Source organism: Carya illinoinensis, chromosome 4 (genome assembly GCF_018687715.1).
Source record: "Carya illinoinensis cultivar Pawnee chromosome 4, C.illinoinensisPawnee_v1, whole genome shotgun sequence".
Classification (NCBI taxonomy): Eukaryota; Viridiplantae; Streptophyta; class Magnoliopsida; order Fagales; family Juglandaceae; genus Carya; species Carya illinoinensis.
This window is the reverse complement of record NC_056755.1, coordinates 43,163,602-43,435,560: the sequence shown is the minus strand read 5'-3', so window position 1 is coordinate 43,435,560 and position 271,959 is coordinate 43,163,602. Positions and strand designations below refer to the sequence as shown.

The 271,959-nt window shown below is 35.3% G+C and overlaps 23 protein-coding genes, 2 long non-coding RNA genes and 1 other non-coding gene across 51 annotated transcripts; 12 read left to right on the top strand and 14 right to left on the bottom strand.

The window, feature by feature from the left end:
• Window positions 1–3,206: 3,206 nt before the first annotated feature.
• Window positions 3,207–4,583, bottom strand: LOC122307804. Its single transcript, XR_006241822.1, has 3 exons — window positions 4,444–4,583; window positions 4,301–4,339; window positions 3,207–4,208 (listed from the first exon to the last, which is right to left on the bottom strand). It is a non-coding gene; the product is annotated as an uncharacterized LOC122307804 (long non-coding RNA).
• A 13,580-nt stretch (window positions 4,584–18,163) lies between these two features.
• LOC122306067 lies at window positions 18,164–29,002 on the bottom strand. 4 transcript variants are annotated; one of them, XR_006241438.1, is made up of 11 exons: window positions 28,835–29,002; window positions 27,862–27,960; window positions 27,328–27,773; window positions 25,307–25,508; window positions 24,217–24,387; window positions 22,482–22,582; window positions 22,109–22,177; window positions 21,956–21,996; window positions 20,661–20,760; window positions 18,898–19,152; window positions 18,164–18,766 (listed from the first exon to the last, which is right to left on the bottom strand). XR_006241438.1 is itself a non-coding variant. In XM_043118427.1 (10 exons), the coding sequence occupies exons 1-9, from the start codon at window positions 29,000–29,002 to the stop codon at window positions 20,678–20,680; spliced, it is 1,380 nt and encodes a 459-aa protein (XP_042974361.1). In that variant the 3' UTR covers window positions 18,164–19,152; window positions 20,661–20,677. The 4 variants fall into 4 exon arrangements, 2 of the variants coding, with proteins under 2 accessions (XP_042974361.1, XP_042974363.1); XM_043118427.1 differs by having other exon boundaries at window positions 18,164–19,152; XM_043118429.1 differs by having other exon boundaries at window positions 18,164–19,077.
• Window positions 29,003–29,283: 281 nt separating this feature from the next.
• Window positions 29,284–31,475, top strand: LOC122306068 (glutathionyl-hydroquinone reductase YqjG). The gene is made up of 4 exons (XM_043118430.1): window positions 29,284–30,068; window positions 30,258–30,507; window positions 30,813–30,992; window positions 31,075–31,475. The coding sequence occupies exons 1-4, from the start codon at window positions 29,284–29,286 to the stop codon at window positions 31,210–31,212; spliced, it is 1,353 nt and encodes a 450-aa protein (XP_042974364.1). The 3' UTR covers window positions 31,213–31,475.
• Window positions 31,476–32,437: 962 nt separating this feature from the next.
• On the bottom strand, window positions 32,438–34,843 carry LOC122307878 (leucine-rich repeat receptor-like serine/threonine-protein kinase At1g17230). Of its 2 annotated transcripts, none has more exons than XM_043120993.1 (2): window positions 33,209–34,843; window positions 32,438–33,044 (listed from the first exon to the last, which is right to left on the bottom strand). In XM_043120993.1, exons 1-2 carry the CDS (start codon window positions 33,243–33,245, stop codon window positions 32,569–32,571), a joined length of 513 nt encoding a protein of 170 aa, XP_042976927.1. In that variant the 5' UTR covers window positions 33,246–34,843; the 3' UTR covers window positions 32,438–32,568. The 2 variants fall into 2 exon arrangements, with proteins under 2 accessions (XP_042976927.1, XP_042976928.1); XM_043120994.1 differs by having other exon boundaries at window positions 33,236–34,839.
• A 2,792-nt stretch (window positions 34,844–37,635) lies between these two features.
• On the top strand, window positions 37,636–41,848 carry LOC122306062 (MDIS1-interacting receptor like kinase 2-like). The gene is made up of 2 exons (XM_043118417.1): window positions 37,636–41,135; window positions 41,311–41,848. The coding sequence occupies exons 1-2, from the start codon at window positions 37,841–37,843 to the stop codon at window positions 41,661–41,663; spliced, it is 3,648 nt and encodes a 1,215-aa protein (XP_042974351.1). The 5' UTR covers window positions 37,636–37,840; the 3' UTR covers window positions 41,664–41,848.
• Window positions 41,849–43,401: 1,553 nt separating this feature from the next.
• On the bottom strand, window positions 43,402–55,583 carry LOC122306064. Of its 2 annotated transcripts, XM_043118420.1 has the most exons (5): window positions 55,287–55,583; window positions 54,762–54,853; window positions 53,825–54,636; window positions 43,966–44,220; window positions 43,402–43,505 (listed from the first exon to the last, which is right to left on the bottom strand). In XM_043118420.1, exons 1-5 carry the CDS (start codon window positions 55,377–55,379, stop codon window positions 43,417–43,419), a joined length of 1,341 nt encoding a protein of 446 aa, XP_042974354.1. In that variant the 5' UTR covers window positions 55,380–55,583; the 3' UTR covers window positions 43,402–43,416. The 2 variants fall into 2 exon arrangements, with proteins under 2 accessions (XP_042974354.1, XP_042974355.1); XM_043118421.1 differs by lacking the exons at window positions 43,402–43,505; window positions 43,966–44,220 and adding an exon at window positions 52,778–53,135 and having other exon boundaries at window positions 53,573–54,636; window positions 55,287–55,572.
• Window positions 47,407–51,502, top strand: LOC122306063 (MDIS1-interacting receptor like kinase 2-like). The gene is made up of 2 exons (XM_043118418.1): window positions 47,407–50,743; window positions 50,919–51,502. The coding sequence occupies exons 1-2, from the start codon at window positions 47,452–47,454 to the stop codon at window positions 51,269–51,271; spliced, it is 3,645 nt and encodes a 1,214-aa protein (XP_042974352.1). The 5' UTR covers window positions 47,407–47,451; the 3' UTR covers window positions 51,272–51,502.
• Window positions 55,584–56,804: 1,221 nt separating the features above from the next.
• On the bottom strand, window positions 56,805–56,889 carry TRNAM-CAU. The gene is given in 2 exon segments: window positions 56,805–56,840; window positions 56,852–56,889. It is a non-coding gene; the product is annotated as a tRNA-Met (tRNA).
• A 102-nt stretch (window positions 56,890–56,991) lies between these two features.
• Window positions 56,992–60,169, top strand: LOC122306061 (heterogeneous nuclear ribonucleoprotein 1-like). The gene is made up of 2 exons (XM_043118416.1): window positions 56,992–57,307; window positions 58,818–60,169. The coding sequence occupies exons 1-2, from the start codon at window positions 57,086–57,088 to the stop codon at window positions 59,907–59,909; spliced, it is 1,314 nt and encodes a 437-aa protein (XP_042974350.1). The 5' UTR covers window positions 56,992–57,085; the 3' UTR covers window positions 59,910–60,169.
• Window positions 60,170–62,382: 2,213 nt separating this feature from the next.
• Window positions 62,383–77,902, bottom strand: LOC122306059 (protein NPGR2-like). 3 transcript variants are annotated; one of them, XM_043118414.1, is made up of 8 exons: window positions 77,768–77,902; window positions 68,456–68,838; window positions 68,210–68,330; window positions 67,622–67,899; window positions 66,667–66,919; window positions 64,657–65,870; window positions 63,800–63,953; window positions 62,383–62,972 (listed from the first exon to the last, which is right to left on the bottom strand). In XM_043118414.1, exons 4-8 carry the CDS (start codon window positions 67,874–67,876, stop codon window positions 62,653–62,655), a joined length of 2,196 nt encoding a protein of 731 aa, XP_042974348.1. In that variant the 5' UTR covers window positions 67,877–67,899; window positions 68,210–68,330; window positions 68,456–68,838; window positions 77,768–77,902; the 3' UTR covers window positions 62,383–62,652. The 3 variants fall into 3 exon arrangements, with proteins under 3 accessions (XP_042974348.1, XP_042974347.1, XP_042974346.1); XM_043118413.1 differs by having other exon boundaries at window positions 67,622–67,881; XM_043118412.1 differs by lacking the exon at window positions 68,210–68,330 and having other exon boundaries at window positions 67,622–67,881.
• On the bottom strand, window positions 77,586–78,301 carry LOC122306060. The gene has a single exon (XM_043118415.1). The coding sequence runs from the start codon at window positions 78,124–78,126 to the stop codon at window positions 77,668–77,670; it is 459 nt and encodes a 152-aa protein (XP_042974349.1). The 5' UTR covers window positions 78,127–78,301; the 3' UTR covers window positions 77,586–77,667.
• A 13,223-nt stretch (window positions 78,302–91,524) lies between these two features.
• Window positions 91,525–94,711, top strand: LOC122306058 (thioredoxin-like fold domain-containing protein MRL7, chloroplastic). 4 transcript variants are annotated; one of them, XM_043118409.1, is made up of 5 exons: window positions 91,525–92,493; window positions 93,060–93,144; window positions 93,514–93,625; window positions 93,748–93,858; window positions 94,359–94,711. In XM_043118409.1, exons 1-4 carry the CDS (start codon window positions 91,757–91,759, stop codon window positions 93,849–93,851), a joined length of 1,038 nt encoding a protein of 345 aa, XP_042974343.1. In that variant the 5' UTR covers window positions 91,525–91,756; the 3' UTR covers window positions 93,852–93,858; window positions 94,359–94,711. The 4 variants fall into 4 exon arrangements, with proteins under 4 accessions (XP_042974343.1, XP_042974344.1, XP_042974342.1 ...); XM_043118410.1 differs by having other exon boundaries at window positions 93,748–93,862; XM_043118408.1 differs by lacking the exon at window positions 94,359–94,711 and adding an exon at window positions 94,005–94,357 and having other exon boundaries at window positions 93,748–93,862.
• A 2,259-nt stretch (window positions 94,712–96,970) lies between these two features.
• Window positions 96,971–107,622, top strand: LOC122306056 (succinate--CoA ligase [ADP-forming] subunit beta, mitochondrial-like). Of its 4 annotated transcripts, none has more exons than XM_043118404.1 (14): window positions 96,971–97,113; window positions 97,156–97,338; window positions 100,821–100,931; window positions 101,377–101,488; window positions 104,231–104,295; window positions 104,667–104,744; window positions 104,885–104,959; window positions 105,075–105,227; window positions 105,341–105,475; window positions 105,951–106,115; window positions 106,636–106,758; window positions 107,009–107,080; window positions 107,205–107,284; window positions 107,364–107,622. In XM_043118404.1, exons 2-13 carry the CDS (start codon window positions 97,237–97,239, stop codon window positions 107,280–107,282), a joined length of 1,269 nt encoding a protein of 422 aa, XP_042974338.1. In that variant the 5' UTR covers window positions 96,971–97,113; window positions 97,156–97,236; the 3' UTR covers window positions 107,283–107,284; window positions 107,364–107,622. The 4 variants fall into 4 exon arrangements, with proteins under 4 accessions (XP_042974338.1, XP_042974339.1, XP_042974340.1 ...); XM_043118405.1 differs by having other exon boundaries at window positions 96,989–97,097; window positions 97,132–97,338; XM_043118406.1 differs by having other exon boundaries at window positions 97,015–97,338; window positions 107,376–107,622.
• A 1,054-nt stretch (window positions 107,623–108,676) lies between these two features.
• Window positions 108,677–111,716, bottom strand: LOC122306055 (CRIB domain-containing protein RIC7-like). Of its 2 annotated transcripts, none has more exons than XM_043118401.1 (5): window positions 110,775–111,716; window positions 110,499–110,659; window positions 110,078–110,187; window positions 109,761–109,836; window positions 108,677–109,376 (listed from the first exon to the last, which is right to left on the bottom strand). In XM_043118401.1, exons 2-5 carry the CDS (start codon window positions 110,557–110,559, stop codon window positions 108,838–108,840), a joined length of 786 nt encoding a protein of 261 aa, XP_042974335.1. In that variant the 5' UTR covers window positions 110,560–110,659; window positions 110,775–111,716; the 3' UTR covers window positions 108,677–108,837. The 2 variants fall into 2 exon arrangements, with proteins under 2 accessions (XP_042974335.1, XP_042974336.1); XM_043118402.1 differs by having other exon boundaries at window positions 110,793–111,716.
• Window positions 111,717–112,056: 340 nt separating this feature from the next.
• LOC122306054 (serine/threonine protein phosphatase 2A regulatory subunit B''alpha-like) lies at window positions 112,057–134,334 on the bottom strand. Of its 3 annotated transcripts, XR_006241437.1 has the most exons (14): window positions 133,456–134,333; window positions 123,938–124,180; window positions 123,665–123,770; window positions 123,476–123,575; window positions 120,440–120,545; window positions 120,197–120,287; window positions 116,197–116,338; window positions 115,604–115,751; window positions 115,362–115,471; window positions 114,381–114,537; window positions 114,166–114,291; window positions 113,902–114,052; window positions 112,471–112,746; window positions 112,057–112,366 (listed from the first exon to the last, which is right to left on the bottom strand). XR_006241437.1 is itself a non-coding variant. In XM_043118399.1 (13 exons), the coding sequence occupies exons 1-12, from the start codon at window positions 133,606–133,608 to the stop codon at window positions 113,912–113,914; spliced, it is 1,623 nt and encodes a 540-aa protein (XP_042974333.1). In that variant the 5' UTR covers window positions 133,609–134,333; the 3' UTR covers window positions 112,057–112,746; window positions 113,902–113,911. The 3 variants fall into 3 exon arrangements, 2 of the variants coding, with proteins under 2 accessions (XP_042974333.1, XP_042974334.1); XM_043118399.1 differs by having other exon boundaries at window positions 112,057–112,746; XM_043118400.1 differs by lacking the exon at window positions 123,938–124,180 and having other exon boundaries at window positions 112,057–112,746; window positions 133,456–134,334.
• A 1,049-nt stretch (window positions 134,335–135,383) lies between these two features.
• LOC122306053 (casein kinase 1-like protein 6) lies at window positions 135,384–157,358 on the bottom strand. 4 transcript variants are annotated; one of them, XM_043118397.1, is made up of 15 exons: window positions 156,528–157,353; window positions 156,388–156,428; window positions 155,346–155,682; window positions 142,645–142,714; window positions 142,253–142,401; window positions 142,077–142,172; window positions 139,390–139,460; window positions 138,779–138,840; window positions 138,601–138,664; window positions 138,412–138,496; window positions 137,758–137,884; window positions 137,526–137,599; window positions 137,348–137,411; window positions 136,596–136,726; window positions 135,384–135,912 (listed from the first exon to the last, which is right to left on the bottom strand). In XM_043118397.1, the coding sequence occupies exons 3-15, from the start codon at window positions 155,349–155,351 to the stop codon at window positions 135,652–135,654; spliced, it is 1,260 nt and encodes a 419-aa protein (XP_042974331.1). In that variant the 5' UTR covers window positions 155,352–155,682; window positions 156,388–156,428; window positions 156,528–157,353; the 3' UTR covers window positions 135,384–135,651. The 4 variants fall into 4 exon arrangements, 2 of the variants coding, with proteins under 2 accessions (XP_042974331.1, XP_042974330.1); XM_043118396.1 differs by lacking the exon at window positions 155,346–155,682 and having other exon boundaries at window positions 156,528–157,352; XR_006241435.1 differs by lacking the exon at window positions 155,346–155,682 and having other exon boundaries at window positions 135,770–135,912; window positions 137,348–137,403; window positions 156,528–157,358.
• A 3,448-nt stretch (window positions 157,359–160,806) lies between these two features.
• On the bottom strand, window positions 160,807–170,174 carry LOC122306052 (serine/threonine-protein kinase 38-like). Of its 4 annotated transcripts, none has more exons than XM_043118392.1 (14): window positions 170,017–170,174; window positions 169,191–169,552; window positions 166,936–167,110; window positions 166,128–166,211; window positions 165,801–166,042; window positions 165,447–165,666; window positions 165,034–165,113; window positions 164,451–164,535; window positions 163,480–163,611; window positions 163,278–163,391; window positions 163,152–163,199; window positions 162,101–162,185; window positions 161,520–161,573; window positions 160,807–161,367 (listed from the first exon to the last, which is right to left on the bottom strand). In XM_043118392.1, exons 2-14 carry the CDS (start codon window positions 169,412–169,414, stop codon window positions 161,234–161,236), a joined length of 1,677 nt encoding a protein of 558 aa, XP_042974326.1. In that variant the 5' UTR covers window positions 169,415–169,552; window positions 170,017–170,174; the 3' UTR covers window positions 160,807–161,233. The 4 variants fall into 4 exon arrangements, with proteins under 4 accessions (XP_042974326.1, XP_042974329.1, XP_042974328.1 ...); XM_043118395.1 differs by having other exon boundaries at window positions 163,323–163,391; XM_043118394.1 differs by lacking the exon at window positions 170,017–170,174 and adding an exon at window positions 169,993–170,012.
• Window positions 170,175–184,228: 14,054 nt separating this feature from the next.
• On the top strand, window positions 184,229–185,590 carry LOC122306541. The gene has a single exon (XM_043118966.1). The coding sequence runs from the start codon at window positions 184,229–184,231 to the stop codon at window positions 185,588–185,590; it is 1,362 nt and encodes a 453-aa protein (XP_042974900.1).
• Window positions 185,591–199,008: 13,418 nt separating this feature from the next.
• LOC122306051 (protein SCARECROW-like) lies at window positions 199,009–202,529 on the top strand. Its single transcript, XM_043118391.1, has 3 exons — window positions 199,009–199,421; window positions 199,634–201,746; window positions 201,944–202,529. The coding sequence occupies exons 2-3, from the start codon at window positions 199,747–199,749 to the stop codon at window positions 202,392–202,394; spliced, it is 2,451 nt and encodes an 816-aa protein (XP_042974325.1). The 5' UTR covers window positions 199,009–199,421; window positions 199,634–199,746; the 3' UTR covers window positions 202,395–202,529.
• Window positions 202,530–209,678: 7,149 nt separating this feature from the next.
• LOC122306049 (uncharacterized protein At1g03900-like) lies at window positions 209,679–213,104 on the bottom strand. Its single transcript, XM_043118388.1, has 3 exons — window positions 212,187–213,104; window positions 210,814–211,104; window positions 209,679–209,999 (listed from the first exon to the last, which is right to left on the bottom strand). Exons 1-3 carry the CDS (start codon window positions 212,694–212,696, stop codon window positions 209,931–209,933), a joined length of 870 nt encoding a protein of 289 aa, XP_042974322.1. The 5' UTR covers window positions 212,697–213,104; the 3' UTR covers window positions 209,679–209,930.
• Window positions 213,105–213,873: 769 nt separating this feature from the next.
• LOC122306050 (H/ACA ribonucleoprotein complex subunit 3-like protein) lies at window positions 213,874–217,531 on the top strand. Its single transcript, XM_043118390.1, has 4 exons — window positions 213,874–214,032; window positions 214,236–214,310; window positions 215,495–215,537; window positions 217,206–217,531. The coding sequence occupies exons 2-4, from the start codon at window positions 214,257–214,259 to the stop codon at window positions 217,301–217,303; spliced, it is 195 nt and encodes a 64-aa protein (XP_042974324.1). The 5' UTR covers window positions 213,874–214,032; window positions 214,236–214,256; the 3' UTR covers window positions 217,304–217,531.
• Window positions 217,532–218,175: 644 nt separating this feature from the next.
• On the bottom strand, window positions 218,176–229,435 carry LOC122306048 (dolichyl-diphosphooligosaccharide--protein glycosyltransferase subunit 2-like). The gene is made up of 20 exons (XM_043118387.1): window positions 229,268–229,435; window positions 228,935–229,079; window positions 228,082–228,274; window positions 227,882–227,971; window positions 227,636–227,698; window positions 227,330–227,399; window positions 227,099–227,163; window positions 226,034–226,088; window positions 223,226–223,353; window positions 223,023–223,138; window positions 222,546–222,615; window positions 221,786–221,890; window positions 221,548–221,637; window positions 221,308–221,456; window positions 220,863–220,974; window positions 220,699–220,782; window positions 219,772–219,852; window positions 219,464–219,688; window positions 218,851–218,973; window positions 218,176–218,545 (listed from the first exon to the last, which is right to left on the bottom strand). The coding sequence occupies exons 2-20, from the start codon at window positions 229,075–229,077 to the stop codon at window positions 218,429–218,431; spliced, it is 2,079 nt and encodes a 692-aa protein (XP_042974321.1). The 5' UTR covers window positions 229,078–229,079; window positions 229,268–229,435; the 3' UTR covers window positions 218,176–218,428.
• Window positions 229,436–245,361: 15,926 nt separating this feature from the next.
• LOC122306902 (NAC domain-containing protein 21/22) lies at window positions 245,362–249,420 on the top strand. The gene is made up of 3 exons (XM_043119466.1): window positions 245,362–245,867; window positions 247,697–247,962; window positions 248,603–249,420. The coding sequence occupies exons 1-3, from the start codon at window positions 245,699–245,701 to the stop codon at window positions 249,047–249,049; spliced, it is 882 nt and encodes a 293-aa protein (XP_042975400.1). The 5' UTR covers window positions 245,362–245,698; the 3' UTR covers window positions 249,050–249,420.
• A 1,703-nt stretch (window positions 249,421–251,123) lies between these two features.
• LOC122306045 (putative lysine-specific demethylase JMJ16) lies at window positions 251,124–260,921 on the top strand. 4 transcript variants are annotated; one of them, XM_043118385.1, is made up of 10 exons: window positions 251,125–251,364; window positions 251,452–251,547; window positions 253,415–253,719; window positions 254,250–254,318; window positions 254,463–254,552; window positions 254,681–255,190; window positions 255,297–255,521; window positions 255,623–255,784; window positions 259,198–259,566; window positions 259,836–260,921. In XM_043118385.1, exons 3-10 carry the CDS (start codon window positions 253,420–253,422, stop codon window positions 260,655–260,657), a joined length of 2,547 nt encoding a protein of 848 aa, XP_042974319.1. In that variant the 5' UTR covers window positions 251,125–251,364; window positions 251,452–251,547; window positions 253,415–253,419; the 3' UTR covers window positions 260,658–260,921. The 4 variants fall into 4 exon arrangements, with proteins under 4 accessions (XP_042974315.1, XP_042974319.1, XP_042974317.1 ...); XM_043118381.1 differs by lacking the exon at window positions 251,452–251,547 and having other exon boundaries at window positions 251,124–251,364; XM_043118383.1 differs by lacking the exon at window positions 251,452–251,547 and having other exon boundaries at window positions 254,475–254,552.
• A 2,031-nt stretch (window positions 260,922–262,952) lies between these two features.
• LOC122306773 lies at window positions 262,953–264,496 on the bottom strand. The gene is made up of 2 exons (XR_006241512.1): window positions 264,365–264,496; window positions 262,953–263,883 (listed from the first exon to the last, which is right to left on the bottom strand). It is a non-coding gene; the product is annotated as an uncharacterized LOC122306773 (long non-coding RNA).
• LOC122306772 (probable arabinose 5-phosphate isomerase) lies at window positions 263,165–264,726 on the top strand. Its single transcript, XM_043119284.1, has 3 exons — window positions 263,165–263,845; window positions 263,933–264,156; window positions 264,398–264,726. The coding sequence occupies exons 1-3, from the start codon at window positions 263,165–263,167 to the stop codon at window positions 264,552–264,554; spliced, it is 1,062 nt and encodes a 353-aa protein (XP_042975218.1). The 3' UTR covers window positions 264,555–264,726.
• The last annotated feature ends 7,233 nt before the right edge of the window (window positions 264,727–271,959 follow it).

Below are 271,959 nucleotides of genomic sequence, written 5' to 3'. Positions count from 1 at the left end.
TACTAGATACTACCCAAGCATTTGCACCTATAGGTACCTTTTTTTTTCCTTAACTGTTAAGAAATTATTTAAATTATTTTTTTATTTCTTTTTCTTAACTATTAAGAAATATTTTTTTTAATATTTAACCAAAAATAATATTTTGTGGATGATTGGTTAGTTCTATCAATAGATCTATCAATCTCTGAAGAACAATCCTTGTAAAAATTGAAACTCTCGTTCAATCATCTAATCTAATAAAAATTATAAGTAAAGTTATTTTTTATATAATTTTTATGCATTTTATTTATATAATTAGTTATGTCATTTTTTAATATAAAATAATTAATTTAATCAATCACATTAATAAAATATATAATACTAAGTAAAAATCAGAACTCTTACTCAAAATATGTATTAATTAAGATTTTCACTTTACCAAAAAAAAAAAAAACCTTTTTCACTAAATATAAACCATGAGAAATGCTTTAATACGAATGTAATATGTTAGATTATAAAAATATTTTTAATATAATTTAAATTTAATAAATATAAAGTCACATCATTTTATAATATTTCTAATAAATTATTAGCAAGATGGTTCACAAAATTTTAATAAAAAATAATATAAAACTAGTTAGTGGATAATCTAGTTGAGATGGATTAACTTGCAATGGAATAATATTTATATTCATAGAATAAGTAAATATTACATAAAAAAATAAATATGAAATTTGTATAAAATATAATCTTTCAATAATAAATTACATTATTTTTCAAAAAGAATAGTACGGAAAGACAACTATTCAAAAAGAGTAGTCCGGAAAGATAACTATCTTTTTCTTTTTCTTTTCTGAAAAAAAAAAAAAAAAAAACTGTCTTTTTCTTATAAACCTTAATTTACTTAAAAGATTAGGATGGTGTGGCCCAATCTTTCTTGAGCTCTCTTTTTATTCTTTTTGTACTCATAAAGGATCAATATATAAGAGTTTGATTCTAAATTCTTAGGAATTTATTATATAAATGAGATGAGATGAGATAAAAATTAATAAAATTATATATTTTAATATTATTTTTATTTTAAAATTAAAAAAATTAAATTATTTATTATATTTTATATTAAAATTTAAATATATTATAATGATTATATGAAATAAAATGAAATGTGATTATTTAAACGGTAACCAAATCATGTTTTAGAGGCCGGAATATAGAACAAAATATATACCCCGCAAAGTGAATATGGGTACGTTGGAGAAAAGAATTGCAACTTGTAGTGTGAATATCAATATTCCATGTATTTAGATTGGACAAGATAATCATTTTGGATGTGAAAATATTTACATATATATATATACTAGTAAAGTAGCACGTGCGATGCACGTGTGTCCAGTCGATATTTTTCTTAAGTGGTGAGGTGCGTGAAGTGATGGCACTCTTGTCTAGTTCAATCTTATCCTTGATATAATTGAAGTGACAGCCAGTTGGCAACCCAACCTTATCGTATTTCTATTTTTTATTGTCCATGGCCATCATCATCAGCCAGCAAATCACATTTTCTCTTTTTATCATCTTGACCTTGCACAAGGCTGCTAGGCAATCCCAAATCCCTGATTTACTTTATCTATGTGTGAGTGAATAACCATTCTTACTACAAATATAGATTTGGTAAAATTAAAAAAGGAAGGTTGAATAAATTGGTTGATTGATGTGGCAAGTAGCAGCGAGATTGGATTTGGACTGTTTTGATTACTCATTCGTCACCATATGAAAACCTCAATCAAAGTCGTTGCTATGAGACGGTGATACATGAATTATCTGTACAAACACATGGGTCCCGTTATTTGGGGCCTCCATAAATTAGTTTGTCATTTTGTAGGGCCAAAAAGGAGACAAGATGGAAATTGTCAACACCTAATAAAGCGTATTGAATATATGTTTAGTTGAAGTCTTTGAACTTGATTATTGAAAATTTGGAATAGAGATATATATCAGTCAGATCAACTTGAACATGTCGTTTAATTAGTTTAGACATTAAAAATAGAGATGAATTTTTTTGTCAACATTTTTGTACAAACTTCACAAATCAATTACGGCTAAGAGAGATCTAGAGCATTGGTGGGATTAGTTAAGAATCGGTGAGAGTGGATTGTAAAAAAATATTTCCCAACTTTGAGATGGAAACATCGATATTACAAAAAGTTTGATTAAATAGGATTCAGTTGGATAGATCTTATTAAGTAATCATTTTATTAATAATAATAATGGAGTAGGATAGCAAAATGCAAAAAAGAGAGAAGATGGAAATTGACAACACTTAATAAACTGTATTGAATTTATGTTTAGTTGAAGTCTTTGAACTTGATTATTGAAAATTTAGAATAGAGATATATATGTATAGAAAATTGAAAAATCAAACAATAACTTCAAAATCATGTGTCTCATACCAACGCAAAACAAATGTTAATGCTTGTAGGGATAAATGCTCTTAGTTTTACAATGGCTGTTAGCTTTATGGTCAATGATTATAGTGAAAAGCAAGTTCATCTACTTTCTTTGAAAGAAATATGGAAAAGGTTAATATGATGTGGACTGGACATGATATTTATGTAAGTGGAGTAGGATAATTAATTAATTAAGATCAATATTCATATTCTTTATTTTATTATATGATCTCTCAACATATGCTGACTTTAGTAACATAAAGTATTCTTTATTTAATAAAATCAGTCTTTCCTGTGCATTGCACATGTTGAAGACTAATGAGTACATCTTATAGTTGAGACCCCATGCCTCTAAATTTAATCCACTGCCCTGTCCCATTCACATCAGTAGCAGTTTTTTCAGCCAAAACAAGTGCAATTCCAATAATCACTCGGAATTCATGTTAAATCATCGTAAGCAAATTGAATTCCATATTTATGTACTATTATTTTCCACAAAAAATAAAAAATTAATCTTGGAAGAGTAACACTTTGCCCTCGTGGTCTAGTTGTGAAATGATCAAGCACATGTTGCAGTCATTGCCATAGATTCAGCCATGGGACTTGTGGTAGTAATTTCATCGGTACTGATAGACTTTCTGTCCATTTTGACAAGAAAATCATTGAAGCACTGGTCCAAGGTTATGAAAGTTTCATCAGGGTAGAGAATGCTCCATGCTTTCATTCTGATCACAGCTCTACTTCTGTCACGTGCTCAACAACCAAAAAGGACAGAGATGTTGGTTCACATGCTCAACTACCAATTCACTGGAAATTCTCCTCCAAAATACCTTTACAGCAACACCCATCCACTCTCTCAACCACAATGTCAACTTGCATGCGTGGGCCTACAAAATAAAATAAAAAAATATGATAGTGACGTAATTGAAATAAATTCTTATCACAAAACGTGTGCTTGTGCTTATCTCATCGGACAGGATGTGTTATAGCACCAAGTACCAAAGCCACCTCCGTGGACAAGGACAAAACAGTTAGTGAAGAGTGGGGTCATCTCCATGACTTTCCTCACTTTTATTTTATTTTATGTTTTTTTTTTTTAGTTCCCAGTCGTCTTCATGAAGCCGCTAGATTTGCTGGTCTTTCACGCTGGAAACAACATGGATGAGATGGAGGGTATCAGCGAGCCGTCGTGACCCACTCGTATGATACGCAGAGAGGGGATGCTTTGCCTGGGCTCAGAAGACAGAAACGGAGATTCCCTTCCAGTCGGCGACGATCTGGGGCATCGTGGTTACGTCGTGCGAGTACATGGTCTCATAGAGGGCGAGAACCACCCTTTGATTACTGAAATCGGTTTCCTCCAGTTCGTCAAGTCCCTGTCAAGCTTCAGAAAAGATTATGCAGGAAATTTAGGAGATAATAAAGAAATTAAAATCACAGAGTAGAGGAATCAATTTTGGTGGAGCTGCTTCTCAGTTCTCTCATTAGAAACCATAGAGAGAAATTAAAATCGGAGTACATGGTCTCATAGAGGGCGAGAACCACCCTTTGATTACTGAAATTGGTTTCCTCCAGTTCGTCGAGTTCCTGCCAAGCATCAGAAAAGATTATGCAGGAAATTTAGGAGATAATAAAGAAATTAAAATCACAGAGAGTGGAGGAATCGATTTTGGTGGAGCTGCTTCTCATTTCTCTCGTTAGAAACCATCGATTTCGGCACTTCATTGCCTGTTGTTTGCAGAGGGAGTGGATCTTGAGGCTTTGGCAGAGAGCTGGGTTCGTGAGCTTCAGAGAAAGAGAGAGAGAGATAGAGAGAGGTTCAGCAAAAAAAAAGTAGAAAGAAAAAAGTAAGCAAAAAGACATGGAGTTGAAATTACCACGATCCTCAAGCCAATCGGAGTGATATTTTCCTTCTCCTGCAAACAAAAATCACAGATCATCAAATTCATAAACAAAATAATAAATAAATTAAAAAACGGAGAGAGAGAATAGAGGATGGGTCTGAGTTTAGAGAGAGAACTTGGGAGGAATACGAAGACGAGAATGAAAGATTTGTGTGGTCTGAAATTCTTTTGAATGACACAATCTCACTAAAGACTAAAACAGAAATAAAAGCAAACTGTCCGTAATTTTAAAATAAAATTAAGGGTAAAATTAAAAATAAAAATATTAGACGAAAATACTGTAGCTTAAGTTATTGGCACTTATTAATATAAGATAAAAGAGATTCCAACAATATTGCAAATCATGTACGTACAAATATTACTCATCAAAAGTCTTAAGTCCGATCGAATATGTTCTATCCAATCGCTATGGTATCTCCAACTCACAATTTGATAAGATTAGAACTCCTACCAGAGTGGATAACCCATCAACTCTAATCCAAATAGCTCCTTTATCTTTATACATTTTTCTTTTCTGGGTTCTAAAGGTAAGTATTTTGTTACAAATAATTATAATAAAAAAAAAAAAAAAAGCTTTTCGTTTACCCAATAAATAAAGAGAAATATTCTAATTATAAAGTAATTATATAAAAGTAATTTTACAAATTAATATGGTTTCATATAGTTTGTCAAATTATAAAATTATTTTTATTGTAAAGTATTAAATATGATGAATCACATAAAATCACGTTAGTTTATAAAATTATTTTTATATAATCTCTTTATGGATGTAGCAGTCCTCTAAATAATAGTCAATCAAAGTCTCTAAAGAGGACCATCTTCTTCTTTGCCAACAATAATCGGTTAATCTCATAAATATAATTGATATGGAGGAAAAAACAATGGTAGCTGATTTTCAACCAATAATAGGGTTCACTTCAATAAGCTTATATTTCAATGTAGACTCATCGACATAACCTACTGATCGAAAAATATCCGCAAGAGTGTACGGGGGTCTTAGGGCTCGCCATATGTATTATGATATTATTATTATTCTCCTTGCCATCCTTTTTCCACTTAAAAACTATTGTCAAGATAAAAAAACTAATAATAATAATATTTATAATTGTGATTGTATAAATATGTATAATTTTTTTAAAAAAAAATTAATATAAAATTTATATAAAAAAATTAATTTTTTAATTATAAACTCTACTCTTTTTTAAAATAATTACGTAATATTTATACCCTCTATGACTGTATATAAAATTACTCAAAAAAATGCTAGATACTACTCAAGCATTTGCACCTATAGGTACTTTTTTTTCCTTAACTGTTAAGAAATTATTTAAATTATTTTTTTATTTCTTTTTCTTTAACTGTTAAGAAATATTTTTTTTTAATATTTAACCAAAAAAATATTTTGTGAATGATTGATTAGTTCTACCGATAAATCTATCGGTAGAACAATCTTTGTAAAAATTGAAACTCTCGTTCAATCATCTAATCAAATAAAAATTATAAGTACAGTTATTTTTTATATAATTTGTTGAACTCAAGATTTCAAGTTTCATGTGATTATAAATCTACACATGGATTTTGATGATAACAAATGAATTCAAAGAATAAAGAAGTCTTAAGCTCAAGTTGTCTACACAATGGAGTCAAGCACATCAAGGAAACAAGCATGAGCAAGAAGGGAACAAGTTTACATTAAAATTATAGAGTAATGTTGTAAATCTCTTCAAAATTCGAAATTAGGATTAATGCTCAAAATTAATATTTTATCATAAAGCATTAAAATACACTTTCCACATGTGCATGAATATTTTTGAAAATTAAATTTGAAAATTTTGAAAGATGATTGATTGTCATCTTTTGCATGTGCATGCCTTGATTAAAGGGTTGAACTTTGAAAATATTAAAGATGATTGATTGTCATCTTTCACATGTGCATGTTTTATTTGAATATTTTCAAAAGTGATTGATGCTTTTTTAGACTTATACAAAAAGTAAAAGATTAGGTTTGAATTTTTTGAAAATGAAAGTGTGCTCATTTTGTCATATGCCAAAAGTAAAAGATTAGGTTTGATTTTTTTGAAAAAGTGAATGATGTTGTCTTTGACAATTGAGAAAGAAGAACCTTTTATTTGAATTCTTTGAAAAAGTGAATGATGTTGTCTTTGACAATTGAAAAAGAAGAACCTTTTATTTGAATTTTTTGAAAAAGTGAATGATGTTGTCTTTGACATGTGAATCTTTTTAAATTTGAATATGAAGTCTCATATGCCTATAAATAGATCATTTGAGAGCTTCACATTTACAACACCAAGAGCATACAACATTCATTCAAAGCTTTCATTCTCTCTTCTCTAAACATTGAGCCTTAATCCTTGTTCATTTTAAGAGATATAGCTTGCGCTGTATTGTTCTTATTTCACTCGTTGAGGAGTGTTTTCTGATAACCTACCCACTATCAGCTTTTGTATCAGAAAAAGGGTGTGTATAACCCTTGTGTGTGTAGAAAGTATTCTACACAGGGAATAGTTGAATCACCACGTGTAAGGTGATTGCAAGTGTAGAGGGTGTTCTACACGGATCCTTTGTAGCGGTGTTGTTCAAAGGTGTAATAGGTTTCTATCTCCACCTGAAGGAGGTTGAATAGTGAATTTGGGAATCCTCAAGGGGTAGCTTGAGGCGAGGACGTAGGCAGTGGGGCCGAACCTCGTTAACATACTGAGTTTGCTTCTCTCTTACCCTTACTCTTTATATTTATTGTTATTTCATATTTTGTTTATATTTTATATTATATATTTGATTTATAATTGTTATTTTTTTTTTAATACAACTCAATTCACCCCCCCTCTTGTGTTAGTCATCTGGGCAACAATTGGTATCAGAGCTAAGAGCTCTATTATAAGATTAACTATCTTTTGAGTTAAGATCTTATGGCTAACATTGCAGCTTCATTTGGTGAAGGTCAATCTAGTAGTCGGCCTCCACTCTTTTGTGGAGATAATTACTCATTCTGGAAAGTTAGAATGAGAATATTTCTTCAAGCTCAAGGTAGAGAAATATGGAAATGTATTGTAAATGGACCTTATATTCCAACAAAAGTGGTTGGTGGAGTAAAGGTCAAAAAGGAAGAAGAAGAGTTTGATCGTGAAGACGATAGACTTTATACTTTAAATTTAACTGCTATGAATTTATTATATAATGCTCTTAATGGAAATGAGTTTAATAGAATAATGAATTGCGCTACGGCAAAGGAAATTTGGGATAACTTGGAAGTAACTTATGAAGGAACTTCGCAAGTCAAGGAATCAAAAATTTATATTCTTACTCATGAATATGAAATGTTTAAGATGAATGATGATGAATCTATTTCTAGTATGCACACTCGTTTTACTAACATCATAAACAGCTTGACAGCTCTTGGCAAAGTTTATTCCAAGGTGGAGATAGTAAGAAAAATTCTCAACTCTTTACCAAAACGTTGGGAATCAAAAGTTACAGCGATTCTTGAAGCTAGAGACCTCAAGAAGCTCGAAGTCAATGAACTCATCGGGTCACTTATCACCCATGAGTACACATTGAAAAGAGGAGAAGAAGAAGGAAAGCCAAAGAAGAGCTTAGCACTTAAAGCTGTTCCTCATGAAAGTGAAAGTGATGAAGATGAGGAAAATGACGATAAAGATGAAGAAGTTGCGATGATAACAAGAAGAATTCAGAGGTTCTTGAAGAAAAATAGAACTCCTCCGAGGAAATCTTTCAAAAAGTTTTCCAAGAAAGATTCAGGTCAAAACGACACTTTAATTTGTTATAAATGCAATAAACCTGGTCATATCAAGCCAGATTGTCCTCTGCTAAAGAAAGATCGAAACAAGGGCAAGAAAGCAATGAAAGCTACATGGGATGATGATTCAAGTAGCTCAGATAGTGAAGCAAGCAATGAAGAATCAGCAAATCTTTGTCTTATGGCTAAAAATGACATTGAGGTATGCATGAAGTCATCCACAAGCAAAAATAAGTGGTTTTTAGATAGTGGATGTTCAAGACACATGACGGGAGACAAGACTAAGTTCTTTGATCTTAGATCTAAAGAAGAAGGACACGTGACATTTGGAGACAACTCGAAAGGGAAGATCGTGGGAATAGGTAAAATTGGTAATGAATCTTCTCTCATAATTGAAGATGTTCTACTTGTTGAAGGTTTAAAACATAATCTTTTGAGCATAAGTCAATTATGTGATAAAGGATTTACAGTTACTTTTAAAATGGTTAAATGCATTATTTTGAATGATCATGATTGTAATATTTGTTTTATTGCTTTTAGAAACAATAATGTTTATACAATTGATTTTGAAGAAATTACCTCACAAGATGCTATTTGCTTGTCAGCTCAAAATGAAACTAGTTGGTTATGGCATAGAAGATTAGGTCATGCCAACATGGAACTTATTTCCAAACTTTCAAAAAATGATCTTGTGAGAGGTTTACCAAAAACATATTTTCTTAAAGACAAAATTTGTGATGCATGTCAATTTGGTAAACAAACAAAAACTTCTTTTAAAACTAAGAAACATATTTCCACTACTAGACCATTGCAACTGATACACATGGATCTTTTTGGACCAAATAGAGTTGCAAGTCTAGGAGGAAAATATTATGCATTTGTTATTGTTGATGATTTCTCTAGATATACTTGGGTCATTTTTCTTGCTCATAAAGATGAGACACATAATGCCTTTACCAAGTTATGCAAGAGAATTCAAAATGAAAAGGGCTATACTATTTCAAGTATCCGAAGTGATAGGGGAAAAGAATTTGTTAATAAAAATATTGAAACATTTTGTGATGAAAACGGTTTTATTCATAATTTTTCTGCTCCTCGAACTCCTCAACAAAATGGGGTAGTAGAGAGGAAAAATAGATCTCTTCAAGAGATGGCAAGAACAATGCTCAATGAGAACAACTTGCCTAGTTATTTTTGGGCCGAAGCGGTAAGTACTGCATGTTATGTTATAAATAGAGTTATGTTAAGGTCTAAATTAGATAAAACCCCCTATGAGCTTTGGAATGAGAAAAAGCCCAACATTGGTTACTTTCATGTATTTGGATGCAAATGTTTTATTTTGAATGACAGAGATAATTTAGGCAAGTTTGATGCAAAATCTGATGAAGGTATTTTTCTCGGGTATTCTACTAATAGTAAAGCTTATAGAGTATTCAACAAAAAGACTTTAACTGTACAAGAATCTATGCATGTAGTATTTGATGAATCTAATTCTCCACTCTCCAAGAAATCTATTGATGAAGAAATAGAAGGTATAAATAACACAGAAAGTCTCAATCTCAACAAAGAGAAAGCAATAGAGGAAGTTCAACATGGAGCCATCAGGAAAGATCATCAAAATTTAATACAAGATGCAACCAAACAGTGGAAATTTGTGAAAGATCATCCAGTGGAACAAATTTTGGGAGAACCTTCACAAGGTGTAAGTACTCGATCATCTCTTAGAAATATTTGTAATCATACTGCTTTTCTATCTCAAATTGAACCCAAAAATATTGATGACGCACTTCTTGATGAATCTTGGATTCTAGCTATGCAAGAAGAGTTGAATCAATTTGAAAGAAATGATGTTTGGACACTTGTTCCTAGACCCAAAAATTATACTATTATTGGAACAAAATGGGTTTTTAGAAACAAGAAAGATGAGTCTGGAGTCATTACTAGAAATAAGGCTCGACTTGTAGCCCAAGGTTTTAATCAAGAAGAAGGAATCGATTATGATGAGACATATGCACCTGTCGCAAGATTAGAAGCTATTCGAATGCTACTTGCATATGCTTGTTATAAAGATTTCAAACTTTTTCAAATGGATGTTAAAAGTGCTTTCTTAAATGGTTTTATAAATGAAGAGGTATATGTTGAGCAACCTCCAGGTTTTGAAAATCATATTTCCCCAAATCATGTTTTCAAACTCACAAAAGCACTATATGGACTTAAACAAGCTCCTAGAGCTTGGTACGAGAGACTCAGTGGTTTCTTGATTGAAAAAGGTTTTTCAAGAGGAAAAATCGACACAACTCTTTTCATTAAATATGAAAATGATGATATTCTTTTGATTCAGATTTATGTTGATGATATAATATTCGGTGCTACTAATGAAAATATGTGTCAAGTTTTTGCTAAGACTATGCAGGAAGAATTTGAGATGAGCATGATGGGTGAACTTACATTCTTTCTCGGATTGCAAATTAAGCAAGCAAAAAGTGGGACATTCATCAATCAATCAAAATATATTAAGGAATTACTGAAGAAGTTTGGGATGGAAAATGCTAAGGAAATTGGAACACCAATGAGCCCATCAACTAAACTTGATAAAGATGAATCCGGTAAGCCAGTTGACTCGAAGATATATCGAGGTATGATTGGTAGCTTATTATATTTAACAGCCAGTAGACCAGATATTATGTTTAGTGTGTGCTTATGTGCACGTTTTCAATCATCTCCAAAAGAATCACATTTAATTGCAGTTAAGCGCATTCTTAGATATCTTAGTGGTACAATTAACCTAGGGTTATGGTACCCTAAGCACACATCTTTCGATCTAATCAGCTACACAGATGCAGATTATGCTGGCTGTAAAATAGATCGAAAAAGCACTAGTGGAGCATGCCATTTCTTAGGTCATGCATTAGTTTCCTGGTTTAGTAAAAAACAAAATTCTGTTGCACTATCTACTGCTGAGGCAGAATATGTTGCTGCGGGTAGTTGTTGTGCTCAAGTTCTCTACATGAAGCAACAACTTGAAGATTTTAAACTCATGTATAATCACATTCCAATCAAATGTGATAATACAAGTGCTATAAATCTTTCAAAGAACCCAATACAACATTCTAGAACTAAGCATATTGAAATAAGGTATCATTTTCTTCGAGATCATGTGCAAAAAGGTGATATAATGTTAGAGTTCACAAACACACACGATCAGTTAGCAGATATTTTCACAAAACCTTTACCAGAAGATAGATTATGTATGATCAGAAGAGAAATAGGTATGATGCATGCTATGAATATCTCTTAAAAGATAGACCAGAGTCAATAAAAATAGAGATAGATTTTTTTTAATACTTTTACATAAATTTGAGATTCTTAGCCTCATGTTTGAGACGCTCATTCTCTTCATACAATATCATGTCATTCTTATTCATGGGAACCGGCAAGCGGAATGAAGAATCTAATAAAGATTTCAACTGTTTATTCTTCTGCCGAATGATTCCTTCCCTTGTGTGAGACTCTTGAACAATTTGTTGAAGTACAACAATTTGTTCTTTGAGCTTTTCAACTTCGTGATTTTTGGCTTGTAGCCGCTGAGAAAAAGCCACAATAGAGGAAGAGTAGCGAGTCCCAAGACTCACCAAGTCATAAATAGCATCAGAATCTGACTTATTAGTCAGATTATTATTTTCTTGCTGCAACATGGCACCAATGGTAGCTGCAGAAAGAACAGGAGGTTGAGATGCAGAATGCCTCATGGATGGATCTAGAGAAATGTTAGAAGAATGAGCCATTGAGAAAAGAATAGAAGGCTTAAAACGAGAATGCTGAAGGAATGCAGATGAGTTATAGAGATGAGATGAAAACTTGATGCGGATTAGATGAACTTCAGGACTGATTTTATAGAGATAGCATAAAGAATAAGACAAACTATTTTCTCTTCAAATCTTATTTAGTCAAAAGAAATACAAGATATGCTGGACACACATTGTCAAAAGTTTTCTTACTAAGCCAGCGAGATTAACAGTAGATTGTCCCTATTTTTCTAGTAAACGATGAACCTCTGCTGTTATCTGCCGATGTTGACCTTGTATCTGAACCCTTTCTCGTTCCAGCTCTTCTATTCGTGGTTGCAGATCATGAGCATACCAATCTGCAAATTTTTTCAACTCTTGGTTTTCTTGCTTTAGCCTTTTATTCTCACTATCCTTATTAGCAAGCTTCTGTCGTAACTCAGATATTTGCATGTTAAGATGATCAATCTCACTCACCCTCGCCATTAACCTTCGAGACATGATCGTAACAGAGGCAGCATATTGATTACTGAGCATTCTTGATTCTGCAATAATCTCAGAATCAGCCTTACTAGAAAAACGATTCACTGCTCCTATCATGGTATTGACGGCCTCAGGAGAGAAGATTGATGATTGATGCGTCAAGGGTTCCTGATTCATGTCTGGAACATTAGTGGAAGAGAATTGCTCAGCCATTCTATCGTTGTGGAAAAACAGAACTCAGGTCAAGAAGTGATTATTTTTTTGGCATCCGATAGATGAAAATGATCATTTTTTTATAGAAACTCGGAGCCTTCAATCCCGTTTGTCAACAACATCAGGCGATTGTTTAAATCTTCAGCCGTATTAAATTCATAGAGTTAGGCCTCGAGGCTTTGCAGCACTTGTCGGGTCACGGACGGCTCCATTTTTCAACTATCTACAGTGACTATTAAACGCATCGTTTTCTTCAGTCCATTTTCTTGTTGCGGATCCTTTTTAATGATGCCAAAAGGGGGAGAAGTGTTAGACTAGAACATTAACATTGTTTAAATTGCTAAACTTGTTATATATGCTTGGAATTATATTTATACTTTTGCTTGAAAAACTAACGCATATTTTCAGGGGGAGCTTAAGTATTAATATAGGTTTCAAGTTCTATCAAATATTTGTCATCATCAAAAAGGGGGAGATTGTTGAATTCAAAATTTCAAGTTTCATGTGATTATAAATCTACACATGGATTTTGATGATAACAAATGAATTCAAAGAATAAAGAAGTCTCAAGCTCAAGTTGTCTACACAATGGAGTCAAGCACATCAAGGAAACAAGCATGAGCAAGAAGGGAACAAGTTCACATTAAAATTATAGAGTAATGTTGTAAATCTCTTCAAAATTCGAAATTAGGATTAATGCTCAAAATTAATATTTTATCATAAAGCATTAAAATACATTTTCCACATGTGCATGAATATTTTTGAAAATTAAATTTGAAAATTTTGAAAGATGATTGATTGTCATCTTTTGCATGTGCATGCCTTGATTAAAGGGTTGAACTTTGAAAATATTAAAGATGATTGATTGTCATCTTTCACATGTGCATGTTTTATTTGAATATTTTCAAAAGTGATTGATGCTTTTTTAGACTTATACAAAAAGTAAAAGATTAGGTTTGAATTTTTTGAAAATGAAAGTGTGCTCATTTTGTCATATGCCAAAAGTAAAAGATTAGGTTTGATTTTTTTGAAAAAGTGAATGATGTTGTCTTTGACAATTGAGAAAGAAGAACCTTTTATTTGAATTCTTTGAAAAAGTGAATGATGTTGTCTTTGACAATTGAAAAAGAAAAACCTTTTATTTGAATTTTTTGAAAAAGTGAATGATGTTGTCTTTGACATGTGAATCTTTTTAAATTTGAATATGAAGTCTCATATGCCTATAAATAGATCATTTGAGAGCTTCACATTTACAACACCAAGAGCATACAACATTCATTCAAAACTTTCATTCTCTCTTCTCTAAACATTGAGCCTTAATCCTTGTTCATTTTGAGAGATATAGCTTGCGCTGTATTGTTCTTATTTCACTCGTTGAGGAGTGTTTTCTGATAACCTACCCACTATCAGCTTTTGTATCAGAAAAAGGGTGTGTATAACCCTTGTGTGTGTAGAAAGTATTCTACACAGGGAATAGTTGAATCACCACGTGTAAGGTGATTGCAAGTGTAGAGGGTGTTCTACACGGATCCTTTGTAGCGGTGTTGTTCAAAGGTGTAATAGGTTTCTATCTCCACCTGAAGGAGGTTGAATAGTGAATTTGGGAATCCTCAAGGGGTAGCTTGAGGCGAGGACGTAGGCAGTGGGGCCGAACCTCGTTAACATACTGAGTTTGCTTCTCTCTTACCCTTACTCTTTATATTTATTGTTATTTCATATTTTGTTTATATTTTATATTATATATTTGATTTATAATTGTTATTTTTTTTAATACAACTCAATTCACCCCCCCTCTTGTGTTAGTCATCTGGGCAACATAATTTTTATACATTTTAATTATATAATTAGTTATGCCATTTTTAATATAAAATAATTAATTCGATCAATCACATTAATAAAATACATTAAACTACGCAAAAATCAGAACTCTTACTCAAAAAATATATTAATTAAGATTTTTACCTTACCAAAACCAAAAAAAAAAAAAAAAAAAACCTTTTTCACTAAACATAAACATATATCTTGTTATATAAATCATGAGAAATACTTTAATACGAATGTAATATGTTAGGTTATAAAAATATTTTTATTATAATTTAAATTTAATAAATATAAAGTCATATCATTTTATAATACTTTTAATAAATTATTAGCAAGATGGTTCACAAAATTTTAATAAAAAATAATATAAAACTAGTTAGTGGATAATCTGGTTGAGATGGATTAACTTGCAGATGGAATAATATTTATAATCATAAATATTACATAAAAAAATAAATATGAAATTTGTATAAAACATAATCTTTATCTTTCAATAATAAATTACATTATTTTTTAAAAAGAATAGTACGGAAAGATAACTATTCAAAAAGAGTAGTACGGAAAGATAAATATCTTTTTCTTTTTCTTTTTCTTTAAAAAAAAAACTATCTTTTTCTTATAAACCTTAATTTACTTAAAAGATTAGGAAGGTGTGGCCCAATGTGTTTTCTTTCTTAACCTGTCTTTTGATTCTTTATGTTGGGAGGGACAAACGAGGTCAGTAGGAACAAACAGTGAAATAGTTTTCAGCATTAATAATTAAGAAATATATGAGAGTTTGATTCTAAATTCTTAAGAATCTATTGTATTGGATAGACGAGACGAGATAAGATAAAAATTAAAAATTAATAAAATTATATATTTTAATATTATTTTTATTTTAAAATTTTAAAAAATTAAATTATTTATTATATTTTATATTAAAATTTAAATATATTATAATAATTATATAAAATAAAATAAAATAAAATAGTTTGAACGGTAACCAAACCATGCCTTTTAGAGGCCGGAATATAGAACAAAATATATACCCACACAAAGTGAATATTGGTATGTTGGAGAAAAGAATTACAACTTGTAGTGTGAATATCAATATTCCATGTATTTAGATTGGACAAGATAATCATTTTGGATGTGAAAATATTTACATACATATATATATATAAAAGAGATTCCAACAATATTGCAAGATCATGTACGTACAAATATTACTCATCAAAAGTCTTAAGTCCGATCGAATATGTTCTATCCAATCGCTATGGTATCTCCAACTCACAATTTGATAAGATTAGACAACTCCTACCAAGTGGACAACCCATCAACTCTAATCCAAATAGCTCCTTTATCTTTATACATTTTTCTTTTCTGGGTTCTAAAGGTAAGTATTTTGTTACAAATAATTATAATAATAATAAAAAAAAGCTTTTCGTTTACCCAATAAATAAAGAGAAATATTCTAATTATAAAGTAATTATATAAAAGTAATTTTACAAATTAATATGGTTTCATATAGTTTGTCAAATTATAAAATTATTTTTATTGTAAAGTATTAAATATGATGAATCACATAAAATCACGTTAATTAGTTTGTAAAATTATTTTTATATAATTTCTTTATGAATGTAACAGTCCTCTAAATAATAGTCAATCAAAGTCTCTAAAGAGGACCATCTTCTTCTTTGTCAACAATACTCCGTTAATCTCATAAATATAATTGACATGGAGGAAAAAACAATGGTAGCTGATTTTCAACCAATAATAGGGTTCACTTCAATAAGCTTATATTTCAATGCAGACTCATCAACATAACCTACTGATCGAAAGATATTGAGAAATGATATTTACAATCATAAAATATGTAAATTTTGTACAATTATTTTGAAAAAAGTAATTAAATCTGATATTTACACGAAAAAAATAATCAATCTCACTTTTTTTTTTTTAAGAAAATACGTAAAATTTATACACTCTAAAACTGTATATAACCTTACTTAGATTAGATATGCACTCATGAGATTCACGTACAAAGTGTTGTGATATATATTGGTAGTGATTGTTGGCTGCATACAAATTAATTGACAAAAGTTGGGCATTGCTCACGGGTTTGGAGCCTTGAACAGATCCGTTTTTGCGTCTACTTTTTTGGTTATTTGCAGCCACAGGATGATGAATATCCACAACAATATTGCATGCATATTAATGCAGCAAAAGTCTCATATTCATAGTCTTGAAAAGGGCTGAAAGTCCAAGAGAGCAGGTACTGGACATGATATATAATTAACTCAATTTGATCTCAAGTTCAGTACTGTAAGTACGTACAACCTGACAAGTACAGAAGTACTACCTATATCTAATGAATCAGTTTCTGGCTGTCTCATAAAATCATCCTTTCATCATTCAATAATGTATATCAAATGATTGGTTTTATATCTATTTGAAACCGCTTATTATCTGAGAACATATACGGCTTACTTGGAGGCTCCTGAAAAGCACAATGGTTTGAATAATTTTGATGATGATCTATCAAAGTGCATGCAGTATTCCACGAACATCGTATTGCCTTGCATTAACTATAATTACCCAAAACCATGTTTCTAATTGTAGTAAGGTACGTACCGTGGGTAAAAATCCATGCATCTTTAATTTACCATGAACAAACTGCGCGTAAAGAGAGTAGCTAGTGACCTCTTCAATCTCCGTCCTCTCAGAATCTGCTTTGTATTGTGAAGATGAGATGTAATTCTTTCTTGATAACACTCGGCGCATGCACGCGCGGTGTCATCTGTCATGGCCTATTTGTCCTTGAAGATAACATGGATGGGGTACGTGCGTAGACAAAATAATTAAAGGCAAACTCACTTTCACAACTCATCATAATATATTGTACTCATGTTCCCTAAGTGCATATTGTTGTCTCCAAATTCTGGTTTGTTTTATGTAGCAAAACATTAATGAAGGCAAACTTCACCTTGGTACGGTGTGGCCCTTGGGGCTTGGATGTACCTTTTCTATGTTTGTTTTTTCTTCTTTTGGAGTATTGTACGTTGTGGGTACGTATGAGTATTGCAGCGTGATTGATGCGTTTTAAGATAGATACACTTTTAAAGGTGGTAAATTTTGTGCATTTGTTATAAAATGATATGGTCTATTATTAAAAAATATATATATATATACATATACTTTTTTACATGAATTCTATAGTTAACTACTTTTTTAAAAGAAGTATAAGAAATTTACACATTTTAAAACTGGAAATCTATGAAGTTATCTGCATGGCTTCCTATAAAAGGCTAAAATGTTTCCAATCGGTTATGGCTGTGACGTTTTTGGTCAACAAGAATGATATGCCAGTGGACAGTGGACGACCCCCAAAGAGATAATGAGATGCCAAACAGTCATGATTTTCTGTAAAATTCCTAAAATCTCAAGGAAAATTGGACTTATAGAACCATGCATATATAAAAATCTCCCATCTTGGTAATTGTAAATATGTGAAATGCTTCGTAGAAGCAAATCCAAACACTTACACCAGAAGCCAACTAATTTGTGGTAAAAGTCTCATTAAGGGAATATCATAAACTTGACATCAAGTTCTTCTTTCATAGGGGTAAGAAAACTCTCTGTCTCTCTGTCTCTCTCTCTCTCTCTGCAAATAATTTGTGATGGAAAAAAGAAAATGAGAAACTGGAAAATACATGTGCAACTGGGACAATATCTGAATCCACTCTCTCGGATCAGTTCGGTTTCATGCAGATGTAGTTGATAGAAAGAGAAAGTTCATAGCTTCTACATTCCAAAGCAGATAACTGCAATGAACATTCAGATATTGAATTTCACAAACATTCCTATAAATTAGAAGACTACGAAATTTGTGAAACTTGCGCAGCTATAATAACAACCCACAACGTCTTCAATAAAACCTTGTGTATATTTTTCACAAATCACCTCTCCTCTGAAGAAGAAACCATAACAAATCTAACAAAAACAGATAGATTATTTTAAAAAGGAAAACAAAAATCAATGGGAACCATGATATGAGAAAGAGTCATTGAAGAAACCATCATCAAAGTTCAGAGTATAGCTTCGAAGATCATAGCTGTACTTTGCCTTGCTCCTTTGCCAACCGAAATTTTGCTTCCACAATGACTTACACTTCCAAACCGACTGCCACAAGAGAGATGATCCACGGTTACAATCCAACAGTGCTCTTCTTTTGAAATTTAAAAGTGTGACTGCAGACCCCGCACTCGAATTTTGCTTCATTAACTTCAAGAATTCGAGTCTCCTCAAGCTAGAGATGATTTTTTCGTTGTAGCTCCTTTCTCACCAACAGCTGTGTATTGTTGAAAGCAAAGCTTGTGTCTGGAAGCAATGAGGCACCAAGATTATCAAAAGAAAACATGAATATTGCTGCTTTTTCTAGTGTCAATTTTCAGTGGTAGGTATCACATGTTACTTGTACTCTCCCATTTGGGAGAGATTAGAATCATTACCATCAACCATCCATCTGACTCGGCTTTCCTAAAATGGTCAGAATGGTCCCAACTTGTAGAGTGTTGAAAACTAGCATCTAGTGATGTAAAGTCATTAGTATTGATTGAGCACTTTTCAGAATGGATGACCTTCCACAAAGTTGCTACCACTTGTTCTCTGTGACTTTCCTTCCAGCGTCACTGAAACAAAAGTAGGATGAGGTCTTCTCTTACGTAAATATTCATACTGACCATACCAACATGCCTGAGAACTGCCTGCAACATATTCATCAAAACTTAAACTGACAAGGCTTTCTCATTGCAAGTTAAATCACAGTTTTTATTTTTATTTTTTATATATACATATATATAAAAGGCCTCAAGAACCATGGCAATCGCAAGTTTGGGGGGAGGCGGGAAAAAAGAGAGTAAGAAAGCAGTCAGACGATACTTTGATAAGGATAATAATATTAAATACGAATTAAAAGCATATATTATGCCAAAGAAGATATTAGTTTTAACTAGGAGTGTCAAATCGTGTTAATGGGTCGTATTCATGTCGTGTCAAAGCATGTATATTATACTATATAGGTAAACCCTAACCTGACCCGTTAAGCTTATCGTGTCAAAATTTTAAACCCTAACCCAACCCGTTAACATAACGTGTCGTGTCGTGTCAACCCGTTTTGAACCATTAGTGAATATTACTAAATAAGTTGACACGAAACAATATGACCCGTTTCAACCTGTTTATGTAAATGGGTTGAATATGCCTGAAATTAACTAGTTTGACTTGATTAAATTTAACATAATTTTCTATAAATGTTAAAATCACAATATCTATAAAAATTATAAAACTAACTACAAGTCCAAAATTACAATTTAAATAATAAAAATATCGAACTTAAAATTTTAACAATTTTACTTTTGGGTAGAAGGGTATAATTGTAACTTTAACTTTTTTAACGTGTCATAACGGGTCAAAACGGGTTAACCCGTTAAGCAATCGTGTTTTAACGGGTCAACCCGTTTTGACCCAAACCCGTTAAGACTAAACCCTAACCCGCTATTATCGTGTCGTGTTCGTGTTGGGTTAACGGGTCGTGTAACATATTGCCACCCCTAGTTTTAACAAATACAAATAGACCACAATCTTCCACCAAATTGTAATTCCCACTAACACAAAATCCTATGATGGTCCATAAAACAGGCATCTGTTATACCTACCAAACATGGAGCAATGGTGGCAAATCACTACTGTGCATGAACAGGATCTGAGGCCTTAGGGGAGTAATACATTAGAATCAGTAAATAGGCTTCCAGTTTGATATGCAGAAATCTTGGTTCAGAATTCCAACCACTTGGGAAAAAATATTAAAATGATTTTAACAAGGGATCAAAGCAAAACATATAAAATGTATCAAATTGCTCATATTCCTAATATTTTTAAGAAATTCGAGTTAGACATACCAGAAGTTCTCTGGCATTTCTAGAGACTCATTTCCTTCTGCACTATCCCACCCAGAAACACCCTACTGCACTCACATTTGATTACAAGTGCAAAAAACTATTTTCGGTTTTGAAGTTGTTTTCTTTTACGTTTAGCATCTACAAAAGGAAAGTCAGCTCCAACTGGAAATTTGAGCTCTGTAAAGAATTTGCTTGAAAAAAGGTAAGCACAAAGACTCCCGATTGAGTAGAACTCAGAAAAACAATTCTACATTCCATGCTCCAAGTATGAAACGACAGTCATACTAAAGTGTGTGTAGAATACAGGTTCTTACAATAAACTAGCCAACAATCAAGCACTACCAGCACCGTGCAGTAGATGAGAGCCACAAACATGAAAGACGTAGAGGCACCAAATTCTCTCAGCAAGTTCACCTGAGAATATTAGCAGAAGGGTGGAATCCAGCTTAGGCCATCTCATCTAACTTCTTGTAAATAGTTTTAGCAATAAATGCTTCTTTTTTTTAATTGATAAAACTTGAACATGGTTTAGGCATGTAGCATAGTGAACCCCATAAAAAGCTTATAAGAATGAGAGTAAGAGAAAATATCATATGGATAATTCATGATGTATGTCTGACCAACATAACATCCAGTGTCTGTCACGTCTACTGGTGTGATTAAATAATTCCTACACATGCTGAAAAAGCTAATGCCAATTTCTATTGTTTGTCATTATCTTACATGAATGAAACATATAATGCACAAATAAGCAATTAATGCCATTCTTCCTATAGATTAGCAATATAAAGTACTTGAGGATTCTATATACATTAGACCCATTGACCAAAACTACAAGTGGGCAATCCTATCCAATGCAGTTTGCAGAACATGTCCACTATTTTATTGCACAGGGCTCTAGTATGGTGGAGTATGATAAAAACGATAGGTAAGATACAACCAAGATTATCGAGAGTCAATGTCAAGTCTAAGTTCTCATAGATGCGAGTAAAAGATGGGTGGGTAAAGCAATTATTGGGAGACAAAAGGTGGAAGTGTCCACGAGCACTAAGAATCATCAGTTCTGCTTGTTATAACTTCTAAAGGAGTGCTATAGCCACAAAGAGATTTCACAAAAGTAAACTCACAAACTGATGTGGCTTCATGTGGTACATTATATCTTTCTTTCTTTTTTTTGATAAATATGTGGTACGTTATATCTACTTTACAATAAAAATAGCTTTACAATCTAATGTACTATATCAAGCCACGTCAATTTGTGAATTTACTTTTGTGAAATCTCTATGGCTAAAGCATTTCTCTAATGTCAATGACCAAATATTAATCAAATGTTAAGGTATTATAGATATTCATTATGAGATCCCAATAACTCTCAAGTCTTCTACCTATCATTATGACATCCTCCTACATAATCATACATCTGCTGGCTATCACTATCACAACGTCAAATACCCAACCATTAAATCACATGTTGAGATGTTCAATCTATAGTTATTCATTACAATGTTCCTAAACTACTACAAATGTATAGAGGACATCCACATGTCTCTGTATGCACAGCAGTAGAAGAAAAAATAAATGGTGGATATTGTCAATTGAATAGACTTACAGTTTTTGTGTTCCTTCATGTCTTGAGTACAATTGCAGTATCTACATAACAGAACAAATGCAAATGGCTAATGGAAATGGAACTATTATTACACAAGGAGTAAATTCATGGAACCAAATTACACTGGAGAAAAAAGATTGAAAGACACAAAACCTTATTGCAGAAAAATCTCCTTTGAATTGAATCTCCATTTCAGTCATATACAACCTTAATAAGGGTGACCTGGAACGGTAGTTATTAACATCTTCAAATGCAAAGCAAGTAAATTGAACTAGAATGTTTGAACAACATCTTTACGAGCTGATTTAGGGATATCTGAATTCCATGGAACTGATGTTAACTCTCCACTATGGAGATATCACTAACGCAAAAACTCCTTTAAGGCACCTCTAGACATGGACCACATGGTGGAAGTCTCTCTCTTTCCAATTCAATTAATGACCCCACCCAAAAAGAAAAGAAAAGAATAAACTGATAGAAATTTCATCTTGTATGCACACGTAACATAGAAGAATCATTGGATTACCAGGTTGGAATTGCAGCTGCTGCAAGGGCAGGGGATAGTTTCCATAATTGATGCTGTTGACTACCCAACTGTCCAGTCAGGTACTCGAGAATGCCACTTTCCTAGTTTAAACCATAGGAATTAACCATAAATAATAATGTAAAAAGTGGCCATAATGGACAATAACAATAACAATTAGAATAACAATAACATTAACAATAATAATAATAATAATAATGACAATAATAATAGTAACAATAAACGAGTCTTTATATGCAAAGAATGTTGAGTTAGAAGCTGGATCAGAACAGCATTTACTTGCAAGAAGAGAAGATCAGCAAACCAATCCATCTAAGATGTAGATCATGGAAAATCTGGATTCAGAAGTGCCTATATTTCGCTCTGGCAAAAGTACCTTATTCATTGTACAATGCACCAGTTTCATGTCAAAAATGGCAAACTATTTAGGAGTTTGATCCAGCAGAAAAAGAACCCCGTGTGCACTTTATACAACAAACAGTTTTCACATCAAACTAGATAACCAAAATATAACAAAAAGATTATTGTGTATATACAAATGACAAGGGAAGAAATAAATCTGATATCCCTTAAATGACATATACAAAAGGAAAGAAACTTTCTCAATAGTTTTAATATGTGGTACAGTGGGGTACATATCCGTTCAGCACAGAACAGTGGCCTTCTCTTTTCCTTGATCAGTAGATGCCTAGCTGGCATCTTTGCATATGTGGAGCCGATTGAGCTCCAGGTGGATGTAGATTCTACAACTCCTGCTGCAGTTAAAAAGGGCATATGTAAATACAGCCCAATACCAACATGAGGTGACTGACACCCATGGTATGCAAAAAGAGCAGCCATGCAGGCCTACTGAAGCAGCAGAGGCAACTCTCGACCAGCACATTGTGTAGATTCGTGCAAAAAACTCCCAAATTCAGCCCCCAAAACCTCAGGCCATTTGTACTGCGACAAGCAGGGCAGGGTGACCTTAGGGCTTGCCCTAATCCAGGCAAGAATAAAGCAATAATAGGGCACTGTCCTTTCATGCTTCCCCCATTCAGGCCTTCACCTATAGTAAGCATAATCAATGGTGACATCATTTTTCCTATGCAGGCACTGTTGCCAAGACATTAGACCCTGCTTACATGGGCTATTTGCCAATCAAACACCTTAGGATTCGTTTTCAATTGAGAATCTGTCCTTCAATATGAATATATCTATGAAGCAACTGTATCTAAGAAGTCCTTAAAGATGTCAACAAAATTGCTACCCAAATTCATTGCCTCTCGAAGTAACGAGTAAGCTAATGTGCCTATAACAATGAATCCCCAGAAATAACTTACTTTTTAACCTCAATATTTTAATAGAATATGATTTCCAAAATTGGAAACTTAGAAGAAAGAGAATTGAAATTATGCATTAGTTTTGTTCGGCATATGTTCTCAGATTACCGTCAAAGGAGAGACAATTAGATGAAATATGGCATCTACCTCAAAGGAATTTATTCCTAAAAGTAAATGCCACCCTTTATACAGAAGACACAGGATAAAGATAATTAAACACAGAAGATGCTGGTAAAATGCAACAAGAAGATCGAAATTTATTATGAAGTTCATGTACATTGCTAGGAACGTTTATAGATAAGAATCAGTAGCCTAAAGGGGAAGGTATTTTATTAAAACATGCATATGTATATCTCATTGTGAATTTTAATAGAAAATCTAAGTATAACAGATACCTTTGAGTTCGTTGTTTGCTCTCTAGCATTAAGAGTTTGGGATCTTCCCATAACTAAGCAGCACACCTGACGATATTGCTCCGAGATAGTAAGCGAAAAATAAGAAATGGACATGAAATGTTCAATTACACAGTTCCACCTGCTTGCAATGCATCCAAGTAACAAGAGCTCCTGTCTCAAGAAAAAGAAAATGCCCTAGATAATTTAGGTAATCACTACCAGGAAAATAAACGCTTAAAGGTTAGATCCGTGTCTAAGTCTTGAAGATAATTATCTATATAAAAATGACCCTAATCAAGCTGGAATAAGCAGAGCGCATCAGTCCCATGAGAAACACAAAACCAGTACTAATTGATCAATCTGGTACACAGTGAAAACGAGCTGTGATACCTCAAAAGAAGGAAGAAAAACTATTTTGCTGTCTGATGCACTGAAAAGAACTTCAGCTACAAGACAAGACTTGACCACTCAAACCATGGCCGGTGTGAACATTGTTAAAATAAACCCATACCTTTTCTTAATGGTAAAGTAAATTTTCAAATCCCTTTTAACTTCTATACCAATTCCTAGATCACAAAATCCATAACAAGCAATATCATCAAACGTAAAGGGGAGTTCTCTGTCCTAATAAATAAAATGAAGATAGTTTGTACTATAACTTCCTATTTTGATCACCTAACACACATGGGGTGGGAACCAGTATAACGGTGAAAGTTTCCAATCTCTTAACAAAAAAACCTAATTGTGTTGCCTCAAAAACTAATATAGGGTGCACTTTTACCCAAATGAACTTGAGTAATTTTACACAACTGCTAGGTTAAGTGTCTCAAATTTTCAAGCAATGTGAGAAGCACATCAGCGTCCCGTATTTCAATTATGTCTGTAGGTGGCATCTAAGCCTCATTTCTAGATTGCACCATGCAATAAATTACATAATTGTGAATCCCTTTAGCTTTTCTGATACCGCTACATAGAAGCAATACATATATGTGATTAAATTGATGGGGAAAAAATCAGAACTTCAGAAAATATTCATTGAACTGTATAAAACATGTTACTGTAACCCAATGAAGGAATTTAATCGACTTACAATTGTTTCACTAAAATCTTTATCACTTCTTTTGGCTGAAATATTCAGCCCTTGAAAAACTTTCATCCACTGGTCCTTGGGACCACAGAATATCAAGCTAGCACCGGAGACTAATCTAAGAGTTCTTTTATCAATGAAATATGAGATATTTCTTGATTTCCAGTGGTTCCATGTGATGAAATCCAGCAATAACTCTATAGTCCTGAATAAAAAGTCAAATTTATACCACTCAGGCCTTTCCAGTAAAGAGGTTAAATATAAAACTTATCAGGTCAATCTGATGCCATATTCATGAAAAAAAAAAAAGTAAAAAGAAAAACAAAGCACATCATAAGCATATTCATGAGAGTAAAAAGAAAAAAAAATCATTTTATAAGGCAAGTCTATTAGCACACAAAAATAAATCATTCTAGGACTCTTGAACGTCTCAAGAAATAGAATTAGCCCTTTGTACTAATATAGGAACTGGAAAGGCCAATTCTTTTGAAGCATTGAGTGAGTCTCTCAACAATTCTAGAATAAATGCAACTTAAGGTTGCTCCATAGTGTTACGTGGTCATCAATATCAACCAAATACCGAGTTAAGGTTGCTCTATAGTCGGCAGTTAGTTTCCGGACACCCAGTGTCAATAAATATACTGAGTTAAAACTGATAACAACGGAGGTCCATGAGCTCCCAAGTGAATCAAGGGGATTAACATGCTTAGAAAATGAAACATGCAACAGAAACAAACATCACATTCTGAATTCTGCACTAACTATGCTACCAGTGTCTTTTCTCGAGTCCAACTAGGTATTCTGATGCAACAACCATGAAACAGGTATAGTAGCCATGTCTGCATATATAGTTGTTAACAACTCAATCCAGAAAACTCCTGACTGTGCAATATATGAGAAAACATTTTTTTTTTATTGGAAAACAAGAAATATCTAAGGAAACATTTACCAATTAATAACCTCCCAAGTAATTCTGACTCCTGATTACATCTTAATATTTTTCTTTTCTCACGTTGGGAGGATGGGAGGGAGTGGGAGCGGAATAATCAAGAACGAACAGAAGTATAAACAAAATAGATTTAACTTCAGGCATTGTCTTAAACACCAACTTTATTTCTTCAAAATAGAAGCTCTAAATAGGGGTGTCAAATCGTGTTAACGGGTCGTGTTCATGTCGTGTCAAAGCATGTATATTATACTATATAGTTCAACCCTAACCCGACCTGTTAACCTTATCGTATCAAAATCTCAAACTCTAACACGACCCATTAACATAATGGGTCGTGTCGTGTCGTGTCAACCCGTTTTGACCCATTAGTGAATATTATGAAATAGGTTAACACGATAATATACGACCCGTTTCAAACTATTTATGTAAATGGGTTAAATATGCCCGAATTAACTAGTTTGACCTGATTAAATTTAGCATAATTTTATATAAATTTTAAAATCACAATATTTATAAAAATTATAAAGCTAACTGCAAGTCTAAAATTACAATCCAAACAATAAAAATATCGAAATTGAAATTCTAATAATTTTACTTTTAGGTATAAGGGTATAATTGTAATTTTAACTTTCTTAACGTGTCATAACGGGTTGACCCGTTATTAACCCGTTAAGTAATCGTGTCTTAACGGGTCAACCTGTTTTGACCCGAATCCGTTAAGACTAAATCCTAACCCGCTACTATCGTGTCGTGTTCGTATTGGGTTAACGGGTCGTGTAACATATTGTCACCCCTAGCTCTAAACAACCAAGAGTTAAGGTGGTCATTTTAAGAATTTCTTTGATGAGTAACAGAAAAATGACTTTTTGGATGATAAATTTATTCTTGCTATAAATACATCAATTTGTGAAGTCTACGAACCTGAGCACCTCATATAAGCTTTGAAAGTTTCATGATAGATACCCAAAAAAGGAATCAGTGAAGGACTAAACGGAATTTTCAGAATTGGAAAAAGAAGGAACTTTTTTCCTCATCTTCAGTTTCTTAGTTGTAAACAGTAAAATAAACAACTTACATTGGAGCTTTTTCTTCATGTAGTCTTTCATTGATTAAGTTATTGTCCGATAGGCTACTGCGTCTGATGGCATTTGAGAGAATATCTAAGCCTGTCTCAACTGTTGATATGCAAGACACAGCACATCGCCTCTTCAAGATCTCATGAACAGCATACTTCGTAAAATCCTTAATTGGAGCAATATCTGGAGACAAAAGAACTAAATCCTTCATGAAACCCTTTTTATCTGGAGCTGGAATTAGTGATGTCTTATGCAGAGTCAACTTGTTCAGATATGCATCTAGGCAATTATGCTCTGTTCCAGATAGCTGATCAAACTCCATCTCAATTGTTGCAGTCAGAAAGGCTCTGAGATGTGCATCACTCAAAGGTAGAACATGGATAAGATGTTCTAACACAAATCGTTGTGCATTTGCAAGAGTAGCAGATGATAGATGTGCAAGACCCTGTTCTTATGTACCGAAGAAATCACATTGTCACATGGAATCAATTAATTTTAAAATCAAGTTATATAAACCGAATATTATCCACAACCTGGGGGAAAGAGGCGCTGGAAGTCAGTTCAGAAAGAGTTTTGTCAAGTTCCTTCACCGACTCCTGATAAACATCCGAGCTGCTTAAATGGCTGAATACCTAGAAATTATATCATTTTGATTAAGAACATATAATCCATTTTTACAAATTTTTTTTTTTTTTCCAATTATACTACCCAGCTAAAAAGTAAAGGACTTCGGCGCATATTCTTATATGAAAAACAAAACCAAATATGAAGTTCAATTAGGAAAGAGAGAAAACGTCTGAACACTACATGAAAAACTCATTTAGTGGCAGCAATCAAATAAAAATTGAGTACATCCACATGATCAACGCAACAAACAAAGTACACGACAAAAAATTAGAAATCCACAGCAAGTATCCCATCGGCGTGAAGCTATAAATGTTTTATAGGATCAAGAGAGCATTATATGCAGAGGAAAACTCTCACTGGTATATCCTCGACAATTGAATTACTCTTGAAGAAAGTCAAAAGGAAAGGAATATCTTTTATCTCCCTCAGACTCGTGGAAACTCATAGAACGGCATAAATACAAACGTGGATAAAAAACAAAAACCAAGTAAATCGGGTGCGATTGGAAGTCTTGCCACCAACATCGAAACCGTCCTGATAGTATGTTCCTACAATTCCTAGAAGCGAAGTTACATTTTGAGATTCTCTCTTTTTCTTAATTCCAGAATTTAGTAGAACTACCATCAGAAAAATTGGGAAAGCAAATATTAGATAGAAGTTAATCAAATAAAAATGAAACAATAACGTGAATAACTTTTTTCCCATCAAATCGGAAGAGCAAGAAAACCCAGAAGCTCCCCATATATATCTAATAATCAAATCTCAATGCTTATAGAATCCTTCCATAAAAAAGAAAATGTCTTGCAGAATCCTAACAATATCCCACGGAACCAGTAATCTAATAACATAAACCCAGACACGCACACAGAGGTTACTTACATTTTCAAAGAAGTGGCCCCACTGGAAGGCTTTCTTGATGTTTTGAGGATCCCAGTGGGCAATAAGACCAGAGGACTGGTACCCAGATGCCAGAATAAGTATATCCACAAACCCTTTTGTAAGTTTCACAAGTTCGTCCAAGGATATGTCCGGGTAGTTCCACCCCATCTTCTTCTAAGTTAGCTGAATAGCTCAAGTCGCACAATCCGAGTGTAGTCGATTTTTGGCTGCCTGGTTTTCCGCCCTCGGGAAATCGTCCCAAGTTCCGAACTTTACCCTTTCGTACTACGAGAGCACCTTAATAAGTATAAAACTAAAATCTAATTTATAACAGCCCAGGCACTCCTCCCAAGCAAGTCGTAAAGTTTCCGATATAGATTTTTTTTTTTTTTTTCATTATAACTCACACGGTCACACTGCTGAACAAGCAGGCTGCAGAACCCAGAAAAATGGCTCACGCTTTGCTCTCCATCCCCAATCTCCCCATCTCGTCACCAACGAAGAAAATATCCACACTCTCCAGTCCCAGAGCCAGAACCAGAGCCGCCCCCAGAGCTTGTCTCAACCAATCACCTCAACCCCCAAACCCTTCCCTTCTCACCTCAATAACCAACCTCCTCTGGGGCCCCTCTCTCCCACCGGGCCTCCTCATCTCCACCGTCCGTACTGCATGGCACTCCACGTGGCAACTCATGATGTCCCAACTCGCTCCCTCCGATACCTCAGGCCGTTACTCCCGGCCCCCGTCCAGGTTCCGTTGGGCCAACTTTTCCGGCCAGATACCGACAGCCCTCCACCTCTATGTGGGCCTACCTTGTCCGTGGGCCCACAGGACTCTCATCGTCCGTGCCCTCAAGGGCCTCGAGGACGCCGTGCCCGTATCCATAGCCTCCCCGGGCCCCGACGGTTCGTGGGTATTTAACGATATCCGCGGCGGGGATAGTGATGTCCTCCTCCCCGGTCCGGACAATGCGAATGGGTGCCGAAATTTGAGGGAAATTTATAAGCTGAGGAGAGGAGGGTATGATGGGCGTTGCACGGTGCCAATGCTGTGGGATACGAAGACAAAGGAGGTGTTTTGCAATGAGAGTTATGATATAATCCAACTATTCAATTCTGGAATCAACGAGCTTGCACGCAACCCGGGACTAGATCTCTCCCCACCGGCATTGAAGGGAAAGATTGAGGAATGGAATCAAATAATTTATCCCCATGTTAATAATGGGGTTTACAGGTAATCAATTTATGCTTCGAGTTTCATGGTAGTGGCTCTACTGCCTTTGTCAACGGGACTGTCTCGACTTGCTACTGGCATTAGGCCCTGTTGTTACTGAACTTTGGCCTAGGCCTGTTTGACCTTTGAACGATAAATCAGGTGTCCTTGGTTTTTATACCTATAAATCTGTTTGGGTCATTTTGACAGATGTGGGTTTGCTCAAAGCCAAGAGGCATACGATTTGGCGGTAAATGACTTGTTCAGTACATTGGACATGTTAGACGAACACTTGGCTAGTTCTCGCTACTTATGCGGAGGTGCACTGACACTTGCAGATGTATGCCTGTTCACTACTTTGATTCGGTTCGATCTTGTGTACAATGTCCTGTTCAAGTGTACCAAGAAGAAGCTACTCGAGTATCCCAATCTCCATGGCTATATGCGTGACATTTACCAGGTACCCACTTTTGCTTAGCGTTTATGTCCTTTATTGAGTTCGCTAACTGAGAGCTGTTTTATTAACTTCTACGTCAATGGTATCGATTTCTTGGGATAATTGGGTATCGTGTTGGCTAACAAAGATGAAATCTTTCTCCAATACTTGGATGTGTACGCGCCGATAAGTTGTTGAAATGTGGATTTTCTCCATCTTTCATGCATTATATTGCTGCCCAAAACTCTGTATAAGCATTACTCGCTTAGATTAATGACTTCATTTTGTTGTGTGCTGAGTGAAGCATGCCCATTGCCTGTTATGAACAGATTCCCAAGGTCGCAGCAACTTGCAATTACAGCGCCATTATGGATGGTTACTACAAAACACTATTTCCGCTAAATCCAGGCAGCATTCAACCTGCCATGCCTTCAGGCTGCGAGCATGGAGTCCTCTCTAGGCCTCATGGCAGAGAGTCGCTGCCATTGGCAGAGAGTAAATATGTACAGGTTCAAGTTTCATAGAAGCTGGTCCCGATTCCACAACTGCAGCCTGGTCATCATATTTTAAAATTTGAACCCCATTTTGTAGATGTTGAAGAAATTGAAGCCAAAACTTTATGAGAACTTGAGGCAAAACTTTATGATAAAAGTATACCCTCATCTCAGTACATATGGTACCGTTGTTATTATTTCTCTACTCTCAGCTGGAAGGATAGTGCTTGTCTAAACAGAGTATCAGAAGCCGTGGAAGACATACCAATGTAAAGTTTCTCCTGAGATTCAACTTTCAAGAAGATCCCGCTCGCACCCAAGTTACTTTGCCATACTCTATTACTTCTCAAGAATATGTAGGAAGCTGGTAAGTTTATCCAGAAGACAAACATTTCCACTTACATAGTTCCACTTTTTCTTTTTTCTGAAGATGACAATACTTTTATTTCTACACCCCTTTATATAGAATTTGAGAGTTACAGAAATTTCAAAACTAAACTGAGTAAACTCCTATAAAAAGAGAGAAAAAAGAAGGGGACTGAATCTGGCAGGATATTTTAAAAAGCAAACACTACTCTGCCGCCTGCTTGATACCGCCGCTCAAATGCACCGCTCAACATTTTTAATTTTTTTTAATCATTTTTTACTTAATGATTAAAGAAGTAATTTTTAATATATTGATATATTTTTATATTTTTTAAATATATTTAAAAAATATGAAAAAGAAAAAATTAAATTTAGTCTGGGGCGGCACGCCCAGTGGTTATCGTTGGATGGCATAGTAGCCCAGCTACAAAATCAGCACAAGAGAATAAGAGTGATACAGCTACAAGAGAATTATATAAAAATAATTTTATAAATTGATGTAATTTAATCATTTATGTAATCTATCATATTTACTTTACAATAAAAGTAACAATCTGACAAATCACATGAGATCACATTAGTTTATAAGATTACTTTTATGTAATCTCTTTATGACTATAGTATTTCTTAATATATAAAGCTAAGTAAAGGGAAAAATAAAAAAATAAAAAAAAAATAAAGTCTAATAAACACACATTAGAGAGGAAATATGGTCGGGGTCGTTAACTTTCCAACAGGAGAATGAATTGTCTTTGGGTACATTTTGAAACTCGGAAACTTTCAAACTTTCGTGGGTAATGACAGGTGGTGTGTATAGTCTGATTAGGTTCTGTGCATGGAACACTATAAAAGATGTTCAACCTAAGTAAGGATTTCAGATTGCAAAGGTCGTATCGTTGTTAGGTAATGACTACAATAACTTATTAAAAAAAAAAGGTAATGACTATAATATATAATTAAGTACTTTTCTGTACTATAATATATTTACATCATAATCAATGGACTTAACCTTTCAGACAATGTAGTAACGATAGATGATCTTCGGTTAAGTTCAAACCATAGATGATCCTTTAATGAGTGGGACCAAAAACAAGAAGAAAAAAAAGAGATCTTATTATGCTTATTGGTACCTAGAATGGAAAGAAAAATATGGTCCAATCCATCCCAGGCTTAGCTATAGCTCTGTCAAACCAAAACTACAACTCACCTCTATTGCCACTTTGCTTTAGTTCTTCTGGGCTGGAAAGCTTGCTAATGGTGATAGCGTCAAAGGGTTCAGAAGTGCAAGACCGGGTTTCGACCTGACAGTTCTTGTGCCACAAAGCGCATGGGAGTCCATAACTCTGGATAGTGGATTGTCACGCACACACAGTAAGGCTATGCTCACAACAAATACTACCGCCTCTGCCATTTTGCCTGCCTGTGTTGGGAGTCTTTGGTCTAGCACATCTTTTAAAAGAAATTCTGCACTGCCCGAAACTGATATTGCTGCTGTTGATTGAGATGATGACAAGGAAACTAGGAGCTCCCTTGGGTACCTTCCCATCATAACTTCTAACGCCACCACTCCAAAACTAAAAACATTGCATTTCTCCATCACTTGCACTGTGAGCTCTGTGCATCCATAAGACGAAATCCAAAACTTCTTGACAAATGAAAATCTATTTGCAATCCTGGTTACCGATGCTCCAAACACACAGCCTGCCACATCAACTAGTATAAAAAAGTATGTGTTTTGCCTTTTTTTTTTTTTTATAATCATAATGGATCCTACAACAAGTGGTGTATTTAGTCATTTGTCCTCTCATAGTTTTGTGGGAAAGGAGGCTACCCTAAGAAGAATGCGTGAAATAAAAATAACAAACCTGTAGCAGTTGGATAGTTTAGCTTACCCGGAGCCATGCATCCATAAGCCCCAGCAATTCTTGTCCAGTTAGTTGTATCTGGGCTCAACAGTCTGGCAATGCCAAAATCTGATATCCGTGGCTTGAAACCTGACTCCAGCAGTATGTTTTTCAAAATTATGTTTCGGTGCACAATCAGTGGAGAGCAATCATGGTGCAAGTAAGATATTGCATGAGCCACACCTTGTACAATATTCACCTGTGTACCCCAGTCCAGTTCAGCTTTCCCTTCCAACCCATAGAACACATTTCCTAAACTGCCTCTCTCTATATATTCATATACCAAGAACACCTCCTAATGGAACAGAACCCATAAAGCTTAATGATATTCCAATGCCAAACTTCTGATGACTTGCGAAAATCGTTCTAGAAACTCTTGCAATTGGCTGCTGGGATATCACTGGATTCTGACATGTTAAATCTTTTAACTGCAACAATTTGACCCGTTGGCATTGCTAGCTGCTCTGTATACGCTTCCAAATCCCCCTTTTCCAATGCAGTACTTCTCACTGAAGTCCTCTGTGGCCTTCACAATATCGCTGAATATGAATTTGCCCTCTCTTTCTTGTATCATAGACTCAGCCTTCTCTTCAGACTCTCCAGTTCTTCTGCTTTTTGCATGGAGGAGTTTGGTTTTCCGGTAACATACTATGTATCTGGCAAGAGTGGCTGCAAGCAATAACAGGCCACAGACTGGGATGAGGACAGCTAAAAGAACTGTTTTAGAATGCTTTTGCTTTATGGAATCTCTCCAATGATGATAGTTTTGCAAGGCTTTGAGGGATAGTTCCTGAGAGTGAATTATTGCTAAGGTCCAAAAAAATATCACAATTCAATCAAGTTTTCAAGCTCCAGCTGTATTTCACCTAATAGGTTGCTGTTGCTCAGGTCCAAGCTCAATAATCTATCACAACAAACTGACAAGACTCCGAGGAATCTCTCCTGTCAAATCATTCCTGCTCAGGTTGAGCTTGGACAGCAGGCTTAGATTTCCCAGTTCACTGGGAATTTCCCTGGACAAGTCGTTGGAGTTCAGACTTGAATTGGTTATCGGTCAATTGAAATGAATTGAAAAAAATGAGATCCTTTTAAATCATTTAAGGAAAAAAATCTCCAAATAAGGAGCATTACTTTTTAATATTTTGTTGTACCAAAATCTAGCCAACTACCGTGTTCATCTAGCAGTATAAACTGAAGAACCATGCACATATATGATTGCTAAACTTAGCACATCAGAAACAGGCACTTCCATGTAAAGCTGTTGACATAAAAGCACTTGAATTATATTTGATACTGAAGATAACATCTTATTGATTCTTCCTCATAAACTGAGACCTAAAATTTATTTTTGAAAGTCTTGCCAGGCCAAAAACCACTACATTTGGATCTCTCCAACTGACCTGTAGGTGGTTCAGGTCTTTGAGCCTAATTTGTGTTTGGTTTTTGTTTGTGTTGTCTTAGAGCCACCTTTTCAATTTTTAAGCCGTTATATTAATGCTTTTGAGTAATTTGATTTATTTTATATGTTAGTTTAACTTGCTTTCTCAAATGAAGCATGAATTTGATGATTAGTTATGATTTGTGTTTACCTTTGTTTTGAGTATGAGCTTAAGATTTTCGCTTATCAGTACGTATAGGGAATTTAGTCATTTACAAACCTGCTGCAGATGATCATATTCCAATAGAAAAAAAATCTGCCAACAACCAGAAGAGAGTGAGGTTTTGATTATTTAAATTCAAAGGGGTGATAGAATATATGTGCGCAACAATCTGAAGGAGTGCACTCTTGGTGCAGTTCTAAGTACGAATGCCAGATAGGAAACTTCTAAGATTAAGTACGATAACTTAGGAAGATTTAAATCATACTTCTGGACAGGAGAACATTATGATCATACTTAAGCCCATTAACATAGAGCCACATGGTGAGATTATTAGACAAGGAATTAGATTTGAAGTCCTGAACAAGTCCAAACCCCTTAGATTCCACCTTCATGCATGGCTTGTAGGCAAAACTAGATTTGGATATAAATTAAATCGGTGAAAAAATAGCCCAAATTGACACCAATCAGATTCGATGCCTCATGGCTGGTACCATTGCTAAACACACTGTGAAAGTGAAACCAAGTCGAACTATTCACTTTGTGTTTGTGTTTGTTTGGATATCTAATCCAGTTCAATACCCTAGTGATTGTTGGGAAATAACAGGATCATGTAAAATCAGTTTGTGTTTCCAGTGCTGAAACTTGGAAAGCAGTTCTCTTTGCTTTTGAAAGCAAAATTCCAATTTCCACACTGAGTTTGTTAGCCTGAAGAATAATTGCTTTTAATATACGAACCAAAAAGTCTTAAGAACAGTGTCAAAAATCTATAGAATCCAAGTAAAATAAAAGGGCATTTGGTTGCAAACCAACACTGGTTTCCTTGCCGTGTGGGGGGTGCAAGGGACTTAGAACATTTTTGAACCACTTGGAAAGTCATTCAATTTTTTATTTTATTTTATTTTATTTTATTTTATGTTGGGGGAACCTCTCTAAGGCAGGCCTCTTTGGACCATCCTTGCAGAGTAAACCCTAGTCCCGTGTACCGCTTCCTCGAAAATTTCCTTATACAAAACTAATTAAATCGCTGTCTTTTCAGCATGTGACCCCAATTTCCACACTGAGTTTATTAGCCTGAAGAATAATTGCCTAATATACTAACCAAAAAGTCTTAAGAACAGTGTCAAATGTCTCTAGAATCCAGGTAAAATAAAAGGGCATTTGGTTGCAAACCACTTGATGATGACAAAGACAACATTGGTTTCCTTGCCGTGTGGGGGGTGCAAGAGACTTAGAACATTTCTGAATCACTTGGAAAGTCTTTCAAATTTTTTTTTTTTAAATTTCAGGGAAACTCTTCAAGGCAGGCCCCTTTGGACCCATCTCTGTGGAGTAAATCTTGGTCCCGTGTACCATACCCTTAAAAATTTTCCTATACAAAACTAGTTAAAGTGCTGTCTTTTTTACCATGTGACCCCAATTTCCACACTGAGTTTGTTAGCCTGAAGAATAATTGCTTTTAACATACTAACCAAAAAGTCTTAAGAACAGTGTCAAACGTCTATAGAATCCACAGTAAAATAAAAGAGCATTTGGTTGCAAAACACTTGATGACAAAGGCAACACTGGTTTCCTTGCCGTGTGGGGGGTGCAAGGGACTTATAACATTGCTAAACTACTTGGAAAGTCATTCAAAATATTCCAGCTTGACCTAGAAATTTAACATATTCACAGTCCACCCCTCAGCCACTAAGTAATCATGAATGCTTTCACAACATCATTATAACTGTAAATAGAAATGATATGAACAGGATGAGTGCCTGTTCGGTAAAGCACCACCCTACTTTGACTGGTGCAATGGAAAAATGCCAAAGTTGACAACCAAAGAACCCACCCGCATAATCAACTTCTGAACATTCAAAGTTCAATCTTCCTGTATGATCCTAGACTTCCATGTCCTCATAAATTTGATGAGATGTGTTGACTCGGATTTTTATGCTATCAAATTCATTAGTTTTCTGCCTATGCTAACTCAGTATTGAAAAGTGCAGAATGAAAAATTTTCCATCAACCGTTATGGGTGACAAGGTCCTGAATATGAAAATAAACATTTTGAAAGACTTTACCGAGAGATTAGGGGTGAAAATGTGAATTCATGGTCAGTTTAATCTGATTTTATTGGATTAGAGTCATTAGACACGTCAAACTCAACTATTTATACTATAGATTAAGATTATAAGCTTGTTATGTTAATTAGGTTGTCATGTCGTGTCACCAGTGTACAATTAACATCAAGACAGTTGATATAAATTTGTTATATTGGTCCAAATACGTCATCATTTATAATAATGTGATTTTAGGTTTTATTTTGTAATATAAAATGTAATTTATGGAAAATGATCCCTTTGTCGCATGCAGTGTAGTTGAATGGAGAGAAATGGGTGGTGATTTGAAAATCAGGAGCGTTCTTTAGACAAGTTCAAAAGATTATTCTACAACACTTTGTATTTCTGGGCTAAATCGGAGATATACATTCTCTTTGTATACCACCAGTGTACTTGAGCTATGCCCAGTCTCTTTTATTAACAAAATCTAAGTTTACCTATCAAATGAAAATTATATAGCATTGTCTTCTTTTTCCCACCCGTATAAGCAACTTTTTTTCTTTAAAAAAGGGGACAGCACCTCATTATTTTATTAATGATGGTGTATCAATATTCCATAAAAAGTCATATCCAACTATCTCCAGTGTCTATCTCATAATCTTAGTGCGAAATTTAAACGATGCAAAGTCATGGTCAATAATGTCGTGAGTTTTAAAACTAGATACGTCTTTTCATAAGTCCCACTATGGAAGTTCATCATTTTTCTTGCAGAAACATTGGTTTCCAATCTAAAAGAAATATGCAGACGTAAAATAGAAGCAAAACAGTCAAAGAAAGACTTGTTGACTGACTTATGATTCAAAAGGGTTCATCAAGTGCATTTTCTATATTAGTCTTTTCCCTGAACGTTTTTTTTTCACATAATCAAAACAATCAGAGCACTTGACTGAATGGAGGCAATGGCAAGCATGGAGAAAACATTGCAAACAGCTCTTCACTTTCTCATTCTCTCCTGCCTTCTTGTAGAAATCCATGCACAGAAGGAAGCAGAAGCTCTGCTAAACTGGAAAAGAAGTTTAATCTCTCCCTCTCTGCCCTCGTGGACTCTCACCAACAGCAGCACTAGCCCATGCAACTGGACTGGAATTTGGTGCAACGAAGTTGGTAGCATTATTGAGATAACTCTTGAAAACAAAGGCCTGGATGGAACACTTGACAGGTTTGACTTCTCTGCCTTCCCAAACCTCAACTCCTTAAATCTTAATTTAAATAATCTTGTTGGCGATATTCCAACTGGAGTTGGGAATGCAACGAAGCTCACTTTTCTTGATCTGGCTAGCAACAATTTCACTAGTCCAATACCCCCAGGAATAGGAAACCTCTTAGAACTCCAAGTTCTTCGTCTCCAGAACAATTCACTCACAGGCCAAATTCCATATCAGCTTAGTTTTCTACAAAAGGTTTGGCTTCTCAATCTAAGTGCAAATTATTTAGAGAATCCAGAGCCAGTTCAGTTTAATGGTATGGCATCTTTAACAAACCTTTGGCTCTACCTTAACAACTTGGAGGTGGTTCCCACTTTTATCACCAAATGCCCAAAGTTGATATTTCTTGATCTGTCTGGTAATCAAATCAAGGGTCAGATTCCAGTGCAACTACTGATTGGTCTCAAAAACCTTGAATACCTTAACCTAACCGATAATTCATTTGACGGTCAAGTTCCAGCAGAAATTGGAAACTTGACGAAACTCCGTCACCTCAGGCTTGGAATGAACAAGCTGAATGGTACCATACCAGGAGAAATTAGGCTCTTGTCAAACCTTGAAACGCTTGAATTGAATGGCAATCTGTTTCAAGGGCCTATACCATCCTCAGTAGGAAACCTGAAAATGCTTCTAAAATTAAATCTTGCAAATGCAGGGCTGAATTCCAGCATCCCAGAAGAACTTAGCTTCTGCATCAACCTTACGTTTCTTGATCTGTCAAACAACAACCTTACAGGTTCTTTGCCTCTAGCAATGGCCTCCTTGATAAAGATCAGAGAGTTGGGAATTTCTAATAATCATTTATCTGGAGAGCTCCATCCAGATTTCCTATCCAACTGGTCAGAACTCATTTCTTTGCAACTCCAGTTTAATAACCTTTCAGGAAGAATTCCCCCTGAAATTGGGTCAATCAAAAAGCTCAACTATCTATATCTATATCAAAACCAGTTTTCAGGTTCCATCCCTCCAGAGATTGGAAATTTGTCAAATTTGCTAGACCTTCAACTATCCAAAAACTTCTTAGCTGGTCCAATACCTTCAACCATGGGGAAATTATGTAAGCTCATCAAATTATCTCTTTCTGAAAACCAACTTGAGGGAACCCTTCCTACTGAAATAGGTAACATGGAAAGCTTGGAAGAGCTTGACTTAAGCATGAACCACCTGCAAGGAACTTTGCCTTCATCGGTAACCAGCTTGAAAAGAATTACTCTCCTGTATGTTTCCTTCAACAATTTCTCAGGAATCATACCTGAAGATTTTGGTCCCAGTTCCTTAACAAATGTGAGCTTCTCCTACAACAACTTTTCAGGAAAGCTTCCTCCAGAAATTTGTAAAGGAGGGAGACTCATGTTCTTCACAGTCAATGACAACAAATTAGTGGGACCAATACCAAAAAGTCTCAAGAACTGCACGGAACTGAGAAGGGTTCGGCTTGAAAAGAACAGGCTAAATGGAGACATCACAAATGCATTTGGCGTATACCCATTTCTGGACTACATTAACTTGGGAGATAACCGACTTTCTGGTGTGCTGTCGCCAAACTGGGGGGAATGCCCAAATCTCTCCAATTTTGGGATATCTGCCAATTTAATAACAGGTAACATACCTACAGAGTTGGGAAAGTTGCCAAAACTGCAAAATCTCGACCTTTCTGATAATCAACTTGTGGGGAAGATTCCAACTGAGCTATTCAATCCTTCTTCAGTTCTCTTTAAACTAAATTTGAGTGACAATCACCTCTCAGATCAGATTCCGGCAAAGATTGGAACATTGTCATGGCTACTATATTTGGATTTATCATCAAACAATCTGAGTGGGTCGATACCAGGAGAAATTGGGAGTTGCCAGTCACTCATATACTTGAAGCTTAGTATGAACAAGTTGAATGGCACCATCCCATTCCAACTTGGAAATCTTGTTGCTTTACAGTTACTCTTTGACGTCAGTCACAATTCATTCAGAGGAAAGATACCCCAGCAGCTTGGAAATTTGAGAAACTTAGAAGTACTAAATCTTTCTCACAATCAGCTCTCTGGTCCGATACCTTCCGCCCTTCAATACCTTGTAAGTCTGCAACAAGTCGATGTGTCCTATAATAATCTTGAAGGTCCCCTCCCAGACAACAGGGCCTTCCAACAAGCTTCTACAAAAGCTCTGGCAGGTAATCCCAATCTGTGCGGTGAAAAGGCTCGAGATTTGAGCCCTTGCATTGGAGACACTTCATCTGAAAAGAGCAAAAGTAACAGATGGAAACTAGTAATAGCGATAGCGATTCCAACCATTGCTTCAACAGTTCTATTGGCATTGATTGTAATTTTTATTGTCCAACGTTGTTACAGATCTAAACAAAAGGAAAAGAAAAAATATTTAAAAGGAAAAGGCTTATTCTCTGTATGGAATTACAAGGAAGAAATAGACTTCAATGACATAGTTGCTGTGACAAAGAATTTTGACGAGGACTATTGCATTGGAAGGGGTGGACAAGGAAGTGTGTACAAAGCAGTGGTTCCAGAAGCTGAAATCTTTGCTGTAAAGCGTCTACACCCATCTGAGAAAAATGACCTTCTTGAGGAAACCCAAACAAAGAACTTCAAGGCAGAAATGTATGCGCTTACTGAAATCCGACATCGAAATATAGTAAAACTATATGGATTCAGTGCCTTCAATGGATCCATGTTTTTTGTATATGAGTATGTAGAAAGGGGCAGCCTGAGAAGTTTGCTGCAGGGGAAGAAGGGGGCCAATATTTTGAACTGGGATATGAGGCTAAATATTATCAGAGGAGTAGCACACGCTATGTCATATCTGCACCATGATTGTGTACCTCCTATTGTGCACCGTGACTTATCAGGGAGTAATATTTTATTAGACTCAGAGTTTGAGCCGAAGATCTCTGATTTCGGAACGGCAAGGATGCTGAGAAATTGTGAGTCTATCTGGACAACTCCAGTTGGTTCATACGGCTATATTGCACCAGGTATTTCTTCAAACCATACCATTAACTATTTGAGCATCAACTTCTCCATTCTAAACAACTTACTAATAAATTTACGTGTTTTAAACCTCTAAAAAGATCTGTTCAAACACTGCAAGTCTAAACACAAAGATTCCAAGCATCGATTTCAATATAGATTTCTTTTGTCTCCATGCAGAGCTTGCTTTTACAATGAAGGTAACAGAGAAATGCGATGTATACAGCTTTGGAGTTGTTACATTAGAACTATTTGTTGGCAAGCACCCTCAAGAACTCCTCTTATGTCTGCAATCTGGAGGATTTGATGTATGCCTCGCAGATGTCTGGGACAAAAGGCTTGCACCACCAACTGGTCCTCTCATGCAAGATTTGCTCTTAGCCATGTCCCTCGCCCTGCTATGCATACACGAAAACCCCATGGCTCGACCCACCATGCATCAAGTGTCTACCAAATTGTCAACAGGATCATGTCTACCTCTCTCCTCCCCATTCCATACCATCACATTGCGGAACTTGATGGATTTATTTTGACAAAAAGACGCTCAAGTGATATCGATAATGTATTGTCACCATGAAGAATTTTATAATTCAGCAGATCAACAGTCTATGTGTCTACATTAGTATATATTCCGTTGTCCCTAATAATGAGAGCAATTGTTGCTTTTGTTCAAAATCAAAAGAATAAAACTACTTCATAAAAGGATTACATGGTATAATTGTAATAGTAAGTTATTAGATATTGAGAGGAATGATTCCATGGTTGATGGAGGGTTGGCCAAGATACAAAATTAAGAAATTAATATAGATTGTGTCTGTTAATGCATAAATTTGCACAAGAGGCCGGAATATAAGAAAGAGTCATTCCCAGCCCAGGGGAATAATTCGAGCCTCAAGGATGCGGTTTGAAATCCACGATGGCAGTTTGGGGAGTCAGTATAGTGTCTATATGTACATCCATTGTAGTAAATAGTAAAAGAATACAATAAATACAATTAGAGAAAGATACACACGAATTTATTTGGTTTGGCATAAAGTCTATGTTCACGGGTTGTTTGGAGGACAAATCCATTATAAATGAGATAATTTACAGTCTCTCATGGCTTCTTGTACCTTACTGTACACTAGGGTTTATGAACCCTTACGGCCTAGAGAAGATGGTTTGTTTTTAGTGTTTTTTGAAGATAATCCCCCTTTTGCTCTAGTAGGAGTCTCCTTTTGTTCGGCCCATTGGGAGTGGTGAGGAAGAACAGATTTATGTCACCCTATCATTTGCGTGTTTAACTTCCCTTCTGAGTTTTATGTCACTCTATCCTTTGCGTGTTTGACTTCCCTTCCTGAGGTATGTTGCTCTAACTTATCTTGTCCCCTCCTTTTTTCTCTCCTGCTTCCTGATGATGGCTTTAACATAGACTGGGCTTGATCCATCTCAGGCCTGGTATAGCCTGGTATATTTACCAACAGTTTCCATGATTTTGCTCCAATCATTTATATCTATAGCCTAACTACTCATAAATATCTAAATTCCTATTTACAAAAAGATTAGAGAAAATTATTAACAAAGAATCTATTAATCATAGCAGAAAACGCATGACGACAATTCTTCTCTTACGTGGGAATCTGTTGGTTGACAATCCCATAACCAAACTTCCCTAGCTATTTCTGAATCTGGTCAATTTTTTTCCAGAATAGTGGATTCAATGGTTATATTCAGAAGGAACCTTCATTGTAGAAGTGAAGTCGTTGAAGTTTGATATCTTTTAAAATATCTCAGGTTTTTGAAACTGCCTTCATTTGAACATTCTAACATCATGAGCTAAAATTAAATCATCTTTCATTTATATTTAATTCTTTTTATCACAATTTTTGTGTCAAATATATTTAATGAACGAGCTTTTTATTATTACATGCAAAAGAGTTGCCTGGAAGGAATCCGTGAGGCTATATTCTTCTTTCAGAATCTAAACTCACTTTCTCTTCTGTTTTTCTTTTAACCTGAGTATCAAACAATCAGATTAATTCCTTGCAGATGATAGCTAATCTCCAGAAATAAAGAAGGCATGGAAAACACACCATCTACACTGTTGATGTGACAAATTTTGATTTGCAAAATTCAAAATTTTACTTAGGGTCCACGAACAAGCTAGCTACAAGACTGAGGGTCTATAAGATTATACATATAACTCAATTTCACTTGGTAAATAAATAATGTAGTACTCAACACCATCACGACTCCCATATCATCATAATTTAAAGCTATCACGAGAAGATCAATTATCATTATTTATTAATGATGTTTGACTTGATTAGAAGATCCTTTAAATTGGCTAGAATTCCTTACTTGAACAAAACTTGACAGTAAAGCACCGTCTTCCCCTGTTGCCAAAGTGGAAAGAGATCAGATCAAAAAAATGACTATTTGTGACAAAAAACAACAAAATGTGCCACAACCAAATGAAGAAGTAACATGTCATAAAAGAATAAATTGAATCATATAAGCAAATGCCAAGAAATTACAGCATCATGCAACACTGCCAAATTGACCTTCACAAAAGAATTAATTGAATTGCATTAACTAACGCCAAGAAATTACAACGGCAAACAAATGCCACACGGCCAATTGACCTTAAAAAACTTTTTTGCTAGAGAACAATACTCGAAGACCATCACGAGCTCGTCTCACACACGCCTGGATTACGAGAAGAGTAAGATTCAGCAATGCCCCTATTCAAAGCTCTTTCCAACCATATTTTAAATACCCATAAATTTAATCATAACACACTGACAACTAATACAAAACTCCCAAAAGCCTTACTTCACATGTAGCTATCCATACTTGCTTGTCGTGCTTGGCATTTCTTTGAAGGAAGAGAAGAGGCAGAGCCAAAATCCTTAGCAGGAACAGAGCCAAAATCCTTAGCAGGAACAGCGCGACTCCAGTAGGTCCCAACAGTGCCTATTATGGGAATCTCATCTGGGCTTCGACTCGGAGACTTCCCTGGTTTTGAAGAAGCTGAAAACTGTTTAAGCTCTTCGACAGTTAATGCTCCTAAAATAGGTCTATCGTCTTGGCACCTCGATGAGCTTGATCCTTGTGACATGCTTTTCTCAGGCGAAATAATACTAAGATTGTTTCTGCTAGTCTTATTGACAGGCACTTCCATGTAAAGCTATTGACATAAAAGCACTTGAAATATATTTGATACTAAAGATAACGTCTTATTGATTCTTCCTCATAGAATGAGACCTAAAATTTATTTTTGGAAGTCGTGCCAGGCCAAAAACCACTGCATTTGGATCTCTCCAACTGACCTGTAGGAGGTTCTGGTCTTTGAGTTTAATTTGTGTTTGGTTTTTGTTTGTGTTGTCTTAGAGCCACCTTTTCAATTTTATGCCGTTATATAATGCTTTTGAGTAATTTGATTTGTTTTATATGTTAGTTTAACTTGCTTTCTCAAATGAAGTACGAATTTGATGATTAGTTATGATTTGTGTTTACTTTTGTTTTGAGTATGAGCTTAAGATTTTCGCTTATCAGTATGTATTGGGAATTTAGTCATTTACAAACCTGCTGCAGATGATCATATTCCAATAGAAAAAAATCTACCAACAACCAGAAGAGAGTGAGGTTTTGATTATTTAAATTCAAATGGGTGATAGAATATATATGCGCAACAATCTGAAGGAGTGCACTCTTGGTGCAGTTCTAAGTAGGAATGCCAGATAGGAAACTTCGAAGATTAAGTACGATAATTTTAAGAAGATTTCATCCATACTTCTGGACAGGAGAACATTATGATCATACTTAAACCCATTAACATAGAGCCACATGGTGAGATTATTAGACATGGAATTAGATTTGAAGTCCTGAACAAGTCCAAACCCCTTGGATTCCACCTTCATGCATGGCTTGTAGGCAAAACTAGATTTGGATATAAATTAAGTCGGTGAAAGTGCCTCATGGCTGGTACCATTGCTAAACACACTGTGAAAGTGAAACCAAGTCGAACTATTCACTTTTGGGTACCCAATTCCAATACTAATCCAGTTCAATATCCTGGTGATTGTTGGGAAATAACAGGATCATGTAAAATCAGCAGTTTGTGTTTCCTGTGCCGAAACTTGGAAAGCAGTTCTCTTTGCTTTTGAAAGCAAAATTCCAATTTCCACACTGAGCTTGTTAGCCTGAAGAATAATTGGTTTTAATATACTAAGCAAAGCGTCTTAAGAACAGTTTCAAACGTCTATAGAATCCAGGTAAAATAAAAGGGCATATGGTTGCAAACCACTTGATGATGACAAAGACAAAACTAGTTTCCTTGCCGTGCGGGGGGTGCAAGCAAGGGACTTGGAACATTTCTGAACGACTTGGAAAGTCATTCTTTTCTTTTTTTTTTTTTTTTTTTTTTTTTTTTTTTTTTATGTGGGGAAACTTCTCCAAGCCGGCTCCTTCATAGTAAACTCGGATTCCGTGCATCGTATCTTAAAATTTACTTTATACGAAACTAGTTAAATCGTTGATTTTTTACCTGTGAATATGATCTCAAAAGATTGTTTAAATCTATAAAGTATTAAATCTTGGATCTTGAAAGAAGTGATACCTAAAACTAAAATCTTTCATCACTTGGGCCTTGGAGTTCGTTCAAAATATTCCAGCTTACCTAGAAGTTTAACATATTCACAGTACACCCCTCATCCCCTAGGCCTGAGTAATCGTGAATGCTTTCACAACATCATTATAATTGCAAGTAGAAATGATGTGAACAGGATGGGTACCTCTCCAGTAAAGCACCACCCTACTTTGACAGGTGCAATGAAAAAATGCCAAACTTGACAAGTGAAATGACTAAAATATCTAATATTTTATACTCATATTACCCTATCACTATCCATCTACTACTCATATATATATATTAAGATTTTTTATTTTTTTATTTTATTTTATTTTAAGTATTTTTTAACATCTTTAATCATTAAAAAAAAATTAAAAAAATATATAACTTTACTAATACCCACTTTCTTAATCATTAAGTAAAATAAAAAATTATAAAAAAAATCAAATAAAAAAAAATAGTAGATAGATAGTAATATAGTAGTAATGTTATCATTTTCCTTATCTATTTTACTTGGAAGTGGAGAAGAATGCGTCACAACCAAAGAACCCACCCGCATAATCAACTTCTGAACATTCAAAGTTCAATCTTCCTTTATGATCCTAGAATTCCATGTCCCTCATAAATTTGATGAGATGTGTTGACTCGGATTTTTATGCTATCAAATTCATTAGTTTTCTGCCTATGCTGACTCAGTATTGAAAAGTGCAGAATGAAAAATTTTCCATCAACCGTTATGGGTGATAAGGTCCTGAATATGAAATAAACATTTTGAAAGACTTTACCGAGAGATTAGGGGTGAAAATGTGAATTCATGGTCAGTTTAATCTGATTTTATTGGATTAGAGTCATTAGACACGTCAAACTCAACTATTTATACTATAGATTAAGATTATAAGCTTGTTACGTTAAATAAGGTTGTTATGTCGTGTCACCCGAGGTGACTCGTTTAGTAAATCGATTAAATTGAATTAATTTGAATACAATCAAAATCAAGCCATTTCCACTTATTTGATATAAATTAGTTATAATTAATATGATTTTAGGTTTTATTTTGTAATATAAAATGTAATTTATGGAAAATGATCCCTTTGTCACATGCAGTGTATTTGGATGGAGAGAAATGGGCGGTGCTTTGAAAATCGAGAGCGTTCTTTAGACAAGCTCAAAATATTATTCTACAACACCTTGTATTTCTAGGCTAAATCAGAGATAGACGTTCTGTTTGTATATCATCAGTGTACTTGAGCTATGCCCAGTCTCTTTTATTAATAAAATCTAAGTTTACCTATCAAATGAAAATAAGTAACTTTTTTTCTTTAAAAAAGGGGACAGCACCTCATTATTTTTTTAATGATGGTGTATCAATATTCCATAAAAAGTCATATCCAACTATCTCCAGTGTCCATCTCATAATCTTAGTGCGAAATTTAAACGATGCAAAGTCATGGTCAATAATGTCGTGAGTTTTAAAACTAGATACGTCTTTTCATAAGTCCCACTATGGAAGTTCATCATTTTTCTTGCAGAAACATTGGTTTCCAATCTAAAAGAAATATGCAGACGTAAAATAGAAGCAAAACAATCAAAGAAAGACTTGTTGACTGACTTATGATTCAAAAGGGTTCATCAAGTGCATTTTCTATATTAGTCTTTTCCCTGAACGTTTTTTTTTTCACATAATCAAAACAATCAGAGCACTTGACTGAATGGAGGCAATGGCAAGCATGGAGAAAACATTGCAAACTCTTCACTTTCTCATTCTCTCCTGCCTTCTTGTAGAAATCCATGCACAGAAGGAAGCAGAAGCTCTGCTAAACTGGAAAAGAAGTTTAATCTCTCCCTCTCTGCCCTCGTGGACTCTCACCAACAGCAGCACTAGCCCATGCAACTGGACTGGAATTTGGTGCAACGAAGTTGGTAGCATTACTGAGATAACTCTTGAAAACAAAGGCCTGGATGGAACACTTGACAGGTTTGACTTCTCTGCCTTCCCAAACCTCAACTCCTTAAATCTTAATTTAAATAATCTTGTTGGCGATATTCCAACTGGAGTTGGGAATGCAACGAAGCTCACTTTTCTTGATCTGGCTAGCAACAATTTCACTAGTCCAATACCCCCAGGAATAGGAAACCTCTTAGAACTCCAAGTTCTTCGTCTCCAGAACAATTCACTCACAGGCCAAATTCCATATCAGCTTAGTTTTCTACAAAAGGTTTGGCTTCTCAATCTAAGTGCAAATTATTTAGAGAATCCAGAGCCAGTTCAGTTTAATGGTATGGCATCTTTAACAAACCTTTGGCTCTACCTTAACAACTTGGAGGTGGTTCCCACTTTTATCACCAAATGCCCAAAGTTGATATTTCTTGATCTGTCTGGTAATCAAATCAAGGGTCAGATTCCAGTGCAACTACTGATTGGTCTCAAAAACCTTGAATACCTTAACCTAACTGATAATTCATTTGACGGTCAAGTTCCAGCAGAAATTGGAAACTTGACGAAACTCCGTCACCTCAGGCTTGGAATGAACAAGCTGAATGGTACCATACCAGGAGAAATTAGGCTCTTGTCAAACCTTGAAACGCTTGAATTGAATGGCAATCTGTTTCAAGGGCCTATACCATCCTCAGTAGGAAACCTGACAATGCTTCTGAAATTAAATCTTGCAAAAGCAGGGCTGAATTCCAGCATCCCAGAAGAACTTAGCTTCTGCATCAACCTTACGTTTCTTGATCTGTCAAACAACAACCTTACAGGTTCTTTGCCTCTCGCAATGGCCTCCTTGACAAAGATCAAAGAGTTGGGAATTTCTAATAATCATTTATCTGGAGAGCTCCATCCAGATTTCCTATCCAACTGGTCAGAACTCATTTCTTTGCAACTCCAGCTTAATAACCTTTCAGGAAGAATTCCCCCTGAAATTGGGTCAATCAAAAAGCTCAACTATCTATATCTATATCAAAACCAGTTTTCAGGTTCCATCCCTCCAGAGATTGGAAATTTGTCAAATTTGCTAGACCTTCAACTATCCAAAAACTTCTTAGTTGGTCCAATACCTTCAACCATGGGGAAATTATCTAAGCTCGTCAAATTATCTCTTTCTGAAAACCAACTTGAGGGAACCCTTCCTACTGAAATAGGCAACATGGAAAGCTTGGAAGAGCTTGACTTAAGCATGAACCACCTGCAAGGAACTTTGCCTTCATCGGTAACCAGCTTGAAAAGAATTACTCTCCTGTATGTTTCCTTCAACAATTTCTCAGGAATCATACCCGAAGATTTTGGTCCCAGTTTCTTAACAAATGTGAGCTTCTCCTACAACAACTTTTCAGGAAAGCTTCCTTCAGAAATTTGTAAAGGAGGGAGACTCATGTTCTTCACAGCCAATGACAACAAATTAGTGGGACCAATACCAAAAAGTCTCAAGAACTGCACAAAACTGAGAAGGGTTCGGCTTGAAAGGAACGGGCTAGATGGAGACATCACAAATGCATTTGGCGTATACCCATTTCTGGACTACATTAACTTGGGAGATAACCGACTTTCTGGTGTGTTGTCGCCAAACTGGGGGAAATGCTCAGATCTCTCCAATTTTGAGATATCTGCCAATTTGATTACAGGTAAAATACCTACAGAGTTGGGAAAGTTGCCAAAACTGCAAAATCTTGACCTTTCTGATAATCAACTCGTGGGGAAGATTCCAATTGAGCTATTCAATCCTTCTTCAATTCTCTATAAACTAAATTTGAGTGACAATCACCTCTCAGATCAGATTCCGGCAAACATTGGAACCTTGTCATGGCTACTATATTTGGATTTATCGTCAAACAATCTGAGTGGGTTGATACCAGGAGAAATTGGGAGTTGCCAGTCGCTCATATCCTTGAAGCTTAGTATGAACAAGTTGAATGGCACCATCCCATTCCAGCTTGGAAATCTTGCTGCTTTACAACTACTCTTTGACGTCAGTCACAACTCAATCAGAGGAAAGATACCCCAGCAGCTTGGAAAATTGAGAAACTTAGAAGTACTAAATCTTTCTCACAATCAGCTCTCTGGTCCGATACCTTCCGCCCTTCAATACCTTGTAAGTTTGCAACAAGTCGATGTGTCCTATAATAATCTTGAAGGTCCCCTCCCAGACAACAGGGCCTTCCAACAAGCTCCCGCAGAGGCTCTGGCAGGTAATCCCAATCTCTGCGGTGAAAAGGCTCGACGTTTGAGCCCTTGCATTGGAGACACTTCATCTGAAAAGAGCAAAAGTAATAGATGGAAACTAGTAATAGCGATAGCGATTCCAACCGTTGCTTCAACAGTTCTATTGGCATTGATTGTAATTTTTATTGTCCAACGTTGTTACAGATCTAAACAAAAGGAAAAGAAAAAATATTTAAAAGGAAAAGGCTTATTCTCTGTATGGAATTACAAGGAAGAAATAGACTTCAATGACATAGTTGATGTGACAAAGAATTTTGACGAGGACTATTGCATTGGAAGGGGTGGACAAGGAAGTGTGTACAAAGCAGTGGTTCCAGAAGCTGAAATCTTTGCTGTAAAGCGTCTACACCCATCTGAGAAAAATGACCTTCTTGAGGAAACCCAAACAAAGAACTTCAAGGCAGAAATGTATGCGCTTACTGAAATCCGGCATCGAAATATAGTAAAACTATATGGATTCAATGCCTTCAATGGATCCATGTTTTTTGTATACGAGTATGTAGAAAGGGGCAGCCTGAGAAGTTTGCTGCAGGGGAAGAAAGGGGCCAATATTTTGAACTGGGATATGAGGCTAAATATTATCAGAGGAGTAGCACACGCTATGTCATACCTGCACCATGATTGTGTACCTCCTATTGTGCACCGTGACTTATCAGGGAGTAATATTTTATTGGACTCAGAGTTTGAGCCTAAGATCTCTGATTTTGGAACGGCAAGGATGCTGAGAAATTGTGAGTCTATCTGGACATCTCCAGTTGGTTCATATGGCTATATGGCACCAGGTATTTCTTCAAACCATACCATTAACTATTTTGAGATCAACTTCTCCATTCTAAACAACTTACTAATAAATTTACATGTTTTAAACCTCTGAAAAGATCTGTTCAAACACTGCAAGTCTAAACACAAAGATTCCAAGCATCGATTTCAATATAGATTTCTTTTGTCTCCACGCAGAGCTTGCTTTTACAATGAAGGTAACAGAGAAATGCGATGTATATAGCTTTGGAGTTGTTACACTAGAACTATTTGTTGGCAAGCACCCTCAAGAACTCCTCTTATGTCTGCAATCTGGAGGATTTGATGTAGGCCTCGCAGATGTCTGGGACAAAAGGCTTGCACCACCAACTGGTCCTCTCATGCAAGATTTGCTCTTAGCCATGTCCCTCGCCCTGCTATGCATACACGAAAACCCCATGGCTCGACCCACCATGCATCAAGTGTCTACCAAATTGTCAACAGGATCATGTCTACCTCTCTCCTCCCCATTCCATACCATCACATTGCGGAACTTGATGGATTTATTTTGACAAAAAGACGCTCAAGTGATATCGATAATGTATTGTCACCATGAAGAATTTTATAATTCAGCAGATCAACAGTCTATGTGTCTACATTAGTATATATTCCTTTGTCCCTAATAATGAGAGCAGTTGTTGCTTTTGTTCAAAATCAAAAGAATAAAACTACTTCATAAAAGGATTACATTGTATAATTGTAATAGTAAGTTATTGGATATTGAGAGGAATGATTCCATGGTTGATGGAGGGTTGGCCAAGATACAAAATTAAGAAATTAATATAGATTGTGTCTGTTAATGCATAAATTCGTACAAGAGGCCGGAATAGAAGAAAGAGTCATTCCCGGCCCAGGGGAATAATTCGAGCCTCAAGGATGCAGTTTTGAGAAATCCATGATGGCAGTTTGGGGAGTCAGTACAGTGTCTATATGTACATCCATTGTAGTAAATAGTAAAAGAATACAATAAATACAACTAGATAAAGATACACACGAATTTATTTGGTTTGACATAGAGTCTACGTTCACGGGTTGTTTGAAGGGCAAATCAACTATGAAGGAGATAATTTACAGTCTCTCATGGCTTCTTGTACCTTACTGTACACTACGGGTCTGTGAACCCTTAAGGCCTAGAGAAGATGGTTTGTTTTTAGTGTTTTTTGCAGATAATCCCCTTTTTGCTCTAGTAGGAGTCCCCTTTTGTCCGGCCCATTGGGAGTGGTGAGGAAGAACAGGTTTATGTCACCCTATCCTTTGCGTGTTTAACTTCCCTTCCTGAGTTTTATGTCACTCTATCCTTTGCGTGTTTGACTTCCCTTCCTGAGCTATGTTGCTCTAACTTATCTGCTTGTCCCCTCCTTTTTCTATCTTGCTTCCTGATGATGGCTTTAAAATAGACTGGGCTTGATCCGTCTTAGGCCTGGTATAGCCTAGTATATTTGCCCTGACAGTTTCCATGATTTTGCTCCTATCATTTATATCTAGAGCCTAACTACTCATTAATATCTAAATTCCTATTTACAAAAAGATTAGAGAAAATTATTAACAAAGAATCTATTAATCATAGCAGAAAACGCATAATGACAATTCTTCTCTTATGTGGGAGTCAGTTGGTTGACAATCCCATAACCACAATCCCATAACCAAACCTCCCTAGCTATTTCTGAATCTGGTCAATTTTTTTCCAGAATAGCGGATTCAATGGTTATATTCAGAAGGAACCCTTCATTGTAGAAGGGAAGTCGATGAAGTTTGATATCTTTTAAAATATCTCAGGTTTTTGAAACTGCCCTCATTTCAACATTCTAACATCATGAGCTAATATCAAATCATCTTTCATTTATATTTAATTCTTTTTATCACAATTTTTGTGTCAAATATATTTAATGAATGACTTTTTTTTTTATTACATGCAAAAGAGTTTCCTGGATGGAATCCGTGAGGCTATATTCTTCTTTCAGAATCTAAACTCACTTTCTCTTCTGTTTTTCTTTTCACCTGAGTATCAAACAATCAGATTAATTCCTTGCAGATGATAGCTAATCTCTAGAAATAAAGGTGTGGAAAACACACCATCTACACTGTTGATGTGACAAATTTTGATTTGCAAAATTCAAAATTTTACTTAGGGTCCATGAACAAGCTAGCTAAAAAACTGAGGGTCTATAAGATTATACATATAACTCAATTTCACTTAGTAAATAAATAATGTAGGACTCAACACCATCACGATTCCCATATCATCATAATTTAAAGCTATCACGAGAAGATCAATTATCATTATTTACTAATGATGTTTGACTTGATTAGAAGATCCTTTAAATTGGCTAGAATTCACTACTTGAACAAAACTTGATAGTAAAGCACCGTCTTCCCCTGTTGCCAAAGTGGAAAGAGATCAGATAAAAAAAATGACTATTTGTGACAAAAAACAACAAAATGTGCCACAACCAAATGAAGAAGTAACATGTCATAAAAGAATAAATTGAATCATATAAGCAAATGCCAAGAAATTACAGCATCATGCAACACAGCCAAATTGACCTTCACAAAATAATTAATTGAATTGCATTAACAAACGCCAAGAAATTACAACGGCAAACAAATCACACGGTCAATTGACCTTAAAAAACATTTTTGCTAGAGAACAATACTCGAAGACCATCACAAGCTCGTCTCACACACGACTGGATTACGAGAAGAGTAAGATTCAGCAATGCCTCTATTCAAAGCTCTTTCCAACCATATTTTAAATACCCATAAATTTAATCATAACACACTGACAACTAATGCAAAACTTCCAAAATCCTTACTTCACATGTAGCTATCCATACTTGCTGGTCGTGTTTGGTATTTCTTTGAAGGAAGAGAAGAGGCAGAGCCAAAATCCTTAGCAGGATCAGCGCGACTCCAGTAGGTCCCAACGGTGCCTATTATGGGAATCTCATCTGGGCTTCGAATTGGAGACTTCCTTGGTGTAGAAGAAGCTGAAAACTGTTTAAGCTCTTCGACAGTTAATGCTCCCAAAATAGGTCTATCGTCTTGGCACCTCGATGAGCTTGATCCTTGAGACATGCTTTTCTCAGGCGAAATAATACCAAGATTGTTTCTGCTAGTCTTATTGACAGGACTCTCAGATGGAACCAACCAGTTGGAAAGGCTAGCATCAACTGCTATTTCCTGGTTTGACTTCTTAGATTGATCAGTTTTTGACTTAAAACTGAATGATAATCCATTAAAACTTGGCTCTGAAGCCGACAAAACCTGGGTTTCTCTATCTGAGACAAAATTCTCTTTCTGAGGCTTCAGTGGTGGCTCCCCTTTAGCTTTAACAGCTTTCCACTGAGTAAGATTTTCTACTGGGTTCAAAACAGGATGAACATAAGCACTCCTATGCCGAGCATACTGGTTAGACCCAACTGGCTTCATTTCCCCATCAGGCAAAGCACATATTGGCTTAGGGCTATCAGCCTCCTCAGTAAACACATTAGCCACAGAAATTGTTCTCCTAGATCTTACAATTCCTTCATCATCATCTGCATATAAACCATCATCCTCTAGTCCACCATCATCGTCTTCATCGTCAAGATTAGTATCCTCACAGTCTAGTTCTTCATACTCGTCATCGCTGTCCCTGCAATTCTGGTATCGATAATTTGGAGGATAAGATCCCGAGCTTGATGTGATCAAACTATCTTCTGAAGAGGACTTAGATTGGCTTGGTTTTTCTATATTTTCCTCCCCCTTCCCACCGATTTCACGTTGCAATAAAAGGTCCGGAGCTTCTCCGCAGGTAACATGTTCATGGGTCCTGACATTGGAGTCAAATGTGACTTTCTTTCCGGCCCTAAAGCTGAGCTCCTTTTCAGACTCATCCCTACAAACAAACCCCCATCACAATTAATATAAAAAAAAAAATTATTTGCAAAAAAATTATTTTGCTATCAAATAGAAACAATTGGGAAACAATAAAACCCAAACAGTTGGAATTTGATAACTAACCGAACTTGTGAAATCTGTTTGGTGTTGGGACTTTCGGAGTTGCCCTGTATCAAAGCGATAGCAGATTGCGCAGGTTTGTAATCTACAGTTCTCTGCCAAAAAAGCCAGAATTCAATTTCAGTTCTTTTTTCATTCAACAAGAATAATTATCAACTCTAGTTCCGTTTGGCTGCTGAGAAAACATAGGAAATTAGAAGGAAACCAATCTTTTGAATCTTTAAGAAAATGGGCGTAAAGACTCAACTGCGTTACTTTTTTAACTTGACTCCCTGATCCTTTTCAATAACAAAAAGAAAGACCATTAAAAAAAGGTAATAGCGAGAAAAAAGCTTCAATAAATTGATTCCTTTTGATTATGGCCTTGTCTATATCTACTTGACCCAACAAACAAACGGAAACGAAGGAAGCTTCAAAATGCCGAGACCCTTTTCTCGTTCCTTTCTGGAGTATCCTCAGCAACCAAACAAAGGGTTTAAGGATAAACACGAAACGGAAACCGGAACCTAACTGGAAAAAAATACTTACTACGTTATCACGGGGATGAAACTTGTTCTGGCTCTGTTTTCGTTGTTTCCTCGCATTTTTCGTAGAACCAAAGCAAACAAGAAAGCAACCCATTTGAGAAACCTACTCCCTCTCGCACGAATTCTCGCAGGGAAGGAAGTTTTGAGTAGCCTTCATTGTCCCGAAACGCAGAGAGAGGGAGACAGGGGAAGGAGCCAGCGGTAGGGAGGAAAACGGCCAGACATGAGGAATGGCCGTTGAGGCTTTTCTAGGGTTTGCCTTTTTTTCTTTTTTTAAGGAAAAAAGAGGAAGTGACCGTTGGAGCTTAGGATTCCTTTAGAGCAACTGACTGTGATCACAGCCTGTTAAAAGAAATCTGGCCAAAACACCTGTGCGAAAGCTTATCCGAACTGTTCATTGTATGGGCCCTACTCTGTCATGATGTGTGATTTATTACAGAGGATTAACGTTTTTTCTTTTTCTTTTTTTGGATCAAACAACGCCTATTTGTGTACACAAAATACTAGGTAACGCTATATATATAATTTTAAAATATGTAAATTATATATATTTTTTTTTTTAAAAAATAGAGTCAATAGTTAAAAAAATAAAAATTCTATATATAATTATTTTTGTGTATTTTTTTTATAAAAAATAAAAATAAAAAATAGATAAATATAGAATCTATATAAAAAAATAATTTTTTAATAAGGGTCTTTATTTTTTATAATTTTTTTTATTTTGATAAATATGTGATATAAGGCTATTGAATATAATTTTTCTTTTATATTTTATTAGTTTTTGTTATCAAGATCATTCTTATTTTATTATCACTCATATTTATTAAGGTGTTATGTTTTAAGTGACTGTTCATTTAAATGATTGACATTAAAAAATATTTTATGATATGCTACATAATCAATTTGATTGGAGGTAACAAAACCAATGACAAAGAATATGGTTTGATTCGTTTCCCTCTTTTATTTTAAACTGAGTTAACATTATATGTGACACTTACAACATCATTCCAGTTGCAAGTAAGTATAATTGACATACCATCTCATAGATGTATTGAGTAAAGTTATATACCATACGATCATCTCACTTACATTTCATTATATATAATGTGATATATTTATCATTATTTGATAATAAAGAATTATACAATAAATAATTATTTAATAGTAATAAATGTGTTATATCTTACTTAATAAGATGCAAGTAAGATAATAGTATAGTATATAGAATTTAAAAAAAAAATACAAAATCAACCGACTGTAACTTTTAGACCACACAATAGCATGACCCTTTTTTTTTCTTATACTAATAGAAAATATGTTATATATTATACTTTCATCCTATTCTTCTGTTACTGTATTAGTATTTGGTTTTCTTGAATGCATGTTAAGATGTATATGAGCAATGTCATGAAAAGAAAATGTAAATATTGGTATTCACAACATGCACTAAGATAATGAGTTTTTAGGTTCCCATTTGCAATCTTAAGACCTGAAATTAAGGAAATAAATTTTAAAAATATGGGGTGAGAGAGGCTCGAACTCTCGACCTCAGGATCACTCAGAAGCTATGAGACCTACGCGCTAGCCAACTGCGCCACCACCCCTTGATGTACGCAACATATCTATAGTATAATTTATCACAATAGTACTTTAGTACAACACGGCGTCGTTTACAAACAAAACCCTAACCAGAATCCCTTCCCTCCTCGTGAGACGACCAAAGACGACCAACGCTCTGCTCTCTCACCTTCTCGCTATCTGTCTCTCTGTGTCTCGCGTTAGAAACAGAGTCTTAGAGAGATGGATTCGGACGAAGGAAAGGTTTTCATAGGAGGAATAGCGTGGGACACCACTGAGGACACTTTGACCGACTATTTCGGCCAGTACGGTCAGGTTTCCCAGGCCGTCATCATGCGCGACAAGCCCACCGGCCGCCCTCGTGGCTTCGGCTTCGTCATCTTCTCCGACCCCTCTGTGCTCGACCGTGTCCTCCAGGATAAGCATACCATCGATGGCCGCACGGTCTGATTCACCTTCCTTCTCGTTGTTTTCTTTGCTTAATTGCCATTTGATTTTCTTTTAATTCTGGTGGGCCTTTTTGTGCTTTCGGCTGTTAATTTTTATGTTCGAGCGTTTTTGACATGTCCTTTTGGGTTGGCATTTGTGGTAATCTGGTCTAGTTTCATTTTCCTGGGTTATGTCGATTTTATATGGTATTTGGCTGTTCACGGGATTTAGGTTTTTGGGGCCTGATTGAATTTGAGTTGCTGTTGACTAGAATTAATAAATTCTTATTTTATATTTTCTTATTTCGTGAGAAATAAAATCGTAGAATCTCGTTATCAATTTACTCCAGTTTGAGGTATCCTCTGCTTCTTCCTAGATAGGTGCTATCTCTTGTATACAATTTTGTGTACTTGGGCTATGCCTATTATTATTAATACAATCGTTTACTTAGAAAAAAAATCGTAACTCCAGTTTGAGTTGGGGAGCTTTCTGCGTTTCCTTGAGATCTTAAACTGAAAAAAGACTTTGTTATACATATATAGAATGCCCAAGCCGCTTACAATGGCCATGATTCATATGGCCTTTCGTGTGTTTATCATGGAGAGATGGCATCGATTAAAGAGTTTTTGATTAACAAATGTACACGCAAAGAAGTGAAAATCATTGATTTGGTTTTCTAAAGAACCACCATTCAAATTTGTACATAAACTTGTTGCAACATTTTATTTTTTCTTTGGATCCGTGAGTGCACAGAAATAAGATGCTTGTATGCAAAGGATCACACCGGTCTATTTGCTGTAGTGTATTGGAGGGAAAGATACTGTAACTCTTCAATGGAAAGCCCAAACCACATGGCCTATGCTCTAAAATGACTAGTCAATGATACAATTGGAGTCCCATTGGAATCTTATAAAGAGCAAGAATTTCTCATTTCCAAGCAATGTGAGATCCCATACACCACTTACCCTTATTCTTATCATATAGGGTATCACAATTTCTCCCCCTTAAATTCGATGTCGGGCCAGTCCATCATAGTTGGCACGGCTTAAGTACCATATTCCTAGTTGGAATAGACTCTGATACCATTTGTAACACTCCATTGGAAGGCCCAAACCACATGGTTTATTGGAAGACCCAAACCACATGGTTCATTATCCAAAAGGACTAATCAAGAGTCCCATTGGAACTTTATAAAGAGCAAAAACTTCTCATTCTCAAGTAATGTGGGATCCCATACACCATTTACCCTCACTTATCATATGGGGTATTACAGGTACGTGTGTAATTTCAAATACTAGAAGTCATCCTTTCTTGATACTCTATATAATTGTATAGTAGTCCACAATATAGTAGGGTCTTCTATTTCTACCTTTCATGAATTTCTAGCATTTTGTCCTTTTGCTAGTTAGGTGGATGATTGATCAGTTGTATACTTCCTGTGTACTGGTGTTACTCCCTTTTTCCTATTAATTAATTTTATCTTACTTATGAAAAAAGTTGTTTATATTCTATTTTGGCTATACAGGTGGAGGCAAAAAGGGCTTTATCAAGAGAGGAGCAGCAGACCTCCTCTAGAACTGGAAATTTTAATGCTGGCAGAACCTCTGGAGGGGGAGGAAATTTTAAGACCAAAAAGATATTTGTTGGAGGGCTGCCTTCCAATCTTACAGAAGATGGGTTTCGTGAGTATTTTGAAAATTATGGACAAGTAACTGATGTGGTAATAATGTATGACCAGAATACGCAACGGCCTCGTGGTTTTGGTTTCATAACATTCGACACTGAGGATGCAGTTGATAGAGTTCTTCACAAGACCTTCCATGACTTGAATGGTAAATCAGTTGAGGTCAAACGAGCTCTTCCTAAAGATGCAAATCCTGGTGGTGGTGGGGTCCGAGGTGGGGGCTATCAAGGTTACAATGCCTCTAGTGCAAATTCAAATATGTTTGATGGTCGGACAGATGGCAGTAGATTTATGCAGCCTCAAACTACTGCAGGTGGTTTCCCACCATACTCTGGCTATGGTGGACCAGGTTATGGTTATGGAAGTTATGGTGGTTATGGTGTTAGTGGTTATGGTAGTGCAAATACTGGATTTGGCAATCCTGCAGGAGCATATGGAAACCCCAATGCCCCTAATGCTAGTTATGGAAGTGGGGCGCCAGGTGCACTCAAAAATACTTGGAGCAGCCAAACTTCTCCTGGGTATGGTGCGTCAAGCTATGGTGGAAATGCAGGGTTTGGAGCCGCAGCAGCTTCTTGGAATTCTCCAGGTAGTGGCGGTCCTATTTCTGCTCCAAGGGGTCAATCACCAAGTGGAGCTTCTGGGTATGGGAATCAAGTTTATGGATATGGTAACTATGGTGGAAGTGATGCTTCTTATTCTGGTGGGTATGGGGCTACAGGGGGGCGTGGTGGAAATGTCCCAAGCAGCAATGCTGGTGGTGGTGCTAGTGGAACAGAGCAACCGGGGATTGGTGGTGGTTACATGGGAAGTGGCTATGGTGACACAAATGGAAACTCAGGGTACTCCAATACAGGATGGAGATCTGACCCTTCACCAGCCACTGGGGGTTATGGAGCTGGATATGGTGGTGCTCAGTCTAGGCAGGCTTAACACTAGTAATCCGGTAGTTGCATTTCTGTTGGTTACGAACTAGGTTGTACTTGCCCTATTGTGAAACTCTAGGCAATGATGGCGACAGAACAAGGATTGCTTGGAAGCCTTGGATTGCTTTATTCTCAGGTTTGATTGCTTTATTTTTGCTGGTAGTAGGCAGTAGCATTGCTGTTGTTATATTGTGAGAAGAAGTTTTCAGTAGCAGCATATTGGTTCTTTTATCTTTATATAAAGAGGAAGATTTGAAGTTTACTTTATATTTGGTATGAGCAGGTCCCATTTTGTGTGCTTTTTTATCCTTATTATGAGCCAAAATATATTTGTATTATTGTCATTATTTTAATCTCTCCTCCATGCTCACCGCTGTCTAATTTCTTTATTTTTTCAAAGTCTCTCTAATTTATTTACATTCCCGGTTTGCTAAATGTATGTTTCAACTCTTTTCAGCAACTTTAGTTATGGTCTCTATACGACTACAACTATTACTAGTTTTTCTTTTGAGTATATTCGACCTGCTTGGCTTTCAGTATACTAGATCACACTTATTTTGGCCACTGAATTGAGATTAGAATATCCCTGTGAAATGGAAACAAAAATATTTGGAAAACACATCCATCAATATTCTGGAGAAGGATATCAAGATTCTTAAACATCATGGGAAAGTGCAATGTCCTTACGAGAATTCATGCGTTCTATAGTTAGTGGGATTGATTACTGACCCTTCCAATTTAGCCATTAATATGGCTGATGTGAGTGATGCATGCTCGAGAATTTACTGAATTGGAGTAAATCCATTTTTCCAGTTTAGGTTGAAATGAAATTTGAAGTTGTGTACAAGTCTTTCCATTCTTCTATTATGTGTTTTTTACAGATCATTTGAAATAAGCATAAGCCATTGAGAGCTCCAAATGTAAAACAATTTATTTATCTCATTCGTATAAATATATAAAAAAATGTTTTGGAGTGCTTTATAGACAAGCTTGTTTCAATACAATTGACCGCAAGTATAGAACAAATGTGTAAGCTTATCATTACGTTAAAGAAATGAGCGTTTAAATTTATTTATTTTTTTTTTTTTTAAGATTAAACGAGAAATATAGTATATCAAAAGTTTTATTTATTTATTTATTTATTTTAAAATCACTTTACTTTCTTGTTTAATGGCTCTATTTGGAAGCATTGCGGTAGCCTAACCAACCCTATTTTTAGAATTATTCGTTATCCATAAATGAAGATTGCGCAAGTCTTGGATGGGTTTTATGGGGAGGATGAAAATCCAAGGAATATCGGCCAGAGAATCAGAATAACGGCTGGTTTGGTTGTAAGATAAGATAAGATAAGATAAGATAAGATAAGATAAGATAAGATAAGATGAGATGAGATGAGATAAAAATTGAAAATTAAATAAAATATTGTTAAAATATTATTTTTTAATATTATTTTTGTTTTGAGATTTAAAAATTATGAGATTTTGAAAATATTATAATAATTAAATGAGATGAAGACCAAAACAGGGTGCAAAAAACCGAAAGCCCTTCTTTTAAGTTCCTCCCAGATACATGGCTTACATACCCTGCTCAACATTCTTGAAAAACAATCGAATCGAGGGTACGGAGGAGAATTGGCAATTCAATCTTGTAAACTAATCGAGACCAAAATTGGAAAAAGAGATATGAACGGAGAGGAATAACCAACCGATGAAGGAACATGAAACCATTCTGTTTCAATAGAGGTACGATTAGAATACACAACTCATTTCTCCATCGTATGTACAAGTATTGATGCAGCATCCCTCTTAAAAATTTGCCTTCTTCCCCTTGAATAGCTTTAATGGACGTTATTCTCATCCGGGAACAGGGGAATGCACCATTGTTAGTTTCAATTTTCATTCTTACAATAAAAACAATATTTAACGACCTGCTCTAGTATACAAACTTTGAATAAAAAGGAAAAATGGCTGTTAGTCTCTAGAATTCAATCATTTCTCAAACTAGTAAAAAAAAGATTCACAATGATCCTAAGTCAATATATGCGGAGAAATACTTTATCTACAAAATAGATCTTATAAAAATAAACTTACAAACTTACGTAACTTGATATAATACGTTAAATTCTAAAATTACTTTTATTATAACATAGATCTAAGGTATTATATAAAGTCGTGTCAATTTATAGATTTACTTTTATAAAATCTGTTTTTGTTATCAAATGATCCCTCCATTCAAATGAAACTTGCTGATGTCACTCTCGTTTAGCACGTCATAACCAATCACAGAGAAACACATGGAACATATACACAATCGGCTTTTTTAAGAAAAATAGGATATAATCTGCCAAAAGTGAAAACTTAAGAGAATTTTTATAAAACGATAATTACTCAAACTAAATTCACAATTAATGCTAAAAATATAAGAGTTTTAAATAAAAGTATGCAACTCATGATTCTAAATTAACTCTGGTGGTCTAATAATTCTTAAAAATGATATATTCCGACAGAGCTCTAATACAATTTACTTTACAATCTATCGTACTACGTTACGTTTACATTAGTCATATTCTGAAGGTATGTTATGTCAGCAACAATCTGTTTGTGTACCACCAGATGGTGCATCTTTCTAGCATGAAACTGAACTTTCTTTTTATTGTTTTTTGACTTTAAACCACAGCACTGAAGATTCATATAATCAGAGATGAGAGAATTTTGAGGGATTACAAGATTAATTGTTTTGTGTGAAACTGGTCATCTGAAGGGTTCAACTGGTGCAGACTCTTCAAGAAAAGCTGCAGCCTCGAAACATTCAGCAGCTTCTTGTAATGACAATGCAGTGCCCTCAGCTTTATAAAATAAGCCAAGATTATACCATGCAGAATGATTCATTCTGTCCAGCCGTAATGCATTCATCAGAAAGCTTCGCACAACTACATGTGATTGGTTACCAAGCGTCCTCAGAACCACAGCTGTTGAGATCAAGCTTGGAACAAAGGTGGGATCAATATCCAAAGCATCTCTAAAAGCTTTTAGAGCTTCTTTGTAAAGGCCCTTTGCTTCATATAGTACACCTGTAATTCAAGTTCCAATCTTTTCAATACGAGGGCTCAGCCAAAACAAAGCCCGAAAATACCAGTTTTTAAAGAAATGTTCAAATCAGCCTCGTCTGTCTCAGTTAGAGACACTAGGGAGACTAAAGCAATGCTCAAATTAATTTCTTTTTCTGGAATTGCAACTGAATACTTAAAAACTAGAGGGCAGGATGAAAAGGAGTGTAAATTGGCAAGCCCTACAAGTCAGCGGTTTAGCTCAGATGGAAATCTCGGGTAACAAGGCAAATCGAAACATCCAATATAGGAATTTTATATTAACATAATTTTTTTGGTCCTTTCCTCGCAAAAATGCTACCCCACCAAAAAAAATAAAAATAAAAATAAATAGAAAAAAACAAACATAGGGTCTGCCTAAAAATGAAAACAATTAACTGCTGTATGTCTATACAAAACTCAAACCAAGAGCAATTCTAGCCAAAAAAATTATACATAGCCCCAAACTTCTTGCTTTAAGAAATGATGGCATCAGTCTACTAGAGCCTATAACTTCAAGTTTGGTACCATAGACAAGGGCTATCACTGAACAAGATTCATTATATACAGACGCATCAAATTTAAGTCCTTTTCCATAAACATTTTTCTCTCTTGTTTCTAATAGAAACAACTTAAGTAAATCATATTTTCAGTACTTTGCGAAAACCTGAAGTCAGTTTTATGTATTGAATATCAGGCGAACACAACAAATTGGACTGCTAGGAAATTTTCCCAAAAGAAGGGCATTTAAAATGTCATGAAAATAATTGGAAGCAAGAAAAATGATAGAATGGCGAACAATTTAGATATACCTGTGGCATGACATCTAGAAGCAGAGTAAGAACAGATGGCCTTGGATTTAGAAAGACAAATCTCAGCATCACGCCATTGTGACAGGCTTATGTAGACATATGCAAGATCATGCCATACTTCCAATTCCAGACTCTTAGCAGGAGTTTTGCTGCTCTGTCAAAAATCGGAAAGTTGAAGTTAAAAAATAAAAAGAGAAAAGGGGCTGTTTTTGGTAATGGAAACTGTATTAAGAATATAGATTTGCAATTATCCCCCAATCTCAGTTAGACAGGAAAGAAGACACCAGCTCCTTTTCTTTTTCATTATTTGACTTTGAATTGATAGGGGCACGGCTAAATCTGTAATTGCATCACTAGTACTTTTTTTCCCTTTGTCTCTCCCTGAAGTATGAGCCTAGTTCTTCAAAGATTTTATATATATACATATAAGAAGAGGACGGTAAGTTCTTCAAAGATATAGCTTAACAACTTTAGTGTGGTATTAAATGGCATAACAAACAGCAGGAACCCACTGTTTCCAATATTCAATCCCAATTTCTCAAATAAATACAATCATTTGTAGAAATCCTTCATTCTATCTCTCTCTGCCGGTCACTTGCAGAATACCAGATAATTAGACCTCCCATTTTCCTCATACCAAGCACAAGTACACAGATATAATAACACGACCATATGATTATGTGAGTTTTCAAAAGCGCTCTCTGGATCTAATTTTAAAGAAACCCAAATGCATCCAATGCTATAATGAACAGATTTAACTCCAAAACACAACGGAAAATGAACAGATTTTAAGCAAAAGGTAACAAGAATTCTATGTCAAAATATTGGAGCTCAAATGGGAAAGCTAATTAGCAAACCTTAATAAGCTTCTTCCCTGAATCAAAGCTTTTGCGCTGAACTTGAAGAACAGCAAGAAGCTGAGTATAGGTGTTTATGGAAATTTTTAACTGACCCTGTGCAAGTTGAAGTTTAGCTTTAGTCCGCAACAGTTCTCCCTGGTCCCATTTTCCTGACTGATCCAGTGCAGCATTAACTACAGTTATGGCATCCATGAACCGTTTCTGAGCTGATAATATACGGGCCAATAATAACCAACTATTGACATTAGAGCCACCTTCCAGTTTCAGCAAGCGCTTTGCATGAAAGAGTGCAGCGTCTAACTTCCTCTGGTCAGCATTTTCTAGGCTGAGATGGTATAGAATAAAGGGGTCACTCACTCCTCTCACTGCCCCAGCCTTTTCCAGGGCCTGAACTGCCTCAAACTGCCTTGAGACCCTGTCTGAATCAGGGGAAACTGATTTTGAATATGCCAAAAGCGAGATGCCCAATAAAAAATTGGCAATACTTTCTAATTGATTGCATTCGCCGTCCAAACTTTCAGAGGCTCGGCGAGCAAAACTTATCCCTTCTTCTGCAAGATTCGGATATTCCCCACAAATCTTTGATGCCATTAATAAAGCTGGGAGATATTTTGGATCCTCAGTTCCACTCAACAACTTTCTAAGTAGATTCACAGCAACTGAGTCCTCCCCTGCTGCATAATAACAGAGAGCCAGAGTATGGTACCTATCTTTCCAATTGATGAATCCAGGAAGCAGTTCTTCAACTTGATTAGCTAAAGCCTTCAAATCCCCTGCCACGGATAGAGCAAATGAAAGGTGATCCAGGATTGATGGATCCCACTCAATTCTCTTGAGAGAAAATTTTCTTAATAGTATCACTAACAGAAGTATAGCCTCTTCTATATTGTTTGTGGGAATGAATGAACAGTCCATTTGGGTTCGGAGATCTGGGGGGCTTGCTTCACCTCCACTGTACAGAAGAAAGATGGCAAACTCTTTTTGGATTTTAGCTGTGGTTACTGCATCAAGATTCCAATGGAGGAGTGCCCGCCTGTATGACAAAATGGCTTCACGTGGAGAATCAGCAAGCGTCCATAATTCTGGAAGCAACTCCACAGCCTTGTTTAGAGTCTCCTGCAATTTACAGTCAGCACCAAAGTTTTCAGGCAAGCCTTCTGGCAATGAAGATTCAACTATGTCGAGAATAACTTTGCAAGATTGAGCAGCATCTGCAAGGATGATTCCAAAAGTGAATTAGCTACGCAATGATGATCTGATTGTGAAGCTCAAGAATTCCATTTTCCCTTATTTGTTTAATATTTTTACAATCAAAAGATCATCGTTTTGACAGATTCTCAGCCAACCTTGACATGCTAAGTGGCAAGACTCTAGAATGAGGTGTAACAAATAAAATGATGGGAACCAAGTATTTTTTTAATGAATACCAGAGTGGGATGACATGTAAACGTTCAAGGAACATTAAGATTCCAATTGGTTTATCGGCATCATTAACATCACCTGTGCAAATAGTAGGGCACTTGGGTGTTTCCTAAACATGCTAAAAATAGTAAAGGTTGGTCAAGTCTGATTCTACACTCTGAGAATTACTAAATAAATAGCTTTCACTCTAAGATCATACTCGTCACAGTTCCTGTTTCCTTGGGTGAGCAAAAACATGTTAAGAAGTCACCGTTGATACTAGAAAAATCAAAAGAATCCATGACTAAAGTAATAAAAGTAATTTAAATGCAAAATAACATGAGACTGTTGAACAAGTCGGACGTTTCCCCATAACAAATGCAGCCAGCACTTTCCCTTTATAAAAATAACAAATGGAAGTAAGAAGCAATAAAAGGAAACTTCATGACAACGGTACCCAAACATAAACCATGCCCACAAATTTATCACCAGGAAGAACTAAAAGGAAAAGCAATCTACAGATTACGAAAATGTGAAAATATAACTAGCAGCTTTGACAAATTCAGAAAGAAAATAGAAAATATATGTATAACATAAAGGAAATACCTGTAAACCTCCCAAGACCCTGCAATGATTTTGCTTTGAGAAAGATTGCTTCCAAGAGTAAGCTGACAGCATGTATAGACAGAGATGGGTCAGGAGAACTCTGAGAACATCTCTTACGACGTTGTCCTTTCCTAGCAAGGGTGACTTTTATGTTAGGAGTCACTGCAGCAATATCTATTCCTTCAAATACGTGTAAAGCAGCTTCTATGTTTCCTTTTTGATATTCATATCTTCCTAATAAAGCTCTTGCTTCCTGCATATACAGACATCACGATCTTACAAACACAGAACAAATTATCAAAAAAGTTATTCACAAAAGTCAATTTTAATCATTTCCATCATGCATTTTTTGAGGTTCAAATAATTAAACACGTCCCAATACCACATTATTGGAACTAAGGTGTAAAAATGGACAGGTAGAAAGTGGAGAAAAGAAGAAAAAGAAATAAATGCGTGTATCATGGAAATTAGAAGCACTGGTTGTTGATAGGACGAGTGCAAACCTTGAAAGACGGTGCTCATCATGTGATGTGGACAACATCTTTATGTTTAGATAGTGTGGAGGAGGGATTAGCCTCAAATTGAAAACACTATTAGCACTAAAAGAAGGTTCAAATGAATGTACATCAGAAAGCATGATGGAATACAATCTAGATTCTAAAAGCAGCAATGGCCTCCATAAATGTAGATGCTTTCATAACTTAATTGTTGCCAAATAATAGTGCTTCGTTTGAGAACACTACAGCCTAGATCAATCTGATTCTCAACTACCTACCTGCACATTTACAATCACTGACTACTAAAGTACCTGAAACTGAGTTTCCAAAAACTAATTCAAATCCAAGACAAATTACACTATATAAGCTAGATAGCGTCAACCCAGGAGTAAATTAGAAAAAGTAAAGTGACTATTTAAAAGATAAGCAAGCTTTAAAGCCAAAAAAGGGAAACCGACCTCATTGTTCAAACAACCACTCTCACGCAGAGATGACTCGGCTTCTTCTATATTCCCAGTATCCAGCTTCTTTTCAATCTCACCAGCTTTAGAAGAATAAATTTCCGAATAATCCTTAATTGCAAGGGATTCTAATGAAGGGACCATGTCATCTCCTGCACCTAACTGCTCCCCGGGGCAGAAGCACTTTATCACCTTCCCAAATTTCTGCCTAATTTCTCTGCTCCTCTGGTTTCTGGTCCTATTCTGATTCATATTGCCTGAACACAATCCAAAACCTCCAATCACCAACACCACCACCAACAGTAAATCAATAAATCGGTTACGCAAATAAAGTATATACCCACTACACAAACTCACTAATCTGTGCCAAGGGAATGATCAGTCAGACCAATTCTCATACAATAAAGCTCACGCTTTGCACGAGAAACATGATATGTCAACCAAAATATCCAACTAACATTTCCCAATTATTGTCCAAACAAACTGTAAATGAAACCTCAACCCAAGAAATTGGAAAGGCATCAAATTTCACATCAAACGAAAGCAAAACTACAAAAACCAATATGTAAGTTTAGCATAATTTACCTCAACTCCACAGTTTTTAGCGACAAATTTCTTATCAGAAAAGAAAGTCCACTAATATTCTCGAATCTCACTTGAAATAATCATCTGGAATTCTCCAAATTCGAGCCTACCCAAATAAAACCTTCAAAAGATAATTTGAAAAGATCACAAATTTATAATTTCTTGCCAACTGCAACCACCCGAATGACATATTCAAGGCCACCCACCAAAGCAAATAAATAAAAGAATTAAGCCAACAACATTCACCTTTTAAATGTCCAAGAATAAAAGCAGAGGCATAGAGCCCACAAGCCATGAAAAGGAACACCCATTTAATCCAATTTTGTTCCAATCCATCAAAGCGGTTGCTTTGAAGTCTCAGAATCAATCAGAGAATCCCTAAGCTTTAAAGATATTTTCTTTTAAACTTTCTTTTTCTTTGAATGAAATACTTTGGTAGCAGGGGATGGAAACGGTAATTGAATAGAATCTTTAAGAGAGAAGAGTTCCAGTCTGGGGCTTAAAAGAATTTGTGAATTTGCAGTAATAACGGTGGAGCCATGGGGCATAAAATATTCTGTAATGGTCCCGACTTGTGTGATTTACCACCTGGCTGGAGGTCAGTTTTTTGCCACGTGGAATGCGTATTCCTGTAAGAAAAAAATAATAATAAAAATAAAATAAAATAAAATTACACCAAAAAAATATAAAAAAAAAAAGTAGATATTCTGTTGGTCTGCCACTATAAAATACGATGTGATGAACCATTTATAGACATTTTATAAAAAGCCCGAGTATCTTACTTGGATTTGAACATCTTTACTTTTTTATTCCATAGTTTTCTCATGTTATATATATATATATATTAAATGCTCAATAATACCATGGGATATATTTTATATATTAAAATAATATATTTTAAATAAAATTATTCATATATCTATCGCTCTCTCACTCTAAATTTATTGGCCAAATGGTATTTAGTGAATATAATAATTGGAATAAGTATTAATTAGATGAGACTTTAATGCCTTTTTACTTCAAAATTACTCTCTTTTTATAGATATATATATATATATATTTATGAGAAATGTTAATTGTATTTTTTTATAAAAAAAATTACTTCTCTATATATTAATTATTAATACGATAAAGATTATAAAATTTAAAGGGTAAAATAAGCCTTTTATATTTTTTTAACTAAAATTATAAATATACGTAATAGTAGTATTCCTTATTTATATGTATGCTTGTTTTACTTCAAAAGGCCATTAATGGCGTTGGAGATCTAAAAAGATCGATGTAATTGATGGTAATTAAATACGTACGTACGAGTTAGTTGTATGAGAAAAATTGTGACATAAATATAGAAATTCAATATATATCAGAAATATTAAACTCACCGACAGAAGGTGCCATAGTGTCTCCCAAATCTTTTTAATATTATTATTATTTAGTAATTAAAAAAGTATTTTTCAGTAATGTTATAAATTTAAAAAATATATATTTAATAATATAAAAAAATAAATGATAAAAAAAATTACTCCTCTATTTACCGAGCTCGTGCTACCTCCTCTAGTCAATGTATATATATATATATATATGCATGCATGCATGCATGCATAATGCATTGATTCCTTTATTATGATGTTAGAGAGCCGCACACGTGGGCGATGCATGCATGTGTATGTATGCGCTGTTACCGTAACCATTGGGTGGTCCTATATAGCTGTCGTACGTAATGTTAATATATATATATATATATATATATTATATGCTAAATTTTGGAAATAGAAAACTCAGTGTTACTGAGATCTTGGAGAAAATGGATGGATGCTTCACTTTCAATATTCTAGCTGACATTATATATATGTGTATGTGTGGGAGCAAGTAGAATATGTGGCAGGCATGCAGCATGAAGTTCCAAGCTCATGCCTGCATGCAAATTAAGGACGTGATATATATAATTCTAATGGGTCCAATTCCGAAGCACGTTCACATCATGCACTGGCAAAGGGTTGTCTTTTAATCTCGAGATCAAACAAAATATGAATGGCAAATTGATTGAGCCTCCGAGCTAGCTACCTGGTCATGCATGCCTCTTTATGAACAGCATGCAGTACTATATATGGATCACATACAGCCTCACTATCATGAATTAAGATCGCGATCCAATATCGGATCTAAGTTATTAAACTAGTACCTGAAGATGATCATGAAGATGATCAAGATCGAAGCTGTGAAGACTAGATCAAGATTATTATATCTCTGTGTGTGTGTGTTTGTATGTTCACGCGCTAGTGAGATCATGACAAGGGATTTTTAGAAAAAAGATATTTACAATTTTGAATTGTATCACTGTCGTGTAATTGTTTTGAAAAAAATAAATAAAATATTAAATTTACATAAAAAAAAATTAATTTTTTAATAATAAATTCTATTTTTTTTCAAATCGATTATACGGTATTTATATAATTTACAGTTATATATAGAATTACTCAAATTTTTAAGACGGATCAATATATATGATCTTAATTTTCAAATTTTTGCTCTCTTATTACTTGAGGCTTGCTTTCAAATTTAGGAGATTGATTTTCAGATGCCGCTGCTTCGACTGAACTAGGCGATATATCCTCCTAATCATGTCCATTTATTCAGTTCTATCATTTTCGAGAAGATAACCAGATAATTCTTAGAATTTCTTTTTTTTTTTAAAAATCCGAAAATTTTGTTATACCCAAAAAGAATACGTACAGTACTCCACTCATGTACCAGCGCCCAACCTAGTGCATTAATGTAGGACCATCTACATCATATATAGCCACTACAACATATTGGAGCTTTTGTCACGAGTTTTTTTTCCACAATATAATATCATGGGAAAAAGTGACCTTTTATCACCAAAATTGTTGGAGAGAATAAATATAAGCATTTTTCCATGAGATTATCATAGTGGATAATATTTGATGGCAATAGATTTTTTCCTATAACGTCCATAATTTTTGTAACCAACTTGTTTCCTGGATAATAAATATAGACAGCATATAAATTTTTAATGGAAAAATTATTATTGTGACGAATTAAATTATCTTTTATCGTGAAATAAAGTGGTCGCAAAAAACTATTTAATTTATATCTTTATCAGTGCGGCTTATCTGTTTTCGCAACAAAAATATTAGCCGCAAATACGTATTAGCACTGTAAAAAGTTGCGATTTCAAAATTAAACTTTTATTTCTTCTTACCCATCCCGATTTTGTCTTTCATTTTTGTACTCTCTCTCTCTCCCGCACGCTGTGCCCACTGTCGCCCCTTCCCACGGCCGCGCCGTCGCCGCCTCCCCTGGCCGGTGAGTCTCTCTCTCTCTTCCCGTTCGTCTCTCTCTTTCTCTCTCTCTCGCTAGCTCTTCTCTTCGTTCTCTCTCTCTCTCTCTCTTTCTCCCTTTGCAAGAGAAGTAGCTACTTTAGTTTCAATCCGTGTCTTTAGGGTTTCCTCTATGATCTGCAGGGAAAAAAAGAATCCTCATTCCAATCGGGATTTTTGAACCTTTGTTGGGTATTATTCTCCATCCTATTGCAACCACATACCTATTTTGAATAGTCTTCGTTCCAACAATCGGGACCAAACACTGATGATTGAAAAATTTTCCAAGCTTAGTCCTAAAGAATCAGAAGGTGAAACCTAAAATTTTTACTTTTATTTTATTTCCTTTATAGATAGTTCATGCAATCTCTTCTCTGATCGATTTAAAATAAATTGAGTTTTATTTTGATTTGGGTTTGCTTTAATTGTTGCTGGAAGTGGTTATTTTTTACATAATTCAGTGAAGGAATTTGTGAGAGGTTGAATGTACCAAAAGAGAGGAACAAAGAACTTCTGGAAAATTTGGGTAAGTTTCCGAAACCTATGGACTCTTGCCAACGAGTTTTTCTCTATGGACTCACGCCATGGGTCTCCTAATTCTAAGTTGTGGGTCATTTTTCATTTGTAACTTCATTATTGTACAAACTGTAATGGGTTACCCTGTTTAAATTTTCTTGATTTATGTTGATAACCTCTTCTATTTACAGTGCATTTTGGTCTCTTACTGTTTTGGCTTTGAATTTTTAAATTTTCTAGGTGAACTCTGTTTATGACCTTTGCCTATTGTCTACCGCTGAAGAATTGTCCATGAACTGGTCATTACTTGGGATTTGCTTATACTTTTCTTGCTTTATTTTACCCATCGGGCTCAAATCATGTATTGATCTTCTGGTCATCAGTTCCTCTAGCAGATTGTCTTGCTCAATTAGATTTCTTTTTGGTGCCTTGATTATCATTTTATAATGCAGTCTGTTGGTTTAACTGCGGCGCCATTCTTTATCATTGTTGGCGTTTGGTTTGTGCTTTTTGGTCTAACCTTCTCCATTATCTGTCTCTGCTATTGTTGTTGTCCAAGAGAGCCTTATGGCTATTCTCAAACAGCCTATCAAATGTCAATTCTTTTTCTCATCCTCGTCACCCTTTCAGCAATGTATATCTCTTGCCTTCTCTATGTAAAGCACAATTACCGAAATTTTTAGTTCCATTATATAATTTCTGACTCTATTTTTTTTCTCCAATTACAGTGTTGGATGCATAGTTTTGTACACTGGTCAGGGCAAGTTTCACAGCAGTACAACCAACACACTAGATTATGTTGTGAATCAGGTAGATACCATTGTTGAAAACCTCATAAATGTGTCAGTTACAAAATTCCTTGCTTCACAAAAGGAAGCAATTTACCCTGTTTAACTGCAAATTTTGTGTTTAAAAAAGGGTTGCTGTAATATGTGATGTGGCATGCCATACTCTAAATGGTATTCCACTTAAAACTGTAAAACTTGTTTGTTTTTTAAAAAGGGTTGTTGTAATTTGTTTGTTTTTTAAAAAGGATGATTTCTGTAAAACTTGTGTATGAAAAAGGGTTACTGTAATTTGTAAAATACAAAAAACTGAGTAAGGACTAGCTTCATTACATGTTAGTTTGCATCAATGATCCATGCATGTCCTTAAGGTAGAACTTAATCCTTATATCAAGTTGAACTGTATATCATTTTGTGGGGTTTACTTATATAAAAAAACACAAAAAAATATCATTTGTGGGGTTCATTTCACATGGTTTTTGCATTCTCCTTGGATGAAGAGCATATCTCCTTCCATTCTACTTCTTTCATGTTTGATGGCATTGAAGATTACTTGCATCAAAGGAATGATTGGGCTGCGAAATGATTGTAGAAATTGTAGAAATTGTAGAAATGATTGGGCTGCGAAATGAATCTAAAGAGTAAAACAAAATGGGGACATCCGTTCATGATTTTGATTGGAGCTTTGCTGGGAGTTGTTGTCACAACAAGAAGAAACTATTGTATGGAAAAAGACCGGTAAAAGGAATTGTTATAGTTCAAGGTAAGACTACTAGCATTACCTCTATTAAAAAAAAAAAAAAAAGACTTCTAGCGTAGGATACAAGTGAACACCCACCCAAGACCCACCCACCCACTCACACACATATCTGTGTGCATGTAGATCTGTATGTAGGTGGACATGGATATTGTATAATATGGGTGGTCCAGTTTGTAAGTATCTATCTTACATGTTAGTATTGAACTCTCAACCAAATATTAATAACCTAAGTAAGCAACCAAGGATTTTATTCAAACTAGTAGGCTCTAACTGTCATGTAGGTACTAGGCTAGCAACTTAGCATTTTTTTTTAAAGAATACTGGCAGCTTATTTAGTAAGAACAATGTCTGCTAAGTGGGTTGTATATAAATATGAAGTTAAGCACAAGAATTTTTCTTATTACAGGTTCATGATGTACCAAAACATTTACATGATATATTCCTTGAATATCATGATGGTCACCCTTCCATATTCTCCAGGTATGATCCAGACAGCAATATGTTGATAGTGCTAACTTTTATCTGGCCTTATTCTACATTTCCAAAAGAGATTATTCACTAGCCATGAGATAGTGCTAAGTTTTGCTAGTATAGAAAGTTGTGGTACTAGTTTCTAACTTCATCTCTTTTTTTATTGTAATATTTTGAGTCTTGATATTGTCATAAACATGTCCCATAGAAGTTAAAGAGTGTTACTTTTTTCAGTTATAAAAGTAGATATTTTCCAAAAGTAGATATTATAAAAGAGTGTTCTAAAACATTTGTTACCTATCAAAAAAAAAAAAAAAAATATATATATATATATATATATATTCTAAAGCATTTGTTGAACTCACTACAAGAAATAAGGTCCATTGTGGTGATTTTCTATCTGTTGGAAATAAAATCGCCACCAAAAACCCGTAATTGCGTCCAATTCTGATTCGTTGCAGAGTTCTAACATTTACATGATCCTTCAGGATGCACAAATGCATCTAACTTGGAATCTTTTTCTTATCTTTTTCCTTTTTACTCATTTAAATTAACCCAAATCAATTAAAGGAGTCCTAGGGCAGTTTTCCCTTTAGATAGAATTGTCACGTTTCTTGTAAGTTATGGTTCTTTTACTTCATGTAGATGATTTCTTCTTCATGTTATTTTATCTTTCTGACATTTTCCAGCAAGCATTTCTCAGTTATAGTCACCCATTATTTTATAGGTAATTTGGCTTCATTTGTGTTGATGTTTGAGCATGGAATGGAGTTGGATAAAGATGAATTATTTTGAAGTGTTGGGAGAAAGATGAGTTTGTAAAGCATGATTTGGTATTGGTTTCTAAAACTTGAATGTATTGGGAATGGATAAGTTCGTAAAAACAACTGTAAATTTTTGTAATATTTTATTTTTAAATTATTATAAGTGTCAATTTTGATCTCTAATGTTGGAATATATTTATTTAAGCCTATATTAGACTATTTGTTATGAATATTTTGGGCTAAATCTCTCTTTTATTTTTTTGCATTTTTTTTTCTAAAATATCTTAACTTTTGCCATGAATGTAACTTGTGACAAATACATTTTACCACTATATACTCAGTAGCTATTACGTATTTGCCACTAATCTGTAGACTTTCATGAAAAATAATCATTAGCAATCATACAAGATGGTGGGAAAAAGATGAAATTTGACAACTATAATTCATTTTGGTACCACGAAATCTATTACAAACATGTTTTTGGCACAACAAGATACATCATAAAAAACTTTATGCCACCATATTTTTCATGAATATTATTGTGAGAATTGTATTATTTCCAACTAAAGAGATTAATGGGTAAATAAATTTAAAGGACCACAAGGGCTTAAATCCAAACAGTTTTTGCCATGGGCCAAATTAGTTTTTACCATAAATTAGATTCGTGGAAAAAATGTATCTTTTTCCATGAAAAAAAAAATTTGTGGAAAAAATAGTATTCTCCACTTATTATATGTCACGAACGACCCACGAATAATTTTGGTGGAAAAAATTTTTTTGTCACTTAATCTTAACTTTTTTCGACCACTCTCCTCCATGGAATAAGCCCCAAAATGTTGTAGTGAGCCATTATATATTAATATAGATAAGAAACCTATAGCTGGCTTAATTACATGAAACATATATGGTGGGCCGGGAACGATCGATGTCCTTTTTACGGATAAGAATGCGTTCATTTTCCTAATCTCTCGGATCCGTGAGCGCCCAAAACCATTAATTACAAATAAATAATTCTCTCTCTCTCTCTCTCTCTCTCTCTCTCTCGCTGAGTCGTGGAACTATGGATTAATCCATGACCTGAGATTAAGGCCACGATTTCCTCGATGAATAAACCCCAAAAAATAAAACAATGGTGGGGAGGGACGTAATTGGAGACTAATATGGTTCCAATATCATTGTTAGGTGAAAGCTGCTTGATTGGTTTGGTAGCGATGTGGCATGCATCATGTGGTACCCTTCAAAATCACCGAACAACTTCATACACAACCATTCAATCACTCTGGCCGGCACGCTAAATAATGCATGGTCCTCTTTCGATCTTGTTCTTTTTTCCCCTTGGCCGAAGTCGCATGTATTACATGCAAATCACATGTCCAAATCTCATGAGTCGATGCTCGGAACCAGTCGTACTACTACTTGATCAGCAGAAGCTGCTGCCCGCATCTATATTATATTAATATATTTCATCGATCTGGACCACTAACTTCTTTTAATTTATCGGAGACCCAAAAAAGAAGAAAAAAAACGATGCTTCACTGCCTTCTAGGTGTTTGATTTTTTTCATGAAGTAGGTAATAAGAATCTTTAGCGACGTTGAAGTTAGGATTGAATATTTTGATCACTAATTTTAAGGCATTATACAGACTATACAGTACTTGGGTATTATATATACACCGCGTACGTACTACGTACACTAACCACGTGAAAATTATATAAGGAGCTAGCTGTTGAGTGTCGATCATGCATGTCTTAGAATCATCAAGAATGGTACGTACTACTCGATCAGTGACCACATCATGATGTCTACCAGTACTACGTATATATAGATATGCTTTCTAAAGTCGTGTTCAACACGTTTTATGTACGTTGATCATAAACTTCATTAATATTATATATACAACGTCGTACGTACACCATGTCGCGACACCCGGCCTTTCTATTCATACAGCTTACAGGAGACGCAAGGGGCAAATAGTCATTTATCTTAACATGAATGCTACAATACTTTTTGTGAAAATTAAAGAAGAATATATATCATAAGTACGTACACGCAAAACTGATTGCCTATGGTTCTGAAATATACAGAAACAAAACGTACGTACATACAGTGAGATATATATATATATATTAATTAAGGCTTATTACGCAAGCAGATCGTCGAGGTGATACATCTTTAAGCGAAACAAAATAAATTTAAGGAAAAATATAATTCTAAGCAATTATGCACACTCATTCAATATGATTAGTTAGAAGTAAGATTTTAATAAAAATAATATTAATTTAAATTTTAAATATAAAAATAATAATATTAATATAAAAATAATATTAATTTAAATTTTAAATATAAAAATAATAATATTAATACATAAATTATTACGTAAATTCGCTTATACTTAATAAAATTTATATTTATTAATTACCCGCGTACTCGTTATAAAACCATGCATGAGATCGCGAGGGAGGAACCGCTCAAAAAATCTCGTAATATATTATGGGAGCAAGATTCATGAATGCATGTTAATTAATTTACTGATCTTCTTGTATATAGCAGCAACTCATGATCAACGCATGCATGCATGATAGTTAGAGTTATAAAATATATATATTTGGTAGAACATGCGCGCATGCATGCATGCTAGCTTCTTAAAAATTGGAAATTCACATATGTAGTGCATGATGATGATATGCATCAGATTCGTATGAACGCGTGCAATATTAATAAAGGCTACAAAAACAAAGTGAGGAGGACAGAGATTCAATTTGCCTAATTACAAATTTACAATAATAAAAGAAGAAAATAAACGAAGCAAATGGGCATGAACTACAACTGTAACTGTAAGAAGCAAGCGAGCTGGGTGGGGTTCACAATGCCCGGCATGTGGGCCCCACTCGTTTTGAGTAAATTCGCTAATTCCACGTACCTTTGGTGATCTTCCACTTGTCGTCGTCCTCGTCGTCGCTCCGCTCCACCGCTCGGCTCCGCTTCACCGTCATCCCTCTGCTTCCCTCTCCCCGACACCGGAACCGCCTCTTTTTTGGCCGGATCCCACGGTAGACCGAGTAGCGTACCCCTCGTGAGAAACTCGTGGGCAAGATACCCGGCCAGAAGTCGGTTAGAAGGGATCGGATCATCGACACATCCGGCTGGTTTCGACCTCGACGGCTTCGATGAGGGTTCGAGGGCGCCCAACCCGAGTCCCTCCCTCTCTTTGCGTTTCTTATCAATGACTTTCGGCGTCAAAACGCGACGCGGAGGAAGTCGCATCGTTTTGGTACTCATGGCGTCGTTTTGGGTGCATGCCCCGTCAGCACCGAGGTTCAAAACAAGGCTAAAAGGGTAAACTCACCTCCAAATTATCAGGTGAATTAAAAATAGAAAAATAAATAAATAAAGAGACAGCGTGTGAGAGAGAGAGAGAGAGAGAGAGAGAGAGAGGCGCCGGGGGCGCGGGGGGGGGGGGGGGGGGGAGATGGAATCACAAGAGACGATAGTTTAAACGAAGTTGTGGAGTTGCAGGGGGCACCCTATTTATAGGAGATGTGTTAACCAATTACCCTTATGCTATCAACGAATTTACAGGGGTACCAATAAGGCATCGAATTGACAACAAAGCCCTCCTTTCTGTTTAACTCGGAATCTTTTTTTTTTTTTTTTAATTTTTTTTAAAGTTTCCTTTTAAAATGGAATGCTAGCCAAACAAGCTACTGAATTCTTTTTCTCGGCATCCAAACAAATTATAAGGATGTTAGGTGGTTACCAATAAGTTACCACCAGATACCCGGCCAGACAAGTGACAACCACCAGCCAAACTTTTATTTATTTAGCTCCCATAGATTTAGGTGAGTCTAATTTTCAAATGATATTGTATACCATATTCTTATTTCACTTTTATTTTATTTTTATAAATATAAGACTTTTATCACTCATGAATCATTTTTTATTTTTTCAAAATGAAATTAAAAAACCAATACAATAACACCTCATCATAGAAAAAATAAGAATAAGTACTCTTGTCTTCAAAAGCATGGTTTTCCCTCTTTCAAAAACAGTTTGGTCTTGTTGTTTATTCTTAAGAAATGTTAGATAAAAAAACAACATTTGAGTAAAATCATGGGATCTAATTACGTTAAAAGAAGAAAAAAATCATGGGTGGTGATGGCCAAAGGCAAGTACCCCTCTTGGTTTGGAGAATGTGGCTTTAAATTTGTTTGATTTAAGAGTAATAATATATATATACTTATAAAATGTAAAAATATCGTGCAGTCGTTTAAAAAGGATAAAATTTATTAGTAAAAAATTAATTTTTTTATATAAATTTTATATTTTTTTTATTTTTTTAAAATAATTAGGTGACACTTAACTCACTATGTTAGTATTATTCCTCTTAATTTAATAATATTGTGTGCTAATGAGCGAGCTAGCTAGCTAACATTGTACGAGTACCCTTCTTATTAGTTAGAAATTAAGAGGTGGTTAGGTTGTACTTTTTCTTTAATTAATTTTGATCAAGCATTGGGATCCCTCAGTCAGTTTAGGACAGGACGGCACCACCACGGAGGTGAGAGATGTGGGCCCTGCGCACATGTCCTAAAATTCTATACAAATTAATTTTAATATCCCTGTCTGATACTTTTATCATTTTTAATTACCTATTGATATATTTAATTAAATTTATAAGTTTAATTTTTAGATAAATAATTACTGAAAATATATTTATAATTAACAAGTTCTCATCTGTTTGATCAAAAAAATGGGTAAGCTTTTTTGAGAGAATCCTCGTTGGTATAGACAAAGGAAAAGTTCAAATTTTGTCTAATTTCATATGTTTTATCTTTTGCCTGTTGCATCCAAAACATGTTCTTTCGTTGGATTAGGCATATACTCTCTACACAATAATAAATTATGATTAATTTTGTTAACGTCATATTTTGCAAGTCTTTGGGTGAGACTTTAAGCAACTCGGGTCTTTTGTCTTTAAGTCTATAGATACAAAGAAAACACCACTAGACGAAGCCAATGATGGTGGTCGAAATGTCTCCAATGCCAAAGTTAGTAAGTATCGTTTTAGAGAAGAGTGTAAGTAAATAGAGAATCTAAAGAGATTTCTTTATACTTGAAAGTTATCTTTTATACCTAATCCTGGAGATTAGACGCCCATGTTCTATGTTAGGGGGAGGCTCCCCTCTGCAGATCATTTTGTCATGTCCTTCTGTCATGCTCTTTTAATGCACTGTGGCTATCTAAGAGGTGCATTTAATGCAGTGTGACTCTTTAGGGAGTGTATTTATGCGACGTGGCTCTCTATCTTATTCTACTAGAGGATGCGTGTTGTTAGGCTCTTCCTTATCCTCTCGTCAGAGGATTAAGGGTTCCTTGTGATCTATATCTACCTATCCACTCAAAGTTACCTGGGATTCAGTTTCGGTAGGGTGCCACGCTTCTCTCTCCTTTGCCCCAATGTGGACTTCCTGCGCTTCCAAAGCTATAGAACCAACTTTTACTAGGGGTCAAGAACCCTTTAATTGAGCCGGTGGATTGTTCGATCGGCCTGAACCCTTATATTATCAAGCTCAGATTCTAGGCCTTGGGCTAGGAGGAAAAACTCCCTAACAAATTTAATATATATATATATATATATATATATATTTTCTAATTTCCATTTGATCCAAATCATCTTATTCAACATGTTTCAAACACATTTCAAACAAAGTTACATAGTTACCTCCGTACACCTTTCAAACACATTCAGGATAGCCCAAAACAGTCATATAGTTGCCTCCATGCACATTCCAAACACACTTAAATAGTCATATAGTAACATAGTACAAATTCAGCACATAGTTACAGCCACACAATTGATTCTATACACATTCAGCACATATTTTGATGCTCTATTAGGCAATTTGTGGGTTTTGAGATAAGATGTATAATCCAATGACAGTGCTCTAAAGAATCCAAGCTTTTCTCTCTATCCAAACAGTGCCATGGCTTTAGTAAATTTTGTATTGCCTCCTTAAAATTTTTCATTAAACTAAGTATAGCCTTTTAATAAACTTCGTGGCATATTTTTTTTTTTTAAACAGTCAAATTTAAATATATGCAGTGTAGGTCATAAAGTCATCATATGCATTTCCCTAACAAACGGAAAAATAAATAAATAAATAAAACTAACCAAACGGGACCTAAATTGCTTATATGTTTTATGCAAAAGTTGTTAATTTACAGTTTTTTTTTTAATTAAATTTAAGTTAAAAGAGAAAAAATCAACATTTCTTTCAAATTTTGAATTGATAAATGAGGAAAATATTTGAAATTGTTGACTTTTAAGCAAGATGATAAAATGTTAAAAAGAAGAAGAAAAAAACTCAAGATATAATACAACACAAAATATAAAGCAGAGTATTTTTTTTGTTTTTTTATAAAATAACTCAATCTTAATGGAAATGAGAATAATTATTTTTTTAGATAATCCACTATTTGTTCCCAATTCTCGAAAATCAACATAGGTTCTGCAGTTGACATACCGAGCAATGCTATACAACTTCCAAACCTCCATACACTATTTTTTTTCAAATTTTTTAAAATTTTAATATTTTTTTAAAAAAACAAATAGAAAAAGTGTGGTGTGTGGAAATTATGTGAATAGTAAGAGGTTGTGTAGATTTTTTATTTGTATGAGCATACTTCTCAACTTGTTTGGTTCTTAAAAAAAAATCTCAACCCATATCAAATTAATTATTAATTATCTTACTTAATTACATAAATAAAATAAGATAAAATTTAATAAAATTTAATTAGAATAAAATATTTTCATATTATTTTTATTTTAAAATTAAAAAAATTAAATTTCTTATTATATTTTATTTAAAAATTTATAATAATTATATTAAATCAGATCACATCTTATCACTCCAAACCTTAATCATTCAGGTAGAAATATTGTTTGTCATGTCTAATCACTCCACTTCATGCAACAATATAATAATAGTTTATATATATAAAAACAATTATGCAAATATATATTAACTTATACATGGGCTTGATTAAAGGGATTAGGTTTGGATTTGACATATAGAAAGCGCCATATATATATATATATATATATATATGGGAAATGCTCCCATATATATATATAGAAAAATGCTATTTATTGAAATTGTTTATTAATTTTTTTTTAATTTTTTACTTAGTAATTAATTAAGTAAAGGTTTTAAAATGAATATGTGATTTTTTTGTTAATTTTTAAAAATGTTTAAATAACTTAAAAAATGATGAAAGGAAAAGTGAAAAAAAAAAAAAACAGAATTGCCCTTATCGGTGGAGGATTTCCTCTCTATACGTAGTAGGCTCCATATATATATGGGCAGTATCGCTCAGTTTAAAAAAAAATTATTTTTTATTTAATAATTAAGAAAATAATTTTAAGTATATTGATATTTTTTTTTACTTAATAATTAAGAAAGTAATTAAAAAAATATGAAAATAAAATTTAAAAAAAACCTAAACGATACACCCAACGGTACGGTTGAGGCGGCATAATAGTCGCATCCTATATATATGTTGAAAGATACCATTTAGAGTAAGGCTCTTGGTTGCATCAAGGCATTTTTTCTGTATTATCAATTTAAGTAAAGTTTTCTATCTTACATCTCTTATATCATCTAATCTTATTTAATTATTATAATTTTTTAAAATTTTAAATAAAATACAAAAAATAATTAACATTTTCAAATCTTGAAAAAAATAATGTTAAAAAATAATATTTTATTTAACTTTTAACTTTTACCTCATCTCATTTTATTTCATCTAGGAGTTATTTAGTTTTAGAGATGAGATAAAACTATTTCATCTCATCTCATCTCGTATAAAGAGACACTCTTTTATTTAAATAGATATTTTAAAATTACTTTTTAATCAAAATAATCTCATTTTCTAATCTAAACACATAATTTTTAAAATAAAAATGATATATATATAGTTATTTTTATAAATTATTTTATGTATTTTAATAATATGATTGATTGTATATTAAAAAAATTAATTTAATTAATTATATTAATAAAATATATAAAAATATATATAAAAATAACTGTAGATAACATAGATCCGTGCTTCACCCTGGTAACAAGTAAGATTAAATGGCAATGTCTGTCCCAACAGAAAAGACAAGTTGACTCGCGTGAGAGTGGGGAGCGGTCTCGTTGTGACCTACCAAAGAAAGAAATTTCAGTGCGACTTCCTTAAAATTCCGTCTCACGGACCCACACCTGCGAAAATTTAACCATGACTTTTATCTTTTCTCCCACGCAAAACTTTCAAAGATTGGGAAACAACTCGTTCTAAGAAAATAAAAACAAAAATTGTACTACATGCATCGGTCACGCATGATTCTCCGTGCAGATAAATCCCCCTTTTCATGGAATTGTTCTGTTGTCCATTTGCTTGGTGTTTCTTGCGTGTTGATGTATTGATTTTAAGCCATTATTGAAGTATTTCATCAAAAGAAGTCATGGATTTACAAAAAGGCATTCTAACAATAAAATTATCAAATGACTTTACGGCTTACTTTTCCTCAACATCCTTTACGCATACTTTGAATAGTAAAATTTGAGAACATTCCAATTTGATTTTGTTTATGCATAATATAATTAAATAAATAGATTTATTCTGAACTCTATTGTATCTTAAAAGCAAACTCGTTGATAATTTGTGTACATATTGTTACTGTAAAGACGAATATTGTCTGAAAGATGTTAAAGAAAACAACATTGTAATACGTCTAGAAGCAAACTTTTTCATCTCTATTTTCTTCTTTTGCAGCCTCTTTTGCTCCAAGAGCATTCTCATAACAATTTCGGCCTCATCCTAAGCCTTTAAATATATATCTTTGCATTATGCATTGAATAATTTATTTTGAAGAAAGCAAAGAAAAACCTCTCTATTGAGAGTTATAGTAAATGGCAGAGCCACGTTGGGGCAGGGGCCATGGCAATATATGTATGTTAATTTTTTTGATTTAATAAAATAATATTAATTTATTATTTATTGGTCCCTCCTCTAAAAATTATTTTGGCCCATCTATAAAATTTAATATAATATTAACACGAAATGAATAAAACACATTTCATATAAAATAAAATACATAATTTTTATTATAAATAAAAAAAATCTAATTATAACTAGTAGTATTTCTAATATCTTTCCATTGTCAATATTGAAATAAAAATAATTAAGAATTTTAATTTAGATTTAGATTCAATACTTGATTATTTTGTTTGTTTAAAAAAATGCAAGTTACCATTTTAGACACTCTATATTTTTTTTGTTTAATATATTTGTATGAATGTCTTTATATTATTTCAACGATATATTATTCTTGATATATCAAATATTTTTTTAATACATAAGTTGTATTAAACGTATTTTATTTTTATTATAAATCTTCTTATTAGATTATTATATATCCTAAAAAAATTATATAAAAATAAAATAAATAATATTTTATATATATTATTCTAATTTTATTTGATTCCCTAGAATAAATTCCTGGCTAAGCTACTGGTTATAGTAATATGTTTTTTGAGACTCCCAAAGATCAGCTTTGAAGATATTTTCCTAACAAGAGATGAATTAAAAAAAATAAAAATAAAATAAACATACAAAAGAAAGGACGTGGAGCTCCGCGATCATCCTAGAACACTCAAAACAATGCATGGAAAAAAAGAAACTTAAAGACAAGGAAGATATGTGGTGGGTTGCGAAGTTGGTAATATCATGCAAGTTTTAAAGTTGCTGGAAGCTAGGGCACGCACGCAACCAACAACAAAGCAAAGGAGGTGCGTCACGCGTGCAAGTTGAAGAGCTAGCGGTTGGAGACAATTGATGTTAACAATGAGACAAGACAGAAGCCTGAAAAACTAAAAGCGGGTGAATTAGTGAGAAAAATGATAGGAGAAGAGTAGCGATAAGCTCTAGTAGTTTGAAGAAGTGGGGGAGGGGGAATGGAGTGCGGTCTTTGAAATAAGAGCAATGCTATATACAATCGTGAAATTGTAAATGCCGCGTAATCGTTTTGAAAAAAATTGAGGTCCACGATTAAAAAGTTAGTTTTTTTTTTCATGTGGGTCCCATATTAATTCATTTTTTTCAAAGCGACTTCATGCCGCTTGCATAACCACGACTGCAAATATCATTTCTCTTAAAATAAACATATCTATTTGTAGCAATACATATGTGATACACAACATCATCTCAAGGTTATTGAAGAGGATCATTTATCTTCACCATACCAACCCAATGATATCGAATAAGGCACATTCGGAAAGCCCAATGGATTGAAAGACCATGCATCATGCCTCCACAAAACCGCACCACTTAAAAAGTAGATCAATAAGGTAACCATCGTCAATTAAAGATATTTCCTCTTAAGGAAATAACGAGACATTTGGCCGCAGTATGGTAATCTTTAAGAGTGTAATCAGCTTGATCTAGTCTAGTTCCTGGGGAGGGGCCGTTGTGTATGAAAATTTTCAGTCTATCATTTTTGTCGAATCAAAATGTTAGCTATCGGTCCGATCAGTCTATTCAGTTCATGAATGAGTTTTTCTTTTTTTTTGACAAAAAATTAATGGAAAAAAGTAATTAAATTAGGAAAATTAAAATTAAGTAATCACTTTAATATTTTATATATGATTAATGAATATTAAATAATTTCATTATATATATGGTCAATGGTGATCTCTTATATGAAAATCACATAATTAACTTATTCAACTACTATATAAAATAATATATTGTATATAAACAAGAATTACCCATTTCATATTTGGTTTTTTTTACCGCTCTTCATCTTTTGACGAAATATTTTTTGATCATTACAAAAATTACCCATTGTTTTGAACGCGTTCCCCTCCCTCTCCCATTGCACTTATTTTCTCTCTTTATTTAGTTGATCTCGCACTATCACCCCCAACCTCAGATCTCTCTCTCCCCCTCCCCTGCCCCCTCCCTCCCCACATGGTGGACAACATGGGGTCAATCCACCCCAATCTAGACGGAGGTGGAGCCTCGGGCGAGCAGCCCTGACAAAATTTATAGGCTTACTCTTCTTGTTGTATTTCTAGGGTTTCAGCAAGAACACCAAATATCTCAACAAGATACCAAGATTGATTCAAGAAATATAAAACAAGAAAACACAATCAGATTGTAAATAAGAAAATAGAACGAATATACCAAGAACACGAGGATTTAACGTGGTTTGATCCTTTCAGATCTACATCCACAGGGGAACTGGCCAGAGATCATCTTATTAGAACTTCCAATCGCAACATAGGAATAGTTTACAAGATTCAGATCATTGAATGACCTTAACTCTCTCTCAATCTTCACTGATTTCAGTTTCTCTTTGTAAACCCTAATTTCTCTCTGTTTGCCCCTTTCTCTCATACGGCTCTGTCTCTCTATCTATCTGCTACAACGGCCATCACTTGGCCTTTTATACTACTAACTCATAACACAGCAGAACCCTAATGTATATGATCTAAACACGTGGCCATGTAATAACCACCGGATATAAGAACAGAATAATATGATACAAAATTACAAATATGTCCTTCTATGTACAAATTATTGACACAGAATACTACACTTCTTATAAAACCAATTCTAAAATAGAGGTTTGCTCTAACCTTATAAACATATTCAAGACCTTGTTTACAAGTAATGTGAGATTTATTCCTCAACACTATTCCTCACATATAGGTCAATATTTTTTCTTGTCTCGTCACAGGGTAAGTAATGTAGGCTCTCATTCATCCTCTGATAAGTTCTGATACCTTAAAAAAATTTATAAGCCTAACTTGTAACAGCCCGCTAGAAATTCAATTAAGGAATTTCTATTGACTTTAGGAACCTCGTGAAAACTCTGTAAGTTTACACGAATCGACTAATCGCATAAATTTTAGCCTGTCAACATAGTTAGTGTTATCACTCACTATGGTGCTAGAAATGCGATTTTAATTATTTGAGATAGTTAAAAGTGTCAGAATACATTATAGTCTACAACACTAGGCTTAATTAAATATTTAGAATTTTTCAGTACTAAGTTTATTACGTTTATTTTTGGAGTGAATAGTAACCTCGGTAAATGTACTGAGCGCAGTGTTTTCAAAATCATAGTGTGAAATGTCCAAATTAGGATAGCGATATTTTATTTGGACACTTGGCAAGATCTTAACCACACATAATGAATAGTATTAGATACTTGGCACAAAGAGAAACCATTAGATGGAATTGTGAAGGAAATCAAGGTGTGAGATCATGACACCTAAGCAAAATACACATTTGAAAAATATCTTAAGAATAGAGATTTAAAATACACATAGAAAGATTTTAGCCACCTTACTCTTCCAAATCTACTCCACATTTAGAAAATATATTGAGCTGATTTTTATAGATATTATTGGATAGAATATTTTGAGATAATATTTTATAGATATTTTGGGTAGGAGAAAACCACACTCAACTCTCAACTCCAGCCTTATCATCTCCCTTATCTCTTCCATAAGCATCTCCAGCCATCACCCACGAACTTATCTTCATTTACACGTTTCTTTAAAAGAATATCAAACATTCTCTCTCGGACAGCTTTTAGGAGTTCTTTTGCATGCCCATTTCGAAGCTGTTGTAAGTGTTTTATCATAAAGTCTCCTTCATATAAGTTGTTCCTTTTTGAGTCTAGTTTACATGGATATCTTATTTGCCCCATTTGAAGATCATTTGGTCAGTCAAATATTGTGTAAACTATAGAAAGGTCATTCTAGGAGATAAACTGGAGAATATGTTATAGTTTGGAGTTTTTGACCAAGCTAATGGATAGATATTGGTCCGAAATTTTTATGGAGTATTGTTAACATGTATATATGACTATTGGTTGAGGATTTTTGCATGATTGAAGGTTTTGATGAAATATTTGCTTAGATTTAGAAACTTAGAAACTGGAAGAAGAAAAACAGTTTCTATTTTGAGAAAGTTTAACTCTTTGGTGGTCTAAACCTATTCTAATGACTTTGATAATTTTATTGGAGGATCCTAAGCATCTTATATACATGTTATATTATTATTTTGAAGATATTTGATGTTAGTTTCAAAGATATGAAATTTTATACAAAGAGATATTCAGATAAGCCAAAGTGTGGATGTTCTTGGCTAAATTTATGTTTTGGTTAATTTTTAACCATGTGATCTTGAATTAGAAGCTTATATATGTTTTAAGACATTTTTTTAAACCATGTGATGATTTGGTTTGAAGATCACATATTTATAAGTCATAGATCAAAAGGTTGATCAAAACAAGTTAGAAACAAAAATCAATAGAAATAGCATATGAGAATTTCGGCCTTATGGAGTTTTAATAGTTGTGATTAGTTTTAAATTTTTTCTAAATTGATATTTGAGTTGAGGATAAAATTTACATGAGGCATGTAAATTTTTGTGACTTTTGGAGTTAGTATGCAAAATCCTTAAGTTATGGGTAAAATGGTCATTTTCCTACATGTAGGAAGTAAAATGAAAATTTTACTCTTTAAGTTAGTATTTTTCCATATTTCAAATTATTAGTGATTTAGTACTAACTTTTAGAATCACTAATTACAGTTCCTCGTGATCGCGCTTGAGGTTTTATAAGAAACGCGGAGATCGAGGTAAGTTAGCTTTTAACTTACTAGCAGTCTACTGTGTATGTGTGCTAAGTAAAAGAACTATAGTGTATGTATGTGTGTTATCATATATGTCATGCCACGCCAAGTTATCACGTAATTGTTTATTATACAGAATTTATTCTGTCATCAATTTTTATCTGTTACATAATATATTCTGTTATGTATTACTGTACATTACAAGTACGTCATGCTAAGTATGCCATCTATTACATGTATGTCAAGTCATGTAATATTCACTGTTGCAAGTATGTCATGTTAAATATGTTGTCTATTATATGTTATGCCATGTTACGAAATGTTTCTATCTCAAGTTGGTCATATATTTCAAGTTATGTTCAAGTCACGTTTCATCTTGAGTACATTATGTTTGTGTAGAATACATGGGGCCATAACAACTGTGGAATATGTATTTTACTACAATTGTGATGCGTAGAATACATGGGGCCACAACAACTGTGGAGTATGTATTTACACGTAGAATACATGGGGCCACAACAACTGTGGAATATGTATTTACACGTAGAATACATGGGGCCACAACAACTATGGAGTATGTATTTTTCATGTTAAGTCAAGTTTGTGTAGAATACATGGGGCCACAACAACTGTGGAGTATGTATTTACACGTAGAATACATGGGGCCACAACAACTGTGGAGTATGTATTTTTCATGTTAAGTCAAGTTTATGTAGAATACATGGGGTCACAACAACTGTGGAGTATGTATTTTTAATGTTAAGTCAAGTTTGTGTAGAATACATGGGGCCACAACAACTGTGGAGTATGTATTTTTCATGCTAAGTCAAGTTTCAGATCAAGTTCATGTCAAGTCAAGTTCAGTTCATGATTCAATTTAAGCTATGTCAATTATGCTATGTTGTACGCTAAGTTATGCTTTAATTACTTATGAATTTGATTATGCATTTATGCTTTTACTGTCATACATGTATCATTAGTCTGTATGGAAGTTTTTTGTTAACTTGCTGAGATTTGTAATCAAATCTCACTTTGGTAGTCCCAACTACCATTCCCCCCGAATGGTAGATCTTGTTACAGGACCTGAAGGAGAATCAGGAGCTGATCAACTAGACACAGTTGACTAAGTGACGGTGCGACATAAATGTTGATATAGTAATTAACGTAAATTACTACTTGTACGATTGAGTTGCATCTCTACTACTTTTTGGATCATAACCATTTTGGACTAGTGTTGTGATCTTAGTTGTTCAATGGATTTTTATGTATGAAGTATGTTTTAAGCATTTGGGATATTTTCAATTTGGTGCATAGTATTGCTAAAGAAAAAATTTATCCGCTGCGAATATTGCATATTGTTAGATGCATGTTAGGAATATTGCATCTTATATGTCATGAACGGGGGCAGGTAACCTTGTGTTGCATGTCTCGACGCTTCAAATGTCCGTCCGATCTCAAACGGAATTTGGGGGCGTCACATAACTCATCTTATAAAAATCGATTCCAAGATAGATTTGTTAATTATAAACATGCCAAGACCTTATCTACTGGTAATGTGAGATTTATTCCTTAACACTCTCCCTCATGTGTATATTAATATTTTTTCTAGTCCTTGTCATGGGATAAGTAGTGGGCTTCTATTTGTCTTATAATATGCTCCGATATTATAAAAAAATTCATAGGTCTAACCCATCTCATAAAATCAGTTTAAAAGAAAAGTTTGCTCCAATATTAGAAACATGTCTAAAACTTTATTCATAAATAATATGAGATTTATTACTCAACAAGCCCTTAACCGGTGGCAGATTAACCAACTTTCCACTATCCTCGTCATTTTACCAACGTCCAACTAATTATGCACATGCATTTCAACTTTTATATCTAAACTAAACGATTTTAGATGATAAAATAAATCCACAATCAAATTAATAAAAATACAATTAATAAAACAAATTGTCGTTGGGTCTCTTGGCCCACGGTTGTGGGCTTCTACATATCGACAGACACAAGGTCATGGTTTTTTTTTAAGAGAATTAACTCTTCATCATTTTTGTACTATAATCGTTCTTGTTTTTTATTTTTATTATTAAACTAAAGTAATTCTTCTACTCATAATTCACACATTACATATTTAATAAAAAAATAAAAAATTTATATATAATATTTGGTATAAGGATGGCAAGTAAAGTCTTTTAAGTAAAAATATTGAACCATTAGGAAGAGGATGAAGACGATGGAGAAAAGAGAACTAAAGAAGTGTGGTTGTGTAAATGCTACATAATCATTTTGAAAAATAGCTATATTTATTATTAAAAAATTAATTTTTTTATATGGATCTCATATTTTATTTATTTATTCTAAAACGATTATGCGGCGATTACATAATTCATAATTGTAAATATCTTTTTTCTATTTGAATAATGCTAGATGATGAGTCTCCATACGGTTTTGATAATTTTTTTATTAATTAAGAAATTATTTTTTAATAATATTCTGATTTTTTTTAATTTTTTAAATATTTAAAAAATATAAAAAATAGATTAAAAAGAAAGATCTATACCCTCCTCGTATGATTTGTCAGACTACACCTTCTATGAATATATAGCACGACCCGATAAATAAATGAAAAATGCTATACATCATCCCATACTACACACTTTATATATTAAAATATTATTTTTTATTTTTTTATTTTTTATTTTATTTTATTCTTATTAAACTAATTAAATTATTCTATTTATCATTCACACACTACATATTTATTATAGAAAAAATAAAAAAAAATTAAAATAAGTATAATATGTGAAGTGTGAGAATGATAAAAAGATTTTTCCTAAATAAATTAGAGTTAATTTTTTTAAATTAATTTATATTTATGAGTTTTAGGCTAGCGAGCGGACGAGTAGCCTGCTGAATCGCACCTAGCGGACCGGGCGGTTGGGCCGGTCTGGTGACCTGCCGCCCAATTCTATTACCCCCGAAATCCCCCATTTTGGGATTGGTCTGAACACTGAACTACGCATTGTCATTTCGTCCGAATTCCGTGCTTTTCCCGTCCTTAATTAAACCCTAATCAATTCCATCTACGGTTAAATTTCTGGGGTTCTAATATTTTCTCCTTGTAGTCTACAATTTTTCTTTGCTACTCCATTCTGTTGGGTTTCAAGTGTCATTTCTGAACTCTTGACTGATTTCTCTGTTCTGGATTTGAGAAAATGTCGTTCCTTCACGCTTCTACAATCCCCCCCAAATCGTTCCCACCTTTTAAATCGTTTTCTTTTCAGAATTCTACTGCTAGGCCTACTTCGTCTCTTTCTTGTGTTGCAAGGAAGTCGGACACGGTACCTGACCCTGAACCCGAATTAAATTCCAATCCTAAAGCTAAACCTAAGAAAACAACTCGCCGACGCCTGAAATCCGAAGTTGAAGCTACGAAGAATGACAATGATGAGAATCCTGGTGGGTCTATGACGTATCCAGCGACTATCCCAAGGAAGCCGAGGCGTGGCCGCAGGAGTGAAGCTACTGCAGTTGAAGATTTCGTGCGTGACTCGCTTCAACGGACATTTACGTCAATCCGAGATCAGAACCCAGAGGTGTTTGAGAATAAGGAAAAGGTAATCAAGGACAGAGTTGAGGATGACAAGGTTGATGGTGATAGTGGTGAAGATGATAACGAAGACGGGGATGGTGTCAGTGGTGGGAAGAAGATGGTGGTTGAGGAGGAAAGTGCAAGTTGGCCACTTGATGCGGATGTGGGGTGGGGGATTAGAGCGTCGGAGTATTTTGAGCAGCACTCAATTAAGAATGTTGTGGGGGAAGATGGTGTTGAGATTGACTGGGAAGGAGAGGTTGATGAAAACTGGGTAAAGGAGATCAATTGTCTGGAGTGGGAGAGCTTCGCTTTTCATCCTAGCCCGCTCATTGTTCTTGTTTTTGAAAGATACAACAGGTGATTAAGCAGGACTAGGATTGTCTTGCAAGCCTTTGCTATAAAACTTTCTTATTGCATCCTTGTGTTGGCTAGGTGATCTTTTTTGCCTTTATTAACTGCAGCCTTAGTTGTTGTGTACCGAGTATCGGATTTGGATAAGGGAATCTGTGCTAGTGCAATTTACATAGATGAATGCATGCATGCATACCCATATTTATTTGTTAATAAGCATATTCATAGGTTGACGCATCTCTTCATCTATGTTGCCAATTTTTCTGTGGTTTAATGGAAAGATAGCGGGTGTAACATGTTGCTTTTATTTTATATGTGGAGCAAAATGTTGATCAAGGAAGTAACACTTGAATAATGTAGAACTAGGGAGGTGTAAATGACTGGATATGCGTATATGGGCACTATGAACAAAATTAGGGATATGGGAGAAGTTGATGCAATTCATGTCTTTTCTTTCTTTTTCTATTTTTTTTTTTTGGTTAAAAAAAACTTAAATTTTGTTTCTGTTTTTCTTGTTTCCCCTGTTTCAGTTGATTATTGTCATGGTTCACATTTTATCGTTCTGTTCATAGGGCAGCTGATAACTGGAAGGCTTTGAAAGAGCTAGAAAAGGCACTGCAGGTATATTGGAGTGCTCAAGATCGATTGCCTCCCCGGGTATATCAAACTTCTCATTTGTCCTTTACAATTTTCTCGAAGTTCTATCTGGTTCATTGATAATCTATGGATAAGCACTGCCATACATGTTTAGTGACCTTCATACTGTTTGCTGAGAAATAAAGAAATTCAGAAGACAAGTGACTTTATGAGCGGTAAACTTTCAAAGGCTTCCCTTAAAGAAAAAGATCAACTAAACTAGTCCACATATTGCTTCTATTAGGCCTTGAATGGCAAAAATTTAAATTTTGGCATCGTAATATTAGTATTCTTTCCTACATTGCTGTTAACCATTCTGATTGATTTTCCTTGAAATGTTTTTCCACGTGTATGTAATGATGTTAATGCTCTGGAATTTCCTGGTAACAGTCAGTTAAGATAGACATCAATATCGAGAGAGATTTGGCATATGCTCTTAAGGCTAGAGAATGCCCCCAGATTTTATTCTTACGAGGGAACAAGATCTTGTACCGGGAGAAAGGTGAAATTTTTGAGTTCTGCTCTCTGTACTCTTATAATAAGCACGATTTTGCTCAGATGCTACCAAATAATGGATCTGTAAAGTTCTTTTCCGGCCATAAAACTGTATATGTACCTTGGCAGAGTTCAGGACAGCAGATGAGTTGGTCCAAATGATTGCACATTTCTACTATAATGCTAAGAGGCCTTCATGGATTGATGTGACGGCTTTAGCTCCTCCTTATTAATGCCCTTGTAGGTACCTTATCCAAAACTACTGCAAATCTATTTCTCTCTTGCATTTTCATTGTTGTTTTTATAATGTACAGGACTTCATTGTTCCTCCTGATACTGCATTCTTTTCTTTTGGACAAGTGCTTGTGTAATTCCTTGAAATGCAGGTTAATTGGCAGGTCAAAGCTGTTTGTCTGGGCAATGGCTCATTTGTCCCTTGCGCCGATCCCTGATTTTGAATTTTCATTTAGTGAAATTTGCCGTGCAATCTTCATGTCCAGAGAGTTTTTAAGTTAGCCTATCTCCTTTGTTCTTGTGACCCTGCTGTTTGATGAGAATGAGTGTGAAACACAGGCTGATACCAATGGAAAAAGTCATTGGAAACCAAAATTTAACATGGGTTGTTGAATATCCACTCTGTGATTGAGAGTTTTCTTCAATTATTTATAGGATCCCGTTGATGTAACTATATGATTTTGGTTGAACTCTCTCTCATACAGCCTTCCTATTTTCCATTGCAGATTCTTAAGGTCTTCTTGTTGGCAATTCCTTGTCTTGTATACTCGTTCCCATCCTGTTTTTATTATTCCTTGACAAGTTAAGACCTTGATGGATTGGCTGGGATTTTGGATCTTGAAACTTGCCAAAGTAGTGCCTTAAGCTGGAGTCCAGGCTTGATGGATTTGTTAGAAAATTGTTCTAGGACCAAGACTCTAGTCAAGTAATGTCATTTTGACTTTACATGTTCGTGATGAACAAAATTGGCACGCTTCAAAAATTTGCTGAACTCAAGGATTATATAGAATTGAGGAATATAAAAGGCCCCGTCCTTATACTATCCATTGTAAAGGCAAGGATGGTTGGTTTTATTGTTTCTCGGTTGTTAGTGGCTTTATTTAGATATGATAAATTAGTTTTTTATATGGAAAATATTCAAGTCAGTGTGTAGTAGAGCACATATAGTTAAGTGTTTTTATGATATAATTTAATTTAGAAGATAAATTTTAAAATTTAAATATTACAAATCAAATTTTATTAATTAAGTGATGTGGATGATGTGCTCTACATACTGGCTTGATAATAGAATAACTCTATTCTGATTTCATCTAATGTTACTCAATATAAAGTGGCCAAAAGGTAAATATAAGTATTATTTATACCCCCGCCCCCCCCCCCCCCGGGCGGGGCGCTCCGTAAAACTAAAACGATCAGATATGATTTTTGCCTGAGGGGGAGGAGGCTCACTCATTCTCTCATTTCTCTATTTATCCACCTTGCCTATCAAGGTTATTTTTTTTTTTTTTTTTTGGCCCTCTTCAATGTCAAAAAAAAAAATAGATTTACAGCTTTTCAACAACTTTTAAGAGATGTGTGTCGCATAAATAGATTCACAGATTGAAAATCGTTTAAAGAAAAGTGGTGGTCTTACAAAAATCACCACGCGTAGTTGTCATGCGCCACCCACATTTGTGTGTAGTCTTCATGTGCTATTCTTTTTGACAGTTTTTTTCAACACATGCATCATATCATCGGACTCTTCACTACCAGATTTTTAGATCTGACATTTGTGGTTGAAAAGAAACAAGTGTGTTACCTTCAAGGGATGTCACAGATTCTTAATCTATCGAAGTTGATCCAAATTGTAATCCATTCCTTTTTGCATAAATCGTATTGCTTTTCTTTTTATTTTTATTATTGTTAATTAAAAAAAAAAGAGTTTGTCTCTCGGATATTTGTTTGTAAAAGTTGAATTGTTTCTTTCTATGAGAAATAAGGTTGAGTCTCTGTTTAGGCAAATAATATTGTCTATTGAATGTTTGTCTGTTGAGAATATCGACAATAGTGAATGTTAGACCAGTCACAAAAGAAAATAGTGTAGTTGTAGAGTTTCAAATGTATTATTTTGGTTTATGATGTCATGTTTGATATAGAGACATTTCAAAATATATCCGATCTTAGATGTAAGTTTTTTTGATGAATAAATTATGACAATTTTTATTCAAAAAAGTATTATTAAACATATATTACTCCTGAATTTTCAAAACCATTTAAAATAGATGAGTATGTAAAAGTAAATTTAAAAATATTATAGCTTGGGATAGATTAGAATTACCAACTTAATATATTGAGCAATGATACAAACACGTGGAAACATGGGTTGCTGCAAATGTTTGTTTCGCCGCACGCGTTTCCCCGTTTATTATCCTATTAATCCCGATCATTTTTGTAATTTATTATCTAATATAGTGCTATTTCTTTTAGATTGCGTGTGGATACCTGCTTGGCCAAACTCAAATTTTGGTCAAATTATAATTAAATTAATTAAAAATTCCCTCAACGAATATACAGTAAATTTAATCTCTTCCTTTTCATTAGTCAAATTAAAAAAAAAAAAAAACAAAATTAAAAATTAAAAAATTATTGGAGAGCTTTCAAGTGAATCATTCTATATCAAATATTTCTTTTATATTGCATTCCTGATCAATTCATCCAATAATTAATAATTTGGAAAAAAACCGTTGCAAAAAATAAGGTTGGAAGAAAATACCTATTTGAAAGATATGACCATTGAAAAAATCTATCAGTTAAAAGAATATGATCGTTGTAAAAAAAAAAATCATTAAAAAATTATATCCGTTAGACTAATATGATCGTTAAAAAATTAATATATATTTTTTTAATAACGAATGAATACTTAAATTATAATTATAATTAAAATAAATTAAAAGTCTAAATTAATATTTTAATAAAATAATAATAGATTTGAAGAGTTTGTTATTTGATATTATTGAAAAGTGTTTAGTTAAATTTATAAAAATGAATTTTTTAATTAAATTTTGACCAAACTTTAGTTAAGCTACCACTATTTTGTGAATATTAATAAAAAATAAAGAAATGATATTTTTAGTCGTAGATTGTGTAATATTGTGCAGTCAATTTAAAAAAAGTGAATTAATACGAAACTTATATAAAAAAAATTAATGTTTTAATCATAAATCTTACTTTTTTTTAAAAATAATTATACGATATTTATATATTTTATAATTATACGTAGAATTATTTTAAAAAAATAAAATAATAATAATAATAAATGGCAATGAAGTATTACCAAACAGTGCCTAACCTTGAAGCATTACCGAAGAAAATTCGTAAAATGAAAATAGAAAAGACGATTGAAAAATCAGAATAGAAAAGAAATAGCATCTAGGTTCCGTCCGTTTTCCTCCTACTTTAACAGGATCCGCCTCCGTCTCCGGCGAGCTCTCTCTCTCTCTCTCTCTCTCTCTCTCTCTCTCTCTCTCTCTCTCTCTCTCCCTGTGTCCGCGGTCGGGTCTGGGAGCTCTCTGTCCAGGGTTTGGCACTGACCTCTCAGGCCGATCTTCAAGGATTACTGGAAGAATGGTGAGAGGATTGCTCAACAAGCTCGTCTCGCGCTCTCTCTCTGTCGCCGGAAAATGGCAGCAACAACAGCTTCGCCGTCTCAACATACACGAGTATCAGGTCCCTCCCGATACCTCTCACTCCCTCCCTTCTCTCTCACAAACGCACAGTATACACAGAGCGAGGCCGATTTCTTTCTCTGTTTGGTTCTGGAGAAAAACTCGGTACACACAGTATACACATTTTGTTATGGTTTCATTTTTTTGATAAGTAGAAAAAAACATGAAACCATAACAAAATCGAGACTTCAATTAACTGATCTTTGTTGTCAATTAGGATTAACCAAGCGTGTTACGACTCGAAGGGTTAAGATCTTCCTTACTGATAAAAAAAGGGCCAAGGATTTCCCTTAGGATCTTAACATAGTGAAGAAAATTTCTCCTTTAAATTTATTTTGGAGTGTTACTTTTTCTTTCGTGCATATTCTCAGCAAACAAACTTGTAACACCCCGTTCCTGTAGGATAGAGACATTATTAACAAACATGACAAAATGCCCGGTAAAGATACTTATTACTCTGAAATACCTCATTTATTGAAAAAAAAAAACTTAATTGAAAGGATATAAACAGTCTTGAAACTTGAAACTGAATAAAGCAAAACATGAGCTAGTCTTAAAGATTAGTTATTGAAATGACAAAAGAAAACTTAATCCTTGTGTAAATGACACTTATTCATCTCTAAGTCTTTATACTAAAACTACTCCTGGCCATCCAGCTCTGCATCATCATAATCACCATCTGTGGCAATCAACATAGAATAAAACAAAAAGACAAACAACAAAAAGAGTCGAATACTCAGTAAATAATGCATCATACCGTAAGATACTATCTAGCTTAGCATAAATTTGATTTTTAAAGCCTTATCATAACTTTCATATAACATTCATAGATTAACATGAGCGGAAACATTCATAATCATGGCAAACATGAAGTGTGAATGCATGAGTAACTTGTTTATCTTGAGTTATACTTATTTAATGGTAAACCACGCTTGAGTCCATGGCACCACATAACTTGTCATGTAGTGAAACACGGACTTGTTTCACTTAACTTGCATAACGTGGAGTGAAACACGCTTGAATCCATGTTTCACTTATCTTGCTTGACATGGAGTGAAACACACTTGGGTCCGTGTTTCACTTATCTTGCTTGACATGGAGTGAAACATGCTTGGGTCCATGTTCACTTAACTTGCATGGCATGGAGTGAAACACGCTTGAGTCCGTGTTTCACTTATCTTGTGGTAACCACACTTGAGTTCGTGGTACCGTCTTAGCATAACTGTGGTAAACACGCTTGGGTCCGTGTTACCTTAAAATGTTTATCTTTCTTAATGCATGATAATTTTCTCGGACTTCATAGACTTTTCTAGCATGGCATATTCTTGTACATGGCATGGCATAACATGATATATTCTTGTACATGGTATAGCATAGCATGACATGGCCTAACATGATTTAATCATTTTATGACATTTCATGGCATGCATGATCTCAGAACTACATGAACATGACATACATGATCTGGCTATTTATTACATGGCATGTTTGACTTAAGCTATTGCATGAACAATACATGGCATACATGGTCTAAGTACTACATGAATGAAGCATGCATGATCTGGCTATTTTAATTCATAGAATACCCATCTTAAATTTTTATATGATCATATCATGGCTTCCATGTGATTTTAGTAGCATTCAATCCATCAATCAACAATCCATAATAGCATAACATATATATAGGCTTACTTTCATGTAAATCATCGTAATTCATAGAAGTTCGTGAAAGCGATCTAACCTTGACTTGGCTCTTAGCGCGACGTATATAACCATCAAAACCATATCATATTATCATACCCAATTAGAAAATTTACATTACGCATACATTTATATGATCATACTATTTACCTCTTAGCGCTGCTTCCGAAATCTCACGTCGTAGCTCATGACCTATACGAGACACTAGACGTTACTAAACTTTCTAGAAATGTGTCGTAGCAATCTAAGTACATAAAATATTAATATAGAGATAATTTAATAAATATTCAAATAAAAGATTACATAAGCTAATACTATTCCAAAACTAATATCATGATACTTAATATTTTGTGCAAAAAAATAACTTAATAATTTTATAAAAACTAGTTAAAGGTTAATTGGAATATGAACTATGATAATAAGCTGAAACAATATAATAGAATACTTTAAAGGTATGCTTAAAAGCCCTTAAATGTTTTCCATAAAAACAAGTCTGATTAATATATTTATTTAAGCAAAACAGTATGCTAATTTATAAAAAAAAACAACCTGCTTTACATAATAAATATTTTCTGGAAATAGAACAGTAAAACAAGCCTACCCAAATTAAACAAGCCCAATTAAAAACTAAGTCTAATAGGTTTATTATAAAAAAAAACTAGGCCCGACACCCTTATAAAGGAAACTCTTGGTTAAAAGCCTTAAAGCCCAAAGGCCATAGTAATAAAAGAATCTGGTTACGATTGGGAGGTTATAAACTAAGGGTCAAAGGGCTTACAAGTAATTATGGAAGCAATGAAGGGGTTTTTTGGGAAGTCTGGAACAAAAAAATTAAAATGAAGCACTACACTTACGGAAGTGGCTCCCAAACGCAACACTGGAAGTCTGAAACCCAAAATAAAGACAGAAACAAATGGCTGTGAGATGCTTACCGAGAGGAAGATGAGGCAACGACGGCTCTGGGTGGCTGGGAGTGATCAGCGATGCCACTGGCCTTCTTGGAAAGGTGGTGCGACCCAAGAGAAGGAGTGAGAGAGCTGGAGGGAGAATCTGTCAAGCCGACAGAATAAGGGGAGAGGGGAGGATGGTGAACGGCAGTGGGCTTGCCGGAAAGGAGTGGGTTTGAAGGGGTAGGGCTGGTCGGCAATTTCTGTTGCCGTGGGGAGGTGGTCCGGCGTCCTTTGTGGTCGACGAAAGTGGTTGGGAAAAAATGAAGCCAATGTGTGAGTTTTTCTGCATATCTTTTGTGTGTGAAGAGTCTGAGTATATTGTGGGGTTTTATGGAGAAAGGGTTTCCTATTTACGTGGTCTTCAGGAGGAGTTTAGATAGGATCTGATTTAGGTGTTGTTCTGATCTCAGAATCTTTTTGAAAAAGAATTTGAAACCCATCCGATAAAACAAGGAAAACAAGATAAAGGAAACCATTTTAAAACTCTTAACTAATCTGGTTTATTATCTTATTTAACAAATAAATAATTATAAGCATATGAAGATAAATAAGTAATAATAAAATGAATAAATAAAAAAAAAACATAAATAAATAATTTCTAACTGAATTAATCTAAGGTTCTTATTCTAGGTTCGTATGTTACAAAACTGAACGTAATTCTGGTGTACGGACAGCAAGTTGCAGTCTTTGTCTACATTTTCGTGATAGATTAATATTGATGAGAAATATGTGGAACTTTGTGCTGGTTCAGCCATGTAAGTTTCATTGAATTATTAATTTTTTGAAAATGTTGATTGGATATGGCGACTAACTAATTTTTTTGGCGTCGTAGGGGGCTGAATTGATGAGCAAATATGGGATCAATGTTCCAAAAGGCGTCGCAGTTTTTTCTGGTGATGATGTGAAAAAGGCAATTCAGGATGTATTTCCCAATCAAAGTGAGGTAATTGGGAGTAATTCGATGAGTATAAATCCTGTGTGCTTGGGCCACGTCTTTTTCCTGTACTCTCTTGTATACAACATTTTTTAGAAGGCAGTTACTTATAACTATGAGACCATTGAGGACATTGAGAACATTGAGGCAATTACTCTCTCTTGTACCTAAATGTGGCTGCTGAGAACATTGAGGAAATGATGAAATTATAACTATGTCTCCTATAATATATTATTCGTTTTTACCTATAAAAAAGTATATGATTCTTTTTAGAAGAAAATGGAAGTTATACAATGTAGTTGTATTAGTCCCAAATAAGGTCTTTGTTCATTCTGTTTTGAATGATAAACAGACTGAAATTTAAAATACTTTTCCTTCTCTTTTTATACATCTTCTCAGCTCCATCAGCAATGAAAGGAAAGAGAGGAATGCTAACTTTTATTTTTTGGGACAGTTGGTGGTCAAAAGCCAAATTTTGGCTGGTGGGAGAGGCTTGGGAACATTCAAAAGTGGTCTCAAGGGTGGAGTTCATATTGTTAAGGCTGATCAGGTTGAAGAGATAGCCGGTACTGAGATTATTTCTATCTTTCCTAGTGAAGATTGTGATTAATTTTGTTGCTTTTTTTCTTGGTTTAATTTGTGTGTAATTTCATGTATTGGCAATTTGCTCCTCTGGTAGGCATGTAGTATCCTATTTGCAATCTTGTAGTTATGGTGCATGTCTCTTATTAGGATTTGTTTGGACATAATGAAATCATATTATTGAAAAATCAAATCTGAAGTTATTTGGATTGGTTTGGTTTGGGTTCATGTTTCAAATATTCACACTTTTAGTTATTATAGACACATGTTTTTCCATGACTCTTGAGCAAATCTGAGTAACTAAATTGCTCAGAGTGAAGAAACCTGGCTTAAAGGGTCAACATGGCGATCCTATTTGATCTATTGAAGCCAACTTTCCAGTTCATTTTATTTGCCATGTTAAAAGAGAAGGATGTTCTTGTCTTGGAGATATGCTTCCCCAGCTAAGGCAAAATATGGGGTGGGGTGGGGGGTCATGCTGGGACTTCCCCAGTTTATGGTGATCTGTATTATTGCTTTGTTTCGTGTGTTGGTAGGCAAATTTTTTTCTTACTGAAATTGTTCAGTTGATATTTATTTTGATGTAGCTAAGTTCTTGATCAGTCCTAGACCTTGAGTATACTAAACCAAACCAACCTAGGATGCTTAAATCGGTTTAAATGCCAGTTTTACCCATCTCAATCTATGGTGGGGTACTCTCCTACTCTTGTTCATAGGTTTGCAATTGTTTCTTGTTGGTAAGATTTCTTTCTAATATGGTCTTATTTTCGGTTACTTATAAAAAAAAAAATGGTCATATTTTCAGATGTGCATATTTCAGAAATTTAATACATGTTATGTTTGTTCTGTATTAATGCCATTGGTCTCTGGCCAAATGACAACTCTTTCCAAAAGGACTGGAAGAGTGGTCTAAAGAAATGCCTTGAGAAAGGTCAGATGGATAGATCCTTTCAATGATATAGTGCCTTTTCAACTCTCTCAAAATGGAATCTATTCCAAACATATATTCCAATGTTCCATAGATACTAATATCTAGATTGGATATTTTTAGATACTGTTTTATACCTAAGTAGCAGCCAAAAGTTTGAATCCATTTTTCATGATGTTATACATGGATAAGATATGTCAGCGAATTCTTCAGTAAAAATTGTGTTTACATAATCTTCTTCTGTCCAAAGAAAGGTTTCATTGAAATAACAAGCCACCATTGATATCAACACATCTAAGATCGCCAATTTTTTGGGAGTTTCTCTATTCAATCCTTTTCCTTGCGCTTGTTGCTGGATATCACGTCTGTGCATAGCTTCTTTTTGTTTCTTGAGCTTATAGTGAGCTACATACAAAGTTCAAAAAGGTCAAATTCTTTCTTGATTCCATACATGATTGAGTTGCGAAAACTTCTAGATAGGTATCCTACATCCGAACTGAATTCTTTTTGGTTAAACTTTAAAGAATCTTTTTATAGTTGCTCTGGAACAACTAGGAGATTCTATAGAAGAAATGAGGGGTTATGCTTCTGGTGACAACATGCTATGGGTCATAGTCCCGCTCATGGGGTCAAATAATACGTTCTAAGAAGAAATATATGAACATCTATCTCATCGATCTCATAAGGCCAAGGGTTCAATGTTGGTTGGTTGTGCTGGTTGTATTTACCTATATTAGGCCTGTGCAAATTTCCGAGATTTCCGACTCCGCTCCGAATTCGACTCCGACGGAGTCGGAGTTCTCGGAATTCGGAGTCGGAGTCGGAGTCCGGAGGCCTTGTTGACTCCGAATTCCGACTCCGAACTCCGACTATTTATACCTTATATATTATATATTGTATTATCAATATTACGTAGTCAAGTAGCTCAATGGTTGAGGCTCGGTTTTGTTTCTCCGGATCCTGTGTTCGAATCCCCTCATGCACCATTACACATTTTGCAACTATTTTTTTAGGAAAACCTTAAACGAAGCCGTTTTTAATAGGATATATAAACATCTCTAACCGGCTAACCCTACAGTTCTGCTCCTCTCTTCCCAGTTCCCCCTCCAGCGCCTCCCCCTCCAGCTCCTCGACCCATTTCCGAACAGGTGGAAGGATCTTGGCCTCGCTATTGCTCGCCAAGACGATCCCCAAGACAACGGGAACGAGGGCGAGGTAGACCTCGCCGGACTCCTTCTTGCACGGGATGAGAAAGGCGATCGCCGGACTCCTTATGCCGATCGCCTGGTTAAACGACACGGGGAGGTAGCGGAGGGAGGTGCTGGAGTGGATGTGCTGGAGTGGATGTGCCGATCGCCTTGCTTTTCGATTTGTACGCTTTTTGGCTTCTGAAGGAAGGGATTGGGAACGCGTTTCTTTGGTATTGGACCCAGCTCGTGATCGTGAAACCCACCGGTTAAATGACTCGAGATCCACGGCCACCGGCGAACCGTGAAATCGGATGTGGGCATTCCGACTCCGTCGAACTCCGACATCTCAACTCCGATTCCGAGAACTCCGATCGGAGTCGAACTCCGATTCCAATCGGAGTCGGAATCGGAGGTGGTTTTGACATCCGACTCAAGTCGGAGTCGGAGGTCGGATGTGGGCATTCCGACTCCGTCGGAGTCGGAGCCCACCCCTGACCTATATATGGAAATAATATTTTTCTGTATGATTCAAAAAATGAATCGTGCAATATTTAGACCTTTTCTATGGCATACTCACGTTCTTTATTTTGTGATTATGTTGTATTCAGGGAAGATGCTTGGGCAGGTACTTGTAACCAAACAAACCGGTCCCCAAGGCAAAGTTGTCAGCAAGGTGGGGCATTTTTATCTTAGTCCACTTTTTTAATAAACAATTTTACTGTTGCTACTCCATTTTGTTGCCAATGTGTTGATGTTTAAATTGTACTAGGCCTCAATATATGACCCTGATCTGTGGTAATGATTTGTAGTTCAAAGTGCACTTTTCCCAATATAAGTAGTTGGTGGAGTGGTGGAGGTTGAGGAAGTGGATTCAAGATCCATAGATTGCCTACACAGTTTATCAACCAAGCATTCACACGTCCGCGCACACAAACACACATTTCTTCATATACTTCTTTTCTCTTGTTCTCAATGTAGCAAATCTCCTTATGCATTGAGATATACTGTCTATCTTAATCAAATTATTACTTTTTCCTATTACAGGTCTACTTGTGTGAAAAATTGTCACTTGTCAATGAGATGTACTTTGCTATCACTCTGGATCGTAAAACTGCTGGTCCAGTATGTTCTTGAACTTGTTTCTAACTTTTATATTCGATGCAGATGATTAGTTTAATTTTCTCTATCAATATGTTCACAGTCTTTTGTACTTACTCCTCATCAGGCATATACTGATTTACTATCCTTCTCTATTTTTCCAGCTTATAATTGCCTGTAGAAAGGGGGGAACTAGCATTGAAGACCTTGCAGAGAAGTTCCCGGATATGATTATAAAGGTTATCATCCTCTTGCTTTCTTGATGGTTTATTATAATTATTGAGACATCCCTTCTTCCTTGCTTTATTGACATGTAGTAGATGCATTTTTTTTTTTTCGGTTTTGTTTTGATAGGTTCCAATTGATGTTTTCAATGGAATTACTGATGAAGATGCTGGCAAGGTTGTTGATGGCTTGGCTCCCACTGTGGCTGATCGGAAAGATTCAATTGAACAAGTGAAGAAATTATATGAACTTTTTTGCAAGAGTGACTGCACATTGTTAGAAGTGAGCATAAGCTTTTACATTATGGAAGTGCTATTACTATTTGTGTGTGGCATATTTATACATTTTGTTTTTTCCCCGGATATTTTAGTCTTAACTTTGGTTCCTCTGGACAGATCAATCCCATTGCTGAGACTTCTGATAAGCAGTTGGTAGCGGCTGATGCAAAGTTGAACTTCGATGACAATGCTGCCTTCCGGCAGAAAGAGATATTTACACTCCGTGATCCATCGCAGGAGGATCCTCGAGAGGTGTTTTTCTTTTCATTTTTATTATGCTTATTTATCTGAAATGAAAATCTCTCTTTGTTAAGAGAACCCCAGGCAGGGAACTGGGAAAAGCCTACTCAAATTATGTAAATGAGTTTATCCGAAAGCTGCAGCTCCTTAAGGAAATTTTTTATTGTCTCGAAAGGAACTGCGGCATTATTTTTTGGTGACATAAAAACCATCCATTTGGGTTAGTTTGGAGAAGATAACTATTGCTGGAATTATGAAATTTTGATTATAGAAGGGTAAATTTTGCATCTTATGGCACTCTATCAAAAAAGAATTTTGTATCTTATGGTATGTACAAATAGACACCCCACTTAAAACACAGGCCCACAAATGCCATGTGCATTTAGTTGGACTAAGCAGCAACAATATTTTTTTTTTGATAAGTACTAAGCAGCAACAATATATTTGAGCACTTATGGATATTTTGTTGTGCTTTTACTGCTTACAGGTCACTGCTGCTAAAGCAGATTTAAATTATATTGGCTTAGATGGAGAGATTGGTTGCATGGTGAATGGTGCAGGATTAGCAATGGCCACAATGGATATAATTAAATTGCATGGGGGAACTCCTGCCAATTTTCTTGACGTGGGCGGGAATGCTTCTGAAGGCCAGGTAATAACTGAATTTTTAGGATTCATCTTATAGGAAAAAAAAAAAAAAAACCTTCAGGATTTTCATTCTCATTTATTGTCTTATAATGCTGCTTATATGCTCCTAACCCTTATGAGATCGTTGATGACTCAAATATATTGTTTATTTATCAATTCATACTTCGGATTTCCATTAAATCATAAATAATTATATGGCTGAATATGCTCTCTGTCTGTCTGTCTGTCTGTCTGTCTGTCTCTGCGTGTGTGCAATGTGCATGTGTGAGATAGGTTAGAATTGCCTCTCAAGCCAAGGCTGTATCCGGAATTGGTAGAAAAGTGTATGTATATTTGTCTATCTTCTGTCCGTGCATGTGTATTGATGATGTTTTGTTTATTTGCATCTTGTTATGACAAAATTGATTTTCAATTAATGCATTGTCACTGCATGAATTTCACTTGTGGACAATGCATCATATTTCACTTGTTGAGAAAACAACTCTAAATTATTGGTTCTTTAATCATAAAGTTATATGGATCAGGTGATTGAAGCATTCAAGATATTGACTTCTGACGAGAAGGTGAAAGCGATATTAGTGAACATATTTGGGGGAATAATGAAATGTGATATAATTGCAAGTGGAATTGTCAATGCTGCCAAAGAGGTTAGATCTATGTGACTATGTCCAATTAAGATATTTGGTATTTGGTGAGAATTATGAAAAAGAAGTATTTGTCATTCTATTTGGAAATGAGAAAAGGAAAGGTGGCAGAATTTTATTTGATCAATAATTTAATGCTGAACTATCATAAGATTCTAATTTGTTGCTTTTTTCTCCTTGGCCGACTTTGCATGAATTATTGCCTCTGAGCCATTTTCTGAAGTTTTAACTTCTTCTGGGCCTTGCATTGAAGGTTTCACTGAAAGTACCAGTCATTGTTCGTCTGGAAGGCACCAATGTCGACCAAGGAAAGAGGATTCTAAAGGTAAACTTGAAACTTGATATGATGTCAAATCTTTGGAAGAAAAATCCATAATATCGTGAGAATCACCTCTGTAATTTGGAAAGAAATGTCTAGACATTTAGGTTGTTTGCTGATTGGTTTGCAGGAAAGTGGTATGGCATTGATAACAGCAGATGACCTTGATGATGCTGCCGAGAAAGCAGTTAAAGCAGCGTACAAATGAGGGTATCCCTCGACTCCCTGTGTAGTTTTATCTACTTCAGCATGATTCTTTTTTGTCGTGAATCTGATTTGCTCTTTCCAGCTTTCTTGGCAGAAATACGTAAAGACGAAAAATTTGAATTGATGGAAGATTCTGATTGAATCTTAAGAACAGTTGTTAAAGCTTTCCCGCCTCAAGTTTTAAAGAGGATTTAATAAAGATGATATGATAGAGCGGCTCAATTTGTTTTTGCTCTTTCATGGACAGGATGTACCGTCTCTTAGTTATGACTGAAAAATAGGGAATTTGTATCTTTGAACTGAGAGATGGTGTCAAATGAATTAAGTTATTTACATCTCAAGCCTTTTATTTGACGATTGCAAGAAACGGATTCTGTGTTATTTAATAAATAGACCACAATGAAAAAATTATTGAGAGAAGTAGAGAAAGAAACTCAATTGGATGGATTGATATGGAAATAAGAATATCATTTAGTGAAAAATGCTTTTCTCATTACTCGATCAATTATTATTATTATTAATTTCATTAGTCTTATTAATTAGCTAATCTCCTAGGATTTTTAATTCTTCAAGGATTTTGCAACCCGTTTTTGAGATTGCAATAAGCAGTGGATTGACCCCAATTGATATAGGTAGTTAGAAATCAAGAACACTTGCATCACATTTAAACAAGCCTTCTTGCTTCCCAAATTTTCACCTTTCTTGAGGCAACCCATACAACAAGTATCCCAATGCCTTTCTTTAGAGATTGTTCCTGATCAGTGAGGAGTTCTGTAGCAGTTCTGCTTGGCTACTGAAATTTCTCAAATGAGAATTTTGAGTTTTAAAATTAAATATTAAAATATTATATTTTATTATTATTATTGTTTTGGAATTTGAAAAAGTAAGAAAAAAGTTAAATTGTTTATTATATTTTGTATGGAGATTTGAGAAAGTTGTAATGATAAGGTGAAAATTGTATTTAAAATAAAAATTTTTTGTAACCAAACAATACCAGGATCTTTTAACCCCGAGGGGTAGCTCAATTGGTCAGGCCTTGAGTTTGCTCCCCAATAGTCACTAGTTCGAGTCCCCTCAGGGCCACTGGAAGATTTATCTGGTCGTTAACTTCAAGTCCCCTTGGGATTAGTCGAGGTGCACATAAGCTGGCCCAGACACCCAAGGTTATCCAAAAAAAAAATACCAGGATCTTTTAACTTCAATGCATGCCTTTCTCATGAGGTGTAAGATGCCAATTCTTTTATACTTTGAATTCAGTTACAATATTATTCTTCTTAGTTTTCCGGTAATTACAATATGCTGATGGCAGGAGATATATATATATATATATAAAATATATATAAGAGATTGTTTCTGCACATATATTATCTCATAAGAAAGAAGGCAACGACCATATATATAAGCATGCAATAACATTCAACGTCAAAGGTTCCATGAGACAAAAGGAAAATTAGAATATCTTCAACAATTTAATGTGCATCGTTCGTACGAAATTTGGTTTCAACGTCTAAGAATTGATTCTAGCTACAAATTATGTAACATACATTGAATCTTCATTAATATATTCCTGGAAATCCCTTTTGCTTCCCCTCTTCAAAAGATTGTGGATAAAGCTCGTTATTCTTTGATGTAGATAAAGATCCAGATCCAGGCCCGGGATCTGAGAATGGAGATTGATACGTCTCAACAGAGAACGGAGATTGATATCCAGTCCCAGGAGAAGTTGCAGCTTGGGGTTTCAATCTTGATGATCTTGCTGACATAGTACTACTGCCATTAGAGTATTCCTTCACTTTCTTCCTCCTACCCTTCTTGGGAATGTCTGGAAGGCTGTATGCCGGTGACACACTCCCTAGGTTGGGATCCAAGGGTTGTCGGATGGCTGATCGGGTCGGTTTAGTACCATCAAGTGAATCTTTATTAATGGAACTTTTAGATGATCTCCTTGATTGTTTTGACTTCTCTGATTTTTCCCTGGTAGGGGACTCGGTTACAACAACTCCAATTGCCAATGATTGACGCCTTGCAGATCTCGGTAATTCCGGCAAGTCCCTAGCCAGAGAATTTGTAGCCGGCCTTGTATCGACTCTCCTCACTTCAACAGATCATTAGTTGAATCAACACATTATGATCAATAACGTGCATATATATATATATAACTAATATCAACATACACGCATGAACTTACGTAACTTCCATTTCCTCATGCATGCAACGTCTAACATGCATGCAGGTGGCGGTAACTATCTGCCAACTAATTAATGGCGTTTAGGCATTCTATTTACAAATCAAAATAACCTAAGAAAAATGATAGGAAGCTTAAGATTCATCAATGTATTTATCCATCCTCCATTTAGAAATAAGTCATTCAAAAGTATCAAACCAAAATGCATCAATATCATACATATATATATATATATATACTAATTTTCATAAAGAAGCATGCATTGTACGCTCGGGAACCTGGTTTAATTCATACCATTGTTTTCTCCGATATCTTCAGGGAGACTTAATGGCGCTGACGAAAATCCAGGAGGCGATTTATACTCGTTTATCTGCATGCACAAGGTCAAAACATGGCCTGCATGAGACTTGTGATTATATTTTTTGGGGGGTCAGGTTGTAAGCTAGCAAAGATTCAAACAGGGAAAAAAGGAGGAAAAGATCAAAGTCGGAGAAAATAATTAATTTTAATTTAACGTGTGTAATTCGTTAGAAAAAAGAAAGAGAGGATCATGTCCCTGTAAAATATATGATCAAATTCATAACCCAAAAGACAGGATCAAGAAAATTTACCCAGCTGGGAGAATTTGCAGAATTTACAGATGGACCATCCCATCCTATATGGGCAACATGTTTCACATCCGTGGGATGACCAATCTTCATTTCAGGTTCTTTTTCATTATCTGCAAATATATATATGGACTTTTTAATTTCAGTATAAAAAAACAAAGAAAACCACTTATTTGTTGCTAATTATTTCATACGAAAAATGATTTATTCCTGCTAAAATCAGTCTATTCTAATCACAAATAATCATTTTCGTCGCAAATAACTTGTTATAAATGTTCACTTTTCTTGTAGTGAAAAATCAAGGGGCTAACAGCATTAATAATGAAAATAGAGTGGTTTAGTTATACCGTCTAAATATTTTTACTCTGAATGAATTGAAAACAACTTGAAGAGATTTACGAGGAGGAGGGAAGAGGGTACTCACCAAATATTTGAGAAATGTATCGTAGGCCTTTTAAGAGGCCTTTCATCTTGTTGTTGGACATTTTAGCCAGAAAATGTCGATGGCAGATCTTTGAAATGTAATTTGAGCTTGTTCTTTAGGTATGATTGGAAGATGTGGAACTGAGAGCTTGAGCCTTAAACCTGAATTGCAAAACATGAAAAAAGAAAAATGGTAGGAGAGTTCGAAACATTAACTTATAGTAACAAAGTAGCATGAAAGAAATGAAACATTCTCTGTTAATTCCATGTTTCACACCTATAAAAGAAAAATTACCGCAACTCCAAAATTGGCCAACCCATGCAACGTTGGATATTTACAAGTTATAAATGATCTCTATAGTTTGCATAAACTCGATTCATGCACGCACGTTTCAACATCTCCTTTGAACTCGCAAACATGAACAAACTCGAAGAGAGAGAAGAATGGTTCAAAAACTTAATTGAGACAGTTTTGGACAGATGTGCGATGAGATTGGTGATGATGGTCAGAAAATCAAACGAATGCGGCATGCAAAAACGAAGTGAAATTCTGTTTTAAGCGTAGTATCGCTCATTTCGTGAGTTTGATTGGCGATGCATTGTTAGTTGCTCTTACCCATTAATCAAAACCATAAGCTGGTCGAAAATTTAGGTGTGAAAATGTGGAAAAGAAGTGTGAGGAGAAATGCTAATTTTAGATGGTTTTAATGGGTCTTCTTTAGGATGGATGATGAAAGGCCGTTTACTTAGTTATTGACTCTCAATGCATGCTACTTACACGGATTGAGATTATGAAACCTTAAAAATATTATTAAGACTCTAGACCACTATGGCTTCTTCTGTATTTTAAGATATAATAGATAGGGACTAAATCTTGTTGGGCAGCTAAAGAAACACAAATTGAATGAGGGCAAGGTAATGATAATCATCAACTCTTTTTTTTCCCCCCCTTCTTTTTCTCCCTTTTTGTTACAATTTTTTTTGACTAATTGCTGTTTATTTCAAATTTTAACTAATAGAACATACTAGATTCAATCACTTAAGTCCCATTTATAACATTTTGAGTCATAAAAATAGAAAGATGTGCTTTCAGAACAAATTTAGGTCCAATCATGATGAGAAACAAACATATGATTGTTGGTCAGTATAGAATTTTCCTCTTGTTATCTAGTGTAAAAAACTTATTAGATTAAGGGCAAAATCGTATATTCTCAGAAAAGAAAACACGTTCCAACCACATACAGTTGATGTCGGATCCTTCCTTGAGGATAACGCAAACAAGCCAAAGGCAGAGATATTTCTCGACAGGGAAAAGAAAAAAATTAAAAAAAAACCAATTTGAATGTGTATTGCCAATACGATTTGAGAAATTCTAACAGTGGTATCAAAGGACAACCATCCCACCATATAATCGAAATATATTAATCAGTAATGGCTGCACATAAATTCTGGTAAATAATCATACCAATAAAAGAGCCACATTTCTCTAGTTTCATTTCTTGGGGTTTCCTAGGAGAGCAAGGGCGAAAAGAAAAACTCGTCTTTAAGGGCAGTGAGAGTGAGGAATAACATAAATGATTGATTCTTCACATGTTTCAATCAATAACACTACTTTTGAATGTGGTAAACTTATTTGTTGGGAAACATTTACAACCTTTCAACAGTTCCAACCAAAAAACTGTTGTATAATGATCTGCACTTTCTAAAGTTCCTTCTGCTATAATTCCCTTTTTCAACATTAATCCAATAGAGAACATATAAACAAGCTGTGGAAACTAGGCATCGGAGAGAGGAAGAGACCAGAGTGACCGACATAGAGCATCTGAGAAATCATATGAACCACTAGAAGCTTCAAGCAGCCATCTTTGCCTTGAAGAAGAAAGGCAAGATATAATAAAGCAACATGCACTGGACCTATTTTCTTGAAAACAAAAATAAGTTTCTTCTATAACAATAGCATAAACTATTGTTACCTGGGGACGACTAATAAGCGGGCAGCAACCGACCCTCTCATTCTAAAGAAGTAAATCGATTTAATACTCCTCAGTGCAGCTTAAATTTCATGAAGGCAAGTATTATTTGCCGACTTGACAAGATGCATGTCAAAACTCCATGACCACGCTTCAGTTTATTGCTGATAAGGTTTGCAGTCCCTTGCAAATTTCATTCAAGGAGGATCTCCAAGTTGCCAAAGTTTCTTCATTCAGTGGCCAGACTCAAGGAAGCATCAACGGCATTTATATAGGCAGCTGTAGAAACACAAAAGGCTTACTCAAGAATGATGAAGTATATAACAAGAGAAGTGATGAAGTATAGAACAAGAGAAGCATAATTCTGTTTCTGGAACTCTCGTATACAAGTACAAGCAAATTCTTCAAGCACATTTTCTGTCACCCAAAACAAGATAAGCAACCTCTATAAGCATCATTATATCTTGCAGTAGGAAGTTCAGGTACTAACATTTAGGTTCTATCTGTAGCTCCAGAACATTGGGGAAATCAGTCTGCTTCAAAAATCAAGTTCCTTGCCTAATTTTTAAGTTATCACCCAACACTTTATGATATCCCTTTTAAGCTTCAAACAGTTGGTTAATGACTAAACCTAAGACAATATATACGCTGTAGAAGTTGCATTTTCTTCTATCTTCCTTCAAAATTTTTTGGTTTGGCACTTTTTTCTGCTTTGTGGGGTAAGGAAATTGCCAGGGAAAATCCTAAAAATAAACAGTCCTAGATCATCTAACCGTGATTTTAATTGATTTTTAACCAAGCATTTTCATTTGTATCCATACAAACAAAACCTCGACTAGTCTACCAGTGCCATGAGTTCAATTATGGTGGAACCCCTTTTTTATCAGTAATTATGGTGGAACCTTTAGTCAAGTGTAAAGCTCAGATTTTTTTTTTTTAATGGTACCGGGTGTCTAGGAACAGCATCCCAACTAATCTTGAGGGTGCACAGGCCCTCGGTAAGAAGTTTTCCGTAAGTGCAAGTTGGATAATTTAAGGGAAAAACCCCCAGTCTGATGACCCTTAGGAATTGTTTGCACCGCACCCAAGAGAATTCGAACTTTAGACATGGAGGACGCATACCACCAAAAAACCAATGCCTTTGCCACTTGAGCCAACCCCTCAGATGTAAAACAGTTCCAGTTATGTTGTTACGCAATCATCCTGTATACTTGGGCTATTGCCTACTCTTTTGGTTAATAAAAATCTGTTTACCGATCAAAAAACAGTTATTTTGTTACACAATCAGCATTGCATAGAAGCTGGTCAATTCAAAATTTGTTGGCATTTCAGAAATGTATTCAAATACACCAAATTGAAATCAACCATATAGCTAACTGGAAGCATGGCACTAAAGTTGCAAATTTTATGTTGAGATAGGTAGCCAAAACTTACCTCATTGAACTCAAAAGGGAGCTTCAAGTGACTCGTCCCAAACTTCTACACTTCCATTAGAGACATCTTCACCATCTTCTTCCATTGAAAGCCTAATGTACTCTCTATGTGCAAAGCGGTCCCACTCTGTCAAAGTCGGATCTTCACGTTCCTGCTTAAACCACAAATGCCCGTGAGGCTGTAGTCATTGCAGAGTGATAAACTAGTACCATCCAATTCCCAACATGTAATTGGGTAATGGCTAAGAAAGCCAGTAAAGATTACCTGACGGATGAGAAATGGATCACGGCTTTCAAAAGCCATGAACTTATTAAGATTGAAAAGGATATTGAAAACATTTCCTGAAAGCTTGCAACCTTTCAAGTCATGTAGTGTAATATAATTTTCCCTCTGCAAGCAAAATGTATCAGTAACAGTGAAGCCATCTCTCAAAAGTAAAAATGAGAAGATCCTAGATGTGGTAAGATGCAAGGTTTGACCTCTGGTGCAATCATGTCAACAATTTGGCACAGAATATCCCCAAATAGCACTGGTTCTAGGCCCATGCATTCCATACGGTGGAGCTGCTCCTCATAAAAGAATTGCATTTCATTGGGAGTGAGAATTCCATTGCCATCCAAATCTATGCATTTGAACCTGTGAATTCCATTGCAATCCACATCTACGTCAAATTTACAGTAAATCAAGTCTTTTCATTTTTTCTTTCAAAGAGTAGTGCATCGGAAAGCATGAAAGATGCACAGGGGCTTGTTCCAAGGCAAAATGGAACACTCAAGAAGGAACTTGTATTGCAGAAAGAATCAAAAGTAAGTTGCATACTGCTCTACTGACTAATGAGCATGCTGAACGCATTGACAAATATATTCTGATTTTTATTATGAATAAATGAAAATGATGATACTCATTTTCACACTTCGAACGAACCAGGGCTATACGTATTATCAATCAACCCGTCAAGGGTTAAAAAATCCTTAGTTTAAGATATACTTATTTTTTTTTATAAGTAGTTTAAGATATACTTATTTACAGGACAGTTCAAAAGTAAATGTGAAGTCGATACAAAATCCTTTTTTTGATAGGTAAGCAAGAGCAGTATTGATGAAAGCATTAGGCATAGTCCATGTACACTTGCTACAAAATCCTTAAGCTAACAAACAGGCTGCCTCTTTATTTTTTAATTCTGTTTACCTCTTTGCTTCTTTCTCTCTCCTATCTTCCCACATCTCAATCATTTCCCCTTTGTTGTCCTTCCACACGAATATGGGGTCCGCATCTCCCTACCCGAAATTTAAATATTTTTTAATAAATAAGATATCTTATTATGACTGTCCTTGTTTTCCTTGTCCTAAAAGTGTTTTCTTTCCTAAGGACTTCACTAGAGAACCAACTTCAACTATATAGTATGAATACCAGTTATTAAAAAGAGGGGAAGAAAAACATATATATGAAGCAAAACATACCAATATTCTAGACTAGGCTCAGATGACTTATCTTCCTCTGACAGCATGAAGTAAACAAAATCTTCATAACCCATCTTCCCTTCAACCTTACTGGTAAACTTCCTTGGGACCTACGATGAATTTGAAGCATAAACACAACCACAAGGAAACCTCTTTGGGGAAAATGATCCTCATACTAAAGGGTATAACTTAATTTGATTTAAAACTCTGCAAAGGCCAAGGAAAGCATTATAATACAATACCTGTGAAAATATTCTATCAACGATCCTGTAGGTAAGGGCATGATTACCATATTTAATGAGGTTCTCTTTATCTATCAAGAAGTCATGGTCTGTATCAAGCTCCCAAAACTTGCAGTATATGACGTAAAAGTGTTCATACGAGAAGAACCTGAAAGCAGGTTGAAAAACACAGAAAACATGTCACATTCGTTGCAATTAATTAGAGATGAAAGATGAAAGCATTTTTCCCATTTCCGACTGTTGCATCTAAGAAAAAGCATTTTTCCAATTTCTGACTGTTACATCTAAGAAAAAAGCCAAATTTAACTCTTCTTAATTTGCTAGAAATATTTTTAGCCAGCCAACGTTATCAACATACTCTATTGTGAACTGAGGTTTCATATCAACTATCTAGTAAGCCAGTCAAACTATTAACACATTCTTCTAGGTCAATCTCGTATAATTTTTGTTCCATGAAAATAAAGGTTTAGGCTCTGAAATGACAGAAAACATAGTGAATCAACTTTCACAGGATATAAATGGTGAAGGCTCGAGGTAAGAATTATTCGGCTGGTAATAATAATTAATGTAAATAAATCCCCCGATACAAAAACCTCATGACTTTATTAATGTCCTCTTCCTCATCTGCGTGCTGCATTGCTGCAATTAGATTTCCTCGCTTCAGCTCTCTAAGAGTAAGAAGGCCATTTCCTGATCTGTTGATGTAGTAGAACATTCGGTATATGACAGTTTCAGCTGGGCCATTAAGACAGAAGTTTATATAGCAGTATATCAGTGGACTATTGCAAGCTTAATTTCTTTGTTAATAAAAATAACTACCAATTTCATCTAAAAGAAATAAAAGCAATATTAAAAAAAATACCATAATCTGCAATAACCCTTAAAAAGATCCATACTGTTAATAGCTTAATTAATGTTTATTTAGCCCCAAATAATGACAAAGTAAAACAAAATGAAAAAAAAAAGGCAGAATATCCACAGATCAGTAAACTTTCATCTAATAGTTGTCTTTGAGAGAGAGAGAGAGAGAGAGAGAGAGACTTGTGTCTATAAACAGATTGCAATTTATGACGACCGAATTTCTAGCAAATCAGGTAAATATCAAAGTGATAAAAGACATGATTAGTGACAAGCCTGGTGGTTTTACTGTGGCTTTGTTTCAAGCTTGCTGGAATGTTATTAAAGAAGACATTATGTAAAAGAAGAATTTACTTTGTTTCAAGATGGAAAAGAATTTACTTCTCTACAGGGGCTAGAATCATCAAACACACTCTTTCTAACCTCCCAACATACTTTCTATCTCTCTATTTCCTTTACCTGCAGGTGTGGCTTCTTCCATTGAGAAGGTATTCTCTGCTTTCCTTTCGGATGGTATTAGGAAGGAAACTAAGTTCCATCTTGTTAGTTGGGACAAAGTTTGTTCTCCAGTAGCTTGTGGTAGTTTGGGGGTGCAGAATTTGAGGATCTTTAATAAGGGCCCTCTTGGGGAAGTGGTTGCGGAGGTATCGTTTTTTTTTTTTTTTTTTATTCTCACCGGGTGTCTAGGAACAATGTCCCAACTAATCCTGGGGTGCACAGGCTCTCTGCAAGGAGTTTCCCACAAGTGCACCTTGGGTAATTCAAGGAAAAAATCCCTCAGTCCGATGGTCCCTAGAGATTGTTTGCACACAAGGGAATTTGAACCTTAGACCTAGGGGGACTATACCTCCAAGCCCAAGGCCTTTACTACTTGAGCCAACCCCTAGGCCTTTACCTCCACAACCAGCCAACCTTAGACTTTAGACCTGGTTGTGGAGGTATCATTAGCCCAAGGCCTTTACTACTTGAGCCAACCCCTAGGCCTTTACCTCCACAACCAGCCAACCTTAGACTTTAGACCTGGTTGTGGAGGTATCATTGGGAGGGAGATGCTTTGTGGAGAATTGTTATTGATTCTAAGAATGGGAGTGTTAGGGGGGATAGTGTTCTAACAAAGTTAGGGGGCATGTGAAGTGGGGCTGTGGAAAAATTTCTAAAAAAATATTGGTTGGGGCTCTAGTGTTTATTTCTAGCATGATGTTTGGTGTGTGAGAGGGCCTTAAGTGTGCTTTCCCCACTCTCTTTTGGATTGCAAGTGATAAAGAGGCTATGGGCGCTGATTTGTTGGAACGCTCCAATGGCTCTACCTAGTTGAATGTTTGCTTCATGAGAGCGGCTTGGGATTGGGAACTTGAAACCTTTGCTGATTTTTTCAGTTTGCTGTATGCTACGTAGGAGTGAACAGTAACCGATAAAACCGGCTAGTGGATGCTGGAAACTGTCAAAACCGGTGGAGAAACGGTCAATTAGCAGTCCAATGAGGCAGAAACCGACATCGGTCGGTTAGGTCCTAGTTTGAACCCTGTACGAAACGACGGATAATATATATATTTGTCTATTTTATTCTTATATAAAACAATGCCATTTAACTTACGGCGTCGTTTTATTGATATGATTCAGAAAAAAAAAACACAAGTGAAACAATGCCATTTGGCTTAATAAACCAAACAGCATCATTTTGGTTAGGGCTTAAGCCCTCCCTCCCTCAAACTGCCATTCCATTGGTGGCCCAGAACTGCAGACCAGTAGTCCCACGAGTTGCTCCTCACGTCCTGCCATCCCGGTAAGTTTGAATATTAAATTTTAATATTTTTTGGCTCACAAGCCATCCCTTGTTGCTATCGCTGATGGCCAAAACTGATGAACTGACTGCAGCCGGACTGACGTGGGACTGGTCGGTTCTCTACCAAACTACCCTCCCTTCGGTCGATATTGGTTGCTTTGGGCTACTCTGCTCAAAATGGGTGGTCAGTCAGTGTCGGTTTGGGTCGGAATTGCACTAATTGATTGGTTTTTCAGCTCTAATGCTATGAATATTGGTAATGTCAGGGAGGACAAGATTATATGGACTCCAGTTGGAAGTAGAAGATTCACAGTGCAATTTTTTTACAAGGTTCTTTCGTGTCATCATAGTAACCACATTCCTAGGAAAAGTAATTGGAGATACAAGGTACCTCCTAAGATTGCTTTTTTCAGTTGGACTGCTTCCCTTGGGAAAATTCTCACTATTGACAATTTGGGAAAACAAGGTCTTATCATCATGGATTGGTGCTACTTGTGTAAGAAAAATGGGGATATTGTGGATCTTTGTCAGATTGGGAGGTGGGCAGGTTTATGTGGGTTGATATCTTCATCCAGACCAATGTGACATGGGTTATGCCTAGAAGGGATGTAAATATTTTTAAGTGTTGAAAAAGGCCTTAGGTGTAGGTAACGTTCACATTGCTCTTGCGTGGAAAATGATTCCTCATTGCATTATGTGGTGTCTATGGATGGAGAGAAATAGTAGATGCTTCAAAGACCGGGCATTCCTTGGACAAGTTGAAGAGATTCTCTTTTTTTAACACTCTAGTTTCTTGGGCTTCTGTCATTGTTTGTAATGGGGATAGTCTTCATAATTTGCTTGCATCCATATTTAGTGCTTAGTGGTTGCTAGGTGTATTTTATGTATTCTTCCTGTGTACTTGGGCTATACTTTTTTCTATCAATAAAGTTTTACTCTTATAAAAACAATTAAGGGTATTTCAGAAGTTTCACACTAATTGTAAGTTTATGGAAAGCCTTAATGCCACCTTCATAGCCCTCATTCCTAAAACAGCTGAGGATAGTGTACTTCACTTATTTTTGTCCCACCAGTCTTGTGAAAGAAAGGCTTGTACAAAATAATTGCTTTAAGTCCTTCCAAAACAAGTACTTCACTTCTTTTATATATGAAATGAGACAACGCCCCAGATTATGAGCCTTAATAAAATCAAATGAGAAAAGGTTTGCAATGAATTGCATAAGATGGTGATTGAAGTTGCCATCAGATCATGTATTCCGGCTGCATGGAACTGAGCACACCTGTACAATCACGCAAACAGATCAAGGAGGCAAAATTAATTTTGTACTAGAAACCTATTGGAAAGATGGAGGAGGCAATGGTGTTTGAATAACTTTAAGCGGAAGGAACCATCAATCTTGAACTCTATTTTCTTATTTAAAACCCCTAGGGGTTGGCTCAAGTGGTAAAGACCTTGGTCTTGGTGATATGCTTCCTCCAAGGCCTAAGGTTTGAATCCTCTTAGGTGCAAATAATCTCTAGGGGCCATCCAAATGGGGGATGTTTCCCTTGAATTACCCGAGATGCACTTGCAGGAAACTCCTTATTGAGGGCCTGTGCACCCTCGGGACTAGCCGGGACGTTGTTTTCGAACACCCGGTGCCAATAAAAAAAAAATCTTATTTAATCTGTAAAATATCAACTCTAGTTGTAAAGCCTTTTCTCTTTTGCTTGGACAAATACAATATCAAACCCCTCAGTCTAAATGTCTATCTAGAGCAACGCATGCTACCCAATGTGGACCCACTTCTGAAATTTCCAATTGACATGATCAATTACCTCTTGAAGTTGAACCAGTTTTGAATCAACCACTGGTACAGTCTCAAATGCAAAACCAAAAGCTAGATATCGGTAAATGGAAATATAAAACAAATCAATCATATGGAAAAATTAAAAAAAAATTCCAAGCATACCATATCTTTCTTGAAATTCAGGAGTACTTCGTAAGAATTCCAACCCAGGATGGGTTGCCAAAAGCTCTAGAAGAACAGGTTTGAAGTCTACCTGTGTCCAAGTCCCACAAATAAAAACATAATTTGAAGAAAAGAATAAGAAGATAAATTTTGGGCATAGACACAAAAAAATGGTCCTTAAAATAAATCAAAAGGCAATTTGGTGTCAACCATTTACACAGAGGAATAGTACGAAAAACAAACCTGAGTAAGGTATTTACATTCCGGCTGCCTAAGAATTTTGAATATTTTAGCTGCTGTATCCATTGTCAGCATATTGCCAAAAACCCAATATTTAATAAATCCATCCCTACAAAGAAGAAAACTACTTAACCATACATGATGCAAGCACGTATTCAAAGATGCAGGGACACTCAACAAAATCGATCAAGATGCTTCAATAGGTTATTATTATGCAACCAGATAATGTAATTTCTTCCCAAAATAAGCACAAATGTTCAGTCAATATAACGCAACCACCTGACTCCACAACTGAGCAGTAGTTTTTTTTTTTTTTTCACTTTTGGGCCAGAAATTGCAGCAGAATAAAGAATGAAAAACACAATCATAACAGGAAATTATGGTTTAGTTTCCTTTTTCTTTGGGATAAGTGCTAGGCTCACAGAGATCTCACAAACTAATGTGGCTAGATGTGATACTTTAGATATACTTTTTTAATGTTTGATGAATAAGAAAATTTAGCGAGATAAGTAGCAAGGCAAAGCCAAGTACACAGGAATATACAGAAACTGAACCTAGCTACAAGTCAAGAACTAGAAAAAGAAACAAGAAAATCATGGGAACTAATTCCATTAAAAGCAATAGCCGAAGCCCACTAAAATAAGGTATTAAGAAAAAACATATGAGTTCATCCACCAAGTGTTCCTTATCTTCAAAGCATCGACCATAAGGCATGTTAGTATCCGGCTTTACTTTTGTGAGATATCTTTGTGAACCAAGTATTTCTCTTCTTTGATGGATATTGCAGCCTTGTTAGTGTAGATTGTTTCTTTTTTTAATTTCAAAAAATAAAAGATTCCCTACCCCAGAAATCCACATGCACAATGGGTGAAACCCAGACGTTGACCTAGGGTGATATACATTTTGCAAATGAACCCTAGTGTAACATCGTCCCAACTAACACGGGACATTTGAAAACCTACCTCAATATATTTGGTGAGGAGGCTTTTGAGAAACCTGCCATGATAGAACTCAGGATTGTAGGAGGAAAGATTTGAGTTTAGTATCTGGATACAAATAGAACACATGGCTTGGAGGAAAGAAATCTCAAGAAATCACAAATGAAAGTCACTGAATCTTGCTGGATGGTAGCAAAAAGTAGGGGTTTAAGGCTGCGGTCAATGTGTTATGGGTGACTGGGGCCGGGGCCGGGGGGGGGGGGGGGGGGGGGGGGGGAGGGGGTGGATTAAGCTTTGTGTTTAAAACAAATGAAGAGAGCAACCAACCAGTACCGTTCAGATTCTGTGAATAGGACCCATAAATGGGAGGTTCGCACAAAAGAAAAAAGAAAGAAAGAAAAGAAGAGAGGAGAAAGGAAGTCTTCAAGTTTGTCCCCTGGTGGCTGCGGTTTGGAGAATGATTCATTTGTGTCTTATGTGCTGTATTTGGCTTGAAAGGAATATTTGATGTTTTGAAGATAGGGAATGCACTTTGGAGGAACTTCAAAATCTTTTTATGCACACTTTATTGCTTTGGTTTTCTGCTATTCTACTCGATGGAGCTAGTGCTCATGATTTTCTTGCTTCTTTTTCTGGTGCCTAGAACGTAATTAGGTGTTTTCGTTTGTATAATCCCTATGCACTTGGGTAACCCCTATTTCATTCTCATCAATAAAGTTGTGTTTACCCATAAAAAAAAGTCATGTTTTCAATAAACTAAATTACTCTTAAGTATTCTATTAAACAAAAGACGGCTAATGCAAATTGAGTTAGATCTATGATATTTAGACTAAGGATTTTTTTATTCGTATATTATATAAGTAATAATCATTTCATTAAAAATTTTAAGATGCACATTTCACTTTCGAGATGTGTACAACAAAGTCGCTCAGGGAAAAGTTTAACATGGATAGTATTTATAATTTGGAAACTATTTTAGAAATCAAGCCAAAAGGCCCGACAAATCAATTCGATTCGCCCATTAACAAAATAAGACCACAAGTAACCTCGGCCAACCTCCAACAGTGACAGGGATTACCAAAATTTACTTGACTCTCACTCTTTTTTTTATATATATAGGAATTCCCTGAACTCTTGCTAGCTGAAAAAAATTCCAACAGCAAGTAGTGAACTGATATTTCTCTTCCAACCAATTAAGCCTCACTGGTGATCAATAACAAACAATTCACATTGCAGAGCATTGGTCTTATAAGCAAAAAAAGTTTACCCATATTCGTAATTCTTATTATTGGAATCCCTTGGGTTGTATTGTTATTTGTTACTGAAAAAAGGTTAAGTACAATGCATATTCTTTACATTTCATCCAAGGATAATGAAATCTAAAAATTATTCCTTAATGCATAGAATTGTTACACATGACACCAAAAAAAAAAAAAAAAAAAAAAATTAAGAAGAATTGTTCCGCATTTTTTATTTTATTTTTTTTACAAGAATTGTTCCACATGATATCCAAAAGACATTACGAATGCTTCATGCCACTCGCATCACCATTGCATAAATTCAAATAACTTGCAAACTTAGCTATCGCGTTATCTATAGATGGTCCATGCTTCTCTTTTCAGTGGCTAGTCTGAAGACTATTATTATTGTTATTATTATCATCACACAGCTGTAATTCTGACAACAGGGTCAAAAAACAAATGGCTCGATAAAAATGCTTTTTTTTAAAAAAAATCAGACAGGTATATTTTACAGTTATCATATATTTATGGGAGTGGATGTCATTTGTAAGTTACATTTAACCATAGAATTAACTGAGACTCACTAGAAGCAGATAAACAAAGAGGGGAAAAAAAAAAAAAAAAACAAATACTACTAGTATATCAGTGGAAATGAGTAAAAATAAATTAACCTCATTGCATCTAAGAGAGATTTACCTATCAAAAAAATCTAAAGAGAGATTGAGAGAGAGAGTAATGAACTTAATTGGCAAACAAGAAGACATGAGAAAAAGTTCTGGAGGAGCATCTTCTCGATCTATAAGTCAAGATCTCATGTCTTTTAGATATAATTATTTCTCTGAAAACACGTAAGTGCAAACCTGGTCACTATCCCAGTGCAGTCTGTGTCTATCTTTCTGAAAAGCGAAGAGGAGAAAAATGACGGTAGCTTGCATATTTCCTTTGTAACCAATTTAAACTCTGAATAACCAGCCAAGGGGGAATAAAATGAGGTGAATGAGAAAAGAATCTTAGCAGATGAACAAAAAATTAACAAATTAACAACTTACCATGTATTTGCAACCCATCTATATGATTGTTAAAAAGATCCTCAATTCTAGACAGGCATTGTTCTTTTAGATCCTTTGGCGGTGGACGGCCATTTTTGAAGTAGAACTGCAAGCACAGCAATACAAACATCATTTTTACAATTGAACCTCATCTATGAAACATCTTGAATATGCCATTTGAGTACATTACACAACCAGAATGTCCATGACTCCATATTTATAAGTAAATCTTATCTATGACCAAATCTTAACTAAGTCAGAAGTGAGATGAACCTGAGGTATGATTTCTCGCATTGGTTCACTAATCAATTTAAGAGGAGAACCTAGAGAAGAAGGACTGGTTCTCTGTTTTGATATGCGTGGAGAGCCAGATGAACTTCTAGGAGAAAGTGGAGGTGCATTGCCAGCTGGAAACATGGAAGGCAATGAAGCACCCCCGACAGTATTCACATTAAAAGAGTTCCCAAGGACATTACAGGAAGCACCTGCCTTTGCATCATCCATAAGAGATCTCACCTGCACTCACATTTTTTTTTTTTGATAAGTAAACGGTAGTATTAATTAGGATAGGCAAAGCCCAAGTACACAAGTTGGTATACAAGAGAAAAAACCCTATCTAGTTCGTAATATTGGAAACAAGAAAATCATGCAAATTTAGGCCATTAAAGTCTATAGCTATAGCCCAAAGGAATAAAGTATGGAAAAATAAAGATCAAAGCTCCTCTAAAGACTGCTCCTTATCTTCAAATATCCTCTCATTACATTCTCACCATATGCACCACATAATACAAATGGGACCATCTTCCACACCACTTTGATTTGTGGAGCATCACCTGGAATTGTCCAGCTGACCAATAACTCAACCACTGTAACAAGCATCACCCAGTTTAATTCTAATTGGCTGAACACTTTGCTCCACACGACTTTAGTTGTCTCACAATGTAGCAAGAGATGATCCACTATTTCACCAGCTTTCTTGCAAATACAACACCAATATGGAATATTTACCCGACGCTTCAGCAGATTATCGATTTTCAAGATCTTACCCAAGGCCATTGTCCAAGTGAAGAAAAGTGCTTTGGGGGGCGCCTTATTCCTCCACAATCTTCTCCATGGGAAGTGAGAATTTGGCTTAAGTGTAAGGGACTTATAGAAAGAGCAAACAGAGAAAGTACCCTTACCTGTAGGTTTCCACCACAACTTATCGGCTCAAAAACCACTAAGTCTCACGGAATAGACAAGGCTGAAAAGAGCCTCAAAATTGTTTATTTCCCAATCTTGGGCTGCTTTACTAAATGTGACATTTCATTGAACTTGGTCCCCTAAATGAACCATGAGATCCGCCACTAAAGCTTCTTGGTTACATGTCACTTGAAAAACGGATTGAAAAGAGTCCTTCAGAGCCTCCTCCCCACACCAAATGTCCCTCCAAAATTTTATAATAGTACCCTCCCCCACCACAAGTTTAGTATGGCAAGTGAACATTCCCCACCCTCGTCTTAGTGCTTCCAAACCCCCACACCATAAGTCCCATTCCCCTCTCTAGAACACCAACTCCCCCCCCCCCCCCCCCAAAAAAAAAAAAAAAAAAGCTACCATGTTTACAATCAACCACCAGTTTCCAAAGGGCTTCTAGTTCCATATTATATCTCCAAAGCCACTTCCCTAGTAGGGCCCAATTAAACGTTCTCAAGTTCTTTATCCCCAACCCACCTAAAGGAATTGGCCTACAAACCTTGTCCCAGCTAACTAGCTGAAACTTGAATTCGTCCCCCACCCCACTCCATAAGAATTCATGATAGAGTTTTTCAATCCGGGCCACCATACAAGTTGGAATTGGAAATAAAGACAAAAAATAAGTTGGTAAGTTAGAGAGAGTACTCTTCATTAGAGTCACCCGGCCTCCTTTAGACAGGTACATTCTTTTCCCCCCTGTCAATCTTCGTTCTATCTTTTCAATAACTGTGTCCCAAATAGATAAAGCCTGTGAGGCAACCCCCAACAGCAATCTCAAAAATTTCATAGGAAGAGAAGCAACCTTACACCCAAGTGTGCTGGCCAAAAGCCGAGTGATACTGACACTCCCAACTGGCACTAACTCTGATTTGTCAAAGTTTACTCTCAGCCCTGATACTTCTTCAAAACATAGCAAAAGCAGCTTTGGAGCCCTAATCTAGTCTTGCTCTGCCTCACAGAAAATTAGAGTGTCATTTGCATAAAGTAAATGGGAGATCAAGATAAGGTCCCTATTCGGGTTACCTACTGAAAAACCAGCCATAAAACTATCTCTAACCACCGTCGATGTCATCCTATTCAAGGCCTCCAAGTCCTAATAACAACAAAGAGAAGTGGGAATAGGGGATCTCCCTGTCTTAAGCCACGAGAGCTGTTGAAAAAACCATCTAGCTGCCATTAATCAAAACAGAAAATCTTGCCGTTGAAATGCACCACTTGATCCACGTACACCATTTTTTCCCAAAGCCACATCTCTTTAACAAGTAAAGAAAGAAGTCCCAGTTTACATGATCATATGACTTCTCCATATCTAGCTTACAGATAATCCCTGCAAGACCAGACTTTAATCTACTATCCACGCACTCATTGGCTATTAGAACAGAATCTTGGATTTGGCAACCCCTTACAAAGGCATTTTGTGGCTTCGAGATTATCTTACCCATGACCCTCCCCTAACTTGTTAGCAAGCACCTTGAAAATGATTTTGTACATCCCATTAATTAGGCTAATGGGTCTAAAATCCTTCACTTCCGATGCTCTAACCTTCTCTCTGGGATCAAAGCAATAAAAGTAGCATTCAGGCTTTTCTTGAACTTCCCAACCAAGAATAATTCTTGGAACACATTCATAATGTCCTCTTTCACTCCCTCCCAACATGTTTGAAAGAACCCCTTAGAAAAGCCATATGGACCTTGTGCTTTTTCTTTCACCATTCTTCTTACCACCTTATAAACCTCCTCTTCCTCAAAAGCTCTTTCCAACCAAGATGTTGTCTGTGGCTCAATAGAATCGAAACCCAGTCCATCTATTTTTTACCTCCACCCCTCTTGTTCTGTAAAAAGGGGTTCAAAGAAGTTCACCACATGTTACCAAATCACTAGGGCCTCCGTGCATTATATACCATTGATTTTCAGCATCTCAACGGTAGTAGTTCTCCTATGAGAATTAGGCACTCTATGGAAGAACTTTTTACTTCGATCCCCTTCTTTCAACAAAAGTGCTCTTGACTTCTACCGCCAAGAGATCTCCTCTAAAGAAATTACTCTCTCCAACTCTGATGCCAATTTAGTTTTATGGAAAGTATCATCTATGGTGACAAGTCTATCCTCAGTAATCCTCTCAAGATTCTGTAACTCCTCCATCATGGTTTTCTTTTGCTCCCCTATATTTCCAAAGGTTTGACAGTCCCAAAGTTTTAAATCATTCTTTAAAGCTTTTAGCTTGCATGCAAGTATGTGGGATGGGGTACCATAGAATTGATAGGATGACAACCAATGCCTTACCTTGTCCATGAAGCCTTCACTTTTAAGCCACATATTTTCAAACTTAAAATACCGACGCCCTCCATGAATACCGCCACCATCCAACAATAGGGGAGAATGATCCAAGCAAAGGCTCTTCTAACACACCTCCAGATAATGAATTTCTCAATCCGGCGATATTAGGAATCTGTCCAGTTGAGACCACGTTTGACTATTAGACCTAATAAAAGGCCTACCTATAAGCAGAAGATCCACCATATTCAAATCAAAGATACAATCCGAAAATTCTATCATGGCTGGGCATAGACAACTATCTCCAGATCTTTCGCTGGGGAACCTTATGATCTTAAAGTCGCCACCAATGCACCACTAGAGGTCCCACCAGCTATGAATACCAGTGAGTTTATCCCACAAAAGTCTTCTGGTGCTGTCAACATTTGGTCCATAAATGCCTGCAAAAGCCCACAAGAAATTATCCTCCACCATTTTAAAGGAACAGGCCACTGTGAATTCCCCTACAAAGTCTTCCATTTTCTCCACCACTATTTTATCCCACATCACAAGATTACCACCCGATGCCCCATTCGAAGCCAGATAAACCCAATCTGCATACGGGCAACCCCACACACTTCTCACTAATTTTCTGGTTATCAATTTGAGCTTGGTTTCTTGTAAACAAACAATGTCTGCCCTCCAATCCCAAAGCGGTTTTCTTATGCGAAGACGCTTGTTAACCTCATTCAGCCCACAAACATTCCAAGACAGGATTTTTGGCTTCATAAAGGAAACACAATCCCCTTCCCTTTGGACCTTTCACGGCTTGAGCTACCCCTCATTCAGTGAACATTTGAGTCTCTTGAATTCCTTTTGTTTCTTGGCACCAATTTTCTTAGACTGAGAATGACCTGCCTCAATGGTCGTGAGAAGAGCCAGAAATTGCTCCTCATAACCCACACACTCCATACCACAACATGTTGAATGTCCTTTACCTTTTGAAATACCCAGTCAGAGACCTCAAAGTCATTTGGAAACAGACAGTTTAGTGCGAATGGATCCCCAACATCAGGAGCCCCCTCCCCCCCCCCCCCCCCCCCCCCCCCAAAACCAATCAAATTCTTGCCATTCTACCACCGTGCCCACTAAACTATCAGGAACCATCCCTTCGTCATCATTGCCCTTTGTAAGCCTCGAAGATAACCCCACGAAGTTGTCCTCCACTAGCTCCACCCTCCTCTCATCCCCATCTTCCGAAAGCATCTCAAGATACTTGATAGAGACATGGGAAGCCTCTGCTTGAGAAGGTGGTACTTCTACAGTGTCTATCGGCAATTTTTGTGCACAAGAGTCATGGAAAAAGGTATTCGAAAGCAGAAACTCAGCTTTCTCCGATAGTAAGACTTGCTCTACCACCATCGTCGGCATCTGAACCACCGGCGCTGGGTGCAGTGCCTCCGATAACGTCTCCGGTAGAGCTGCGATGTTACTATTGGAGGTGGGTTGAACTCCCTCCTTACAGATTCTCCATACCCTATTATGCCTGGTGGGTTGAGGCCCTGAGGTAGCCTGAGGCCTTGTGATAACAGGCTGGGTCAAAGGAAAAGATATAAGCCCATCAAGTTTGCTGCCAGTTGAAAAATGCAAATGCCGCATAAGCCGTAACTCATTCCCCACAGGTTCAAGGCCCACCTCTTGGCCTGAGCCCATCTCCTTGCTTATTAACTAGTCTATTTTCTGTTGCAAGATGTTCAGTTGAGCCTTGGCATCCCGCAACACACTCAAAGTCTCCCCCTCTACCATGCCACCTACATGTTTGCTACAACCCCTACCACTGAGTTGGACATGACTCCCTGACAGAGCCATGTCTGACAACACCTCTCTACCCTTCCAAGCCATCAGTCCCAAAATGACACCCACGAGACTAATCCACCAACAATGCCTCCCTGTAGGAGTGGTGATATGGCTGAGCCTTCATCTCCTTCCTCTTCGAGATACCGTCGTTGTGAGCTATTCTCTTGCCAAAGGAGAAATCACGCAGCACCTCCCCCATCCTACTCCAGCCGCTACCCTCCTCCTCGAGAATGAAAATAAAATGCAAGACAGCCCAAAAACACAGTCGTGAAAACCGCCACGTACCACCCTAAAGGGTGTTTACCATCATCGAATGGAAATGTACAAATACAAGATGTACAGAGAGAACTAAAGATGTACAGAAAGAATTGAAAAATGGGATTCCTTCACCTGCACTCACATTAAAGTAGCAAAAAACAAAATTAGCTGAGATAACTTTTATTAACAGATGAAAGGTGAAATAGAATGAGGAGGAAAACAATGACACTAATTGGGAAAATACTAGTCATGAGACAAAATTGAACTTCAAAGAAGCTTCTCAACTAAAGGAATATTTTCAATGTAAAAAACAGTACAGGTTTGTTATGTGTTTCTTTATACGTAAATTCTAGGGCGAAGGACATTAAAATAGCATAAATGTAAGTGCTCTACGCTACCAAAATAAAAAAACAATAGAATTTAAAATTGTTCCGAACCCCTACAGGTTGGCTCAAGAGATAAAGGCATTGGGCTTGGAGCTATGCTACCCCTAGGTCGAAGGTTCAAATCCCTTTGTATGCAAACAATCTCAATGGGCTATCGGAGTGGATAATTTTCCTCTTGAATTACCCGATGTGCACTGGAGGGAAACTCCTTACTAATGGCCTAAGCACCCCTAGGATTAGTTGGGATGTTGTTCCTAGACACTTGGTGCCGATTAAAAAAAATAAAAAAATTGTTCCCTCAAAAGTTTGTACATTTTCATCTAATTGATGCCCATCTTTTTGGGGCAATGACTATATAAATATGGAAAATATAATTAAAATTAGGATGTTTCATGCTGTAAGTACTTTTGGTAAACGGGGTGCAAGACAACTCAAAACAGAAAAGGTATGGACAATGACATTTACGCACGACGGGCCAAAACAATCAAAAGGTATGAACAAAGATAAAGCCCCAGGACCAGATAGCTTTCCAATGGCTTTTTTTCACACCTATTGGGACATTGTTAAAGAGGATCTAATGAAGGATTTTATTGAATTTCATGCTTTTATGAAATTCTAGAAGAGTCTTAATGTCTCATTCATAGCTCTTATTCCAAAAAGGGTAAGGTTGGTGGAAGTGACTGATTTCCGACCCATAAGCTTGATAAGTTGGGTTTACAAGATCATATCCAAAGTTTTAACGAAGTGGTTGAGCGAAGTCATGGGGAAGATCATCTTAAAGTCCCAAAATGCTTTTGTGAAAAGAAGGCAAATTTTAGACTCGGTTCTTATCACCAATAAATGCCTAGAGAGCAGAGTTAGATCTAGCATTCCAGGCATCCTGTGTAAATTGGATATGGAAAAGGCATTTGATCATGTGAACTGGGATTTCTTGTTGCATATCCTTGGTCAGTACGACTTTGGGGAAAGATAGTGCCAGTGGATAAAGCACTGTATTACAACAGTCAGATTCTCAGTTTTGGTCAATGGTACTCTTGAAGGCTTCTTCAACAATTCTCGAGGATTGAGACAAAGGGATCCTCTCTCCCCACTCCTATTTTTTCTAGTCATGGATGTGCTGAGCAAAATGCTGGAAGGAGCAGTGGGTGGGGGTTTCATCTCAGATTTCTCGGTGAACGGTTCTTCGTAGGAAAGCTTGACAGTCTCCCATCTGCTTTTCGCCGACGATACTTTGATCTTTTGTGACCCGGATTTGGATCAGTTTCGCTCCTTAAGAGCACTCCTACTCTGCTTCAAAGTTATATCCGGCCTTAAGGTTAACTTATCCAAGTCGGAAGTAGTTCCCGTTGGATCGGTCAATAACTTAAAGTGAGGTGGTTACCACATTGGGCTGCAAGATCTCATCCTTGCCTATGAAGTATCTTGGACTCCCCTTGGAGGCCCCTCATAAATCCAAGATAATGTGGGAAGGGATTGTTGAGAAAATTAAAGGCAAACTAGCAAGGTGAAAGAGAATTTACTTGTCTAAGAGGGGGAGAATCACACTTATTAAGAGTACGTTATCTAATCTCCCAACATACTTCATTTCTTTATTCCCTATTCCTACAAGGCTAGCGTATAGACTGGAGAAGATTTTTCGTGATTTCTTATAGGGAGGGTTAGAAGATGCAAAGAAATTCCATTTGATCAAATGGGATGAAGCATGCTCCGCCTTGTCTTGTGGAGGATTGGGCTTTAGAAAATTGAGAACTTTGAACAAGGCTCTCCTTGGAAAATGGTTATGGCGTTATCATCTTGAAGGAGACGCTCTCTAGAGGAAGATCTTAGAGGTCAAAATATGGGACTGTCTGGGGAGGTTGGTGCACTAAGTAAGAGGGGCTTATGGAGTGGGAGTTTGGAAACTTATCCGGAATGTTTGGGCTGATTTTCTAGGTAACTGCAGATTTTCGGTGGGAAGGGGCACGTGAATCAGGTTTTGGCATGACAATTGGTGTGGGGATGTCGCCCTGAAAAAAGCCTTACCCTCTCTTTATAGGATTGCATCTGATCAGGGCTCCTTGGTGGCTGATAATATGTGCAGTACTACGGATGTCATTCATTGGTCTGTGAGGTTCATTAGAGCTGTTCAGGATTGGGAGGTGGGAGACATTACTGAATTCTATAGTGTTATATGCGCTAAAATGAAGAGCAGGAGGGGAGGACAGATTATGCTGGATAGGCACTGGTAACAAGAAATTTTCAATTCGTTCATACTACAAGGCCTTGTCAACTCACTCCCCTAATGCTTTTCCTTGGAAGAGCATTTGGAAGAGCAATGCCCCTCTCAAGGTTGCTTTCTTTGGCTGGCTGACTTCTCATGATAAAATACTGACCATAGACAAATTAAGAAAACGTGGACTATACATAATGGATTGGTGTTACATGTGCAAACACAATAGTGAATCTGTGGACCACCTTCTTCTTCACTGCGAAGTAATTAAGGTATTGTGGGATGAAATTCTCTCGAGACTTGGTATCGCATGGGCTATGCCTAGGAGAGTGATCGATCTATTGTTTTGTTAGAGAGGAATAAGGGGCAATCGATAGATTGCAGCTATATAGAAGATGGTACCTCTATGTTTAATGTGGTGCACATGGACCGAAAGAAATGGACAATGTTTTGAGAACAGGAAACACTCTCCAGAGGGTTTCAGGGCTTTTTTCTTTCATACTTTACTACTTTGGGCATCTTCTATTGTACTAAATGGAACAAGTCTTAATGACTTTTATGCTACTATGAGTAGCATTAGTTTTGTAACTAGGCTCTTTCTTGTATACTCTCTGTGTACTCGAGTTTTGCCTATTTAAGTGGATCAATAAAATCTCTTTTACCTATAAAAAAAAAAAAAAATGTGCCTACATACCAAAAAAACACAAACATGCATATAAGAAACTTCCATATTTGGCCCCAAGAATATGGAGAATTTACACCAAGTTACCACAATGACATAATGAATACAACAAATATCCAACTAGGGTGTCTTGCACCAATATACCTTGTTTGAGACACACCAATGATGCATAGTGTATTACACTTTTAGGAAAAAGGAAATGGTCAATTCCCTAGAGTTGAGAAATATTTACTTAAATCTATTTCCCTTAAATCTCTTAATATAACCACAAAACTTTAACGGCGTTCATTAATCAGAGTGTGCGCATGCCCTTTATAGCACTGAACCGATATTACCCATTGATCATTCCACACACCCCTGTTCGCTTTCTGGTTTTAAACATATCCAGGTTATGATCAGCTGCAAGTGAAGTGACACCAAACAACATAAAACGAAGTAATACTATATATAAACTATGGGGCAGTGCCCTTTTTTCCGAGACTTGTTCAGATTTATATTTTTATATCTTTCACACATTAACAAGAACCAAAGTATATTACTCCAATACTAACTGAAAATCCCCCATGATATCAACAGCTTTCTATTCTGTTAATCAAACCTCTTTCCCTAATATTCTTTCTTTATAATGTCAAATTCTAATCTTTTTGATAACTAACTATCAAATTTTTAATCTATCTATTTTTACCAATCCTTTTGGTGCTCATTCGTTTCTCTTATAGACATCCTTATGTTCGCATTACGAATTCACCTAATAAAATAATCTAAAATGACATATCATCAATTCGCAACTCCAAATCCAAACACGGACACTAAAAAGCACGAACTGGCCAGCCACAAGCCAATTAAGGCTCAAACAAAGCCGTAAACGAACAAAGTCAATAATCAAAGTAAGTACGCAAATCAAGGAATACCAGTCTGGCGGTTTCCGGAAGTGAGAGCCATTGGGTAAACAAGTCCTCGGCAATCTGTGGGCTGGCTTTGAACGCGACGGGCGACAGCTCAGGAAGCTGCAACAGTTCAGGGTCCAGAGAAGCAACATCCTCCACTACCACATCAATATCCATCGTAACTATCAAGAAAAGCCTCGAAAACCCTAATATCTACAATTGCACCGATATCATCCTCGAATGATCAATCATCACAGTACAACAACCAAATCACTACCGTTTTGGCCCGCTCGAGCAATTCAAAGCTCAATTTCAAACCGAAATGGATGAAAACCACGCTTCAAAAAATAAAAACCCTGGGTTTGGAGTTGTGTAAAAACACAAGGGACTTCTAGTTCAGTAAATGAATTAAATCAGAATGAACCGTAAAGCACTTGAAATTTTCTCTTAAAAGCAGCAAGACGCCACCGCTCAAGCCTCGAATTCGAGACCGGTAAGTCGGGTGCTTCCTCTCGAAAGCTCCTTACGATCTAATGTTTGCTACGGATGGTTCACAAGAAAACACTTTTCGAAATCTCACCACCACCGCTCAAGCTCGACTTCGAGCCGAGAACCTTTCAAAACCCTAGCCCTCCCAGTTAGCTGGGAAAAAGAATTGTACCTTCCCAGCAAAAGAATAGTTAAGAAAACGAAATTTCCTGGTTTGCGAAATGGTTTACGCTGGAGCAGGTAAAATTAAGCAGCTTCGAAACTGCAGGATTTGAAATGCTGGATAGTATGGGTCTGTGAACCGCAGAGGGGGAGGGACGGACTGTAGGAATTGCAGGCAGGAATTGCAACGACCCAGAAAACGGCTATGGCCCTATTATTGTAGCAGTAGATACTAGACAGTAGATGGACCGCATATTGACTGAAGCCCGGTTGAACCACGAGGCACGATGGTCAATAATATTCAATAGCAAGTCTTAAGGCCTCGTTTGGGTGGTACTCTCATAATTCTTCTCTATTATTTTTTATTTTTTATTATTATTTATTACTTTTTATTATTATTTAATATTTTATTATTACTTTTCATCTACTTTTTCACTACTATTCACAACATACCTCAATACCAAAACCTAACCTAAAATAAATAAAAATTTAATATACAGTAAGTTTTGCATATTTTTTATACACTCCACTAATGTGGTTAACTGTGCCATTTTTTCATATAAAATAATTACTTTAGTCAATTACATTAATATAATGTATAAAAAATATGTAAAAATAATTATATGTAACAGAACTTTTTTACAAAAGATTTGTGTAAAACATGTCTATTTAAACTTTATAATAGCATCACTCCAATAATATATAATCAAAAAAAAAAAGTACAGTAATACGACAATTTTTATAACACTTGATCAAGAAAAGAGAGAAATTATGACTCATATGAAGCATTTATCTTCATAATTGGACTAAAATTTGTTCTGAAATCCAATTTCTGTTTTGATGACTCAAATATTATTAATAATTAATTGCCTGAATGTAGTATGTTCTATTTTGTTTTTTTAAAGGAACAGTATGTTCTATTGGTTTAAATGAAAGAAATGTGTTGGAAGATGGGCATAATCATGAAAACCTAAGCTTAAACTTGGATTAAATTGTTAGACCAAAAGATTTGGAATTTTCAACCGTTTGATTAATGACAAGAAGCAAGAGGGTACCTCATGAAATTAATGCAAAAAGGTATTGACATGATTTTACATAATACATCAAATTGTATGATATAGTTATTTTTATTATAAAATAAATTTAAAATATTCTATTAAACCACATCAGTCTGTATATTTATTTTGTATAATCTCTTTACATATATAACAATCCTCTTTCTATTTTCTATTTTTGAGTCCAATAGTGTTTTCATATCAGCAAATAATGTTTGATCTCGAAGTGAAGTACAAGTACTTGTATAAACAAAGAGAGCTTAGCTACCCACGTCTCGATTTTTTCTAGCACATAAACTTTCAAGTCATGGGATGTCTCTAATATACGTTACATATGCCGGAAAATCTGTGGTGGATGAAAAGGGGAAGTATAAGTTGAGGAATTTTGACATGAGAGAAGTGATATGAACGTGTGATGAGGTTATTTCCCATGTATTTTCATAATTTTCCCAAATCTGAGATGTATACATTCATTTGAAGCAGAACAAATATCCATACTAACAAAATACTCAGATTATTTCCTGATTGAGAGGAGCTCAAAGCTCCGAAGAGGATCATTGCGGTTGCCTCTAGCAGCAACAGTGCGAGTATAAGATGGTTTTGACTCATAACCATGTTGAATTCTCTGAGTGGTAGATGGCCGGCCACCGCGAGGGACACTGCGCCCTGCACGACCTTCACTGTGTTCACCAGAAGAACTTGGCTTGTCGCTTGAGAGGACAGCTTTTCTTGAAGAACTGCCATATCGAGACAGTCCTTTGTCCGAATCAAGGTGCTGAAAAAAAAGTAACATCAACTTTTATCAAATTAAGAAAAAATGCAGAGCAAAATAATAATAATATTAAACTTGAAAATTCTTTTTGACCATGCAAATGCAACATGTATTTTACCCGATTAAACCCCAGACTCGTGCAATGTGTCCCCATCACACAGATCAGAATCATCAGATAAATTATTGGCTTTTCACCAATAGACGTGACGCATAGAAATTATTTGCACCCAAAGGTTCAAACCTTAGACCTAGACAGAGCATATCACCGTGACCAAGGCCCTTTTTTTTTTTTTTTTTTATATAAGAAGAGACGGGTGTCACCTGTCCATAAGTGATCCAGAACAAGGCCTTCACCACTTAAGTCATCTCCTAGGGTTAATAACTCAACTCTAGTTAGGATCAGATAAAATGAAAGTAAATACAAAGAACAAACTATCAATGGCATTGACACAACTGAATGAATGAATCAAAGATTAATTTTGAAAGAGCAACGACATTAAGATTATGTGCCAAGGTACATGCGTTGAGATCACATTAAGAGGGGATTTTCGACCAAGAAAATAAGTGAATGTCCAAAAGAAAGCAAATTAAACTAAAAAAAAGATAAAAAAAAAAAAAAAAAAAAAAAAAAAAAAAAAAAAAAAGGAATATAAATCCAAAAATTGAGGTTAAAACAAAGAATTTACCACATCCTTGGGTGAAGCATAATTATCATAAGTCCTGTGTCTGGAACGATCACGTGGACTAGTGCCTGAGACATTTCTTCTGGAAAATGCTTCAACTGTGCCAGAGAATCTCTCTCGGGTCTCTTTCCCAACTGAACAAAATACACACACATATGGATTACACATTGATGGATATGTGAGAAATTAAGCAAAAAGTGCCCTATCAACCACCATAACCATTAATAATAGTTGCAAACTTGGCACAAGAGAGAGAAATATAGGGTTAAAGAAGGTCCCCGAAGAAGCTGTCCCCAGAGAAAGAAAGAGCAGATTTTCAAACTAAGTTTGCAATAGAAAAAATTACTAAATCAAGCTTAATAATTAAAAGTAACTGGCCATCCCTGAAACCATAACTTCAGACCCAGCCCTTATAATGGAAAACCCATGTAGAGAATTGTTTTTATAAGAGTTAAGTATTTATAAAATCAGTAGTTTTTTTTTTTTTGATGGGGGAATCACCTCACGGCAAAGCCCTTAGGACTCACCCACAAAACCAAAAACCAGGGAAGACCAGCACAGCAACCCACCGCCTTGGCCTCCCACTTAAATTGCAGTTTAATCCCAAGAGGAATCAAACTTGTGACAGGCTCAAGCCCACAAGTTCCCCCTTACCACTTGGGCTAGCCACGGGTGGGTTAAAATCAGTAGTTAGAACGTCCATAGTTCAGACTGGGCACCTAGTTTTCAAATCTAATTTTGTTAAGAGAGCAGACCTGAGATCCTCTCCGGTCTTTCTGCAGATGTTCCTGCATTCAAACCTGCTTTCCCACTATGTTGCTAAAACAGAGACAAGCACAGGAGTAAGCATGTTGCTAAAACAGAGACAAGCACAGGAGTAAGTAATGCTATTGTGGGGAGAGAGACGCCAATCTAGAATTTACAACTACAGACCCGTCCTTTAGAGCTGGCACCAATCTGAGGGTACTTTAATATAGTCCAGTCAAATACATAGTCAAATTGACAACCTGCACCAGCAACAATGTCAAGATTCATAAACAATTATAACATCTACTCAAATAAAATGCAAAGACATCTAACTGAACTACAGACAGCACAAAGTAGTCTGAAACTTGATCATGATATATATGAACAAATTTGCTGACTGCCAGTCATAAACATGTACCTTCTCGAATAAATAAGTCTCGGAAGAGCCTCTTTAAATATGAATAATCCGGCTTGTCCTCAAACCGCAAAGACCGGCAGTAGTGAAAGTAGGATACAAACTCAGATGGATATGATCTGCAAAGCACCTGTAAAACAATGTGCAACCAAGTTATCAGCATAGCAATAGGATCATAGCAATAAAAAACAAAGAAAAAAAGCAATGCCAACCACTAAATTTTGGACAGTCAAAATTTTGGCCAAACACAATGTTAGGCCAAAAGAATGGTAGACTGGGATCTCACAAAAGACTTTCCTAGACCCTCTACAGGACCATATGCAGGCAGTTTGCCAAAAGCTATATGTAAATGTGTACAAAACACTATTCACACAACCATTCACATATGATACCTATGTATTTATGTATGTGAACCCATCTGAATATACAAGTGTACGGAGGGCTCATCTGTCAAGCCTGGTTCCGCCCCATTGGTCTCTATGGAACACCACATCTGGCCCAATGATGGGGCCAGCCAATAGCCACCACCAGGTCAAGCATCACACTTCGTACCTACCTGGCATGCTAAATGAAATTTATTCTTTAAAGGGCCTCGGGCTAGATATAAATAAAGATGAAGTGCTTCGTTCTAAGGCTAAAGATGGCAAGTTCTGGTACCTCTATAGGGGTTGACATCTTCTTTTCACTGATCTTATCGTATTTTTGCTTTTTTGTGCCAGCTCTTAATCCCTGCCATGGAAGGCTGATGCAAAACAGTTGTATTAATGAGTTTTTAAAGAAATAATTTAATGACAGGTAGGAAAGGGAACACTCAAAATGAAGAAGTGCAGCTAGCATATATTCAACCTTCCTCTTAGAAAATACATAAGCACATAGCCAAGAGACTCCAGATCATCCCTTCTGCTTTGTTCTACCAGTAAGACAGAGAGCAATTAGAATGAAAGTAATGGTGATTAGTCCAAACCTAGATATCAATTCTCCCGTGATTAATCCGACACGAAAAAAGGCAAATATCATCACTCACCAATTCCAAGGTGAGTATGAACGCTTGCATAGCGAGCTGTGCCTGTGAGGTTCTTGTTTTCCCTAAAACAAATATAGAAAGAAAAGGCAGGTGCTTGGAAACTTAAAAGTCAAAAAATAGGTAACAAATAGGTAACAAATAGGAAGGCCAACAAAGAAAGAAAGAATGAATGGTAGAAATGCGAATCTGAAGAGGACCATCCAGCATACACAATGATGATTCAAAGATAAGAGTCAAATCAACCAAATATAAAATGTGCCATCAAGGCATTTACTTGCATACATCCCATGCGCCATGTCTTGCGCTTATGTCACTTCTTCCAATACTTTTTTTGATAATTACTTCTCTTTCAAAACTAATTTATGCTTTAAATTTTAAAAGAAAGCTCTCATTATTGGTAAGAGTATTTAGGTTCTTAAAATGCCGAATAGAATTCCACCACTTTTTTCATCGAAGCAGACAAATCATTAGGTCTGGCCTCCCTTGTTGAGGCAAGAAGTGTAACTTTTAACTAGTTTGATGACATGTGAGTACTTCCTTATCTAGTCTGATCACGATGAGTACTTACATATCTTTAATCATACATTTCATGTAAATGCAGCAATATTTACCTGTATGGTATGTGCTTATGAGTCTGAAGATCTCTATACTTCTTTGCAAGGCCGTAATCAATAGCATAAACCTGTGATGAGAATATCCAGCAAGAGATAACAACAATTAGAAAGTAGAACCAGGACCAGGATGTTTCTGAATGTAGTACTGACACCTCAATTGCAAATGGCATGTAACACCAGACGAGATTCTTATAAGTTTAAGCGCTCCAACAATCTAATATGAAAGGTCTGTTCTAAGTATGGAGATCGGCAAGCGTGATGAGTAAACGCTGGATAACTAATAAAGAATTGGATGTTGCAACAGCCCCAAATAAGTGAGGAGGAACCAGACATAGTAACCATTAAATCTTCTATATTCCTTTAAAAGATCTACTTTTCTTCAAATGAACGATTATTTCTTTTGAATAAACACTTACAATTCAAATCTTCACCAGAAATCAGTCACTATCTGTCTTATTATACTACATAACCCAGCCAATGGTCATGGTTACCATGACGCGAATAGTTGGCACTATGTAAAGCATCATTAGCAGACAGAATCTTACAAGAATACTAATGCATACATCATCAAAGTTTCATTGTGATACCCCATATGATAAAGATAAGGGCAGGTGGTGTATGGGATCTTACATTGCTTGAGAATGAAAAGTTCTTGCTCTTTATAACATTCCAATGAGGCTGCAATTGTATCATTGATTAGTCATTTTGATTAGTGATTTTGGAATATAAGTCATGTAGTTTGGACCTTTCATTAGGACGTTACAAATGGTATCAAAGTCTATCTCAACCAGAAATGTGGGACTTGAGCTGTGTCGTCTACAATGGACTGGCCCAACAATGACATCGAAAATTTATGGGAGGTAGATTGTGATACCTCATATAATAAAGATAAGAGTAGGTGATGTATGAAATCTCACATTACTTGGAAAGGAGAAGTTCTTGCACTTTATAATGTTCCAATGGGGCTCCAATTATATTATTGACTAGTCCTTTTGGAGTATAGGTCATGTGATTTGGGTCTTTCATTGGGACATTTCATTTATCTTACACGTTTACCATTTGCACATGTGAATATTTACATGTGTAACTCTATTTAAAATGAATTCTAGGTGTTGCTCTTGTATATGACCCATGTACTTGGGCTTTTGCCTATTCCTACGATTAATAAAATCTTATTTACAGAGAAAAAAATTATATTTAAATGAACTAGAAGGTTACAATTTACAGAAGTTCTGCACTGCCTTCTCTAAACCATGTGGTAATGGCTCTAGAGACTGAAAGAATCAGAAAGCCCTAAAATACATTAATCATTCTTTTTTCTTCAAACTCCATTTTTAAGGACAGGAAACTTTTGGTCCAGAAAATAGTTGGTCCAATCGTATCCTGCATTGAAATAATAATAATAATAATAATAATAATAATAATTTTTCAAAAAAAAAAAAAAAGAAAGAACACAGATGGGGCTGTCACTCCATGCAAAAAGTATAAGTACATGCCATGGCTTGTAGCCATATGGGAAACAGTGGCTAGTTGTTCGTACTCGAGCAACATCAAGACCTACTTCTTGGTAAATACAGTCTGATATTCATCACACTTCAGCTCAACTGATCTTTAACCCTGATTCTTTATTTATTTTTAATAAGTAGCCTTAAATATGTTGCTTGATAAACAATGCTGAAGATTTATCATTAGATTTCCTTAAAATGCATGAAATAATTAAACAACAATTAGAGGCCATTCAAGTTGGATTTCCTGGCAATATATCTCCCCAAGCACTTTGGGTAAGATCCTCACAACTGATAATTTGAGGAAAAGGAGGGTTATCGTAGCAGATTGGTGTTGTATGTGTAAGGGAAGGGACGAGTCAGTAGATCATCTTTTGCTGCATTGTGAGATTGCACGGGCTTTGTGGGATGAGGTGCTTAGTAGAGTAGAGTTGGGATGGGCCATGCCGGGGACCATGGTGGCAGTCTTGGCTTGCTGGCCCAACATAGGAGGTCTGTCCCAGATATCAGTGGTCTGGAGGATGATCCCACTATGCATCATGTGGTGTTTATGGCAAGAGCGGAACACGAGGACATTTGAAGACAATGAGTGATTGCTAGAGGAGTTGTTGGCTTTATTTTTTAGTATTTGTAATTGGGCCATAGCTATTGATTTCAATGGAATGGTCCTTCATGATTTCCTTGTCTCTCTTGCGCCCACTTAAAGGGCTGTTTCTTGTATATACTAGGCTAGGCCTATTCTTTGAGTAATAAAGTTTTGTTTACCTATCAAAAAAAATATATATATCTCCCCAAGCATTCAACTATTAGATTAGGGCACGTACCCTGATTGGTTTGAATCCAATTTTTGAGATGGCAGAGATCTTTAGCCGATCATGGCCATAGGATAAAGAGCAATCAAGCTTTGTTTATGAATATATAAATGATAAATTACATTAGAGAGGATAAATTATCAGGCAACGTACATACAAGGTAAATACAGAAGCAAAAGACAAAAAAAACTATCAAGAGCATCTAAAAGTAATGGAATAAGACCCAGCCCTTAAACCATCCATTAACTCTTACAGCACAAACTTTCTCAACAAAAAGATTCCAACCATACATAGAATGACTAAAATGCTAACATTCTGATCTGATGAACATTAAATTGTACCATAACTTGCACAAATGAGAACATACCTGATTTGCTTTACGCCCTAGGCCCATCAAGAAGTTGTCCGGTTTTATATCACGGTGAAGAAAACCTCTTGAATGCATGTATTCAACTCTGCTAATCTGAAATTTGCTTAGTTTATAAGTATTATATTCGCCATTCAGGACACATTCGTTGATAAAGAATAGTCAAATGCACTTACTAATTGATCTGCAAGCATCAAAACTGTTTTCAACGTAAATTTCCTATTGCAATAGTTAAACAAATCTTCCAAACTTGGTCCAAGAAGGTCGATAACCATGATATTATAGTCATCCTTGACTCCAAACCACTTGAGGTGGGGGATTCCAGCTGCATCACGATAATAATTATAAAAAAAAAAGACTTGTCATTAAGAAAACATCATCCATTTCAAAAATTGTCCTGCAAATAATTTATGACAGGATATTCAAGGCAAAAGCACTGCCTGAACCTTAATTAGGGTTACAGACTACCATAGCCATAGGAATTTTTTCCTATAACTACTGTCGCTATACGATATCAGCAAGTAAAATAATTCTGTGGGGCACACCCAGTGACAACCAGGGGACTTACTTCCTCCTTGAAGAAGCATATACAATTTTGATTCATAGTAAAGCTGAGGATGTCTGGTCTTCACAGGCTCCTGAAATTTGGAGTAGTCAATCAGAACAGAGAGGACAACTATGATAGAGAAGGCTATCCTGTAAATTTATGCCAAACAAACCAAAATAAAATGCACCCTTAAGGGGGGGGTTCTTTTGTAAATATATGAAATAAAAGGGAAAAAAGGGCCACAGCTTTGAGTCCTGCATTTTATACAGATATAGGATTCCGCTTAATCTTTTGATTGCTAACTCACACAAGCTCATTCATGGGTTCATGTTCTATCATGCCCCTCCCCCTTACCTCACCATAACTCAAAAATGATTTTTTTTTTTTTTTTTTTTCCCCTTCTGCTGTGTTGTGTATTTGCCATATGAACGAAAGAATGACTTTTCTAGTGGTAACTAAACATATTTAGTTTCCTTTTGATAACTAATGAAGTTTTATTCAAAACACAAAGGAGCGCAGCACAAATACAAAAGTAGAATATAACAGAAACACCCAAACTGAAAAGCTCTATTGTATGCTATCATCTAAACATATAGATAATTGAACATAATGGCACTTAACTTTTGAACCATCCGCTTACAACCTTTAAGGGTCCAAACATTTCGTTCCCTCCAATACACCACATCAAATACAAAGAGACCATCATCCAAACCTGTAAATTGCTATGGCTATAATGGGTACTTCACTAATAAGCCATCAATTCCACCACCCACTGAAACATGACCCACTCAAAATCCCAAATGTACAAAATATTGGCGCGCATTGATCCCTAACCACCTTGCAGTGGATAAATAAAACCACTTACACCCAACTAATTGATGTTCCATCTTCTCAATAAGGTCAACCAAATGGATTTTTGCCTTGAAATGAGACCCAGGTACTTCATAGGCAGAGAAGACGTTCTACCTCAAAGGATACATGTCAATCCTCCAATATCATCCACTACTCCAATGAGACTCAATCTGATTTGGAAAAATTAAGTTTCAGCCCTAAAATGGCTTCAAAGCATAAGAACAAGTAACACAAAGTGGTAGACAAAAACAAAGTGATCTCAATACGCCCGCCTAAATGTGCCTGGGAACTCTTTGCGAAGTATAAACAGCACAGAGCATTCCTTCCGCCAGTCTCTATAGGAGTGGGGGAGCATGGTGAGCCATCGCCACCGCCCACTAGGTAGGCCTTTTGGCCTGGAAAGCTTTAGTGGGAACTGATAGCATTGGCGAGTGACTTTAGCCGGTAAAGGAGATGATCTAAATGGGCCTCGCTAAAGATAAGGGTGTAAAAAGGAGATAAGACAGTACTAAATTTTCATATTCATGGATCCCATTGATAAACCCAACAAAAGTCGTGTTCATAGCGCTATAGCAGCTGGCAACATTTTACTCAGAGTTTCCATGACCACTACAAAGAGTGGAGAGGTTAAAGGATATCCCTGTCTCAACCACTGAAACTGTTATAAAAGCCTTGGGGGGGGGGGGGGGGGGGGGGGGGTGACATTTATCAAAGAAGCACATTGTTGGCATACAATGTGACACCCATAGGACAAAATATTCCTTGCCGAGGGCCTATACAATCCCAGGATTAGTTGGGACACTGTTCTCAGGCACCTGGTGCCAATAAAAAAAAAAAAAAAATTAATGGGACAAAATCCTTAATCTCCATATCCCCCTTTTTAAGGAACGATTGCAATAAATTTCAGATTAAGGCTTCTTTCAAAATTTCCCCAAAAATAGAACTCATGGAAAACATTCATTAAGTCTACCATGATTATCCCTCAACAAGATTCTAAAAAGAAGAAGCAATCTGGACTAGGTGCCTCTCACCATTTGGAACTTTTAGAGCCTTGCTTTCTGCAAACTCTCTTCCCATCACCTGGCCTCTCTCACTCCAATAGCATCAAATGTACGTGCAACCAATTTAGGGTGCCATCTAAACATTCAAACTACAAATGGTTGTTAAATTGAACAATATGCTATCATACTTTTGGTAAAGTCTGAGGACATAGAACTATAGTTAGGTACCTCTCATGTATGCATCATGTGTACTTAGGCTATGCCTTATTTTCTTACGAATAAAACTCCTTGATTACATATCAAAAAAGTCTGAGGGCACATAATCATAGATAGCTAGGGATTCAATGGAGTCATCCCTCTAGTTTGAATTAGCTAACTAGTGGAATTCACATCTCTCTCCCTCAACTAGAGTACCCTCTATTTCTTATTGTTGGCTTGCCTCTTCTATAAGGGTTTGTCCGCTTCAAATACTCTCAGTCTCCCTTAAGCCACACCAGCACAAAGGTAAAAGATATGATAAGAACCTAAGGAGCTTCTGTAACAGCCCGCTAGAAATTCAATTAAGGAATTTCTATTGACTTTAGGAACCTCGTGAAAACTCTGTAAGTTTACACGAATCGACTAATCGCATAAATTTTAGCCTGTCAATATAGTTAGTGTTATCATTCACTATGGTGCTAGAAATGCGATTTTAATTATTTGAGATAGTTAAAAGTGTCAGAATACATTATAGTCTACACCACTAGGCTTAATTAAATATTTAGAATTTTTCAGTACTAAGTTTATTACGTTTATTTTTGGAGTGAATAATAACCTCGGTAAATGTACTGAGCGCAGTGTTTTCAAAATCATAGTGTGAAATGTCCAAATTAGGATAGCGATATTTTATTTGGACACTTGGCAAGATCTTAACCACACATAATGAATAGTATTAGATACTTGGCACAAAGAGAAACCATTAGATGGAATTGTGAAAGAAATCAAGTTGTGAGATCATGACACCTAAGCAAAATACACATTTGGAAAATATCTTAAGAATAGAGATTTAAAATACACATAGAAAGATTTTAGCCACCTTACTCTTCCAAGTCTACTCCACATTTGGAAAATATATTGAGCTGATTTTTATAGATATTTTTTTTTTTTGATAAATAAAAATTATATTAATCAAAAGAATGGCAAAAACGCCTGTGTTACAACTCTAATGCCCCACCTAAGTAGGTGCATTAGAGGCTAGAAAGTCCCGAAGGGCCATACCATTAAAATCAACAGCTATGGCCCAGCTACAAAGAGTTCTAAAAAATAAAAGTTTAAGCTCCTCTATAGATCTTTCTTGGTCTTCAAACGTCCTTTCATTGCGCTCCCGCCACAAACTCCACACAATGCAAATCGGAATCATTCTCCACATAGCTTTAATCGGCCGCCTTCCTCTTATGCTTGGCCAGCTAGCCAATGCTGCCTCAACCGTTCTTGGCATCACCCATGTCAATGCCGAGCGAGCAAACACCTCGTTCCATAAAGTCCTTGCTACCCCACAATGTAACAAAAGGTGATCGACTGACTCTCCTCCACTTTTGCACATACAACACCAGTCTGCAATGATAATCCTTCTTTTCCTTAGATTATCAGTGGTAAGAATCTTACCCAACACTGCTGTCCAGACGAAGAAAGAGGCTTTTGGAGGTGCATTGTGACGCCATATCTTCCTCCACGGGAAAAGAGAAGTAGGCTCTGGGGTAAGAACCTTATAGAAAGATTTAACCGAGAAAATACCTTTTCTTGTTGGCTTCCACCACATGACATCCTCTTGCTGGCTGTCTAGATTTATAGAGTATATATAGCTGTAAAAATCTGCAATGCTACTCATCTCCCAATCCTGTAGCGCCCTACCGAAGTGAATATTCCAAACAATCCGTCCCTCCATCACCTCCATAGCATCCGCCACTGAAATATTCTTTGCACTCGCCAGTTGGAAGAGAGATGGGTACGCATCTTTTAAGGCCCGACAATCACACCACACATCGCTCCAGAATTTAATCCTGGATCCTGTACCCACCTGAAACTTAACAAAACGGTTAAAAACCTCCCATCCTCTTCTAATGTTCTTCCACAAACCAACTCCATAAGCCCCCCTTACTTCTCTCGTGCTCCACTCTCCCCATAAGCCGCCATACTTTTTTTCTATAACCATTTTCCATAGCGCATCTGGTTCTCTGGGATATCTCCATAACCATTTGCCTAATAGTGCCCGGTTAAACACCCTTAGGTTTCTAACACCCAAACCTCCCCCCTGGATAGACTTACATACCTGTTTCCACTTGACCAAGTGAAACTTGAACTCATCTCCCAATCCTCCCCACAGGAAATCTCGTTGAAGCTTCTCAATACGGACTGCTACACTTGCTGGAATTGGAAAAAGAGATAAGAAATATGTGGGTAGATTAGAAAGTGTGCTTTTTATCAAGGTGATCCTACCGCCTTTAGACAAGTACATTCTTTTCCACCCTGCCAGTCGCCGCTCAATTTTCTCAAACACCATATCCCATATAGAAGTAGCCCTTGAACCACTCCCCAAAGGCAGTCCCAGATAGGTCATAGGAAGAGAAGCAACCTTACAACCCAGCGTTCGTGCCAATAGGCGGGTGTTTGGAACCGACCCAATTGGCACCAATTCTGATTTATCCAGATTCACCTTCAGCCCAGAGACAGCCTCAAAACAGAACAGTACAGCCTTTAGCGCTTGAACCTGCCTATGCTCAGCTTCACACATGATCAATGTATCATCTGCAAATAATAAGTGGGAAATATCAATGATGCCCCTGCTTGGGGTACCAATCGGGAAACCTGCAATAACACCATTCACAACCAGTGCCGATATCATCCTGCTTAGCGCCTCCATGACCATGACAAACAGCAAAGGAGACAATGGATCCCCTTGTCTCAAACCACGTGAACTCTGGAAAAATCCCACTGAGGTTCCGTTCAATAGTACCGAAAATTTTGCCGAAGAAATACACCAACGAATCCAGGCCCTCCATCTCTCCCCAAAACCACACCTCCTTAATAAGTGTAAAAGGAACTCCCAGTTAACATGATCATACGCCTTTTCCATGTCAAGTTTACACATGATTCCTGCTTTCCTGGCGTTTAGTCGACTGTCGAGGCATTCATTGGCAATTAACACTGCATCTAAGATCTGTCTTCCTTTAACAAAAGCATTTTGGGGTTGAGTAACAATCTTACCCATCACCTCACTTAGTCTATTCGCAAGTACCTTGGATATTATCTTATACACCCCACTCACTAGACTGATAGGCCTAAAATCCTTAATCTCCGTCGCTCCCACCTTCTTAGGTATCAAAGCTAAGAAAGTGGCGTTAAGGCTTTTTTCAAATCTTCCCACCCTAAAGAACTCCTGGAAGACTTTCATTAGATCTTCCTTAATAACACCCCAACAGTCTTGGAAGAAACCCATAGAGAAACCATCCGGTCCTGGTGCCTTGTCCTTAGCCATTTTCCTCACAACTTCATAGATCTCTCTCTCTTCAAAATCCCTTTCTAAATGTGATGCGTCACTCAAACCAATGGTATTAAAATCCAGCCCATTCAGAGGAGGCCGCCATCCCGCCTGTTCCTTTAGCAAGTTCTCATAATAACCCGCAATATGATTGTGAATTTCCTGTTCATCTCTGCACTCCATTCCATCCACCTTCAACATTTCAATGTTGTTATTTCTCCTGTGTGAGTTTGCTATTCTGTGGAAAAAGCCCGTGCACCGATCCCCTTCCCTCAACCATACAGCTCTTGATTTTTGACGCCACGACACCTCCTCTAATAGGATTAACCTTTCAATTTCTACACCCAGCTCAACCTTTCTGTCTTTTTCTGCCTGTGTGAGGTGTTGTACCTCTTGGAGTCTCTCAAGCGCCTGAAGTTCCGCCAGCTTTGCTTTTTTGGATTCCCCTACATTGCCAAACGATTCCAAGTTCCAAGTTTGGAGATCCTTTTTAAGAGCTTTCAATTTCGCCGCAAAAATGTAACTCGGGGTTCCTTGAAACTGATAGGAGGACCACCATTGTTTAACCCTATCCACAAAACCTTCTGATTTTAGCCACATATTCTCAAATTTAAACGGCCGACGACCCTTCCGAATACCTCCACAGTCTAACATAATTGGCCAATGGTCCGAGCCAATACGGGCTAGCCTCTTCTGCCAAACCTCCGGAAAGTGACTTTCCCATTCCGGTGAAATGAGAAAACGATCCAGTCGGGACCAGGACTGATTATTCGACCAAGTAGCGATACCCCCAGCTATAGGCAGATCTACCAAATTCAAATCAAAAATGCACTCTGAGAAAGCCTCCATTGCTGGTCGTAATCTTCTGCTTCCCGATGCTTCACTTGGGAATCTCACGACATTGAAATCCCCCCCTATGCACCAGGGGAGATCCCACACACTGTGAATCCCGGCAAGTTCATCCCATAGCAAGTTTCTTTCAGAATCTGAGTTGGCACCATAAACACCTGCAAAAGCCCAACGATAGTTATCGGCTATACTCAGAAACGAGCATGCCACCGTATAATTACCAACAAATTCCTCCACCCTTTCTACCACACGTCTGTCCCACAAAACCACAATTCCCCCTGAAGCTCCATTAGAGGCCAAATAAGCCCAATCTACATGTACACCACTCCATAAACTTCGCACTATTTCTCTATCCATACCTTTCAATTTAGTTTCTTGCAAACACACAATATCCGCTTTCCATTCCTTAATCATATTTCTAATCCGCAGGCGCTTATCCCCCTCATTAAGCCCACGAACGTTCCATGACACAATTTTTGGTTTCATGGAGAAACATTCTGCCCCTTCCCTTTTAACCTACCCCTACTAGCACTACCCTCCATGTTCATCGACCAAGTCAATCTTTGGAGTTCCCTATGCTTTTTTGATTTTCCTTTATCCTTTTGTTTGTGCCCTGCTTCGATGGCTGTAAACAACGCCATAAACTGCTCCTCATACCCATCACACTCAAGCCCCACTATTTTTTGAATTTCTTTCACTTTATGATAAACCCAATCTGTTACAATCGGTTGGGAAGGGAGGCAGAAATTTAAAGGGGTAGGTTCCTCCAATCTACTCAGCAGAATTTCGTGACTGACTCCATCCAGATCAATATCATCCAAACCCACTTGTTTTTCTTCATTAGGAAGCACAAAATCACCCTCCACCGAATACCTACACTCATCGGGCCCATCTCCTTCCTCTGCCTCAAATTCCGAATCACTGCCTGGTTGGATTATGGGCTCCAAACCATCTTCCCCATTGATTCTAGAGGATATCGGCGTTTTCTGGCCATTACATAGAGAGAAAAAGTTCCCTTCACTCATCGGCGTTGAATGGGGTTGGACCGGGGTTGGGCTGGGTACATCTGTAGTCGCCGTGACCTTGCCGGAGTGTCCCCCTGTTCCCGTCGGCAGCTTCTGTGGACTCGCCGGCGACATCTGACTCGACTGCGTGCACAGAACACGCGATGGTGTCTCGGTGAAGATCGACGGGTCAGCGGGTCGGGGTAACCGATTCGAAAAGCTCGGGTCAGGGCCAGCAGGACTTAAAATTGGGATGGGCTGGGATGGCCCAGGCCCAGGCCCACATCCATTTAAAAACTTCGACGGCCCTGATTCCTCTAAAACAGCCACATGGGCCGTGCCAGGCCCAGGCCCAGGTCCATGTCCATCTCCATTTAAATCAGAACCCCACGTCCCCGCTCCCTGACTCTCTTCTCCTAACATCAATTCCTTCCCTTTTATTTCCTTTTTCATCCCGACATAGGCACGTAAATCTTCCAGCTCCCTCTGCATTTTCCTCACCTGTCCCTGCAACTCTAACAGTCTCCTACTACTCACCCACGTCTCCTGTCCCACCTTAGGCCTGCCGAAAACTGACCTCTGTACTGTTTTAGAGGCTCGAGACACACCCCCTTGCTGGACCGCCTCTGTTTTCTGCACGCCGTTTACTTGCTTTGCCGCCGTGAGAGCCTCTGCGTAAGTGACAGTATGGGGTTTCCATGCTCTTCTGTACAACTGATTCCCATCTCCTTTTACCGCCGGCACCTTTTTGTGTGTCATCTCCTCAACCATCTCCTTGAGGCTTTTCCATCCCCATCCACCATACCCTTCTGGAAAACAGAGTAGAGATGTTCTTCCCTCACGCCCATACTCTGCCATCGACAGATATCTCCCACGGTGGTTTGCACAGCGTTGAGCAATAAAACTCCTATAACCTTCTCGGACCACCGAATACATCTCCTTTCTTCCTCCCCTCAAACATTCCTCCAGCACACGTACCAGCCATAGTATTGTATTACGGCAGACCACCACCTCGTATTTTTCTTTCCAACCCCTTTCCGTTACCCGAAAGTTTACTCCCTCGCTTGCGATAGTGATTCTCTTAGATTCTACCACTAACTCCCTAATCTGAGACATATCTCCGACACAAGGGCTTCCTAATCATCAAGTAGCACTCAGAATAGGAGCCATGAAACTCATAACATGGCCCAAACTCCTTGCTGCTATTGTTTCTCAATTCTTTTCTTGTTAGTATTGTCTGGCTTGCAAAAAAAAAATATTATTGGATAGAATATTTTGAGATAATATTTTATAGATATTTTGGGTAGGAGAAAACCACACTCAACTCTCAACTCCAGCCTTATCATCTCCCTTATCTCTTCCATAAGCATCTCCAGCCATCACCCACGAACTTATCTTCATTTACACGTTTCTTTAAAAGAATATCAAACATTCTCTCTCGGACAGCTTTTAGGAGTTCTTTTGCATGCCCATTTCGAAGCTGTTGTAAGTGTTTTATCATAAAGTCTCCTTCATATAAGTTGTTCCTTTTTTAGTCTAGTTTACATGGATATCTTATTTGCCCCATTTGAAGATCATTTGGTCAGTCAAATATTGTGTAAACTATAGAAAGGTCATTCTGGGAGATAAACTGGAGAATATGTTATAGTTTGGAGTTTTTGACCAAGCTAATGGATAGATATTGGTCCGAAATTTTTATGGAGTATTGTTAACATGTATATATGACTATTGGTTGAGGATTTTTGCATGATTGAAGGTTTTGATGAAATATTTGCTTAGATTTAGAAACTTAGAAACTGGAAGAAGAAAAACAGTTTCTATTTTGAGAAAGTTTAACTCTTTGGTGGTCTAAACCTATTCTAATGACTTTGATAATTTTATTGGAGGATCCTAAGCATCTTATATACATGTTATATTATTATTTTGAAGATATTTGATGTTAGCTTCAAAGATATGAAATTTTATACAAAGAGATATTCAGATAAGCCAAAGTGTGGATGTTCTTGGCTAAATTTATATTTTGGTTAATTTTTAACCATGTGATCTTGAATTAGAAGCTTATATATGTTTTAGGACATCTTTTTAAACCATGTGATGGTTTGGTTTGAAGATCACATATTTATAAGTCATAGATCAAAAGGTTGATCAAAACAAGTTAGAAACAAAAATCAATAGAAATAGCATATGAGAATTTCGGCCCTATGGAGTTTTAATAGTTGTGATTAGTTTTAAATTTTTCTAAATTGATATTTGAGTTGAGGATAAAATTTACATGAGGCATGTAAATTTTGGTAACTTTTGGAGTAAGTATGCAAAATCCTTAAGTTATGGGTAAAACAGTCATTTTCCTACATGTAGAAAGTAAAATGGAAATTTTACTCTTTAAGTTAGTATTTTTCCATATTTCAAATTATTAGTGATTTAGTACTAACTTTTAGAATCACTAATTACAGTTCCTCGTGATCGCGCTTGAGGTTTTATAAGAAACGCGGAGATCGAGGTAAGTTAGCTTTTAACTTACTAGCAGTCTACTGTGTATGTGTGTTAAGTAAAAGAACTATAGTGTATGTATGTGTGTTATCATATATGTCATGTCACGCCAAGTTATCACGTAATTGTTTATTATACAGAATTTATTCTGTCATCAATTTTTATCTGTTACATAATATATTCTGTTATGTATTACTGTACATTACAAGTACGTCATGCTAAGTATGCCATCTATTACATGTATGTCAAGTCATGTAATATTCACTGTTGCAAGTATGTCATGTTAAATATGTTGTCTATTATATGTTATGCCATGTTACGAAATGTTTCTATCTCAAGTTGGTCATGTATTTCAAGTTATGTTCAAGTCACGTTTCATCTTGAGTACATTATGTTTGTGTAGAATACATGGGGCCACAACAACTGTGGAGTATGTATTTTACTACAATTGTGATGCGTAGAATACATGGGGCCGCAACAACTGTGGAGTATGTATTTACACGTAGAATACATGGGGCCACAACAACTGTGGAGTATGTATTTTTCATGTTAAGTCAAGTTTGTGTAGAATACATGGGGCCACAACAACTGTGGAGTATGTATTTACACGTAGAATACATGGGGCCACAACAACTGTGGAGTATGTATTTTTCATGTTAAGTCAAGTTTGTGTAGAATACATGGGGCCACAACAACTGTGGAGTATGTATTTTTAATGTTAAGTCAAGTTTGTGTAGAATACATGGGGCCACAACAACTGTGGAGTATGTATTTTTCATGTTAATTCAAGTTTCAGAGCAAGTTCATGCTAAGTCAAGTTTCAGATCAAGTTCATGTCAAGTCAAGTTCAGTTCATGATTCAATTTAAGCTATGTCAATTATGTTATGTTGTACGCTAAGTTATGCTTTAATTACTTATGAATTTGATTATACATTTATGCTTTTACTGTCATACATGTATCATTAGTCTGTATGGAAGTTTTTTGTTAACTTACTGAGATTTGTAATCAAATCTCACTTTGGTAGTCCCAACTACCATTCCCCCCGAATGGTAGATCTTGTTACAGGACCTGAAGGAGAATCAGGAGCTGATCAACTAGACACAGTTGACTAAGTGACGGTGCGACATAAATGTTGATATAGTAATTAACGTAAATTACTACTTGTACGATTGAGTTGCATCTCTACTACTTTTTGGATCATAACCATTTTGGACTAGTGTTGTGATCTTAGTTGTTCAATGGATTTTTATGTATGAAGTATGTTTTAAGCATTTGGGATATTTTCAATTTGGTGCATAGTATTGCTAAAGAAAAAAATTTATCCGCTGCGAATATTACATATTGTTAGATGCATGTTAGGAATATTGCATCTTATATGTCATGAATGGGGGCAGGTAACCTTGTGTTGCATGTCTCGACGCTTCAAATGTCCGTCCGATCCCAAACGGAATTTGGGGGCGTCACAGCTTCCACTAAAAATCATTAGGAAATCAGGCCTCCCAATCAAGTGAAACAAGAAATCTATCACTTTAGACAATGTCAGCAATTCTTGATTGTTAGAGAACATGTAATTGCCACCTACTAGGCGGATATCCATAAGTAGGGTTGAAAACCAATGTCTTTGGCGTGGTTTCTGGGCAAAACCGACGCCGTGCAAGGAGGAGCCACCAACCGTAATCAGTTGATGGGGAGGAGGAAAACCGGCCATCTTGACTATAGCGGTTCTCGGCCGGTTTTCGGTTCTCCTAGAGGCAATCTAAGCCACAGAGAGAGAGAGAGAGAGAGAGAGAGAGAGAGAGAGAGAGAGAGAGAGAGAGAGATGCTGCAACTGAAGCAGGGAAGAAGAAACTGAAGGTAGAAGACGATCCCATATCGCAACGACGCTATTTGGTTTAAAATCAAACGACGTCACTTATTCATTTTTTTTTTCATACGTCTTTCATGAAACGACGTCGTTTCAGCTATGTATTGTATAATATATAAAGAAAACGATGCCGTTCCACTTAAACTTAAGTGAAACAGCATCATTTTGGAGTAAGCATATTAAAAAAAGGGGTTTATAACATCGGCTGGTTCAGCTGTCCAGTCCAACTTCAAATCGAGACCGAACAGCTGAACTTCAGTTTTCTCCATTTTCCACTGCATGCCAACCGGTTCTCCACTAGTTCCAGCCAGTTCCTGACGCGGATGGTCGGTTCACGTTGGTGGCGACCAGTTTCATTGGTTCCTGTACAGCCCTATCCATAAGACCTTGAAGAAGAATGAACCTAGAGAATTCTGTCATAAACTGCACACTACAGCCCTTCTCAAAAACTTCAATTTAGATTCTCGGAAGCACAATATAAGCCTTCTGCTCCTTAAGTAGACTCCTAGTCCTTGTTCTTTCATCCATCTCATTCAACCCTCTTACATTCCAAGAAAAAAAATCTTGAGTTCATTTAAAGCAACTGAGGCCATTTCTTTTTTCTTACTCCTAATCTGAGTTACCTCCCTTGAGGTCGTAATTTATAGAACTGGTTAATTGATTTAGTTCTCGATTACTTTTATCAAATGATTTAGAGGAATAGATGAGAATCCAATCCAGAGCCTGCTGTTTTCAGAATGCTTCAATGGCAGTAAGAAGAGCCATCAGCTCATCCTCAAACCCATCACAAATAACCCCACAAATTTATGGAAATTCTTAAGAGTAGGTTTGGATAGTGAGATGAGAATTTTTTGGTTTTAAATGAAAATTTAAAATATTATCTTTTAATATTATTATTGTTTCGAGATCTGAAAAAGTTGAATTGTTTATCATATTTTATATGAGAATTTAAAAAAGTCGTAATGATGAGATAAGAATTTTGTATCTCATCCCACTTCCCAAACCTGCCCTTAACCTTCTACAACACCCAATTAGAAGAAACTAGATTGGGAGAAGCAGCAGGTCTGATTTATAGCAACTGAAAAATACATGTCTCATTCCCAACAAAAAGAATCAACTCTGAAAAAAAAAGACTAAAATTACCTCCATAATTGATTTGCCCCACTTCCTGCCAAAACAGACTCCGGGTTGTTATATGGTCTCTCCTTCAATCACTGCAGTCTTGTCCCAACTCCTCCTCCCCAAGAAAGGCCCCTTACAACCCCTTCATACTACCCATACAGTCTAAGTTCCAAGTTGAAGGCGCCGAGAACTCCATTCCTAAAATATCCCCCTTGCATGCAATGGAGATGTTGAAATTCCAGCTTCAACAGTTCTGTTCACATTTTCTGAGCACAGCTCAAGGCTGCCAACAGGCATAAAGCCTGGGTGTCTTTAGCTAATACTTGGTTCCTAACACAATTTTCTGCGACCTCAGATCCTAAAATGACAAGTGGTACAGAGATCAGACCCAGAACAAAGTCTTCCCAGAGCTGTTCAGAATCTTTTGCTGAAGGGAGGTGTTTGTTGCAAATCTTCTTCAGAGATAAAATGACATTCTATAGTGGAGTATCAGACTAGTGCAGGATTTGGCAAGGGAATCCGTCTCTTTGCTACTTAACCTCCTTTATTCTATCAGGTTGAGAGGAAGTTGTAAGGATATAATGGAGTGGATCCATTACATAAGAAGACGTTTGACAAATTGGGGAGGTAAACTGAGAAGTAAATAAAATGTAGAGGGACGGAGGATGGCTCCTTTGTGCTTAATGTGGAGTATTTGGAATGAACTTAATGCTCGCAAATATAAGATTGCGAGAGACCGCAGATAGAGCTAAAAAATTGAATGCTTAAATCTTTATATGATTGGAAAACTGCCCACAACAATAATCGCATTTCTTCTTTTGTAGGATTTTGGAACTCTAGTTCGCCTCCTTTTTCCTTAATTAGGTGCTCTAATTTGTATAGGTTGCGTCCTAGGGATGTTTGATAAATTTTGGACTAGTTACCCACTAAAAATCATGCCCAAGGAGAGAGAGGAATAAATACCTTATATGATTATATCTGTTATTGCTAAAACTAAATAAACAAATAAGCACAACTAAGTATCATGAACAAATACTCCTATATAAGAACACGTATCACATACCAGCTTAACAGCCACCTCCTCCCCAGTTTGTACATTAACACCTATCACCACAACAAACCAGGAAGTCACAATGTTAAAAGGAGAATGAAAAAAGGAAAAGGAAAAGAAGGAATGATAGCAAAGAATCGAATGGGCAATACCTAAATATAGCTCCCCAAATGATCCACTCCCAATCTTTCTCCCCAGCTTAAACTTCCCAGCAATCACGTGATCCATTATCAAATTCCCTCCAATACACGCCCGCCCAGAAGTTCAAGATTGCTAACTCCAATCAGATTTGTGCCCAACTGAGCATTTATTTGCGAAATAATCCTATACCCACAAAACAATGACCCCTAAATCTCAACAGATTTACCCAATTCACAATCTCCCAGATTAAAAATAAATATAAAATAATCCTTCCTTCGCAAAAAGAAATACCCAAAAATTATCACAATCTAAGCATTAAATCAGCCCCAAAGTGAAACATAATAAAACCCCCAGAAGACAGAATTTGAAAAATAGACAAAAAAAAAAAAAAAAGAATGCTAAATTATTGATAATCCCAAACAATGAGGATGAGATTTTTATTTCGAAACCATAAGTCCACCTTCTCCAACTACATAAGATACCGAACCCCGTAATATCAATAAATAAATAAATAACCCTAATATAAAGAAAAATCGACTAACTACATTGACCAGAAAACCATTGAAAATGGGGAATGAATTCGGGAATTCAACGAAAACAGGAAGCTTTCGGGACTGAAAATAGTAATTCAATAGGCGAATCCGGGAGGAGGACAAAAAGTCCCCCGCTCGTCTCCGTAACTTTGGTGGAGATCGAGGAAAGTGATGCGGTAAAGAGAGAGCGATGGAGACAAAGCAGGCAGAGAGACTTTATAGTATTTTGTTGTTTTTATCTTCGTTTTCGGTGCTTTTCAAAACACTTGTTAAGTTGTTTTCAGTTTCTGTTTTATGTTTCTCGTTAACGAATACGAGGGGCATAGCGTCACCTTCTCGCTTCGTTTGAGCTGTCTATGGAAAATAGTATCATAAATATTAAAAGTTATTAATTAAAAATTAATATTAGGTCAAAATTATTAAGTATTATTATATTGAATCATTATCTTTTGATATATAATTAATTTATAAAAAATATTATCTTTTGATATAGAATTAACTTGGAATAAAATTAATAAATATTTTTTACTTATCCACTAATCGTTTAATTTCATGTAGATATATAAAAGATTAATATATATTTAAACTATTCTATTATCAAGTCGATGAGTAGAATATTCCATTTAAATTAATTAAATTTTAATATTTGATCAGTAAAATTTAAATTTTAAGATTTATTTTTTTAAATTAATTAAATCATTTTCCGATTATTTTTCTATACTTAAAAGAGTACTTTTATAAGTTATTTTCATCCTTACCTTACATATATGTTAAAGAAAAAAATAAAAATATAACATAAGAATAATGAGTAAAATTTTATACTTTTATTTCATCATTCACTAAAATATCATAATCTTCCAACCTATTAATGTCAATTCCTCCTTGCTTGTTAGCTATCTTTCTTCTATTAATTGCACTTAGTACCACGTACGAGTGTTCCTTCGTTTGCTTCCCATTGAACAAAAATGTACTCGTGATTGAGTATAAGAGAATCCCAACCTCTCAATGGGATTAGTTAATCCCTATCCGATTAGGTATATGATCTAGAGAGGTTAGCCGTTTGAATACTAAAAATATTTCACTTTATCTTATTTTATCATTATAATTATTTTATATTTCTATATAAAATATAATAAATAATTCAACTTTTTAAAATATCAAAATAATAATAATATTAAAAAATAATATTTTATTTAATTTTTATTTCGACTCACTTTCCAAACAATACCTTAGAAATAAAAAGAATGAATCAAACAAAAGATAAAATTTTCATTTTGAGTAATTAATATTGTTTTTATGTATTATTAATAAAAGATAAGTTTAGAACCTAGGAAGTAAAAATTTATGTAATGATTTGGATTGAAATGTCCTTATTAGATGCTGATTGGATGAATGTGTCCTTGAAAGAGACCCAAGTTAGTCTAAAATGCCTATGTCACATATCCGAATTGAGTAAAATACCCTCATAACGAATCAATTTAGACAAAAACAACCATGATACATATCAAACTAGGCAATGGCAACTAGGAAACTCTAGAACCAACTTCATCTTTATTTTTGTATCCTAACTTTATTTTCTAGTAAAACTTCATTTTCATTCCTACCTTCATTTTTCTAGCCAATTAAACTTAATTTTTCCGTCTTATCTTCATTTTCATGCCAAGCTTCATTTTTCGTACTACATTTATTTTTTTTGTCATATTTTCATGTTTCGTCCTACTTTCATTTTTACGTCCTATTTTCATTCATCCATTATACTCTCATTGAGCTCACCTCAAGCACTCGGACACTCTTTGCTCACTCAAGGACGAGGACTGCTTGCTCACCCCTCAGTTAGACACTTTTGCTTGCTTTGTGTGGGAGATGATGTTCATCCCTAAGTTCGAGCACTCCTTGCTTATTCCTGGTCTAAGCACTCTTCACTCGCCTTGGGTACGAACACATCCATGTGAGCACTCATTGCTCGCCCTAGGTTCAATTAGGTGGTGCAAGCATTCTCTACTCACTCCAAGGTGCGAGTACTTGCCATTACCTATAATGTTTTGAAAACATCATCTCTTGTTTTAGTTTTCTTCAAATTTCAAATAATCTTTATAGGGGGAGCTAGGCACGTGACCTCCTAATAGTTAAAAAATAAGGACGAGTTTAAGACTATAGAATATTAGGGTATGTTTAGTAACACAATTGTTCTCAAATATTTTTAGATATTTCATTCTTATATATCACTCAAACATAAAATACTTTTTGATTTTAAATTTTAAATTTTAAAATTTTTTTATCAGTAAATAAAATTTATTAATCATAAGAATAGGTAAAAGTCCAAGTACACTGGTCATATACAAGAGCAGCGCATAAGAGTTATCTAATTTTTTCATCTAATCATTACAAATTTTTCAAACTCCCAAACAAACTACAAAAAATAATACCACTTTTTTAAATTTCAAAATAAAGATTATATTCAAACAAAAATTTAAATTTATAATATATTTTTTCAACCTTTTTATCTCACATTTTCCAAAACTCAATAAAGCAACTTTATTCAATTATTTCATTATTATTCACAAATATATCAAGATATTTTAAATATCCAAACGGGCCACATTATTGCAAGGAAACTTGTCAGCTAAAATCCAAAGGATTGATTGAATCAAATGTTTGCTCACTTTTAAGTTAAAATCAGGTTAAATGCCACTCTATTTGGTGAGTTGCTTTCATGGCATATATTTCTTTTCATGTCCCAATGTATATGTTTAGTTAATTAAGCACCAGCCTTATCATGCACTAAAATTCCCATAGATTTAGGGTCTATTTGGCAACACAATTGTTTTAAAGTATTTTTAGATATTTCATTTCCAAACATCATTCAAATATAAAACAATTTTAATTTCAAATCTTCAATTTTTTCATATAATCATTACATAATCCTTACAATTTTTTCAAAATTCCAAACAAAAATTATATTAAAATAATTTTATAATTTTATAATAATTTTATTTAACTTTTGTTCTCTAATTTTCCAAAAATCCAATAAAGGTCCCAAGGGTTTCAAATTCAGTGGGCTTTTTTTTTAAGCAAGAGTCGGATATGGGGAAGTCTTGAAGTTTATTTCCTTTTTATGAAAAATTATGCAAATAAAAAAAGTTGCAGAAAAAAAAAAAAAAAGGAGTTACTACTAACAATGTAATCATTTTGCATGTTAATGATGCAGATGCTCAATGGGCATGATGTATTGAGAAATGACACACATATGTATTACAGCCACACCATGGTGATTAGTCAAGCCATGGCCTAAGGAGAACTTCTTTGGAATCATGCTATGTTTTATTTGGCTGTTTATATACATAGGTGTTATTGTAGTATTTTGTTTAGCCATTTCATGCAGGGTGAATTGGATTAGAAATAGGTTTCTAGATTTCAAATATTATCAACAACATAAATAAAATCACCTTGTGAATGACTAGAGCATGTATCCTCTGCACTTTCCGACATATAATAGCGATTCAAGTATTTCAGAAAATGCAGGAAGAAATTGGAAATGAAGAAACTTCATGACAAGAGAGATTCAAGCAAGTTAACACACTCTTTGGTAGTCTTTCTTCCTACTCCCATTGAGTGAAGTGCAGTGTTTGCATAAAGAAAAACTTACAAAAAACTTACTTCTCTATATCTCAGTTATTGATATGTTGAAAATCATGAAATTTAAAATTTAAAAGAAAACTAATCAAACGAGTCTTAAACTTGTAAGTAAAAGTGTAAGTACATGTAACACTACTCATCTTTTATCATTTAATTGAATAAAAAAACATAATATACATTGTAAGGAGTTGCAGTGTCTTTGTACAACATTTTGTAGATTGAAGAAAGGAAAATGCAAAATACATGTCAGTAGCTGATGAGTTAGTATTTACTTCCCAATTTTGCTATATCTTTGGTAACAGAAAAGCTTACAGGAATCTTATCCGGGCGGTTCAAAGCTGATCTGCTGGTTTAAAACCAGAACCTTCCTTCACCCTTTAAAGCTTGAGTTTTCAAACCAACCTCAAAACAATTTCATTTTGATACATCCGCGCTTGACTTCAAACGCACAATCTGGAAATTACACCTGATTATTTTGGAAGTCAAAATGCGTTGACTTATGCTTTGGAGTCCCCTGTCCGTCTCACCGCAATTAGAAACCAATTGGGTTAGGGGGATTCTTTCTGGCTTTGAGATACCACCAGTTGGGGAGGCAAGAGGTTCAGAAAGCTCCCCGATACAGGTTGACTATTTGCAGATGTATCAGAATTTTCAGATGCTTCTGATGTTTCAGACTCGCCCTCTGTTTTTAATACGAAGATGTGAGAAAACCCAAAATAATACTCTTGCCAAAAGATAAATGCAAGTCAGGTATACATACAAAATGGACACCTATAAAGATGATTACTAAAAAAGAGTTATAAATTCATGGAGTATAAAGGGGTTTTAGCCTACCAAAAAGTGACTTAATAGATGGTCTCCCTTTGCTGATTTTCTTCTTCAACTCAGCTAAAGGAAGGAAAAAAAAAATATCAGCTACAGAAAAAGGTAATTTCCTAACAAAATAACAAGTAAAGAGAAGCAGCACTACCAAATGACCATATTTCTTGTTTTATTTTTTTATGGGCAAGATGAGTGCAGCTCAGAAAAGACAAGCTACAAGTTCAAGGGGATTTGAATTTTTTTTTATTGGTAAACAAATTTTTATTGATCACAAGAGTAGGCAATAGCGCCCAAGTTCAAGGGGATTTGAAATTAAAGGAACAAGACCATATTTATTAATCCCAGCTTGTCAATTTGAAGAAAAAAACAGTCTATTCACACAAAAAACCACATAGCGTACTGTAATAACAGTAACAACCAAAACATACCCATCCAAGATAGCATTTTCAATAGAGAAAGAGACATTTACAACTTCACATTGACAACCCCTACCCTATGTTATTGCTCAGACAAACAAAACATTACACAGCTAGTCAGAACTGACACCTGTACCAAGCCTACTTAACATGGATAAAATAGAGAGAAGGATATACCTATCCCAGGAACTTGATAGTCATTGACAATTTCAAAGTTCTTATACGTGTAACCCACAAAGTTGAGGTCCTTAGATGAGAGCATCTGCAAAGAAAGGATAACAATGAGAATAAAAAGGGAACTAGAAATAAAAATCATAACAAATATGATTATTCTAACTTAAAATCTTATTATGATCATATACCAAATAAAAATAATCAAGATGGCCCACTTTGTATATCATCAGCCTACGAAGCAATTGCCCAAAGCCATACAGGCTGCAATCAGGAAAGGGGAACAGGGCGGACCCAAAAAAGTGAAGTTGTGGGGGAAAAATTAAGAAAATCTTTTTCTTTCTTTTTTTGTGTGTTTTAAGAGGGGTGGGGGGGCAAAATTAATTTTTATAAATTTTTTCTCATATAAACACCATTATTATTATTATTTTTTTTGGTGTGTTTTTAAAAAATTTTGGAGGGGCTTCAGGCTAATGTAGTTCCATCCCTGCAAGGAAAGAACTTCCTTGCCTTTACAATAGACTGGTCATTTACAGGGCAAAATTTGCCAAAAATACACTTCCATACACATCAAAGCTATAGGAGAAAGCAGAATAAAATTAGGACTAGAATTATTTTTTTCTTTTTTGTTTAAGTAGCAGCGGACAAAGAAAGTTCATACTTATTAACAACAACAATAAAAGTTTGACAATAATTTTCTAATTATGTGCCTCTTATCATTTCCTAATTTCCCGATCTTGCCAAACTTAACTTAAATTCATGCACATAACATTCATAAAAACAAACGACAAACATCCTTAGTAAACCTAGCCAGAATAGCCTGAGAACTCAAACTGTTCCTTGATAGAGCAACTGCAAAGGTACTAGTGGACAGCATGTTATAGTACCAAGAACACAAAACTATTCACTTGATTGATCCTGCAACATGATTGTATGCATTTTTGCCAAATCACCAAGGCAACAAGACCAAACCAATAGGCAGTGCTTCTGCTTGCACCAAGCAATGAATCAGTGAATGACAAACCCCTGAAGCAGCATTTAATACTCAAAGAATTACCTTTCTCCACGGACCAGCTTTGGATGAAGTCTGATTCTGGTTATCTGACTGAAAAAGAATAAGCAACAAGAAGCCCATACGTAAGTAGCTCCTTCAAATTAAGAATAAATCGAAAAACACCGATACCTCCTCAAACTTTTCAAAATTTTGAGTGTCCAACTCATCATTGACCTCAGGAATGAATGCAGCTTCCAAGTGATATATCTTCTCCCAATCAGTACCTTCAAACCACAGATGAGCCTGAAGAGAGGAAACAGCAAGGAGATAATTCCTATTCTAGCTTATGGAACAAATCCAAGAATTCAAAAAAGGGCACACTATACAATACCTTTATTTCACTGGCGCCTTTTGATCCTAACCTCTGGCTTACATTACACAGGAGTTTACTGATAAGATCTTTTGCCTCTGGAGATAGCTTTGCTTCGTCAGGAAACTTCAAATGAGTTCTCCAATTTACTATCTACAAAAAACAGGGAAGAATGGAGACATCAAGGCAATTTCTGCTTCCAATACAATATTTATTTTTACTTTTTTTGGTGGGAGGGAGAGAAGTTGTTTCCACATGACATTAAACAAAAATTTATGACACGTCAATACTTCTCTGCATGTATGTGGGTTATATGAGATGAAACATTACTAATTGCATGCAGAATCAATAACCATTAAGAAGGAAAAGGATCTATAGTATGAGGAGTCATTCTCATGGAGAAGGAATCAAATTAATTTCTTTGCATCATAAATCTATTGCAAAATATACAAATGCACCCCATTGAATACAAATTCACTTCTTCAGAATAAAGGGTTGATTTTAGGAGAAATTTCGCTGACTCAACTATGGCTCATTGGCACTGCAAAAAATTCAGGATTATTAAATCTTTTGCATAGTATGCTTGAATTAATCAAGCAATTAATTAAGCCTCTTTAATCAAGCAATTAACATTTTTTTTTTGGATAAATAAACAAGTTTTATTGAACAAAGAATGGCAAGGCCAATTACAAAATCTAATGCCCTAACTAGGTAGGCATATTAGAGGATTAACCACACTACATTAAAGAGTGAAAGCAATCTACAGACCAGTTTACTTGATAGAAACCCAAAGGGTTCAAAGAGTGTGAAATTTTGGATTGTGTGCTAACTTGAATGTATTAAAATGCAGCGAGGCAAGATTGTTGCAAGAATCTCAGTGAAGAAAGAAAATTATATAAAATTGACCAAATGTCACGTAAAGTTTCTATACAAACTCCATTCTTTTTATCTTTCAAACTAGGAGGATTGAAACATCTATGAAAGAGAAGTACCTTTCTACACGTTGACATGGGATCATCAGAATAAAAAGGCGGGTACCCCACGAGCATTTCATACATAATAGCCCCAAGGGACCACCTGCATAGCAATAACACTAATTTTTGGCATTGATATAAAATTTTTGGCATCTCTAGACATTGAGTAATACATGACCAATCTCCATTAACTTGGTGATCATAGCCTAAAAGATATAAAGAATTGTGAATACCAGCCAAGTCACAAAATTTTGAAAAATTTACCAGCAACATGCAAACAGACTCTACTGGCATTTTTGGGGTCCACATAATCCCAAAAAATAGTGAAAAAGTAATGAATAGTAGTAAAAGAGTATGTAAAAAGTAATAATAGAATATTGCATAGTAGTAAAAAGTAATGAATAGTAGTAAAAAGTAGGTGAAAAGTAATAATAAAGTAATGAATAGTAGTGAAGTATGTTGAGAAGTGTTGAGAGTATCTCAACACCCAAACACACCACAAGTTCCAGGGTAAACAAGACCCATTTTGACCTGTAATATTGAATTCATTAATCTTCATAAGACATCCGAACACCCATTACAGAACATGCACGATACTTACCAATCACATTCCAACCCATATCCCTTCTTCAACAAAACTTCTGGAGCAATATAGTCGGGTGTACCAACAGTAGAATAAGCCTGCAGTGGCAAATTCCAACAGTTACTAAGAAATAATAAAACCTCTGACAGTGAGACAGTCAACACAAAATTGTGCCCCAAAAACATGTGAAAATAGATGCACACAAACACACACAAAAAATGGATTTTGAGCCCACAACCTCACCCCCATCCCAGGTCAGCTCATTATCCCAATCTTATAGGGGAAGTCCAGTATGATCTAGAGCTAATTGGCACCAAACAATTGGCAAGTAGTGAAATCGTGCCCATTTATGGTAACATGCCATTATTTGGAAACAAAACAGGAAAAAGAAAAGAAAAGGAGGGGGTTAAAGAGGAAAAAAGAAAACTTACAAGCGTTCTTCTGTTCTTTTGCCAATGCTGTACTTGCTCTTGTTGTGTGCGTTTTGGAGCTAGAGAGCGTTCTTCATTCTGTGCAGCCTCATTATGGCTGTTCCCGATTGAGAAGTCCTGCTCTTGGAGTGTACTGCAGTCTAATGGTTTACATAGTCCAAAATCTGACAGTCTCAAGTGCCCATATTTATCAAGAAGCAAGTTGTCGGGCTTGATATCCCTGTAAAGGTATTTCACTAACAGGCTTAATCTATGTGACATGAAAAAGCTTAATTTATGTTTGCTGTCCAACAAAACAAAATCTGCTGATCCATTTCAAATTGCATGCAAACACAAGGCATTAAGTGCACAAACCTATGGATGTAATTGTGTTTATGGATTGATTCAATTGCCAGAACTGTTTCCGCCACATAAAATCTGGCTTCGTCTTCAGTCAAGGTGTCCTTTCTCATGAGTAAAGTCATCATATCTCCCCCAGGTAGATACTCCATAATCAGATATAGAAACTCATCATCTTGAAAAGAACAGTAGAGTTTGACAATGCAGTTGCTATCAACCTCTGCAAGCAGATTCCTTTCAGCCCTGACATGCTCAACCTAAAAGGACGAGAAGCCAATTGGTAGTCGATTTAGCATGCATGTACCATAGTGATAGCATCTGGCAGGACAGATAAATGCATACCTGGCCTCTTCGAAGCATTTCTGATTTCTTAAGTTTTTTCATAGCATATACATGACCAGTTGCCTTCTCCCGGCAAACTCTAACCTGCAGCAGGAAAGCAAATTTTACACTACCTGATTTACAAACTCGCAGCTTATTAGCAAATACCAATATAAAGTTCTAGAGGAAAATGAAAGAGGAGCGAAAGAAAAAAGAGATAGTCAACATCATCCACATCTCTTCCAGTCCAGACAATGACACCTAAGTTCTGCAATTTCACAAGAGATGCATTTTCGTAAATTTCAGATCTAGGTTGTTTCGAGTCGAGATCGTTGGGGGTTTGGTTATAAGTCTAGCTTATTTTTATTCCTGTTAGGTTTCCTTTTATTAGTTGGACATTAGTCTTGTTTAGTAATTAGAAATCCTTGTCCTTTCCAAATAGTAGTTAGTCTTTATAGGGATTATGCTTCTATATAAGTGAACCTTGTTATAAGAATTAGAACACCTTGACCAGTGAAAGTTACCACAAGATGAACTATGCCAATAACTTCCCAGTGGCAACACTCCCACAAGCAAGAGGAAGAAGGGAACAAAAAGAACCAAAGGCCCTGCTAATACCACAACATATGCATGGAGAAAGAGAGAGATGCACAATCACAAAGTCCATGAAGATGGAAAGAGCTCCAATACTTGAAAGAAAACAACAAGGCATGCTATATCTTTTGTACATGATGCAGTTATCAATAAAAAAAATAGATAGTTTTTTTCTTTAATAACAATGAAAAGCTGGTGAGCCAGATCATGTATAGTACATTAAGAAACTAAATACCTCTCCAAATGCACCCTTTCCTATCATTGTTAGCAGCTCAAAATCATCAGCACCCATTTTATGCCTTTGAAGGCGCATGTACTCAGTTTCCTTCTTCTCCAAAAATTTAAGAAGATTGTTTTGATCTTCCTCGGAGACATCGGCATCAGCCAACTTCTTTTCCAGTATAATTCGCCTGTTCAATGAAAGTAAAATTAGAAATCTTTTTTCTCCCAAGTATCAGAGTTTCAATTCTCTAGTTCCATTCAGGAAAAGATTCTTCTTGGTAAGTCCCCTTTTAAGTTTATTAACCAGAGATTAAGTGAAAATTTCACTCTGTAATACTTCATTAAAAATACACACTGTGCAAATGAAAATAATACAGCAATAAAAGAATAGAGAACAAAACCACTTGTATAACACCCCCTAAGTCTCACGCAGGATCATGGATGGATGATTTAACATAAAGGTGTAAGAGTATCAAGTCCCATGTTGGTTCTTTACTAGGTGGGATTGGACTTCATAATGATTCTAAAAATTCTAATGGTAATATTGACTAAACTTTTGGAGTATAAGCATGGGTATAGCTAGTGCAGTTCTTTGGGTCAACACGGTGGGTATTAGAGCCATCCTCAACCAAAAATGTGAGACTTGAGTCATGTTAAAATGAAATGGCCTAACAAAAAGATCAAGGACCTAAATAGGGGGAGATTTTAACATCCTACATCTATGGGAGGGTAGTGAATGAAGCCCACGTAACGCGAAAAGAAATTCTTTTATAATAGTTCCAATGAGCTCCAATTATAACTTTGACTATAACTTTTGGTGTATAAACATAAATGTGGCTAGAACATTCATTGGGTTCTTACAAAAGGTATCACCAATGTAGTAACATTATGTGGTGCAGGGATGTTCAGTCATTGGCCTTGAGCGGAGGAGGTTGTAATGCCGTGCTAAATCCCATATTGATTCTATAATGGGTGATACTAGACTTTACAATGATTCTTAGGAGCTCTAACTGTAATCCTGACTAGCCTTTTTAGAATATAAACATCTAGTGGCTAGCACTGTCTTTGAAGAGTTACAAATCACTATACTTAACACTAAACTGCATCCAACGCTTCACACCTGCATCTGCTAGAATATGACTTAAGGAGGAAGAAGAAAAAGGGTGCTGCCACCAAGAATATAAGAACTACTAATAGTTGACTTATCTCTACCGGGCTTTGCTAGATGCAGTCGGCAAATGCAGTCGGCTGTACGGAATAAATACAAAAAAATTATAAAAATATTTTTTTTTCATGGTTGTACAGAATGAATAAAAAAAAAAAAAATTTTTTTTTCATATAGGTCCCATATTAATTCATTTTTTTCAAAGCAACTGCACGCTGACTGCATTTGCCGACTGCACAAATCATTTCTCATATATAACCTTGGCTTACCTTTACTTCTGGGAAGGAAATTATACATCTTCTTGTAGCATCACTATGCTTCAAAAGATAGTATATAACCCCAATAGCGGCTGGGGAATCAATAGAATTACCATCTGATAATAGTGAGACTAATCCTCAAGTAATAATGTTTTCTAGGACATAGAACATTGGAGTAAAACTAGAAACTGATTAACCCTTGTCCCAATTAATGAAAGAAACAGAAACACTTTTTTTCCTAAGAAAAACAGAAAAAACTAATAAAAGAAAAAAAAAATGGCCGTGGAAACATGCAATTCGCTGTAATCTATTACCTATATAATTTTTTAAGCATTCACTTTTATTCTATTGAGCCATCTCACTACTTTATTTTATTTTTCATTTTATTTTATTAACTTATTCTAAAATGACACTTCATTATTGATTATACTGTCTTTATTACTGCAATATATTTACTCGGTTTTTTGAAATTAAGATTAAAAAAAGGATAGAGAAGAAAAAAAGACTTTTCAACTTATAGTGATTATTGATTTTCCATTATTTGTCTCTTTGACTTTCCAACTATTCTTATAACGTTCTATTATTTACTTTTCCAGTAAGGAGAAAAAAAAAAAAGACATTTCATTTTATTGTAGCTATGGACTAATCATTATTTACTCATTTGGCTTCCTTGCCTCTTAATTATATACTTTAATTATTCTCGCAGATTGCATGGGTCGCCGACAAGTTATGTAGATAATTTTGAAGTTTTGTTTTTTTGAAGTTTAATAGGCACCAAAGTGATACAATATCCAAAAGCAAAAAAAACGTCTGGACTATGTATTTAAAAGGGAAAATGAACCATACCTCTCCTTCCTCTCCTGCAGGTTCTTCATTTGCTCCTTGTAATGGTTTTCAATATACTGCTTTGCAGCCGCAACCTTCTGCTTTGTGACATTGGAAAGTGCTTGTTCATCACCCTGTGCATCCGAATCCCCCTTCCCTTCACCATTAGACTCCTTCTTCCTGATTGAACTCCGTGACTTGTCCCGTGGTTGAAACTTTTGAAACCAACTCCTTGCCGAATCCATTTCCTTGGCTGCAGGTCCAGTGGCTATCTCAAACTACCAGATTCCATCCTTCTACATAACAGCATGCATATAATCGAATCTCATCCCAGACCTACAACCATTTTTCCCCAAATGCTGCAATACTCAATAGCAAGCAAGCTGCATTGTTCAAACACAATTAACCAAAAACCAGGCATTAACATTTAGTACAAAATAAATTTTCCATAATGAAATTCTACAAAAGCATAGAATGACACGCATTAAAAGAAGCAATATTTTAACCCCAAGAAAAACCATAGAAAAAGAACCTCCTAATTTCATCACAAAGAAAACAAAACTCAATGTAATATTCTTCCTATTACTTCTTCAGTTTCCATTAATTAGCAAAGATACTAAGCCTCCATTTCCATGGAATGCCTAGAGTTCTTTTTTTTTTTTTTTTTTTTCCCGAGATAAGATTACCTTGAGTTCATCACAATAACAATACATGTAACTCCTTAGAATGCCTTGATTTCATATTTTCCACCAAGAAGCAAATTTTAAAAGCTCCAAAGCAAAAATATCCAAAACATAAAAGGCAATAAAAGAAAAGAACAGACAGAGGTGCTGAGAATTCGGATTACCGCGGAATTAAATTGTGAAACGAATCAAAAGATACCCAAATAAGAAATATTAGTGTGATCCCGCGAAACCCTAGAGAGAAAATTGACAGCCATTCCGGCATTCTCGGATTGGCTCGGCTCGGCTCGAGCCGATTTTTTTCATATACTTTTTGAGATTTTTTTTTTTTTTTTTTTTAATTTGTTTTATAGTTTTATATTCTGGATTCGTTGGATCTCACGAGAAATCGATCCCAAGGATTCGCTTCTCACTTTATTCAATTCTTTTAAAATATAAAGAAAATTATGGAAAATCTTAAAATTATATGTATATATTTGATGTGATCAGTCAAATAATTTTTATAATTAATTTCTATTTTATCGATTTTTTTTGGGTTGAAACTTAGGTTTTTACTGTTTTAAATATAAAAATATATATTAAATTGTCTTAATTCTGTTCGATAACTCAAAAACTAAATTACTTAAAATATGTCCAACATTACAATTTGTTTATTTTATTGATGGTAAGTTATTTTTTTCTAATTATTTATCTCAATAAATATTGTCCAAATAATTTGGTACATTATATATGCTGGTGATTATCATTTTTTCATATTTAGGACACTGGTATTAGCTTAGCCAAATGAGTTATATTATTTTCAATAATAAAATGAGGGATCCCGTTGAGAGTTGTCGCTCTTAATTTTTTTTCTTTTTCTTTCTTAGTAATTAAGAAAAAGTTGTTTAATATTATTATAATTTTTTTATTTTTTAAATATTTAAAAACATTAAAAAATAATATAAAAAAGATTTTTTTTTTTTAAAATCTAGGGAGAGCCCAGCAGTAGCTTTAGAATGACCATATTTTCAAAACCTTCTTCAAATTTTGAAATGCATTGTTCATTTTCAAAAGTAATATTTTATTTCAAAATATCATTACCCAACTATTCGATAACTTTTTTCATGTTTTTCATATTCAAAAGTGATATATTCAAAATTAATATTTATTTCAAAATATCATATCCGCATTTTTCACAATAATTTAAGTAAAAATTAAATTATTAATTAAAATATAGTTAGTGTAGTTAAAAATATAAAAATATTATTATTAAAAATTTAATATTATATTATTATTTTGATTAATCCAACGTGACATTATAGTTATAACTTAAATGGTTTTGAATTTATAAAAAATATATACTTTTAGCTAATTTTTTAACATACTTCGACATAATCAATACTAATATTTTTAAGTATTAAAAATCGATAAGAACTTTGAAAGATATTGATCCATCGGTACATGGCGTAACAACGATAATCAAATGAATTTTGAGTATTTTTGTTCATTTTTTCTAGTGAAATGGAAAAAGAACTACGAGAAGTTACTATTATTAATTGGCTATGTTTTTTGAGTCTTTGAACATTATATTATCAGGCTGTATGTGCTTTTTTAGGGTTAATTCAATTTATAATTTTCTATTAAATGATTAATTACTTTTTTTTTTCCTGATGTTTTGCTTTTCTTTTATTTTTTTAAGGGTCCAAACACTCATAACCAATCAAGTATATATATATTATTGCAAGCAAATTATAACCCACCAAATATTTTAGGTCCAGTTTGAAAAGTCAGATGAAATGAGATGATCTGTAAATAATAAAATAAAATGAGATGATTTATAAATAATAATGAAATAGTTAGTGAATAGTAGTGAAATGATTTAGGTTAAGATATTTTATGGAGTTTTGGAAAATAAGAGATAAAAGTTAAATAAGAATATTATAAGGTTAAAATATTGTTAGAATATAATTTTTATTTTGAGATTTGAAAAAACTAAATTAATTTTTATGTTTTATTTTAAAGTTTGGAAAAGTTGTAATAATTTTTTTAAAAATAAAAAATACCTCCTTTATTAATGTATTAAAGAGAATCCGTCATTACAAAATCTTTCCTTTTGTATATCACTAAGTATTTCTATATGGCATTCCTCTATCCATACCCTCTCTTTAGAAAACTTAAAATCAAGTTTGACAGTTTATGAGTAATGTTATTTGCTTCCCTATACACAAATCTAATTTGGCAATCCCTATAACCTCTAATCAGTAACCTATCTTCAACAATGGTACCATAGTTTGCCTAGACTTCTGCCTCTCCACTTGTATCTTTTACTATTACTTGGGAATCTCCTTCTAATATTACACTAGACAATCCTAATTCAGCATAAAGAATAACAGCTCTCCTTAAAGCTAGAGCTTCAACAATACTCGGCTGCTGCACACAATTCACTAAAGAGGAATCTCACCACTGGAATCATGGATGACAACACCAAGACCCACCCTTTTCTAATCCACATCCATTGCCACATCCCAATTTACCTTTATAGAAGCACTAGCTGGCTTTATCTATCTAGACACACCTCTGCCTTAACCTCTCTCCCACATTAGTATCTGTTGTAGATCTTGTGCTATGCTGAATTCATGTAAGTCATCATTTGCATCTCTAAGAACAAACATTGGTGCAACAAACTTTTTGTCAAACACAACTACATTCCTCCTTACCCAGATCTTTCTCAATACAGTAGCTACTACCTCCACTTCAATAGTTCCCAACTGCTCATTAATCATTTTCCAAAAATCCATGAAACAAGTCTCATTGCTATTCCACTTTTAAACTAGGCTATCAGCCTCTACCCATACACATGAGGCAGCTGGATAGCTCTAGAGGGCATGCGTAATAGTTTCAATTTCTATCTCACAAATGGGGCACACATTAGACTTCAGTATCTGTATCTTGACCAAGTTTTCCCTTGTAGGCAGCAAATTATGACAGGTTTTCCACAGAAAGTGCTTCACATTCCATGAACACTGAGCCTTCATATCATTTTTCTATTCTTTCTCATCATCTCCTCCATTAGAAGCTTCCCATAGTCTCTCATATGCTCCAAATGGTAGGTATATTTTACTGAAAACTTCCCATCATTAGACCACCCAAAACCAGTTTATCACTTGCCCCCAACCTGCTTATTTGAACATTACTAATCAACTATACTTCCTCTTCTGAAAACATTTCAATCAACAAGTCTCTCCTCCAAGTGCCACCAGCTCTGTTAATAAGTTGGTCCACCTTTGCATCAATAGGCAAAACACTAACAGGTGATTGTATTCGAGTGCATGTTTTTTGAGAGAGCCATTATTTATCTCTCCATATCTGTATCATCTTCCCATCACTCACCCTCCATAGCCTTCATTCTTTCACCAAATCTAAAGCTGACCACAGGCTTTTCCACAAATAAGAAGGGCCTTGACCCAATTTTGCTTCTATCATCCCCTATTTCTAAAATACTTTTCTTTTAAGATACAAGCTACCAAAGAGGATGGGTTGTTTATCATCCTCAGGATTGCTTAGCTAGCATAGTTACATTAAAGCATTCAAGATCCTGAAAACCCAACCCTCCTCTACCTTTGCCTTCACTTATTTGATACCGGCTCCTCCATTGTATTTTGTTTTCATTATACTTATGGCCTTACAAGAACCTAGCCATGAGAGAAGTAATCTTATCACAAAGCCTTCTCGGTAGCCTAAACATATTCATTGCAAAGGTGGGAACTGCCTGCACTACAGCCTTGAGAATGACCTCTTTGTCAGCTTGTGTTAAAAAGAAGTATTTTTCCATCTACATATCTTGGACCACATCCTATCTTTCAGATTTCGAAAGGTGTTGCACCTAGATCTACCCACCATAGCAGGCAGACCAAGATACTTTTCATAATTACTGCATATTAAAACATCTGCCCTACTTCTTAATTTCCTTCTTGTACCCATGTCTGTGTTGGTGTTGAAGAACATGGTTGATTTCTGAAAATTCAAACTTTGACCTGATGCAGCTTCATATGTTCTAATCATCTCTTGAACATGCTACCATTCAACCAACTTAGCTCTACCAAAAATAAGATAGTCATATGCAAAGAGAAGATGACTAATCCTTGTGCCCTCTCTAGCAGCAGGAACTCTCCTTATAACCTCTCTTCTCTTAGTGGAATTAATAAGTGATGACAAACCTTATGCATAGAGAATGAACAAGTAAGGGGAGATAGGGTTTCCTTGTCTTAATTCTCTTTCAGGTTTTATAGTGCCACCAGGTTCCCCATTTACAAGCACTGAGTAGGTGACATTACACATATTTCACGATCAAGGAAACCCACTTTTTTTCCAAAACTCATCCTTCACATCACTACCTCTTGATACTTCCATTTAATTCTGTCACAGGCCATTGACATGTCCAATTTAAGAGCCATACTCCCTACTCTCCCTCTTTGTCTTCTTTTCATCGTATGGAGAGTCTCATATGTTACCATGACATTATCTGTTATGAGTATTCCAGAATAAAAGCACTATGATTCTAGGAAATAATAGCTTGAAGTATTTTCTTCAGTCTATTAGCCAACACCTTAGAAATCAACTTATAAAACACGTTACATAAACTTATAGGCCCGAATTCATTAGCAACAACAAGATTAGAGACTTTAGGAATAAGTGCAATGTAGGTGCTATTCACATTGGTCTCAATCTCACCATCACCATTTAAAAACTACAGAATTGCACCAGACACTTCCTCCAACAATAATCCAATATGCTTTGTAAAAGCATGCACCATACCCATCAGATCCAAGGGATTTTAATGGGGCCATCTCCTTCAAGGATGGATGTTTTCCCCCATGTCGAGCCGAGTTAATTCCCCTCCTTAAAGGCCTATCTAACTTATGGACAATCCATCTCTTCGTATCAAAAGGAAGAAGAAGAAGACCTGAGCCCAGCTCGTGGGGTACACGTTAGGAAGAGAGAGGCTGTCATGTCATTTATGCATGAGACAGCTCATGCACTTCCCCCATCTGCCACATGGAGTAAGGCGCGCAGAGAAGTGTGTCTATATTCAATGTGGTGGCATGAGCAACAAGTAACCACCCTGCCACATCCACAACACCCAGTATGGTGCATGAACACCTCACTGATAGGGAGTGGCTGGGACCGGGTTAATTCCCCTCCTCAAAGGCCCATCTAATTTATGGACGACCCTCTCCATATCAAAAGAAAGAAGATTGGAGCCCAGCCCGTAGGGTACACGTCAAGAAGTAAGAGGTTGTCACACCATTGACGCATGCAAAAACTCACACAAATGACAAGAGATCCTGCTACATTAAATGCACAGAGATGGAAACAAGTAACAATCTTGGTGAAGACTCACATTTTCCATAAACTCAGATAGTGGGCACACTTCCCTCACTTGCCATAGGGAGTAGGACGTGTAGAAAAGGATGTCCACATTCAATTAGGCCACATGACATCTTGAGCAACAGCTAAGTGCCCTGCCACAAACACAACGCCCAGTACAGTGCATGAACACCTTGCTAATGGGTAGTAATACCATGCTTATTTTTCTTCTCAAAGGCTCATCTAACTTATGGACGGCCATTCATTAATAGGTAGAAGACCCAAGCCCAGCCGGTGGGGTACACGTTAGGAAGGGAGAGACTGTTATGTCATTGACGCATGTGACAACTCGTATGGATGATAGTAGATCATGCCGCATTAAATGCATAGAGATGATAAGAAGCGGCAATCTTGGCGGAGACTCACCTTCTCTAGAAACTTAGATAGCGGGTGCACTTCCCCCACCTGCCATAGGGAGCAGGACGTGCAGAGAAGCATGTTCACATTCAATGCAACTACATGGTGTCCTGAGCAGTAGGTAATCGTGTAACAGTCGGCTAGAAATTCAATTGTGAAATTTATATTAACTTTAGGAGCCTCGTGAAGACCCCATAAGTTTTCACGAATCCATTAATTATATAGGTTTTTGTCTAACTACATACTTAGTGTTATTATTTACTATGGTATCAGAAGTGTGTTTTTGATTATTAGAGATAGTTAGAAGTGTCAAAATGTATTATGATTTGTGCCATTAGACTCGGAGGGTTATTTAAGGTCTTATGTGCGTAATAACATTTTTTCATATTTTCGGATAAAACGTCTGTTTAAAACTGTAGATATTATTGGATAAAAATATCTTAAGCTAATTTTATAGATATTATTGGATAAAAATATTTTAAACTAATTTCGTGAATATTCTTGGGTAAAAATATCTTGAATTGATTTTTGTAGATATTATTAGGTAAGAGAGTCCTACACTCCACTCTGACTCCGGGTAAGAGAGTCCTACACTTAACTCTCACTTCAGATAAGAGAGTCCTACACTTAACTCTCACTCCAGCCTCATCTCTTCCATATCTCATCCATAAGTATCTCCAGCCACCCCTCCCCACGAAATTATCTTCATTTATACTTTCCATTAAAAAAATATCAAACACTCTCTCTCGGACAGCTTTTAGGAGTTCTTTTGCACACGCCCATTTTGAAGTTTTTGTAAGTGTTTTATCATAAAGTCTCATTCATATAAGTTATTCCTTTTTGAGTTTAGTTTACGTGGATATCTTATTTGTCCCATTTGAAGATCATTGGTCAGTCAAATATTATGTAAACTATAGAAATGTCATTCTGAAAGATAAACTGGAGAATATGTTATAGTTTGGAGTTTTTGACCAGGCTAATGGATAGATATTGGTCTGAAATTTTTATGGAGTATTGTTAACATGTATATATGACTATTGGTTGAGGATTTTTGCATGATTAAAGGTTTTGATGAAAGATTTTCTTAAATTTAGAAACTTAGAAACTGGAAGAGGAAAAACAGTTTCTGTTTTGAGAAAGTTTAACTCTTTAGTGGTCTAAACCTATTCCAATGACTTTGATAATTTTATTGGAGGATCCTAAGCATCTTATATACATGTTATATTATTATTTTGAAGATATTTGATGTTAGTTTCAAAGATATGAAATTTTATGCAAAAAGATATTCAGATAAGCCAAAGTGTGGATGTTCTTGGCTAAATTTATGTTTTGGTTAATTTTTAACCATGTGATCTTCAATTAAAAGCTTATATATGTTTTAGGATATCTTTTTAAACCATGTGATGGTTTGGTTTGAAGATCACATATTTATAAGTCATAGATCAAAAGGTTGATCAAAACAAGTTGAAAACAAAAATCAATAGAAATAGCATATGAGAATTTCGGCCCTATGGAGTTTTAATAGTTGTGATTAGTTTTAAATTTTTCTAAATTGATATTTGAATTGATGATAAAATTTACATGATGCATGTAAATTTTGGTGACTTTTGGAGTTAGTATGCAAAATCCTTAAGTTATGGGTAAAACGGTCATTTTCTTACATGCAGAGAGTAAAATGAAAATTTTACTTTTTAAATTAGTATTTTTCATATTTCAATTTATTAGTGATTTAGTGCTAACTTTTAGAATCACTAATTACAGTTCCTCGTGATCGCGCTTAAGGTTTTATAAGAAACGCGGAGATCGAGATAAGTTAGCTTTTAACTTACTAGCAGTCTACTGTGTATGTGTGCTAAGTAAATGAATTACAGTGTATGTATGTGTATTATCATATATGTCATGCCATGCCAAGTTATCACGTAATTGTCTATTATACAGAATTTATTCCGTCATCAATTTTTATTTGTTACATAATATATTCTTTCATGTATTACTGTACCTTACAAGTACGTTATGCTAAGTATGCCATCTATTACATGTATGTCAAGTCATGTAATATTCACTGTTGCAAGTATGTCATGTTAAATATGTTGTCTATTATATGTTATGCCATGTTACGAAATGTTTCTATCTCAAGTTGGTCATATATTTCAAGTTATGTTCAAGTCACGTTATATTACGTCAGGGCTTCAATCCTTTCGTATTCCAGTCACATTTCATCTTGAGTACATTCAGTTTCGTGGGGTCCACAACATCTGTGGCACACGAAGTATGAGGTCACAGCAATTGTGACGCATACACTACGTGAGACACAACAATTGTGACGTGTAGAATACATGGGGCCACAACAACTGTGGAGTATGTATTTACACGTAGAATACATGGGACCACAACAACTGTGGAGTATGTATTTAACTTCATTGTGATGTGTATAATACATGGGGCCACAACAACTGTGGAGTATGTATTTTTCATGTTAAGTCAAGTTTGTGTAGAATACATGGGGCCACAACAACTGTGGAGTATGTATTTTTCATGTTAAGTCAAGTTTGTGTAGAATACATGGGCCACAACAACTGTGGAGTATGTATTTTTCATGTTAAGTCAAGTTTCAGAACAAGTTCATGCTAAGTCAACTTTCAGATCAAGTTCATGTCAAGTCAAATTCAGTTCATGTTTCAATTTAAGTTATGTCAATTATGTTATGTTGTACGCCAAGTTATGTTTTAATTACTTATAAATTTGATTATGCATTTATGTTTTTACTGTCATCCATGCATCATTAGCTTGTGTGTGAGTTTTTTGTTAACTTACTGAGATTTGTAATCAAATCTCACTTTGGTAGTCCCAACTACCATTCCCCCCGAATGGTAGATCTTGTTACAAGACCTGAAAGAGAATCAGGAACTGATCAACTAGACACAGTTGACTAAGCGACGGTGCGACGTCAATGTTAATATAGTAGTTAACGTAAATTACTACCTGTACGATAGAATTGCATCTCTAGTACTTTTTGGATCATAACCATTTTGGACTAGTGTTGTGATCTGTTCAATGGGTCTTTATCTATGAAGTGTGTTTTAAGCATTTGGGATATTTTCAATTTGGTGCATAGTATTGCTAAAGAAAAAAATTATCCGCTGCGAATATTGCATAATGTTAGATGCATGTTAGGAACATTGCATCTTATATGTCGTGAACGGGGGCAGATAACCTTGTGTTGCATGTCTGGACGCTTCAAATGTCCGTCCAATCCCAAATGGAATTTGGGGGCGTCACAAATCGCCCTGCCATAGACACGATGCCTAGTACGCCGCATGAATACCTCACTGATGGGAAGTGGGACCCACCTCAACCAAGGTATAAAAGTCCACACCTAGGTTTGAGAGGGGATCTTGGGATCTTCTCTAAACTCTTATTTCATTCTCTGTAATACCAGATCCCTTCTCTTATTGATTTGGGCATAAGAGGTATCACTCACCACCCCAAACCTTCACTCTTGTGTCTCGCAAGTATGAAAATGTGGGTGGATGAAGTTTCCAAGGGTACGAAACACTTTATCAATAGATTATGTAATGATTAGATAAAAAAAAATTGAAATTAAAAAGTATTTGTATTTATGATATTTGGATGTTGAGATGAGATGATATGAGATTAGAGCATGTTGTAATCCAAACAAGGCCTAAACTTTTTAAGAAACTCCTTCAATCCCCTACAATCAATTACTTGCATTGGATCATGCTTGAGTTAGAAGGGCATAAAGTTCATCATCTAAAATATATAGAAGGAAATTTTTACTTATTGTCAATAGGTTTGAGTTGTTCGTATTAGGAGAAATCGGCCCACACCTACTAGAGAGTCATTATCTCTCTCTCACACACTCATGGTCAATGTGCTTCATCGAGAAGTAGTTATCCTTTTGTTTGGGGGCCAAAAAGGCCAATTTCCAAATGAAAATATTTGGATGACTTTCAAATGTGTTTACTAAATAACTCGTATTTTATTTATTTATTTATTTATTTTTCTTAATAATTAAAGAAGTAACTACTAGTGAATGTGTGTGTGTGTTTTTTTTTTAAATGTTTAAAAAGCGTATGAAAGAAAAAAAAATGCAAGTGCACTAGGGGCATATTTGGTAAGCATATTTGAGAGTCATCAAATTAGAGCACTCCCAATGGCTTTTTCATCTTATCCCTTAAAATACGTTACTAAAACTCACTTTTTCTATTTTACATACTAATTTTTAAAATATTTCATACATCAATTTATTTATTTTTTCTTTATATCATTTATATATTATATTTTATAATATAATTTATTTATTTCTAATATTTTCTCTAACTATCAATAATATCCTTTTATCTTTTAATATTTACAATATCATCCCATATTTATTTATCTACCTCTTGACTTCTCTCTCCCAAAACCAGAAATCACAGAGATCGGTGAGTAGTTTCTTTTTAATTCTTGTTGATATACCATCCGCAGGTTTGAAATGCAGACACCGTCCTAGTCAATGAAAGGGAAACAAACACAAGATGCTACAAAATGCAAATATCTATCGTGAATCTTCCCAAATTGCATCTGTGGGGGGCATTTTCTTGCTAAAAAAAAATCTGAAACTCAAAACAAGTTACTTCTGATTTGAACCCAACCCCGCCACTTTACCTTCCTCCAATCCACCAAAATCACCTTCAAATCCGTATCCAATCCAACTCACTCAACCAAAATCACCTTCAAATCCGTACCCAATCCACCAAAATCACCATCACTCACTTTGTTTCCAACCAAAGCAAATCCCACCCTCATCTCTGACTCCAAAAACCACCAACACAACCCCACCAAAATCAGTTTCATCGCAATTTCCAGCAATTCCTTATCTTCACAAATTCTTCAATTTGCACCTCATAAAATGAACTTTGGATGCAGAGGAAAGATTACCCAGAGGGCCAAAACCAACTCAGGTGAGGAAGATCAACGAGGACTTGCAAACTTGAATTGGACAACAAGATTCTTGAATTGAAATTTAAAGCAAGCTGAATGCAAATTGTGATTGCTAGAATTGATGAGAACTGAGGAAGGGAAGATGACGCCAAACACACGAAGGGGCTTTTGTGAAATAAGATGAACTTTGGATGCATAGGCCAAAAGACATAAATTAATTAAAAAATGTTTACATTCATAAATAGTGTCACACTACATATAGCGGTAACACTATAGAAAACTGAAAACTAGAGATGAAGTAGAGAATCGGTTGGAGGTGCATTTTAAGTTAAATTCTTCAAATTTTACATATAGATGGATTTTACATAATCCATTGAGAGTGCTCTTAACACTGTCCATTTTCAAATTCTCTCTCTACCCTATCGAATGATACAAGATCTAACTGGGATTGAGTACTACTTATAGGAATAGAGTGTGATTCTAGTTTATATATGCCAAAAAACGAAATGAAAACACTTTTTAAAACAATAAAAAATATCGCAATCTCAAAAAATGCACAAATATGAATCCAAGCCCGAGTAAAACTTCAAATGAGGTTTCTTCAATTTAATCAATATAACTCATCATTATAGGTTTAGGAACTAGGAACTAACAAATGCTACTTATTGTGAGCAGTGGTGGAACCAACAAATTTTTTTGGGGCCAACTTTTCTATCGCACGAAATGTTTCTATAAAATAAAAAAAATTACAAAATTATAAATCATATCTAGAATTAAATCTCAATAATTTGCCAAATAACATATAAATAAAACTTTAAAAACACAACTTAATGTTTATTTTAGATTTTTGACGACAATATTTCATAAAATAATATTCATTCATTATTATTTTTTAAATATGAAATATTTAAAAATTGTTTTCTTCGTACAAACTATAAAGTAATCTTTTAGAATGCTATCTTTCATTTTAATACCTAAACTAGTTTATCAAGTTTCGTATAAAATCTATCTATTTTGGTGTCACATTAAGTATAAACTATTACAATTGAGATCTTAAATAAATTTTTCATTTCTCAATGAAGTTTAGAGAATAAATTATCTCCACTACTTTTCATATAAATTATCAATCTTAAATGATTTTTCTAGTATTTTCACTTTAGATTCTATATTAAGAAATTTAATATTGTATAATAAAAAACTTTAGGGTCAATGCTAATAAGAAAAAGCTGTTTTTGCGGCTAGATTTATATCCGGCGACCGAAAAGTAGCCGCAAAAACACCAATTTACTGTTTGGAGAAAAAACATCTGTCGAGTTTTTGAAAGAGCCGGAAAAACCACTTGTTGCGGCGAGAAAATGCCGCCGTAAATAAACGAGCCACAAAAAGCATTTAAAAGTACATGTTACGGCTACATTTTATCGCCGTAAAAAAAAGAGCCGCAAAAAACGGATTTTACGTATATGGAAATTGTTACGGCGATTTTAAACCGCGACAATATTAATCGGTGCATGTTATTGTAACCGGTAAGTAATTAGATTTAGTGTTTTGACCTGTTATGGCAATATCTAGGCGCTGTAAAAGGTAAAAACCTGTGTAATATTATGAAGGGAAAAGAACCCCTGAACACAAGACCCTCAATGCCTCCCCTCTACTCTGTCCCTCGTCCCGTGAGTATTTCTTGCGATTTTTTGCTCCCACAACGTTCCACCACCTGCTGCAGCCTTCTCTCCTCCTCACAACGCTGGTGAGTCTCTCTCTACCATGATCTTAGTCTCTCTCTCTCTCTCTCTCTCTCTCTCTCTCTCTCTCTCTCTCTCTCGAGCAAAACGTATGAGAGGCTTTTGTCTTCTGGTATCTATTTCTGCTTTTCATATGCCATATTTCTTGCTAAATTATTGTGAATATATAAAAGATTGTTAGGATACGTAGTGTATTTGGATCTGTACTAAGTAAGTCACTGGGTATTTCGATTACAACAAACCCTTAATGAAAAGTGTTTATGTCCAGAAGGTGTTTGTGAATTTTCTCAAAAGAGCCGCACCTGGTGTGACATGTGATTGGGTGATTACTTCAAACGTTTTTCTTAAAGAAGAAAATTCTTGCAAAAAATATTAATATATATGTCTTTAATCTAGCAAGTTAATCACGACAAGGGTCAGTTTGTTTAAAATAGAAAGAGCCGCACCTGGGCAATTTAATCATGGCAAGCCTTGAATTTTGCAATTGCTTTTGGGTTTTCATTTTTTCTTTTTCATTTTTTTTGTTTTTTTTTTTTGGTATTTGTCCTTATAATATTTTGATGCTAGATTGTTTGGGAAGATGAATGGATCGATTATAGTCATATAGTATATGCAAAGCAATGGAAGAGTACTATTTAAAAAAGCGATAATGACAAATGCTTAATTTGTCTATAAAATAATCTCACAAAAATAAATTTTGTGCTACTTATAATGACTTAATGTGATTTATTATATCAACTTTGTTGTAAAAAAATTATATACAGCATAAGGTACCATTTGTTATCACACCACACTTTATGATTTAACTTGGTTGCATATTTGCCCTGGACTGTGAAGTGAAGTGTGGTTATAAATGACATCTCTTTAACATACATAAATAAAAGGCAAATAAGTGGACTTGTTGGGTTGTATTATTCATTTGATAAGCGACTTAGGAGTATGAGGACTCAATCCCCTGTATAAATCATGAGGTGTTAATCACATATCATAAGGCTACTGAGCAGGAAGAGTTTATTTAATGGATTAACACTTGCCTCCTTGCATAAGATTAGCTGAGAGTTATAAAAAAAATATAACCTGACATCTCTTTAACATACATAAATAAAAGGCAAATAAGTGGACTTGTTGGGTTGTATTATTCATTTGATAAGCGACTTAGGAGTATGAGGATTCAATCCCCTGTATAAATCATGAGATGTTAATCACATATCATAAGGCTACTGAGCAGGAAGAGTTTATTTAATGGATTAACACTTGCCTCCTTGCATAAGATTAGCTGAGAGTTATAAAAAAATATAACCTGAAATCTATACTAAAATTCAAATCTAAAATTATAGTAAACAATATAATATATGGCACATGTAGCACAATTTTGTGTCAAGCTATATGGTACTAAGTATTGTTCAGATTAAGATAATGTGAGTAAATCAAGGTTGTAGATTTATTGGCCAAATCACCACTTAAATATGTTGATGCACTCGCTATTATCATATATGTTTTGACTTTGTCTTGTGATTTGGTTTAGGGATGCAAGGTAAATGTTGCTTGTTCTTGATTAGGTGGGTTCTTCTTCCAACCATATTAGCTAAAGTTGCTCTTTTTGGTTCTTTAGCAGCTTAGTTGGTGAAAAACCAATCTTGTCAAACATGCATAGCATTGATTTATACAACTGTAAAGTTCTAGCCATGTCCAAGAGGTCTTTAGATGGGTTATATTTTTGCAAGTGTCCATGCTCTTTGCACAATAGAAACATTAAATTAAACTAAATTATATTAAATGAATAAACAAATAAAATTTTGAAATTGCGGCATGATGGTATAAATAAATTTAAAATGCTAAGATTTTGGTAAAATATATATTCTAAGTACTTGGCATTGAGTTGCATTTTTTGCCTATTCTTTTCTTTGACATATATGTACGGCTTTTGTAGATGGACAAAAGTTGGATGCTAATCACTGATAGACTTAGGTCTAGCGAATATGCCAATGGCGTTAAAGAATTCATTACTTTGGCCCGATCTCATGCTAACGGTAGTGATGAAATTCGTTGTCCATGTACCCTATGCTCGAATAATTATTTCTTACCTTTTAGTGAGGTCGAAAGACATTTGTTCATTAGGGGTATTGATAAAAATTACACAGTGTGGATATTTCACGGCGATGAGGAATATTTATCTTTAAGTGATGATGATAATCTTCACGATTCCCCACATGATGATCAATACATTGATGACGTTGATATTATGTTAGAAGACATTCAGGCTGGCAGATTTAGTGGTGTGCCTTCAAACGAGTCATTCAATGGTGGGGGTACAACCTCAGTCGAACCTGAGTCAACCAAATCTTTCGATCAGTTGTTGGTTGACGCACGTCGTCCTCTTTATGAAGGTTGTACAAAGTATTCAAAACTTTCATTTCTTGTCAAGTTGTTGCACATTAAGACATTGGGTGGTTGGAGTGTGAAGTCGTTCGACATGCTTCTACAATTATTGAAATCAGCTTTTCCCAATGCCCTTTTGCCTAACTCATATCAAGAGTCACGTAGCTTGTTACGAGGGTTGGGCTTTACTTACACCAAAATCCATGCTTGTCCGAATGATTGCATTCTTTATTGGAAAGAAAATGTAGATAAAGAAGAGTGCCCAAAATGTAAGGTGTCAAGGTGGATATTTAGCAAAAGTAAGCAAAAAAGTATTCCTCAGAAGGTCCTGCGACATTTCCCACTGAAGCCAAGATTACAAAGACTGTTTATGTCCCAAAAAATAGTAGCTGAAATGAGATGGCATAGAGACCAGCGCATGAATGAGCATGGTGTTCTAAGACATCCTGCTGACTCTGAGGTCTGGAAGGCATTTGATCAACAATATTCTTGGTTTGCTCAAGATAGCCGCAATGTTAGGCTTGGTCTAGCTAGTGACGGTTTCAACCCATTTAATAATTTGAGTAAACCATATAGTATATGGCTAGTTATACTTGTCCCTTACAACTTGCCCCCGTGGTTATGCACGAAAGATCAATTTTTCATGACTTCACTCCTGATTCCCGGACCGAGGTCACCAGGCAATGAGATCGATGTTTACTTGCAACCTCTAATAGATGAACTAATTGATTTATGGAAAAATGGTGTTGATACTTACGATGCTATGACAGCTCAGACGTTCCGATTACATGCAACTTTATTTTGGACAATTAACGATTTTCCTGCATACGGTAACCTTTCTGGTTGGAGCACTAAGGGAAAAATGGCATGTCCATCGTGTAGGCAAGAAACAGATTCGATGTGGTTGACATAGAGCCGAAAGCATTGTTATATGGGTCATCGTCGATTCCTGCCATCGGGTCACAATTGGAGAAAAAAGAAGAGTATTTTTAATGGCAGTGTAGAACATCGTGAACCACCTGCACACTTGGCAGCTGAAGATATCATCAATGAGATACAAAATATTCCCTTCAATGCTGATTTTGGAAAAGCAAATAAAAAAAAGAAAACGTACCACTGAGGGGTTGAATTGGACGAAAAAAAGTATATTTTTTCAATTGCCATATTGGTCTCGGCTAAAGATTAGACATAATCTAGATGTTATGCACATTGAAAAGAACATATGTGACAACATTTTGGGAACATTGATGAACATAACCGGAAAAACTAAAGATCATGTCAACGCACGCCGTGACCTTTCCAATCTTAATATAAGGAAGGAATTACAACTAAATCAAGATGGACAGCGCATCACTATGCCACATGCATGTTTTACCTTGTATGGAGTTGAGCGGACAGGTTTCTGTAATTGGTTGCATGATGTTAAATTTCCTGATGGCTTTGCTTCTAATATTGCGAGATGTGTTAGTGTTGTTGATTGTAAAATCTCTGGTATGAAAAGTCATGATTGCCATATCTTCATGCAAAGATTACTTCCTGTTGCAATTTCTGGATACCTACGACAAGATATACGATTGGCACTGACTGAATTCAGCACTTTTTTCAAAGAGTTGTGTGCTAGAACGTGTAAAGTTGATGTCTTAGAAAGGCTTCAGGCTGATATCGCTATCATTTTGTGCAAGCTTGAGATGATATTTCCACCTAGCTTCTTTGATGTAATGGTCCACTTAGCCTACCATTTGCCACGTGAGGCCTTGCTTGCGGGACCAGTTCAATATAGGTGGATGTACCCATTCGAGAGGTATTTGGGCAAATTTAAGAAGTATGTTAAGAATAAGGCTCGCCCAGAAGGGTCAATAGCAGAGGCGTATATCCATGTAGAATGCTTAAATTTTTGCTCCATGTATCTCCACGATGTTGAAACTAGGCTAAATCCACAAGAACGGAACTTTGATGGCGGAGAACATGGTGTACAAGATGGCTTACGGATTTTTAGACAGAAGGTACGACCCATGGGTGGCGCATCACGTCACCAACTTGACAAGCAGCTTTTCGTAAAAGCCAATTGGTATGTGCTTAACAATTGCGAAGAGATTGGGCAATACCTCAAGTAAGTTACTTCAACTACTAACCCATGTATATTATTTCAATTGTACCATTATTTTTGTCTATCTTATTAACTGTACCTCAACTTTTCTACAGTGAGCATTATATGCAAATTAGTGAAGATTATTCAGATAATGTTGACTGTATGCATGCTGCGCAATTTCCAAGTTGGTTCAAGACACGTGTATGTCATGCAAGTTTATAATACCAATCCAAACATTTTTCATGCATGTATTTTGTTTTATCAATAGTCAAAAGTTGTTGTTTGATGATGTTCCTTGTTGCAACATGTGGTAGATTCAAAATCTGTGTGTTTCCAATCCTGGTGAAGTCTCGGAGGATTTATATGCTCTAGCGTGTGGTCCTGATCCTTGGGTTGCATCCTATTCTGGTTGCATCATAAATGGCATACGGTTTCACACGAGGCAACGTGAAGAACATCGACGAACCCAAAATTTAGGTGTCCTAGTTATGGGTGAACTAGGCACCCAAAGTGTCGAGTTCTATGGTGTACTAATAGACATTCTGGAATTTCGTTACATGGGATGGCGTCGTGTGTATGTATTTAGATGTGAATGGTTTGACATCTCTGATCCCAGACGAGGGATTCATGTGGGCGATCATCTAACGAGTGTGAATATGTCCCGAACGTTTTATAAGGATGAGCCATTTGTTTTGGCGTGTCAAGCTTTACAAGTGTTTTACCTAAAAAATAGTAGCCTCACTGGTAATTGGTATGTCGTGCAAAAGGTTACAAATAGAAATGTATATGACATTCCACAAGCACCTGATTCTAATGATGATGCATCCGAGGCTAGTGATGTTGATGCATACCAAGAGGATAATTCATCTGCTGCATATGTCTCGGTCCAATTCGATGACGGTGGTATTGTTACTCCAATGCACAGGCTCGATGTTGAGGCTACTCAGATTGATGCGTCAATCATGGGGGATGCTAATCGCAACAATGATGATCATACTTTTATCAATGATGATAACAACGATACCAGTTCGGCTTACAGTGCCGACCACGAGGGAAGCACGGAAGGAGATAATCCCTCAACAGATGATGATAATCTCTCAATAGATGAAGATACAAACTAGCCCAGTGGTAGATATGGTTTAGTGCTATGCCAAAGAAAGCATTGTTCAGCTCTTGAAACAAGTTTAAAATAGCAGCAAATATCTACTGTTTCTAATGATGGAAATTGACAAGGTAAATATATTCTACCCTGGTTTGTTTATTCTTGTACCTACCTAAATAGCAGGATTATTAAAATTCCATTCTATGGTAAAGATAGGGTGTTACTTTGAGTAAATTTTCAAATGAACTATACAGGGGACATGCTGCTGATCCTGTATACTTGAATGTTGGAGCTGAATACATCCTGGGCGATTTTCATGTGGACATAGTGTTTGTTGTAATTATTGAGGTAAGCAACAAACACTGTTTTAGCTACTGCTATAGGGTGTTCTTCCTTCTCTTGACTTATTTTATTGAGTATTAAATATAGTTAGTGATTTCTAATTTTTTTTTTTCAGGTTATGACTAGATAGAGTCTGTTCAAGACTCAAATCCACATAGCTTGATGGAGTCACCAGCGGCTCATCAATCATGATGGATAAATTCTTCCATACAAGTTTTAGGTGTGTTAAGCAAATGAGAGAAGCTATAGCTACTGCTTAGCTATCATAAATTCTAAAAAAAAATCATTCAGATGATATTTGTCAAATGGCATAAAAAGGCAGGGTTGCTATCTGTATTTAACTTATTAGCTAAATGAAGAGGAGATATTGATGGAATAAAAAAATAATTTGAACATGACATGCACAGGTCAAATTCTTGAAATGGTCTGAAATAGTCATAATCATGGCCAATTTTATAACCCAGCATTTTTTAAAAAGATAACCCTTTGCTGCCTACATAATAATAATTTTTATATTTCATGATGGATACAAAATCTGGTGCAAAATGAATGATTAAAGGTTATATATATAAATGGATATTATTATTATTTTTTGATAAGAATATATAAACGGATATTATTGCAGTGATCATATGCCAATTTTGGATTTTGGAAGTTATCTGTATAGCACATGCATGGTTCGAATACCCATGGATTGAACTTGGACATAAATTTATAACAAGTAGAAAAGTAAATAAAATGGCATAAAAGAAAAGAAGATATTCCTTTTAAGTGTTGAGGACAAAAATCTGGCGGGATGGGCTTTATTTAGTTGGGCGGGAAGTAACAAGATTGGGGGACAAGTGGGTAATTTTTCCACTTTTCAGATTTAAAGTCCCAATGCATGTAGGAGATCGAGACAGCAGGAGAGGGATATTTTGCTTCCTTTCAGCAGGCCGTGTACTTAGTTCACAGCTCCATATCTCTCCAAACTTTTAGTTCCCAAACATGAGATGACCTAAATCTTTGGAGCGATAATTTTTGGTCACTTTGCTATGCAGGAGCTGATCAATTAGAGCCTGGTAGGTTCAATACAAAAGCCCAGGCTTAAGCTGCAAATTTGAAGCTGAAGTCCTGATCCTTGTTGTCGAGTGAGGGTTTTTCCCAGACGAGGAGGTTAATTTATATTGCTTTATGATAGGGTAATTTTCTGGGTCTCTTTCACGTCAGGTTAGTCTATAGGGGGTTATTGTCTCTTCATTTTTTGTTTGAAATAGTTATTGTATTTTCTCTTTCAACTTATTTGTTAGTTTATAGTGATTTGTTGGGCAAATTTGAGGTAGTGATTTTCTGAGATATTTAAAACTATTTCTAACAAAGTGCTAGGTTGGGATCTGAGTACTTCACCATCATTCTCACATTAGGATTGAGCAGTTTGTGTGCCATACAACTTTTTAGATGTTGTTTTATAAATATTTGTAGTTAATTTGTCATAAAAAGTGCTATGATGTGGCGTGTGGTTCTTATATATATTAGAAATATTAGTATATGGTAACTCCATATTCAGATTTTCATGAATTTGATGTTGTATTCTATATCATTCTGTGCAGCACTAAAGATCCTGTTTTATAAATACTTGTAGATAATTTGTGTTTACATAATGATCATCACCGATAGACTTATATAGTTGCTCCTCACTAAGGCCATATACGTACATATATACCAAAAATATATAACATTTTTAAATGCTTCTACTTGTCATTAAATTTTAATTTTGCTATAAAGGTTAAATCTTGACTCCATGTTGTTTCAGGCTTTGAGTATAGCGACTTTAATTCTTACCTCCTATTGTTGTGCCTTGCACCTTAGATGGTGCCCTAAATGCTCTAAATTTGCAGTATTTCTACAAATTGATAGCTTAGTAGTTAATAACAAATATTTATATCAACTTGTAGAACATGCCACTAATTGGTAGAGGCAGAACACGACGTAGATTAGAAGGCACAACTGAAGCAAGAAATACAACACCTATTGCTGCCCTCAATCTTAGAGATGATGGAAATTTAAGCTCGGACAACTCAACCCAACAAGCGGATGACGTCCCGAGTATAGAACCCTATTCCCCACCAGATGTTGATTCACCTGGAAACACGAATGGTGATGGTTTATTTAATTTTTTGCCTATACACATTTGTTAATTTGGTTCAAATAAGTTGGTGAGATATTTGATTGGGCAAAGGTGTCAATTAATATAGTGGCTTATTATATATATGTTAGGACCGCCTACTCGAAAACGTGGGCGTGGACCAGCTAAGAGTACGGAGTTTGAGAAGCTTCGCAAGCATGGGAAGATAACATTGAAGATAAATGATGGTGAGACTTCACCTTGCTGTGAAAACTATGTTGTGTTTACAACGAGGGTTACTTGGATATTGAAGCACCATGGCGACTTGAGTCATCCTAGTTGGCATGATGTACCAGAAAATGAACAGCAAGAGTTGATTAGTCATGTTCGGGTAATACAACACCAACTACATGCATGTTCCAATTTAATTTCTGGATTTGAGGTTGTTAATTTAAATGTTAATTTCTAGTAATGAACATTAATAGATAAAAGTTGTTTGTCTCTAGGCTGACTTTATCCTAGATTGGACAAAGAAAAATCATTGCGACACAGTAATGAAGGCTTTGAGGAAGAGGTTCAATCACATTCGGTATGATCTGCATAAAAGATACAAGCAGTATGCGACTAATGAAGAAGCGCTAGCCAATGGCCCCCATTTGGTGAGCCCAGAAAATTGGGTGAAGTTATGCAGTAGATGGTCAAGTGAGGGGTTTAAGGTAAGTCCCCTAAAGAATAAAGTTAATATTGGTCATAATGTGATGATTAATGGATTAGTTATAGTTTTATATCCTGCTTCTGGATGTGTGTCTTCCTCATTATTCAAAATTATTTTATGAGTTGCAGATGATATCTGAGCGAAATAAATGTAATAGGGAAAAGCAACAAACTAACCACACAACTGGAAGAACCTCATTTGTGCGGCTACTGGAAATGAGGGTAAGAATTAGATAGTGGTTTGTAAAATTAAAAGTTGGTATAAACGTTGCATTTGTTATTGATTAGTTTAATTAATGCAAGCTGGTTCTGGTTGTAGTCAGAGAATGATGGTGATAATTTGGTTGATTTTTTCAAAGAGGTGAGGTGGTCAAAGAAGAAGGGGACATTTGTGACTCCCATGATGGAAGAAATGCATGTGAGTGTGTTTCCTATTTTGCTATGAAATGTATCAAATTGTATTGTACAAAGTTCTTTAACCCAAAGTGTGATTTAATGGTGTTGATTAGAACAAGATGGCAGCCAAGATGTCTGAACTTGAGCCTGAGAAGCGGACTAAGGAGGCAGCTGCAGAAGTATTTAGGGAGGTCCTAGGCCATAGGTCAGGATATGCAAGGGGACTGAGCGAGATGGTCATTCCCGAGTCTTCTAGACAACGCACAAATGAACGAGTTGCTGAATTATCAGCAACTGCCGCGAGGCATGAGAAAGATGCTGAGTACTATAAGAGGCAGCTTGATGAATTAAGGGGGAATGTTGAAGTAATTTTGGAGCGGCAACAAGAATACGACAAGTTTATGAATGCATATATGTCAGAGAGGCAGAACCAAGGCGAGTCTCATAGAGAGACTTAGGAACCTGCATGGCTAGCTTTTTTATTAAAGATAAGTTTTTTGTGATTTTGGGTAAGAAGATTACATTCAGTGTAATATAATATAAAACAATCATAGGAATATATGCTAACATTTTGTTGATGCTTGTCAGATTGTGGGACATGGAATGATCTTTTGTAATGGTTTTTTGGAGCTGTGGGCAGCAAGAAGAAATGAGGTTGGAATGATTTTTTGTAAGAGTTTTTTGGAGATGTTGGCAGCAGGAAGAAATGAGGCCCTGGAAATGAGATCAGACCCTGCATATGAGTTGCATCAATCATGTGAACAATCCTTAGCCTCTTTTATATAGATATATATAAATATATATATATATATATATATATTGGAATATTCATATTCCCTTGTCATGATGACACTCGTTGGTACAAAGGACTTTGATGACAATAGATTAGACAACATGATCGATCAGCTAGATTTGTATATACAGATGTCCTGAATGAGGAGCACTGAATTGGTAGGCCAGGATGCATGTTTAAAGGTAAGTTATTTGAATGCAAATTTTGGCATTGGACCTAGGACTTAAAATGTGTTTTTTGTTAATGCATATATATATATGTATGTATATCTGGTTATGCATGAATGAGTATATAGTATTAGTTAGGTTGGCCCATCTATATGTACCCACTATCCATTTACCAAATAATAAAAGCAGTCATTGATTGTCTATATTAGTATTTAGTTTGAAAATATCTACATTTCTATTAGTTGTCTGGTTATGGTGATTGGTATGTACGTAAGATGCTGATTAATTACAACTGTTTACATCTTGTAATTGCAATAGATATCACCTTCTATAGCTTCCTTTTTAATTACAGATTGTTAGTTATATATACTGATTGTTAATATCACTCATCAACTGTTTATATATCATCTGTACGTAGGAATTTGTGATGCCATAATTTCTGATAAAGTGGACCTGTAAAGAGCTTGATTGTTTGCCAAGCTGTAAAGAGGAAAACTGGTTTGTAAAGAGCTGTGAATTTCAAAAGTGGATGGACATAGCTTCCCAGATTGACACTACATCAGCATGCCAATGTTTGAAGGCTTGCTCTTAGGAACACTGGTTAGAAAGATGAGTTATGACATTAATTTATATATATATGATCAGCAGACCTATAATGTTGGCATGTGTATAAGTTAATTAGAAGAACCTGGATGTATTTTGGATATATAGATAGTTGATCATCAAGAGTGTTATTGTGTTGATGGGGAGTGAATATTGTATTGGATATTGATTATAGAATTATCAATGCACGATGAAATTATCAATTTGAATGAATGTGATGATATTATGCTTTATTTCCTGATTGTATCGGTCCCTAATTATAAGTAATCAGCAGGCGTTTATTTTATGATATTATATAGGGTACTGCAAGAAGATAATTTTTTCCGGCTACCCATTTCTAATAAAAAAGCAAAATTCACTTTTACACTGCATGCCTGCCACCATAAATTAATTCTGGCGTTAAAAGTAGCCATGATTATTGCTGCCTAAAAGCTAATTCTAATGGTGAAATATTTTATTACGGCGGTGCGTATTGTAGCCGTGAAAGATTTCTGATTCCTTTTGAGAGTGACATTTACCGGCGACACAAAACAGCCACAACAATTCAATTTCAGATATTAATCATGTAACCAATAAAGTTTTCCTGCGGCAACATATTATCGCCGTAAAATATCAATTATACTGGCGATAAAATTGAATATCTGTGCATATTATTTCCGGCTACTTTGTGTACCTATTGCGGCGAGATTTGGCCGCCGGTAAAAGGCATTGTCGATAACAGTAAAAACAAGCCGGAATTTTCTTTCTGGCGCTAGTCAATAGCGGCTACCGTTCGGCGATAAAAATTAAGCCAGAATTATTTATTTCCGGCTACTTATTATCTTTTTCCGGCTATATTATTTCGCCGGAAAAGCCTATAATTCTTGTAGTCGATTGAGTACTACTTATAGGAATAGAGTGTGATTCTAGTTTATATATGCCAAAAAACGAAATGAAAACACTTTTTAAAACAATAAAAAATATCGCAATCTCAAAAAATGCACAAATATGAATCCAAGCCCGAGTAAAACTTCAAATGAGGTTTCTTCAATTTAATCAATATAACTCATCATTATAGTTTTAGGAACTAGGAACTAACAAATGCTACTTATTGTGAGCAGTGGTGGAACCAACAAATTTTTTTTGGGGCCAACTTTTCTATCGCACGAAATGTTTCTATAAAATAAAAAAAATTACAACATTATAAATCATATCTAGAATTAAATCTCAATAATTTTCCAAATAACATATAAATAAAACTTTAAAAACACAACTTAATGTTTATTTTAGATTTTTGACGACAATATTTCATAAAATAATATTCATTCATTATTATTTTTTAAATATGAAATATTTAAAAATTATTTTCTTCGTACAAACTATAAAGTAATCTTTTATAATGCTATCTTTCATTTTAATACCTAAACTAGTTTATCAAGTTTCGTATAAAATCTATCTATTTTGGTGTCACATTAAGTATAAACTATTACAATTGAGATCTTAAATAAATTTTTCCTTTCTCAATGAAGTTTAGAGAATAAATTATCTCCACTACTTTTCATATAAATTATCAATCTTAAATGATTTTTCTAGTATTTTCACTTTAGATTCTATATTAAGAAATTTAATATTGTATAATAAAAAACTTTAGGGTCAATGCTAATAATTTATTATTTCTCCTAATATTAATTTTAATTTAATTTTAGTGTGGCCACATATTAGAAAATAGATATTATATAGAAATTATACAAAATCTATGAGTTATAGGAAAAAGATTAGAGAAAGACATTTCTATGTATATGAAAATTTTACAAAATTTTAAAAAGTACATGAGAATAAGGAAATTATAAATTTATTTTGGGGGACCAATTTCTATATACATGAAATTATGAATAAAATTTATGGGTTATTTTAAATTAATTTTGAAAAAATTTTGGGGGTTTTTTTTGTGGGGGCGGGAGGATCCACCACTGATTGTGAGTACGCAAATAAATTTTCCTTTTGATAGTTTTTTGAATTACAAAAGAATAAGGATCCATTTGAATGTTAAGCTAAATTGAAATGAATTGAGTTCTTTATGAATATTAATAAGGTGAGATAATGGAGTGAATTTTATGGGACTCACCTAAAATAAATTTAGATGTATTTGGATGTTAAGATGAGTTTAGATGTATTTATATGAAGTTGAAAAAGATTGTAGGTCCTGCATGTAAAAATTTATTAGTTAAAAAAGTTGTGAATCTTACATATAAAAAAGTTTTGAATAAAGATAAATTTGATGATTTAAGAGTTGAGTATTTAGATATTAAACTCAACTTAAAATTAGATTAAACTGATGAAGACATAATAGGCTTACAATCCAAAAATCAAAAGGCCTATATTTTGATATTTTAGTAGTTACCAAGAATACAAATAAAATAATATTATTTTATTATTTTCCCAAATAAAAACACAAACTCCGAGCTTCTAGTCTTCATCCAATTGGGCTACGAGAGCCGTTCTTTCCACTTGAGTAATATTATTACTCTATTTTCTTTTTCTTTTTACTGTTCTGATCTATCTATAGAAAATATAATTAAGGACAAACAAAGATAACGAATTATCTATATATAATTAATGGATAATTTATTTTTTACATATATTTTTTAAAAAAATTCACGACATTATTAAAAACTATTTTTTTAATTATAAAATAAAAAAATAAAAAAGTTAGCACTAGGGCGATGACTAAATCATTTTGTAATAATTAATAACCGGACAATAATTGCATAAATGATTGGAAGCATACACATAAATAAAAATAGAATGTCCAACTAATCCGATGGAAAATGGATCGTTTTTGTCAAATCAATCAATCAAATACGTGTTTTAATATTATTGTATTGGGATACTACAGCATACTGAATTATTTTTTTTTTATTTTTACTTTTGGGTTACCGAGGTTGCGGCGATAATCAATTCGAGTAAGTTATGTATTGAATATTCAAAATTTTGTTTGTTTAAATTTTAATTATTTATTAATAAAATCTTCTTTTTTTTTTTTAATTTGAAAATAGTTCATTTTTACATCGAAAAACTTTCAACCTATTTATGATTTATTTGATTAGTATATTATTTTTAAATTAAAAAAATTTATTTAATTAATTATAAGTTTATAATATTAATAGTTAATTACTCAATTTTATTTTATTAGATAAGTTAGGTACTTATGGATTAAAATCTAAGTTCAATAATTTATATATATATATATATATATATATTTATAAAGTATGGAGATCTCAGTCCATGTAAAGTTAAATGGACAAACTTTTTAATTTGAAAATAAGGAAAAATCTAATTGTAAGTATAACTGCACACCAATATATGCATTGGTCTAATGTGATTAGTTAAAAAGTAAATTTTATTGAAAAAAATACTAATTTAAATTTGAATATGAAAGAATCTGTATTAATAAGTATATTAGTACATGACTTTACTTATATGTAACAAAATTCTTTACGGCAATTTTACTTGCCACAAACAACAATATTCATTTATCTTGTTGTGAGATCATAAACCAGAGTAAAGAAAAACCTAAGGTGCTAAGATTACAATCCAACATATTTATAATAAAAATGAGTAATTACTTAAAATGTAACTATTAAAGCCAAGCTTTATCTACATTTAAAATTATATCTCACTTCTTTGAAAAATTTCTGTTAGGAAAATATTTTAGTTACAAAAAATCTCATAAAAGTAAATTCATAAACTGGCGTGACTTGAATGGATACTTTTAATTTTTATTATAAAATAGATCTAACATATTATATAAAATTATATCAGTTTATAAATTTATTTTTATAAAATCTCTTCATAGTTGCATTACTAATTCCAGTTACGCCAAATATATACGCTCGTGGAACCCTATGTATATGTAATTTGTAATTCCTTGTTTGGCAATTGGCAAAGACATGATCCGTTGCTTGATTAACTTCTCGATCGATCGGTATATGATCATGTGTTGCTTATCTGGAAAACTCTAATCTGCATGTTCTCCTCCCAAATTATCTCCCTCACTTTCCAGGCAGTTACATATATTATATATATATTTATATATATATATATATATATATATGTATGCATCCTGTCTCCTTCCGCTATGGATTGATTATAAGTTCGGAATCAAAGATCTCCACCTCCGGCGACCTCCCGATATTACAATTTAGCACAGATAGATTTTTAAACCATCTTCAATGTACACACCTTAGCCCAAGACTTCGTGCCATGCATCGCCATAAAAGCAAAAGCTGCTATAAATATTTATATATATATATATATATATATATATTTATATAAATTAAAGAGAGTCATGTTCATCTCGAGAGCGAACTTGCTGTCACTTGAGAATAGCACATGATTAAGAGATTCAATATCAAGAGCTAAACAACAATCGCATTTCGAGACAAAGGCCAGAACTATATATACACACACATTTAGTTATGGAATATCTGAGTCAAAAAGACAGGCCGCATGCACTCATGGAAACATGATTTTACACGTAAAGATGAACATGTATGTTCAAAGCTAGGCATATATATGTGCACCGAAACCACTCCTTTGTACCGATACAGTTGTTTTATTGCATACAAGCTCGAGCTTTTGGTACGACATCTTCCGTCTTTTTCCTATCAAATACAAAGAATCGCTTCTGCATGAATATTCTCTTTTCTTTTCCTTTTATCATAATTAATGTGTGCGTTGACAGACTTGTGTGACTTGTTAGAGAAAATGGAGCTAGGGATAGAGGAAAGAGATACTGAAAGGACGAATCCAACTTTCTACACGCCAAAAACCCTCTACGTACTCTCATGTGTATCTTTTATTTTTTATATTCTCCCACCCTTTTTGACAAAAACTTCAACTCGATCTCTTTTCTTTCCTCGTAAACTGTGATCTTTCTTTCTTTATCGTTTCCTCTGTCCATCCAATTTGGTAGTCTGGAACTTTGTATGTATATTGCAGTATGACAGTATTGAATTCACCAATATAGCTAGCTATTATCAGTAAAAACCTCCCAACAACTATTATTTTATCTGTACTACTGAAAAGAACTGCAAAACTTTCTTGTTCTTTCCTTTTCGTTTTCGTTTAGATTGGGAAAAAAGAGGAAAAAGAAACAAAGAAGGCATGGGGCATGAAAGTGGGGATGGGGGGATTTGCAGGTTTTCACCCAGAAAAAGAGATGAGCTCATCATGAAGCAGTGAGTGAGAAGGGGACATGAAAGGGAGAATTAGCTGAAACGTGTATAGCCCATGCAGATCTCCCAACCTTTTTCCCGATCAAGCGTGTAAAAAAATGGAGAGAAAAGGTGAAAATAATCAATCAGGAAGCAGAGAACTGAAAGGGACTTGTATGGTCGATGAGATCTCCCCGTGTTCATCGGTCGGACGTATCTTGGGAGGAGCACTCGATGAGTCTCTCTCTCACGTGTTGCAACGTACACAAACCTCTGCAAGTGTTTGGCAGAGGACCAGAATAAAATAAAGACACAGTAGGTGAAAAATCTGACTATATATTAATGGGATCTATGCTATATGTATTTGTATTTCTTTTCGAATTGTGAAAAATGGTACGAATTAATCTGTAAATAAAAATGTTAAGTGTAATTATTTTTATATATTTTTTTATACATTTTAATGATATAATTAATTGTATATTAAAAAAATTAATTTAATTAATTATATTAATAAAATATATAAAAATAATTATATGTAATATTTTTCATATGTAAAAGTGAGTAGAGGAGAGAGGGAGGGATGTATTTTTTGAAGTTGCAGAAAGATAGATCCTGAGAGAACGAAAAGACTTCCAGCTTTTCTAAAAAACCAAAACTTTTGCACAGTATTTAATTTTTTCTAGTCTTCCAAAAATATCAACCCACTTTTCCCTCGTAAATGTGCTCTTTTTGAGCCAATCGTTATTTATTTTTCCTGTGTGCTGCCAGTTTCAGTCCTAGATCTGTCCATCCGATCTTTGTAGCTTGTATATGGCAATATCTTAGCAAAAGGAGTGCCCCCCTGCTCAAAGTCCAAAACTTCAAACAAACAAAGTCCAAACTCCAGGCTCGCTTCCCCACATGCCCCTTACCTTTTTCTTCTCGATTATGAAAAACACAGAAGCATCCAAAAGCAAGGCTTCGGCGACACCAGGCTTGCTTCCCCACCCACCCCCAACACCTTTTTTTCTTCCTCGGTTATGAGAAAACAGACGCATCCAACAGAAAGGCCTAAGCGTACTTATATTATCATTAATGGAAAAGTGCAAGAAAATAAAAAAGATTGAAAGAACATGGGAGCTCGTGCTAGGTTGAAAGTTGAGAGAGAGAGAGAGAGGAATCCCAGAGGTAGCGGCTGTCCCTATATCCTGCATAGATATCTGCATGGGGATGCTCTTCTCATCTCAGGCAACTCAAATGTGAAAGAATAAATCTTCCCATCACTCCCAACACCCCACTCTTTTTTTATTTTTTAATATTTTTTTAATATTTTTTTTTGAATTTATTTTTTTTGAATTAATTTAATTATTTTATTTATTATTTATATATTAAATATTTGATAAAAAATAAAATAATAAAAATTAAAAAATAGCTGGGATGTTGGGGTGTTGGGATGTTGTGTAGCATAACCCTGAAATGCCCCCTTTCGTGTTATTATTACAACATAAAAATCTAGCCTCTCCCTCTAGCCGAGAAAACACCAGAGCCTCTATTTTTTTCCTCCATCCTTCCGTTATTTGTCTCCATGGCTAGTTGTGCTTTGCTTGATGTTGGTGTCAATGGCAGTAGCAGCGACGAAAATAGAGATCGTAGTAATATCTTCAAAGGTCGAATACCCTTGACCAGTGCCTCCAACACCATTAATGACGACGCCGGCACCTGCGAGGACCTGCCTCAGATCAATCGTGGTCTTCCGCATCGCCAGCCCAACGGAAAGATACTGAGGAAGAGGATGGCCTCTGAGATGGAGATGGAGGTTCAGGCCACCTTTGCCACAACCACCGGCAAGAATGATTATACGAGGTTATCCTGTTCAAGTATTAATGCCACAAGCACCACCGCTGTGTCTTCCATGGGTGGTGGCTCTTTCCCAGCGTTGGCAGCTAGCAACAATATTTGTGTTGCTTCGGGAGATGCTTTCCTCAAACCAAGTCCAAAACAGACCAAGTACTACTCCACTTTGCTAGATTCTTCCACGAATTTGACCACTTCGATTTCAGGCGGGGGCTCTTGTGGGGTTCTATCTTGTGTTACACCTGCGAGCTTAAGTCATGATCATGGCGACGAGAGGCTCTCGCTGCAGCATCAGCATTATCAGCTCCTGAGCCAGGATCCTGCTGTTTGTGGGTTCTCGGGCCTACCCTCGTTTCCTTCCGAGAGCTATCAAAACAATAATAATAATAATAATAGTCACAGCAATATCAGCAGAAGCGTTCCTAACCGGAGTGGTGCCGTTGCTGTCACTCCTTCGACGGAAGATAGCTCCGCCAAAGCGTGGATCGACGGCATCATAAAAGATCTAATCCATAGCTCCAACAACGTTTCAATTCCACAGCTCATCCAAAACGTGAGAGAGATCATCTATCCTTGTAACCCCAACCTCGCCGCCCTCCTTGAGTACAAGCTCCTCTCCCTGACGCCACCCGACCCTTCGCCAATCTACTCGGAGGGAAGAAGTGCGGCGGTTCAGCAGCAGCAGCAGCAGCAAGGCGGCCTGGTGCAAGGTTCTTCAGAGAGGATTAAGTTCAATCAATTAGATTCTGGTAATTTTTCTTCTCCCAAGCAAATAAATCAATTGTACTTGCACCGGGGAATTGCACCGCTGCCTAGCGCTTCTCCTGAGCCTGCCGTCGACAATCATCACCGTCAACAGCAGCAGCAACAACCATGCGCTTCATCACGTCTTTCGTTGAATCAAGTGCAGAAGCAGGGACAACAAGAACAGGAAAATTCTTCATCAGCGGAGACTGAAAGGCAAACAACGCCGACAGCTACTAACACTACAAGTATTAGTAATGGCGTCGCAATCTATTCGAGGGAGAAGAAGGAAGAGATGCGTCAGCAGAAGAGAGACGAAGAGGGCTTACACCTTCTGACCTTGCTCCTGCAATGCGCCGAAGCTGTATCGGCAGATAATTTCGAGGAAGCGAACATGACGCTGCTGGAGATTTCCGAATTGTCGACGCCCTTTGGCACGGCTGCGCAACGGGTGGCAGCATACTTCTCAGAGGCAATGTCCGCAAGACTGCTGAGCTCGTGCCTTGGAATATATGCGGCGCTACCCCATAGCCAGAGCTACAGCCAAAAGATGGCTTCGGCCTTCCAGGTGTTCAACGGCATCAGCCCCCTGGTGAAGTTCTCCCATTTCACGGCCAATCAAGCTATACAAGAAGCATTTGAAAGGGAAGAGAGGGTTCACATTATAGATTTGGACATCATGCAAGGGCTCCAGTGGCCTGGCCTCTTTCACATCCTTGCTTCTAGACCTGGAGGACCTCCTTATGTGCGCCTCACTGGCCTTGGCACCTCCATGGATGCTCTCGAGGCTACCGGCAAGCGCTTGTCGGATTTCGCCGACAAATTGGGACTTCCATTTGAGTTCGTTCCTCTGGCGGAAAAGGTCGGGAACATAGATCCGGAGAGGCTGAATGTCAGCAAGAGGGAAGCACTCGCCGTCCACTGGTTGCAACATTCCCTTTATGATGTAACTGGTTCAGACACCAATACGTTGTGGCTTCTGCAGAGGTATCGCACATATAATTACCTGACTCACGATTCCCACTTACATTAGATTACTATATTAATCGACATAGCTATTTGTAGTTCTTGTTGTCATGTATTTCCCCGGCCCTCCTCTCTCTTCTTTCCATTTATGTCAAAGAAAATTTTGTTTGAATATTGCAGATACCCAAGGGTAATTAACGTTGTTGGCTGATGATCAGGTTGGCTCCAAAAGTGGTGACAGTGGTAGAACAAGACCTGAGTCATGCAGGCTCCTTCTTGGGAAGGTTTGTGGAGGCAATACACTACTACTCGGCGCTTTTCGACTCGTTAGGGGCAAGTAGCTACGGGGAGGAGAGCGAGGAGAGGCATGTGGTAGAGCAGCAGCTGCTATCCAGGGAGATTCGGAACGTGCTGGCGGTCAGGGGGCCGTCGAGAAGCGGAGAGGTGAAGTTCCACAGCTGGAGGGAAAAGCTCCAGCAGTGTGGGTTCAAGGGCCTTTCTTTGGCTGGGAATGCCGCCACCCAGGCAACCTTGCTCCTGGCCATGTTTCCTTCTGAAGGTTATACATTGGTGGAGGACAATGGCACGCTCAAGCTTGGCTGGAAGGACCTTTCCTTGCTCACTGCTTCCGCCTGGAGGCCAAATTTCCTTGCCGCTACTGATTTTTGATTTCCAGTACTATTTGTTCCTTCCAATGCAAGAAAATCCATGCACTTAGCTGTCTAACTTCCCTCAATGATAAATAATTATGCCTCTAAAATTGTTGCCCCTTTCAAGTCAATTATAAGGGCTCAATTCATCTCACTACAGTACTGCTCTATCTGTTCATTGGCAATTACCTCACACAAGCTCAGTACCCCCATTATAACCATACTACAAAATACTGCAAAACTTACAACTATTGACAATTAAGTCATCTGAAGATAAATGAGAATGCAATTTTGTCAATTGGGGATCCCAATTTGGTGATGGTTTTGGGATATTTGTAATTTGCTCTTCTTCTTCTTCTTTGACACAAAAGGTACCATTGATGGAGACCCAAGTCCAGCATCATCGTGTAATGGACAACTTTTTAGAGTATAGTTCAAGTCGAAAGTGTTGTGTAGAAGGGTTGGAGAAATATAGCCATCAAAATGTGACTCAAATAAAAAAGCAAGAAAAGGGCTACTTTCGATTTATCTCCCAAACCTTTTTTTATGTTGTGCTTGCAGTTATGGTCTTTGTTCTGAGCCTTAAATCTTAAAATTACCATAGGAATTGCTGCTTTTCAACTCATAATTTCTTGTACTCCACAACCTTTGACATGAGGATTAGGGGTGTGCAAAATTCTGAAAGCTCCAATTCCAACCGACACCCGCTCAGAGTAAAATTCTGACTTTGTAAGTGGAGTTTGGAGTCGGAATCGGAGTCTGGTAGGACTCAAAACTCCGACTATTAAAAAAAAAACCAGATGCAAAACGTGGTTTTTTTAACTCCTACTTTAAACAATGCCGTTTCCATTTAAATGGGAATAACGTCATTTGATATCACCTATAAGTAACGTTTTTGACATTCTCTATTTCTTCTTCATTTCTTCCTTTTTTCTACTTGCTCTCAGTGTCTCACAATTAGGAGTCACGATTCTCCTCTCTTTGTCTCTCACAGACTCAAACGCCGCACGCCGCCGCTAATTGGTAATTTTAATTTTTAGGATTTTAAATTTAGGAATTTTAGTTACTCCGAATTATTTTTATTATTTCTTATTTACGTTGGTTATTGATTTTAGAATTTGGATTGCATAGATTATATAATTATGTGCGATTTTGTATTGAGGAAATGGTTGTGATGAACTTTGTTGAAGTTTTTGATTTTGGACAGTGAACAGCCTGTGTTTGTTAAAATGTCACTGAGAACAAATCACAAGAAAACTTCATAAAAGACCTCTTTTTTTTACTAAATCACAATATTTTTTTTATATAACCATGTGTATAAAATTGTGTAAATAATTCTACGGCATCATTTTCCTTAATTATTATATATATATAGATATATAGATGTGCGTGAGATAATTAGTGAATACACGTAGTGTTATTTAAGTATAAGTGGTTGCCATCCTGAACATAAAAATATGAACAACTTGGTGGTCGTAGCTATATCTGACGTATATGCTTGTTTATGGCTCTTTAAGAAGTTACTTGGATACTTCTTTAATGGAGTTTGGTGTATTGCTGCAAATTAAAGGAGTACATAATATAGCCATACAAACCACTTTTCTATTTCATTTTTCTCAAGCTTTTATATATAGATTTAATATTTCATAGAAGCCAATCATGTCTTGGACGCCCAATATCCCTAAAATATGTAAAAGCTCAATATATTATATTGGAGGCCTTAAAGTACTAGTCACACTAGCACGCATGATTGACCAACAGGGACAAACATCTAGAAGTCAACATGGGTACTACCTTCAATTGATTTTGGGACAATATTTCCCACCCAGAATGACCTCTTTAATCATAAGTTGGGCTGATTTTGTCATAGTAATTCTCCTTCTGTAATCTTTATGAACAATAATTTTCTTTAGATAATGAAGGAATTATGATTAATTTGGGGACCCAAGTTGTAATTGTGTTCATAGGACAAATAAAAACAGGTCGAAATCATTTGGAAATTGGTTATCTCCTTCAAGTTTGGAGCATGCAACATTGTATTCTTTCATTTTCATGGAGAGGGGAATCCCAAGTAAAGTTTCTTTGACAATCTTTATACTTTCTTTTTCTTATGCCTTTCTCCAAACATAATCCAGCTTTGGGTGAATCAATTCTCTCTTCACACGGTACCACACTTTATGCTTTTTCTTGACTTATACTTGTCTTTGCAAGTGGGCTTCTATCCATGGCACCATGCATTTTATTAGCAGTTTATTAATGCACTACCACTACTACTACTACTGTACTAGTGTGTTATTAGCCTGTTCCCAACTCATTGAACAATATATTAATTCTTGTCTTTAGGAAGTAGAAAAATCTAGGAAAGAATACACCACTTTGCATGTTTGAAAATGGTAGCAGCTCCTCATTATTTTATGGCAATAGACATCCCAAGAATACAATGAAGCTGATTTCCCATATATATATATAATCTTTATTAATTATAAAAAATAGAACAATTATTAACTTGGAACATCAAATTTGTTATTTGTATTGTATCCTATGTAGATGGTTTTGCTCTAATTTTATTTACAGTATTTACATTATATTTTTTCAGCTTCTTTGATTGTAATAATAATATGAATGCGGGATCTAGTGGAAGTAGAGTCTGTGGAGACGATGCCAGTGCTCCTACACTGGTGGGTACTTCCACCCCTAGAACCCCATCTAGACTAACATCTAGAGCAGCTAATTCCTGTGCAAGTAGTCGACTCCTAGTAGATATAGAAGGAGAAAAGGATATGTTCAATAAAGAAGAGGAGATGCCCATTGAGCATGAGCATGATCGACCACCACAAGCTTCTAAAAAACAGTCATGGACATGAGAACATTTCACTAAAATTCCTAGTAATCGTGAGAATCCGCAAGCAAGATGCTACCACTATGGGCAACTTTGTGGTTGCCATTCGAAGAAGTAAGACACCAATGTATTAACAGTACATCTTAATGGTTGCCAGCGGTATAAGATCGCGAAGAGATTGACGGCCACTAATCAAACCAAGCTCAGTTATGAAACTCAAATGGCAACTAATGGTACCGGTACGCATGTTAAGAAGCTTACGATCCCTCAATATAGCGAAAAAATGTTGTGGGAACTACTTGTAGAGATGATCATTACTAATGAGATGCCTTTTACCACAGTTGACAAAAAAGGTTTCAACAAATTTGTACACACTCTTGAGCCACGTTTTCCCATGTCTTCATAGTATATGATTATGCGAGATTGTTTGAAGAGGCATGTGAAAGAGAAAGCGGAAATGAATGAGATCTTTAGTCAGATTGGTCAGAGAGTGTCATTTCCCACTAATAAATAGCCGTCCATATAGAATGTGGACTATATGTGTATAACAGCCCACTTTATAAATAGTGAGTGGATGTTGCATAATTGGATTTAAAGAAATTGTTGATCACAATAGTGCATCCATTGGTGCAATGATGAATGATTTAATTCTGGATTAGGGAATTAAAAAAGTCTTATGTGTCACAGTTGACAATGCTAGTGCTAATGACTAGGGGTGGGTAGCGGGGCCCTGCACCCGGATACCCCGCCCTTGTTTGCCCCGCCCCGCATCTAGTCCCCCTAGTGGGGGCGGGGGGTGTCCCCGCCCCGCCCCCTATATATAAATATTATATATATAAACATAAATATTTATATATATACAAAAACATAAATATATGTTTATATATATAAATATAAATATATCTTTATATTTTACAAATTATGTATATATAAATATATATATATATATATTACAATTGGTTAGACTTGTTTACAAAGTATGCATTATCAAATTTAAAAACTATATAGTTTAAAACTATTACACTACAACTTACATAAAATATACACTAGAAAATTTAAAAATTACATCATTTTTAAATTATAGTTATATTACAAAATTTAAATTTACAATTTGGATCTAAAAATATATTTTTGATCACTTTGGGATCTAAAAATAATTTTTAAATATAATAAAATGTAATTTATATTTAAAGTGAAAATGAGGCGGGGTGGGTATCCGCTCCACACCCTGCCTAGTGGGGTGGATGGGAAAACCTCACCCCCGCACCATGCGGGACGGGGTGCGAGGAGGGGGCTACCCAGCACCGTATGGTGCGGGTAGCACCCCTACCAATGATACTGCAATTGAGTGGTTCAAGAGGAATACGACGGTGAAAGATGATATCATTCGTGGAAAAGACTTTATACATGTTCGATGCTGTGCTTATATCATCAACCTCATAGTTTCTGAGGGTTGAAGAAGATTGATGATTTCATTACCAAAGTCCGCAACATTGTGAGATATGTGAGAGCTTCCCCTTAAAGGCTTGGCAAGTTTAAGGATATAGTCAAATAGCTTCAGATTCCATATTCTGTCATGTTGTACTTGACTTGGATATTTCAACTCGATAGAACTCAATATATATGATGTTGGAAGTGGTGCAGAAGTACGAAAGAGCATTCCAGCAGATGGAGGCCGAGGATGGGGGCCTGAGGTATGCTTTGATGGAGTCTACTGGGGGGAGAAATGGGCTCGGTGTGCCGAATGCAGTTAATTGGGCCAATGTGAAGTGTTTTGTTGATTTTTTGAAATTGTTTTATGATACAACTATGTAGATATCTGGATCCAAATATTGTACTACGAACTTGTACTTCAACGAGCTTTCGAGGATTCATGACGACTTGAAGCATAGTCATGCTAAAACTGAGGGATTATTATTTGCTGTGGCTATGAGAATGAAATCAAAATATGATAAATATTTGGAGAATATTGTGAAAATAAATAGATTATTATTTGTGGCTGCAATTCTTGACCCACGATATAAGTTGAAAATTATAGAATTTTGAGTTATGGACATCATCGGAAAAGAGAAGGCTGAAGAGTTTATTAGAGAGCTGAGAAAGGATATTGATGACTTATATAGCCATTACAACAATAGTGGTAAGCCTGCTCCAGCAAGTGGTAGCCATATATCCTCACACCCGATCAACTTGACATCTTCCTATGATTACAGAGGTGTAGATCTTTCATCATCATTGGTGTAGCGGTATCATCAAAGGCGTGCATCGAGGAATATTATATAGTGTAGATTTGAGATTGAGCACTATTTGATGGAAGATGTCGAGACACCTAGTGATGTATTTTAGTTATTAACATTTCTACCAAGTTTCATATTTTTTCTGGAATAGCTCAAGATTTGCTAGCTATTCCTATCACTATGGTTACCTTTAAGTCTACGTTTAGCACTGGAGGTCGTGTGTTGCATGCTTCTCGAAATTCATTGTCACCGAAAACTGTGAAGGCCCTCGTTTACACACAGAACTGGCTATGTGAAATGCCCACTGTACTAGATATCATTGATCATGTGAGCTATAGGCTTAAATTATGTAACTTTATAGTTTATATGCTTTTAAATGATAATTTAAATATTTGTAATGTTTTAATTATTTAACTTCTAATTTTTATGATTTTGTATACCTACTTGTGAACCCTAGCATAATTGCAGATGAGTGATGATTGAGACTTGAAAGTCTTACAAGTTACATGGATGAGGAATTGTGTTCATGTGTTGTAGACTGTAGTGATGCTATTCGGGTACTATATTAGTATATTTAAATCATTTAAAATATTGTTGACCATTTCATAATTCTTACTATATTTTTTTAAAGTATTTCGGATGTATTATTTTGCAGATAAAAGCTTATGAGGATGACTAGTAGTGGCTTCAACTTCAAAAATCAAGACTTTGTTCCTTACTAGATTTTAATTGATATTGTCATATTATATTATTGTGTTTGTCAATGTTCAATTACTATTTTTTGGTGTTGTAATATATGTAATTTAATAATTGCCATTTGTATTTAAGTTTTTTTTTTTAAAAAAAAAATTTTACAGCATTTTTTTGAAATTAAAAGTCAATTAGGTGGTTTGGGCATGGGGCTTTAGAATTGGGCCTTCTGAATTGGAGGTAGGCCTTGGTCCAATCATACTTCGATTGGAGTCAAACTTCGACTCTAGAATCGAAGTAAAGTCGGAGCCAGAACCAGCCTTAACGAAGATATTAGTCTAAAATTTCAACTGAAGCATTAAGAGCTCAACCAAACTCACCAATATTGTTGTCCCGACCAAGAAAGTCAAGACGGTTTTTTTTTTTTTAATCAAATCAAAGACAATTTCATCGTGGGTGATTATATTGCCGGAGATATACGAAAGTACTATTACTCAAGTACTACGGATCAAATGCCAATGGCATAGAGCTAATTATAGTGGCATAGAGCTAATTATAGCGTCACAACTTTCCCCAAGTATCGATCAAGTCATGTAATCTAATGTCGTCGTGAAGATTGGGAGCACCAGACTCCCCCATGTTCTCTCAAAATTTGACCATTCATTTTCAAATGACTTAGAGCTAGTTATAATTTTTTTTCCCGGAAATTAGGAGATCATGTTCCGCCATGCATGAATCAGTGGTACAAAGTTACAAACACTGCATATTCCACCAAGTTTCAATAACGCGATGGTGCGTGTTTGCGTGCAAACTTGAAAGAGGGAGGGAATATATATACAATCCTGCAAGAAGAAGTGCCAAGAGTTGCAACAAACCCAAGAGAGGTGGAGTTCAAGGTCACATCAATGGGGTTTTGTTTAGCGAATGATAATTAATTATACGTAGAGGCTAAATAAATATCAATGTATGCAGCCACGGAGTGCAGAGAAGATAGCAGGTGCTATGGACATCCAACAAATCACAATTTGGGCACTTTTCCACCTAAAGATATAGAAAGCAAGTTTCTTTCCGCAGCACAAAATGAAACAGAGACTGGATATAAATTTCGTGGTTAATGATCTCAATTTTCCAATTTCTATCCGGAAGAATGAACTTGTCGCACACTGTTAGCATCGCTAAATTCAGATACTGGCTTGGGTATTCATATATTATTAGAGCTGTAAGGCCACCACCATTGGCATGCTCACTGCTCCTTTCGAAGTCTAGCATGGGCATGAGTACGACCAATCCCGAAATCTTTAACCCCAGTAAAAAAAGGTGCTCGTTTCAATTGCATTAAATGTCTATGGTTTAGTCCAAATTCCTGATTATTGGTTAAAACAGCTGGCCTCTGTTTTCATTACTGGACCAAGTACTGCTGTTCAAATCAGTGTGTGCCAATATGGCGGATGAGAACCATCCTGGCTCACCCAATAGATGGTCGCATAAGCCACATTTTAGTTAACTAGACTATACACCGGCAAACCAAGCATCAAAATAAAAAATAAATGTGTCTTATACAGTTAAGACCTTCAAGATTCAAGGACTTTTAAAAAAAAGGTTCAATTAAGACAAAGGAAATAGGTAGGTAGGTAGATATATATTCCAGGGAACATTATTATCCAGATATTGAAGTATTAGGTACCTTTTGCTTTCTATTTTCTCATTCTCATTTTTGTTACTTTTTCATTTTTTTCAAAAGAAGCCACAAAACAAAGATCTCAACCGCAATCAATAAATGCTCACACAATCAAAAAGCTGCCCATCCTGAAGCAGCGGTCTTTGTCGATCCTGATCCAGTTGCCGAAGGAAGATTTCTCTGCAAATCCCAACAAGCAGCTATGAACATATTGTTCACACGAAAAACACAGATTGAAAATATTCACTTGGTATACTAATGTTCACTACATGTCAGTAAAAAGAAAAAAGAAAAAAGGCAGGGGCAAAGTTTACCATACTTCGAAATGATTAGGGCTAATTCTGATAGATTATTGCTGCAAATTGACTAAGACACAGGAAAACCATAGATTCAATTACAACATGCTTCCTGGATTGACATGGCAAATGAATTTGTAATATGCCCTTCATATGTCAATGCCAGTGTTGAAATACTACGTCACAAAAAGTAAATGCATAAAAACAGAAAAAGTATGCTATTCTATTGCTAGCATTCCATACAGAAAAAGGTTAAGATGAATCTCCAATCCATCCAACCATAATATCATTCTTTGTTATTAGAGAGGAACACTTCTCTTCTTAAAAGTTCTTGTATACTTTCAGGAAATCTTCTGAACAAGTAAATCTTCTAATCATTTGACACTTAACCTAGGGGTCTCATGCTTTTAACTTCTATTAAGGTAAAAACTGATACATGTGATCCCTGGCAGAGAATAAATCTAGTCAGCTATAAGAAGGCCACCATTCCTTCTTTCTGCAAACTGAGATTTCTTACCTACGAATCAAGGAAAAGAAAGCATGTGATTCTTTTTAATTAAACATATTGGCGTAAAATGAAATTTTCAGATGTTGCATTTCAGGATGCTTTTAACAAACACATTAAGGTTCAACTTTTCATACCATGTAAAACATATAAAATGTAAGGAAATGATGGGGATGAAGCATCAGAGGCAAACCTCAAGCAGTGAAAGGTCTGATAAAGGATCATTGGAATGCATCACATTTTCCTTAGACCCCTTGAGACCAACACTGTGGTGACTGGCAGAGGTCATCCGAGCAGCAACAGGATCATTGGGAGGTGGAGGGAGTGGAGACCTGATTTTTCCTGCTCCACTGGGTGGTGGGGCAAGGCTCAATGCTTTAGGCTTTCCAGTTCCAGAAAGCCCCCCAGTCAGACCAGCAGCTGAAAGCATACCACTTCCACTAGTTGGCTTGTGCTTTACATTTATCCTGATTGTTTCACCTTCCTACAACATAAAACATATAAATCTACATGCATCAATCCCATCCAAAAAGAGAATCACAGACAATATTTAAGCTCATATAAGGTGGCACGAAGGCAGATCGAAAAAATATTACCACCCTCAACGCATCACAAAAAAAAAAAAAGAAAAAAAAAAGGGATTTTAGGACAATAGAGTGGTAGTCCTAAGTTTGAACCTCAACTTTACCTCCCAAATAAATTGTCAAATTCCTTTCCTAATAGGCGGGTCCACGTGCCATTTAGTCTCACATGGAGGGGAGTATTGGGAAATATAATTTTTAATTGATTAAATTCACACTTCTCTATCAACTTAAAACTTTGGAACAGTTGATTATTTATCATATCCTCAAAATAGTTATCCTTCACAAATAAAAGACATACAAAAATAAACTCAAAACCCAGGATCTCTATGCAACCTCCAATACTTAATCGAGTGATCTTCAAGGCCAGCGGAAACAATCTTACACAACAGCAATTATGCCAAACAAAACTAACAAACATACCTCCATCCATATTATAAAAGTTTACAAAAATGCACAACATCCATTATACTAAAACAATAGAAACAATCCAATTCATCAAGAACATTCCTTGGAAGAGTTTCGGAGTTTTTTTTTTTTTTCCTAGAAGACTTTGTTTTTGGGGGCCATTGCTTTAGATTTCAATGGTTCATCTTCCCTGATTTCCTTGTAAATGTTTCTAGTTTCTAAATAGGTGTACGCACATGTATAATTCCAGTGTACCCGGGCTAGACCTATCCTATCTTTTTATCAATGAAATAACTTATTACTTATCAAAAAAAATTATTCCAGTCAGACACATTTACCTTTATAGAGATATACAAAATCATTAATCTAAATTATTTATTCTATTCCTAAAAAATTAAATTGCACATCCTCCTACTCCCAAGTGAAAAGTTTTGCAAGAATAAACAACACATCCTCCTACTCGAGCGCATTCAATTTTGCACCTAAACAATACAAAACCTGAAAAAACCCAGAAGTTGTATCATTAAGAAAATATTTATCGGTTTCGTGGTTTTTATTAAAAAAAATTAAATTTTACCTTCAATCTATGATTAACAGCGGGATGAATATCGATTTGGCCGTCGTTGTCAGTGGCGTCCCCACTCTCGTTCTTATCGTGCTCTCTCCGGACGTATTTGTCGTGATCGGAGAGTGCAACGTTGAAATCGAAGGCCTCGTTGCGTTCCGAGAAGCCAAGTCCCACGAAGGCGTGCTTGCCCCCTCCGTCCTCGATCTTGAGGACAAAGTAGCGGGACGAATCGAGGACGGTCTCGACGGAGCTTTCGCGGGGCTGACCCGGATGGACGAAGCAAGCGGCGAAGAGGTCCCCTGATGCCGGGTCCTCGAGGCGGATCTCGCAGCGGGCCTTGCAGGAAACGACCCGGAGGCGACCGGACCAGATCTTGTCGGATTGGAGCCACTCGCCACACTTGTAGCCGCCGGAGGTGGGGCGGGGAGGAATTTTGTAGACGGAGACCTCTCGGACGACCAGGAGGGTCTGCTCCAAGGCCTCCTCATCGTCGTCATCCGGCATCTGGTTAAACGACATGGGGTATGGAAATGCTGAAAGAAATGAACGAAAGAAAGCAGAAGAATCGGGGAAGAAGGTATATCGAAATTAATACGGACGAGGAGAGAGAGACGTGGGTTGGAAGAAAGTGTTTGTTTCAATTTAAAGGTCAACTGTAATGTGGATTAGTGTGGAGAATGGAGATCAGGAGGCAAAGCAAAGTGATCACTTAATTACTATTTTGCCCACTCTCTTCTTCGCTCTTTTGGGGGGCTGGGGAGAGAGGATTTGCAGAACTATAAAGACTGGGAAGACGAACAGACAAACAATACCCAACAAATGAATTCGCATTGTGACAAAACCTCTGCCTCATGAGAACGGCTAAACGGGGAGCATGCCACGTGTGGACAAAAACATCTTACTCCTAAAACAAACAAATTCGTGCGCATAAAGAGACACCAAAAGAGCCAAAGAAACAAAAATCCCCCTCATTTTCCATGCGCGCGCGCGCGCGCGAGAGAGAGAGAGCGAGATTGGAGCTCGTTAATCACTTTTCCATCATCTTTCAATTTTAAAAAAATTAAAAATTAAAAATTAAAAATTTAATAGACATTACTCATGTCGACGGTGAAATGATAGTATGATAAAGAATACGCTACCTAGGATTTTCATCTTCAAAATCATTTGTTGTTTGATACAATAATCTTTGCTTCCTCTTCTCTGTTCTTCTCGCCGGTTGCTTCTTCTTCTCTGTTCCTCTTCTCACTGGCTGCTTCCTCAAAACGCAGCAAGTAGCAACACACTTCTAGACCTTCCATCGAGTCAAGCCACACCAACCCAAGTTTCCTTTACGTGACCTAACCTTCATGGTTGCCTTTTGGGAGCCATAGTCAGATAATATCGGTACAAAGCTCCCTTAAATTTTCTTAATCAAGGTAGTTTCTATTTGAATTTTATTTTTGTACTTGTTTTATTTTGAAAGACCAACACTTGTGAAGCTGCCGACGATTATGGGAAAAGCTCAGAGATGATGCAACATTGCAAATTGAATTTAGGTCTTCGTTGTCTACACAAGACGGTGGGCTCTGCTCTCCATCAGAACTCTTGTTAATAAGTCCATGGACTCTGGGGTGATGGGTTGGGCCTCGTGTTTCCACTTGCCAGGAACCGGATCTCGGCCCAATCATAAATGTCGTCGAGTGAGAATAGTACATATACATAAATACAGGGGGTGTATTCGGGAATAAAAAAAGAAGGGAGAAGACTGAATTATAAAACCCTAGCCAGTATTTATCTTCGAGAATTCCCCGCATCTGTTAAACCTTTGGCACGGAGACTGTTCGTAGTTGGCCCTCGTCTCTGTCAGGCTAAACAGGTGATGTCGCCGAGTCCTTTTTTTTTTGGGTTTAATGTTCTGTGTTGGTTTTTATTTGTTTTTAGGTGTTTGATTGTTGCATTTTTATGTACGAATTCGGAGTCTAGATCTTCTTTTTGGTCTTTAGTTTGAAGCTTGCTTTTTTTGGTGTGTGGTGTAAATCTGTTGTTAGATGGATTCTTTATATTGGTCTTTTATTTCAGTGGATTGAACGATAAGCGAAAATGTATCTCCAGTTCTACATAAACGAGAATGGTGACAAAGTTTATACCACTAAGGTACGTCATTCTGATTGATCCCGCAGCTCGCTGGTAATAGGACATCCATGCTTTTCATCGTCTGGAGTTTTGTTTAAGCTTTGAATGTATAGAACTTGGCCCGTCTAGGCTTGTGGGTGCTTAAGTTTGCACCTAAATTAGTTAACATTGCCCACTTCAGGAGATTTTAATTTGTGCCTTTTTTTGTACGTGAAATGAGGAAAATAGGAAAACAATTTCAGAAGAAAATATTTTTAAAGAATAATCAATTATTTTCCACTTTCTGGTGGAGATCTAAAATTTGTCCATAAATACTTTCAGGCGTTTTGTTGGCATGTAAATTATTTACAGACTATTCCAACTCAAAATTTCCGTTTCAGTAGTTTTTCTATTTCTGAGTTTGATGTATAGCTCGTGAGGAATGAATTGAGATTAAGTGAGGTGGTACTTTTTTTTTTTTTTTTTTTGAGAAAAGTAAGAATAAGTGAGGTGGTACTTGATGGAACATTGGAGCTGGAGAAGTGCAAGAAGGGGCTTGAGTTGGAGTCAAAGTCAAATTTCATGGCAAGGGTTGGTTGCAATAGGACAAAATGATAACAAAAACAATGGTTTGTGCAAGGGGAGCAGTGGGAGATGGTCGGGGGTTGCATAGGCGAAGCAGCAGCATTGACAGGAGAGTGGATGTTACAGGGCTGCTCTACAATAGTCAATAAGTCTAGTCATAAGATTTGGGTGTGGTGAGAGGAGAGAGAGCACTCTAAAAATATGGCTCGCACCTCTTTAGAGGGTAAGCGACCATTTTATACCTGTGAGGGTTAATCTTCTTGTTGATGAAACAAAAGCTTTCCATTTACTTTGATTTTCCGCCTTATGCTTGTAAGAACTAAATGTATTTTTGGTGATCAATATTCTGGTTAACCTTTGGGAATGGTTGGAAAAATTATTGAGCACATGTGGATGCTGCTCTGTAAATTATTTACAGAATGTATTCAGTGGCTGATCTTGTGGCATAGCTATCTGAAACACATCCTGAACACCATTTGCAAAATTGTAACTCTGTATTCCTCCAGGGCTTGATATTTTGTTCTGGATTTATGTGACTTTCCCAATATATTAACATCATTGTTTAGCAAATTTTAATATTCAATGCCTTTTGTCCTACTCTGCTCTTTTGTGTTGACTTTCATGTTCTTTGCTTCATGTAGAAAGAATCGCCACTGGGACTGGCCACACAATCAGCTCATCCAGGTAACGTAGTATGGACATTACAGTAACTGTGCTCTCTTGTTCTTTCTTTCTGACTAGTATGGGCATTTGTGTGCAAATGTTATTCGAAAGTAAATTGGGCTACTCTTGTTTTACCTGTTCACTAACATTGTGATAGGAGACTGCAGATAGATGTATAGAGGCCAATATGTAAATAAATAATTGATTAGTAAAGCTCTGGAAAGTCATGGTGTAGACTGCTAGTGGCTCTTTTCAGACATGTTTGTAAAACAACAGATGCAACTATTGTTCAAGTCAATTGCTTGGAATTATCTTGCTGTGTTATCTTGATCAGCCTACTTGTTGTAGTTAATGTCCTCAAATGAATCAAACAGATGCAATGAATCATTTTTTTGGGGTTTTGTTGCATAGATTCTGGTACTATTTGTGCATTTCATTTAACTATCATCCTTTCTATCTACCAAAATCACATTGCCAGTTGAGTCCACGTGTGTGTCATGCCATCTCTTTACTTTCTACTTGCATTGCATTGTTGCATAATTTTATATGAGGTTTCTGGAGGGCATGAAGGCTGGTGCTCTGAGGAGTCGACCTTTGTGTGCTGTTTATTTGCTTCAATGTCATACTTCATTTTGTATTGAAAACCTCATTATATTGAGCCATGGAATGTAGCGTTTTTAGTGTAGTGATAGTTCTATTTCTTTGACCTAGTTGTCACATAGGATTTTTCGGGATAAATGAGATACACCATATTGAGTGGTATAGGAGGTGAATGAGATCCCATAATGATTGGGAGGGAGAGTTCTTACTCTTTATAGTTATCTCAAAGGTTCTAATTGTACCATTGACTAGTCTTTTGGAGTAGAGTTTTGCTACATACAAGCACAGTCGCGTACTAATCTGTGTACCAACACTGATTTATTCATACTTAAAATTTAAATTAATACTGTTTTCAATAAAATCTACTTTTTGACCAATCACATTACATTGGTGCACAGATTAGTGCACAATTATACTTGCAACTATACTTTTCCTTTGGAGTATAGGTCCAAATGTTGGTTGGGCCTCCCTTAGGGTGTTACAAATGGTATTAGAGTCAATCTCAACTAGAAATGTGAGACTTGAGCCGTGCCACCTAGTATTTAAGAGTTGGTGACTGTGATACCCCATATCAAGTGGTATAGGTGGTGAATGGGTCCCCACATTGCAGGGAGAATTTCTTGTTTTTTATAATGATTTTAAAGGGCTCTAATTATACCATTGACTAGTTCTATTGAAGTATTGGCCCAGATGTCGCTTGGGCATCCCTTAGGGTGTTACAATAAAAGAGAGGGACAAAAAAGAAAAAAAAAGGAGACTATTAAGTGTTAAGACCTTTCTGACTGTGTACCAGTTCTAACTTCTAAGGGAAGAGAATGGCACCAAATTATGCTTTGGAAGCCTCAACAGCAGCATGGGTAGTAGGTGCTTGTAAAAAAACCTTTCGGTAAGGTTCAACAAAGTGAATGGTAGAGGCTAGAGCAGATAAGAGTATTCTGTAGGCATTTGACGGGGAAAAAGCATGCATCTCGTCCCCCTAATCTATTACTTTATGCAACCTTTTTCATCATAATTGCCATTAATCAGGCTCTACTTATAAAAAAAAAAAAAATCCATTAATCGAGTTCTATCTCCACTTTTTGTGTGCAGCCCGTTTCTCCCCTGATGACAAATACTCAAGGCAAAGAGTTCTTCTGAAGAAGCGTTTTGGATTGTTGCCGACCCAGCAGGCACCTCAAAAGTATTGATTCAGCCGATAAACTGTCCTGTTTTGAAGCTTCTTGCATGAAAAAATGTTCTGGTTTGCCATGATTTAGTTTTTGGATGGTTGAACTAATGTTGATGTAGTTTCTCTGCAACCTTGTCATCAACTTTAAATGTTTCGTGATGTTTAAAAACTTGCTTCCAGACATTTGAATTCAATTATAGTGAGGGATGAGGGAGGATGATTGTGTTAAAAGCTCCTTTGTTCGTTGAAATTCAAGTGATTCATCAAATTGAGTAATTAGGTATTCATATATTAAGGACATGCGGTACTCTCGTGGAGTTTTACAGCTAAAATTGATGCTCGAACCAGCATTTTGAATTACATATAGTGCTGTGATTGGATGACCGCTACATTAATAGAACCTAATAATTTTTCAAAATTTGTTGCAGCTAAGTAACTTCTGTTGACGTATCTATTTTGCATGATAATAAAAAAGAGCAAGCTGCATTAAGCGCGATTTCTAACAATCGACGATACTTTTTGCATCTTTTTTAGGCATAACTGGATAACCCAAACAACCCGCATCAGTTTTCTAATATATTATGATAAAAGCTGTAAAATTTTGTTAGATCTGACTAACGGCATTAGTCTATCGACCGAAGTTGTAAACAGAACATATCAATTGCCGTCGTAGAATAGAAAATCCAGTCTCTGTCCAAAATGTTGACGCTATTCAGTGTTCTCCCCATCCAAGGACTAATTCCAACCAAGCAACACCGGCGCCGGTAATGGTCTTTGTGAAAATAGGAGCACGTGTCGTGATGGGGGAAGTAGTGTAGATGATGGCAAGAATGTTAGTGGCGGTGCCACCAGTGGAGAATGAGAGCGAAATAGTAAAAGTAGACAATGAAATGAGTCTAAATTTCAACAGATATACTCTACGAATGTACCTAAATTGCTGCAACTGAAAGGCAAAAATAAACACAAATCAAGATGCTCCCGGGTTTTCAGATGTCAATATCACGTTCACTAAAATTCAAGGCACGTGTAAAACATAATTTACCAAAAAAGGTCCTACAAAATTGGATTTGAAGACCCATCCACTGTTTCTCGTAAAATTCCTCATTCTCGTTTGATCTCCCGAGGAAAAAAAAAAAAAAATCTTTCAGGCAAATTTCAATTTGGCCGATGTAGAGGCTAGATGGGAAAGGATTCTATGTCCCACAAACATCAAGAAAGCTCCCAAGAAGCCAAGAGTCTTCAATGTTGTAAATAGATCCAACTGTACATGAAATAAACACAATTAAACACAAGCATATACAAAGAACCCATCAATGTGGGTAACTGTCTCTTTATTTTGGTGCCTCTTTAAGGAAAGAACATTAAGAAACCTAATTAACAGTCTCGGAATGTATTCAAATTTAAGCATTCACGAATTGAAGATAAGACTTCTATCCAATGATTCTGAAGGGTGTCCACGTATTAAACTGAGGCCATCAAAATCACTGGATGGAATTAATAGAAGCTAACTAGCTGGAGGGAGAAGTCCAGAAAGGGCAGATGAAAGCACAAAGGTAAAAGACATACCTTCAACCAGAAAAGTACATATAACAAAAGAACTGCTGCAATGCCAATATGGAAAAGGAAGGCAAACGTGGCAGGTACTGCTGAAGTGGGAAAGTTTTTCAGATTCACCCCCAAGCGTAATAGCTGTTGAAGACATCAAAACCGGTTAACTTGCATCACTTGGTGTCCAAGAAGACTATTGGGAACTCTAAAATGGTCGACATTATCACACAGGAAAAAAAGTGACAGTCCTACTATCAGCCAGTGAACACTAGTGCCTTAATACACCAGTGTCATTGTGATTCACCTTTACCAGTGTTAGAAAAATAGGTCACGAACCAAAAACTCTCAACTAGAAAATAACAAAACCGGTTGAAAGAATCAAGCACAGATTTGGTGCTTAAAAGTGAATTACCATGTTTTTCTTTGTATAAAACTTGTTACATCTAAGTAACAAGATCTTAGCCACCAGCTAAGGCACAATTTCCATACATATGAATCATATGATGGTGTTGCCCCCTCTAGGGCTCAAGGCATTGTCAAACTTGAAGAGGCCAACAATAGTTTTGAGCACATGGTATTTCAGATCAAATAATATACTGAGAAGAATAAGAATTCTTAATGCAAAACTCACCCCAATCAAAAATCCAACAAATGGCAAAAGGGTAAGACCCAGAAAAGTTAGAGAGAGTTCCCTGGGTGGACGCTTTTCTGGAGTCCTGAAGATGTGGGTTATCTCTGCTTTGGGCCCATATCGTGAGTAAGGATCAACAAGAGGTGCAGGAGGTTGGGGTGCCTTCTCAGGTAATTGGGGTAGATCAAGTTCGACGCGGCCAACAGCCCGTAAAACAGAGTTCTCCTGGAAAAGAGTTCAACAAATTTGCTTGGACTGTCAGTGATGTACTAAGAGAGAACAAACTTGGGATGAAAAGCAATGCTCACCATGATAGCATCACCGATAGTTAACTGGATGTCATATCTGCCAGAGAGGTAGAAAAACTTCTCAACTAGTCCAAGAAAATCCTGCAAAATAAATTACCAAAGATGAGTACAGCAAAGAATCCTAATTTTCCAAAGCATGGGTAATTGGATAAGTGATTCATTAAGTAATAAGCTTGCTACTGGATGCTGGAGGTATCTAAATGCAATTTGAAACAAAGTTCTAAATCTGAACATATGTTTTAGTCCAAGAGAAACACTTGGACAATAATCTAGAACCATGGTCAATAGATTTCTGATTAAGTCCCTACCGTGATTAGGCATATGCTTTTCAGTGTCCTAGAACCAAAAAGAGCCAATATGGCTCCCCTTAAAGATTAAAAAAAAAAAAAAATTAAAAATAAAAATAAATAAAAAGAAAATTCCAAGCAAACGTTGCATAACTATGTCATATTTAATCATTAATGCATGGTGAGGCTTCCTTTCAAGTGTAGAACCATGTCAGAAATGCATACTCCATATTTAAATTTTATGTGTATCAGCATGATATGGGAATTCCATGCGCATGAATATGCATATCTGCTACATTATCTTCAAAAATTTAGCCAGAGCATCTCTAAAAACTTGAGTTTCCAGCAGGAGGCCTGATAGCTTAGACAATGAATGGTTCTTTTTGGCCAAAAAGGGTAAAAAGGTCAAGTATATTGCACACAAATTCCAGACATATGGGTGAGCAAGAAAATAATATACAGACCACACCTTTTAGCATGGTCCACCAGTGCCACAGCCCATAATGCTTCGAGGACATAAGCCCAACACCTTTTATCTATTCAACATATCATCATGTGGAAGAAGTGCACTTGTGTGTGTGGTTTCCTAAAATCATGTATAAACAAGCTGGAATTAAACAGGTAATCCAAGAAACTTAACTAGAATTATCTCAAACTGTCTGCCAGAGTTTCCCACCACAAAGATGTGTTCAACCTTAGTCTCATGTCTCAACTTGAAAAATGCCTGCAGGCAAACGAACTTCTCAACCAACTAAATACTGGAAAAAATTCATTCAAGAGGCAGACAGGGAAAAACAAAAGCACCTGATGTGGCTTAAAGAACTTCCCACGAGGAGTGGTCAATTGAAAAGATAGTCTTAGTTTTTGGAGGTGATTTGCAGATAATAATACAGCATTTTCCCCGGCCAGATCAAGCCTGAAAGGATCCAATGTATATTAAATACACCAAGTTAAAGTTATATGCATGAAGCAAAATTCACGATTTTCTTTAAGTAATAAATCTTTATTTATAACACAAAAGGCACAACTCAAGTACACAGTGGGTATATAAGAGAGACACCTATTCTGGAAGGTGAAAAAAAGGCAATAAAAAAAAACATAAATGTAGAGGGATCAAGCATGATATGTCGAAGTAACATGAAAAGGCAAGTCTGGACTCTGGATAAACCTTATGAAGACATGAATCCAACAAACAAGTCACTAATCATCAGTAATCTCCTCTATAATAATATAAAAGGCAATGGCATACTTCTTCTGGGTTTCTATGCTGCCAAGATCACTATCAAGCACTGCAATTTCTGCATTGTCAATTTTGATAATTCCAGTAACAAATATTGGTACTTGAGTTTGTCCACCGGTCGTGTAAACTTCTTTGTCCACAGAATCATGAAGCACAATCTACAAAAAAAGTTTAGTTCAACATGTGTGAATTGAAAATCAGTTCTGGTTAAGTCTTGATGTATTTAGAACCCAAATGCAGAAAGGTTACCTCAAAAACAAATGAGTAAGTTCCAACATCAATACTCTTGGGCAAAACATCTAAGAAATGTACTTCATTTTCTGGGTCAAACTTGAGTTCCTATGTTATTATCACACATAACAACGCATAAATCTAAGTTAGAAAAATCAGAAAATTAACATCTCAGATGATATCTAAAGCACACAAATGCAGGTAAGAGAGCAATAATTAACAAAAAAAATGCCAAAAAAAATAAGTCATTACTTACCTGGGTCTCAATTACAGAATAATCCTTTGAACCAGAAATGAATGCTCGCGCCAGCTTCACTGACAGGGGAGGCGCACTTGATCCAAGCACAGTATTTACTTTGACCTGATCAAATTTTATAAAGCACAAATAGAGCATATTTTTAAGTTTAATGTAAGAGCTCTATAAACCAAAAGACCAGACAGTAGCCCCTTAAAGCTGTAATGGCAAATTGGAACACAGGAAACAAAGTTAGATGCAAGGGTGATGAGAGATGCATGCAGATAAACCAATTTGTACAGACATCAACAGATGCAGGTCGAATGAAATGTCACAAACATGCAGTTAATATCAACATGAAGGTGATTTCACACTGATTCATATGTGCAGATAAGTCATTTTCCATCCCACAAAATTTGGGAATGAACTTATTCTAAAGTTTTATGCCCAACAACTAGGACAAAACTCAATAATAAAGTCAAGAGAGGAGTTTTGAAGACTTGATTAATATTGACAATGATATTACTGGATAAGAAAAATCAAGAAAAGGGGGGAGTGAGGCAAAGGGGTCAGGCTTTCTCTAAATATTCAAGTATAAACCTTCGTGCTTATAGGGTACCATCATTGTGCTCAAAATTTTCAAACCAGCATGCAGGAAAAATGGAAAAAAATAGACAGCATGATACCTAAGCATCTGCCAAATAATTCAAAACCATGCATTCAAATTGAAAAGCAAATCTCATTTGCTAAAATTTGTAAGAATTTCGATAAAATGGCATACCTTCAGCTGGTCTTTCTTGGTCAATGAAAGTACCGTAGCTGGGAGTGATAAAATCAGTGGGACATAAACCCTGCACCAGCAAAAGAAAATTAAAACATTGGAATTAGGTAAAAAACCATTTTGTAACTTTCTGGTCAAAGGAAAAGAGAGAGTAAACTAATATGCAAAGGTCCAGCATATATTTCAAACTATATGTTGTAAAGCTCCAGAAACAATCAGAAGCTATCCACATCCAAAACTTTTCATTCCCGACCAACGAGCAATGAAGTAAAATTATAAACTCAAAAACATAAAATATTATAAAATGCACATGTACATGTTTAGACATAACACCATATTCTCAAAGATCAGTTTTAGTTAAACAGCTATAGCATAAAACCCTCACTTAGAAACAAATGCAATAATATCATATAAAATATGATACAGAAAAAGGGCAAGAAATAATAAACTATAAGTGCTTTCCAAGCAAGCTCTTGCCTATTGCTTTCCAGGCAAGCTAACGAGTCTATTTGGTTAAAGAAGTCCTTGGAATTGCCAGGAATTCCTATTCCAAGGAAGAATTTGGCCAAACCCAATATTTTGTCGCCTGGAAGCTGCAAAATCAAAAGTGACGCATCACCAAATAGTCTGACAGAAGTTTAGGACAAAAAAGCCTGCAAAATAAGAACATGCTCACTAACATTTATACTTCCTGAAATCACAGATGCAAATGCTGTCAACCCTCGGACAACTGAGGAGGTAGTTGAAAGAGGACCTTGATGCTCATGTGCATCAACAAGTTTCTCGTCAAAATAAAAGGATCCATCATCTACAGACAGGTGATCCAGTCAATTAAGTACACTATTAAATGAGGTAGAAATGAGAATGAATATTGACAACGGATGAATTCAAAAGATCCAAAATTTAGGACTCATCGTGTTTTGTAGATTATTAACTTACCATCAATTCAATTATAAAAGTGGAACACAGCTAATGCATACATGAAATACGATTCTATCCAAATCAGAAACCATGCCAATAAGTTGACGATTTACTGAGAGCGGGCAAAGACAAGCACATCATACTATGGAAAATCATACTCAAGGGTGCAACCTACCAACTTTAGGCCACTTTTTCCATATAACAAAGTTGAGAATTGTGTGTACATTTTTTAGGAGAAAACTTTTTTTTTTTTTTTATAAGTATTTTTTAGGAGAAAACTGATTAACAACTCTATGAACCATACTCACCATCCAAAAGGATGCTCAACAAGAAGTTACCATAAGCAGAGTCTCCCTCCTTTTGAGAGCTGCAAGATGTAATGATGCAAACTCTCTCTTCACCCAACCAAGAAAGGTCACTCCTATCCCACATTCACATTTGAACTCAGTAAATAAAGGCAATGTTCAAACAACTCCGAGATACACTTGATTATTAGCTCTGCTAAATAACAGGTCATATTGCTACCCTTCATCCATTTGTATCAGCTTAATGGGGACCTCTCCCAATATTGACCTTTTCTTCTCTAATCCAGCCAGTGCGGTTTTCAGCATTGTAGAACCATCCGCATGAACAACCATCACAGCTAACTTTGTGTAACGCCCAATGGGAGGCCCAAGCCACATGTATTATACTCCAAAAAGACTAATCAATGATACAATTGGAGCCTCATTGGAACATTATAAAGAGCAAGAACTTCTCATTCCTAAGCAATGTGGGATCTTATATGCCACCTACCCTTATCACTTCTCAGAATGGGATATCACAATCTCCTTCCCTTATATTCCCGACATTCTCATCGGGTCAATCCATTGTAGGTGGCATGGCTCAAGTCCTACAATTCTGGTTAGGATAAGCTCTGATACCATTTGTAACGCTCTAATGGAAGACCCAAGCCACATTACCTATACTCCAAAGGGACTAGTCAATGATACAATTGGAGCCCCATTGGAACATTATAAAGAGCAAGAACTTCTCATTCCCAATCATGTGGGATCCCATATACCACCTACTCTTATCACTTATTAGAATGGGGTATCACAATTTGTTTCCTACTGTCACCCTTATTTTGTAATACACCCCCCCCCCCCCCCCCCAAAACCAAAAAAAAAAAAAAACAGAGAGAGAGAGAGAACAGCAAGGGAGGGGGGTGGCCAACCATGAAGTATTCCTTTAGTCATAACATTTACAGCCTAAAACATAATACCCCTTGAAGCTTTCAATGGGTGTTATGGTCTATGGTCTACCATGATATGGGCAAGTTAGGACAATGAAACCTTATTAACAGGCAATTTACGAATGAATTCAAGTAAGCCCATGCACGGTTTTTCTTTTTATGGGTAAAAATAACTTTATTAACGAGAATGAAATAGGCGTTGCCCAACTCCACAAGCCCATCCACGGTTTTCATTGATAAGTTTCATTGATAAGTTAGCTCATCCACAATATAACACCACTCACATTTATGGAAATTATTTTTTACTAAGATCCTATCCCTATCACTAATGCAATCTAACACAAATGACACTTCTACCCCCTAAAAAACTGAGTGGAGGTTTAAAATTGTAACATCACAATTTGCAATTTTAAAACCTGTACTCAGTTTAAAATTGTAACATTTTTTTTATAGGTAAAAGAGGTTTCATTGATCCACATAAATAGGCAAAGCTCAAGTACACAGGGAGTATACAAGAAAGAGCTTAATTACAAAACTACGTGCTACTGATAGCAGCATACAAGTCATTAAGACTTGTTCCATTCAAAGTTTAAAATTGTAACATGAAAAAGGAATAACTTACTTAAGAATGGGTAAGCTAAAATTTAGTCATGAGTACAAGTCTCACATTGGCTACTTACTAGGTGGAACTGGACCTTATAAGCAATAATGGGAAAGCTTCAAATTGACTAGTCTTTTTTGAATTATGGCACAGATGTGGCTACTGCTTTTCCTAAGTTACGGTATTAGAGCAACCTAGTAAGGTCAACCATATGATACTGGAGCACTGTATCTAGTCCCACAATGGAAATTAGATAACTTACAAAAAGTGGGTAAGTTAAAGGCGGCCACGAGTGCTAAGTCACATATTGAATGCTTAAGAGGTGAAATTGGGCTTTATAAATGATTCTAGGGAAGCTTAAAACTGACTGTTCTGTTTGGGGTTATAGCACATATGTAGCAAAATTCACTGGGAAAGCAGTAGTTCACAAATAAGATTCCTAATTCAGACCCATATCACCTAAAGTCAGCCATGGTGAAGCTAAAATGGTAAACAAAAAATATTAATTAGGCTAGCAAAGTGTAGAACAACTTCCTAATCAACAAATCACAATTGTAGGATAATTACGTAGATGCAAAAAAATCTGTAAGAACTTATAGACAATATATTATTAGTAAGTCCTAGCAGTAAGGCAAGTAATGACAGTCAATAAATATAAAGTCGCAAATTATGAAGGTAAAAGGGTAGAATTATCAAAATACAAAGGAACTTCGAAGGCAGAGTTACGCGTACCATATTTCTCAAGACTGTCAAAGAGCTTCACTATATCATTCTTTAATGTAACAATCTGCCAATTGTAACCACATGTAAGAAATGGAATATTAAAGTATAAACAATGGTAGATGACACCAGTATTAGAAGCAACAAACTAACAAAGACAAGAACAGATAAAGCATGATTTGATACATTTGTGTGCACTCGCGTGGCATAAGTTCATCAGAATGCTAACAGCATGAGAAAATGAACACATATATATTGGAAAATTAGAGTTCATTTTATAACATTTTTCTGGCCTTGATCGCCATACTAAGTCATTCAAACTCAGCCTGGCTGAGTAAGAAGGCATGGATGGGTGATAAATAGAGGGGTCAAATTAAAAATTGCCACTGCAAGCAGTGGATTACCAGCAATCACACAATTCACAGTAAAACGGCTACTAGATTCTCCTCAATATCACCTTTATACTAATTCTCATTGAAACTAATAGTTCCCACTAGGGTGGGTAATTAAGATCTTACCTACTATTGGCCTAATTAAGTAATACTTGCAAATAATTAAATAAAATCAATAACTTCAAACCATATTAACATTTTGTTAAGAACACATGAGAAGCATGGCCTTCTATCTACCTGACCTAAAAGGCAATCGTTAAACAACCATATTATGTGATTTTGGTGACATATCATCCTAGATTCCTAAGTTTCATGGATATATGTTTAAAACACTTCTTGCGTGTGTGTGCCAATCATTAAACTACCATATTATGTTGATTTTGGTGAAATACCATCCTTAAGTTTCATGGATATATATTTAAAACATTTCTTGTGTGTGATGTCGAGTTCATCAGAAAGAAGGCTATCAAATTTACAAAAGCTGTAGCAACTAAACAAATTCAGGAAATAGGGCTTGACGCTTATAAATGCAAACCCTCATTTCTGGGAGGCAACTGAACTAAAGATGCCTTGATCAACACAAATAATACAATACTAGACCATTATTTTAGGTCCATAAAACATTCAAAGCTTCTCTCAAAACAAAGAACAGGAAAAAAAAAAAAAAAAAAAGAGATAGTATTACCAATGAGTGGTCAATGTCAGAAAATGCTAACGACACAACTCCCGCAAGTGCTTCAAGGGCTAATCCTGAAAGAAGCATGGTGTTTACAGGTAGTGAGTGTAACCCAGTTCAGCAAATCCTAAATGATCAAAATACAACCATTGAGAACCATTATGCCTAAGACCTAAGTTCAGTAATAAAACCAAAGTTTATACAACTAACATCATATGGTAAAATGGCTCCTGACATTACCAGCAGCATAGGTACTAGACTTGGGATTATTTGAACTGCAGCGCCACCTTCCATCACTCTGACTCAAAGCCTGCCAGTGGCAAGGGACATAAGGTCAAACATTCAGAAGATAAGCCTTTTGATTATATATGGGATACAGAAAAGATATCAATGATGGAAATTTGGGAGAAAAAGTAGGATCATTTCCAGTACTATTGGAAACAGATGCTCTGCCTGGTCTGACATGGCAAGTTCCAGGGGTTATCCCCAATGGTACCTAGACTGCCTTAGAACTACTGCAAAGGAATAGGTGCTACCGAAACGAACCTTAATGGAATGGAATATTCCATTAGCATCACCAAGAAGTACATCAACTCCAGAAGTTTGATCCTGCACCAAAAATCAGATAAACAAATTGTCTTAGAATCATTGATCAAAATTATGCAAGCTGCTAAAGAGCATGCAATTTTAAAGTCAACAACCTCTGAAGGGTTACAATTCCCTTTCAGTAAAAATTCTTACGCAGAACATCAAAACTGGAGAATACATCCTGCAAAAACATGTAATTGTTACCTTGATAAGTACCAAGCTTCCTATTGAGTAGTAGTAGTCAAGCAATGAATTCCCATCATTGACAACAGCTTTAAGTCTTGAAGTGATGCCCTTTAGAAGAAAATTGAAATTAAGAAGCAGGAGTGAGTTATTGCCACATTTCTCAAAAGCAATGACTTACAAGCTGCAAACGACACAACAGAGCAAGGGCCACAGGATACCTGGAAGATTTTCTCGTCAATCTTACACTTCAATATGCGGTTAACTTTTAGAGCGTGGAATAAACCATTTGTAGTCGAAGATGATGACCCGAGAGTTTCAGAAACAGATTGGCAAGAACTGGTGCTTATGTCAGGCTTTCCTTGGATTCCAAGAATCTCAAACGTTCTTAAGGCCTCATAGGCCTCTTCTAAGCTGGTAGCATAAAATAAAACCCAAAAAGTTAATATCCACAAAACTCAAATAATTAAATTCAAATCCAAAGAAAAAATAATTAGCTAAATTAAGATGCTTAATATACAAAAAGATAGGACAAAGACAACACTAGATTATTCGAGTTCCACTTATCAAAAAAAGATTATTCGAGTTCCACTTATTTCCATTTATTCACATAAGCAACAGAGCTACCAGAACTGAAACAAAAGGCTTACTAGAAGGCCAACAATGATTCTAATCCAGTAAGCATTCAAGTACACAGCCATTTGTAAAAGGCACGTCCTCATACTGACACCAGAATCAAATTTTACATCTTATTAATACACTCCCAAGACATCTTTATCTACCTTTGACCTCCCAAGGTGATTTCAATCCAATTTTCTCTCCATTGCTTGACTTGCTTCAAATAAACCAACCAGAAAATTACCAACACAGAGATTTGTCGAGGGCTCAGTTACTGTTATATAGACCTTCAAATCTTATATTTTCAGGACTACCTAATTAAGTTCACCTCGCAGACGATTCAAATTCCATCTTCTAAACATTTATATACCTTTGTCATCAACCATAAACTACCGAAACCAAGAACACAAATTAAGAAATTATTATAATGAAGGGCGTTATTAGGGTTTCACTGACTTTCCGAAAGACCCATCAGCGGGCGTGAAGAGCTCCAAGGCTGCAGATCGGTGGGAATCTGAGATTGGTTGAAAGATAGACACAGCCTCGCAGATCGAAATCGCCAAAACCAGCAACAGAAATCCCCCGAGGTTTTTGGCCATTCCTGGAAAAACAACAACAAAAAAACAATTCAAAAGCCACTTCAGCTATGTATACATACACTTGTAAACACAAGCGCATTTATACGTATACTGATGTACGTGCTATATCTTCATTGTATATATAAATTTAATTGGGTGATGTAAGTTTCGCGAAGCCCAAGGGTTTCAGATCGAGGAAGCGGGATCGTACCGAAAGAGTTCGGAGTTGGAGAGGGTGAGCCGAGAGTGCTGTGTGTGTGAGTCTCCGCACGCGATGGCTGAAGGTGGAAGGGAGGAAAAGACGAGTGGGGGGGCCGTCGAGTTTCTTGAATTTCCGAAACTATACCCAAGTTTCTGCTTCAATTACGAGTATGTATGTTCGAACAGTGCTGGGCCATTTAGGACTCGGTCCGTTGCGCGTAAACTCAAAACCCATCGAGTGTTAGCTTATGCCAAAGAGTTAGATCGGATCCTTTTCTATCTCGTATGAGGGCTGTTGCTCTAACTAATTGTTTTATAGATTTTATATTTCTCTATATCTTCTATATATAAAAAGTGTGTATAAAACGAAAAATCTTATTTTAACGGTTTTTCTTGTTTTTCCGTTAAAGTTAACACCGTTTGTTTAAACGGTTTGGCACATAAAATGAAGACATAAATGTTGAGAGAGATAGCATTCAATGTTGTTATATGATTTATTAATCTCAATAATTATAATACTTAATAGTTTATATAATAATAAGTAATTAAAGATTAGTTATTATATTTTTCTCTTTCTCCTTAACATATACACGTGTATTAGGTGCATAAAATGTGAATCCCTAAGTATAATATACGTGTATTATACGTTTCATTAACTCAGATTATTGAGTATTCTAAATTTAAAAATCTCATATAATATATAATATAAGTGTGTTTAATCAAAATGTTTTTTTTCCCCCATATTAGTAGGACGTAGCTTCCGCTAAGTCATATTCCATACGTGGGCTTGCTATGATAGGCACGTGACAAAGGCCGTGATCCTTGAGCTAATCAAGAAAGAGTAAATTCGGCCAACAATTTCAAAATATATTTTATGATTTATATATATGCTATATATAGAAAATATTATACCACAAATTTTATAAAAAGATTATGTTTTAACTTTATGTTGTCCCTGATCGACTCAATCAACAGCAAAATAAGAATTTCAATGTTGTCTCTATTGATTGTCTACAGGATGACATAAATTGATGAATTATAATACAAACATCAAACGACACATATTTTGAACTACCGTTTGTGTTAGACTTTTATTAAATTTTTTTTATACATATTTGCTAAAATTATAGATGTTATAAACATGTATTGGATTATATGATACTTTGAACTAATTTTTTTATTTTCTCCAATATGTTTTAAATTATTAAGTGACATCAATAATTTTTATAAAATATATATTATTTTTTATAAATAATCATTTCATAAAATTAGACAAACGTGCTTTACACGTTATTCTCACCTAGTGAATAAGAAATTATGTAACGAAGGAAATTCTTATTTGTACAAATAGTACTTTGAACTAAGAACGAGCACGAAGAAATTAACGATACTTCTTTATCTTTTAGGTTGTTCTGTTGGATCGATCACTTGAAACCTTTGGTCTCTACCCAATTCGATAAAAAAATGAAATAACTTCTTATAGATTTATTGAGAATAATTCCAATATAGTTCATAGCCTATTAGAAGTAGAAGGCACCCTGGTGGGATCCTCACAAACAGAAAAAATTGCAGTCAGTTTAATAATGATTGAGTGACATTACTTCTTCAACCCGAACAAGTGTTAGCTTATGTCAAAGAGTTAGATGAGATAATTTTAGATAAAAGTTAGATAAAATATTATTATAATATTATTTTTTAATATTATTATTGTTTTGAAATTTGAAATTGAATTAAAATTTAAAAAAGTTTAATTGTTTATTATATTTTATGTGAAAATTTAAAAAAATTATAATTATAAGATAAAATAAAATGAGATAGTTTCTCAATCCAAACGACACAATTAAGGCTCGTTTGGATATCAAATTCAACTTAGTGCACTTCACTTTTAAGCCACTTTTGACATCCAAACACACAAATGAGTGCAATTTAATTTGAACTCGTTGACTGAGCCCCACGTAAATAGCGCCAACAACTACTGAAAGGGAGTTTATGGTTCCCCATACATGAGCTGACAATTGACATCGGCTAGACAGTACATTTCAAGTGCATTACTCATGGACATATGTAGTTGGACTCTATAACTCAAACCCATAGTATGACATTTGTTCTTTAATTCTTGTGCCAGAATGAAGTATAAAAACTTTTTCTCTTTTTTGCAGATTTGGTGCATTGTGGAGAGATAATAATGTTAGTAAATAGTATATATTTATGGTGGGTCTTAATAATTTTATAACTTTTTATAAATATATCTAAACTCATTATAACATCTAAACATATTTTAAACACATCTTAAGTGGGTCCCAAAAAACACATTCAACTATTTCAACTTACTACTATTTATAAAAAAACTCAAATAAACTCAACTCAGCTCAATATTCAAACATAACCTAAAAGTTATTAGGACTATTCAAACAAATTATTTTTCCTTCTATCCTCTTATCGTTATTCGGAAATGTTAAATTATTTTATTCTCAAACGAGTATTTCATATTATTTAAATAGTAATATTTAATTTATAAAATTTAAATTATAAAATTTATCTTTCAAATTAATTTATATCAACTGTATTTTACTAAATATGCATGACATTCTGGCTTAATAATATAATTTTTTCAAAATATTCCAATACAGATAATTAGTTGTAAAACTAGGCTCTTTTGTCTATTTATTCACAGTTCCAGAAGACAATTGGCACCTCTTGGTGACCATAGTGGCCATCCGATGATGTTGCATGCTCGGGCAGACGTACCCTTGAGTTCTTGACCGGTGATAAGAGTAATATTTTGAATACTGTATCGGATATTGTATCAATATTTTAAATACCGTATCGGATGCTGTATCGGTCAAGACACTAAAACGAAATATTTTAATATAGGTACCGTTTCGTGTACCGTTTTAGAATAGTCGATATATAAATAAATTATATATATAAATTATATTCTAAAATAATAGTTTATATATGAATAATTTATATATAAATACATATATATAAATTATAAATAGTCTGGTATAAATTAGGGATAAAAAATAAGTTTATAGTTTGAAAAAAATGATAAAAAAAATAAAGACTAAAATACCGGTCGGTATGGGCATGTACGTAGGCTGAATATCGACCATACATATCGACCGGTACGGTCGGTATTTAAATTAATATAAAATATATATAATACCTATACCAAACCGATAGCTGATACAAAATATTCCAATCGAATCAACCGGTACAATACAGTATTTAAAATCATGGATACGACCGTCTGACTTTAAAAGGTAAATACATAGATGGGCCAGAGTCCATAATCAAATACAAGACTGGTTGGTTGGGCGTGGGTCAGTGGGGGGGTTTTTTGAGCTTCCTAAGCAGCCTTGAGTAAGTTATGGGTTATAAAAAGAAATTATGCTTAAAAGTTAAAAGATGGTAACTTATATAGAGTTTTGTTATATATAAATAAAATCACGTATTAATTTATATATTAATATTAATTTTTTTATATTTAAAATTTAAATTAGTAATATTTTTTATAAAATTTATTTTTTAATTAATTATATTAGATTGATACATATATTAGTACACAGTTATGCTTGTAATTAAATTTTTTCTCTAAATATAATCCATTAGCCTATTTTTAATCGAAGTAACGTTAGATTAAGTTATAAATTGTGTAAATATTATATATATATTTTTTAAAATAAATAATTATAAATCTACATAAAATAATTAATTTTTTTAATAATAAATCTCATTCTTTTAAAAAAAGTACACCATAATACTTGCACAATTTATAATTATATCTAATATTATTCATGTTAATCTCCATGTCATACAAAATAGCAAAAGTGGGAGAAGTTGAAAGCCATCTTTTCGGGTGCACCGCAAATAATTTGATGGCATTTTGCATCAAATGGAAACTTAAAAAAGAAGATTTCTCAACTGATCGATCCCAAACTAGATGGGTACGTACGTAGAGGAATCTTTGCAGGAGATATAAAACAAAGCATGCGTAGGGAGAATACGCCACTCAATCAGGATGACAAGACTTGAATTGGAAACCCTCTTCTTATAATAGAAAAGGGTAAAAAAAAATTGAATAAAAACTATTGTATATGCCATTATAAGATAAATAAATTTTTGTGACTAAAATTTTGTGACAAATGATTATTTTCGATAAAAATGTACTCAAAACGAATATGTTTTCATCAAAAAATAGTCATTTTGGTCTTAAAATTTTAGTCACAAAAATTCATTTATCTTGTAATGCGTGCAAAGAAAACATCACGGCCTTTACATGCATCTTTAATCATGATCTTAGATCTACATGCATGATAATTTGTAGCATCTCCTTATCCACGTACGATCGAACTCTTTAACATGACAAATAACAACAAAAATAATGATCACACAACTCATCACGATCAAATGCTTTTTTGTATTTTTTGCTGTTGTTGCAGTATATAATATATTAATGATGCATGGTATCATGCATATATATATGTATATATATATGTATCTGCATGAAATAAGATTCAAATCCGTATACTTTGTAGTAGTTATAAACTATATATTTCTATATATATATGGGTCATTTGGGGTAATTTAGTAAAGTAATTAATAAATATATATGGCGGCTCTCAATTAATAATTAATGTACGTGAGATGTTGACGATTACAAATATCTTGAACTAAATACAAAATATGGTCACTTTCTTACCTAAGAAAGGAGCCAAACCAAAACTATATTATATATATATATATACTTTATGATATAATTCCATGATCATCCGCATGATTTAAATCAAAATAATGTACGTACGTGTTCCTTACGTCGCATATATTAATTATTATAATATAGATCCAATTTACAGAAAACGAGTACGTCCGAAACTAACTAGATTAATTAACGTATGTACGTACGTATAGTAACCTGGCCTATATCAAATTAGAGTAGAGATTACGTTTTCGTGGGTGCTTGCTAATATAATGAAAAGTTGTTTAACAGCAATGAGTAGGGAATTAGAATCTTTTCGCTAGCTCTTCCGATCCAACACGGCCAATAAGTACTTGATTGTTTCAATTCGCTCTCGAATATATATCTTCCAAATAATGAAAACCTCTTAGATCTAGTCGTTTATTGCCTTTTTCATTAGGGTGACGTATACAATTCGTGTTTGCGAGTCATCTGCGTGTCATGCATGTTACTTGAATCCGTAATTAACGGATCGATCGATGACACATGAACAGTATGACCCGTTTAACTCATTTTGTAATTAAATTTTATTGGGTTAATTTGGACACGATTAATTTAATCCGTTTCATAAATGAGTTGACATGACCCATGTATTTATTTTGTGAACGAATTAATTAATATATAATACAATGATAATTATATAAGTAATTCATATTTACAAGTACTAGATTTATGATAAAATAGTTTATTGTCCATATCTAAACCAATAATATATAAGAAAAATAAACTTCTCATAAAATAAAATTACATATTAACAAAAAAAATTTAATAGTTTGAGATATAATGTAGTCGATCAAGTACTAATATTAATATCACATATTCCCAACAATAAAAAAAAGACATAAGACTAAACATTTATTGAATTGAAAAAATAAAATTTATTCGTATTATACGAGTTGATTGCGGGTTATTAATAATGATTTATTGGATTAGCCTGTTCTGACCTAAACTCATTTATATTAAAGCCAAACTCACTCATTTCGTGTCAGATATAATTTACGGGTTATATTATATATTGTCACCCCTATTTTCATATACAATGCCAAATCAAATATTGTCTTTTAACACTCTCATTGGCTATATTTTAAATAATCTTGGTGTGGGGTTTGAGTACTTGTGTGTGTGTGTATAAATGGCATTGAATATATATTCCAAATTATTGATCTTCAGCTCTATGCCAACCTAGTTCATAATTTGCCAAACTAAGCTAGCCCATCCACACAGGTAATTTACAATTAATTAATTAAAGTGTTATATATAGTGCATGCTTAGGCAACCATCCATGCATGCATGCACACATGTACGTACGTACGTAGTACTAGTTTATAATTTATTGATCTGTACATGCAAGTTAGACCAAAATTAAGCATAACTAACTAAGTTAAGTTCTATTTTAATATATAGTTAGGTCCATTAATGCCATCTTATTAGCCGCCCGAATATTGTAATATTCAGTATACTCTGTCTAGACTCTAAATATATATTTTTTGACAAGTGTTTTATAAATTAGTTGCTTTAATTATTTAATCCAATAATACAAGAAGTATCTCTCTCCCTTTCTCTCTCCCCGGCCCCGATGATCTATATGTATATGGGAGTGTACGTACATGATACATGATATATAAGATATAATAGATATGCGTTTGAAACCGATTATTAAACTGAACTAGCTAGCTGGCACCATCACTATATTGTCACCTCTAGTCCAGCTAGCCTCTTGCATAAATTCAAAATTGCCTTTGAATTGAATTTCAATTAGAAAATTTGTACCATTAAGAGCGCCTAGACGCGCGCGGATTCAAACGGCCATTAATATTAATGCAATCAAGTACTTGATGCACTAATTACAAGTTGGAATATAATTAATTGCTACCAGTCCACTCTTCATAGCCGAGGATTCAAATTCAGACTTTTGTACGTCTGGTAATTAGACTAAAAAAGTTAGTCTATGTATCAATCCTTACATCTCCTATTACTGATGGGGTGACAGCTAGTTTTGGTATGTCGGGGGTTATCATTATTGCTGAACCCAATGCCTATATTAATGCCTTTGCGGCCGGGTAAAAGAGTAATTGAACAAACATTGAATAAGGATAAGAAACATTATACTCACAATTCATTTTCTCATCATTTCATAATATAGTATTAGAACACTAGCAATGGTTTATCTATCTTCATCTTTATTCTCAAATTTGAATAAACTTCTCTTAAAATCATCTACATTAGCTTATCTATATTTATAATTTTAAATAACTATGAACCGTCATTATTTATTTTTGAAGATGTGACTTTCCTTCTTCAAATATTATTTTTATTATTTTTCCTTGTCCAAATTCTGAATTTGTATGAAATTAGACCACACATAGAGTATGAATGAATTTTTCTATGTTGCTGAATATATATATGGTAGATTGAATTTATTGGACTTGGATATTGAATTTGACTTGAATTTATTGGACTATTCAGATTTTAGGAAAAAATAATAATATTTTATTATTATTGGATAAAAAAATACATAATCTAATGTAGAAATTTTTCTTCATCTTCAAAATTAATCTTCAAAAGATATGATTTTGAATATGAATATGCATAAACCATTGCTAGTGCCATTAGATAATAGGTTCATAAGTACAATATAATAAATAATCTTCAATCATCTAATGTTAGATAATGGAATGATGATGAGAGGGTGATAAGAATTGAGATGATCATGAGTAGCATTATTCGATATAAATGGATTTGAATTAATTAAAACAGGGTGACAAAATAAGACACGATTAATAAATTAGTCAATTGCCGATCAACGACCCATATAACTCAAACAAATTCTATTTTTCAAATTCTATAAATGTTTAATTTTATATCATGTCTTTATTGATGCTGAGATATAATATTAATACTATTAATATTTAATAAATTAAACTACTAGTTTTTTTTTTTGTTAATATGTGATATTAATGGAAATATTAATTTTCCTATGTATTATTGGTTTAATTTGTAGATGATCATAAAATACTTCATGGCTCTAGTTGCAATTGTGAATGATTTTTATATATATATATATATATATATATATATATATATAATTATGTTAATTGAATCAAAATAAATATATAGGTAAATTTAACTTATTTATATGAAACAGGTTGTGTTTAAGGAGAAATATTGATGAAGATACTACTAAATAACAACTTGTACACAACTATGTAATAATAACAATATTATTTTAAATTTAATTTCGACTTCTACTTTTGACTTGATTTGTTTAAATTTAATAGGAAATATTATTATATTTAAAGTTGTTTATAAAGTTTGAATGAGTTGTTAGCTTATCAATACCCTGTGTACTTAAGTTCACCTTATAATAAGAGTTGATTATTAAATGTGTTGTGTAGATCACGTATTGTGTACGTCACCCGTTATTTATATAAATCATCTTAAAATTTTAAAGTCTCATCAATTTTATTAAACAATTTAAATTGAACAATATAATCAAATATTTAGGACTTAACATAGCACAATCACGAACTACCACCCTTAACTCAGTGAGTAATGATATATACAAGTTTCAAATTCACAAACTGTTTTGCACAAACATTTTATAAAAGGTGGATCCCACCATAAAAAATATGAACATTTTATTTTTTTGTGAGTCTCACTTGTTTACAAAAGATTTGCAAGAGTTGTATAGCAATATTAATACTCTAACTCAGTAGTAGTACTTACAGAGAAATGATTTGTACAAGTTTCAACTAAAGAGGCAAGCACTTGTAAAAAGTGAACCCCACCTAAAAAAACATTACAAATGACTTAGTATAAGATTTATCTATTTGAAACTTGTAACTAATATTACTCTACTTATAAATTCATCTCCTTCGGGCCGCCGACTTCCTTAACCTCTTCTAATCACATCTATCTCTTTAAATTGGGGAAAGAAAAAGCAAAATAAAAGGAATAGAAAATAGACTTATATAGCTGGATCTATATAAAACACTGATTTCTAATCCGATGTGAAGTTTAGATAAACTGAAGCTTTCACTGCTGAAAACAATATTGGGTGATCATGAGGACAGTCAGGTTCAAAGTTGTTGGTACAGATCGAGGTAGCTAGGTCTGATGCTACGGCCCCCACAACACATGCAAACAGGTTCGAAGGAGATCATTTTCAGAAACCAATAATTAGGTTGGACTATTAGTATATAAATGATAAGCCAATTATGACTGCTCTCGATGGAGCCAATTAATATTTTACAACACGGTTAAACCCTAGCTAGTAATTATTAAGGATGTCCAAAATCTTCCCGGCACATCATCATCTACCTCGAATGAGTTTAAAATGATGGCCGGGGATCGAGGATGGTCGGCCACAGAAAATTAAAATCATTGATCGACAATTAGTAGTAGTATAAGACCCATATAAATAATGATTGATGCAACCCTCGAAATAAGTTGTTAATGGCCGCCAGACAGCATCCAACGCATCTCTCTCTCTCTCTCTCTCTCTCTCTCTCTCTCTCTCTCTCTCTCTCTCTCTCTCTCTCTCTCTCTCTCTCTCTCTCCCCTTAAAATTTCTGTCTGTCTTCAACATGTAAAATTTCTCAGATGATTGTCTTGTATTCATGTGCTGCAAACTGAAGACTCAGTACCTTCTTTGAAGTTGCAAGTAATATTAGGCCGTTGGATATATAGGAGCAATTTGGAAGTAATGAAAATGAAATGGAAAGGAGAACTGGTACTGAGAACCCGGCCACTCTCTTTTGCTTGCAGGGAGTAGTAATTTTTAGAAGAAATGAAATCGTGGAATGAAACGAGATTAGAGGTTGTTAGCTAGCTAGCTGCAGAAACAATATCCCATAATTCTGATCTCACAAGCACTCGACATCAAATGGATGAGATCGATGTCTTTCTTTATATAATCTTTTAGTAATAAAGATAACAAAATGATGCTAAAATGATTTTCTTTTCCGGTAATCCATTTTCTATCTTGAGCATCCAAAGGAAGAGATAGCTACTAGTTTAGTTTAATCCATTCCTTATCAATTCATTCTAATTTCCTTTCCAATTTCATTTCTTTATGAACTCCCAGAACACAAAACTGATATATATGATCAGAAATCGTCTGATCGTACAGACAGAAAATAGCTTGTAGATCTGGATTAATCTAGTTAATTATCATAGATCGGAGGTAGCAACTGTTTTGATATCTCTATGATTGGGAAGGTGGAAAGATAGGCCAAGGAAAACTTCAAAAATAGAAAAAGACACAACATGAATCAGAACAAGTGCAAGAATTTCCAGAACAGCAATGAGAGATTAGGTTAAATATATATCAATCTAGTTGCTAGAGCTAATACGTACAAAGTCAACAATTAGCCATAATACATGAAGGCCGACATGATACTTAGCAAATAACGCATGATTCAGCTAGCAATCGATGATCTGTATGGCCGTATTCATCATGTCATGTTTTGATTTCTGATGTCATTGACACAACGTGGGTCTCAAATAATTTTGGCTCTAATCATGTGATCATAGTTATGCATGCAGCATGGCCAGCAGTTGCTATTTGTTGGCCTAAACTCTCTCGTTCTCATCTCTCTCTTGGTTGTGATCTGTATGTCTGTGGCTCTGTAACCAGTAACGTTTGCGGCCAAAATTAGTAAGGTACGTGGCATCTAGGTAGTGATCAATAACCTCAACCTCCCCATACACGTTTTCTCTCCATAATTAATCAGAAACCCGACGTTGATCATATATCATATATATATAATATAGCCACCTGTCGCGCCCCGCCAAGCGTACGCCTGCAATTTATAAATGCTTTTCATGATTTTTGGATGTGCATATGTGACATCAAATAATTCATCTAAAACAAGAAAAATTATTTCTGTACTATATATAAATATATATATATATATATGTGTGTGTGTGGATGACAGGATCACGATGAGAGTAGAGATATATATATATATATATAAATATAATTTATATATATATATATTCAAACGCAGGAATGCGTGCGTAGGAACCCTGATCCTGAGATTCGTTCCTCCATTAATGTGTACGTTTAGTTATGGATAGAATGAGTTTATTATTATTATTATTATTATTATTATTATTATAAATACCTATATTTTATTATATTATTTTTAATTATTTTCAATTTTATAGATTTCCAATATTTTCTAATCACATCAAGGCTAGCTCTGCGTAAGCAATATTGAACCAATAGGCAGCTTATACTAGCTTGTAGAAATCAATTTCCCGCGTTTTCAAGCTATCGCCGAATCTTCTAATGAGATGTGGCTACATAATTTTATGAGATACGATATTTTTAGTTGTAGAATATGTAAATGTTGTGTAATTATGTTTTGAAAAAAATGAATAAATATAGAATTTATATGATAAAAAATTAATTTTTTTTTTTTTTTATAAATAATAGACCTTTATAATCTTTTTCAGAAAAATTATGCAGCGCTTACGCACTCCATAACGGTATTAAGCATACTCTTATTTTATATATGAGCTTTGTTACTCATCATCTCCACACACTATAATTATTTTTAGTTTTATTTTTTCTAAATTAATTGAATTTTTCTCCTCATCATCCATATACTACACATTTGATAAAATAAAAATTATGTATGATGTGTAGTATGAAAATGATGAGTATAATTTTTCTCTCTATATATATGTTTTTAATAGATATTTTTTCAGAAGATCATGACAATTAATAAAGACATCGTAAATTAGTAGTATGAATAAATGATATTGCATGGATATGTTAATTATGACCAAATTAAGCTAGCATGGATCCATCTACTCATGATGAGAATGCCATTAGTTTTAGAGAAGTGATATTTGCAGTCGTGGATTGTACAAGTATAGCGCAATATTTTTTTAAAAAGTGAGTAAATACAAGACCCACATGAAAAAAATTAATTTTTTAATAGTAGACTTCACTTTTTAAAACAAAAATATTTACACGAAACTTGCACACCCCGGCCACAACTGTATGTAGTATTATTCTTAGTTTTATTCCAACACTCTCCTAGCTTGTTTGGATTCTAAAAATATTTCACCCCATCTCATCATTACAACTTTTTCAAATTCCTACACAAAATATAATAAACAATTCAAATTTTTTAAACTTCAATTTAATCTTTTCAAATATCAAAATAATAATAATAATATTTTATTCAATTTTTATCTTTCATCTAAAATTATCTCATTTCATTTCTAAATCCAAACACTTTATCGGCAGTGAATTAGCCTACAATATTATATAACATGATTATAAGTTAAAATATGGGCAAGATACGTATATAGGCTAGCTAGGCGCTAGCTATCTTTGTTGATAAAGATGAGCTAGGTTTCTTATTATTGTTATTAATTTGGAGCAGCTAGCTAGAGAAAATACTAGTGTTATAGGTGCGTATAATTTTTCACGCAATATATAATTATATATACACGCAATATTATACGTATTAAACTCTTATATATATGATTTTAATTTAGATTTTAAAATTCTTGCATTTTTTAAGGGTATAGTCATCTTATTAAAATTATAAGTATAAATATCATTTTCTTATAAAAGAGGTAGTGCTACACGTAATTACAATTTCAATGTTAACTAATCATGTTTAAGAAAGCTTTTGAGAAGACATGCGTTTTTTCAAAATAATGGCCAATTCTAAACAAGTTAATATTTTCAGATTGAGCATGATTTTCAATTCATACAAAAGGTCCGGTATATACTTGCCGTCTCGTTAAACCAACGTACGTGAGAAAGAGTGAAAGATGATATAATCTCCCTCTCTTGATCCGACGTCAAGTAATTATTAATATTGATTTCACTTCCCATTGAAATATGCTTTTCTAATAATAAATAAGTACTCATCATGATCTCGAATTGAATTCTTGGCGATCAAGTCAATTAGTATATTACTTAAATGAGGAGCTAGCTAGCTAGCTACTTATTTCCGTAATGAGAAAAATGAGAGGGCCGGGAGAGACGTTGAAGATCATCGAACGTGTACGTACGTACAAGATTATATACATATAAAATATATATATATAAGTACAATAATTCTAGCTAGCTCTTAACCGAAGAGTGAATATATACATATACATACATATATATATATATATAGATAACAAAAGTAAAAATATAGTTGAAAAAGGTTTTCTTGTAGCTAGTGATCAATGTCTCACACCGCAAATCTTACAACATATATATATATTAATCATTTGATGAAAGGGTACAAACATATATATTATAATATATATATATATATATTATATTATATATGTGTGTGTGTATTTATAATTTGTAGGAGCTTGGGATGCCACGTATTAATTTATGCCAATATAATGCATGCTTATAAATTAGTTGGCAGGTTTTGATTGGATATTTTACATGCTTAGTTGACTGGATATATACACAATTATGTATAGATTAATCATATTAATTGGGCCCACTTTTATATATAGAATTAGTTTACATGTCATGTCATGTGTATATACTTTATATATATATATATGATAATTAATTTATATTGAGTAAAACTCATAGCTAGCTAGCGCGTGATAGATGGTGGCTGGTAGATGGTGTTGAAGATCGTCTCCAAGCTGTAAAAGTACATTTTCAAAGTGAAGAAATTTAGGAAGAAGAAAGAAATTATTGGTTCTTAAGATCAGGTTGATAGCGAGGAATATCAAACCGTCACTCATTCTCCAACATCCATCAATATCATCATGATCATGCATCCTCTACATGGTTAGCTGGACCTAAAACAAAAACCCCCCGGCCCCTCCTTATAAGGAATAAAACCCTTATCCCAGAATGGACAATCCTTTTGTATAGAAAGTATATGTGTATATGATTTAGTTCAGAATAATCTTTCACGTCAACGACTCTCTAGCTAGCTATATATGACGTATGATAATGCTTAGTATGCACTCTACATTATTACAAGTGTCTTAAGGCGCGCTTCATCATGTGTTTGGGTACTCCGATCGATGCCGTTAAATTCCGAGAAAATCGTCAAAAAAAACATGATTCATTTGCTGGCTGCACCAAGACTGCATGAGTCATAATGATCTTCACTCGTTGTCACCACAAGTACTTGATCTAGCGTTTACAACTTGTTTAAGAAACCTCAATGTCGACCCATTGCTTGACCTGAGTCATGATATCTCTAGCTCTTGGTGTCAATTTTTTTTTCCTTATTTCAATTGTATGGAAAAAGACCGCTAGCTAAAGTTCATCTCCCTTAAAAGTTTAAACTCTTAGTTCAATCATTTGAAATGCATAGCCAGCAAATTAAACTCGATCATCTTTTTCTTATCTATGTGTGTGTGTTTTCATTCTCTTGATTTTGTAGTCAGACACAATAATTTACCAGCTTTTAACTAATATATATGAGTAACATCATATGATCAGTACTATTCATAATTCTCAGCATGCGCCAGCCCCATGCATTGTGATCACCGGCCCCAATCGTCCCATACATGGGCCATATATCATGGTCTCGATCGATGAAATAATTGCATATATACATGATACATAACATATACATATATATATACACACTATGACAAATTATTAATAGATGATATGCCTTTTGTCCAGCATATAATTTCTATATATTAATTAATATTATTGGCTTTCTAATATATATTGTTAATTACGTACTACTGATCAACAACCGGCCAATACGTACAAAGACCACAAAATTCATGAATCATGATCCATGCATATATATAGATTTATAGATAGGTATTAGCTAGGTAGGTGTAGAATGATGAATTAATGTGCCTGATGGATGGGGCCTGATGTCCTTCATCATTAGTGGACCCCATGACCAAAGAATCTGTATGCCCCACCCCACGGGCCCCCACATGATGATGAATTGAGTCGATCCAAAAGTACTCGTGTCGGTCGTCTGGTTTGTGATCGAAAATTATTAATGTAACAGATGGGACTACTCATGATTAATTCTGAGTTCATGGTTAATTGTTTTTCTTCATCTGAATTCTTTTCATGTGCTCTCATTCATATTAATTCACACTGAGTGCGGCTCACAGCAATTGGTTTCAATTTAATATTATTAATGGGGCATTTTCTCAAATTATTAAGAGGCGGCCGGGATCATCGATCATGATGTGCATGCTAATCTTAATAACAAATTAAATACATGAATACCATATTATATAGTGATTCTTCTCTCTCGCACTCTCTCTCTCTCTCTCTCTCTCTCTCTCTGTTACTAATATAAATTTTAAATGTACAAATATTTTATAAAAATATAAATCTCTTAAGAAAAAAAAATTCATACTTTTTCACGGTAACATCTAATTTTTTATAGTATTTATAGGAGATTTATGTATTTAAAGCTTGTATATATTATTTATATATATATATGTGTGTGGAGGAGAGTTTATGTTACTCAACAGTCTATATCATACATTTCGAATTTTTTTATTTTTTTTATTTTTATTAAACTGGTTGAATTATTTTATTTATTATTATCCGTATAATAAATTATATACTTAATATGGATTTTTTTTTAAAGAGATGTGATGTGTGAAATACTAAATAGAAGATAGAATTATTATTATATATATATATATATATATGTATATATTGTTTACCGGCGGCCAGTCGTTAAAAACCGTTTACAAATCGGATAATATTGCACGTTTAAATATGGCACGAAAATAAATAATAAATATGTAAGGATAATGACGTTAACGCAAAATATTCTACGTACATTGGATTTTCACAAATTTTAAGAAAATCACGTGAAGTAGTGCACAATATGTCATAAAGTCCCGTGAACATGCATAGTGTAGATAAATTCCACGTAAACTCACTTTTATATATTTTATTGATATGGTTAATTAAAATAATTATTTTATATTAAAAAATTACAATTAATCAGATAAATAGAATACATAAAAATAATAATAGATAATTTTCCAATACCTCTATTATTTATATATATATATATATATATATTGGCAACGTGTATGGCAGGTGATTCTCCACCCAAACCGACGTTTGTCTTTATATCCATAAAGATTCTTAAGCTCTCGAGTAATTAATGATGTCCAGAAAAATCCCAAATAAAAAAGGAGTAATTTGGAGGGTTTCGATCTCTAATAAAATGGCGTGGGTATGGTCCATATATATATAATATACATATATATATATATATATATATATATATATTGTACCAATCCCTTCAACTCCTCGAAGATTTCTTGTAACTTTGGTTTTTCTTGAAACTTCCTAACATATTATAAACTACAAAAGCATGGCCTGCCAGATCAATATCGACGTACAGTAAGATCAACTTCTAACCCGCGGTGAAGGAATTAATTATTTATCCTCGATGATCCTAAGTACTATATATACATATATATGTATATATATAGAATACCAACCTATATTCTCATATATATATTTCAGGTTCCCAAACAAAGAAACCAAAGCTTGCTGCTAGCTAGCTTCTTCATTTTAGAAGAGTCGTCTGCAATATTCCATAAATATACCTCCTACCGATATAGTACTACTAGATCTCCAACTAGATTCGATCTGCTTTGGATCGAGTACAAAATATATATATATATATATATAAACCATTTCATTTTCTTTGCTACCAACTCTTTCTCCTTCCTTAAAACGACATATACATGGGGCTGAGAGACATCGGAGCTGCGCTCCCACCGGGGTTTAGGTTTTATCCAAGTGATGAGGAGTTGGTCTGCCATTATCTTTACAAAAAGATAGCAAACGAGGAGGTCTTGAAGGGTACTTTGATGGAAATTGACTTGCATACATGTGAGCCATGGCAGCTTCCTGGTACGTTTTCTTAATAATTACTTCGATTCATCCATGGTTCATTACAAAGTTTTTCTTTTTTTATTTAATTCTTCGTTTTCCTTTGGTTGTTTATAAATTTCTCCATGGCCGTCACTTTAATTTTCGTCGGAATTCAATCGTTTATATTGTGATCATAAAGCTGTTTGAGCGATCGGTCGATGAGGTATGGTACTACTGTACTGATCTTCTGGTTCATGCCTTGCTAGCTTAGCATGGAAGAAGATCATAACTTAGAATTATTGAGTTTCTGTACGAGGCAAGGTATCTATGTCGGCAGAGAGAGGATAAACAGTCAAACATAGACTCTTTTTTTCATACACAGAGAGATCGGAGAGAGAGACAGAGAGAGAGCTCCATTCAATCATTTAACTGATTTTGCTAACAACTATTCTTGATTATTGGGTGATCAGCTGACAGGAAACTCGTTTGGTTTCTGATCATGTTGTGAGTTTTCTTCATAACTAGAAACTAATGGCTAATTCAAACCCAATATTCCTTGACGATGATCATCGATCTCAAGTTGTCGAGGGAGCATTATTGAAAGATCATGATCATAAAGAATATTGGAATTCATGCTTGCTAGTTGTCAGCTGGTTTAGGCGCAAACTGCTGCCTAGCTAATTAATTTGCTCTATGGGCTGTTGCATGATCCATGCTTCGATGTGTCTGTCCTTTGCAAATTCAGAGAGTAAGCGCTGGAAGTTCTGGTACACATGCTCAGCTGGCCCGTATGATCATGACGGCCGCTAGGACCAACTTCATATATATGAATGGTACCGGATGTGCACCAGAACTTCAAGCTAGCACATGCAATGAAAATGATCTTTCAGGGCGCTTGTCGTTTCAGCCAAAACAAACATCCATTAACATCTCTTATCTCTAAGTAAATTTTTGCGCGGTTTACTTAGTAGAACAAGTATCAAAGGTTTGCTTATATAATTCTTTTCCTTTAATTCTTCTTTAATTTTTTCCTTAATTAGATTGTATAGATGGTAAATTTGAATGCTAGCTGAACCTTCTTGCCTTGCGAGTTACGGCTCAAGTAGTAAATTGATTTACCCAAATAAACCTTATTTCATAAGCTTAAGGTGGCATTGCATATTGATCATGATTGATTCGATCGTCAGCGAGCCATATACGTTAATCTCATCAACGTAAGGTGACAACTACTGGAGCTAGCTAGTGATCATTATCAAGAATAGACGCTTTCCTCATTAATTGCTAGCCATTATTTCACAGGCCACCACATATAATCAGGCAAATGATCATGAAAAAAGGAGAGTCATGAACAGTACTCATGTTCACGCATGAAATTAATTGCATATAAACCTTAGTACTAGTACTCCTAAAAAGAAATCATTAATCTTCCTTAAATTCGACACCACATGAACTTTAGCTTCCTTAGACGAAACTCATTAGTTAAGGTGACAAAGACCCGTCATCTATTTAATCTTTCCGATCCATACATATTTGATACAAAGGATCTAAAACATTCCCAAAAATGCGTGAAAGCAAAGGTACACGTGGCAAATAAACTTCAACATATATACATCCATTTAATTTTAGCCAGCTTTTATGGCTGTCTCATCTAGTGAATTATATTATCACGTATGTATATATATATATGTGTGTATGTATGTCTATAATAATTCTATACCATGCGGCCTGATGCCTCTCTCTCTCTCTCTCTTTCTCTCTCTATATATATATATACTCACGTCCATGCTGCTACTTTTTCTTTTTATAAAACTTACAGCTAGCTAGCTAGCTTGTGCTCATGAATTATGAAGATTATATAAATAATGCAGAGGTGGCTAAGCTTAATGCAAACGAGTGGTACTTCTTCAGCTTCCGGGACCGTAAGTATGCGACGGGCTTCCGGACCAATCGGGCAACAACATTTGGGTACTGGAAAGCCACGGGGAAGGATCGAACAGTCCTCGACCCTATGACACGCGAGATCGTAGGGATGAGAAAGACTTTGGTGTTTTATAGGAACAGAGCTCCAAATGGGTTCAAAACCGGTTGGATCATGCATGAATTTCGGTTGGAGACCCCACATATGCCTCCTAAGGTCTGATTCAATCTCCTTTAACTTTTCAAGCAATATTCTTTATCTAACTACACGCAATCACGCAGAAAAACACAATTTTATTTATAATTTTTATATACGAGAGAGAGAGAGAGAGAATCCTATGTAAAGAAAAAAAGTTTCATGCATCTTTCAGAGGACACTGAAAGGAAAGGGGACGTGAAAGTTGTCCATTGACTTTGTTGCATGTGTTGCCACTATATTATAAGAGGGTGCGTGACTTTTCCATTTCCTTTGTCAGATAAGTTGCTAGACATTTATCCAAAATTAGGTCATGGGGGATAGTTAGGTTTGGATATAAATATGATCCTTTCGTGATCTAATCATTATAATTATTTTAAATTTTTACATAAAATATAATAAATAATTTAATTTTTTTAAATTTTTAAATAATAATAATATTAAAAATTAATATTCTAATAATATTTTATTTAATTTTTAATTTTTATATCAATTCATCTTATTTTAATCCATTATCTAAATCTCACTTAAAAGATGTTACGTACCGTATGTAAGTACTATGTATATGTAAATAGTTTCGGGACAAAATGTACTTCTTATGCACGCGCCCATGTCATATTTCTGCTTACAGATCATCAAATTATATATATTCTGATGACAGGAAGACTGGGTGCTGTGTAGAGTATTTCATAAAAGCAAGGCTATGACGCCAAACTTGGAGGACAGCACCGAACTCAGCCCACAGCTTATGTTTGAGACGACAGCAAGTGTCCCTAATTCGCTTATAACTTTAGCTCCATCTCCTGAAGATCATCCCTCTAACGTCCAAACCGTGCCTTGTGGGTATAACCAAATCACCTCTTTTGCTTCAAGTAACCCCTCTCACCAAAACCAAAACAATTCCCTACTCAATCTTCTTCAGTTCTCTCAAGAAATCACAAACAACAACAACGAAATTAGCTCTAAAGGTACTCATGATCACGCAGATGAATATGGGTTCTTATGGGACATGAATTTGGAAGAAAGTAGTACTTTGGAAAATGGGGTCCCTTCAAACTTGGAAGAGATGAGATTTGAGATCGACAACAGCAATATGGTTTTCCAATGAAATATATATATATATATATATATATTTATATATGTATATATGTATATAAGATTGATACTAAACACATATATACTTGATTAATTCCTTGATTTGCAAATAATGTATATGATAATCATGTACGTGGTATAGCTAGCTAACAGTACTACCGCTTGGCGAGAGACAAGTAGTAGTACTCATGCTTGATTTGATATATATTAGAAAGTTTGTTCGGAGTGTATTGTGATTATAGGTTTTGTATCTTTTGTATACTACATGCAGTTGGGGACTTCATGTATATATATAAAATTGTCAATATATCGTTGAGACTACTCTTAATTTGCTAGAGCTTCCATTAATTACGATTATTATATGTCCAGCTGATTTTATATATATATATATATATAATTTCCTTATGGGAATGAGATTACTCGACTTTGAATAATATCTTTCTTGAACTCATTTTCCACAAATTATTAATGAAGCGAAGCTCGCATATTAATTGTACGTGCATGTATCGAAATAATTTTGTAGTAAAACATTTTGGTGTCTCTCTAATTCTTCTTATGATACATTAATCCCCTGTAGGTAGCTATAACTAACTTGTAAAGGATCTATACTTGTTTTTTCAATTAAATCATAGTCTTAAAGATGGGCGCCATGCAAGCAAATGATTCATGAAGACAAGGACGGGTGACGGGGTGTTTCTAATTGTGCGCCCCGGCCACGCCGGTCCGTTAGGGTATGGTCTAAGGGGTGGTTGGGGGCAGCGATGGGGAGGCCGGAAGAAGGGTTAGTGAGGGATGAAGCTGGCATGGGAGTTGCCAAAAAGATGAAGATGGCGGCATGTGGGGGATGGATGATCATGATGAGGTGGCACGTGGTCATTTACAAGGTTTAGAGATCAGGTGCTGTACGTTTCATGAGCAACAACAAAATTAATCTTTTACCTAAGAAAAAATTTGAAGATGGAGATCAGAGAGTTCCAAAAATGGTCGGATATATATTGAGACATTATGTAAAGAACTAGGGGATCATGAATGGAGTGCCAGATGATCTTGTCCAGCTAGAGGTGGCTACCATGGAAGGGTTTCATGTGTTCCAGCTAGAGAGATATTAAAGGGACAAGATTAAGGTAGGTTTTGGATTGAAAAAGAATGAAAAATGTGATGGGGGGCAAAAGTAACAATTATGGTGGGGGTGATGGGTGAAAAGTTTAAGTGAAATGCTTCAAAGCATTGAGCTTCTGAGATTGGTTGGATGATCTTCTCGTGAGCCCTTTTTGCTGGGCTCCTAGCTATCCCCGCCCATGCGATCTAAGTGGGTAAGCTTTACATAAGTGGCCTGGGTTCAGGAGTCCTAACTATCCCCCGCCCATCCGAGAGCTCGAGGCAGGACAAGGGGACCAGTCTTGTTAATTGAATATTTGATCTACCTTTGTTGAAAAAAATAAAATAGGATAGTTTGTCAAGCTTAATTATGTTTGACCAAAATTCCATGATTTATATTTTCCTAATGTTAAAAAGGTCATAAAAGAATGTATAAATATTTGATAAATTTAAAAATAAGTAATAATTTGCATATTTTAACCTTGAGTGATAGTTCAATTGATCAGGTTTTAAATTTACTCTTTAATGATCATCAATTCGAATCTCTTCAGACTCATTAGAGGTTTACCGACTGTTAACTTCAAGGTCCCATGAGATTAATTAAAATACGCATAAGTTGACTTGGACATTCATAGATATTAAAAAAAATTATATAAGTCAAATTTCACATAATTTTTTATGAATTTCACCGTGAAAAAATGCAAGTAAAATATAAAAAAACACACTCTTTTTAGTGAAAGTATATAAAAAAACATCCTCTTTTTAGTGAAGTCACTTTTTTAAGAAAATGTTTATTTTTTTCTAATTTTTATAGGAGTTGAGCGTTTGGAATTCAAATTTTTTATTTAGAAAACATAATTAGACTATTTGCTTTGAAGAAAGAGTTTATATAAAGCTAAACCAATTATTTAATCTAATTTTTTAAAATATATGAATATGTATAAGATAGTTCATGAAAAGAAAAATCGTGTCAGAAGATCTAAGTTAAATCAGATTCGACACGACCAATGAACCGTACGTATTCCACAGAACAGAACATAATTCTCAATTTCTCAAGTATCAACCATCTTCAGACACCAGTTGAGTGTTTATTTATTTTTGTCAATCAGACGACTCGAAACTGAAATAGAGTAAAACCCGGTCAAAGCGCCATGCATGTTATCATAGCAACTATGGCAAGAAACAATTGGAAGCCTTTTTCAGTGGCTTCGGGTAAAGAGATAGCACAAGGTTGTCGTCTCTCTTCCTCTGTATCGAGATTTATTACCGTTTTTTTCCGTTTTGGTTTACTTCGTAGGTCATTTTCTTCTTCAACAGGTTGGCGGTGTATTGTGCGTTACATTTAGGTGTTGCCCTGCGAGGCTTTTCATCAGAGACTTTTCCGACCCTTCTATTTTCCGGAATTTATTTTGGGTATGTGTTTTTGACTAGTGGGATTTCGATGACTATGAAATTCGAAATTACTCTCGTTCTCTGCTGTTGGTACTGATACAGGCATATTGTGTGAGGTTCGTACTGATAAGCGTTAATTAAACTGGAGCAGACTCGTTTAATGAAGTCGGGGCGGATCCATTTTACTGGTTTCAGAAACAATGGACGGGTCAAGAGTTATAGTTCAGTGTCGGTCGTGTGAAAAGCTTTGTAGAACAGTGGTTAAAAGTTTAAATTTTGGTGAAATGGTTGTCAAGATGATTTCTATCAATAGGAATATCGGGAGGACTCATCGTTGTTAACTTATTTACCGAACAGTCAAAATGAAATCTATAAAATCGTTTGTTTTTATGATTTTTTTAAAGTATGTTTTTATGAATTGATGGTTAGTTTGAGCATGTTAGGAAGTGGCAAAATCTTTTCAACCCATTCGTTCAAACATTCGAGGATGATATTTTCAGTAGAAACTTAACAGGAGGAATGATACATTCTGGTGACTTCAGGGTTTTCCCCATTTAGATGGCAGAAAGCAGTATGTTGTGGCATGGAAATGTAAGGCTGCGTTTGAATATTGGGCTGAGTTGAGTTGAGCTGAATTTTTCATGAATAGTAGTGAGTTGAGTTGGTGGAGAGAGTTATGTGGGATCCATCTAAAATGAGTTTAAATGTGTTTGGATGTTAAGATGAGTTTAGTACTATTTATGAGAAATTGAAAAAGAATATGGGTCCCACCTATAAAGATGTGTTGAGTTGAAAATAGTTGTAGGTCCTACGTGTAAGGAAGTTTTGAGTTGAGATGAGTTTAGTAATTTGAGAGTTGGGTGTTTGGATGTTAGACTTAACTTAAAATTAGACTGAACTGATTTCCTTGATTTTATCTATCCTATACAGTTGAGGATTTTGTAGTTAAAAACTTAATATGTAGGTAAGTCATAAACGCACTGTTTTGGTTGGGTATGGAACTTCTATATCAGCAGCACCTTGGTTTTCACTGGAGTATGTCTGTGAAGTGCTATAATACATGTAATATGTTGTTATTGTGGTTCTATCATCTGAAGCCCAATGAAAAACTTTGGAACAAGTGTAGGTGGGGGGTGCTATATTAATAAAAGCATGTTGGATGGGTGTCAAAAATGTAGATATTGGCAGGATATATGTGATGGCACTGTGTGAGCCGCTGACTTATCTCGTTGATGATGTTGCTTTGTAGTTTGATAGTTCAGTTGAGTTAGAAAGGGCCAAGCAGGAAAGCACTTAAGATTGAGCATTTTATATCCTATCCTGTTAAGATCACTGTAAAACAACAAAGGAGAAAAGAAGCAAGAGAAACAGTTGATGTTTGGGAGGGTGAGACTGTAATATAGGTTCCAAACCAGATAACGCACTTTAATTTGCATTAAGAATAAACTATAGGCAGAAACACTTGCTAATTCCACATGTAATCGCATTCTCTTGTGGGAAACTCAGCTCTTTTACTGGTATGTTATGTTTCAGATGACTGTAATGTGCTTTGGGAGTGTGCTGGATTCGCTTGATTGCTTGCAGTTGCCCTTCATCATTTTTCTTCCTGCTTATTTCTTTTCCCCATGCTTGCTTCTCTTGTTTGCTTGCTGCAGCCAATTTCTCTTTTGATAAGTATATACAAATATGTATTAAAAAAAGCACAAAGGGGAGCACCTGACTAGGCAGGTGAAAATCAGTGGATGTCAACTGATTTTAGCAGTGAGGATAATCAGTTGGATTTGATTTCAATATCCTTCCCAAATGTTATGTTTTTATCTAGTGCATTCCTAAATTGCTTGTTTTAACATACTTATTAGTAATTTATTTTTTAAACTTTAATTTTCAGTGCTGATGGGCACAAAGCGCAGACGGTCTTGTATTAGTGATGAGAATGTGGAAAATCTCTCAGTTCCACCAGGTTTTGTATCTCTTACATCCTTCATACTGAAGAGAGTAGAAAAAAGTGAAGAAATAAATAATTCCATGTCCTTCGTAAGTGCATCTAAAAAAGAGCCAATCAAGATGGACACCATGTCAGCCATGACTGATATTACGGATTTGAAGACATCTCTTAAACGAAGACCATGGATACTTTTTGACCAAAGCAATCATAGCCCGGATGAATTGGAAGCTGGACAGCTTGATATGGTGGTAGATCTTCTTCTTGATATTAAAATGCTTTCATTTGGTGCCTTGGAATGTTATGCTATTAGGTGTTCCTGTTTTATACTTCCTATATACTTGGGCTATGCCTTATTACTTGATTCAATAAAATTTTATATTGTACTTGTATAAAAAAAGAAATGTTATGCTACTTTATGCTGGTTATTCAAGGTTATTTTATTCTGCAATATTGGTTTCTGATGAAATACCTCATGATTAGAACTTTAAGTATCTGAGAAGATCCCGCTTCAACTCCGTATTATTTTTTAAAAATGAATGCAAATTTATATGTTCACAATATTATTTAGGGATAAACCAAGAGGAAGTTGAATGCAGATGATTTGGTTTTGGCATGACAGTGATTGCATCATTATGTTTTATAGGGTGGCTTTGAGTGTATCTTACCTCTGGATGATTTACGTGTTAAGAATATGGAGTTGAAGGATCAGAAATGAAATCTGTTAGTTTGTTTTTTGGTTGAAAATGCTAGTTATAGTGGTACTTTGTTTCTTTTGCAGGATCTCCCTAAAACTTGCCTTCCAAAAGGAGTTATTCGAGGATGCCCAGATTGTAATAACTGTCTAAAGGTCGATTCTTATTAGTTACAAATATTATTCTGTTTGTTTTATATGATTCGTAGGTACTAGTTTTAAACTTTCCAATGCACTTGAAAATTTTGATGCATTACCAGGTCATGTTCTCGTTTCCTTGATGCTCGTGGTTCGTTGTAGTATTTTGAACAGGTAACAGCAAGGTGGCGTCCTGAAGAGGCAGGCAGGAGTATCATGGAGGAGGCTCCTGTTTTCCATCCCACAGAAGAGGTATTTCCTATCTAACATAAAGCATTTTGTCAGTTCTTGTCTTCATTTTTGTGCTCTCAGTTTCTCTGTTTATCTTAAATGTCTTGTAGAAATTTTAATTCAGGATGACCTTGAACCTTTTGCTGCAGGAATTTGAAGACAGTGTTGAGTATATTGCGAGCATACGCCCTAAAGCAGAAGCTTATGGAATTTGTCGTATTGTTCCTCCTCTGTCGTGGCAACCTCCCTGCCTAATAAAGGAAAAGAACATATGGGAAGATTCTACATTTGTCACTCATATTCAGAGGATCGATGGGCTTCAAAATCAGTATTCACAGAGTAAAATTGCTAGGCTTCATGGAAATGTGAAGGGTAAGAGGAGGAGTTTGAGGATAAGTTCAAAGAATGGCTATAGTGATGAATATACCCCAATCCCCTATGATGTTGAAAGCTTTGAGCCCGATCATGGTCCAGAATTTACTCTTGAAACTTTTAAGAGATATGCAGATGATTTCAAGTGCCAATATTTTTGCAGTGGAACTAAGGTTACAGGTCCAGATAAAAACTCAACTGCATTTCAAGAGCAGGTGGAACCATCAGTGGAAGACATTGAGGGTGAATACATACGTATTGTTGAGAATCCAACTGAAGAAATTGAGGTATGTTGGAGATTATACAATGTGTTCAATGATCAATGATTGACATTACTGTATGCATATCTGTTTGATTGGGCAGCTTATATTGCTATGCTCATCCATTCTTTAGGTGCTTTGTGGTGCAAACCTGGATGCTCGAATTTTTTGCAGTGGATTTCCAGGAGCATCTAATTCAGTCGAGATATCTGGTCATCCCAAGTATTCAAAATCAAGCTGGAACTTAAACAATATTCCTAAACTGCCTGCTTCTCTTCTATCTTTCGAAAGCCTGGAGACGTCTCATATCTTACTGCCTCAGCTTTGTGTAGGAATGTGTTTTTCTTCACGTCATTGGGTAAGATACTTGGATTCTTAGTTATGTAACATAAATAGATGTTTTCTTCAATCCATTGAATGTCCATCCATCAAGTCTCATCCAATCTTTTTTAAAAACAGAAAGCTGAAGAGCACCACTTATACTTGTTGTGTTACATGCATTTGGGTGCTCCTAAAATATGGAGTTGCGTTCCAGGGAGCTATAATATTAAGTTTGAGGCGGCTATGAAGAAACACTTTCCAGACCTGTTAGTTGAACAACCTGAGTTGGGTCATATGCTGGTGAGTTGCGATATCCTTCTCATTTAAGTGCTTCATTGGGAAAACATGGTTTTGTTGTTCAGATAGTCATGGTATTGGATGCTTATCTTCCACCACTTGGTGGGATTCATAATTGCCCCATATTGGTAAAACTTTAATTAGAATATTGGTCATTCAAGGTGGACTTTTTTGTTATCTCTTTGATATGTCTTGTACGTGGGATAATGTGTTGTCTCCTGTGAGCAATACATTAGCTGCGCCACCTCATGTAGAATATACTTATATATTTGCTGTAGCTTTCCATGCAATCTGAAGCGATAAAGCTTTATGTATCTGGTCTTCCAAAACTTTTCTGATGACCAATTCATTCTGAAAGATGAGTATTTTGTTCAGAGCATTGCTACTTTTGCCTCTGGATAATGTGCTTGTTTTATCATGGTGGACAGGCCAAGGTTTCACAAAACTATGATGCTGGGTTTGGGATGGTAGAAGTAAGGGCATGAGATTACTTTCGAGTTTTTACAGCTGAAAATTGGTCGTATTTATACATTAACCTGTCAGAAGGTACAGTCGGGGGCTAATTTAAAGATTTTGGGCCATTTAGTTGACAGGCTTAGTGTAGAAAAAGGCAGATAATAAGGAAATTAGGGTTTGGTGAAACTGAGAATTGAAGCAGGTTTCTATTACCTCTTTTTCCATCCCAACATATTGATACCTTCTCTTTTGGATGTGTACACTGACACATCTGGATAGGGAAATTCGTAGCATATCATTTCTAGTATTTGGTAGATTTAAGGAATGGGAATGGCTTTGTGAAATGTAAAGATGGGTTGTGGTGTTGGAGGGTTCGTGTTGATGATAAAAAAGGTAGAGGGTACCAATGAGTTGAGGGTGCGCGCGCATGCATGAGTCAGAGAGAGAGAGAGAGATGAAAAATAAAGAGAGAAGTTGACAAGAGACAAAAAAAAAATAAAAAAAATGATCGTCCATCGGAATGTTTTTCATAATGCGATATTGTTCCCATGTCCTTGCCCGCCTTTAGCTGAAATGAGAGATGGGGTGGCAAAGAAATCATATTCCAATTGGATGTTGTGATGGAAAATTTGAAAAGGGGGGGGGGGGGGGGGGGGGGGGTTCTTTTTGGTGGTGTTATTAAAGCGGATGGTTGTTCAGGGAATGACTTGTGCAAGATAATAGGACAGAGAAGAAAAAAAATTTTTTGATACGTAAACGGTAGTATTAATGATAAAGGACAGAGTCCAAGTACACAAGAAGGTATACAGGTGGAGCATCTATCTAGTTCGATACATTAGAAACAAGAAAATGATGAAAACTTAGGCCATTAAAGTCTATTGCTATGGCCCAAAGGCATAAAGTACAGAAAAATAAAGACCGAAGCTCCTCTAAAGACCGCTCCTTATCTTCAAACGTCCGATCATTACGTTCACGCCATAAGCACCACATTATGCAGATGGGGACCATCTTCCACACTGCTTTGATTTGAGGGACCCCACTCGGAATTGCCCAGCTGGCCAAAAGCTCAACTACTGAAGCCGGCATTACCCAGTTTAACTCTAAGCGACTGAACACTTCGCTCCACAATGCTCTAGCTATCTCACAATGTAGCAAGAGATGATCCATTGGTTCACCCTCTTTTTTGCACAGACAGAACCAATCTGAGATAATTATTCGACGCTTACGCAGATTATCTGTTGTCAATATCTTCCCTAGAGCCGCTGTCCATGTGAAGAAGACTGTTTTGGGGGGTGCCTTATTTCTCCACAGGCTTCTCCAAGGGAATTGGGAATCCGGTCGACATGTAAGAGATTTATAAAAAGAGCAGACCGAGAAAATACCTTTATCTGTCGGTATCCACCACAACTTATCTGCACCCGAAACCTGTAGTCTCGCTGAATATACAAGGCTGAAAAAAGCCTCAAAACAGTTCATTTCCCAATCTTGGGCAGCTCTACTAAAAGTGACATCCCATTGGACTTGGTCCCCTGAAAGAACCATAAGGTCTGCCACTGAAGCATCTTGGCCACAGGCCACTAGAAAGACAGATGGAAATGCATCTTTTAAGGCCTCCTCCCCACACCATATGTCCCTTCAAAATTTTACACGAGTACCCTCCCCCGCCACAAGTTTAGTGTGTCGAACAAATACCCCCCACCCTCTTCTTATGTGCTTCCAAACCCCCACGCCGTATGTACCATTCCCCTCTCCAGTACACCATCCGCCCCACAAGCTACCATGTTTGTAGTCCACGACCAGTTTCCAGAGTGCTTCCGGTTCCGCATTATATCTCCAAAGCCACTTCCCCAGAAGGGCCCGATTAAATGTTCTCAAATTCTTAATCCCCAACCCACCTGACTGAATTGGCCTGCATACCTTTGCCCAGCTGACTAGATGAAATTTTTGTTCCTTCCCCAACCCACTCCATAAGAAGTCTCGATATAGTTTTTCGATCTGGGCCGCCACACTTGCTGGAATTGGAAAAAGAGACAAGAAATAGGTTGGTAAGTTAGAAAGGGTACTCTTTATTAGTGTCACCCGGCCTCCTTTAGACAGGTACAATCTCTTTTACCCTGCCAGTCTTCGTTCAATCTTTAGGACAGAGAAGAAAAATAAACATTATAAAGATAGTAACTGTATCTTTAGTAAACCAAAACTCTTGATTTTTCCCATTAGTCCAAACCTAATAAGCTTTGGAGAGTAGATTACTATTTAAAATGCAATAGGATAGGCTTTGGCAAAATAAGCTATTAGAAGTGCATCTTGAAAGGCTTCCTGGTAGGCTCGAAGTTCTTAAGCTACTGAAGGGAACGTGTATTCTCTAACTTCGCTATAGATGTGACACCATCCATGCAGCTGCAACTAACATTGGTCTGCATATTATCGCTCTTTGCCATTTATTCTATAATGTCTCTGCACTATGCTTAACAGATTAGCCGATTTCACAAGTCTAGATATGTTTCTTCATATTATTTCTCATGATCTTCCATCTTTAGCTCAAGTAGGAGTTACTGTGGATATTTTAAGTTCAATATTGGTTATTTCCATTTATAACTACGAACTGGTTGATTATGGCCGGGATTGTATGTAAATTTATGAGTAAAAGGATCTGTAAACAATATATGAAAACAGATTTAGTGATTTTCTCATGCTGATGGTTGTCACCACTGTTTTCCCATGCTCCAGTTGATGTACAATTGTCATTGCCTCCCCACCCCCCAGCCCTCTTCTCTTTTGGCACAGAAAGAAAAAACACAGAACAATGAAAATTTCTGTTATTTAATTTTCATTTGTGCAACAATTTCATCAATGACGAGTAAAGATTTTGCTCGGATATTTTAGCAAGAACCAGTAAAACTCATCACATTCCGTATTTAGTATTTAAAAATCTTTTATGACATTAATTCTTGATACAACAGGTTACTGAAGCATCTGCCTCAAGGTTGAAGTCAGAGGGTATACCAGTCTATCATTGCATTCAATATCCTAGGGAGTTTGTTCTTGTTCTCCCAGGAGCATATCATACAGGATTTGATTGCGGCTTCAATTGTGCTGAGATGGTAAATTTTGCCCCCCTTGACTGGTTGCCCTTTGGGAAGAATGCTGTAGAACTTTATCGCGAGCAGGGGAGAAAAACGTCAATATCCCACGATAAGCTGTTGCTCGGCGCAGCCAGGGAAGCTGTGAGGGCCCGGTGGGAAGTAGCACTGCGTGGGAATAACACATTGGATAATTTGAGATGGAAAGATGCCTGTGGAGTGGATGGGGTCTTAGCAAAATCATTCAAGGTAATCCCTATAGTGCTCAACTCCGGCTCCTCATTGTAACCTACAAGAAAGATAGATGCGTTTTATTTTGGTGCCATATATATAGCGGTAGGGTTATGAGCTTTCTTTTCTTTCTTTCGGCCTCTCTCCTTTCATTTTTTCTCTTTTTATATTTTTTACTGCTGTTCTCATCTTGCACTGATCCACAGGCTGTTCTTTTTTTCTCCACAATGTTGAAGCAAGTGACCTGATTTAGAATTCTTTTGTTTTTCTCATTCTTTCTTGTGTAGTCACGTATCAAGTGTGAGGGCATTACGAGAAAGTATCTCTGCAAATCTTTGGAGAAACGAAAGATGAGCAAAGATTTTGATGCCACCAGCAAAAGGCAATGCACAGTATGCTTCTCTGACTTACACTTCTCTGCAGCAGGTTGCCAATGTAATCCAAACAAATTTTCATGTTTGAATCATGCAAAGCAGTTCTGTTCTTGCTCTTGGAGTGAAAAGTTTTTCCTCTTCCGTTACGAAATGAACGAGTTAGAACTTCTCGTGGAAGCTTTGGAAGGAAAATTAAGTGCAGTCTACAGATGGGCTAAAGAAGATCTTGGACTGTCTCTGTACTCTCCTGCCTCCAAAAGTGGTACACGAAAATCAGGGCTTGTAGGTGGTTTACCATCCCATGCAGAAGAATCAAAACAAAAGCAGCACAAATCGAAAGATATGGGAAAACCCGTTGGCATTGGTACGAATTCTACTTCAAGCATTAAGGCAGAAATAAAGGCACGTCTGCTCCAATATAAAATGATTAACGAATTGAAAGCAAAAGACATCCCTGTAGAAAGCAAATATGCAGCAACACGAAGCAGCATCAATAGTATTTCTGAATCTGCCATCGAGATAGAAAGGAAGGCACATATGTTACAATCAACAATGCTGAACAAACCGAAAGAAAAAGATTACACCAAGGTATCTACAGTAGTTTCAAGTGCGAGAGAAGATGAAGATGCTACTTCATTTTTGCAGACACGTGTGATATTTGAAGTTTCTTCGGAAAGCACAAGCCTGTCAAGTTCCTCAGAATCTGCAGACGAGACATCAGATCCTGTCTTTTAGTTCAGCCGAAATCGGTGGTCCTGTATAGGTAAAGAAGTTGCACTTTCTCTGAGTGTTCAAAGGGTGCTGGCAGACAGACGGTGCTCACAAGTAAAAACTACTGGCACTGAGCACAGTAGAATTCTTATTTTGGGCAAAATATAACTAACTAAAATGATAAGTATGGACATATGATACTTCCCATTGACCTGAATATATGTAGTGAATACAATCTTGCAGTGTCGAAGATGGATACGTTATAATTATTCTAAGAGACTTTAATTATACTATTGGCTAGTCAATTTGGAGTAGGACCCAAGTGTTGGCTTGGCACTTCATTTGGTCGTTATAAATGATAAAAACGAGTCAATTTCAATTAAAAATGTGAGACTTGACTCGTATCACTAATGGTGCAATAATCAGAATTTAAGTAGAGGTGATTGTGACCTTATGTTAAGTGAGTATTGACTCATGTTACCTATTGATGCAATAATCGGAATTTAAATAGAGGCGATTGTGACCTTATGTTAAGTGAGTATGTGTTGTAAATGAGATCTCACATAACTTGAAAAGTATAATTTCTTACTTTTTATAACGATTTCAAGAGTGAGCATAAGATATGAGAGGGCGGGCTACCCACCTGTGTATGATAGGTGGTACCCCTAATGACAACCACATGTTGTGAATGAACGGAAGGCAAGAGAAAGGGGGCCTAAAAAGAAAAGGCAATAGTAATGGAGGTGAAGCCAGAGAGACTTACAAAAGGCGTGTGGGTGATAGAGTGTAGTGAAAAACTCACTCAAATAACTCGAGTTTGAGTTCGAGCTGATTAAATACGAAGTGAGTTGAGTTATTTTTTTTATCTTTGCCTATTTTTTAACAAGGCTGAGACAAGTCAATATATTACTCGAGTTTTACTTTTACATTTTTAAATTTATTTTTGAAAGAGTTGAATAATTAAAAATTAAAAAAATGATTAAATTAAATGAAATTTTTACAGCTAATATACAAATATATGATTATAAAAATTTTATGAATACATTTCTTATAAGGTTTCTACATTGTAGTATATGAAACTAAGGGCTTGTTTGGATATACAAGTATTCTCAAGTATTGTGAGATATTTATTTTCTAAATATTATTCAAACATAAAATATTTTCAATTTTAAATTGAATTCAATTTTTTCATTTAATCATTATAATTTTTCCAAACTTTCAAACAAAGCACAAAAAATAATATAATTTTCTCAAATAACAAAAATAAGATGAAAAAATTATATTCAAACAATTTTTTAACTTTATAATATATTTATTAAACTTTTTCTCTCATATTTTTTAAAAGGCAATAAAATATCTTAACTCAAACTATCTCACTACCATTACCTAATATTATGAGATATTCTAAATATCTAAAGTTTAAACAGACGTTAAGTCTTGCATACTAACTATTATACATATTATAACATACCTACTATAACTTAGTCACTTAAGTACTTAATTAAAAAATATATAATTATGGATTATATAAATATATGCATAAATGACTAGGCATAAACAACTGCTTACATGTTATATATTTAATTATAAAGGTAATTATACTATATTATCAAAGTTAATATGTACCGAATCATATATATATATATATATATGTGTGAATGTTAATATATAAAAATGAATTACACAAAGATATTCATTGATGTATGAACAAGCTCTAATAGAACCTAACTAACGAGTCAAATTGTGCATAAACGAGAGGGTTTTAATCGAATTAAGTTGAGTTTAATCGACAACATATTATTTATTAATCAAGTGAATTTTTACTTTTACGATCAAGCTTTTTCTTTACAAATTAAACTTGGTTCGAGTTTAACCAAGTAAGTTTCACAAATTACAACTATACGCAAAAATAGTAATACATAAACGAAGGGAAATATCCAAAAAATATATATAACATATATCAATTTTTTTTTTACATGCATCATTCAAGATGGTTAAATGACTCATCACTTTGCTTGCCACGTGGCCCTAACATGCAATTATCAAATAGCCCCCGTTGGAGGGAATAATTGACAGCAAAGATCAGAGTTCACGCGGGACGAAAAAATTATATTTTCCAAGCTGGTTTGATGGCATATAAAGTACATTATAATTAAGGAATGATTTTTATAATTGTGATTGTATAAGTAACGAGTAATTATTTTAAAAAAAATAAATTAATATGAGACTTATGTAAAAAAAAAATTAATTTTTTAATCATAAATTTTAATTTCTTTTAAAATAATTATATAATATTTACAATTTTAATTATACGTAGCATTACTATTAATATATATAATTTATTATTTTTTTTCCCTAAAACTTCTACTTCTGACTTCAAATTGCACGTCTTGTCACGTGTCTGCAGGTGTACAACAACATACAAACATTTGCACCGCTACCGACAAAGCCTATATAGTTGTTATTACTTATTACAGCGAAGAAAGACACCGACATATAATAGCGGCGACAATTTACACTCGTCGCTATTAATGCCATCAACGTCAGATCTCGCATGTCAGCCGGAGACAATGGGTTCGCTCCCACAACACTCTCCGTCCGACAACGAACCTCCACCCCCCCGAATCGACGAGACTACCCTCCTCAACCTCTTCAAATGCCAGCAGAAACACCTTAACTTCTTCTTCCACAACCTCTCGCTCCCCCAAACTCTATCATTCGCGCGTACCCTCCTCTCTGCCTCCGGAACTGTCTTCTTCACTGGCGTCGGTAAGTCCGGCTTCGTCGCCAACAAGATCTCCCAGACCCTTGTCTCCCTCGGCATCCGCTCCGCTTTCATCTCCCCCGTCGACGCCCTCCACGGAGACATCGGGATTCTCACATCTCGCGATATCATCGGCTTGTTCAGCAAGTCCGGAACCACCGAGGAGCTCCTCCGCCTCGTTCCGTGCGCGCGGGCTAAGGGCGCGTACCTCGCCTCTGTCACGTCCGTGGAGGGCAATGCGCTCGCGGCGGCTTGCGACATGAACGTGCATTTGCCGCTTGAGAGGGAATTGTGCCCGTTCGATCTGGCGCCGGTGACTTCGACGGCTATCCAGATGGTATTCGGGGATACGGTGGCGATCGCGCTCATGGGGGCCAGGAACTTGACCAAAGAAGAATACGCCGCGAACCACCCCGCGGGTCGGATCGGGAAGAGTCTAATCTTCAAGGTCAGGTTTCGGGCCTCGATTGAAACTCAAGAATTTATCTGTTAAAAGATTTGCAGATTAACAGGTTATAACTCGTATGAGGTTCAGGTAAAAGATGTTATGAAGAAACAAGAGGAGCTTCCAGTTTGCAGGGAAGGAGATTTGATAATGGATCAGCTAATGGAGCTGACAAGTAAAGGATGTGGATGCCTGGTTGTTATAGATGAAGAGTACCACCTGATCGGTACATTTACCGATGGTGATCTCCGGCGCACACTCAAGGCTAGCGGAGAAGCCATTTTTAAGCTCACAGTAGGAGAAATGTGCAACAGGTAATAGAAGCAAAAATAAATTCATATTCTTTAAAATTGACGTTTCTTGGTTTTGTAATTCCTGTGAAATGAGTTGCTTAAAAAGAGTATTTTGGATGTTTATGGCTGCTGAGAATTCAAATTCTTTGAAACTATTCTTGAATTGAAACCTCCAAGAAATGGCTTAGCGAACACAGACGTTAAGGAGGGAGAGAGGGATGAATAAGACCTGCAAATTACTAACAGCCTCGGGTTATTTCAGGATGCCGAGAACCATCAGTCCAGATTCAATGGCGGTGGAGGCAATGAAAAAGATGGAAGCACCACCATCTCCTGTGCAGTTTTTGCCGGTGGTAGATGACCGGAATAAGTTGATTGGCATTGTTACATTGCACGGGTTAGTTTCGGCTGGCATTTGACATTGTGTATGTATATACGTATTCTTGTGGTGATTCTTTGTTATGTTGATTCTTTTGATCTCCTCTGTGGTGGTGCATGAGGTTGATCTCTGCTTCTGTTTTTGTAAAATTGAAGAGAATTATGTAGTTCATCAAATTCTCATCAATGGATGATTGTCTGAGTTTCTCAAGACATTCTTCGTTGCCCAACAAAATGGGTACTTGCTGCTAGGAACTTTCCCAAGAAAATAACAGAGAAAATTAAAGAAATCTTTGCATACCTAAAAAAAAGATATATTTTTTGGTCCTTAATTCCTTTATAATTTTAGACCTCAACCAAGGCACAATAATTTTCTCAAATTCAAGTCAAATTATGAAAATATTCTATATTTGATATTAGATAAAAACTAAGGCTATGTTTGGATATTATTTCAGATGAGATTTAATTTTTTTTTTTTAAAAATTAAAAAAATAATAAATCTCATCAATAATTTATCTGAAATAAATTTGCCAACCAAAAAAGCCTAGGGATTCCCAATTATGCATATCTCCTCTTCCTCAAACTAGGCCTGATTTATAGAGGTGAGTGACTGAATTGAACCTAATATAGGTAAAAGTAGTTAGTTAGTTAGTTGAGGTGATTTATTTGGCAAATGAATGAAGACCACAAGATTCAGTTTCCAGTCTTGATGGCACATTCAATACTATATTGGGCCTAGCACTCGTTTTCTTGGGTACATAATTTCAAACAAAAATCTTGAGCCCATTAGAAAGCATCTCTCCTCAACCCACTGCCCAACTGTTTTTTTGATCTCTAGCATTAACAAAAACAAAAGGAAGAAAAAATGGTCCAACAAGAAAAAGAGAAGACAAGATTATAGAGGACTACGAAATTATAAAGGAATAGAATAATAATACATATACAACTTTTTTTAAATAGATGGTGCTAGAGGCAACGTTGGTGGCTCTTGCCGGAAGTCACCGATAGATAATTTTTTTTTTAAATTATTTTTTAATATTTTTAAATATTTAAAAAAATGAAAAAATTTATACTAATATTAAACATTTTTTTTCGTAATCATTAATAAAAAAAAAGCCAACGGTAGACCCTATCGGGAGCCATTAACGGTGGCCAAAGCATTTTCTTTTTTAAATGTAAGGACACTGTTATGGGATCGTTGTCTCTACCGATAAATGTATTTCAAAATGGTTTTTATTTTTTTTCATTTTTTAACATCTTTAAATATATATATATTTTTTACAAAAAATATATAAATTCCATAATATTCACTCACTTAATTACTAAGGAAAAAAAAAACCAAAAATCGGTAAACCATCTGTTCAAACAGCATTATCCTAAATGTAAACTCATAGGGACGTTGGAAAGTTCAATTATCGAAAATGTATATCTATTTCGTAATAAGCTTTAACTTTCTTGGTTATATATATATAATTGAAAATGTGAAGAAAGCTGCAAGTTTTATGAAATTTCCGAGTTGAAAACCTACATGCATTCAAAAAAATATATCTCAGAAGAATGCTCCATTAATTGTCAATAGAGAGTCCCGAAAACTGTAATTTTCCTTTACGGATTAAGAAATGATATTAATTATTATTATTATTATTATTTATCATTTTTTGAAAAATTGGGCTGTTAGATATTCATTTTTTATCAATAATTTTTCAACTATCGATTCTCATGCTTGCCAACTTTATTATTTATTTATCATAACAAATGACAACAATTTTCATTGAATTGCTTGCATAAATGTTCTCATTTTTTCTATTTCCTAGTTTTATTAAATTAAAAAAATGATTTTATTTAACTAAGTTTTCTTTAAAAAAATCCATATATTGGATAAAAAATATTGTATAATTCAGCCAAAATGATAGTAAACTAACTAGTTAGTCAATTGAATAATAGTAATTTCATTAAACCTAGAGAAATTTTAGATACAAAAAAATTTTATATTAGTAAAGCTACAAATAGACGTAGTTTGATACGATATATTATAAGATTATAAAATTATTTTTATTATAAAGTTAATATAATGTATTATATAAAGTATTATTAATTAACTTTTATGGAATTTCTTTATAGTTAAAATACTTCTCTTAAATTAGAATACCGAAGAAGTACGAAATTATCTTCTTAAAATAAATTTCTGCTATATACAATTATTTTTATGTATTCTTTATAGGAAAATGATTTAAACAATATTTTTCACAATACTTTACACAACTATGTTTTAAATGAGAGGTATTTTTATAAAACATGTTATAAAAATAATGTTATTTTATAAAAATACCCTCTTCTTATAATATTATTGTGAAATATATTGTCAATGTATCATTACTCTTGTTTATACATTTTGACCAATATCAAGCAAACACAAACAAGCTTGAAGAGCTGGATAGTTGGTGTTTGCAGCTTTATGTTTGGCTGCGTGCGTGCTGTGAGGTTGGCCAACTTTGGGGTCTCTCTAGATCGAGTACTCTCTACTGCTCATGCTGGGGTTTTTATTTATTTTTTGCTTTCTTCAGTACTGGTACTATCAACTATGAGAAGAGTTGTGAACTTGGTGTTCGTCGCGCAGAAAAATGCATGTATGTCTTGTAGGTAACAGCTTGTACATGACTGACTTTCAAAAAAAGGAAGGAACGATGCGAAGAAAAGATAGAAAGTCTTGGCATTTCGAGCCTGAAAATTATAGCATGGGACTGGGACAGCTTGCCGTGTGCAGAATCTCCCATGATCCTTACAACTCACTGACTCACCTGTAAGCCGTGACATTGCATCCTCCTGATTTGGCAACAACAAATTACCCTACTCTGTGTACATATATATGATTAATTAATTAATTTTCTCGAGTTAAATTTATAAATTAATATGATTTGAATTAATATAATAAATTTATTTTTATAATATCATTCTAAACAGAAAATATTTATTTCTATACATTATTTTCTTTTTAAATATGTAACTCTAGATATAAAGAAAAATAAAAAATGATATTTACAATTTTACAATATGTAAATTTCGTGTATTTTAAAAATAAAAAAGATAAATATGAGACATACATAAAAAATTATATTTTTAATAATGGATCAATTTAACCTTAGTTAATTTTTAATTTTTAATACACAACACATATTTGGAAAAAAAATATTATATTATCAATTTATCAAATATGATATAAAAATTAAATAATTAAAAAGTAAAATATATAAAAATGACTGTAACAAAAATTAATTTTTAATACACAACACATATTTGGAAAAAAAATATTATATCATCAATTTATGAAATATGATTAAAAATTAAATAATTAAAAAATTTTGTTACATATAGCTATTTTATATATTTTTTATATATTCTATTAATATAAATAATTAAATTAATTATTTTATTTAAAAAAATATCACTGATTATATTAATAAAGTAGATAAAAAGAATACTAAAATAGACTGTAGAGTTTTTGATAATTAGAACATTCTTTTATAAGAGGTCGATGAGTCGTGATATCCGTTAAATAATAAATATATCAATTATCATCGCACGTAAATAGTTTGACTACAAAATAAATTAAAAAAAAAAAAAATGACTTTCATTTTAAGGCAGTGTAGGGTTCCTTACAGAAAACGACTAATCAAGACTGGAAAGAGTGGGACCCACACATGCCGAATGCCCAGGCTGTTGAAAATCGAAACGATGAGCTGGGACCCACACACAAACGTCCGTCCGTCAAAAGAAAAAGTAAAAAGAAATCCAAGTGAGTTTGATTTTGACTCGAGAGCCAGTTAAAATTCTACACGTAGCAAGATCTAAACGTCGGTGACTGGGCCTAGACGAACGGATGGAAGAGATGGCACCGTCATGTCACTGTAGCCGACATGGGTGACAAGACTGCACGTGGAGGTTTACGCTGTTGTGGGGTTTGTTCGGTCCCACCTTACCTTTTCGGGTGACCTTTTTTCTCTTTTTTTCTGGGTCCAATTCATCGTCCTGTCCTATTGACCATATAACGCGGGATTCTCGTACCATATACCTGGGGTTTTCTTATAATGTGTCTGTTCCACAGCCACAAAAGTGTGTGTTTTTTTCCCAAGGCAGGATTTTTATATATTTTTTTGTACATTGATTAGTTCTTCCTTTTCTTTCTTCCCAGTTCATTTATACAGAAACACCCTCAAGCAATGCGCACATATATATATATATATAAAAGCCCTTTTTGAACATTTTAAGAATGTAGTGCAGATCACTAGCTATTAGAAGTTATTGCAAGTACTACTGTTGCAGATTATTACGGAGGTGAAGGCTGGGGGGCAGTGGGGTTGTCCCAATTTGGTGGAACCTTTCAACATTGCCGGCACAAGAAAATAATTTAAATAAATCATGCAACTCATGGGGAACGTTAATCTTTGGTCAATAATTCTGCCATTCATTTTTGGGTGCGTCTTTGGCTCTTTTGCTCGATTTCTTGTTTCGCTGCACTGGAAGACAAACACGTGATGATGAATAGCAAAGAAAATCTAAAAAGAAGAGATCAGAAATCATGTATGCAACATTTTCGTCAATATTTATGGCTACAGCTGATGCTTTGCTGAACTGATGGCTCGACATACTTTTTAGAGAGAGAGAGAGAGAGAGAGAGAGAGGGGGTGACTTTCTTTCCTCGATCTTAATAATTATTTGTTGCAATCATAGAGCTAAATTTACGTATTTAAGAATGATTTTGGCAATAGATTTGAAGGTGCATGCATCTTTATGATGTATGAGTAAATACGTACGTACGTACCTCTGAATAATTAATAAGGTTGATGGAGACGCAACCTACTTTAAACCATGTTTATCTTCCGATCAGTACTGTACATACATTATTGACACACAGTCACGACTCATAACCCAAGAAGAAGAGCCACTTCTCTCTAGGGGAATCATGCTACGTACAGTAATATTTTCTCTCTTCCGGCATGCATTTTATAGTCTTATTTATATATGATCATCTCTTCATCAGCTTCTTATATATAATTCATGGTGATTGAATCATAGATCTAAATTTCTCTCCTTCCCCACCTTGGTTTATTGGTACGTAAAACTTATACACAAAAATGGCTTAAGCATCTCAAAATACATGTAAACTTTCAAATAGCTAGGAAGACTAGCTATTTAATTTGTGTGCTTGAAATATTGATTGCTTTAGATATAAATCTGTGATGCTTGTCTATGTCAGTCAGGCATCAAGAAGGTCACGTACGTACGGGTATTAATATGGATCTACTATTTGATATCAATGTATCTGATTTCCGGCCAATTAATTCATCGATTCTGCTTTTACCCCCAAAAGGAAAAAAACAAAGGTCTTCTATTTGCTCATATTGCTTGAGAAAATGCAAGATTCTCGTTCCTTTTTTTCAGCCTCCGCCTCTCTCTGTCTTTGTTTCTCCACCCATTTCCCATCATTTCAAGCCATCAGCTGCCACCTGAAGCTTGATCTCATAGTGACAAATCCTAGATCGTACATTTGGCCATTTGGGTGGGTTGGGAGTTGGCTTCACTACATCTGGTTAATGATTGTACTCATTTTCGAGTGACGAATTTGGCTACCTATTGACTACCACTATCGATCGATTGATGTGATACTGACGATGATTGGATTAAATAATGCAAATAGCAAGCACGCGCGTTTAATTTTGCGCTTATTAAAATAATATATTTTAATATTATTATTATTTTAAAAATTAAAAAAATTATAATAATAAAATAAAATGAAATATTTTCAATATGGACCTAGTAATCATATGCTTATAAGCTAATTTATTCATTTATTATAGCTTGCTTATGTCACATATATATATATATATATATATATATATTAATTAGACCCCAGTTCATAATTCAGATCAATTCTATTTTGTAGCGTACAAAACAAACTTGGACAATTTTTGTCGATTAATGATGAATAATATTCAATAAGAGGTAATAATGAGATGAGTCAATATTATGTAGATTTGCACTTAAAATTTGCATAATTTTCCTACGTCCGTACATGATCTTCTAATCAAAATCTTTTGATAAAAGGATATAAATCAGTCATCATGCAAGGCCAGTACTGATCTATAGCCCTATCGATCTCATGCAAACATGCGCACGCCTGGCCGTACATGACACTAACTTCGTATTCAAGGAAACCATCATGATCAATGAGGAAGCTATTTTGAAATATAATTCTTATATGTAAGAGCATCACGTTAGTAAAAGAGTTTCATTATATACAAATACAGTTCCATACTAATTAATATATTAATATATTAATACTGATTTATTTATATTTAAAATTTAAATTAACACTATTTTTAATAAAATCTATTTTTTAACTAATCACATCGTATTGATACACAAATTATTATATAATTATACTTATAATTATATTTTTCCTTAATAAAATCATTTCTTTTAAAAATCTAATTTACTATACAAGTAAAACTCTTTCGCTTGTGCAAATTTGAAATAAAATAATAATAAAAATATTATCATTTTATTATTTTTATCTTTTCTTTAAAAATTCTTTTTATAAAATTTGAAATTTTCATGTTTTGAATTAATGCATGCAATTAGCGACCAAAGAAATTCCATTAACATCCAATACATGTACTTAAAATATGTGAGAGGGGCACAGATTTGATCTTCAAATATATAAAATATTTGAGTAAAATATTTTTTTAAGAGTGAATGAATAAAATATATAAAGGTAAAATATGTTAAAAGAGAGTAGGAGGAGAGAGAAATAATGAATAAAATATATTTTGAAGAGTGAATAGTAGATATTCAAATATGTATAGATACTGTTTATAATTATACAAATATTTGAAGATGCATAATTCAATGTACATGAATTTAGACTCATTATGCAAATATGACTTTGCATATACATATGCATAGACCAATACAAATGCTCTAACACTTGATTAATGCGTTTTGATGTATAAAATCCTCTTGCTAGTGTACATAAATGTATACTAATCTTCAAGAGATAGATGTGAAAGCATATAAACAGCGTGCATATCACCCTAGATTCCCCATCACTTCGGAAGCAAGTGCTCTTAACACCAAAGCGTTGGGACTAAGACCAGTAAATGATCTACAAAATTTGAAGGAAAAGTGCATATATAATCGGAACAGATGGAACTATATATCATGACTCAAGAAAGTAGGCAATTCTACAAATTAATAATACACGAACATGGATGATATTTGACAATAAATCACAGAATACTTCATGATGTGTTCTCTTTGCAATGTTGCTCTTTTTTCAAAGTAATAATAGATTGGTCAGACCAAACAATCGGGAAACCCATAAACAAAAAACTATAGATGCGATGTCATTCAATTGTGTTAATAAACGTCCCTGTGCATTAACATGAT

What these genes read in the sequence shown, in the direction of transcription:
- LOC122306067 (XM_043118427.1), bottom strand. Translation starts at nt 29,002, where the DNA reads ATGGGGTGGAACTACCCGGACATATCCTTGGACGAACTTGTGAAACTT. An exon ending in GGAGATTTTTCTGCAATAAG is followed by an intron (nt 21,997 to 22,108) that starts GTTTTGTGTCTT and finishes TCTGTTATGTAG; the next exon opens with ATACTGCAATTGTACTCAAG. An exon ending in CATGAAGGAACACAAAAACT is followed by an intron (nt 20,761 to 21,955) that starts GTAAGTCTATTC and finishes TAATATTCTCAG; the next exon opens with GTGAACTTGCTGAGAGAATT.
- LOC122306068 (XM_043118430.1), top strand. Translation starts at nt 29,284, where the DNA reads ATGGCTCACGCTTTGCTCTCCATCCCCAATCTCCCCATCTCGTCACCA. An exon ending in GTTAATAATGGGGTTTACAG is followed by an intron (nt 30,069 to 30,257) that starts GTAATCAATTTA and finishes TCATTTTGACAG; the next exon opens with ATGTGGGTTTGCTCAAAGCC. An exon ending in CAGAGAGTAAATATGTACAG is followed by an intron (nt 30,993 to 31,074) that starts GTTCAAGTTTCA and finishes CCCATTTTGTAG; the next exon opens with ATGTTGAAGAAATTGAAGCC.
- LOC122307878 (XM_043120993.1), bottom strand. Translation starts at nt 33,245, where the DNA reads ATGGCTCCGGGTAAGCTAAACTATCCAACTGCTACAG. An exon ending in AAACTATCCAACTGCTACAG is followed by an intron (nt 33,045 to 33,208) that starts GTTTGTTATTTT and finishes TTGATGTGGCAG; the next exon opens with GCTGTGTGTTTGGAGCATCG.
- LOC122306062 (XM_043118417.1), top strand. Translation starts at nt 37,841, where the DNA reads ATGGAGGCAATGGCAAGCATGGAGAAAACATTGCAAACAGCTCTTCAC. An exon ending in ATACGGCTATATTGCACCAG is followed by an intron (nt 41,136 to 41,310) that starts GTATTTCTTCAA and finishes GTCTCCATGCAG; the next exon opens with AGCTTGCTTTTACAATGAAG.
- LOC122306063 (XM_043118418.1), top strand. Translation starts at nt 47,452, where the DNA reads ATGGAGGCAATGGCAAGCATGGAGAAAACATTGCAAACTCTTCACTTT. An exon ending in ATATGGCTATATGGCACCAG is followed by an intron (nt 50,744 to 50,918) that starts GTATTTCTTCAA and finishes GTCTCCACGCAG; the next exon opens with AGCTTGCTTTTACAATGAAG.
- LOC122306064 (XM_043118420.1), bottom strand. Translation starts at nt 55,379, where the DNA reads ATGGGTTGCTTTCTTGTTTGCTTTGGTTCTACGAAAAATGCGAGGAAA. An exon ending in AAACAGATTTCACAAGTTCG is followed by an intron (nt 54,637 to 54,761) that starts GTTAGTTATCAA and finishes GTTTGTTTGTAG; the next exon opens with GGATGAGTCTGAAAAGGAGC. An exon ending in TGAGAAAAGCATGTCTCAAG is followed by an intron (nt 44,221 to 53,824) that starts GATCAAGCTCAT and finishes GCATGTCACAAG; the next exon opens with GATCAAGCTCATCGAGGTGC.
- LOC122306061 (XM_043118416.1), top strand. Translation starts at nt 57,086, where the DNA reads ATGGATTCGGACGAAGGAAAGGTTTTCATAGGAGGAATAGCGTGGGAC. An exon ending in ATACCATCGATGGCCGCACG is followed by an intron (nt 57,308 to 58,817) that starts GTCTGATTCACC and finishes TTGGCTATACAG; the next exon opens with GTGGAGGCAAAAAGGGCTTT.
- LOC122306059 (XM_043118412.1), bottom strand. Translation starts at nt 68,504, where the DNA reads ATGGCTTGTGGGCTCTATGCCTCTGCTTTTATTCTTGGACATTTAAAA. An exon ending in GTGGTTGTTTGAACAATGAG is followed by an intron (nt 66,920 to 67,621) that starts GTCGGTTTCCCT and finishes CTGTATATGCAG; the next exon opens with GAAGCAAGAGCTTTATTAGG. An exon ending in TTCTAGATGTCATGCCACAG is followed by an intron (nt 62,973 to 63,799) that starts GTATATCTAAAT and finishes CTTGAATTACAG; the next exon opens with GTGTACTATATGAAGCAAAG.
- LOC122306060 (XM_043118415.1), bottom strand. Translation starts at nt 78,126, where the DNA reads ATGAGTACCAAAACGATGCGACTTCCTCCGCGTCGCGTTTTGACGCCG.
- LOC122306058 (XM_043118409.1), top strand. Translation starts at nt 91,757, where the DNA reads ATGTCGTTCCTTCACGCTTCTACAATCCCCCCCAAATCGTTCCCACCT. An exon ending in GTTTTTGAAAGATACAACAG is followed by an intron (nt 92,494 to 93,059) that starts GTGATTAAGCAG and finishes TTCTGTTCATAG; the next exon opens with GGCAGCTGATAACTGGAAGG. An exon ending in GATCTTGTACCGGGAGAAAG is followed by an intron (nt 93,626 to 93,747) that starts GTGAAATTTTTG and finishes GTACCTTGGCAG; the next exon opens with AGTTCAGGACAGCAGATGAG.
- LOC122306056 (XM_043118404.1), top strand. Translation starts at nt 97,237, where the DNA reads ATGGTGAGAGGATTGCTCAACAAGCTCGTCTCGCGCTCTCTCTCTGTC. An exon ending in TATTTCCCAATCAAAGTGAG is followed by an intron (nt 100,932 to 101,376) that starts GTAATTGGGAGT and finishes TTTTTGGGACAG; the next exon opens with TTGGTGGTCAAAAGCCAAAT. An exon ending in AAGGCAAAGTTGTCAGCAAG is followed by an intron (nt 104,296 to 104,666) that starts GTGGGGCATTTT and finishes TTCCTATTACAG; the next exon opens with GTCTACTTGTGTGAAAAATT.
- LOC122306055 (XM_043118401.1), bottom strand. Translation starts at nt 110,559, where the DNA reads ATGTCCAACAACAAGATGAAAGGCCTCTTAAAAGGCCTACGATACATT. An exon ending in CTGCAAATTCTCCCAGCTGG is followed by an intron (nt 109,837 to 110,077) that starts GTAAATTTTCTT and finishes TTGTGCATGCAG; the next exon opens with ATAAACGAGTATAAATCGCC. An exon ending in AGATATCGGAGAAAACAATG is followed by an intron (nt 109,377 to 109,760) that starts GTATGAATTAAA and finishes GATCTGTTGAAG; the next exon opens with TGAGGAGAGTCGATACAAGG.
- LOC122306054 (XM_043118399.1), bottom strand. Translation starts at nt 133,608, where the DNA reads ATGGATATTGATGTGGTAGTGGAGGATGTTGCTTCTCTGGACCCTGAA. An exon ending in TGCACTGGGATAGTGACCAG is followed by an intron (nt 120,546 to 123,475) that starts GTTTGCACTTAC and finishes TCTTCTTTGTAG; the next exon opens with GGATGGATTTATTAAATATT. An exon ending in TGAATTTCAAGAAAGATATG is followed by an intron (nt 116,339 to 120,196) that starts GTATGCTTGGAA and finishes TTAATGGCCCAG; the next exon opens with CTGAAACTGTCATATACCGA.
- LOC122306053 (XM_043118396.1), bottom strand. Translation starts at nt 156,603, where the DNA reads ATGGATCACGTGATTGCTGGGAAGTTTAAGCTGGGGAGAAAGATTGGG. An exon ending in ATTTGGGGAGCTATATTTAG is followed by an intron (nt 156,429 to 156,527) that starts GTATTGCCCATT and finishes TTGTGGTGATAG; the next exon opens with GTGTTAATGTACAAACTGGG. An exon ending in AGACTTATTTATTCGAGAAG is followed by an intron (nt 137,600 to 137,757) that starts GTACATGTTTAT and finishes TTGCTGGTGCAG; the next exon opens with GTTGTCAATTTGACTATGTA.
- LOC122306052 (XM_043118392.1), bottom strand. Translation starts at nt 169,414, where the DNA reads ATGGATTCGGCAAGGAGTTGGTTTCAAAAGTTTCAACCACGGGACAAG. An exon ending in ATTTTGAAAAGTTTGAGGAG is followed by an intron (nt 163,200 to 163,277) that starts GTATCGGTGTTT and finishes ATTCTTTTTCAG; the next exon opens with TCAGATAACCAGAATCAGAC. An exon ending in AAGCTGGTCCGTGGAGAAAG is followed by an intron (nt 162,186 to 163,151) that starts GTAATTCTTTGA and finishes CTTTCTTTGCAG; the next exon opens with ATGCTCTCATCTAAGGACCT.
- LOC122306541 (XM_043118966.1), top strand. Translation starts at nt 184,229, where the DNA reads ATGGACAAAAGTTGGATGCTAATCACTGATAGACTTAGGTCTAGCGAA.
- LOC122306051 (XM_043118391.1), top strand. Translation starts at nt 199,747, where the DNA reads ATGGCTAGTTGTGCTTTGCTTGATGTTGGTGTCAATGGCAGTAGCAGC. An exon ending in ACGTTGTGGCTTCTGCAGAG is followed by an intron (nt 201,747 to 201,943) that starts GTATCGCACATA and finishes GCTGATGATCAG; the next exon opens with GTTGGCTCCAAAAGTGGTGA.
- LOC122306049 (XM_043118388.1), bottom strand. Translation starts at nt 212,696, where the DNA reads ATGTCGTTTAACCAGATGCCGGATGACGACGATGAGGAGGCCTTGGAG. An exon ending in CTGTTAATCATAGATTGAAG is followed by an intron (nt 211,105 to 212,186) that starts GTAAAATTTAAT and finishes TTTATGTTGTAG; the next exon opens with GAAGGTGAAACAATCAGGAT. An exon ending in CAGACCTTTCACTGCTTGAG is followed by an intron (nt 210,000 to 210,813) that starts GTTTGCCTCTGA and finishes TGGGATTTGCAG; the next exon opens with AGAAATCTTCCTTCGGCAAC.
- LOC122306050 (XM_043118390.1), top strand. Translation starts at nt 214,257, where the DNA reads ATGTATCTCCAGTTCTACATAAACGAGAATGGTGACAAAGTTTATACC. An exon ending in ACAAAGTTTATACCACTAAG is followed by an intron (nt 214,311 to 215,494) that starts GTACGTCATTCT and finishes TGCTTCATGTAG; the next exon opens with AAAGAATCGCCACTGGGACT. An exon ending in CACACAATCAGCTCATCCAG is followed by an intron (nt 215,538 to 217,205) that starts GTAACGTAGTAT and finishes TTTTGTGTGCAG; the next exon opens with CCCGTTTCTCCCCTGATGAC.
- LOC122306048 (XM_043118387.1), bottom strand. Translation starts at nt 229,077, where the DNA reads ATGGCCAAAAACCTCGGGGGATTTCTGTTGCTGGTTTTGGCGATTTCG. An exon ending in GAATATTCCATTCCATTAAG is followed by an intron (nt 227,400 to 227,635) that starts GTTCGTTTCGGT and finishes TGCCACTGGCAG; the next exon opens with GCTTTGAGTCAGAGTGATGG. An exon ending in AGTTCTTTAAGCCACATCAG is followed by an intron (nt 220,783 to 220,862) that starts GTGCTTTTGTTT and finishes GTTTGCCTGCAG; the next exon opens with GCATTTTTCAAGTTGAGACA.
- LOC122306902 (XM_043119466.1), top strand. Translation starts at nt 245,699, where the DNA reads ATGGGGCTGAGAGACATCGGAGCTGCGCTCCCACCGGGGTTTAGGTTT. An exon ending in TGAGCCATGGCAGCTTCCTG is followed by an intron (nt 245,868 to 247,696) that starts GTACGTTTTCTT and finishes TAAATAATGCAG; the next exon opens with AGGTGGCTAAGCTTAATGCA. An exon ending in CCCCACATATGCCTCCTAAG is followed by an intron (nt 247,963 to 248,602) that starts GTCTGATTCAAT and finishes TTCTGATGACAG; the next exon opens with GAAGACTGGGTGCTGTGTAG.
- LOC122306045 (XM_043118381.1), top strand. Translation starts at nt 251,286, where the DNA reads ATGCATGTTATCATAGCAACTATGGCAAGAAACAATTGGAAGCCTTTT. An exon ending in CTGGACAGCTTGATATGGTG is followed by an intron (nt 253,720 to 254,249) that starts GTAGATCTTCTT and finishes TTTCTTTTGCAG; the next exon opens with GATCTCCCTAAAACTTGCCT. An exon ending in TCTTAGCAAAATCATTCAAG is followed by an intron (nt 259,567 to 259,835) that starts GTAATCCCTATA and finishes TTTCTTGTGTAG; the next exon opens with TCACGTATCAAGTGTGAGGG.
- LOC122306772 (XM_043119284.1), top strand. Translation starts at nt 263,165, where the DNA reads ATGCCATCAACGTCAGATCTCGCATGTCAGCCGGAGACAATGGGTTCG. An exon ending in GGAAGAGTCTAATCTTCAAG is followed by an intron (nt 263,846 to 263,932) that starts GTCAGGTTTCGG and finishes TATGAGGTTCAG; the next exon opens with GTAAAAGATGTTATGAAGAA. An exon ending in GTAGGAGAAATGTGCAACAG is followed by an intron (nt 264,157 to 264,397) that starts GTAATAGAAGCA and finishes GGGTTATTTCAG; the next exon opens with GATGCCGAGAACCATCAGTC.